The sequence below is a fragment of the Camarhynchus parvulus genome, chromosome 26 (genome assembly GCF_901933205.1).
Source record: "Camarhynchus parvulus chromosome 26, STF_HiC, whole genome shotgun sequence".
Classification (NCBI taxonomy): Eukaryota; Metazoa; Chordata; class Aves; order Passeriformes; family Thraupidae; genus Camarhynchus; species Camarhynchus parvulus.
The window spans coordinates 3473926-3747564 of record NC_044596.1 but is presented as its reverse complement, the minus strand read 5'-3'; the positions used below and the strand labels follow the sequence as shown (position 1 = coordinate 3747564).

The 273639-nt window shown below is 50.9% G+C and overlaps 9 protein-coding genes, 1 long non-coding RNA gene and 1 other non-coding gene across 15 annotated transcripts; 2 read left to right on the top strand and 9 right to left on the bottom strand.

Annotated features, from left to right (window-relative positions):
- Positions 1-2444: 2444 nt before the first annotated feature.
- On the bottom strand, positions 2445-18386 carry NUAK2 (NUAK family kinase 2). Its single transcript, XM_030965703.1, has 7 exons — positions 18166-18386; positions 10609-10729; positions 8006-8157; positions 6298-6363; positions 4277-4396; positions 3911-4043; positions 2445-3653 (listed from the first exon to the last, which is right to left on the bottom strand). The coding sequence occupies exons 1-7, from the start codon at positions 18370-18372 to the stop codon at positions 2578-2580; spliced, it is 1875 nt and encodes a 624-aa protein (XP_030821563.1). The 5' UTR covers positions 18373-18386; the 3' UTR covers positions 2445-2577.
- Positions 18387-22989: 4603 nt separating this feature from the next.
- On the bottom strand, positions 22990-24364 carry LOC115913726. Its single transcript, XR_004061407.1, has 3 exons — positions 24108-24364; positions 23732-23821; positions 22990-23506 (listed from the first exon to the last, which is right to left on the bottom strand). It is a non-coding gene; the product is annotated as an uncharacterized LOC115913726 (long non-coding RNA).
- A 1818-nt stretch (positions 24365-26182) lies between these two features.
- LOC115913681 lies at positions 26183-28304 on the bottom strand. Its single transcript, XM_030965846.1, has 2 exons — positions 26856-28304; positions 26183-26789 (listed from the first exon to the last, which is right to left on the bottom strand). Exons 1-2 carry the CDS (start codon positions 28108-28110, stop codon positions 26527-26529), a joined length of 1518 nt encoding a protein of 505 aa, XP_030821706.1. The 5' UTR covers positions 28111-28304; the 3' UTR covers positions 26183-26526.
- A 267-nt stretch (positions 28305-28571) lies between these two features.
- Positions 28572-37248, bottom strand: KLHDC8A (kelch domain containing 8A). The gene is made up of 8 exons (XM_030965826.1): positions 36965-37248; positions 33065-33131; positions 32015-32415; positions 30951-31184; positions 30300-30367; positions 29961-30003; positions 29154-29294; positions 28572-28959 (listed from the first exon to the last, which is right to left on the bottom strand). Exons 3-8 carry the CDS (start codon positions 32388-32390, stop codon positions 28766-28768), a joined length of 1056 nt encoding a protein of 351 aa, XP_030821686.1. The 5' UTR covers positions 32391-32415; positions 33065-33131; positions 36965-37248; the 3' UTR covers positions 28572-28765.
- Positions 37249-41855: 4607 nt separating this feature from the next.
- On the bottom strand, positions 41856-41927 carry TRNAW-CCA. Its single transcript has one exon. It is a non-coding gene; the product is annotated as a tRNA-Trp (tRNA).
- A 48528-nt stretch (positions 41928-90455) lies between these two features.
- CDK18 (cyclin dependent kinase 18) lies at positions 90456-127569 on the top strand. The gene is made up of 16 exons (XM_030965654.1): positions 90456-90869; positions 110105-110259; positions 116729-116877; positions 117826-117951; positions 119114-119170; positions 120826-120940; positions 121016-121110; positions 121184-121246; positions 122177-122300; positions 122383-122503; positions 123754-123851; positions 124973-125078; positions 125253-125295; positions 125745-125835; positions 126371-126448; positions 127343-127569. The coding sequence occupies exons 2-16, from the start codon at positions 110136-110138 to the stop codon at positions 127375-127377; spliced, it is 1425 nt and encodes a 474-aa protein (XP_030821514.1). The 5' UTR covers positions 90456-90869; positions 110105-110135; the 3' UTR covers positions 127378-127569.
- A 10584-nt stretch (positions 127570-138153) lies between these two features.
- Positions 138154-160632, top strand: MFSD4A (major facilitator superfamily domain containing 4A). 2 transcript variants are annotated; one of them, XM_030965763.1, is made up of 10 exons: positions 138154-138502; positions 144861-145059; positions 145736-145975; positions 152196-152364; positions 154380-154495; positions 154860-155033; positions 156352-156499; positions 157726-157796; positions 157975-158095; positions 159480-160632. In XM_030965763.1, the coding sequence occupies exons 1-10, from the start codon at positions 138273-138275 to the stop codon at positions 159542-159544; spliced, it is 1533 nt and encodes a 510-aa protein (XP_030821623.1). In that variant the 5' UTR covers positions 138154-138272; the 3' UTR covers positions 159545-160632. The 2 variants fall into 2 exon arrangements, with proteins under 2 accessions (XP_030821623.1, XP_030821622.1); XM_030965762.1 differs by having other exon boundaries at positions 154377-154495.
- A 10869-nt stretch (positions 160633-171501) lies between these two features.
- ELK4 (ETS transcription factor ELK4) lies at positions 171502-190235 on the bottom strand. Its single transcript, XM_030965772.1, has 5 exons — positions 190112-190235; positions 178756-178971; positions 176579-177508; positions 174859-174975; positions 171502-171746 (listed from the first exon to the last, which is right to left on the bottom strand). Exons 2-5 carry the CDS (start codon positions 178960-178962, stop codon positions 171648-171650), a joined length of 1353 nt encoding a protein of 450 aa, XP_030821632.1. The 5' UTR covers positions 178963-178971; positions 190112-190235; the 3' UTR covers positions 171502-171647.
- A 7500-nt stretch (positions 190236-197735) lies between these two features.
- Positions 197736-200557, bottom strand: LOC115913504 (Kruppel-like factor 18). Its single transcript, XM_030965549.1, has 2 exons — positions 199173-200557; positions 197736-197895 (listed from the first exon to the last, which is right to left on the bottom strand). Exons 1-2 carry the CDS (start codon positions 200555-200557, stop codon positions 197736-197738), a joined length of 1545 nt encoding a protein of 514 aa, XP_030821409.1.
- A 9016-nt stretch (positions 200558-209573) lies between these two features.
- On the bottom strand, positions 209574-240031 carry SLC45A3 (solute carrier family 45 member 3). 3 transcript variants are annotated; one of them, XM_030965981.1, is made up of 7 exons: positions 238541-238599; positions 238001-238090; positions 223823-224110; positions 219049-219406; positions 217514-218362; positions 212529-212794; positions 209574-210384 (listed from the first exon to the last, which is right to left on the bottom strand). In XM_030965981.1, exons 4-7 carry the CDS (start codon positions 219194-219196, stop codon positions 209902-209904), a joined length of 1746 nt encoding a protein of 581 aa, XP_030821841.1. In that variant the 5' UTR covers positions 219197-219406; positions 223823-224110; positions 238001-238090; positions 238541-238599; the 3' UTR covers positions 209574-209901. The 3 variants fall into 3 exon arrangements, with proteins under 3 accessions (XP_030821841.1, XP_030821842.1, XP_030821843.1); XM_030965982.1 differs by lacking the exon at positions 238541-238599 and adding an exon at positions 239981-240031 and having other exon boundaries at positions 209902-210384; XM_030965983.1 differs by lacking the exon at positions 238541-238599 and adding an exon at positions 239528-239594 and having other exon boundaries at positions 209902-210384.
- A 10748-nt stretch (positions 240032-250779) lies between these two features.
- Positions 250780-270829, bottom strand: NUCKS1 (nuclear casein kinase and cyclin dependent kinase substrate 1). 2 transcript variants are annotated; one of them, XM_030965598.1, is made up of 8 exons: positions 270515-270829; positions 261871-261920; positions 260022-260127; positions 258568-258623; positions 258135-258287; positions 257778-257930; positions 256804-256953; positions 250780-256212 (listed from the first exon to the last, which is right to left on the bottom strand). In XM_030965598.1, the coding sequence occupies exons 1-8, from the start codon at positions 270529-270531 to the stop codon at positions 256013-256015; spliced, it is 885 nt and encodes a 294-aa protein (XP_030821458.1). In that variant the 5' UTR covers positions 270532-270829; the 3' UTR covers positions 250780-256012. The 2 variants fall into 2 exon arrangements, with proteins under 2 accessions (XP_030821458.1, XP_030821459.1); XM_030965599.1 differs by having other exon boundaries at positions 250955-256212; positions 256804-256950.
- Positions 270830-273639: the final 2810 nt, after the last annotated feature.

Below are 273639 nucleotides of genomic sequence, written 5' to 3'. Positions count from 1 at the left end.
CTCGGAGCGGCCCCGGGGAGATGCCACAGCTCAGGTTGGGCTGAGCTGGCCACGAGAGCGGGACAAGATCTTTCCCCAGCAAATCCTGGGTGAAACAGGGCCACAAAATCCCGGGATGCTCCAGCAGCAAACACAGAAAGGACTTTTTGCTTCGTGCCAGGCTCATCCCATCCCATGGATCCCACAGATCCCAATCCATGGATCCCATGGATCCCATCTCATCCCATTCCATCCCATAGATCCCATTCCATTCCCATCCCATGAATCCCATCCCATGGATCCCATCCCATTCCATGGATCCCATGGATCCCAACCCATTCTATCCCATGGATCCCATCCCATCCCACCCCATCCCATGGATCCCATCCCATCCCATCCCATCCCATAGATCCCACCTCATCCTATGGATCCCATCCCATCCCATCCCACCCCACCCCATGGTTCCCATCCCATCCCATCCCATGGATCCCATCCCATGGATCCCATGGATCCCATCCCACCCCTGCAGCACCCTGGAGGCACCGGGACTTTGCCCGGGCTCAGCCCTCGGAGCCGCTTTAAGGCTCCGGAATTCCTGCCAGGCTCGGGAAGCACGCGGGGAATGCGCGGCGGGGGGGCGAGCACGGTGACCCCCCCTGGCACCCCTGCCGGGACCAAGGGTGGCATTCCGGGCATGCCCTGCCACCCTGCGACCCCCCCTGCCATCTCCACAGGGACCAAGGGTGGCATTCCGGGCATGCCCTGCCCCCCTGTCCCCGCTGCTCGGGCCGGGGGAGGAGGCGCGAACGGCTCCGGTGAGCCCGGCTGGACACGGGGATGGTCACGGGGCAGCTGAATGGATTTCCGTGCGGAAGGAGGAGAAGGGAAAGCGTGGGGAGGCACCTCCTGCCACCAAAAACCCGGGAATATCCCCCAAATTCAAACCCGCGGAGGTTCAGGGATGCGAGAGGGGTTTGGGAGAGGAAAGAAAGGATCCTGATCCCCACAGTCCTGCTTCCATCACAGCTTTCCTTAAATTTTGCAGCTGCTCAGCCTTAAAATCCAGATTTCCTATCCCCACATCAGGGATGTGAGAGGGGTTTGGGAGTGGGGATGGGACAGGGGGGCTGTGGATGGTGGGGAGAGAAGGGATCCTGATCCCCACAGTCCTGCTTCCATCACAGCTTTCCTTAAATTTTGGGGTCTGTTTGTCCAGCAGCCGCTCAGCCTTAAAAATCCACATTTCCCACTGCCAGGAGTGCTGAGCCCCCACACCAGCGACGTGTCCAGGCCCAGTTCAGCACCAGTTCAACCCAGTTTGAGGAGGGGCTGAGCACACAGAGGGGTTGGACCCTGCAGGGCGTGTCTGAGCCCACCCGGCCTCACCTGGGCTGGATCAGGGCCCCATCCTGGTAGGAAAGGGACAGGGAAAGGGACACAGGGACACAGGGACAGCAGCACCCCCAGCAATCAGAATGACAACTCAGCTTTGCCATTTGCTTTAATTTAATGTTTTTCTCCAGCCCGTGCTGTAGGAAGGAGGGAAAACACAGCACCCTCCCCCGGAGAGGGGAAAGGGCCAGCGAGCACTCGTGGCAACAGTGCAAGGGAGCCTTGTGTGACACAAGGACACAGCCACCTCCCCAAAAACACCCCTGGACGGCCTCAGTGGAGCCAGACACATCCCGTGCTGCTGCCCTCCACACCAGCCTGGGCAAAGGCAATAAATCAATAAATAAAGTCGTGGTGCCTCACCAAAGGCACCTTTTTTTTCTTTTTTTTTTTTTTTTTTTTTTCCCACATGACAATGAGAGATGTTGGCATCACAGCATTTCCCAGCCTGGGCTTTTGGCCACACGCAGTTTCTCAGCGCTCAGGAGAGGGCAGAGCCGTGGCCTGGGTGTCCCCAGCACCTCCCGAAGCCCAGCCCAGGGGCAGCACCTTGGAGCCCTCACCAGCCCCCTGCTACATCTGCAGCTTGTTTGAGGTATATCACCCACCCCTCCTTTACCTTGTGCAGCCAAAAAACAGTGCAAAAAACCCCCAAAATCCCCCCCAACCCCTTGCTTTCACCCCCTGTGATGAGATGAGCCTGTTTGAGAGGGAAGGACGGCAGCGAGGACCCCCGGGAACCCCCAGCCCCTTCTCGGGGGCCACTTTGGGGGCTTTGGTCCATTAAATGTCCTGGTCCTGGGGCATTCCCTGCCCCCGAGGCTGCCAAATCAATCCTGGGATGTGGATCAGCAGCACCGGCAGCCCTGGGGAGGGAGGGAAGGGAGGAAAAAGGGGAAAAAGAGAAAAAGGGAAAAAGGGGAAAAAAGAGAAAAAGGGAAAAAGGGGAAAAAGAGAAAAAGGGAAAAAGGGAAAAAGGGAAAAAGAGAAAAAGGGAAAAAGGGGAAAAAGAGAAAAAGGGAAAAAGGGAAAAAGGGAAAAAGGAAAAAGGGGAAAAAAAGAAAAAAGAAAAGGAAAAGGGAAAGGGAAAGGGAAAGGATAAAGAAAGAATGAATGAAAGGAGGGAAGGATGGAAGGAGGGAGGGAGCTCAGCCCCCTCCCCAAAATGCTCCCCCTCAGGGCAGCCCTGCGGGGACGGACGTGGGCTCAGCTCAGCTTCACCCCGACGGCCACAGCTCGCGGGTAGAGCTCGGTGCCACCGTCACATCCCGCCAGCGACGCGCTGCTCCCCGCCAAGGGGCTGCGGCAGTGGGTGACAGTCCAGCGGCGCAGCCGCCGCCCTTCCTCCCGCTCCTCCTCCTCGTCCAGCCGCAGGAGGCTCTCGGCGGAGGCGCAGCCCCGCATGGCGGCCCCGGGGGCGCGGCGGGCGGGCAGCTCCAGCTGCTCGAAGGACTCTGTGGACAGGATGCTGTCCTCGCTGACGGCGCTGGCGGGCCGGGCGCGGGGGCCCTGCGGCAGCGACACCTCCCCGAAACCCCCAAAGCCGCTGCCGGGGGGGGTCCCGGGGGGCTCGGCGCCGCCTCCCGGAGAGGAGAATTTGCCGTTGTGTTTGAGGATTCCTTTCCTGCGGGCCGGCAGCCCCTGCGGGGCCGGGCAGGGCTCGGCGAACACGGGCCCGTCCAGGTCCAAGCTCCCCGCGTCCAGAACATCCCCGGACTCGCTGCACTCCAGGGACGAGTAATAGCCCGACTCCCTGGCCGAGGGCTTCTTCAGGATTCCCTTCCTGGGCGCTGCTGCCGCTGTTCCGGGGGGCTGCAGGAGCCGGGACAGCCCCGCGGGGGGACCCTCCCCACCCTCCCCGGGAGCGGGGCCGGGCACCTTCTGCTCCACAGAGTTCCTCTTCTTCAGGATGCCCTTGGGCCGCTTGAGGACGGACTTGGAGGGGTTCTCGGCGCCCGGGGGCACCTCCTGAAGGGCGTGCGAGATGTCGTTCTCCTTCTTGGATTTCTTGAGGGAGCGCTGGCGCTCCAGGGCCGCGCCGGGCAGGTGCTGCTTGAGGAAGCAGCGCACCTTGGAGCCGTTCTCCAGCAGCGGCCGGGAGGAGCGGCGCAGCCACTCGGCCACCGTGGCCAGCGGCGATTCGCTGTCCCGCAGCAGCTCCTCCTGCTCGCCCAGGGGCGTTCTGTAGCCCCAGTTGACCCACCAGTGAGTGGCGATGTCCTCGATGGTGGCGCGGCGCTCGGGGTTCACCATCAGCATCCAGCGGATCAGCCCGCAGGCGTCTGGGGAGGGAAGGGACAGGTCAGGCACGGCAGGGGACAGGTCAGGCACGGCAGGGGACACGGGCAGGGACAGGAGGGGACACGGGCAGGGACAGGTCGTCAGAGGGGCATGGGGGTAAGAAGGGACACGCAGACAGGCAGGACGGAGAGAGCGGCACGGGGCAGTCAGCACGGCAGGGGACACAGGGAAGGGACAGGTCAGGCACAGAAGGGGACACAGGGAAGGGAGGCACACACGGTGATAGGCGTGTCCCTACCTGAGAGCTTCGTGGGCTCCCGGTAGTCCCCACTGGTGATCTGCTTGACCAGAGTTTTGTAGTCGTGGCCATCAAAGGGCATGGTGCCATGGACCAGGATGTAGAGGAGGACACCCAGGGACCAGCTGTCCACCTGAGAAAGGGACACAGGAGCCTGGAGGGGACAGCAGGACCGGGCTGTCCTGGTCCCCACCCCACCAGGGTCTCATCAGGACTCTCAGCAGCCCCAGGAAGGGACAGAGTGTGGGGCAGCACCCCAGCACAGCCAGCAACCCCGCAGTGCCCGGGCTCAGGGGTCCTGTTACCCCAAAATCCAGTGGGAAACCCCCAGAGCCATTCCCACACCTGCAGGGAGGCAGAACCCACCTCGGGGCCCTTGTAGGGGCGCCCGTTGATGATCTCGGGGGACGCGTACAGGGGGCTGCCGCAGTAGGTCTGCAGGAGCTTGTCCTGCTGGAACACGTTGGACAGCCCGAAATCTGCGATCTGGGGGGGCAAACACAGCTGTCAGCCAGCAGCAAAGACCCCTTGCCCAAAGGCTCCTTGCCCAAAGTTCCCTTTCCCAAGTTCCCCTTTCCTAAAGACCCATTCCCTAAAGTTCCCTTTCCAAAGTTCCCCTTTCCCGAAGGCCCCTTTCCCAAGTTCCTTTTTCCCAAAGTCTCCTTTTCCTAAAGCCCCCTTTCCCAAAGCTCCCTTTCCAAAGACCCCTTTCCCAAGTTCCTTTTTCCTAAAGTCCCCTTCCCCAAAGCCCCCTTCCCTAAAGTCCCCTTTCCTAAAGTCCCCTTTCCCAAGTTCCCCTTTCCCAAAGCTCCCTTTTTCCAAAGGCCCCTTTCCCAAAGCCCCCTTTCCTAAATTCCCCTTCCCCAAGTTCCCTTTTCCCAAAGTCTCCTTTCCCTAAGCTCTCTTTCCCAAAGCCCCCTTTCCCAAATTCCCATTCCCAAGTTCCCCTTTCCCAAGTTCCCCTTTCCCAAGTTCCCCAAGACTGAAAGTTCCCCTGGATCTCTCCAGGGATGACCTTGCTCCAACCCAGGGCTGCCCTTGGCTCTGAATCCCCTCAGCCTGGTTCTCCACCCCTGAGCTCGCTCCTGCTGCTCTCTGCCTCCCAAAAACATCACTTCGGGAGCTGGCTGGGGGAGCAGAGCGGGAAGGTGAGGCTGGAAACGCTTCCAGGCTCTCCTCCAGGGGAGCAAAGCAGGAAGGTGAGGCTGGAAACGCTTCCAGGCTCTCCTGCAGCTCATTCCCAGCCACCCCAGGCTGCAGCGGTCCCCACCTCGCCCAGGTGCTCATTATCCTCATTAGAGCTGTCACCTCCCAGCCAGCAGGAGCTTCCCTGCCTGCCCTCGAGCTCCCAATTACTAAATTACCCCTGCTGGAGATAAACCCCGTTATCAGTGACCGCAGGGATGCCCAGACCAGGCTGTGCCCTTCCTCCCTGGCAGAAATCACCACTGGAGGAGCTGGGATTTCTGGCCTGGCACACACAGAAAGCAGGAAAAGAGCCGGCACCGATCTGGGCACTCAGAATTTGAGAATTTGCCCTTCTCACACAGCCAGAGCTGATCTGGGCACTCAGAATTTGCCCTTCTCATCCAGTGCTGATTTGGACACTCAGAATTTGCCCTTTTTGCCCTTCTCATCCAGCCAGCACTGATCTGGGCATTCAGAATTCACCCTTCTCATCCAGCCAGAGCTGATCTGGGCATTCAGAATTTGAGAATTTGCCCTTCTCATCCAGCCAGAGCTGATCTGGGCATTCAGAATTTGAGAATTTGCCCTTCTCATCCAGCCAGAGCTGATCTGGGCATTCAGAATTTGAGAATTTGCCCTTCTCATCCAGCCAGAGCTGATCTGGGCATTCAGAATTTGAGAATTTGCCCTTCTCACACAGCCAGAGCTGATCTGGGCACTCAGAATTTGAGAATTTGCCCTTCTCATCCAGCCAGAGCTGATCTGGGCATTCAGAATTTGAGAATTTGCCCTTCTCATCCAGCCAGAGCTGATCTGGGCATTCAGAATTTGAGAATTTGCCCTTCTCACACAGCCAGAGCTGATCTGGGCACTCAGAATTTGAGAATTTGCCCTTCTCATCCAGCCAGAGCTGATCTGGGCATTCAGAATTTGAGAATTTGCCCTTCTCACACAGCCAGAGCTGATCTGGGCACTCAGAATTTGAGAATTCGCCCTTCTCATCCAGCCAGCGCTGATCTGGGTGCTCAGACTTTGCCCTCTTATCAGCAGATAAGATCTGCTAAAGCCAGTATCAGTTATGGCTCTGCCAGGCTCTGCCAGCTCTCCCCAGCGTTCCAGGGGTGCCAGAGCTCAGTGCCCCGAGGGGACTGAGCCCCTGTGGGCACCTCCAGGCTGGGCAGCTCCCCCAGGCCCCTCACCTTGATGTTCCCGTTGGCATCCAGCAGGATGTTCTCCAGCTTCAGGTCCCGGTGCACGATGCCGTTCTGCGGGAAGAGAAGGGGTTAATTCGGGCAGGGTTGGAGGCAGGGAAAGCCCTGCGCACCCGGAGGTCACTGCCGGGCAGGGCAGGGCAAACAGGAGCCACAAACAGCCCGGGTGTGGCCCTGGCATGGGTGGCACCAGCCTGGGTGGCACCAGCTGGGCAGCAGGAGCAGGGAGGTGCCTGCAGCTCCTCCATTGTCCCCAGCTGTGGCAGCACGCGGTGCCAGCCCCACCCGGGCACAGCTCCTGCTGGGCCAGGGCTTGTTATGCCCAGAGGAGTGAGTCCCCGATCTGGTTTGGGGTCAGGAGTTGCTCTGTCACCCCTTGTTCCCACCGAGGGCTGGGGCACAGCCTTGGAACGTCCTACAGGGAGACCCTCGGGGTGGGGGGTCCTGCCAGGGCATCACCCACAGCCTCAGGAGGGTCCTGCCAGGGCTCCACCCACAGGGAAGGGAGGGTCCTGCCAGGGCATCACTCTCACCCTGAGGAAGGTCCTGCCAGGGCATCACCCACACACAGGGAGAGTCCTGCCAGGGCATCTTCCACAGCCTCAGGAGGGTCCTGCCAGGGCATCACCCATACCCCGAGGAGGGCCCTGCCAGGGCTCCATCCATCCCTGGGGAGGGTCCTGCAGCTTCACACTCCTGTCAGGAACAGGACAGGTGACCCCAACGGGACAGGTGACCCCAACGGGACAGGTGACCCAGGGCTTGGCTTCCAGCCCCGAGGGCAGCTCTGGGCGTCTCTGTCTGCTCGGGAGGGAGGGGAGGCGACAATGCCAGGCTGGGGTGGGAGGGGAGGTGACGATGCCAGGCCGGGTTAGTCACCCTCACAGCGCGGCAGCCGGGCCAGGAGCTCCCCAAAGCTGCCCGGGCACCGCCACACCCCTGGGACTCGAGGCAGGAGCAGCCCTTGTGTGGGGAAGGTGGAGAGGCACGAGCTGCTCTCAGCTCCCGCGGGGCTGCAGGGAGGAGCACTCGGGAGCGCTTCCAGCCAGGAAAGCATCGGGAGCAGGGCTCAGGAGCCCAGCCCACAGGGAAACCATCGGGAAACCACTGGGAGGAGGGCTCGGGAGCTTGTCCCACCATGAAAACATGAGGAGGAACACTCAGGAGCCCATCCAGCCACTCTCCCACCAGGATTCCATCGGGAGGAGCGCTGGGGAGCCGATCCAGCCAGGAAACCACGGGGAATCCATTGGGAGGAGGGCTCAGGAGCCCATCCAGCCCAAAATCCATCGGGAGGAGCACCCAGGAGCCCATCCCACTGGGAAACCATTGGGAGGAGAATCCAGGAGCTCATGCAGCCACTCTCCCACCAGGAATCCATTGGGAGGAGGGCTCAGGAGCCCATCCCACTGGGAAATCATTGGGAGGAGAATTCAGGAGCTCATCCAGCCAGGAAACCATCAGGAAACCATTGTGAAGAGCACTCGGGACCCCATCCAGCCACACTTCCCCCGGGAAACCCCCGGGAAGCCCTGGGCAGGGCATTGCCACCCACCCACCTTGTGGCACCGGTGACATCCACCTTGTGCCATTGGTGCCACCCACCCTGTGCCATTAGTGCCACTACCCTGTGGCAGCAGTGCCCCCCACCTTTTGTCATTGGTGCCAGCCACCCTGTGGCCCTGGTGCCACCCACCTTGTGGCAGTAGTAGACAGCAGACACGACCTGGCGGAAGAAGTGCCGCGCCTCCTGCTCCGAGAGCCGCTGCCTCTCGCTGATGTACTCGTACAGGTCGCCCTTGCTGGCGTATTCCATCACGATGACGATCTTGGCGCTGTTCTCAAACACTGTGGGGCGCAGGAAAGGGTTAAAAGGGATCCTCAAACCTCGGGAATTCTCGTTAGGAGATTCCTGTTAATGAGCAGGTGGAGCTTTGATTGACCCTAACGCCAATCCCTGCCCTCAGTCTTGGGTTAAACGGGGACCTGCAGGTCAGGGGGGGCCAGAAGAGCTGTCACCCACAGCTCCCAGTGTCACCAGAGCTGTCACCCACCCACAGCCCCCAGGGCCACCAGGGCTGCTGGCCCAGTAGCTCTACCACCATCAAGGTTGTGCCACCACCGAGGCTGTGTCCCCACAGAGGCTGGGCCACAACTGAGGCTCTGTCACCACCATGGCTGTGCCACCACAGAGGTTGGGCCACCACAGAGGCTCTGCCACCACTGGCTCTGGCAGAAGAAAGGCTCTGCCATCACTGGCTGTGCCACCACCAAGGCTCTGCCACCACTGAGGCTGGGCCACCACCAAGACTGTGCCACCACCAGCTGTGTCACCACTGAGGCTCTGCCATTACCAAGGCTGTGCCACCACAAAGGCTGTGCCACCACAAAGGCTGTGCCACCACAGAGGTTCTGTGCCACCACAGAGGTTCTGTGCCACCACCAGCTGTGCCACCACCAAGGCTCTGCCACCACTGAGGCTGGGCCACCGCAGTGGCTCTGCCACCACAGAGGTTCTGTGCCACCACAGTGGCTCTGCCACCACCAGCTCTGTGCCACCAGAGGTGACTCAGTCGTGCTGCCTTTGCTGGAACCCCCGCCAAGGGGAAGGTGACAGCACCGGCCCAGCCGTGACCTTCCTGCCCGCTCCCATCGCTGCCAAAAAAGGCTCTGCTGGAACAGGAGCGATTTTTTGGTTTTTTTTTTCCTGTTTGCGGCGAGGCAGCCTCGGTGGTTTTGAATTCCTGTGAGTCAGCCCTGCAAACAGCGCGGGGGAGCTGCCAGCCCTGCTCGCCTTTGTTTGCAGCACAAAAGGGCCCTGGGTCCCTCACAAACACCCGGAGCAGCAGCAGAGCCAGCCCCAGGAAAGGCTCAGCCCAAGGACTGGGTCTGCTAAGCCCGACCCAGGGGTGGATTTAGGCCGAGTCTGGTTCTGGTTCAATTTCCCTCGGGTTACCCCAAGCCCAGCCCTGGCCGTAAAGCCGAGCACGGCAGCACCAGGAGCTCTCCCAGCAGCTGTGGTTTGGTTTTCCAGTGCCCCGGGGAGGGAATGAGGAGGACTGAGATGAAATTAAACCCTGCCTCGGGCTCAGAGCAGAGCCACGGAGATGCTGAAATCTCCGGGATCAGCCTCCCTGCACAGCCCCAAAAATCCACATTTGTGAGCAGAGATCAGGGGTTAAATGTGGATTTAGGAATTGATCAAAATCCACATTTGTGAGCAGGGACCAGGGGTTAAATGTAGATTTAGGAATCCAACAAAATCCACATTTGTGAGCAGAGATCAGGGGTTAAATGTAGATTTAGGAATCCAACAAAATCCACATTTGTGAGCAGAGATCAGGGGTTAAATGTAGATTTAGGAATCCAACAAAATCCACATTTGTGAGCAGAGATCAGGGTTAAATGTAGATTTAGGAATCCAACAAAATCCACATTTGTGAGCAGAGATAGGATGTAGATTTAGGAATCCACAAAATCACATTTGTGAGCAGAGATCAGGGGTGTAGATTTAGGTCACAAAACACATTTGTGAGCAGAGATCAGGGGTTAAATGTAGATTTAGGAATCCAACAAAATCCACATTTGTGAGCAGAGAGCAGGGGCTAAATGTAGATTTTGGAATCCACCCTGGGGCTGTGGAGGGAGGGTGAGTAGGGAGCAGGGGCTGAGTGTCCAAAATCCGCATTTGCAGCTGGATTCCCTGTCTGGGAAGGAGGGGATGGCACAGCAAGGGCGATTTCTGGAGCAGGTATTTCCCCTCGCTGGGGAAAACACAGAAAACACAGCCCGGGAGCAGCTGCATTGCCTGGGAGTGGCCAGGAACGGCAGCCAGGTCCTGGAAGGGAGGAGAGGGCTGGGCTAAACCCGCCCAAACCGAGCTAAACCCATCCAAACCGAGCCAAACCCGCCCAAACCGAGCCAAACCCGCCCAAGCCGAAACCCAAACAAACCGAGCTAAATGCACCCAAACCGAGCTAAATGCACCCAAACCGAGCCAAACCCGCCCAAGCCGAGCCAAACCCACCCAAGCCGAGCCAAATGCACCCAACCCACCCAAGCCGAGCTAAATGCACCCAAACCGAGCTAAATGCACACAGGCCAAGCCGAGCCAAACGCACCCAAACCGAGCCAAACCCGCCCAAACCGAGCCAAACCCGCCCAAACCGAGCCAAACACACCACCCAAGCCGAGCCAAACCCACCCAAACCGAGCCAAACCCACCCCAAGACCCCCCGGGGTACCCAGCCCATTCCACATGCTCGGATCATGGAAAAGGGAAGGGAGAGGAGGCCTCACCTTCGTGCACAGCGATGATGTGGGGGTGGTTGAGCGAGGACATGATCTCAATCTCCCTCCGGATGTGGACAAGGTCCTGCTCATCCTTGATTTTGTCCTTCCGGATGGATTTGATGGCCACCTGCGGGGGAGGAGAGCAGAGGGGGCTGTGAGCTCCCCAGGGAAGGAATTCCTCCCTCCCCTGTTCTGGGAAAGGGCATCCCCACGGAGCAGGGCAGCTCCATGGGAACAACAGCGCCCAGAAAAGCGAATTTTATCCATTCGGGGTTTGTTCTTCCCAAATCCTGCTGCTGAACGCAGGGGGGAAGCCTGTCCCTGAGGGACACCTGTGACAGCTCCTCGTTTTTGGGGCTCCTCCCATGTAGCCCAGCCCTGATTTTTGGGGCTCTCTGAGCCTCCTCTATCAGGTAGCACAGCCCAGATTTTTGGGAGCCCAAGCCTCCTCACGGGTAGCCCTGCTCCTGATTTTTGGGGCTCCCCAGGACTCCTCCATCAGCCAAACCTGCTCCTGATTTTTGGGGCTCCCCAAGATTCCTCCATCAGGCAACACAACCCTGATTTTTGGGGTTCCCTGACCCTCCATCAGGCAGCACAGCCCTGATTTTTGGAGGCTCCTGAACCTTCTCCCAGGTAGCCCTGCTCCTGATTTTTGGGGCTCCCCAGGACTCCTCCATCAGCCAGACCTGCTCCTGATTTTTGAGGTTCCCTGACCCTCCTCCATCAGGTAGCACAGTCCTGATTTTTGGGGCTCCCTGAGTCTCCTCCCAGGTGACTCAGACATGATTTTTGGGGCTCCCCAGGACTTCTCCATCAGCCAGACCTGCTCCTGATTTTTTGGGGTTCCCTGACCTCTATCAGGCAGCACAGCCCCGATTTTTGGGGCTGCCTGAGCCTCCTCCATCAGGTAACACAACCCTGATTTTTGGGGGCTCCTGAACCTTCTCCCAGGTAGCCCTGGTCTTGATTTTTGGGGCTCCCCAAGATCCCTCCATCACGTAACACAACCCTGATTTTTGGGGCTCCCTGAGCCTCCTCCTGCAGCTCACACAGCCCCACTCCCGATTTTTGAGCTTGGCAGGGATCGTGTCCTGCCTCAGGAATGTGCTCAGCACGCAGAACTCGGGAGATAACAACAACGACAACAACCACAACCGCCGCCACAACCACCGCCGCAACCACCGCCGCAACCACCGCCACCACAACAACAACCACCGCCACAACCACCGCCACCACAACAACAACCACCGCAACAACCACGGCAACAACCACCACCACCACTACAACCACAACCACCACCACAACCACAACCACCACCACAACCGCCACCACCACAACCGCCACCACAACCGCCACCACAACCGCCGCCACCACAACCGCCACAACCGCCACCACAACACCACAACCACCGCCACAACCACCGCCACAACCACCGCCACAACCACCGCCACAACCACCACCACAACCACCACCACAACCACCACCACAACCACCACAACCACCACAACCACCACAACCACCACAACCACAACCACCGCCACAACCACCACCACAACCACCACACAACCACCGCCACAACCACCGCCACAACCACAACCGCCACAACCACCGCCACAACCACAGCAGCAGCCAATTCCTGACGTCAGGAAAAGCAATAAAACCCCGCACCTCGTGGCTTTTTTAGCCTCTAAACTGCTTTATTTCTAGGAGCAAGAGAAAGTTTGGGTGATAAAGCAGATGCCGCTCGGAAGGGGGTGGGAGACCCGGAGTTTTCCAGTTTTTCCTTTGCGTTTTCAACTTTTCCTCCACGAGGAGGAGATTGAAAAGGGAGGAGAAAGCGGGGTAAGAAAAGCCGCCCTCTAATCCCCTTTCAAAGGGGCTGCGGGCACACAAAGCGCTCCCAGGGCTGAATTTACAACTGAATCCAGCAGAACCTTTTCATTTTTTTTCCCTTTTTTTTCTTCTTTTTTCTTTCTCTCCTTTTCCCCTCCCAGACAAGAATGCGGAACGGTTTTAATCCCGTCAAGGGACCCTCGCTCCGGTCTCCCAGCAACGGGAGAGGGGCCCGGAGCCCCCCGAGGGGCGGGAGGGATGCTCAGCCCTGTTCCTGCCATTGAGGAGCCGTGCAAACCTCGCTGCTCAAAGCCCGGCCCAGCAGGCAGCTGGGTTTTGCTAAGCCAGGCCTGCGGCACCCGCAGCAGGTGCTGAACAGCGAGGTCTCGGCGAGGCTTCTCTGAAAAGGGGCTCAGGTGGGCGCCTGAAGTCCTTTTTTGGACCTAAATCCCATTTTTCTGGCCCCAAGTCCCATTTCTGTAGCCCCAAAACCCATTTTTCTGACCCCGTTTTCCTGGCCCCAAATCAAATCCCATTCTTGTAGCCCCAAATCCCATTTTTGATGCCCAGAAACCACATTTTTTCTGGCCCCAAACCCCATTTCTGTGGCCCTAAATCCCATTTTTTCTGGCTCTAAGCCCCATTTTTCTTGCCCCAAGCCCCATTTTTCTGGCCCCAAATCCCATTTTCCTGGCCCCAAATCAAATCCCATTTCTGTACCCCCAAATCCCATTCTTGTAGCCCCAAACCCCATTTTCCTGGCCCCAAACCCCATTTTCCTGGCCCCAAATCAAATCCCATTTCTGTGGCCCCAAATCCCATTTTTCTTGCCCCAAATCCCATTTTTCTTGCCCCAAATCCCATTTTTCTTGCCCCAAACCCCATTTCTGTGGCCCCAAATCCCATTTTTCTTGCCCCAAACCCCATTTCTGTGGCCCCAAACCCCATTTTTCTTGCCCCAAACCCCACTTTTCTGGCCCCAAACCCTCAGCCAGCCCCAGCCAGGGCAGGAACTGCTCCTGGAGGATCCAGCACGCAGATCCAGCGGACTCTGCCCAGGAGAAGTTCAACAACCCCGGCCCCAGTTTCTCGCCAAAGCAATTCTGAAAGCGCTGGACGTTTCTGGGAAGCCCCGCCAGGTTTTCTTTCCCCTTGACCTTTGTTTTGCAGGTTAAATTTTAACAATATTTTCCCTGCTGCCCCGGTTCCCCGAGCCTTGCAGATCCTTCCTGCAGCCACTCAACCTCCCAAATTCCTGCTGCCTCCTGCAACGCCTGGCACCCAGCCCACAGCCAAAATTTTGGGGCATTTTTGGGGCATTTTGGGGCGTTTTGGAGTATTTCCTTGCTGCTTCCTGCAATGCCTGACACCCAGCCAAATTTTTGGGGCGTTTTGGGGCATTTGGGAGCATTTTGGATAATTTTGGAGTATTTCCTTGCTGCCTCCTGCAAAGCCTCACACCCAGACAAAATTTTGGGGCGTTTTGGGGCATTTTAGAGCATTTTGGAGCATTTTGGAGCGTTTTGGGGCATTTTGGAGTATTTCCATGCTGCCTCCTGCAAAGCCTGACACCCAGCCAAAATTTTGGGGCATTTTGGAGCATTTCCTTGCTGCCTCCTGCAGTGCCTGACACCCTCCCCAGCAGCCAAAATTTTGGGGCATTTTGGAGTATTTTGGACCATTTTAGGGCATTTTGGATCATTTTAGAGTATTTCCTTGCTGCCTCCTGCAAAGCCTGACACACAGCCAAAATTTTGGGGCGTTTTGGGGCATTTCAGAGCATTTTGGAGCATTTTGGGGCATTTCCTTGCTGCCTCCTGCAATGCCTGACACCCAGCCCAGCTGCCAAAATTTTGGGCCATTTTAGAGCATTTTGCAGCATTTCCTTGCTGCCTCAGCCTCTCACAGCCCCAAAATTCTGAGCCAGGCCTCAGGGCAGGAGCCACAATCCATAGAAAAGATGAAGCAGCTCCGGGAGATGCTCCTGGCTGGATCCAGCACCATCCCAACATCGTGACCTCCAGGCAGGTGGAGCTGCCCCATCCTCCCCCAGGGGTGCCAAGCAGGGATTTGTTCCCAAATTTTCCCTGCCCAAAGGGATTTGGGAGCAGAGGGAGGAAAAAAGGCCACCCTGGAGCTGGGGACATGCAGAGCCACAGGGGAAACAGCCCAGAAATCCCCCTGGAGCTCCCAAGTCACAAAAAGGCTTTGAATTCCAAATTTTTTGGTTTTTTTGGGGGGCAGAACAGGAATTTTCAGCAGCTGCTGAAAGATGCATGAAGCTCCAACCCCAGGCAGCGCTTCAGAAGTTGTTCCAGACTGCGAGGGCAGCTTTTGGGGAAATTGGGATTTAAATTGGGATTTAAATCGGGATTTAAATGCAGCCTGGAACGGAGCAGGGTTGGCCCCTTGCCGCAGATCAAAGGAGGCTCTGGAATATTCCAGGTGCTGCTTTCCCGGGCCCCGAGTGGCGTTGGTGACACCGGGAAGGTCCCACGGGAGCTCCCCGGGCGTGTTTGGCTTGGCCGAGGGCCAGGGATGGGGAACCGGGCTGGGAAAAACTCCGGGCTGGGAGGGAAAAAAGAGCCCCGAGGCTGCTCTGCAAACAGGTGGGGGAAAAAAGGGAAGGGAAAAAATAAAAGGGAAGGAGAAGAAGAAGAAAAAGGGGAAGGAGAAGAAGAAGAAAAAGGGGAAGGAGAAGAAGAAGAAAAAGGGGAAGGAGAAGAAGAAGAAAAAGGGGAAGGAGAAGAAGAAGAAAAAGGGGAAGGAGAAGAAGAAGAAAAAGGGGAAGGAGAAGAAGAAGAAAAAGGGAAGGAGAAGAAGAAGAAAAAGGGGAAGGAGAAGAAGAAGAAAAAAAAGGGGAAGGAGAAGAAGAAGAAAAAGGGAAGGAGAAGAAGAAGAAAAAGGGAAGGAGAAGAAGAAGAAAAAAGGGAAGGAGAAGAAGAAGAAAAAGGGGAAGGAGAAGAAGAAGAAAAAAGGGGAAGGAGAAGAAGAAGAAAAAGGGGAAGGAGAAGAAGAAGAAAAAGGGGAAGGAGAGGAAGAAGAAAAAGGGGAAGGAGAGGAAGAAAAGGGAAGGAGAGGAAGAAAAGGGAAGGAGAGGAAGAAAAAGGGGAAGGAGAGGAAGAAAAGGGAAGGAGAGGAAGAAAAAGGGAAGGAGAGGAAGAAAAGGGAAGGAGAGGAAGAAAAAGGGGAAGGAGAGGAAGAAAAAGGGGAAGGAGAGGAAGAAAAAGGGGAAGGAGAAGAAGCAGAAAAAGGGGAAAGTGAAAAAGGGGGAAAGTTTTAAAAAAGGGAAACTTAAAAAAGGAAAGTAAAAAAAAGGAAAGTAAAAAAAATGAGAATAAAAAAAGGGAAATTATAAAAGGGAAAGTAAAAAAAGGGGAAGGTAAGAAAAGGGGAAGGTAAAAGAAAAAGGGTGAAAGTAAAAGAAAAATGGGGAACGTAGAAAAAAAAGGGAAAGTAAAAAAAAAAGGAAAAGTAAAAACAAAGGGGGGGAAGTAAAAAAAAAAGGGGGAAAGTAAAAGAAAGGGGGAAAGTGAAGGGAAAAAAGAAAAAGAAGGAGGAGGGGAAAAGGGGAAGGGGGGAAAAAAGGGGAACAAAACCAACCGGCAATTCCCTCCCCACCTGATATCGCAGGGATTTTTGTAAGGATTGGGAAAGGCACTCAGCAGGAGCATCACTTCAGATAAAGGATTCCTAACAGGAAAAAAAAAAAGGGATTTTTTTTTTCCCCCCAGACAAATAATTCATGGAAGTCCCAAAACATCCTCCAGCTGCAGGAGCCTGGAATTTCCTGTCACCTTCCGACCAAATCCGCCTGCTCCGAGTGCAGGGATTTGGAAATTCAGAGAGAGGCGAGAAATGGAGAAATGCGGGGCGGTGAAAGGAGCCGCATCAACACCCAGCGCCTCTGTCAGAGGCAATTCCCGATTGGCCAGAGGCAAAAAAATCCCCGCGGATGGAGCAGCTCCAGCTTTTCAGCCCCAGCCGGTGCCACGAGGGGATCCCGCGCATTTTGGGAAGCGAAAACCACTCGGGGAAGGAGCAGAACAACGACGGAGCTCGGGGATAAAGCTGCAGATGGAGGCGGCTCGGAAATGCTGAAGGAATTTGTGGGGAGAGGAGAGATTTTGTGGCTTGGAGTCTCCTGCAGGCCGGGGAGGGGCTGCCGAGCAGAACATTTGGTTTTCTGCCGTCTTGATCGAGGGATCCGCGGCCCGTGGGTTGGATTTGCATGAAAGCAGAGCGATCCCGAGGGGCTCGCAGGGAATTTTTGGGCAGGGAATGGAGATTTCCAAGCTGCAGGTGTGGGAAAAGGAAAGGAAAGGAAAGAAGGAAAGGAAAGGAAAGGAAAGGAAAGGAAAGGAAAGGAAAGGAAAGGAAAGGAAAGGAAAGGAAAGGAAAGGAAAGGAAAGGAAAGGAAAGGAAAGGAAAGGAAAGGAAAGGAAAGGAAAGGAAAGGAAAGGAAAGGAAAGGAAAGGAAAGGAAAGGAAAGGAAAGGAAAGGAAAGGAAAGGAAAGGAAAGGAAAGGAAAGGAAAGGAAAGATTGTTCGCCCATGCCGAGGGGAGGGATCCCTGCGGCTCTGGGGGTGGAAGTTGCATTTCCAGGCCCTGATTATGCAGCAAAGCAGCGGCTCGGATGGGCAGAGCTGCCTTCGGGTCTGATTTCATCAAGAACATCATTTCATCAAGGAAAGTGGAGGATTCGCGGCTTTTCCCCCGCCGTGTCCCCGTGGGATGGCGCTGATCCCAGCCCCTGGCCCCGGGTGGGTTCAATTTTTAGGCTTCAGTCCTGGGGGTTCAGTCCTGGGGGTTCAACCCTAGGGGATTCAATCCCAGGGTTCAGTCCCGGAGGTTCAACCCTGGGGGGTTCGATCCCGGAGGTTCAACCCTGGGGCGTTCAGTGCTGGGGGTTCAACCCTGGTTCAGTTTTTGGGGTTCAATCCCCTTTTCCCCGAGGAAAGCTGAGCTGGGCTGAGCCCGAGCCACTTTCCCGCAGCGGCCTGGGCTGAGTCAGGATTTTGGCAAGCCCGGCTGCGCCCTGGGTGCCCCACACCGTGAGAAAGGCAAACCCAGGGTGAGAGGAAGGGGAAAACCCTTCAGCCTCGAGAGCGCTGTTTGCTTTGGCGGCCGCGTCCCCGCCCGCTCCTTCCCGCAGGAAGCGCCGCCGCGGTCAAGTGGGCGAGAGGAGCCGCAGCCCCCCGGGCCGAGGGGGGCGAGACCCCTCGGGGGTGCCCCCGGCCCCGCGGAGCCCCCCTGAAGCACGGCCGGGGCAGAGCCGCAGCTTCCCGCAGGCTGCGGGGGCAGCGGGGCCCGGCCGGGGCTGCGGAGAGCCGGGAGCGGCGGCACCGGGGAGGCACCGGGCCGGGAATGCACCGGGGATGCACCGAGAATGCACCGGGGATGCACCGGGCCAGGGAGGCACCGGGGAATTCACCGAGAATGCACCGAGAATGCACCGGGAATGCACCGGGGACGAAATGCTCGGGAGCAGGGGGATGCTCGGGGGTCCGTGAGGATGTGCCGGGAAGGGGTTGGAGCGGGGAGAACCGGAGGGGCAGGCAGCCGGGCCGGGCTGCGGGAAGCGGGGGCAGCTCGGGGAGCGCCGAAAAACACGGCGGGGATGCAACGGGGACAGAGAGGGACGCACAGAACCGGGGGGACACACCGGGGACAGAGGATGCTCGGGGACCCCTCACGGTGACGATGTCCCTACAGGATGATCCTTACCAGCTTCCCGGAGCGCTCCCGAGCTTTCTTCACCTTGCCGTAGGTTCCTTTGCCCAGCGTTTCCAGGAACTCGTAGCGGTGCTTGAGGTTGTGTTTGTGGTGGTGCCGCTTCACCGCCTGCTTCTTCATCAGCGGCCGCGGCGATTTGATCAGCCCCTCGGCCAGCGAGGAACCGGGGCCGGCTCCGGGCCCTGCCGCCCGCTCCATCGCGATCCCGGCTCCGCCGCCTCCCGGCCCGGCCCGACCGATAAAAGCGGCGGCGGCTCCGGCGGCCGCGCCCCCCCGCGCCCATTGGCGGCTGCCGGGGCCGCCCCGAGCGGGGCTGGGACAGGAACGGGGGGGCAGCGCTGGGAACCCACGGGCAGCGCTGGGAACCCACGGGGAAGGGGTGGGAGAGAGACGGGGGGCACCCCGAAAAAACTGGGGTAAGGGAGGGGGTGTGGAAATGGGGGGAAGAGGGAATCCGGGGGGCAAAGGGGGCACAGGGGGTGTGGAGAGGGGGGCAGGGGGGAATTCAGGGGATAAAGGGAATGTGGAGAAGGGGGCAGAGAGAATCGAGGGCACAAAGGGGGGCACGGGGATGTTTCCAGGCTGGGGATTTTCCAGGCGATGGTGCAGGAAGGGATTTTCACCCAAAGGTTGGGAAGAAGGGCAGGGAGAGAGCGCTAGGAGGGTCAGAGGGATTTTGGGGGAGAGCCCGGAGTGCCAGGACAAGGGGGAATGGGTTCACAGTGCTGAGGGCAGGGTTAGATGGGATATTGGGATGAAATTCCTCCTGTGAGGGTGGGCAGGCCCTGGCACAGGTGTCCCTGGGTCCCTGGAAGTGCTCAAGGGCAGGTTGGAGAGGGCTTGGAGCAGCCTGGGACAGTGAGAGGTGTCCCTACCATGGCACTGGGTGATGTTTTGATTGATGTTTAAGGTCCCTTCCAGCTCAAACTGTTCCATAATTCCATCATGTGGAGCAAAGCACCTGGATGTCCCACTGGGGGCAGAGGGACATGAACAGCAGACAGGGTTTGCTGTGAGGAGTCCCAGTGCACCCAAATCCCACAGAAAAACTGAATCAAATCTCAGGGAAAAACTGCACCAAATCCCGGGGGAAAACTGCATCAAATCCCAGGAAAAAGCTGCACCAATACCTAGGGAAAACTGCACCCAAATCAGGGGAAAACTGCGCCAAATCCCAGTGAAAAACTGTACCAAATCTCAGGGGAAAACTGCACCTAAACCCAGTGAAAAACTGCACCAAATCCCAGGGGAAAACTGCACCAAATCCCAGGGGAAATCTGCACCCAAACCCAAGGAAAAACTGAACCAAATCCCAGGGAACAACTGCATCAAATCCCAAGGAAAAACCACCCAAACCCAGTGAAAAACTACACCCAAACTCAGGGAAAAACTGCACCCAAACCCAGGGGGAAACTGCACCAAACCCCAGGGGGAAAACTGCACCAAATCCCAGGGAAAACTGCACCTAAACCCAGGGGAAAAAATGCATCAAAACCCAGGGAAAAACTGGCATTTAGGGCAAAATCAAGGAGAGGAGAGGCCTGGGCGAGTGCAGCCTGTCCTGACTCCCCACAGAGCCCCCCTTGCCCTCCTGGACGCACAGCAACAGAACATTCTCCAAGCCCTGAGCCAGGTGGGGAAAGAGCAGCTGAGGCTCCTCAGGGCCACCCCAGCTCCCTCAGCAGCACCTTCTCCCCGTGTGGTCTCCCTGCGGTAAATCTTCCTTTGCAGATATTAAAAGAATGCAATTATTTCCCAGAAGACCCAAAGTAAAGGCGCTTGCCGGGCTCTGGCCTGGGTGAGGACAAGCCTGGATCGATGGCAGAGGGAGATAACTGCGGGATTACTCACCCAGACCTGGGTTTTCCCACCGCTCCCGGCGAGCTCTGGCCGAGCAGGGGGTCCCAAACGCCTGCCAGGGATGATTGAAACCCTGGCTCCTCTCTGCGCGCTTTGGAGGTGACGCAGAGATGACACAGAGTGACACAGGATGGAGCTCGCAGCACCTCGGGGCTGTCAGGACAGAGCCAGGCGGGTGACACTGTCCCCTGGCTGGGTTTGTCACCGGGGTGAGGTTTCAGAGTGACCTTTTGAGGAGAGATGTCCCTCAGGGAAGGTGGAGCCACAAGTCGTGGGCACAGCCTTGCACCGAACAGCTCCCCGCGGCTGTCACCTGTCCCAGCATGGTGACGCATGCATGAAATGGGATTTCGGTACCACTGGGCCACTCTCCATGGCTGTCACCTGTCCCACACACATTAAATGTCATTTTGGTACAACTGGGCCACTCTCCATGGCTGTGATCAGTACCGATGCAATCCCACACACATTAGATGTGATTTTGGTACAACTGGGCCACTCTTCATGGCTGTCACCCGTCCCACACACATTAAATGTCATTTTGGTACAACTGGGCCACTCTCCAAGGCTGTGACAGCTACCAGCACTGTCCCACACACATTAAATGTGATTTCGGTAAATTGGGCCACTCTTCATGGCTGTGACCTGTCCCAGAGATGTCCCACATGCATTAAATGTCATTTTGGTACAACTGGGCCACTCTTCATGGCTGTGACCTGTCCCAGCACTGTCCCACACACATTAAATGTCATTTTGGGAGAATTGGGCCACTCTCCGTGGCTGTCACCTGTCCCAGAGATGTCCCACACACATTAAATGTCATTTTGGGAGAATTGGGCCACTCTCGATGGCTGTCACCTGTCCCACACGCATTAAATGTCATTTTAGTAAATTTGGGCCACTCTTTGTGGATGTGACCAGTACTAGCACTGTCCTACACACATTAAATGTGATTTTGGTAAAATTGGGCCACTCCACATGGCTGTCACCTGTCCCACACACATTAAATGTCACTTTGGTACCATTGGGCCGCTCTCCATGGCTGTCACCTGTCCCACACACATTAAATGTCACTTTGGTACCATTGGGCCGCTCTCCATGGCTGTCACCTGTCCCACAAACATTAAATGTCACTTTGGTACCATTGGGCCGCTCTCCATGGCTGTCACCTGTCCCAGCACTGTCCCACATGCATTAATGTCATTTTTATCCCATTGGGCCCATCTCCATGGCTGTGACCAGTACCAATGTGGTCCCACACACATTAAATGTGATTTTGGTACAACTGAGCCACTCTCCAAGGCTGTCACCTGTCCCAGCGATGTCCCACATGCATTAAATGTGATTTTGGTACCATTGGGCCACTCTCCAAGGCTGTCACCTGTCCTACACACATTAAATGTGATTTTGGTACAATGAAGACACCCAGGTCCCTTCCCCTGCCACTGTCACTGATTTTTATGACCACCTCGGTTCCTCGCAGGGATGAGCAGCTCCAGGCTGCTCCTTTCCCACTCCAACCCTCCCCGAGCTGAACAAACCAGGCACAAATCTCTCTCTGCTCATTCTAAAATCAGCCCGGGACATCCGAAGACGATGCCGGGCTGCAGCAATCGCGATAATGAACTGTGATAATGGATTGTGATAAAGAACGGCGATAATGAGCAGCGCTAATGAATTGTGGTCATGAATTATTTACACAGAGCAGCAACAGGAGCCGTTTCCAAGGGCCACGGGGAAGATAAACACGGCGGGGAGGAGCTGAGCTGAACCCGACTGCGGCAATTTCAGCCTCAAAGCAAACAGGATCCTGTCCGGGCACGGCTCGAACCTCCCTGGCTGCGGCCAGCAAAGGGATTGAGGGGAAAATGCCACTGTCGCTGCCGTGGGATGGTTAAAAATAGCTTAGAAACGGTTGTAAAATAATTGCTAATTGTTATTGAGTGCTGTTAGTTGGGTTATTTTATTGTAAAAGGGGTTTAAAGGGTGGTTATGAGAAATTATACATAACCAAAGTGCAGCACACCCTCAGTGAAAGGAGCCGGCCTGGACTGAGCTGTGCTGGCCAACCAAGGCCTAAAACCTTCATGTCACTGTTGCTGTCATGGGATTGTTAAAAATAGCTTAGAAACTGTTTTAAAAGAATTGATAATTGTTACTGAGTGCTGTTAGTTGGGTTATTATATTGTAAAAGGGGTTTAAAGGGTGGTTATAAGAAATTACACCCAAGCAAAGTGCAGCACCCCCTCAGCGAAAGGAGCCGGCCTGGCCTGAGCTGTGATGGCCAACCAAGGCCTAAAACCTTCATGTCACTGTTGCTGTCGTGGGATTGTTAAAAATACCTTAGAAACGGTTGTAAAATAATTGCTAATTGTTATTGAGTGCTGTTAGTTAGGTTATTATATTGTAAAAGGGGTTTAAAGGGTGGTTATAAGAAATTATACATAAGCAAAGTGCATCATCCCCCAGAGCCAGCCGGTACTGAGCTGTACTGGCCAACCAAGGCCTAAAACCTTCATGCAAATGAAGGATCCAAAAAAAACCAAACCAGAGGGACAAAAAACAGGATCAAAAGGGGCATCTGAGCCAGGGAAGCTGTGCCCTTCCCCTGGGACATCGGGGCCATCGCGGCTGCAGCATCCTCAGCAGGAGCGCTCCTGCTCGGCCCAGGCCCCCTTGCTTTGGGCCTTTATTTTTATTGTAATAAATGCTGAAATCACTTTTAGTACCCCTTGTTTTAGGCCTTTCTTTTTATTGCAATAAATGCTGAAATCAATTTTAGTACCCCTTGCTTTAGGCCTTTCTCTTTTTTATAATAAATGCTGAAATCACTTTAGTACCCCTTGCTTTGGGCCTTTCTTTTTATTAATTAGAATAAATCTGAAATCACTTTTAATGAATAAAATAAATAAATAAATGCTGAAATCATGTTTAGTACCCCTTGTTTTAGGCCTTTCTTTTTATTATAGCAAATGCTGAAATCGCTTTTAATACCCCTTGCTTTGGGTCTTTCTTTTTATTAGAATAAATGCTGAGATCACTTTTAAATAAATAAATAAATGCTGAAATCACTTTTAGTACCCCTTGGTTTGGGCCTTCCTTTTTATTACAATAAATGCTGAAATCACTTTTAATAAACAAAATAAATAAATAAATGCTGAAATCACTTTTAGTACCCCTTGTTTTGGGCCTTTTCTTTTTATTGTCATAAATGCTGAAGTCACTTTTAGCACCGTTGTTTTAGACCTTTCTTTTTTGTTAGAATAAATGCTGAAATCACTTTTAATAAATAAATAAATGCCGAAATCATGTTTAGTACCAGGAGTCTCGTCCCATTTTTAACAGGATCTCTCCAGCCCCATGTTTGGGGTCCCGGTGGATTTTTTGGGATGCTTTTCCCGAGGTTTCCCCGGCTGTGCAGCCCCGCAGAGTTTCTGTTCCCAGCGGATAAATTCCTCCCGAGGATTCTGTGCTGCTGTGGGAGGGGATGTTTATTCCAGAGCGGCTCAGGAAGCCTTTCCCATTTTTATGGGAATGCCAAGGGACGCGGAGGGAGCCCGCTGGAATCCGCTGATAAGGATCCTCCAATGTGGCAGCGCCCCGCCGCTTTCTCCGCTGGGGAAATCCACAGAAATTCCCCTGGAAAACCCAAACCGGGTTTGTCCCGTGGCCCCACTGCGTGTTCACTAAAACCAACCTGAAATCCAGCCAGGAATTTGGCTCCGTGTCAGGGAAACCTGCTCGGAGCTCAGCTTGGTGCTCGGTCACAGCTCTGTCAGCTTGCAGGCTGCAAAATTTATATTAATTAATTTATTACATTAAAATCAATTTCAGCGTTATCCTGGCTCTGAAAACTTCCACATCCTGGCCAAAACCTGTGGCTCTGCCTCGGGAATGGGTGGGCACAGGGTCTGTTTGTGGGCTGGGAAAGGGATAAACATCACCAAAGAGATTCTCTGGGAGCAGGGAGGCCTCCCACAGGGAAAGGAAGAGTCATTAAAATGCCAGAGACAACAAAAAGTTTAATGCTGGCCCCTGGTTCGTTCGTGGCCCTGGGCCCCAGCATTCCTCACCTGCTGCCCGGGGTGCTCGGGCAGGTGGGAAACCCATTTTCCCTCTGGAAACCCCGGAGAAAGCCGGGAATGCTCTGATCCTCCCCATCCATCAGCAGGAGAAGGGAAACTCATCAGCGCCAATGGGAGCCTGTGGAAAAGTCATTTATGGCCTTTCACGGATGGTGAGAGCAGCAGAGGCCACCCCAGGAGTGCAGCTGGGTGTTCCATCTGTCCATCCATCCATCATCCATCCATGGATCCATCCCTCCATCCTCCATCCATCATCCATCCATCTGTCATTGATCCATCAATCCATGGATCCATTCATAATCCATCTATGGATCCATGCATGGATTCATCCATCCATCCATGCATCCATCCATGCATCCATCCATCCGCATCCATCCATCCATGCATCCATCCATCCATCCATCCATCCATCCATCCATCCATCCATCCATCCATCCATCCATCCATCCATCCATCCATCCATCCATCCATCCATCCATCCATCCATCCATCCATCCATCCATCCATCCATCCACCATCCATCCATCCATCCCCCATCCATCCATCATCCATCCATCCATCCATCCATCCATCCATCCATCCATCCATCCATCCATCCATCCATCCCCCCATCCATCCATCCCCCATCCATCCATCCACCATCCATCCATCCATCCATCCATCCATCCATCCATCCATCCATCCATGGATCCCTCCATCCCAATTTTTCCACTAAACCACCCCTCCAAGGCTCCCTTTATCACAAATCCACCTCCCAGGTGTCCCTGTCACCCTCCTGGGCACTGGGACTGTCACAGCACGTGGGGCTGAAGAAACCCTGAGGCATTTAGAGGAAAAAGAGGAAAAATTCCCCTCAAAAAAAAAAAAAAAAAAACCAAAAAAACAAAAAAACAGAAAAAACCCCCACAAAAAGTCCACAAAAAAAGCTGGAGCTTTTATTTTGTGAGCAGGAAGCGTCTGTGTCTCAGGATGGTGACTCCACATCCGCTCCAGCGCCAGCAGATTCCCAGGAATGGGAACAGCCAAAGGTGACTCCACAGCTGGTGGCCCCACAGGGCTGGGGACATCCCAGGGATGAGGATGGCAGTGACAGAGCTGATCCCAGAGCTCAATTCCCAGCTCTCCAGAGAGGAATTCCCAGCTGGAGCTGGAGCAGCGCTCACACAACCCCACACTGGGCTCCTTTTGGGAACTGTCACCACAAACTGACCCCAAAAAGCAGCACTGACCCCCAAAAATATTGTCCCCACCAGCCAGGGCCAGCCCAGCAGCGTGTCCTGAGCCCATGGCAAGGTGCAGGATTCATTTCTGCTCCACCCCATCCTTTGGAGGCTGCTCCTTGAGGAAGTTTCCTGTTTGTGCAGACGAAGTCTGCTCAGGGACGATAAATGAGGGTTTTTGGCAGCAGGGCCAGCTCAGCCCTCAGCCTCTGTGCTGGAGCAGCCACCGGGGCTGAAAAGCCTCTCAGCAAACCCCGAGCGTGGGGAGTTCAGCCGAGGACAAGGCCGGGGCCGCTCCGGGATTTTTTTTTTTGTCGCTGGAAAACTCCAAAGGCTCGGCTGGGTTGGGATAAAGGAGGGGGCACGGAGGGTCCCAGGGGCAGAGGGGCCAGCTCAGGGCTTCCTGCAGCCCCCCAGGGCCAGGCTGGTGACAAACCCAACATTTATCCAGTCAAAGGAGCTCCGGGGCCCTCTCATCCCAAGGGATTCACTGCAGAGCTCGGGGGCTGCAGCGGGACCCAGCCCTGGAGGCATTTCCTGGGCAGCAGCGTCAGGGACTCTTCGGACTCAAATCCAGCCCTGTCCCAGCTGCTGGACAAAATCCAGCCCTGTCCCAGCTCCTGGACTCAAATCCAGCCCTGTCCCAGCGCCTGGACACAAACCCAGCCCTGTCCCAGCGCCTGGACACAAATCCAGCCCTGTCCCAGCTCCTGGACAAAATCCAGCCCTGTCCCAGCTCCTGGACCCAAATCCAGCCCCGTCCCAGCGCCTGGACACAAATCCAGACCTGTCCCAGCTCCTGGACTCAAATCCAGCCCTGTCCCAGCTCCTGGACCTAAAACCCAGACCTCTCCCGCCTCCTGGACACAAACCCAGCCCTGTCCCAGCTCCTGGAGGGTGTTTGGGCTCCTCGGGGGTGTCTTTCTACGGGAATAAAATACTGGAGGAGACGCGCAGCACCCAAGTTATTTGCTGGATCTTGCAGCACCTTAAATGGGATTTTAGAGCCGCCCTGGTGCAGCGCCACCCGGGCAGGGCAGCCCGGGACAGCGGGAGGTGCTGCTGCAGCCGCAGCCCGGCCCAGGGATGCCATCTGCTGTTCACAGCGCTGGGAGGAGACCTGGGGCTCACCCAGCCCAAACCAAACCACCCAAACTGCTAAAATCCTCAAGGATGCCATCTGCTGTTCACAGCTCTGGGAGGAGCCCAAACCGAACCACCCCAAACCCGCCGAAATCCTCAAACCCGCCCTGCAGGCACAGCCAGGAGCACCTGAGCCACCCGAACTGGGCTCGGGTCACATCTCTGGCACCTGGAGGGCCCAATCCAGGGAGGTTGTGTCCTGCTGGATCCCATTTCCCAGCAGGAGCATCCCAGGGCAGGGCAGGAATGAGGCCACCCCCAGCTGGCACCCGGCGAAGGCAGCGGCTGTGCCAGTCCTGTGCCAATCCTGTGCCAATTCTGTGCCTGTTCTGTGCCAGTCCTGTGCCAGTCCTGCGCCAGTCCTTTCCCAATCCTGTGCCAGTTCTGTGCCAGTTCTGTGCCAGTCCTGTGCCAGTCCCACGCCAGTCCTGTGCCAATCCTGTGCCAGTCCCGTGCCGTTCCTGTGCTGTTCCTGTGCTGGTCCTGTGCCAGTCCCGTGCCAATCCTGTGCCACAGTGAGGGGCCAGAGCAGAATGCGCCCTCGGGAGCAGCCCCTGGCCCCAACTCCTGCAGGAACCCCAAGGAACAGCCACGGGATGGTGGCAGGAGAAGGCAGAGAGCAATCCTGGATCCTGCTGCAGGTTTGGAGTTTCCTCCGGGAGAAAATCTGTAGGGAAGCACTTGCAGATCCCAGGATGGAGGAGGACACCACCACTGTCCCCGTGAGCCACACTGACCCCTCTGGAGAGCCCCAGCGCCTCCCAAGGTGTCACCTGTGACCAGGATGGCTGCAGGGACACAATTCCCACACAGGATCTCCAGGGTCCTTCATGTGGGCAGGAGATGTGGGGAGCAGTTGTTCCAGCTGATGTCCTCATGGAGCTGTGGGGAGCAGTTCCTCCTCCATGGAGCTGTGAGGAGCAATTCCTCCTCCATGGAGATGTGGGGAGCAGCTCCTCCAGCTGATGTCCCCATGGAGATGTGGGGAGCAGTTCCTTGAACTGGGTGTCCCCATGGAGATGTGAGGAGCAGTTCCACCCCCATGGAGATGTGAGGAGAAGCTCCTCCAGCTGGGTGTCCCCATGGAGATGTGAGGAGCAGTTCCACCCCCATGGAGATATGGGGAGCAGTTCTTCCAGCTGATGTCCTCGTGGAGCTGTGGGGAGAAATTCCTCCCCCATGGAGCTCTGGGGAGCAGTTCTTCCCCCATGGAGCTGTGAGGAGCAGGTCCTCCAGCTGATGTCCCCATGGAGCTCTGGGGAGAAGTTCCTCTGGCTGGATGTCCCCATGGAGATGTGAGGAGCAATTCCTCCTCCATGGAGATGTGGGGAGAAGTTCCTTGAACTGGGTGTCCCCATGGAGATGTGAAAAGCAGTTCCTCCAGCTGATGTCCCCATGGAGATGTGGGGAGCAGTTCCTTGAACTAGGTGTCCCCATGGAGATTTGGGGAGCAGTTCCTCCTCCATGGAGCTCTGGGGAGCAGCTCCTCCAGCTGGATGTCCCCATGGAGCTGTGAGGAGCAATTTCTCCCCCATGGCACTGTGAGGAGCAATTCCCCTGGCTGGGTGTCCCCACGGAGCTGTGACAGTGACAGGAGGGGACCCCTGGCCATTGTGGGGGCTCCTCATGGACAGCAGTGCCAGGAAGGGAGGCACCAGAATCCCGTCAGTGCTGGATGGGTCTGTCCCAGTCCTGGGAGCTGCCAGCGCTGTCCCCAGTGCCACTGCTGGGGACAGCCAGGGGCAGGGCCCTGTTCCAGGTGGGATTCTCAATCAGGCAGGTTCCAATCAGGCACAGGGCCCTGTTCCAGGTGGGATCCCCACTCAGGCAGGTTCCAGATTAGGAATCAGGCACAGGGCCCTGTTCCAGGTGGGATCCCTACTCAGGTGGGCTCAGATCAGGCATGGGGACCTGTTCCAGGTGGGATTCTCGTTCAGATATGTTCCAATCAGGAGTCAGAGAGGCACAGGGCCCTGTTCCAGGTGGGATTCTCATTCAGATGGGTTCCAATCAGGAGTCAGAGAGGCACAGGACCCTGTTCCGGGATTCTCACAGGTGAGAGGGGAAGCGGGGATCCCCACTCCAGATGGGTTCCAATCAGGAGTCAGAGAGGCACAGGGCCCTGTTCCAGGTGGGATCCCCACTCAGATGGGTTCCAATCAGGAGTCAGAGAGGCACAGGGCCCTGTTCCAGGTGGGATCCCCACTCAGATGGGTTCCAATCAGGAGTCAGAGAGGCACAGGACCCTGTTCCAGGTGGGATTCTCGTTCAGATATGTTCCAATCAGGAGTCAGAGAGGCACAGGGCCTCCACGGCCGTGCTGAGCCCCTGGCTGACGCCCCCCACGGCCAGCAGGCAGTCCCTCAGCACGATGCTGGAGCAGGCGCAGCGCGGGGTGGGCATGGGGGGGAGGCTCTCCCACTTGTTCTTCTCGGGGTGGAAAGCCTCTGCTGACTCCAGCACGGTCGGCTGATTCCCTGGAAGCACAAAAGGAGGCGCTGGATGATCTGGGAAGCACCACGGAGCTTCTCTTGTCTGCTCTGACCCCATCCCATTACCGGGTTTGTTTTCCCTCCCACCAGCCAGCATTGGGATTTCTCCTTTTTTTTTTTTTGGGATGGCAACAATTCCAACACTTTTTTAAAGGGTTCCCAGGGTCCCAGAGCCTCACCCAGGCCCCCAGCCACCACAACTCTGCCTCGCAGGTAGCCGGCCACGAAGTCTGCTCGCCTTTTCTTCAGGTAGCAGGAGCGCTCCATCTTCATCCACCCACCTGGAGGGACAGGACACGCTGTGGTTGTGGGATCACCCACTCCTGGAAAGGCACCCACCCCTCTGAGGCCCTGGCTCTGGAAGGGCAGTTTGGCTGCGTCACCTTGGGGTGATAAAACCCCATGGGATGGTTGGGTTTGGCCCCTGTTATCGCACTGTTGGATCCACTTGGGATTGAGGTTTTCCCATTGCACTCGGTAATCCTGACTGGAAACCATCCTCTAAGCTGAGCTCAAGGCAGCAGCAGATGGGAGCAGATGGGAGCTCTGTGCTCTGCAAGGGTGGCAGAGCCCCAAACCCAGCCCTGTGTGCCCAAATCCCAAACCCAGCCCTGTGTGCCCTAAACCCAGCCCTGTGTCCCCAGACCCCAAACCCAGCCCTGTGTGCCCCCAAACCCAGCCCTGGGTGCCCTAAATCCCAAACCCAGCCCTTTGTCCCCAAACCCAGCTCTGTGTGACCCCAAACCCATCCCTGTGTCCCCAAACCCAGCCCTATGACCCCAAACCCATCCCTGTGTCCCCAAACCCATCCCTATCTCCCCAAACCCATTCCTGTGTCCCCAGACCCATTCCTGTGACCCCAAACCCAGCCCTGTGTCCCCAAACCCATCTCTGTGTCCCCAAAGGCCTCCCGAACAGCTCCATGGCCCAACCCATCTTCCCAAACCCATTGCCCCAGGTCGCAAGCCGTCCCACGGTCCCCAAACCCAACTTGGGCTGGCGGTAAACCCAGCCCTGGACCCAACCCCCCTGTGTCCAAACCCAGCCCTACTCCCCAAACCCATCCCTGTGCCCCAAACCCAGCCCTTTGGTGGGCAAACCCATGTTGGGAAACTGTTGTCCCCAAACCCAGCCCTGTGTCCCCAAACCCAGCCCTATGTCCCCAAACCCATCCCTATGTCCCCAAACCCATCCCTGTGTCCCCAAACCCATCTCTGTGTCCCCAAAGGCCTCAGGAAGGTCCATGGCCAGTCCATCTCCCACCTTGCTCCAGGTTGAAGACGTCCACGGTCCTCATGAAATGGAGAGGGTCGGAAGAAACGAACAGGGAATTGGAGTGGAGAGTCGGAATGGGAAAGGAGGGAGAAGGCTCTTTTGGTGGGGATGTTGGGAATGGAGAGGGAGTGTGGAAATGGAGAGGGGCGTACTTGGAAAGACTTCCCTGGGGAGGAGAGGGAATTGGAGAGGAGGGGATTGAAATGGAAAAGGATTTGGAAAGGAGAGGAATCGGAGAGGAAAGGGAATTGGAATGGAGAGGGAATTGGAACGGAGGGAATTGGGAAGGAGTTGGAATGGAGAGGGAGTTGGAAAGAAAAGGGAATTGGAATGGAGAGGGGATTGAAATGGAGAAGGATTTGGAAAGGAGTCGGAGAGGAGAGGGAAGTGGAAATTGGAACGGAGGGAATTGGGAAGGAGAAGGAATTGGGAAGGAAAGGGAGTTGAAATGAAGAAGCAATTGAAATGGAGAGGGAATTGGAAAGGAGAGGGAATTGGAAAGGAGGGAATTGGAATGGAGGGAATTGGAAAAGAGAGGGAGTTGAAATGGAGAGGGAAGTGGAAAGCAGAGGGAATTGGAGGAAGAGAAAGGATGCAGAAGGAAGCAAAAGGAAAAAAGTGAAGGAGAAGGAAGGAGAAGGAAGAAAAAGGAACAAAAATTAAGGAAAAGGAAGGAAAAGGAAAGGGAAGGAGAAGGAAAGAGAAGAAGAAGGAGAAAGGATGGAGAAGGAAGGAGAAGGAAGAGAGGAGGAGGCAGGGCTGCTCCTTACCCAGCACGTAGATCTTGGTGCCCCTCAGGATGGACGTGGCCGCGTAGCGGGGGGTGGGCATGGCAGCCAGGGACACCCAGATGTCCTTGAGCACGTCATAGTGCTGCAGGAAGTTGTGGGGCCGCAGGTCCGAGCCCATCCCGCCCGCTGCGTACACCCTGTAGTCTGGATGGGGCAAAAACCCCCAAAAATCCCAATAAATCATTGTAGGAAAGCACCAGAACCACCACACCCTTAATCTGATGCAAAAACCCCCAAAAATCCCAATAAATCATTGTAGGAAAGCACCAGAAATCCATCCCCTTCTGCTGCGTACACCCTGTAGTCTGGATGGGGCAAAAACCCCCAAAAATCCCAATAAATCATTGTAGGAAAGCACCAGAAATCCATCCCCTTCTGCGTACACCCTGTAGTCTGGATGGAAATCATTTGCTGCCAATGGCCGCCTCGTGGAGCGAGCTGCACTTTGGGGAAAGATTTCCACAATCCATTATTCTATATCAAAACCTGCTTCCACCTCTACTCCCCTCTCAGCTTCTACATTCCAAGACCTTCCTGCCATCTGTGAAACTTCCCCAAACTTTCCACGTTTCCCACCACTTGCCCTTGCCGCCACCGAGATGCCCATGGCAGCCTCACGGAGTAAACTGTGCTTTGAGGAAGTTTTCCACAATCCATTATTCTCATATCAAAACCTGCTTCCACCTCTACTCCACCCTCATCTTTTACATTCAGAAACCTTCCCGCCACCTTTGAAACTTACCAAACTTTCCACGTTTCCCACACTTGCCTTTGGCCACGACCGAGATGCTCATGGCCACCTCATGGAAGCTTTCCACAATCTATTATATCTATTCTTCTCAATCAAAACCTGCTTCCACCTGTATTCCATATCAAAACCTGCTTCCACCTCTACTCCACCATCATCTTCTACATTCCGAGACCTTCCTGCCACCTGTGAAACTTCCCAAACTTTCCACGTTTCCCACACTTGCCTTTGGCCGCCACCGAGATGCCCATGGCCGCCTCACGGAGTGAGCTGCGCTTCCTCCAGCGCCCCTCGTCCGTGTTGTACATCTCCACCACCTTCAGCGGCAGCTGGTTGGCGCCCACGCCGCCGATCACCATGATCCTCTTGCCCAGCACAGTGACGGCCACGCCGGCCCTGGCCGTGGGCATGGCGGGCAGCGCTGCCCACTGGTCGGCCTCGGGCGAGTAGACCTCGAAGGAGTCCACGGCGACGCCGTTGTCATCGCAGCCGCCCACGGCGAACACCTGCCCGCCCGCCTCCACCAGCGTGGAGTAAACCCTGCGGCTGGGCAGCGGCGCCAGAGACTTCCACTGGAAGTCTTTGGTGCTGGGCGGCTCCATGGTGGCCGCCGGGAAGGGGTTGGTGCTGGGAAAAAAAGAGAATTCTGGAATTGTTGAAGGTGGAAGAGTTCGCCAGGATCGGCCAAGTTGTGCCGCTGAGTGCCACATCCAGGAATTCCTTGGACACCTCCAAACCCCCATGGGCAGCCCCTTCCCAGCCCTTTCCATGAGGAAATTCCTGCTGATGTCCAACCTGAGCCTCCCCAGCCCAGCCTGAGGCCGTTCCCTCTCCTCCTGTCCCTGTTCCCTGCGATAAGATCCCAAATCCCCCCGGCTGTGCCCTCCTGGCAGGGAGTTGTGCAGAGCCAGAAATTCCCCCTGAGCCTCCTTTGCTCCAGGCTCAGCCCCTGCCCAGCTCCCTCAGGACTCTCCAAACCCTTCCCAGCTCCCTCAGGACCCTCCAAACCCTTTCCAGGTTTCTCCAAACCCTTCCCAGCTCCCTCAGGACTCTCCAAACCCATCCCCATCTCCATTCCCTTCTCTGGACTCGCTCCAGCCCCAAAATGTTCCTCCTGAACTGAGGGAAAATCCCAGAGTGCAAACCCCACCTTGGCAGGAGCAGAGCAGGACCAGAGCTGCCCTCTCATTGCCACCTGTCCCCTGTGCCACCCCCAGAGCGCCACTGTCGCCTGTCCCCTGTGTCACCGCCACCCCCCCGCGAGCAGCACTGCCACCTTTCAGCGCCTCTCCATCAATCCTGCGGCTCCGGAGCCGCCTCAGCAGCTCACGCAGAGACCGAGCCTAAAAATAAAACAGAACAAAAAGAGGTGAGAAAACAAAAAAAAAAACCAAAGCAACAACAAACACCCCCGCCACACACAAAAAAGGAAAAAACAAAAACCAAGCCAGGCGAGAAGGCTGGAGTCAGTTTGTTCTGCTGCTTCCCCGCCCCCAGGTGACTTCAAACCGGGCTCTGCTCCCTCCACGCCTCTTTCCCTGCCGGCTGGGGAGCTTTTCCTGCTCTCACCCACCGGATTCCTCCTCCTGACCTTCCTCACATCCCCACCCTGAGGAACGCGAACCCCCGGCTCTGCAATCCCGGGGCGCAGAGCTGGGAACGCGTGGTCATTGCTCCATCTCCTCTCTCGTTCATTAAGCGAGATGCAGATGAGCTTAATTAGCGAGAGAGGGCGAAGGGAGAGGGACAAGGAAGGAAAATCCCTCCCCACCCTTCCCATCCAACCCCGAGCCTCCATAAAATCCGATTAGTCCAAGCAGGGCTGTTTGTTTTTATTATTATTTATCACCCCAAATAAATGTTCAGGAGCGCACCAAACATCATTTATTGCATGAGGAATTAATAAATAAACGGAGAAATCCTGCTTGGGCTGCCACCCTCCAGCAGCAGGAGCTGCCGTGGGCCCATCCACAATTCCCGGGGCAATTCCTGGAAATTCCCGGCTCCGGGGGGACCAAGGGACACAAAGCCACGATCAAAAGCAGCAGCAGCAGCACATCAAGCCTCCCAGAATCCAAGGAAAAAGCAGCGAGCAGCAGCACAGACTGCTCTGCCCTCCCTGAGCAGCATCGCCGGGATTTGTGCCCCAGCAGATCCGGGGTTTTGTCCCCACGGATGATTGATTTCCTTTCCAGGTGAATTTTCGTGGATAAATTCACCCTGGGCTGGCTAATTAGCAAAGCAGAGCCAGCTCCTGTTTCCAGGAGCTCGATGGATTTGCGTCCAAGGAATTTCAGCTCCTGTTTCCAGGAGCTCGATGGATTTGCGTCCAGGCGTTCCTGACCTCTGTTCCTTCAAATCCAAACTGCTGGGATGAGACACAACCAGCGCCACAGCAGAACCTGGCTGGGGCCAGGCAATTCCTCCTTCCAAAGCTCAGAAATAATTGCCTAAAATGGCTTAAAAATTAATTTTCGACATCCCAGCAGGCAGAGAGCGCTTGGAGAGGGATGAGGATTTTTCCAGGCAGGTGCTCCATGGGAATAAAGGAGCAAAGAGCCAGGAATTCTGCTGGAATGCAAAGCCCTGCCTGAATTCAGCTGCCTTGGCGCACAAAGATTCTGCTCCTCTTCCCTCCCGTGCTATTTAAAGGAAATCAAGGTCAGGCTCACATGCTGAATTCCTGAATTCCTTCGCCTCCTCCGGATCTCCAAAAATCACCTGGATTTCACCGGGAAGCAACACCAGCGCCGTGCTGGGAGCTGGGAGAGCTTCCTGAGGTCAAATTCCCCTCCCAGGCCCAGGAATTATCGCTTCATCATCCCAGACTAATCGACATTGGAAATCCAAAGAAGGGAAATTGCTTTTCCACTGGCAGAGCTGGGGCCGAGCCCTCTTCACTCCTTATCCCTGCAGGGTGAAATTCCTTGGTTTAAGGGTGGAAAAGATGAAATCCCTTGGTTTAAGGATGAAAAGGATGAAATTCCTTTGGTTTAAGGATACAAAGGATAAGTTTCCTTGGCTTAAGGATGCAAAGGATGAAATTTCTTGGTTTAAGGATATAAAGGATGAAATTCGTTGGTTTAAGGGCAAAAAGGATGAAATTCCTTGGTTTAAGGATGGAAAGGATGAAATTCCTTAGTTTAAGGACATAAAGGATGAAATCCTTTGGTTTAAGGATGGAAAAGATGAAATTCCTTGGTTTAAGGATGGAAAGGATGACATTTCTTGTTTTAAGGATGGAAAAGAAGAAATTCCTTGGTTTAAGGATATAAAGGATGAAATTCCTTGGTTTAAGGGTGGAAAGGATGAAATTCCTTGGTTTAAGGATGAAGATGAAATTCCTTGGATGGAAAGGATGAAATTCCTTGGTTTAAGGATGGAAAAGATGAAATTCCTTGGTTTAAGGATAGAAAGGAAGAAATCCCTTGGTTTAAGAAACCCTCCAGGGTCTTTTCCAAATGGATTTGGAGCATGGATGGGCAGGGCCAGCCCCAGAGAGGGGTCAGGGCTCCAGGGACAGCTGGATTTCTCCCCGGATATTCCCTCCAAGGAAAACCCATCTCTCATTTTGGAGATCCCCTGGATTCGTGGCATTTATGGACCTGCAATAATTTGGGGTTTCTCAGAGCCAGGCATTGAGATTCCAACGGGATTCATGGGATGAACAGGGGGAGATGCCAGAGCAGCTCCTTTCCCTTCCCATCTCTCTTCTCTCCAAGATTTGGAAGTTTTGCTGCTCCAGGGTGGAAATTCCAAGGGCTGGAGCGCAAATCTCCTCCCATTTGGGAAGGGGGCAGAGCCAGGGTGGTGCTCAGAGCCCCAGAACTGGCGCAAGGAGCGGGTCAGACACACCCAGCCCCTCCTCAGCGGGGCAGAAAAATCCACCGGAGAAACTTCGGGAAAAAGGTTCCTCCTCTCCCCCGTGTCCCGATGGAAAAGGGGCTGGGAACAGCCGCGTTCTGGTGCTTTTGCTCCAGCCCCGGCAGCTGGGAATGAGAGGAACAGGCTTGGAATTGTCAGCCGGGGATTCCTGACCCCTCCTCCGCCTCAGCTCCCTCGCCATAGTAACAACCGCCCGGAACACCACAACGACAACAACAACAACAAAACCTCGCCGGTTCCCCGCCTCTGCCTGGGAAAACAAACCGGCAAAAAGAGCGAAAACCGCTGGGATGGGGAGAGATTTCGTTGTGTGGAGCAGAGCAGCGCTCTGAGCTGTTTTGTACCCCCCGATGCCGAGCATCCTTTGGGGTGCAGGAGGGGCTGGGGCCGGCCTGGCCTCCCCCGGATTCACCCCTTCCCCCATCCCGGTCCCTCGGGAGCCTCTCCAGCCTCCCCCTGCCAGCTGCGATCTCCTGATGGGAGGGACAGGGCTTGTGGAAGGAAATATTGCCCACAGGAGCGTGTCAGGGGTGTCACAGCTCCGGGACAGCGGCAAAAGCTGCTTCGTTTTTTGAAAGAGCCCAAATCAGCCTTTTTTTAAAAAAAATCCTGAGCGGGCTGAAAAAACAGCAGAGCAAGGTGAGGGCTGCTCATGTCACAGTTGAGCTCGGGAGCTTGAATTTAATTTAAATAATTTAATTTAGTTTAATTCAAGAGCAAGGACCCACCTGCAAGGGCAAAGGGTCTCCCTTCCCCATCCAGCTCCCACCAGGATCCTGAATCCCCCTCCTCATCCCCAAAAGCTCCCTCTGCCCCAGCAGCTGCTCTCCTGCACGGGTGGAACACAGAAAGGCTTTTCCAAGCCCTCCGGTTTCTCAGGTTGTGTTTCCAGAGCTCTTTTTTCTCTTTATTTCAGCTGCAGAGGGAACGGGAAGAGCTGGGGCCAGATCGCAGCTGGGGGAGGTCACAGCGACCCCATCCCTGCCGGGCCTGGTCTGGGAGAAAAGCTGGGAAAAGGGATTGGGGATGCTGGGAGGGAAAAAAAAAAAGCTGAAAATTTGGGATTTTGGGGGAAAAAGTACAGGAAAACCCCATCCTTTTCCACAAAAAGTAAAGAAAAAAAATTATCGTTCCTCACCCGATTTTTGGAAGGGAAACACAAACTCCAAGTTTTGTTTGTGGCTGTTCCTGAAAAGCCTGGGGTCCCAAAGCATCCCCCTCCCAAAGGACCTCCAGGGAGGAATTCCCTCCCTCCCTCCTTCCCTCCCCACAATTTCTCGGGAATACTCACAGCTCCGCTGGAGCATGGCTGGAAATGCTCCGGATTTTCCCAAATCCTCCGAGCATCCCCTTCCTCCCACTCCCCGCCGGGCTGCGAGCGGCGCCGGGAGAGAGAATTGCTGCGTGGGAAGAGAGGGGGAACAAAAAAAAAAAATCAAATAAATCAAATAAATCCGCGTAAATCCAGCGGCGCTGCTGTTCCCCCCTCTGGAAGATGTAGGACACTCGGGGCGGGGAGGGTTTCCCCAGCTGGGCTCCTCCTCGGGGCCGTGCGTGCGAATTCCCGGCGTTCCCGATCCATCCCTGAGCCTTTTATGGCTCCCCACGCTCGCACAGGATGTTCTGGAACCGCCGCGCTCCCCCCGCTCCCCGCCCTAAAGCGGAATTACCGGCGGAATTACCGGCGGATTTTGGCAAAAAAATCTAAAAATCGGGAGCTGAGAGGAGGCAGAGATTGTCTGGGGAGGGATGGGTGGATCCCAGGGATCCAGCAGGGAAGAGCCCATCCTGTGGATGTCACCCCAAAAATGGGAGAAACGGGCGCGGCAAGGGCAGCTGGGGCGGCAGAACCCCAAAATTCTGTTCCTGCATCCCACAGGGAGCTTGGAGGAGCGGGATGCTGGAGCCTCTGGAGCTGAAGCCTCTGGAGCCGATTCCCAAAATTTTGCTCCTACATCCCACAAACTCAGACTGGGATGCTGGAGCCTGTGGATTCCCAAAATTCTGCTCCCCACATCCCATAAGCTCAGAGGAACAGGATTTTGGAGCCTTTGGAGCTGATTCCCAAAATTTCTTCCCCTGTATCCCACAAGGAGCTTGGAGGAGTGGGATGTTGGAGCCAATTCCCAAAATCCTGCTCCCCACATCCCACAAACTCAGTCTGGGATGTTGGAACCTGTTGATTCCCAAAATTCTGCTCCTGCATCCCAAAAGGAGCTTGGAGGAAAGGGATTTTGGAGCCTTTGGAGCTAATTCCCAAAATTCTGCTCCTGCATCCCAAAAGGAGCTTGGATGAGCAGGATGTTGGACCTTTTGGGGCTGATTCCCAAAATTCTGCTCCCTCATCCCACAAGGAGCTCACAGGAATGGGATATTGGAGAACTTGGAGCCAATTCCCAAAATTCTGCTCCCTTGCAGCTCCCACATCCCATAGGGAGCTTGGAGGTGTGGGATGTTGGAGCCTTTGGAGCTGATTCCCAAAATTCTGCTCCCAAATCCCACAAGGAGCTCACAGGAGCAGGATTTTGGACCCTTTGGAGCCGATTCCCAAAATTTCTTCCCCTGTATCCCACAAGGAGCTTGGAGGAGTGGGATTCTGGAGCCAATTCCCAAAATTTTGCTCCTACATCCCACAAACTCAGACTGGGATGTTGGAACCTGTGGATTCCCGAAATTCTGCTCCTGCATCGCAAAAGGAGCTCAGAGGAGTGGGAAGTTTGACCCTTTGGAGCTGATTCCCAAAATTTCCATCCCTGCATCCTACAAGGAGCTCAGAGGAGCAGGATTTTGGACCCTTTGGAGCTGATTCCCAAAATTCTGCTCCCGCATCCTGCAAGGAGATCAGAGGAGTGGGATATTGGAGCCTCTGAAATTGATTCCCAAAATTTCTTTCCCTGCATCCCACAAGGAGCTCGGAGGAAAGGGATTTTGGACCCTTTGGAGCCCATTCCCATCCTGCCACCCATCCCAGGATTTTTCTTCCCTGACCTGGTTCTTTCCAAAGCTGTTAAAATCATCTTTTTCTCCTCAAAGTGCTGCGGAATAACTTTGTGGAAAAATCCTTCAAAGATTTTTCTTTTTTTTTTTTTTTTTTGGTGGTCTCAAAAAAGCAGATTTTTTTGTTTACCTCACCCTGCTTGGGAATGATAAAGGAAGTGTTGATGTGAAAGGGAAAAATAAATTAATAACAGTCCTGAAAATCGATAAAATCCCTGCAATTCCACATCTGTTTCCATGGGAACAGCAGGAGAGGTGCAGGAATTCCTGCAGATGACACCAGGGAGGTTTTAATTCCCTTTTTCTCACCTGTGGCACCTCAGGCTGAGCCAATTCCATCCCAAAACCATTCCTGGGATGGGAAAGGGGGGGAAGAGCTGGAGGAGGAAGAAAAATTGGGGAAAATGGGAAAAATCAGCTGTGGAAATGGAGACAAAGGGGTTTTAGTTGGCTTTTTTTCCTTGAAATAACAATAAATAATAATAATAATAATAATAATAACAATAATAATAATATCCTTGAAAAATAATAACATTTCAATTAATTTAATTCATTTAATAACAATAATTTTAACAATAATATATAATAATATATTATATGTAATTTTAACAATTTTTTTAAAATAATGTTGTAAGTAAAGAGGGAAAATGAATTTTTTTTTGTGGATAAAGAGGGAAAACAGGGATTTTGTTGTGCCAGCAAGGAGAGAAATGCACAGGATGGGAGATCCCTAATTTTTCCCAGAGATTGCTCAAGCTGACAGTTAATTAAGGAGTTAATTAAGGAATTTTTCAGTGCAGGGAGTGCATTAATTGGTGCAGACAGGAGCTCAGATTTCTCCATCAGATTTTCACCCGTGGGGAGAAATCCACCAGCTGTGCCCACCCGAAGTGACAAACGCGGGGCGACAGCGTTCCAGGCAGGCAGGAACTGGGAAAAGACAGGGGAAAAAGGGGAAAAATACCCCAAAACCATCACAAAACCCATCCCAAAACCATCCCAAAAACCTTCGCCAAACCATCCCAAACACCATCACAAAAACTGTCTCAAAAACTATCCGAAAACCATCCCAAAACTATCCAAAAACCATCCCAAACACCACCCCAAAATCCACCCCAAAAACCCAAAAACTATCCCAAAGCCATCCCAAAACCATCCCAAAATCACCTCAAAACCCATCCCAAAAACTCATCCAAAATCAATCCAAAACTCATCCAAAACCACCCCAAACACCACCCCAAAAACCACCTCAAAATCATCCCAAAACCACCCCAAAACCATTGCAAAAACCACCCCAAAACCATTGCAAAAACCACCCCAAAACCCATCCCCAAACCATCCCAAAACTCATCCAAAACCACCCCAAACACCACCCCAGAAACTACCTCAAAACCATTCCAAAACCACCCCAAAACCATCCCAAAAACCATTCCAAAATCTATTCCAAAAAACACCCCAAACCCATCCCAAACACCACCCCAAAAACCACCCAAAAACCATCCCAAAACACCCAAAACCATCCCAAAACCATTCCAAAATCTATTCCAAAACCCCCACCCCCAACCCATCCCAAACACCACCCAAACCCCCCAAACCACATTCAAAAATCCCAAAACCTATAAAAACCCACCAACATCCCAAAACCACCCAAAAAAAACCATCCCAAAACACCCAAAACCATCCCAAACACCGTCCCGAACACCACCCCAAAACCACCCCAAAACCCCCAAACCATCCCCAAACCATCACAAATTTCATCCCAAAACCACCCCAAAACCCATCCCAAAAAAACCAAAAAACCTTCCCCAAACCCCCCCCCCCCCCCCCCCCCCACCCCCCAAAACCATCACAAAACCCATCCCAAACCACGCCAAACACCACCCCAAAAACCACCTCAAAACCATCCCAAAACCACCCAAAACCACCCCAAAAACCATCCCAAACACCGCCCAAACCCCCCCCAACTCCCTCCCAACCCACACACACCCCAAAACCACCCCAAAACCATCCCAAAACCACCCCAAAAACCATCCCAAACACCACCCCAAAACCATCAAAACCCAAACACCCACCCCCAAACCCCCACCAAAAACCATCCCAAACCAAAACACCCCAAAACCCATCCCCAAAACCTCCCAAACCCTTCCCAAAACCATCCCCAACCAAACCACCCCCCCCCCCCCCCCACCACCCCAACACCACCCCCCCCCCCCCCCCAACACCCCCCCCAACCCCCCCCCCCACCACCCCAAACCCTGTCCCAAAAACCATCCCCAAAACCATCCCAAACACCACCAGAGCTCTTTCACCCATCTCTATTAAATCTTTAAAAATCCCATAAAATCTGATTTTTACACCGATTTTTTTTCCCCCCTCATCTGCTCCTGGCCCTTTTCCCCACCTGGGCCGTCAATGATTAACCCAGAGGAGCAAAATCCATCTGCCCTCTTTCCTTTTCCTTCTGGATCGTTCCCAAACCAAACTCCGGGATAAATCCAGGGGATTTTCTCCCCTGCTCTGGGATTTCTGGCCAGGAAGGGGATGCAGGAAGTGACCCCCAAAAAATTCAATTAAATTTAATAAATTAACTTTCATTCATAAATAAATTAATATTTCATTGATTATTAGTAATAAGTAAATATTTATTAATTGCTGCCCAATAAATTAAATTTCAGTTCCAATATTGAATAGAAATGGCTATATAAAAATTGATATAAATATTTTTAATTTTTATATAAGTATATATTATAAATATATTTATGTGTTATATGTTATCATTATTATATAGAATTATTGTCTTTATTTATTTGTATATGTTATATTATATTATATTAATTATATATCATATAATATTATGTTATGTTGTTATGTTAATTATTATATTATATTATATTATATTATATTATATTATATTATATTATATTATATTATATTATATTATATTATATTATATTATATTATATTATATTACTTCCCATCTTGCCCTCTTTCAGGGCGGCAAAAACAAGATGCAAGGAGAAGCCGCAGAAGCCGGGGCGCTGCGTTCACCCCCAAATCTGCAGTATCGCACCCCGAATCCCCAAAACCCTTGAATCAAAGCCTGAAAATTCCCTTTCATCCCAAATTTTTTATTTTTTAGGATTTTCTTTCCCCGCGGTGAAAAAGGGAGCCCCCAAGCGGGGCCCTGACCCCGACGTGATTCGAACACGCAGCCTTCTGATCTGGAGTCAGACGCGCTACCGTTGCGCCACGAGGTCCCGGCAGCGCCAGCGCCGCCCGTGCTGTTAAACCCTCAGCGCCGCCCCCGCGCTGACCCCCGCTGCACACCGGGAATCTCCCGTGCACCGGGAATTCTCTGCACACTGAGAGCTCCGCGCTGCGGACGCTCCGGTTTCCCCGGGACGGTCCCGGAGCTGCGGCCGCACCGCCCTGAGGGCTTCCGGTCCCGCCCGCCGCGCTGGCCACGCCCCCTGCCCACAGCCGCACGTGTGGGCTGTACCACCTACAGAGGGGTGGAGGGGTGGTGCGGCCGCAAGAGCGGCGCGCTGCAGCGGCGCGGCCGAGAAATCCCCCCCCCCGCTCTGCGGTGGGCTGAGCGGGTTTAAAGGGGCCGCGCACTGAGAGGGGCCCGGGACGGGCGGAGAGCTGGGGGCGTTCTCAGCCTGCTGGAACCCAGGGCTTTATTTATTACTGATATAATAAATCCCTTTCATTAATTATTTATTAATTTATTAATTTATTAATAAAATAAATAATAATTTAACTATTAATAAAATAATAATATATAATATACAATACTATATAATATATAGTATATAATATATATACTATCTAAAACATATAGCATGTATATATTAGGTATAATATATCATTATATATATTGTATATATAATAATGTATATATTATATATTATATATAAATATATATAAAATATAAATATATATAATATATAAATATATATTATATATAATATATATTATATAAAATATATATTATATATAATTATATATTATTATATATGTTTTATATATAATATATAACTGCATATATATGATGTATTATATACAACAATTATATATACTTATATATTATATATGAATAATTATCTTTTATATAATATACTGTATACATAATAATTATATATAAAAATAAATAGTAAATTTATTATCTATTAATAAAATAAATACTTCTCTGCCTGTCCTGAGAAGCCCTGACCCCCAGGGGAATTCTGCTTTTAACCTTCGTCCATAGAGAAAGCTTCCAAAACTTTGGAATGAACTGGAATCTCTGAGTGTGTGAAATGGATAGTGGTGGATCCTTTCCTTATTCTCCTGGAACCCTCTCTGATATCCCTGGATCCCTCTCGATTCTCCTGGATCCCTCCTCAGTGTTCCTGGATCCTTTCCTGATATTCCTGGATCCCTCTCTGATGTTCCTGGATCCTTTCTTGATGTCACTGGATCCCTTCCCAATGTTCCTGGATCCCTCCCTGATTCTCCTGAATCCCTCCCTGCTATTCCTGGATCCCTCTCTATTCTCCTGGATCCATCCCCAATGTTCCTGGATCCTTCCTTAGTTCTCCTGGATCTTTTCCTGATATCCCTGGATCTCTCCTGATGCCCCTGGATTCCTTCTTGGTGTTCCTGGGTCCCTTCCCAATGTTCCTGGATCCCTCTCTGATGCTCCTGGATCCCTTCCTGATGTTCCTGGATCTCTCCCTGATTCTCCTGGATCTTTCCCTGGTGTCCCTGGATCCCTTCCTGGATCCTTTCCCGGATCTCTCCCCGATGAGAGCAGCGACATTTCCCAAATCCTCCTGGGAAGGGAAAGCAGCCCAGCACACGATGGATCACGGCAGAAAATCCTCCAGGAAAACGATAAATCCCGGCCAGCAATGCTCATTAAGATGGAACCCAATAATTAATTACTCTAATTAACCGGTTGGGATTTTTCCCATCTGATTTCCAAAGGCTTTGGCTGGGAGCTTTCCTGACATCCCAGGAATTGTTGTGGGGTTGGTTTGTGCTCTACCAACCCCTGTGCCCTTCTCCACATCCACCCCACTCCCAAACATCCCGAATTTGCATTCCAGGCCTTTTTTCCGAGGTGAATTTTGGGGTCGGTTTTGAAGAACCAGCCAAGAAGAAAAAAAGAAAAAAGAGGGAGCAAAACCCCTCAGCTCCAAACGACCATAGAACCCACACTCCGAAAATTACCATAAATATTTTATTTATTTTTTAAAATTATTTATTAATTAATTAATTTATTAATTAACGTATTTCTTTATTCTTCTAGCATAGGAATTCCTATAGGAAGCGCTCTGCTCTGGGCGTGGAAGATGCCTGTGCTTGTTTACAAATGCCACATCTATTTTCCCCCCCCCCAATACATAAAATAAAAAATAAAAAAATAATAAAAAATAATAAAAAATAATAAAAGATAAAAATAATAAATATAATAAAAATAAAAATAATAAAAATAAAATCATAAAAATAATAAATAAAAATAATAAAAATAAAATCATAAAAAATAAAAATAATAAAAAATAAAATCATAAAAAAAATAAAAATAAATACCGCCCCAAAAAAATAAATGTACAGTAGAGATTCCTATGGCTCCTGGGCTGGGAGGCTCCCCAGGAACATCCTGGGAGTCCTTTCCCAAAGAAATCCCGGCAGCAGGGATTAAAAAAAGGACAATAAAAAGAGATTTAATGCTTTGATCCGTGTCAGGAGAGGCTGCAAGGAGGGTTCAGAGCCTTCCCCTCCTTGCCAGGGATCGATCCAGGCTGGAATCAGGAAAATCGATGGGGTGGAGCAAAACCCCGAGGCAAAGCTTAAGGTTTAAGCTGGGCTTTGTTGAGTCAGGACCTGCTGCTGAGCTGGCTTGGTTCTTGCTGGTTTTTTGTGTGTTTTTGCATAGGAAAAACCTGGAGAAACAGGAGAAATCTGAGGGATGGGAGTCAGTCCAAGCTGGTTTCTGTAGAATTAATATTTTTCTTCATATCTCAGCATCCCTGTGGATTTATCCTGGAATAAAACAAGGCTGGAATTCCACCCTTATCTTTACACCCCTGATCATTTCCGGAGCAGGGATTAATCCCAACTTGTTTAAATCCTTGAACACATCCCTCGTGCGGCCACCACAAATCCTCGTGCAAAAAAAAAGAAAAAAAAATAAAGTTACATTCAGGAAATGCCCTTGGAGTTCCACCAACTTCCTTGGATTTTGGGGTGGTTTTTTTTGGCCCAAATGTCCTCACCAAGGGCAGTGATGAAAGGTGGAACAGGCTCTGCTGATGTGCAAAAATAGGAACAGGACAAAATCAGCATTTCCCAAAGCGACTGGAGATGTCCTGGGCACACCTGGAGCTTTGTCCTTGGCATAACATTCGGAAAAACACCAATTTTTGGGGCAGCCACCAATTATTTTGGCCTGTAGGAAGACTGGGAATACCTGGAAGAAAAATCTCCCTGTGGAAGGGAGAAGGGACTGCTTTGACCAGGAGAGAAAAATATTTTTAAAAATTGGTTTTTGGTTTGGGGTTTTGTTGGGTTTTTGGTTGTTTTTAATCTCTTGGCTGCCACCAGGATGCAGGAATTGCCCAAATTCCCAGTGGGAACATGAGGAGGGCAGCTCAGAGGGAAGCTGGATCCTTTCCTTGCTGTGTTGGGGTTAAAAAAAGGATTATTGCTGCTGAGAAAAAAATTCATTTTTCTGCCTTCCTGAGAAGCTGGAGGCTCCTTCCATGAGCACCAGGAATCCACGGCGCTGGGATTTGTAGGAATTTGTGGTCCCGGCAGGGCGGTGGTGGCACCTCGGTGACATCCCCGGTAAGGACAGGGCGGGATCCGGCTCTGCCGGAAAGAGTGAGAGAAACTGGGGGGTAAATGGGAAAATCTGAGGGATAAATGGGGAATCTGTGGGGTGAATGAGAGAATATGGGGGATAAGTGGGAGAATCTATGGGATAAGTGGGAGGATCTGTGGGATAAATGAGAGAATGTGTGGGATGAATGAGAGAATGTGTGGGGTGAATGGAGAATCTCTGGGATAAATGGAAAATGTGTGGGATAAATGGAAAATCTGGGGAATGAATGGAGGATCTGTGGGATAAATGAGAGATTGTGTGGGATAAATGGAGAATCTGGGGGATAAATGAGGAATCTGTGGGATAAATGGGGAATCGGGGATAAATAGAGAATCTGAGTGATAAATGGGAAAATATGAGGGATAAATGGGGAATCTGTGGGATGAATGGAGAATCTGGGGAATGAACGGAGAATCTGTGGGATAAATGAGAGATTGTGTGGGATAAATGAGGGATCTGTGGGATAAATGGGAGAATATGGGGGTAAATGGGAGAATCTATGGGATAAATGGGAGAATATGGAGGGTAAATGGGAGAATCTATGGGATAAATGGGGAATCTGCACGATAAATGGGGAATCTGCATGATAAATGGGGAATCTGCAGGATAAATGGGGAATCTGTAGGATGAGGGAATCTATGGGATAATTGGGAGGATTTGTGGGATAAATGGGGAATCTGAGGGATAAATGGAGAATGTTTGGGAAAAATGGAGAATCTATGGGATGAATGCAGAATCTGTGGGATGAATGGAGAATGTGTGGGATGAATGGGAGAATATGGGGGATAAGTGGGAAGATCCGTGGGATCAATGGGGAATATGTGGGATAAATGGAGAATGTTCAGGATAAATGCAGAATCTATGGGATAAATGCAGAATCTGTGGGATAACTGAGCAGACCACGCAGCTCTCCCGTGCTCCCCCAGCCCTTGACCACCCAGCTCCCTTCCCCTGCCACCACCACCCCGGACCCTTTATTGCAGCCCCTGAGCCCCCCAGAACCCCCCAGATGGGGCAGGCAGAGGTGACCCGGCCGGGGAGCTGCTCCTCGGAGCGGTGGGAAGGAGACACCCGATGTTCCCCGGCAGTCCCGGCGTACCGGGGGGACAGGAGGGGTCCCCGCCCCTCACACGGCCGTCTCCTGCCCCCCGCCGGCCTCCTCCTTCTTCCTCTTCATCTTGCAGAAGCCGTGGAGGCCGCAGAAACAGGCGAAGGTGAACTGGGGCATCACCGGGAGCTGGAGACTCGGGAGACCTGGAGGGGAACAGGGAGGGGAGGCAGGGCAGCAGCTGGGGGTGCACGGACCCGAAATTGGGGCATCACCTGAGACTGGGACAAATTCCTTCCTTCCTTCCTTCCTTCCTTCCTTCCTTCCTTCCTTCCTTCCTTCCTTCCTTCCTTCCTTCCTTCCTTCCTTCCTCCCTTCCTTCCTTCCTTCCTTCCTTCCTTCCTTCCTTCCTTCCTTCCTTCCTTCCTTCCTTCCTTCCTTCCTTCCTTCCTTCCTTCCTTCCTTCCTTCCTTCCTTCCTTCCTTCCTTCCTTCCTTCCTCCCTTCCTCCCTTCCTCCCTTCCTCCCTTCCTCCCTTCCTCCTTTTTTCCCACCCTTTTTTCCACCCTTCCCTTCTTTTTTCTTTTCTGCTTTTCCCTCTTTTTTCCCCTTTTCCCTTTTTACCTTTTCCTTCCCTTTTTATCCCTTTTTCCCTTTTCCCCCCTTCCCTTCCCTTCCCTTCCCTTCCCTTCCCTTCCCTTCCCTTCCCTTCCCTTCCCTTCCCTTCCCTGTGTCCATTTTTTTGCCGGTTTTTTGTTAAAAACCGCCCCAAAGCCCAGCCCACGCCACGGCCCAACAGCTGCAAAATGTAATTATGCAAATGCAAGGCTGGGGGGTTTTAAATAAATAACAAATCCTGGCAGAAACGCTGGCTGAAGGCAAAGCTTCCTTCGCTCCCTGCTTGAATCCTCAGCTTTTCACCAAACCACGGAATCCCAGACTGGGCTGGGTTGGGAGGGACCTTAAAGCCCACCCAGTGCCACCCCTGCCGTGGGCAGGGACACCTTTGTCACCGCCCCAGGGTGCTCCAAGCTTGTCCAACCCGGCCTTGGGCACTGCCAGGGCTGGCAGCATCCTGGACACCCTCCTGGGCAGTTTCCTGATGACTTTACCCCAAAAGAGGCAGCGCTGGTGCTCAGGGTGGGTCTGGACTCAGGATTGGCACAAAGAATGAGGGCAGTCCGCAGGGTTTGGGGCGCTGTCACCTCCCCAAGCGCTGGGGACCCTCCTTTCCCCATCCCGCAGCCCCGGCGGGGTTTGGAGCAGCCGGAATTCCCGGCTGGGAGCAAATGGAGCAGCCGGAGCAGGTGCAGGGAGCCCCGGCGGTGACCCGTGGGCAGGGACACCTTTGTCACCGCCCCAGGGTGCTCCAAGCCGTCAGCTGCACTGCCAGCATCCTGTACTTCTTTCCCTTTACAAACAGCTTGTCAGGTGTTTGAACCCCCAGATTTGGGGGCGTACCTCAGGGCTGGGGCCCTCTTCCCCACCCCTTTTCATCTGAACTGATCTGTGATTTAAACGCTTATTATTGGAAACTTCTTTCTAACTTTGGGAGCCGCGGTCACGGTGACAGCATGCCCATCCCCTTGTCCCCTCCCGTGCTCATATATTTCCCCTGGGGGTATGGGAACCCGTGTCCCGACCCGGGCTCGCCAGGGCGGCTTGATATATATATATATTATTATTATATATATATATAATATATATATATATATATATATATTTATATATATTTTTATATATATGTGTATATATGTATGTGTATATATATATATGTATATGTATGTTTCTGTATATGTGTATCTGTATAAAAAATAAATAAATAAATATATAATGAAGAAGAAAATTATTTCCCAGATAAATTTATATATATATATATCTATAAATATATATATATTATAAAATATATATATAAAAATATATTTATATATTATTTTTATATAAAATATATATAATATAAATAAATAAAATTTTTTTATATATTTATAATATAATATATATATTATATAATATATAAATTATATATATAATCTATTATATATATATAATTATAATTATAATATTAATTATAATATATAATATATAATATATAATATATTATATATTATATATTTTACATATTATATGTTATATATTATATATTATGTTATATTTATATTATATTATGTTATATATTATATATTATGTTATATTTTACATATTATATATTATATATATAATTATGTGAACATTTTAATATGTATATATAAATTTAATATATTTTATATATATATATATATAAATTATATATATATATAATTTTTCTGAGCATTTATCTGAGAAAAAGGGCCAGAAATCCCCTGGAGCATCTGCAAGGAAGAGTCTTCCCCTCCCTTCTTCTTATTTGTGGCCAGGGGACAAAAAATTTTGTGCCGAGGGTACCGCTGGGGCTGGGGGGACAGGGGGGACAAAGTGGGATAGGGGGGGACAGGAGGGGACAGGGGGGGACAGAGGGTGACAAGGGAGGACAGAAGAGGACAGAGGGGACAGGGGGTCGCTCACATGCCAGCCCTGCCCTGCCGGGCGCGCTTGGCTCCAGCTGGAGCAGGGAAGGGACGGGGAGGTGGCGACAGCGACAGGGACAGTGCGGGGGCCGCTCCAGCCCTGCCCACCCGGCTCTGGCCCATCCTCTCCTCGCTCCGGGGCTGCTCAATAATCAAATTCAATCACGCTGCCCCGTAATTCCCCAGAAAAGCCCCAGACCTCCCAGGCAGGTCCCCAGGGGTGCCCTGTGCCACCCCACGTCCCCGTGTGTCCCCCCCCTCCCCTCCAGCTCCTTTTACAGACACAAAACCCCCCCGAGAGCCTGGGGGGTCTGGCTGGGACCCCACCAGGGACCTTTTGAGATGTTTAGAGGGGTTTGGAGCTTTTCAGGCTGACCCTCTGCCTCCCATTCAGGCGGGGGACAATGATGAATGAGCCCCGGAGAATGGAGCAGCCCAGCTGAGGCTGTTCCCCTTGAAAAGGTGGAAAAAGGGATGGTGGAGGAGCAGGAATAATGAAAAAAAAATAAATGCAATGAGCTGGTTTGGGGAGCTCTGGCTGATTTGCAGGCTCGCCAGCCCCGCGCTGCCCTTTCCATTCAAGGCAGAAGATCCTGGGGATAAAACCGGGAGAAAATGAGCGGAGCATTAAAAATGTAAAGCTGGAGAATTCTCTTGTAGCCAACTGCATCACCCCGGGGCCGTGTTTGTCGCTGTCACCGTGATGAATTGGGAGCTGTCTGCAATCAGCGCGCTCACTTTCATCATGCCACTTTCCCTGAGCCCGGAAAAATGTCTTTCTGAAGCGGCTGGGGCGAGTCTGCTCCTCAAAGCAGCAATTCCCATTTTTTCTGGGTTTGCTGGACATCGGGAAGCTCCCGGCCCCAGGAGGGAAGGGCAGCAGGGGTGGCAGGGCTCAGGTGACACTCCCAGGTGACACCAGTGGGATGCTCAGGCGCCAGCACCTTTCATTCCTGCTGGTTTGTCTCCCTCAGCTTTCCTATTTTTGGGGAGGCACACATAAAAAATTAACTTTTTAGGGATTCTGTTGGAAAAAAACCCGGCAACTTTTGCATTCAAATTCCTCGATTTCAGAGGTTTTTTTCCCCCAGCTTTCCTATTTCTGGGAGACATCTTCTTTAAAAATTTCACTTTTTAGGGATTCTGTTGGAAAAACCAGCAAGGTTTGCATTCGAACTCCTTGATTTCAGAGCTGCCTTTTGGCTTTTTCCTTAGGGAAGGAGATTATTTGCAATGGAATATTTGCAATGGAAATCCAGGCTGTGCTTCAATTCCAGAACGGAACTAAATAATTTGGGATGAAACAGAGAAAAAAAAATCATTAAAAAAATAATAATTTCATTTGCCTTTCGTCACAACTGCTCCATCCACCCAGTTTTTCAATCAAAGCTGAACGGATTGAATATACCCAATATATTCAATTGGGTATTGAATCGGTAAAGCCAAGGATTTGAGGAGGGATGATGATTTTGGGATCACCAGCCTGGTTTTTAGGAGCCACCGGCAGAATCCCCACGGAAGGGTCCCAGCTGGGCCTTCACTGCTGCATCCCCGGCGTTCCCGGGTGGTGGGGATGCTCCATGCACGGAGTTTTGCCCGGGGATTTTTTGTTCCTTTGATTTTTAAGCATCCAAAGTTCAGTTCCTTCCCCCCAGAACTCTCTGCTGGGACATCCTCCCCTTGTGCGGACACAACCCCTTTCCCACACTCCTCCTCCTCCTCTTCCTCCCAGCCCCAAAATCCACCCAATTTAACATTTCCAGCCAACTTTTCAAACCCATTATTTCCTAGCCTGGCTTTTTATATTTTTCCACCCCCAAAAAAAAAAGTAAAAAACTCTAAAAAACTCAGATTTTCGCTGCTTACAACCAATCCTGAGCCAAAGCCCGCTTCAAAGCCGCTTCTCTAATGAGCAGCCGAGCATTAAAAACCCGACAACAGAGGAGGGGATAAAAACCGACCTGAAAAGCAGCGCCATCCCTTTAAGGGGAGATAATGAAGGGAGAAGATGTTGCCTGGCATGTTTGCAGAGAATCGCTAATTAAAACATCGCTTCTCTAAAGTCTGCTGATGCCATTGATTCTTCCCCCCGCACGGTTAATTTGCTGCTGGCGAGGCAAAGTCGCCAGGGTCCTCATTATAAAAATTTCGCCGGCTGCAGCTAATGGTTGTAATTAATAGGTGCAATAAATTTCAAATGGGCAGCCGGGGTGTTCATTAGCTCGGGGCTGACTCAGCACCCGGTGGCCTCACCAGTTCCTAAATAATCCATTCGCAAGCAGCCGGGAGGAGGAGGAGGAGGAGATGGAGGAAGGTGGCACAACCGGTGCAGCCCGAATTCCCCACCCAAAAAAAAAATTTTTAAAAACTTATATTTTTTTAAATAAAATATCCAGCAGAGCTGAATAAATAATTCCCAGATTTGTCCTTTTTGCCTCTTTTTTTTTATTTTTTTGTTGTCCCATTGGAGAATTATCAGTGCAAAACTTCCCCCGGCTTTTCCCAATTTGGGGTGGGATCAGCACTCGGGGAACTGAACTCTCTGAGGGAAAATATCCAACTCCTCACACCCAGGCATGGATCAGAGCCAGGCGTGGTTTGGGTCGAGGATATTTGGGATTTAAGGTGGATTTTTATTTATTGGTTCTTCTCCTGAGCCAGGATTGAGCTCCAAGCCCCCCCAGGCTCCTCCTGAGCATCATTTCCCCCCCTGGAAAATCCCATGGGAGGACCAACCCTCCCCTCAGAGGGGCTGGGTGTCCCACAGGGCTGCAGCTTTGATTGAAAATCTCTGCTTTTCTGCTCATTATCATCAGGCTGTAATTAAAATATTCATAATTGGCACCCAGATTATCCGCCGGCACCGGGAGCAGCGGGGCTGGGTGACCCAGCAGGGAGGTGCTGCTGCTTCCCTGCGCTGCCAGGCCTAATCCCAGAGGGAATTTGGGAGCTGCAGATTCCAAAATTTGGGATGAATTTGGCAGCTGGTGCTTCTGTGCCTGCAAATTCCTCAGCCAAAATTTGGGAGCTGGTGCCCTGAGCAAATTCCAAAATTTGGACTGAATTTGGGAGTTGCTGCTTCTGTGCAAGCAAATTCCTCAGCCAAAATTTGGGAGCTGCTGTCCCTGTGCCTGCACATTCCAAAATTTGGGATGAATTTGGGAGCTGGTGCTTGGTGCCTGCACATTCCTCAGCCAAAATTTGGGAGCTTGTGCCTCTGTGCCTGCAAATTCCAAAATTTAGGCTGAATTTGGGAGCTGGTGCTTGGTGCCTGCACATTTCTGAGCCAAAATTTTGGTGGAATTTGGGAGCTGCTGCTTCTGAGCCTGCAAATTCCAAAATTTGGGAGCTGATGCTCTATACCTGCACATTCCTGAGGCAAAATTTGGAAGCTGCTGCCTCCGTGCCTACAAATTCCAAAGTTTGGGCTGAATTTGGGAGCTGGTGGTTCTGTGCCTGCACATTCCTGAGCCAAAATTTAGGAGTTGCTGCTTCTGTGCCTGCACATTCCTAGCTAAAATTTGGGAGCTGGTGCCCTGAGCCTGCAAATTCCAAAGTTTGAGATGAATTTGGGAGCGCAAGGGTTCCTCTGGTACTTCTTGAGTGATTTGGGAGCGTACATTGTGCTTGAATCAAAATTTGGGATCAATTTGGGAGCTGCTGCCCCTGATCCTGCACATTCCAAAATTTGGGATGAATTTGTGAGCTGGTGCTTGGTGCCTGCACATTCCTGAGCCAAAATCTGGGAGCTGGTGCCCTGAGTGAGCAAATTCCAAAATTTGGGATGAATTTGGGAGCTGCTGCCTCTGTGCTTGCACGTTTCTGATCGGAGCTGCTTCACCTACAGCAGACCCCAAACTATCAACGGAAAATTTGGGGTTACCCCATCCCTGGCAGTGTCCAAGGTGGGGTTGGATGGGGTTTGGAGGAATTTGGGATGAACTTTAAGGTCCCTTCCCATCAAATCCTTCCAGGGACCATCCAGAGAGGATTTTGCTTCCAGGAATCCCCAAGGTGACAGCAGGGACAATCCAGAGAGGATTTTCTTCCCTAACACAAAACTTTGGGGTGCAACAAACCAAAATTACCAAACCCAAGGTGGTTTTGGTTGGTTGGCCCCACTGTCCCCACCGTGGCACCCTCATTCCAGGATCCCATTCCCGTTTGGAGCAGCCCTGGTGGGACTGGAGGGGCCAAGCCAAGAGTGAGATTTGGGGTTACCCCATCCCTGGCAGTGTCCAAGGTGGGGTTGGATGGGGTTTGGAGGAATTTGGGATGAGTTTTATGGTTTTTTGCCACCAAATCATTCCAGGGACCATCCAGAGAGGATTTTCTTCCCCACCACAAAACTTTGGGGTGCAACAAAGCCAAATTACCAACCCTGGGGTGGTTTTGGTTGGTTGGCCGCACTGTCCCCACCTTGGCACCCTCATTTCATGATCCCATTCCCGTTTGGAGCAGTTCCGGGGGGTGGGGACAGAAGGGCCAAGCCAAGCGTGTCCCCCTGAATGGCTCGGGGCAGGCATTGTCACGGGTGAATTTTCTGAATGAGCAAATCCTCATTAAAAAATAATTAAAACAGCCCGGCGAGATTGGCTTAATTCCCTTCATTTTGACGGATGGTGTTTAGTTTTGATGATTTATGTGCCAGCTCTCCTGCTCTCATTGTTGGAGCTCATGGGATTTCACGATTTTCTTCCTTCCACACCTCCTTGAGTCATGGGATTACAGCTGAACCTCAGCTTTTTTCCCCTTTTTTATTATTTTTTTCCCCTCCAAGGACTATTATTTTTAAAGATGCATTCCAGGCTGGTGAAATAAACTTGAAAGCCTGACACCCAAATGAGTCAAAGCTCAGGAAGTGAGAAAAGAGAAACTGAAGAAGGGAGAAATTGCTCGTTTCCTGCTCGGGGAGGGAGGGGGAAAACCCCACAGGGCTGGTGGGGTGGTGGTGGGGGCTGCAGGAATGGGATGGGGTCTGTGGGGTGGGGATTGTGGAAATGGGGTCTGTGGGGTGGGATCAATGGAAATGGGATCTGTGGGATGAGATCTGTGGGGTGGGGATTGTGGAAATGGGGTCTGTGGGGTGGGGATTGTGGAAATGGGGTCTGTAGGGTGGGATCAGCAGGAATGGGATCTGTGGGAATGGGGTGGGATGGGGTCTGGGTAAATGGGGTCTGTGGGGTGGGGTCTGTGGGATGGGATCTACAGGAATAGGATGGGATTTGTGGGAATGGGGTGTGTGGGATGGGATCTGTGGGGTGGGGATTGTGTAAATGGGGTCTGTGGGGTGGGGGCTGAGGGAATGGGATGGGGTCTGTGGGGTCTGTGGGTTGGGCATTGTGTAAATGGGGTTTGGGTAAATGGGGTCTGTGGGATGGGATCTACAGAAATGGGATCTGTGGGGCGGAATCTGCAGGAATGGGATGGGATTTGTGGGAATGGGGTGTGTGGGACAGGATCTGTAGGGTGGGGTCTGTGTAAATGGGGTCTGTGGGGTGAAGGAGATCTGTGGGGGGGGGTCTGTGGGATAGGATCAGCAGGAATGGGATCTGTGGGGTGGGGTCTGGGTAAATACAGTCTGTGGGATGGGGTCTGCAGGAATGGGATCTGTGCGATGGGATTTGTGTAAATGGGGTCTGTGGGGGTGGGATCTCCAGGAATGCCATGGGATCTGTGGGATGGGGTCTGTGGGATGGGATGGGTCTGTGTAAATGGGGTCTGTGGGGGTGGGATCTGTAGGAATGGGCTCTGTGGGGTGGGATCTGTAAATAGGGTTTGTGTAAATGGGGTCTGTGGGATGGGATTTGTGTAAATGGGGTCTGTGGGGTGGGATCTGCAGGAATGGGGTCTGTGGGGTGGGATCTATGGAATGGTGTCTGTGGGATGGGATCTGCAGCCCCCCCTCCTCTCCCACCCCCCAGACCAGCAGACTTTGCCTCTGCACGTTTACAAATCCCGATTTGCCAAGCCCTGCCCTGGCACTGAACCCTTCCTCCTCCTCCTCCTCCTCCTCCTCCTCTCCTGCTCCTGGCCACCACCTCCCCTCGCCACCCTCGTGACACCGGCCGGGCCACCCTCTCCTGGCAGCTGTGGGGACAGCGCCTGCCTGCCCCAAACCCCGGCTCTGTCGGGGCTGAGGTGCCCAAATCCCCCTGAACCCCCTTTTCTCCCACCCGGGCAGCACCCACAACCCTGGGAACGCCCTTGGAAATGCCCTTGGAAATGCCCTTGGCCTCTTCCTGGCGCTTTTATTCCAGGGGATGCAGGTGGTCATGCTTTGAACCATGTTGGAAAAGCTCCAAAATGCCGAAAAAAACAAAAACCTCTCCCTCGGCCGGCGCTGAATGGGGACGGCCCCGCCGCCTCCGGGCGCCTTTTGTGTCCCCACCGCTGTGGTAAAGCCCTGCAAGGCTTCAGTGCCCCCTTTCACTCGTTGTTTGACCCCAGATAAATCCCAGAAGGGGCTCGGGGAGGTGTGGGGAGGTGCCTGGAAGGCGGAGTCCCTCCCCTGTGTAGCCCATGGCTTTTCGCCCTACATGAGTTCGGGAAAGCATCACATAGGAATAAAAAGCCATAGACCACAGCAGAGGGCTTGGCAGGAGAGGCAGCGGTCTGGGGGAAAGGGGAAAAGGAAAGGAGAATGGGGGGGAAAAACAACTCCTTGGGCTAAGCTGTCCTCGCTCCCTGCGACCAGCTGGGAGTGCAACCCCAAAGCCAGGCTGGGCTCCCACCCCAAAGCCAGGCTGGGCTCCCAGCCCAAAGCCAGGGGGAGTTCCCACCCCAAAGCCAGGCTGGGCTCCTATCTCAAAACCAGAGTGAGTTCCCATCCCAAAACCAGGTTGGGTCCCCCCACACAAAGCCAGGCTGAGTTCTCATCCCAAATCCAGGCTGGGCTCCACTCCAAAGCCAGGGTGAGTTCTCATCCCAAAACCAGGCCAGGTTCTCTCCCCAAAACCAGGCTGGGCTCCCACCCCAAAACCAGGCTGGGTTCCTACCCCAAAACCACAGTGGGCTCCCATCCCAAAGCCAGGCTGAGTTCTAATCCCAAAGCCAGGGTGGGTTCCCATCCCAAAGCCAGGCTGGGCTCCTATCTCAAAACCACAGTGAGTTCCCATGCCACAATCAGGTTGTGTTCCCCCTGACAAAACCAGGCTGGGTTCCCATCCCAAAGCCAGGCTGGGCTCCCACCCCAAAATGAAGCTGAGTTCTCATCCCAAAACCACAGTGGGTTCCCATCTCGAATCCAGCCCGGGTTCCCATCCCAAAACCACGGAGGAGGAGCCGCTGGAGCCTGCGGGATAAATCCCATTTTTAGGAACACTCACCTCCGGGTGCAGTCTCCCCCTTCCCTGCGGAAGAAAATCCCGCAGATTTTCTTGTGAAAACCTGACTTTTCGGGCCACCAGGCGACCGGGCCGGGAGCAGGAGCTGCAGGAGCTGCCCCAGAGCTCACCTGGCTGCAGGGGCGGAGGATGCTCGGCCAGGTTCACCCAACAGAGCCGCCTTTGTGGGCTCAGACAAAGGCCCAAAGAAAGGTCTGGCTGCCAACCCTCCTCCCCCGCAGTCCCTTTCTCTCCCCCCCCCCGGGCCTTTTTGAGGGAGTTTCCATCTCTGGAGGCACCAAAAGAGGCGCTCGGGACAAGGTGACGCCACCAGGAGCCGGGCTCGGCGCTGATCCCTTGGGAAAACCTGGAGAAAACCTCGGGGGAGCTCCTGGGGTGGCACCAGCAGTGCCCAGGGTGTCCCTGGGGTGGCACCAGGAGTGTCCAGGGTGTCCCTGGGAGAGCCCTGCACACCTGGGAGGCTCCTTGGTGGCATCAGCAGTGCCCAGGTTGTCCCTGGACGAGCTCTCCACACCTAGAGAAGCTCCTTGGTGGCACCAGCAGTGCCCAGGTTGTCCCTGAGGTGGCACCAGGAGTGCCCAGGTGTCCCTGAGATGGCACCAGGAGTGCCCAGGTTTCTCTGGGATGAGCCCTGCACACCTGGAGAAGCTCCTTGGTGGCACCAGCAGTGCCCAGGTTGTCCCTGGCCAAGCTCCCTCCCCGCTGCCAGGACCCCATGGTCATCAGCAGCTGTTAATTCGTTAATTGCCGGGAGGCTGATGATGAGCTCAGGGTGGGAGATTCCCGGAATCCTCGGGCAGTGCAGGCTGTCAGAAGTGCAGGTTATTGGAAATGTTCGGGACTGCAGGTTATTGGAAATGCAGGTTCAGGACTGCAGGTTATTGGAAATGCAGGCTCTCAGGGGGGGACTCCCTGCGGTTTGCAGCACCAAAGAACGCGGCCGTGACCTAAAAAGAGCTCCTGGGGCGCAGGGCAGCTCTGAGCCGGCGTTTTCCCGAGGTTTTCCCTCTTTTATCTCCCCTGAATGGGGAAGGGTCACGGGGTGTCCCACCTGTGACACGGCCGCGGGACCCTCCAGCCCCTCCCCAGGACGGCGTCACCCCCACCTGGTATCCCAAAACACGGGGCTGCTCCGGAGCATCCCAAAATTCCATCTCTGGGAGCAGGGGCAGTGCTGGGGAGATTTTTCAGGGTTTGGGGGCACAGCAGGACCCCCAGATGGATCCCTGCCCTGCATGGCCAGGGCAGTCCCTATGGAACAGTCCCAGCCCCTATGGATCAGCCCCAAACCCTACAGAACAACCCCAATCCCTATGGATCACCCCCAGTCCCTGTGGAACAGCCCCAAACCATACACCCCAATATGGAATTAGCCTCAAAACCCACAGAACAACCCCATCTAGGCCCCAGTCCCTATGGAAGCCCCGAGGAAAGTAAAACAGCCCCCATGGGGAAGCCCAAGAGAACAGCTCCAATCCCTAATGGGACAGCCCCAGTCCCTACAGATCAGCCCCAAACCCTACAGAACAACCCCAGTCCCCATGGAACAGCCCCAAATCCTATGGAACAGTCCCAGTCCCTATGGATCAGCCCCAAATCCTACAGAACAACCCCAATCCCTATGGCACAGCCCCAAATCCTATGGAACAGTCCAAATCCCTATGGCTCAGCCCCAAATCCTATGGAACTGTCCCATTTCCTACAGATCAGCCCCAATCCCTACAGAACAGCCCCAGTCCCTATGGGACAGCCCCAAACCACACAGAACATCCCCAATCCCTATGGATCAGCCCCTGTCCCTACAGATCCCCCCCAATCCCATCACAGACAGTGACAAATCTGTCGCTTTGTCCTTCTCAGATCCTCAGGACGTGGCCCTGGTGGCACCCACGGCGGTGGCACCTGGCAGGGCACGGCCTGCTGTCCCCAGCACGGTGACACGTGTCCATCCCGGTGCCACGGGGACCCCAGGGGTGCCCGGAGCCGCCGGCCGAGCGCGCTGAGCTCACCTTTGGCAGCGCGGCACGGCCCCAAATCCCTACAGATCAGCTCCAAACCATACAGATTCCCCCCAATCCCTATGGATCACCCCCAATCCCTCCAGATTCCCCCCAAACCCTACAGATTCCCCCCAAAACCCTCCAGATCCCCCCCAGAACCCTACAGATCAGACCCAATCCCTACGGATCAGCCCCAAACTCTACAGAACAGCCCCAAACTCTACAGATCATCTCCAAGCCCCACAGATCAGCCCCAAACCCTACAGATCCCCCCCAATCCCATCACAGACAGTGACAAATCCACCACTTTCTCCTTCACGGCTCCTTTACAACGCGGCCCTGGTGGCACCCACGGCGGTGGCACCTGGCAGGGCACGGCCTGCTGTCCCCAGCACGGTGACACGTGTCCATCCCGGTGCCACGGGGACCCCAGGGGTGCCCGGAGCCGCCGGCCGAGCGCGCTGAGCTCACCTTTGGCAGCGCGGCACGGCCGGGGCGCGGTGCCAGCGGGCACGGGGCTGGCGCGGCGCTGCCAGCGCCCTCTCCGTCCTGTCCTCCCCGAGCCCCCCGGGGCAGGGGGTGCTCAGGGCTGCTCAGGGGGGGGTCACCCCGCTGCTCCGAGGGCTTTTCGGGACCTTTCCGTGGCTGCCACCCCCGAGCTGCGCTGGCGCAGGGCTGGGAAAGGAGGGAAGGAGGGAGGGAGCGGGGTCAGGTATTTCTCCATCCCTGGCTCGGCAGGGCCGCTAACAAAGGCGCTATTGAAGTGCAGCCGCTCTGGTCTGTGAAGCAGAAACCCTCTTGTATCTCCTCCCGTGCCTTTGATGTGCCTCCCCGCGGTGGGATGGAGATTACTCATGTCCTGCTGCCGCCGCTGCTGCTGCTGGGGCGCGGCTGCCAGCGAACCCCCGGAACGTCCCACAGACCGCAGCGCCCAGCGCTCACCCCGCTGCTGCCCTCGCTGTGCCCCCAAACCCTGCGCCAAATCCTATGGAACAGCCCCAGTCCCTACAGAACAGCCCCAAGCCCTGCAGAACAGCCCCAAACCCTGCAGAACAGCCCCAAACCCTACAGAACAGCCCCAGTCCCTACAGAACAGCCCCAAGCCCTACAGAACAGCCCCAAGCCCTACAGAACAGCCCCAGTCCCTACAGAACAGCCCCAAGCCCTGCAGAACAGCCCCAAGCCCTACAGAACAGCCCCAAGCCCTACAGGACAGCCCCAAACCCTGCAGAACAGCCCCAAACCCTACAGAACAGCCCCAAACCCTACAGAACAGCCCCAAGCCCTACAGATCCCCTCCAAACCCAAAAGATCACCCCCAAACTCTACAGATCACCCCCAGACCCTATGGAACAGCTCCAATCGCTATGGATCACCCCACAAACCTTATGGATCACCCCCAAACCCTACAGATCAGCCCCAAACCCTACAGATCCCCTCCAAACCCTAAAGATCACCCCCAATCCCTATGGACCACCCCCAATCCCTATGGATCACCCCCAATCCCACAGATCACCCCCAATCCCTATGGATCACCCCCAATCCCACAGATCACCCCCAATCCCACAGATCACCCCCAATCTCTACGGATCACCCCCAATCCCATCACGGCCATGCCCACGGATCCCCGCAGATCCCAAACTTTGCGGGATCCGCGCTCAGCCGAGCGCGGGGATCGGGAGGAGCCGCGCTCCGAGCCGCGCATTCCTCGGCTGTAATTAAAGCCGCTGCGCTGGGCGGAGGGGGAATTTCCCGAAGGGTTTCACTGGCGCCCGGACAAGGGTCAGACAATGAGAACATTTGACAGGGCGCCCAAATCCGCTGGAGCTTGGATACGCTCAGAGCCTCCCCCGCGCTCCGCAGTCCCAGGCGCTGCTTTGGGGGAGGTTCGGGCAGGTTTGGGAGGTTTGGGCGCTGGGGACTCTCACAAAACCCGCACAGCCCTCAGCAAAGCCAGGCTGCCCCCAAAACCGCCGAGGTTTGAGCAGCACAAAGCCCCGCAGCACAAATTCCCGGCGGGATGCGCCTGGAAACCCCCGGTGGATGCACCGAACGCGCTTTGGAGACTCTCAGAGCTCAAATCGATGTTTGAAAAGCGCTTTGCTGCCTTCAGCAGGTCCCTGCCTCGCTCCCCGGGGGCGCTGGGGGCTTGTGCTGGATTTTCCAGTCCCGGGGATGTTTGGGATGCTCTGAGATCCTGCACAGAATCCATCCCAACCTCCCAAAAGTGCCTTCGGAGCTCTCACTCCCTCCTTCCTGCCCCGCTGGTGGATTTGCAGCTCCTGTGGCACCCGGTGGGAATCTCCTCTGGAGCAGGGAGGCCCCTGGGTGCCCAAATCAAACCACCCGAAATCAGAACTCAGCAGGATCCTCCAGAGAGCCCAGCACCGTTCCCAAGGCTCATTCACGGTTGTCACCTGCACAGAAACCATCCCAGCTTCCCAAAAATTTTAAAGTTTAACCCTCAGATTAAGCAGCTCAAGCCAGAGTTTGGGCAAGGATCCATTTGGAGCTCTCAGTCCCTCCTTCCTGCCCCTCTGGCAGCGATCCCTGAGTGCTCCAGTGGGAATTCCCTCTGGAGCAGGGAGGCCCCTGGATGCCCACATGGCAGTGCCCAAATCAAACCACCCAAAATCAGAGCTCAGCAGGATCCTCCAGAGAGCCCAGCACTGTTCCTGAGGCTCATTCACAGATGCCACCTGCACAGAATCCATCCCAGCTTCCCAAAAGTACCCAAAAATGTTAAAGTTTAACCCTCAGATTTTGGGGAGAAGCTCAAGCCAGAGTTTTCCCCTGTTTTCCCCTGTTATTCCCTATTTGGGCAAGGATCCATTTGGAGCTCTCAGTCCCTCCTTAAATCCTCTCTGGTGGATCTACAGCAATCCCTGGGTGCTCCAGTGGGAATTCCCTCTGGAGCAGGGAGGCCCCTGGGGTGCCCAAACCAAACCACCCGAAATCAGAGCTCAGCAGGATCCTCCACAGATCCCAGCACCATTCCCAAGGCTCATTCCCATTTTCCCAGCTCCCAGGCATGGGGAGAGCCCAGGACACGTGAGATGGACAAATCCAAACGAGAGACGGACACAAATAAACCCCGCCCCAACCAGAGAGCCGGGGGTGGACAGGAGGGACGGACAGATGGACAGACAGATGGATGGACGCTCCAGAGCAGAGCCTGGAACGCCTCAGTTCCCCACTGAGATCCTCACCAGGTGCATCCCAAGGAGGTGGGAGCAGCCCCAGGTTTGGGGGATCAGCTGCAGCTCCCCCTGCCCAGCCCCAGCCCGGCTCGTGGCCCATCAGGCCCCAGCTCCTGGTGGATTTTTCAAAGTTTCACCCTCAGATTTTGGGGAAGCAGCTCAAGCCCTGCTGGATTTTTTAAAATTTAAACCTTCAGATTTTGGGGAGCAGCTCAAGCCCTGCTGGATTTTTTAAACTTTAACCCTCAGATTTTGGGGAGCAGCTCAAGCCCTGCTGGATTTTTTAAAGTTTCACCCTCAGATTTTGGGGAGCAGCTCAAGCCAGAGTTTGGGCACTGATCCATTTTCAAGTGGCTCCAGCCCAGGCAGATTGGATCTCCTAATCACATTTCCAAATTGTGGATTTAGAGAATATTTGCCATTGTAACAATGTCCTTTCCCAGCATTTCCCTCGTTACACCCAGACTTTTTGGTTTCATGGGGAAAGAGAGCTCTGGAGTTATTTGTGGTGCAGCTGAAGGTGCACTGGGTGTCTGTACATCCCATGGACTGGGTGATTCTGGGGTTATTTATGGATTTTAATCAACTTTCTCACCACCACCCGATTTTCTACTGAGAGCTGCTTGAACAGAACCCAGATCTTTGCAGAATTCCTGATAAATCTTCCAGGAATTTAAAGGAGGAAGATGAGGAACCCCCCAGACCCTGCAAAGCTCAGCAGAGCAGAGCCCAGGGTGACACCACAGCACCTTTGTGGGGGCATTCCAGGGAAATGTGCCCCAGAAATCCCAATTTCCAGCCACAGCAGCTCCCTTCCCCATGGAAAATCCACTTTGGGAAGGGCCAAACCGCTCCTGCCACAGGCAGAGCACAGAATTTTCCATCCCTGTTACTTCTACGCTTTATTCCCACTGGGATGCTCCTGCCCACCCTTCTCCAGGAGAGCAGAAGTTGCTCCCAGGCAGCTCAGGAGATGTTTTCCTTTCCCACTGGGAATTCCAGGCTTTCCCCACATCAGGAATTTTGTGTGAAAAGTGGGGCTGGGGAGGTGCAGAGGGGACAGAGCTGTCCCCACACCGGTGGCTTTTCCTCAGTGCCTGAGCTTGCAGAAATGTTCCCCCGGGACAAGGAGGGATCTTTTATATTTTGTATTTTATACTTTATATTTTATATTTTATATTTTTTTTTTTATATTTTATATTTTATATTTTTTATATTTTATATTTTACATTTTATATTTTACATTTTATATTCTATATTTTATATTTTATATTTTATAATCTATATTTTATATTTTATATTTATATTTTATATTTTATATTATTTTATTTTTTGCATCTCCAGTTGGTTTGTCCCACTCAGCTTCAGCCACAAAACCAGCCTGAGGGAGCTGCAACCTCTCCTTCCCACTTTTCCACTTCCAGCCCTCCTTCCCTCTTCCCCACTTGTTTTAGGTGAAAAGGTTTTTGACTTATGACTTATTTCAGGTGAAAAAGTTTTTCTTTGTACCAAGAAAAAAAAAATCCTCCAGCCTTAAATGATTTTCATTCTCAGCTCGCTGGGAAAATTCAGGATAAATTCATTTCTGTTTGATGGGAAAATTCGGGATAAATTCATTTCTGTTTGATGGGAAAATTCGGGATAAATTCATTTCTGTTTGATGGGAAAATTCAGGATAAATTCATTTCTGTTTGATGGAAAAAAATCAGGATAAATTCATTTGTATTTGATGGAAAAAAATCAGGATAAATTCATGTCTGTTTGATGGAAAAATTCAGGATAAAATAATTTCTCTTTGACCCCTCAGTGCTCAGCAAACCAACAAATCCATCCTGAGCAGGGCAGTGACCCTTGGAGAGGTCCCAGGATCCCAAAATGATGACTTGAGAGTGCCAGATCCCAGCCCAAACCCCAAATCCCTCTGCTCCCTTTGCAGAGCGCTGATCCCTCTGGATTTATTTCCAGGTGGAAGGATGGGAGAGGGAAGGGACGAGGCGATAACCCAGATCTGTTCTGCTCACTCCATTCCTGCCATCAGTTTTTCCCTGCAGCCCATGAGCAGAGGGCAGCAGCAGCTCAGGAATCCAGGTAAGGCGCTGGCTGACCAGATCCTCCTGGAATTTTAGCCCAGTTCTGGTCACAGATATTTCAGCTCCTGCTGCCCCAGCTGGAATCAAGCCTGGGCTGTGAGGCAGGAGATGCTGCAGGAGCCGGGGGGGATTTGGCTGGGTTTGCCAGAGGAACAACAGGGATGGTGAGGGGTGGGGTGGATGGGGCAGGGATGGGGAATTGATGGTGGGGATCACTCAGGGAGGAGGGATTGATGGTCTGGGTTGATCAGGGTTGTCTGGTCAGGCAGGGATGGGGAATTGATGGTGGGGATCGCTCAGGGAGGAGGGATTGATGGTCTGGGTATGGATCAGGGTCAGTGGTCTGGATCAGGCAGGGATGGGGAATTGATGGTGGGGATCGCTCAGGGAGGAGGGATTGATGGTCTGGGTGTGGATCTGGATCAGGCTCAATGGCCTGGATGGGGCAGGGATGGGGGATTGATGGTGGGGATCTCTCAGGGATGGGGGATTGATGGTCTGAGTGTGGATCTGGATCAGGTCCAATGGTCTGGATCAGGCAGGGATGGGGAGATTGATGGTCTGGATCAGGCAGAGATGGGGAATTGATGGATCTGGGTCTGGATCTGGATCAGGCTCAGTGGTCTGGATGGGGCAGGGATGGGGGGTTGATGGTGGGGATCTCTCAGGGATGGGGGGTTGATGGTCTGGGTCTGGATCAGGCTCAGTGGTCTGGATGGGGCAGGGATGAGGGATCAATGATCTGGATCAGGCAGGGATGGGGGGCTGATGGTCTGGGTATGGATTTGGATCAGGTTCAATGGTCTGGATCAAAGGTGGGGATCACTCAGGGATTGATGATCTGGATGGGGCAGGGATGGAGGGATTGATGGTCTGGGTCTGGATCTGGGTCAGGGTCAGTGGTGAGGATCACTCAGAGAGGAGAGATTGATGGTCTGGTTCAGGCAGGGATGGGGATTGATGGTCTGGATCTGGGTCTGGACCAGGTTCAATGGTCTGGATCATGCAGGGATGGGGGATCAATGGTCTGGCTCCAGAAGGGGCTGGAGACTGATGGTCTGGTTCCATCAGGGCTGGGGGGGGTCAGTGGTTTGGATCTGGATCAGGGGTGGATGTTCTGGCCCTGGCAGGGACGTGGAGCTGCAGCTGAGCCACCCTGGGCAGGGCAGGGGCTGGACCCTGCTGAGGAGATCCCTGCTCCCCTCGGAGCTCAGGGGCTGGGGGAGATGGGCTGAGGGTTCAGTGGTCAGGAGCGTGCAGAGCAGAGGGAACAGAGAGAGCAGGAACCAGCAGGGCCAGGGGAGGATGGAGCCCCTGGAGGGTTTGTCAAGGTGTAAAAGTAAAGGCAGAGTGAAACCATGAGCAGGAATTAGCAGGGGACAAGGTTGAGCCCTTGGGGGTTTGTCCAGGGGTAAAAATGAAGGCAGAGTGAAACCATGAGCAGGAACCAGCAGGGCCAGGGGAGGATGGAGCCCCCTGGGGTAAAAGTGAAAGCAGGGTGAAACCATGAGCAGCAACCTGTTGTTTTGAATAAAAAAGAAAGCTTAAACCATGAGCAGGGGGGCCAGGGAGGTTGAGCCCCTGGAGGGTTTGTCCAGGGGTGAAACCATGAGCAGGAACCAGCAGGGCCAGGGGAGGATGGAGCCCCCTGGGGTAAATTGAAGGCAGGGTGAAACCACCAGCCCCACAGGGGCCACCCCAGCCCCACTGGGAAGAGCCTTCTGTGGGCTCAAGCCCATCGTGGTGGCTCCAGGGACACCACCCTGGGCACAAACTTGGCAAGGAAATCGATCAACCCTCCTCCCACATCACCCACCAGGGCTGAGCCCTCCGGCACAGGCATGGGGGCAATTTTTGGAGGATTTAGAGAATATTTGTCATCCTAACAATGACATTCCCCAGCCTTTACCTCATTCTCCAAGTCATGATTCTCGGACCTTTTGGCTTTGTCAGAACACGTCCCATGGGGAAAGGAGGCTGCAGAGTATTTCTCATACAGCTGAAGGGGCAGAGGGGGGGTCAAGCAGCTTCTGCTGCTCTCCCAGGTTTGGGAGTCCCTGCCTGGGCACTGAGGGGCTGAGTTTGCTCTGGGTTTGGGGTTTCAGGGTCCTGCTGAGCACAGGGAAGGACCTGAGAGCCACAATTGGGCTGACCCCAGCTCCTGGAGCATCACAGCTACAGCAGGAAATGTGGGACTGGGATCAGAGGCAGCACATGGATAAACCCCTGGAGGGGGAGCAGGGCCAGCCTAGAGCTTGATGGAGTGCTGGGGGCACTCTGAGTGTCCGAGGGGAGGGAAATGTGGGATATTTGTGCTCTGGCTGCTGCCAGCCCCCTTACTCCCTGTCATTCCCCGTTTTCCCTGTTGCTCCCTGTAATTCCCTGTTTTTCCCTGTTATTCCTCATTATTCCCTGTCATTTCCTGTCACTCCCTGTTACTCCCTGTTTTTCCTTGCTGTTCCCCATTTTTCCCTGTTTTTCCTTGTTGTTCCCTGTTCTTCCCCTGTAACTCCCTGTTATTCCCTGGTTTTTCCCTGTTTTCCCCCGTAATTCCCTGTTTTTCCCTGTTATTCCCTATTTTTCCTGTAATTCCCTGTTATTCCCCATTTTTCCCTGTTGTTCCCAATAATTCCCCGTTATTCCCCATTTTTCCCTGTAATTCCCTGTTATTTCCCATTATTCCCCATTTTTCCCTGTAATTCCCTGTTATTTCCCTGTAAATCCGTGTTGCTCCCCATTTTTCCCATTCTCTGTTATTTCCCATTTTCCCCTGTTTTTCCTCATTGTCCCATCCGGCTGCCCCCTGGCACAGCCTGGCCCCTCTCACCTGCACCCAGCGTCCCTTTGCCACCCCGAGCTGTCCCCTGCCCTGAGCAGGGCCCTGAGTGCCACTGTCCCCTCCCAAGGGACAGCCACCCCTGCAGGGGACACTCAAACGTGTCCCAAACGTGTCCCAAACCTGTCCCAAATATGTCCCAAATGTGTCCCTGAGCTGCTCCCCCCACCCTGAGTGCCACTGTCCCCTCCCAGGGGACAGCCACACCTGCGGGGGACACTCAAACGTGTCCCAAATGTGTCCCAAACCTGACCCTGAGCTGCTCCCCTCACCCTGAGTGCCACTGTCCCCTCCCGAGGGACAGCCACCCCTGCAGGGGACACTCAAACCTGTCCCAAACCTGTCCCAAACCTGTCCCAAATGTCCCAAACCTGTCCCAAACGCGTCCCTGAGCTGCTCTCCCACCCTGAGCAGGGCCCTGAGTGCCACTGTCCCCTCCCAGGGGACAGCCACCCCTGCAGGGGACACCCAAACGTGTCCCAAACCTGTCCCTGAGCTGCTCCCCTCACCCTGAGTGCCACTGTCCCCTCCCAGGGGACAGCCACCTGCGGGGGACACCCAAACGTGTCCCAAACGTGTCCCTGAGCTGCTCTCCCTGCCTGCAGCCAGCCCAGCCCTGCTGCAGCCCTGCCACCCTCCCTGGGGACACACAGACACCGGGAGGGGACATTTTTTGAGCCCCTCTGAGCACTCCCTACTCGCTCATCGGAAAAGGGATCCGGGCTGGGCTCGCCCTCCCCTCTCCTCAGAGGGAATTATCAATTCTGGCAGGGAAAAATTCCTCATTTTCCTGAGCAGCGCAGACACGTGCGAGCCCCACGGCGCGCACAGAGAGACCCCAGAGCAGCCCCCAAATCCCCGCAGGAGCCCAAACCCCCTGAGCAGCCTCGGTTCGGCCCCAGCACACACCTGAATTAACGGCGGCGCCCAGGTGACGCCAAACCCGCGGCAATTCCCCCTCTCCGAGCCCTTAATCTGCTTTTCCCCGGCTGACATCACCGCTCAGGTTGATACACGCACCGCTCCCCTTATCTTTCTTCGGGATTACCTCATCGGAGAGGGCTCGCAGAGCCTTCCTCTCTCCCTCATCCTCCTCTCGCAGCTCGGAGCTGCAAGTTTGCAGCGGGAGGAAGGAGAGGCTGGATGCGGTTCCAGCTCTGCCGCTTCCTTCCCGCATCCTTCCAGCATCCAGCAGCTCCAGACCTGCCCGGAGCCCTTGGGAAACCGAACCGCACCTCCCGCACCCTCGGCGGGGTTTGTTCCCACCGCAAACAATGCCCGAGGGTCTCGCACACACGCACAACCCTGCCCTGCCTGGCCTGGGGGAGATAAAAAACTTCAATTCCCATTCCAGCCCCGGAATGCAAGAGTTAACGAGCTCACGTGTAATTAACTGCTAACTACGTTAACATGTGTTGCATGTAATTCTCTGTCAACATAAATAAAGGGAATACAACACGAATAAACCCACACCCTCTCGGATATTCACACCGAGACGAATTTTGGCCGGTTCGGGATTATTTTCACCCAAAACAAAGCCAGTTTCATTATTTTTTTTCCCCATAAGAACACAGCCACAGCAAGCCACAACCACAACACCTCCACGAGAATTAAATCCACGCATTCCCACATTTTCAGCTCGGATCGCTTCGGGATGCTCCGGGCTGGGGATGCTGCCCAGGTGGGGAACGGGGGATGCCGGAGCTCAGCGCCGATCCCACCGCGGGCCGAGCGTTCCCCCGGTGCCCCCACGCACCCAACTCCTGCAGGCAACGCTCCAGACAAAGAAAACGAGAGAAAAAAAACCCAAAAAATACAAAAAAACCGCCGTCTTACTTTTTTTCTTTCTTTCTTTCCTCCTCCTTTTTTCCCCCCTTTCTTTCCCTCTCTCGTCCCGCAGCTTCACCCACGGGACTCCAGAAATTCTTTTTTTTGGGGGAAGAAATCCTGCAAAGCAACTTCAGGAGGTGCTCGGAGCTGAGAGGAGGCACCGGGGAGGGCTCGGCCAGGCGGAGAAGAGAAGGAACAAAAGCGCGAGCGGTGCTGAATGAGGTGCCCTTCCTAATTGTAAAGGGGATTGTGAGGCTGTGTGTGGCTGCGGGGCGGGAGGGGGCGGGTGAAGGGGCGATGGGGAGAGGCCTCCATCCCTCCCTCCCTCCCTCCCTCCCACCCGCAAGCCCCGAGCCGAGCTGGTGCATAAATTATCTCCCGGCTCTCCATCTCTCGCCTCCCGAGCCGCGCATCCCCGGCGCTTTCCCATTCCCCGCACGGCGGATGCGGCACCCAGGGCACGGCCCCCTCTGCCCCCCACGCCGGGCACCGATTCCTCCTCTTCCTCGCTTTTCCCGGCTCTCCCATCTCGCTTTTCTCCCGCTTTCCCCCTTCCTGCTTTGTCTCCGGCCCCGTCTCGCAGCCGAGCAGACACAAAAGAGCCTCTCTCTGACCTGGGAGGAGAAAATTCCCTTTTCCAAGGGACAAAAAAAAAAGCCCACCCGAGCTCCCCGGTGCGCGCTTTGAGCAGGCAGGGGAATTAAAAATAGCTGGGCTAGCTCGGGCTGGGAGGCAGCATCGCTGCCCTAATGAGTGTAATTAGCGGGGTGAGGGTGGAAGCGGCTTCCCCTGCTTCTTCCAAGGGTTTTTTGGGGGGGAAAACGGCGTTTTCCCACTTCCAGGAGCTGTCCCTGGGTCACCTCAGCCTCCAACCAGCGGGGTTCAGACAGGATTAAATCCCAAACCCATCCCGACTGCTCCGGGGCTTGGCAAAGCAAAGACAAGTCGGATTTGGGACTTTTTTTTTCCTTTTTTCTCTCCTTTTCGCGGCTCGTTGCTATCCCTGCACCTCAGCTCTCCCAAATCCCGGCTGGCAGCGGAATAACGGGGGATTCAGCGGGGATTTAACCGCGCTCGGGAGGCAGATCCTCGCCCTGGGTAATGCCAGCGGGAGCGGGGCTGCTCTGCCCCGGGCACACGGGAGGTCCCTGGAGGTGAGAAAGGACCCTCCTTCCCCTCGAAATAACTCCAAAAATCGGAATTTCCGCGCTTCCTCTCGGCTGCGGGGCTGTGGTGAGGACCGAGCGGGGTCCATCCTGCGCATCCTCCCCTTAAATAAAGATGAGATAATTGATGAATTCCCCTGATGCGCAGGGCAGCTCATTAACTGCCGGGCCTAATGAGCTGCTGGGGTTGTCCAACGAGCCAGGAGCGTTGGGATGGGGGGATAATGTTGGGATTGCCGGAGCAGGAGGTCCAGGAGCGGGCTGAGCCCTCTCCAGCATCTGCTCCGCTCTGACATTGTGTTCACTTGGGCCTTTATTTTTTTTTTTTTTAAATAGTCTTGATGTCCCTCATTTGCATAATCCCCCATCATGCAGCGCAGCAGGACTTTTGCTCTGAGCTGATAAATAGACGACAAAAATAAATGTGTCATGTAAGATTTGCTTCCATCCCTCGCCTTTGTGAGGGAGCTTTCGGCCGGGAATGACGCTGCCGGCGCTGATCTCACAGGAGCTGTCAGCCAGGCCTTCCCCTCGCCCCTGGTGCTCAACTTTGCCAGATGTTTCCAGCAGAACTCGGCAGCCAGCAGCAGGAAAAGGCGGCTGGGGAATACCAGGATGCGCTCCTGCCAGCCCAAGCATTGCTCCCAAAGCTCTTCCCCCAAATCACCCCACGCCAAAAATACCAAAAAATATCCCCCAGCCCACACAAAGGTTCCTTGTTGCTGTTCTGAGTTGTGACGGGCAGGCAGGTGGCTGAGGTGTTTTATTTTTGGAGTGTTGAGTTCAGGATTCCGGAGCGCTGTGATTTCCTCGCCTCCCCTGAGCCTTGCCCGGCTCTCCTCTCACCGTGGTGTTGAATTACTGATGAAATTCGTTCCCTGAGCTGAGAAAAGGAGGAATTGCTGGGCCATGAATATCCGAGTGGGCTCAGGAAATTCGCCTTTTTGATGCTGCTCGCTGGACAAGAATTTATTTGTCCCCTTCCGAGAAATCGGCTGGATGGAGCTCGGGAAATTGATGGGAACAGCAGAGACCCCAACCCTAAAGCAATCAAAGCAGGTTCCGGGTGTCAAAACAGGATTTTAAAATAAATTTGCTGCGTGTTTTCCCAGGATGGAGGCGCTGGAAGATCCCTGGAATGCAGAGGAGCCCTGGAATGCGAGGACATTGGGGTCTGATGGAGCAGTGAGTGCTCTCAGATCCCCGCAGGTGTGGAAGGGACGGGTCCTTTGAAATTCCTCAGCATTTCACACCTCGTGCATTCCAGCAGTTGGGTTTTTCCCCTTTTTTCCCCCTTTTTCCCCTTTTTCCCCCTTTTTCCCCCTTTTTCCCCCTTTTTCCCCCTTTTTCCCCTTTTTTTCCCTTTTTCCCCTTTTTTTCCCTTTTTTCCCTTTTTTTCCCTTTTTTTCCCCTTTTTTTTTTTTTTTTCCCTTTTTTCCCTTTTTTTCCCCCTTTTTCCCCTTTTTTTCCCCTTTTTTCCCCTTTTTCTTTTTTCCCTCTTTTTCCCTCTTTTTTCCTCTTTTTTTTTTTCCTCTTTTTTTCCCCCCAGCCTTGCAATCCTGGAGGATTCTCTGCCCTGACCTAAGGACACTTCAGCATTTTTGCTGGGAAAAGCCTGAAAACACCAACCCTAAAGGCTAAAAGCCACAAGAGAAAGGAAAAAAACTAAAACTAAAACTAAAACTAAAAATAAAAGTAAAAATAAACATAAAAATAAAAATAAAAGTAAAAATAAACATAAAAATAAAAGTAAAAATAAAAATAAAAATAAAAATAAAAATAAAAATAAAAATAAAAATAAAAATAAACATAAAAATAAACATAAAAATAAACATAAAAATAAACATAAAAATAAAAATAATAGGTGAGGTTGCTTATTTTTCTTTTAAACCCTGACCCATTTCAACCCATTTTTTATGGCTGACTCTGGAGCGGGAGATGGAAAAGAAATTCCATCCACAACAAATCCTCCCCCCAGCTCATCCTGCTGGTGAACCCTTCATCCCCGTGGTGTGCACCAGCACCAGACCCCTGTGCTGGGACGGGAGAAGGGAGCTCTGGGAGGATGAGGATGGGAGGAAGGGAAAACCAGCGGGAATGAGACGATGGCTGTGGAGTCTCCCTGCAGGATGCAGGGAATAATTTCCCTTTTCCCCACAGCGCCGGGGCGAGAGGATGGGATCATCAGTCTTCATTAGACGGGCAGAACAGGCTCTGTCAGGTTCTGCTGTGAAACCGATCGATATCGCCTTGGCCCGGCTGCCCAGAGCTGCCAGCAGGAGCTGCACAGCCAGGGTGGGCACGGGACATGCCAGGGACAGCCAAGGTGCCCCCCATGGGGCTGGGGGCACACAGGGACACCCAATTATTGCCACACGTCGTTTGGAGGTTTTAAAGGAATTCAGGGTTTTTTTGTCATCCAGCTCCTCCCAGGGGTTTTCTTTGCCATGAAATCAGCAGGAGAAACAGAAAAAATGGGAAGGGAAGGGAAGGGAAGGGAAGGGAAGGGAAGGGAAGGGAAGGGAAGGGAAGGGAAGGAAGGGAAGGGAAGGGAAGGGAAGGAAGGGAAGGGAAGGGAAGGGAAGGGAAGGGAAGGGAAGGGAAGGGAAGGAAGAAGGGAAGGGAAGGGAAGAAAAGGGGATAAAAAGGGAAAAGGGGGGAAAAAAGGGAAGGAAAAGGTAAAAAAAGGAAAGGAGAAGGTAAAAAGGGAAAAGGGGGAAAAAGAGGGAAAAGCAGAAAAGACAAAAGGAGGGAAGGGAAAAGGGGAGGAAGGAGGGAAGGAGGGAAGGAGGGAAGGAGGGAAGGAGGGAAGGAGGGAAGGAGGGAAGGAGGGAAGGAGGGAAGGAGGGAAGGAAGGAAGGAGGGAAGGAAGGAGGGAAGGAAGGAAGGAAGGAAGGAAGGAAGGAAGGAAGGAAGGAAGGAAGGAAGGAAGGAAGGAAGGAAGGAAGGAAGGAAGGAAGGAAGGAAGGAAGGAAGGAAGGAAGGAAGGAAGGAAGGAAGGAAGGAAGGAAGGAAGGAAGGAAGGAAGGAAGGAAGGAAGGAAGGAAGGAAGGAAGGAAGGAAGGAAGGAAGGAAGGAAGGAAGGAAGGAAGGAAGGAAGGAAGGAAGGAAGGAAGGAAGGAAGGAAGGAAGGAAGGAAGGAAGGAAGGAAGGAAGGAAGGAAGGAAGGAAGGAAGGAAGGAAGGAAGGAAGGAAGGAAGGAAGGAAGGAAGGAAGGAAGGATCACCTGCTCTGCCCAGTTTCAAGCACAAAATCCCTCTCAGATTGCAAAGGCAGCTCAGATCAGAGCTCCCACAGAGATCAAGGCACCTCCAGGGATCAGCAGCTGAGGATGGGCTCAGCAGCATTCCCATGGTCCAGCTGCTCCTGAGAAACACCAGGAGAGCACAGACCCTGGAATGGGAGACCCTCAGGGCAGAGAAATCACTGGAATCTCTGCATTTGGAGTTTGGGTTTTACCAGGAGTTGCTGGAAGGGACAAGTGCGGGTCTCTCACTGGGGCAATGCCCAGCAGCACCCAGCCCTGGGCACGGCCCCTCCCTGCCCACCCTCCAGGCCTTCCTGGGGCAGGAATGGGGGTCTGGTGGTGCCCTGGGACAGGGGGAGGTGCGGGAGGTGGAACTGGATGGGCTTTAAGGTCCCTTCCAACCCAAACCAGTCTGGGATTCCGTGGTTATGGGTTTGGGGTGACCCAATAACAGCAAATACCTCAAACACCCCAACTCTGAGTGTGGATCAGCTTCTGGGGGTGAAAACCCCAATGTGGGACAACACCCCCAGCCCTCCTTTCTGTCAGCTCTTAATGAACGATCTACTGGAGTTCTGCTCCTCTCCACTGCCCCAGCAGCCAAACTGGGACTGCAGGACCCTGATCCTGTCCCTGTCCCTGCCCTGTCCCTGTCCCTGTCCCTGTCCCTGTCCTGTCCCATCCCTGTCCCTGCCCCATCCCCGTCCCTGTCTCTGTCCCTGTCCCTGTCCCTCTCCCGTGTCCCGTGTCCCTGTCCCATCCCTGTCCCTGCCCTGTCCCTGTCCCTGTCCCTGTCCCTGTCCCTGTCCCTGTCCCTGTCCCTGTCCCCGTCCCTGTCCCTCTCCCGTGTCCCTGTCCCGTGTCCCCTGTCCCTGTCCCTGCCCTGTCCCTGCCCTGTCCCTGTCCCTGCCCTGTCCCTGCCTTGTCCCTGTCCCCGTCCCTGCCTTGTCCCTGTCCCTGTCCCTGTCCCTGTCCCTGTCCCTGTCCTGTCCCTGTCCCTGTCCCTGTCCTGTCCCTGCCCCGTCCCTGTCCCTGTCCCTGCCACCCCCGGGGTATCTCCAGCCTGACGGGATGCTCCGGCCGTTCCCCTCCGTTTGTCACGGGGATCTCCGGGCATTTTTCTCAAGGGCAGATGGATTTCGGGGAGCTCCAGGCTCCCGGTTCCCCCGGCAGTGGCTCTGCCACCGCGTCCTCCCTCTGCCGCTGCCGGAATTCGATTCCGCGGGGCTGCGAGCGCGCTCCTGATTAATGGGAGTCATTTCTGCTCGAGAGAAGGTTTGAAATGAGCAGCCGAGGGGAAGCGAGCGCGGAGGGTTCCCCCCAGCCCCGCACTCCCCCGGCATCGCCGCTGCTGGCATTTCCCAGCCCGGGGATGGGCCAGCCGCCGAGCGCACTCGCTGGCCCCGTTTCAGCGCGGCAGAAGGTGCGGGAGGCGGGGGGGGTGCGGGGATGGGAGGGGGATGAGCCGGGGCACCCCCGGACCCCGGGCTGGGCGGGGAAGGGACCCCCGAGCCCGCAGTGCCCGGCCCCGCTCAGCGACACCGGGGGGAAAGGGACACGGCGGGGACACGGGGGGGACACCCGGGGACACGGGGGGGACACGGGGGGACACCCAGGGACACGGGGGGGACACACGGGGACACGCAGGGGCACACAGAGGGGACATCCAGGGACACAGGGGGGACACGGGGGACACCCATGGACCCGGGGGGCACACAGAGGGGACACGGAGGGACACAGGGGGGACACCCAGGGACATGGGGGGACACGGAGGGGACACAGGGGACACACAGGAACATGGGAGACACGGAGGGACATTTGGGGGACATGGAGCAGACACGGAGGGGACACGGGGGGTGACACCCAGGGACACGGGGGGACACACAGGAACACGTAGGGGACACACAGGGGGACACGGGGGGGACACACAGGAACATGGGAGACACAGGAGGGACATGTGGGGGACATGGAGGTGGGACACGGAGAGGACACGAGAGGGACACGGGGAGGCACGAGGGGGCTGCACATGGGAGCCCAATGAGTCTAAAGGTGAAGGAAAAAGGGGAACCCCGCCTGCTGAGGGGTCGGGTGTCCCGTGTCTTCCCTCTCTGTGAGTCCAGCCAGGGCTCAGCCCTCCTGTCCCCAGCCTGAGGCTCCCTCCAGCCGGGGTCCCCACCTCCCCCTCTCCCTGCCGGCTCCGGGCTCCCTGAGCCCCATCCCGGGCTGGGGCGAGCCCCGAGGTGCCCCCCGGCTCTCTGGGCGCTTTCAGGCTGGCAGAAGGGGTTGCACCCCCTGTCTGTGCCCCACAGAAATGCTGCCCCACATCGGGGCTCTGCAGGACGCGTGGCAGCCCCGGGAATCACGGCAGATCTCCCCCGACCCCTCCGGCGTCTCCCTGGTGCCTCGGCGTCTCCTTTTCAATTTATTTTTATAAGGAAGCAGAAAAAGAGAGAGAGAGAGAGAGAGGGAGAGGGAGTCACATCCTAATCTGGCAAAATGTCAGGGAGTGATTCAGAGAAGAGGCGAGCGGCAGAGAGAGGCAGCCCACACGGGAGACTTGTTTCTGATTTCCAAATGTCAGCATGTCCTTTAATTAAATGCTGATTAACAGGGGACGTGCTCCCCTGTGCCGGGGCTGCTGCTGCAAATCCCGGCTCCAGAGAGAGCCCGGGCAGCTCTGCCACCCCTGGGATGGGCTCTGCACAGCCCAGTGATGCCTCAGGGTTTGGGGTTTCTGTTTTTCAGGTCCTGTGCTGCTTCAGTGGGTGCGTCTGGGTTCATATTAGGGGATGGTGAGCTGTGTGCACGGAGACAAAACAATTCCTGCTCCAGCTGGGCACCGAGGACAAATGATCCACAGCTCAGGCCCAGGAGCACAAACACCATGGGCTGGAGAGAGAAAAACAAAAAGGATGGGACTGCACGGGCTGGAGATGGAACTGGAAAATGAACTGAGATATGCAAGTGGAGTAGAACTGATCAAAGGGAGAGACCCCGGAGCAGCTGTGGCCATGACCCCATTCTGTGGTCGTGCTTTCCAAGCTTCTCCTGTCATCTCCACACCCTGCCTGTGCCACACATCCCGCCCAGCGCCACCAAAGCCTCTCTGTGTCACCTTTGGATGTGTGAGATGGGGTGACCAGGGGCTCTGGGTGTCCCTTGTGTCACAGGGGCTCTGGGTGCCCCACATCCCTGTGTCACAGGGGTCTCAGGGTGTCCCATCCCCTGTGTCACAGGGTCTCTGGGTGTCCCCGTCCCCGTGCCACGTGCTGCTCACAGCACCAAGCGCTCCCTCTCGCAGCTCCCGCGGCCGCGCTGCCTGTTCCATCCCCAGGCGCCACCTGATGGCACCAGCTCCGGGGAGGATTTGTTGGCCAACATTCCCCAGCCACAGAGCCAGGAATCAGCTCCGAGGCCGGAAACGGGAAATGGGGACACCGAGGGCAGCCCTGGCCCAGCCCCTGCCCCATGCCCACCCAGAGCAAAGCCGGGCCTCAAGAAAGCACAGCCAGCTCCTCTCTTCTGCCCAGGACCACAAAAGCCCCAGGGCCAGAACAGGGCAGAGGCTCTGGGCTGGGAGAACCCCTGGATCCTCCTGTGAGCTCAGCAGGGATCCCCAGGGATGGATTTACCAGCCAGGATCCCTGGAATGAGCCACCCAGGGCCATGCCTGGCTCCCCAAGGATGGATTTACCAGCCAGGATGGTAATGAGCCACCCTGGCCATGCCTGCATCCCCAAGGATGGATTTAGCAGTCAGGATCCCTGGAATGAGCCACGCTGGCCATGCCTAGCATCCCCGAGGGTGGATTTACCAGTCTGGGATCCCTGGAATGAGCCACGCTGACCATACCTGGCTCCCCAGTGATGGATTTACCCACCAGGATCCCTGGAATGAGCCACGCTGGCCATGTCTAGATCCCCAAGGGTGGATTTACCAGCTGGGATCCCTGGAATGAACCAACCTGGCCATGTCTGCCTCCCCAAAGATGGATTTACCATCCAGGATCTGGTAATGAACCACCCCAGCCATGCCTGGCTCTTGAGGGATGGATTTACCAGCCGGGATCGCTGGAATGAGCCACCCTGACCATGCCTGGCCCTCAAGGGATGCATTTACCAGCCAGGATCCCTGGAATGAACCACCCTGATCATACCTGGCTCCCCAATGATGGATTTACCCAGCAGGATCCCTGGAATGAGCCAACCTGACCATACCTGGCTCCCCAATGATGGATTTACCCACCAGGACCCTGGAATGAGCCACCCTGGCCATGCCCGGCTCCAGATCCCACCCAGCCCACGGGGACCACCCTGCCCTGCTGCTCTCATCTCTCCCCATTTTTCCAGGCTCGGGGAGAACCAAACCCCCACAAAAACGAAGAGATGGGGAGACTGCAGCGAGGTGTCGGCGCTGGGAGGGACGGGGAGAGCACGCAGGGGGAGGGGAGGCGGCGGCGCTGGGGAAGGGGAGGGAGGAGGAATCATTCCGAGGGAGCCAGATTTCCATATTCCCCCTGCTGGAAGATGAAAGTTTGCATCCCGAATGTGATTGCTGTCGGCTCCCTGCCTCGGAAGGCACGTACCTGGCGGGCTCAGGGTCCATGCTGGCTACCTGTCAGCAGGCTGTGCCTTCTGTTCCCGCTGAGCAGCATCTCTGCTCCGCTCCGCTCTGCTCGGCTCGGCTCAGCGAGGGAGTTCAAAGCTGCAACTTGAGGACTCGAGGGTGTGCGGGGAGATGGACGCGCTCGCTGAGCATGAACAGCAGCCATTGGCTCTGCCTGGCCGGCTGCTCTGCCGCTGGGCTGGGCTGGACTTGTGTCATCCTTCCCCTTGGCACGGCACGGCACGGCACGGCCGGGGCTTCACCCGGGAGAAGGAGGCGCGGGGTTGAGAGAGTTAACCCCGGAGAAGGAGGCGCTGGATTGAGGGGTTAACCCCGGAGAAGGAGGCGCTGGATTGAGGGGCTAACCCGGGAGAAGGAGGAGTGGGGTTGAGGGGTTAACCCGGGAGAAGAAGAGGCAGGATTGAGAGGGTTAACCCGGGAGGAGGCGCGGAGTTGAGGGGCTTAACCCGGGAGAAAGAGGGCAGGGTTGAGGGCGTTAACCCGGGAGAAGGAGGCGCGGGGTTGAATGGGATAAATCCTGGGAAAGAGGGGCGTTATTGAGGGGGAGAGGCCTGGGAAAAGAGGGGCGTTATTGAGGTTATTGAGGGGGGATAACCCTCGGAAGGAGGGGCGTTATCCCAGGGGGATGAACACCAGGGAAAATAAGTGTGTTATCCTGAGCGGGTGAAATCCGGGGAAAGGACTCACATTATCCCGGTGGGATAACTCATGAAAACTTCTCCCTTTATCCCGGTGGGATAACTCACGGGGAGGAGTCCTTTTATCCCGGTGAGATAACTCACAGGGCTGGCTCCCTTTATCCCACTGGGATAACTCACGGGAAGCTCTCCCTTTATCCCGGGAGGATAACTCATGGGAAGGAGTCCCTTTACCCCGCTGGGATAACTCACAGAAAGCTCTCCCTTTATCCCACTGGGATAACTCAAGGAAAGGACTCTGTTTATCCCAGGAGGATAACTCATAAAAAGCTCTCCCTTTATCCCACTGGGATAACCGACAAGAAGCTCTCCCTTTATCCAACTGAGATAACTCACGGGAAGCTCTCCCTTTATCCTGGTGGGATAACCCACAGGGCTGACTCCCTTTATCCCACTGGGATAACTCACGGGAAGCTCTCCCTTTATCCCACTGGGATAACGCACGAGAAGCTCTCCTTTTATCCCGGTGGGATAACTCACGGGAAGGAGTCCCTTTATCCCGCTGGGATAACTCATAAGATGCTCTCCCTTTATCGCACTGGGATAACTCATTAGATGTTCTACCTTTATCCCAGTGGGATAACTCACAGGAAGCTCTCCCTTTATCCCAGTGGGACAACCCACAGGAAGTTCTCCCTTTATCCCTCTGGGATAACTCACAGGAAGCTCTCCCTTTATCCCAGTGGGATAACCCACAGGAAGCTCTCCCTTTATCCCTCTGGGATAACTCACAGGAAGCTCTCCCTTTATCCCTCTGGGATAACTCACGGCAAGCTCTCCCTTTATCCTGGGAGGATAATTCACGGCAAGCTCTCCCTTTATCCCGGGTCTGACCCCCCCGCAGCTCGCACCTGCCCGGGGCAGATGCGGACGCCGCTCCCGACGCTCCGTTCCCTCCCGGGGACGCACAGCATATGGTGCCTGAGTTTTAATTTCCTCGCTCGTGTGGCGCGACTGGCAGGTTCCTCCCAAGCCTCTGATTAACCCCCGGCAGGTCGTGGCGTGCCAAGTGTCCGTATGGGCTGGGCAAAGCGCTTCCCATCCCTCCGCTCCCGATTTCCTGCTCATTAACGGGGAGCGCTCCGCTTGAGCCCCGGCCAGCAGAGCGGGAGCTGAGTCCTGGCTGCCTTTAAAGCCGCCTCTCCCCGAGCTGTGGCACGAAGAGGAGCCTGGCTGTGCCTCTTTTCAAGCCCTGCCGACTGTTACCTGTCGGGATTTGCCCTGTGGAATGATCCAAGCAGCAGCCACGCGAGAATCCCGGTTTTCTCTGCAGGGCTCCTTGCAAACACGAGTGGAGTTTCGCTGGGGAAGCTTCCACTGCAGCCAAAGCCATTTTTTCCCGTGGAATTTGAGGTCCTTTATTCAATGGGAAATCACAGAATTCACAGAATCACCAGGTTGGAAGAGACTTTAAAGATCATCAAGTCCAACCCAGCCCCAACACCTCAACTAAACCCTGGCACCCAGTGCCACATCCAGGCTTTTTAAAGATTTTTTTAATTAGTGCACCCCTCTGACAGTTCCAAGGCACCGCCATTCCCAACAACACAAACGGAGCTGCAGGGCTGCTCATCCTCCGGCGTTAATTCCCGATTCCTCTCGGGAATTGCCTTCCCAGCAGCCGTGGCGTCCCCTGGAAGGATTCCGATGTGACAGCCGCAGGATGTCACCTCAGTGCGGGATCCTGGCCGGAGCAGCCCTCGGGTGGGTTGTGGGGAGCAGCTGCTCCTCGGGGAGGATGTGGGGTGAGCCCAGCTCGGGTCCCCCACTGCAGCACCCTCAGGGCGCTCTGCTCCTCCCCCTGGCATCATCAGAGTGAACAATCCCGCTGGGTTTCTGCAAAAAAAAACCAAAAAAAACCAAAAAGGAGCCTGGCAATGGGTTTGCCATCTTCGTGGGCTTTGGTTTCTAACAGTAGCAAAACCTGCTAAAAAATGTCATTGGTTTGGGTGACAAAATAAAGCTGAGTTTTGCTCATGGCCAGCAAAGCCCCTTCCGTGGGACAGCAGCTTTCCCGGAGCCCCCGGGCTCGCCCAGGCCGGCGTTTCTCCACAGGGCCACGAGGTGGAAGCATTTTCCAAAAACTGCCGCCATCTCCGCGGGGCTGGGGACAAGGCTGGAGCAGGGGACAGGGCGGGAGGGGGTGGCCGTGGGTGGGGAAAGGAGCTGGGGAGGGGTCAAGGAGGGACACGGGGAAAAAGCTCCTTGTCCAGAGAAAGGCTGTTGCAGCTCTCCGTGATGGGAACAGCCCGGGATTCAGGGGAAAATGTCCTGTGTCCCTTGTCCCTCTGTCCCCGTGTCTCTGTGTCCCTCTGTCCCCTGTCCTGTGTCTCATGTCCCCATGTCCATGTGTCCCTGTGTTCCTGTGTCCCATGTCCTGTGTCCCATGTCCCTGTGTCCCATGTCCCCACGTCCATGTGTCCCTGTGTCCCTGTGTCCCATGTCCTGTGTCCCTTTGTCCTGTGTCCCTGTGTCTCTGTGTCCCCATGTCCATGTGTCCCTGTGTCCCTTTGTCCTGTGTCCCTGTCTGTCCATGTATGTCTTTCTGTGTCCGTTTTTGTTGTGTCTGTCGTCTGTGTCCTGTGTCCCCATGTCCATGTATCCCTTGTCCCTGTGTCCCATGTCCCTGAGTCCCATGTCCTGTGTCCCATGTCCCTGTGTCCCTGTGTTCCATGTCCTGTCCCCATGTCCCTGTGTCCCTGTGTCCCATGCCCTGTGCCCCTGTGTCCCTGTGTCCCAGTGTTCCTCTGTCCCACGTCCATGTGTCCCTGTGTCCCTGTGTCCCATGTCCTGTCCCTGTGTCCCTGTGTCCCATATCCTGTCCCTGTGTCCCTGTGTCTCCATGTCCCCATGTCCTTCTGCCTCCTAAAATCCCGAACGTTGCAGACACCACAGCTGGGCTGGCACAGGAGTGAGGGTGGCACCGTGCCCACCCTGCTCCCAGCTCGTCCCAGAGTCTTTCCCAAGCCCATCCCTGCCATTCCTGCCCTCCAGGGATTTCTCCTCACTGCTCCTCCATTCCCATGTCCAGCCCTGCTGCCCCAGCCCGTCCTTGGCTCAATTTTTTTGGGAAACATTCTCACATCCATCATCCCTGTTGAAGTTTATGCCTGCACCAATGTTTTGGGAAGCCAGAGCTGGGCTGGATTCCTGATTTGGGCTGAAAATAGCTGAGCAGGCTGTGAGTCAAACTGCAAATTCTGGCTGAGCATCCCAAGGCTGTGCCAGGGAGTCCCTTCCTGGTGCCACCCTAGCTGTTCCTGCTGTGCTGTGCCATCCCCTGCCACAGCTCCTGCTGCTCCATCCACCTTTGGAATGTTATTTCCTCTCGGGTTTCTGGTTGTTAATTGCTGCCCCGAGATGTGCAGGATGTCTCTGCTTCAGAATGAGTCCGAACTCTTCACTTTTCAGTCTTGAGGTTGTTTATTAATTCTTATCTATAAAATTTTCTTTCTGCCCAGCCGAGGTCTGCTCAGCAGGGCAGCCACAGGCACTCTGTTGTCCTTTCATACTACAAACTACATATAACATATTTACACTTAATTCCCAACACCTATCACCTGTGTTAGACAGTGAGCTTCTACTCTAAACCAATCCCAAAGTGCCAACATCACTGCAGAAAATTGAGAACAAGGAGAAGAAAGAAGAAGGACGAGACACGCTCAAGTTCCTCCATGTTGTCCCCATAACCCCCATACCAAAAATCCTAAAATCTACATTTTCACCCTGTGATCATTTCATTATTACACCATTCAAACCTGTGTGACTTTCACATCCTCATACAAAGCTGGTAATTTGCTCCAAGGGTCAAAATCAAATCCCCAGGTGCTCTGAGCAGCATGCCAAGGCCTCTGAGCCCCCTGACGGGGTCCCCAGCACCTCTGGACACCCAGAGGGATGTGCTGAGTCCCGACAATTTCCTTTCGGGAAGGGAAACGAAATCTTGCAACCCTGAAAAGAAAAACTTACAAACACTCTGGAAAGAAGATATGATCAAATGAAATGCAATCAAAAAAAAAAAAAAAAAAAACCCAGAAAATTGGGAGTTTTAGTGACTACAAGAAAGTAAAATGGTCTTAGTGAGAAAATGAGGTGCAGTGCAATGGGCCAAAATATGCCAAAACTAACCTGACAGATGTTGCAAAAGCAGGGATAAAAACCAAGGAGGAAGACACAACTGTGAGGAGCTATGAGGGACATTGCATGGGACCTTAAAAAGGAAAAAAATAAAATAAATCAAAAATCGATCTTCACCAAAGCAAAAGCCATCCAAAGGCATGGCATGCCATCAAGTGCAGGGTCCTGGAACAAAGCTCGCCAAAATGGATCCATGAAAATCCCAGAAAGAGAAAAGAAGGACTTCCAAACTCTCTGGAAAGAAGGTATGATCAAATGAAATGCAGATGAAGGAAAAGAATCCTTGTGGCCAAAAGCTCAGAAAATCCTAACTATCCTCCAGCCAGACCTCCACCACAGCATTGCCTCCTGCTAGCAGGGTTTGCTGCTTTGGGTTGGAAATCCTCAATTTGTGCTCTGATGTCGCTGTAGGACACGAAAGAACACAAGCGCACACTGCTGTTCCCAAGGTGAGGAGAAAGGGAAGTTTATTTTCTGACTCCAACATTTATAGTGTTCCAAGAGTGACAGCGGATTGGAGGGTGACAGTGCCACCTCTCCAATGACACTGGTCAAACCAACAGCCCATCAACTTTCTCCTCCTCCATAAAGGAACACAAAACAATGAGTTATTTACAGAAAGTGTGTGAGAAAGTTCACTACAAGAATGTCAACATCAGAAGGTTTAGAAAATCTTAAAAAACCAGGGTGACATTCTGTTCTCAACTCCTGGGTGTTGCTGGGCCCAGTCCAAGCAGGGACTCCCAGTTTGTGGCAGCAGGAAAGCACCAGGCCCTTTGCTGGTGTGTTTGGTGTGTCCTGGCAGGGAGAACGATCTGCTGGGTTTGCTCAGACACATTTCCCTGCGGGACTTTAGCCTTGCTGCCTCTCAGAGCCCTGGGTGTGCTGCCTCAGCCCTTCCCTGGAGCGTTCAGCTCCTGCTCACCCCGTGACCTGCCTGGGAAGGGGAAGTTTGGCAGTGACTCACTGGGAGAGATGGATGGTTCCCTGAAAATAAAAACAGCTTATCTCCTCCCCGTGCTTCGAGCAGGGTGACAGGGGACAAGGTTCACTCACAGGAGCAAACTCTGGTTCTTTTGAAACTCCTGAGGTTGTTTAACCCCTGCTGGAAACACCTGGAAACATCCAGGCACAGCAGTTCCTGCAGGTGTGCCTTGGTTTGGAAAGACAGGAGTCTGCTAAGACAGGCAGGAGCCTCCCCTGAAATGGAGAATGTAAACCCTCCCCACCCCTCCAAATTGCTATAAATTTTAAATTAACGGGCTCTCATGCAAAAAATATGGGAGCAGGAATAACAGTTCTTTATTAGGGAAGAAAAAATAAAAGGATAAAATAAACAATGCAGTAAACCAAACCAACACTGCCAGAGTCAGAACCCAAGCTGACACCCTGTGGGTCAGGGTGCTGGCAGCAGTCCCATTGGAATTGTGGCTCAGCCCTCCTGCAGTGCCAGGGGTGGTTCTGCTGGAGCAGGGATCCTGGAGAAAGGTGCAGTCTCTGCCTCTGGAGATCCAGGGGAAGAGGCAGCTGCTGTTCCTCTGGGCAATCCAGTGCAGAAGCCGTGCTGGTGTTCCAGAATCTCCAGATTCTATCCGGGTAGGAATGCTTGGCTCCTCCCTCTGGGCTCACATCTCCCAATGGGATGCTGTAGTTCTTATCAGCCATGCAGTGACATCCAATAGTCTGTTATCAGCAGGTGTCCCCACCCAGGGAGGAGTGATTGTGGTCACTCAGAGAGAGAGATAAGGCAAACTGCCCACCTGACAAAAGACAGCTGCCATACAGATGGTAATAGAAAACATCTTGCATTGCAACCTGGAACAAGGTGCCAGGGCTGGTGACAATCAGAGCCCTCAGGGGTGGCAGCTCAGGTTCTGTGTGTGCTGACCTTTCCCTCTGTGGGAGGGAAACCACAAAATAAAACACCAAAACCAGCGGCCAAACCCTCCAGTGGCACCACAAGGGAGGCTTTGGCACCTCTTGGGGCAGAATTTGGGGATCTGTGGTGCTCTGAGCACTTTCCTGGCTTTGCCCACTGCAGCTCTGCACACCCACAGCAGGACCATGCAGGAAAGACTTGGAGTTTTTGGGGTTGCAGAGCTTTTGTTTTGTTTTTTTTGATTTTTTTTTGTACTTTGTTTTGCAATTTGGCAGCTCCTTGTTGCTAAGGGCCCGGATGTCTGGTGTGGATTGGTGGAGCTGTTGTTATGGTGATGCTCCACAGGCAAAATTCAGAGGAGATGCTGCTGGATTCAGTGGTTGCCATGGTCAGCAGTGCCGGGCACCTTGGGGACAGGATTTTGTGTCCCATAGCCCTGAGAATGTCAATTCAGTGATTTCCAGTGGTTTCAGGGTAATTTGAGGTTCACAGAGAGCTCCAGGGGAGCTGGAGAGGGACTGGGGACAAGGGATGGAGGGACAGGACACAGGGAATGGTTTAGGCTGGAAAAGGGGAGATTTAGATGGGATATCAGGAAGGAATTCCTGGCCGGAATAACCAGGACACAGGGAATGGATTTAAGCTGGAAAAGGGGAGATTTAGGTTGGATATTGGGAAGGAATTCCTGGCTGGAATGACCAGGACAGGGAATGGTTTTAAGTGGAAAACAGGACATTTAGATGGGACATCAGGAAGGAATTCCCAGAGAAGCTGTGGCTTCCCTGTGCCTGTCCCAATTCCAGCATAAGACAGGAACAGCCTGTAGTGATCTGGGCTTGGAGATTTGCAGGGAGACCCTGAGGAGCTCCCTCAGCTCTGGGACAGGCACAGGGATATCAAAACATCCCCATTTCTCCTGTTCCTCAATAAAACAGGAATAACAATATTCCTTCTGTCCTGCCCCTTCTGGCAGCGGCAGCACAAGGGGGATTGGGTTCAGACTGAAAGAGGGGAAGTTTAGGTTGGATGGATGGAAAAATCCTTCCCTGGGAGGGTGGGGAGGCGCTGGCAGGGGCTGCCCCATCCCTGGCAGTGTCCAAGGCCAGGCTGGACAGGGCTTGGCACAACCCGGGATAGTGGGAGCTGGAATTTTAGACAAGATGATCTTCAAGGTTCTTCCCAACCCAAACTATTTTATGATTGACATTTTCCTTAGTCTGTGAACCCACCAGAGGTGTAGCTGGGGGTGTTGTTGTTAAATCAGGGTGTCCCTGTGCTCAGGGACACCTGAGCCTGGGCTGGGGTGTGACCCTGGGCTCATTTTCCCTCTCCAGCGAGCAGCTCCTGCTGAGGCAGGCTGGGCACTGGAGCATGGCCCCATTTCCCAGCTCTCCTCGACTGAGCAGCCAGCTTTCACCCCAGCCCTGCTGAAACACAGCTCTGCTCTCCAGGCAATGATTTCCACATGCCTGCATGTGCCTGGGGGGAGCAGCCAGGCCAGGGCAGCAGCAGGAAGAGGAGGAGGAGGAGGCACTGAACACATTTTTCTTTCCATGACTCGCTGCCCACGCTGCTATGGAGTGGCAGGGCAGTGGGGAAGGGATGCAGTGACTGTGAAATGTTCCCTGCAGAGCCCTGGAGCTCTCCTCGGGAGCTGCACACATGCGAGGCCATGTGAGCTGAGCTCCAGGGCAAACGGAGCTGCTGAAGGCTCAGCGAGAGCCCTGCAGCACGAAAACAGGGGAATGGTGTTAAAAATAGGCTAGAAACTGTTGGAAAATAGTTAATAGATTGTTAAGCACGTGATGTTAGTTTGGTTATTACATTGCAAAAGGGGTTTAAAGGGTGGTTATAAGAAATTACACCCAAGCAAAGTGCAGCACCCCCTCAGTGAAAGGAGCCGGCCTGGACTGAGCTGTGCTGGCCAACCAAGGCCTGAAACCTTCATGTCACTGTTGCTGTCATGGGATTGTTAAAAATAGCTTAGAAACGGTTGTAAAATAATTGATAATTGTTATTGAGTGCTGTTAGTTGTGTTATTATATTGTAAAAAGGGTTAAAAGGGTGGTTATAAGAAATTACACCCAAGCAAAGTGCAGCACCCCCTCAGTGAAAGGAGCCGGCCTGGACTGAGCTGTACTGGCCAACCAAGGCCTAAAACCTTCATGCAAATGAAGGATCCAAACAGACACCAATCCAGAGGAACAGAAAACAGGATCAAAAGGGGCATCTGAGCCAGGGAAGCTGTGCCCTTCCCCTGGGACATCGGGGCCATCGCGGCTGCAGCATCCTCAGCAGGAGCGCTCCTGCTCGGCCCAGGCCCCCTTGCTTTGGGCCTTTATTTTTATTACAATAAAATCTGAAATAATTTTTAATAAATAAAACAAATAAATAAATGCTGAAATCACTTTAGTACCCCTTGCTTTAGGCCTTTCTCTATTTTATAATAAACGCTGAAATCACTTTAGTACCCCTTGCTTTGGGCCTTTCTTTTTCTAGCATTTCTTTTTCTAGAATAAATGCTGAAATCACTTTTAGTGCCCCTTGTTTTAGGCCTTTCTCTTTTTTACAATAAATGCTGAAATCATTTTTAATAAATAAAATAAATTAAAAAATGCTGAAATCACTTTTAGTACCCCTTACTTTAGGCCTTTCTCTATTTTAGAATAAATGCTGAAATCACTTTAGTACCCCTTGTTTTGGACCTGTCTTTTTTTAGAATAAATGCTGAAATCACTTTTAGCACCCCTTGTTTTAGGCCTTTCTTTTTACTGTAATAAATGCTGAAATCACTTTTAATAAATAAAATAAATAAATAAATGCTGAAATCACCTTTAGTACCCTTTGCTTTAGGCCTTTCTTTTTACTGTAATAAATGCTGAAATCACTTTCAATAAATAAAATAAATAAATAAATGCTGGAATCACTTTAGTACCCTTTGCTTTAGGCCTTTCTCTTTTTTAGAATAAATGCTGAAATCACTTTCAATAAATAAAATAAATAAATAAATGCTGAAATCACTTTAGTACCACGAACTTGCTCCCATTTTTATCAAAGGTTTCCCCCCCCAGAGCTGCCCTGCGCTTCCTGCAGGAGCCAGGCACATTCCTGTTGCTGTTTCTCCGCGGCCTCAGCCTGAGCTGTCAGGTTGAATCGACTTTCTGCGTTTGCTGGCCATTGCCAGGGCTCTTCTGGGCTGCAGATGGAAGCTCTGGAGCTGTCCCCAGGGACACAGCGGTGCCTGCTCGCTTTGGAGCCTGGATCTTTCTTGGCTGGTTCTTGAGCTGGGTGTGCTTACACCAAAAATTCGGTTTTTACACCAAAGGATGCTTGGCACGGCGTGATAGCCGCGTGAGGAAACACAGCACGAGTACCCCTAAAAAAATTCAAATTACATTAAAAAGGGCTGTGGGCTGAGACCTAGAGCTCCTGTGGCGCCCCAGGCAGGGACAGAACGGGAGCTGAGTGATCATTCCCGGTGTGGAATACACCAGGAGGAAGAGGAGGAGGAGGAAGGGGAGGGTTTGGAGTCTCCTCCAGCACAAGTTGAGATGATCACAGCCATGGCACAAAGTGTTGGAGTTTCCCAGCCAGACCCATTTTTTGGGAACACTCCCAACTACAACCAGCCCATCTTCCACCCTTGATTTCCCACACATCTCCATGAGGGTCTGTGATCACAAAAAAACAAAAAACCACAAAAAACCACAAAAACCACAAAAAACCCAAAACAAACCAAACCAAACAAACAAACAAAAAAACGGCAGAACACAAAGTAATTCCAGAAAAAACTCTCAAAAACCCCCAGCAGTTTTGTCTGGGGGAGATCTCCATGAGGGTCTGTGACCCCCTAAAAATAGAAAAATTGGGATACAAAGGAGGCTGCACCCTCCAAAAACCTGAGAGACCCCAATGGAATGCCCCATGGCCTCTCCCTTTATTGGAATAAAGCCAGATAGGACTCCTCTGTCTCCTTTTTGGCCATAAACCTCTGATGTTTGTGGATTGGTTTTCCCAACAGCAGCCTCGTTATCCCTCCCCAGCCGTGCCGGGACCATCCCATCCATCCCACCCGAGCCCTCCTCTCCTGTCCGGCTGCAATCCCCGCCGGCTGCAGCAGCTGGGCGCTGTCCCTCTGCCCATCCTCATCCTCCTCCCGCGGCTCTCAGGCTCTCGCAGCGATCCCTGGCATGCCCAGGGCTGGAATTTGTGTTTGTGAGGAATGTCCTGCACCAGCGAGCAGCTGGTGTGCCACAAGCACCGAGCCCGTGGCTCTGTCCCCTAATTGCTGTCACGTTCCTGCCCTTTGCACGGCGCTTTCTCTGAAGTTCCAGTTTGGGGCCTTCAGCTTAATTTGATGGAGTTTCTTCATGTGAATCTCCTTTCCTTTCAGTTTCAAACTGGATTTAAGGCACCAGGTGGTCTTGGAGATGTGGCATGGCAGGGGTGGCAGCAGTTGTTGGGAATGACCCAGAAGTGCCTGAGACATCACCCCCAGGGCGACATCTCCCCTCTAAACGGAGGAAAATGGTGAATGTGGAAGTCAGAGGCACGGCAGAGACTGGGATGTGGGAAACCCAAACCAAAGTGGCCATTGTGCAGCAGGAAGGGAGCGGGATGGGCACTCACAGGGCGCTGAGTGAGCACCCACATGACCGGGTACTCATTGACCAGGGGTGAGGGGAAGGCAGCGGCCACGGGAGCCAGCCTGGGTGTCACACACAGCTCTGGGTGTCACACACAGCCCTGGGTGTCACACACAGCCGGGGTGTCACACACAGCCCTTCTCACACGCGGGTGTCACACACAGCCCTGGGTGTCACACAGAGCCCTGGGTGTCACACACAGCCCTGGGTGTCACACACAGCCTGGGTGTCACACACAGCCTGGGTGTCACACAGAGCCGGGACATCACACCTGCATCACACTCTGCGCTCACATCACCTCTGTCCTCACCTTTGCTGCTCCTCCCCGAGCCCTGCAGAGCCAAGGATGCCAATCCCCATCAGACACAGGTGACAGACGAGCTGCTCACCCTGTGTCACCAAGGATGGCCTCTCAGCCCTGCTGCAAAGCCACCATGTCCCCGCTGGGTCACTGGGCCTCAGTTTTGAGCCCCTCACCTTCTCCTCGAGAGGCAGCCCCAGCTCAGAGGGGCTGGTTCAGCTCCTGCTCCCACTGAAGGCTTTACCCCACTCCCAGGGCACCAAACATTGCTGAGGACCTCAGGGGTGCTGCCCTGGGACAGGCTGAGGTGACCAGAGGAGATGGATCCTTCTAGAACATCCCTTCCCTCCATGGGGGCTCGGATTTGATGCTCCTCCTGCACCATATGGGAAGCGCTGCCCCGCTCCTCGAGGTGTCTCCCAGCCAGCCTGGTAGTTCTGAGATAAGAAATGAGAGTCAGCAAGTCCAGTGAGACTCCCACGTTTGAAAGGAACACAGGGAAAAAGAGTTCTGGCAGCAGCAGAACTGAGGAAGCCCAAATTTGTGTCTCCTGGACCTTTTTTTTTTTTTGTGGAATATCCACATCGGGAAAGAGGACCCTAAATGTTGGGTTTTCCCTCACGGAATTTGCATCCCCTTCCATCCTCCTCGCCAGCCCTGCTGTGCCCTCCGCGCTCCCCACAGTCTGTGGAGATGCATTTTGTGCTTTCCCTGCCTCGATTTCCCTCTGCCCTTCCCCACTCCTGCACATCCCCCAGATTTCGGCACTAATCACAACAACTCTGCTGACAGACAGGGCGGCGTGTGCAGGGAAGGCGAGGATTAATATAGCCGAGGATATAAGAAATTAATTACTTTCAGGCAGACAATGTTGGCACCTCCAGTCAGCCTGATTTATTTCCATGGCTGCTCTATTTTTGGCCAACCCAGAATGTTTGACTAAATATACGACAACAAGGAGCTGGAATGGGTGGGGGAGCCGCTGCTAAATCCACAACCCGGCGAGGCTGAAACCCGCACGGCTGCCGGTCCCGGTGCCTCGGGCTGCCCCAGGAGGAGCAGGAGGAGCCGCAGGAGGGAGCTGGACCGGAGAGCGAGGCGGGGATCGCTCTGTGCGTGTTTGTTTGTGCTCTCCGAACGCGGCTCCTGCCCGGCCCGGCGGGGCCGAACGGGCTCCTGCTCCCGGGGCTGCGGCGGGGAGGAGCCAGCGCCGCACGGAGCCGAGCGCCGGCAGCGCTCCCGCACCGCGCCGGGTCCCGCACCGCGCCCGCACCGCGCCCGGCTGCCCGGGCTCCGGCACCGGCACCGCTCCCGTTCCCCCGGTACCGGCACCGGCACCGCTCCAATTCACCCGGCACCGGCTCCAATCCCCCCGGCACCGGCACCGGCACCGCTCCCACTCCACCGGCACCGGCACCGCTCCAACCCTTTTCCTGCTCCGGCACCAGCACCGGCACCTCTTCAGCTCTCCCGTGCTCCGGACCTCTCCAAGCCTCTCCTGCTCCGGCACCGGCTCCAGCGTCCGCCCCGCTCCGGTGCCGGTCCCGCTCCAGCCGCTCTCCGGCGCCGGTCCCGCCCGGTGCCGGTCCCGCTCCGGTGCCGGCCCCGCTCCGCTCGCAGCCCGGCCCCGTTCCCGGAGCGGCCCCGCGGCTCCCGCAGCACCGCCCCTGCTGTGCCCCGCAGGAAGGAGGAAGGGACACGGCAGGAGGGAGGGAGAGCGACCTGCTCGGCGCCCGGTGAGTGCCGGGGTGACCCCGCCGCGGGCCGGGGACCCTGCTCGCCCCTCCAGCTCCCCCGGGGACCCTGCTCACCCCTGAGATCATCCGGGAGCCCTGCTTGCCCTCGAGCCCCTCCGGGGTCCCTGCTTGCCCCCCAACCCCTCCAGGAACCCTGCTCGCCCCCCCAGATCCTCCAGGGACCTCGCTCACCCCTCCGGGGACCCTGCCTGCTCCCCCAGCCCCTTCGGGGACCTTGCTCGCCCCCCCAGCCCCTCCGGGGGCCACCGCCGGTGCCTTTGGGGCTGGCGAGGGACAAAGTGCGAGAGCTGGAGTGGGAGGTACGGAGAGAGAGGGCTCAGCTCGGTACGGATTTGTACCCCGGTGCTCCCCGGTGAGGGAATTCCTGCGCGTGTTCGGTCCTAAATCTGATTCAGGGAGGGCAGGTCAAGCCCAGTATTGGATTGCGATGGGCATCCGTGGGTGGGTCGCGCTGTGAGGGGCCTGGGGTGACCCTTTCAGTGTGGAAGTGGCACCCAGGGTCTGTGTGGTGGGAGGGAGCCCTGCCCCGGGCTGGCAGCTCGGCATTCCCCCGGCGCTGCAGTTTTTGGCGGCTGTCACCATCAGCTGCATCTCTCCAGCAGCGCTGCCTGTTGCTGTGACAAGTTCCCGGGGGTGTGCCCCAGAATGTGTCCCCCTCTTTGTCCCCAGACAGCCCCTTGAGAGCTGCCCTTCGTGCCAGGGCAGCCTGAAAAGCTTTAACAGCCTCGTCTCTCGGTGAAAACAACCTGGGCTGAGCGTGTTGGCACAATGGTGGCATCAGCTCTGAGAGGAAGAAAGAATCAGGGTCAGGCCTGGGGCTGCTGGCGCTGGGTTTTGTGCTGTGCGTCAAGATGTGATGTGTGCTGGGCTTGGAGATGGTGCCTGAAGGGGGAAGAGCTTTGAACAAGCATCAGGCAGAAAGTTGGAGCCTCTGGATGAGGTTTGTGAAAGGGCAAGAGCCGTCAAACAGGGCCCTGCAAGGAACTGGGATTAATTAATTCCCTCCTTCTCGGTGGTGTGGGGCAGATTTGGGGTGTGGATCTGGGATGTGCCCACACGTGGGGCTGAGATGTGGTCAGAGCAAGCAGAGTCCTGTTCTCCAGCCTCACCAGGCTGTGACAGCGCCCGTGGAGCAGGGGAGAGGTGGGAAAAGCTGTTCCCATGGTCCTGAAGAGATTCCCTCCAGGAATCTGGCCGCTGGGTAATGGACATGGGGTCAGCAGGCACACACAGGTGGCACAGAAATCTCAGTGCATTTGTGGTGTGGAGCATCCTTTCCTCCCTAGGAAAAGGTGGGAGGGGATGTCCAAGAGGACCAGGAGGAAGAGGCAGGAACAGGAGAGCACCTGGCTCACCCCATCCATGGAACTTCCTCAGTGTGTGAGGCACCCAGCTCAGGGTTTGCTGATTTCCAGGCTCTCTGTGACACCAGAAGATTTCTGAGCAAGTTTTGGTGTCCATGCTCCAGGCAGGGCTCACAGATTTGTTCCCAAGTTCCCAGGCTTACTCATCACACTGGAAAATATCAGTACCACGTCCAAATGGGAGCAGTTCATAAATGAGTAGCGGAACAACCTCGCCAGAAATCCTGGGAGTTCCTCCTCTCTCATCCTGCTGGGACAGAGAGCAAGAGAGAAAAAATTACAACTAATCAGGGCTCTGGAGATCTCCCCTGTGCATGGCCTTGCCAGGGATTCTGCCTGGCCTTGGCCACGTCACCGCCGTGTCCCCACGTCTGAGTTCCCCCATCTGGCAACTCCTGACCTTGCTTTGTTCTCAGGGCTTTGCTCCCTGAGCTCTGCAGAGCTCTGGGGATGCTGGCAGGGATGGGAAGCACTGAATCCTCATCTCCATCTCCCTTTCACTGAGGCAGCTCTTTGTGGAGCCCTGAATGGGCCCTTCAGAGAGGCTGTGCTGGTGACAGAGTGACAGAGGGGAGGGATGCTGTCACACAGTGCTGGTTACAGGTGGCTGAAGTGCAGCTGGCGGCTTCCAAACGAGCTGCTTTAAATCTTGAGCTGCTGCCTCTGGTGTGCAGTCCTTGCCAGTGTCACTTGTCCCCTGGGGACAGGCTGGGGTGCAGGGGGTGCTGCAGGGCACAGTCAGTGTCACTGGGGACAGGCTGGGGTGCAGAGGATGTCCCTTGTCCCCTGGGGACAGGCTGGGGTGCAGGGGGTGCTGCAGGGCACAGTTTTTGCCTTCCCTTGCTGGCACTGGATGAGAGCAGCTGCATTTTGCACAGGGGTAAAACACAGAGGCAAAATGGCTCAGGGTGCCCCAGGGGGCTCAGCTGAGTTTTTATCTCCCAAATCCAGGAGGATCCTTCAGTTCTCCCTGTCCCACCACCTGGCCAGGCAGAACCCTGGGTGTCCACTCACCACGTGCATTGAAATATCCACGTTGCAGTTTTCACTGAGACCATCATCCTCTTGGTCTGGCCTTCTGGGGAGAAATGAATGTTTGGTCAATGCCTGTAAACCCTGGGACATTCCTCTGGCTTCCACAGAGCTGAGGTTTGGGCCAGGAGGGCTGAGAATCCCCAGAAAAGCTGGGATCTGTTTGTTTGCAGTCATGTCCAAGAGTAAGAGTTTCCAAAAGGGCTTAGGCTCAGGAGGTGCCTCCCAGATTCTCCTTCCATCCTGAGGGAAATCGAGGCAGCTCCTTCAGGCAGCAGGACAGGGGAGCTTGGCTCAGCTCAGAGGAGATCCTGAGCCTGGAGCGAGTTCTGCTCTGTAATTCATGTGCTGACACCCCAAAAGCTCAGCTCAGCTGGGCTGGGCTTGCCTCTGTGCAGGCAGGGAGGTGGTGAGAGGGCTCTGTTGCAGAAGGGCCTTTGCTGGCAGTGAACCCTGTCCAGGCAGAGCTTTGCCCTGCTGGCTTTGCTCCCCTCTAAATCCACTGGCTCCTGCTGTTTGTCCAGGAAACCTGATGGCAGGAAGCAGCCTGTTGATGGATGTGGCCCAGATCCCAATCTGGTGAACAATTAACTTTGCAGAGTGCTCTGCAATCAGCCCCGGCATCTTTTGCCCTCTCCCAGTCTCCCAGCCCAGCCTTCCTTCCAAGGCAGCAGCGTTTTGCCCGCAGCCAGCGCTGCTCATCTGCTGCTTGTTTGCTCCGTGGCTCCCAATCTCTGGCTCCTATCTCTTGTCTGGCTGGAAGAGAAACTGGAAGCTGCTGCAGGATGATTTTGGAGGCAGGGAGCAGCACGGGAAGCCCTGGCAGAGGGCTGGGGTTCATCTGTGCTGCTGCCACTGCTGCCACCTCTCATCTGTCTGCTCGTCCTTCACCTCCCTCCCTCCACACAGCTCCTTCCAACCCCAGCCTCAGAGCTTTCCCTTTCCTCCTGCCTTTCCCTGCTCTTTTAGGGATGAGCTCCAGGCCAGCACAGGATTTTCCCAGCCTCATTCCCCACCGGGAATTGCCCACATCATTCCCTGATCCCTGCTGGGAATCTGGGCATTCCTTCCCACACCTGAGCAGCAGCTCTGGGTGCAGAGTGCAGCTCCGGGGGGAGGCAGGACCTGCAGGGATGCAGCTCAGGAAGCAGGAGGATGCTCCAGGTGGAGGCAGAACCTACAAAATGCAGCTCAGGAAGCAGGAGGATGCTCCAGGTGCAGGCAGGACTGTGAGGATGCAGCTCAGGAAGCAGGAGGATGCTCCAGGTGGAGGCAGGACCTACAAAATGCTCCAGGTGCAGGCAGGACTGTGGAGATGCAGCTCAGGAAGCAGGAGGATGCTTCAGGCGGGAGGCAGGATCTACAAAATGCAGCTCAGGAAGCAGGAGGATGCTCCAGGTGCAGGCAGGATCTGCAAAATGCAGCTCAGCAAGCAGGAGGATGCTCCAGGCACTCAATCCCACTGCCAGCACCAGCAATTCCCCCTTTAATTGTGGCTTTTTCTCATTTTCTCCATCCCTGCCACCCCCGGGGTGCTGGGGGCAGAAATAATTTGGGAATTGTTCAGAGGGGGGTGTTTGAGCTGCTCTTTGCAGGATTGCTGCTTTTTGGGATCCAGGAGCAGCTCAGATGGGACATTTCAGGGATCTCAGCTGGGTGTGCTTCCCTTTCCTCTCCCTGTGTGGGTTTAAAGCGGGGACAATTCCTCATTTGTCACCGTGACCCCTCCATCCCTGGGGCCTGCAGGCACTGCCACAGCAAAAATCATAAATTGAGTGGTGAATTCCCAGTCCAGAGCTGTCACAGCTCGGTCCCTGTCACCTCTGCTGGGACACCTGGATCACCTGAGCTGCTGCTGAGATGCAGAGAGGGGGAAAATGCAGAGAGTGGGGTTGGAATGGCTGCCCTTTCCTGAGTGTCTGGGAAGGCAGAGCTCCTGTGGGCCCCTGGAAGGATGCTGTTAATGAAGACACTCCAATTAGTGGCATTTTCACTTAATTATTTTGTTAGTTTTAAATTTTTTAGTGTTTTCTCTTATTAATTTTATTGGCGACATCCAAACCTTCCACCCTTGCACCGCCGTGGTCATCTTCATTGATCAGCTGGGAAACTGAGGCACAGAGTTTATTCCTGGGGTTGGGAAAACCCCATCGCTGGCAGCTCTGGATCTCAAACCTGACACCTAAAACTCTCTCCAGGACATCTTGGTTTGAATCAAACAGCTCCTGTCTTGCTGTGCTCTGGGGTTTATGAATTTAATTCATCTTTTGGGCACCTTTTCAGTGTTTTTATTATTGAAGCCTCTCCATGAACCCTCTCCCTCTCTTTTTCCCCTATCCCTGAAATCCTCAGCCATTTCCTTTAAAACAACCCAAATTTTCCCAGCTGGCGTGGGGCTGGGCACTGGCTTTGAGCAGTTTTTTTGGGCTGATTTTGCCTTGAATCGTTCCATTTAAAAGGAGAAGCTGCTGAAGCCGACCATAAACACCAAAACCCCCAAAGAAATCAAAATGTGCCTTTTTTGGGAAGCAGGGAAACATTCCCAGCGTTCCTTTTATTTCTGCCCTTTCTCTATTTTGATTTTAATGGTTTATTTTCTATTTAATTATTCAGGCAGCCTTAATGTGCTGGTCACTCAGGGGTTGGGATTCCTGATCCTGGGGGGATTTATCCTCAAAACACCCCCCAGCTTTTCCCTCTCTCCTGTTGCTCCCAGCACTTCCCACTCTCGGAGCCTTGGCTTTTTTTAGTTGCTAAATCTGACAAGGTTTGTGAGCAGGAGCCTCGATTCTGCACTCGGGAACACGCACAGGAATATAAATTCAGCACTTGGGGGTTTTTTTCCCCTGCATTCCAGCATGGAACATCACCTGGAGCTTGGATTTACGCCATCTATGACTGGAATTATTGGGTGGAAAACCTTTTAGGTTGGTGGTTTATGGGCCAAGGCTGTGCTGGAGCAAATGTAGATCCAGAGGGATCTTCAGGAGATGTCAGGAACTGAGGATCCATCCCTGATCCAGTAGATCCATGATCCATAAACAACAGAACCAAGGAAATGGTCTTGGTGTGCCTGGCGACTCTGATGAGGAGGAGGCAGAACTGGAGGTTTTGGTTTGTGTCTGGTTTGCGTCTGATCCAAATTAAAATGCAAGGAGAGTCTCTGTGACAAACTGAATTGAACAAATCGGCCCAACACCAGCCCACACCCTGCCTGCCACATCCTCTGCTGAGCTGTGGCTCCCAAAGGCCCTGGGGACAGCAGGAGCAGCAGGAGCTGTCCCACTGCTGTCCCATCTCTGTCCCATCACTGCCCCATCTCTGCCCCATCATTGTCCCATTGCTGTCCCATTTTTGTCCCATTTTTGTCCCATTGCTGTCACTTCACTGTCCCACTGCTGTCCCATCCCTTTCCCATCACTGTCCCATCACTGTCCATTGCTGTCCCATTATTATCCCACCTCTGTCCCATTATTATCCCATCATTAGCTCATGACTGTCCCATCTCTGTCCCATAATTATCCCATCACTGTCCTATCATTGTCCCATTCCTATCTCATCTCTGTCCCATCTCTGTCCCATTGCTGCCCCATCTCTGTCCCATATTGTCCCATGCTGTCCCTCGCTGTCCCATCACTGCCCCATCATTGTTATCCCATCTCTGTCCCATCACTGTCCCATTGTTATCCCATCACTGCTCCATCACTGTCCCATCTCTGTCCCCTCACTGCCCCATCACTGTCCCCTCACTGTCCTGTCACTGTCCCATGCTCTCCCATCACTGCTCCATCACTGTCCCATTGTTGTCCCATTTCTGTCCCATCTCTGTCCCGCCTCTGTCCCCTCACTGCCGTGGGTGCCCTGTCCCTGCAGAGCCTGGCTGGGATCTTCTGGATTCCCCCAAATTCCCCACACAGGATGGGCAGAGCCATTTCCTCAGAAAAGTGCCCGGAAAAGGCCCAATTGGGGCATTTTAATTCCAGGCAAACCCAGCAGAGCATCCGAGGGGGAAGGAGCATTTTTATAAATCGCCATTAGCAGCACATGTGCTGTTTAAGAACTTAATCCTCCCAATCCCCCCTGATTAACGATTAATTGTGCCACTAATTGTGCTATCATAGCATGGCAGGCCCAGCCTGCAGCAGGCACAGGCAGCCACACCAGTGCTGAACCACATCACAACTGGGAGCACTGGGAGACCCTGCTGAGACAGCCTGGGCCAAAATCCCTCCTCTATTCAAACCTCAGGGTTCTAATCCTGCCTTATCTCCAGCTTTTCCTTATCAGCTGGGAGGCAGGAGAGGAGGATTGGATGCACTTGGAACAGCCCTGCTCTGTGTCATCCCTTTTTTAACATGGATTTTCCTCCACTCCGGTGGAAACCACTTGGAAATTCCTTTATGTTTTGATTTGGAGTGGGGGAAAAGCACAATACATGAATTTATTCACATTATTTTTACATTTTTGATCTCTCTTTAATGCACAGCAGGCTGCAGGCCAGCACCTCTGCCTGACAGTGCCCAAGGCCCTGCTTGGTGTCATCCCTTTTTAACGTGGATTTTCCTCCACTCCTGTGAAAAACACATGGAAATTCCTTAATGTTTTGATTTGGAGTGGGGTGAAAAGCACAATATTTGAATTTATTTTCATTATTTTCTGCTTCTGATGCCTCTTTAATGCACAGCAGGCTGGAGTATCCAAGGTTTCTCCTCTCCCTGACAGTGCCCAAGGCCCTGCTCAGTGTCATCCCTTTTTTAGTGTGGATTTTCCTCCACTCCTGTGAAAACCACATAGAAATTCCTCTATGTTCTCATTTGGAGGTAGAGAAAACCACAATATTTGAGTTTATTTCCATTATTTTTACGTTTCTGACACCTCTTTAATGCACAGAAGGCTGCAGTGTCCAAGGCCTCTCTCCCTGACAGTGCCCAAGGCCCTGCTCAGTGTCATCCCTTTTTTAGTGTGGATTTTCCTCCACTCCTGTGAAAACCACATAGAAATTCCTCTATGTTCTCATTTGGAGGTAGAGAAAACCACAATATTTGAGTTTATTTCCATTATTTTTACATTTCTGACACCTCTTTAATGCACAGAAGGCTGCAGTGTCCAAGGCCTCTCTCCCTAACAGTGCCCAAGGCCCTGCTCAGTGTCATCACTTTTTTAATGTGGATTTTCCTCAGTTCTGTGAAAACCACATGGAAATTCTTGTATGTTTTCATTTGGAGTGGGAGGAGAAGCACAATATTTTAATTTATTTCCATTATTTTTACGTTTCTGACGCCTCTTCTATGCACAGAAGGCAGCAGTGTTCAAGGCCTCTCTCCCTGACAGTGTCCAAGGCCCTGCTTGGTGCCATCCCTTTTTTCCTCCACTCCTGTGAAAACCACATGGAAATTCCTTTATGTTTTGATTTGGAGTGGGGGAAAAGCACAATATATGAATTTATTTACATTATTCTCACATTTTTGATCTCTCTTTAATGCACAGCAGACTGCAGGCCAGCACCTCTCCCTGACAGTGCCCAAGGCCCTGCTCAGTGTCATCTCTTTTTAACGCGGATTTTCCTCCACTCCTGTGAAAACCACATGGAAATTCATCTATTTGGAGTGGTGGAAAAGCACAATATTTATTTATTTTCATTCTTTTCTGCTTCTGACCCCTCTTTCATGCCCAGCAGGCTGCAGTGTCCAAGGCCTGGGGGCCCAGCCATGACTTTTCCTGGGGGAGATCCCTCTCTTTCCCTCTGTTATCTCGCTCTGGGCTCTGTTATCTCTCCAAGGCTTGTGCAGGAACCAGCCTGGCTTGTCAAGGACACTGGGGCTCCCTCCCCCAGCGAGGCTTCTATAGCAGAGAGAAGCTGGGATTGAAGTGAAAAAAAATCTTAAAAATAAAATATATCAATATTTTTATTAAATAAAAACATTGATATATTATTTAATTCTATTAAATGGTAATAATTTAAAAATCATTTTAATATTAATTAATATGAAAATAATTTAAATAAAGTATAAAAATACTAAAAGGAAAATTCATGCTTTTCAGCGCCACCAATGTATTTGTTTTGTCTACAAGTGACACCACAGCTTTGAGGACACGGGGCTGGCCTTGGCTGGGTGGCACAGATGGCATTTACAGTTTAACAAGGAGCAAGGTTTATCCAAACACTCCGTGCTCACCCAGGTTCCCAGACAGGCCTGAAACATTTCCTCCCCAGGAAAGGGATCAGAGCTTGCACTGAGGCAGGAATAATCTGTTTATTGCACTTGGGATCTCTCTATTCCATTGCCTTTTTCTTAACTTGGAAGTGAAATTGGAGATAATTTTAATAAGGAGGTAACATAAAACTGGAGTTTTGTTGGGAGGTTTTTCAGGGGCAGTTATGGAAAAGTTTAATTTTTTAGGGGAAAAGCAAGGACTGGGATGATCTGTCCCTCAGCTGGGAAGCAGAGCCAGGCCAGGAGGATCTCATAGATCCCCCAGACCCCACAGATCCCACAGACCCCACATCTCACCCAGCTTGGGGCCCTGAGATCATCAGAAAGGGTCAGGATGAAAGGTTTTGCAGGATTTCTCTTTCTGGGAGAGAGGGATCCCAAAATAATTCTATTTCTATATTTATTGAAATAAAAATAATACTGATCACAGCTCCTGCTGTGCTTGGAAACCCTCTGGTCCCTCAAATATTGGCTCCTCCTCACCCCCCTCCCTGCGGCTGCTTTTCCTCCCATCCCAGGGGGAAATACGGGATATTCCCCCATACACACAGGGCCCTCCAAGGACGGGTGCAGGGCTGGTTTAAGGTTTAATCCCAGCTTAGTGCAGTCAGGGTTTGCTCCCTCCCTCCCAACCACGTGACCCTCGCAGGGCTTTAAATAAATCAGATTTCCAACCCTTCAGCCCAGGGGTGTTTTTGTGCCTTTAATGCCAAACTGTGGCACTGCTGCTCCAGAGCTTTGTCCTGGGGGAAGCCCCGGCCGTGGCTGGGACTGGGAGTGACTGGAGGGGGGACAGGAGGTCAGCAGCACCTTCCCCTCTTATTCCATCCCTGCTCTGCACGAAAATCTGCCCCAGGGAGGTTTGGGGCTGGTTCGGGAGCTCCAAGGAGCTGGGATCCTGTTGGGAGAGGATGGAGCAATAATCCCATGTGAATCTCTCCAGCTCTTCCTTAGGATGTGGAAATCCAGGTGTCTCCAAGCTGTGGAGCAAAACAGGCAGAGATTTCAGGTTTTTTCCAAGTCCTTTTGTCAAGACAAAACATTTCCAGTCTCCTCAAAAACCCATGGCAAAGAGCCAAGCTCTTAATTGCTCTGAGTGCTCTTGGTGCTGCTCCTCCACAGAAACCTGAGGTTTTGTTTAGATTCCAGCTGGTTTGTGTGGGTTTTTTTTCTGGGAAATTTAATCCTGTCCAGAGCCTTTGAGGCCAGGATCCCTCTGGAAAGGCTTTTCCCAAGGATTTGGCTTCCCCTTCTTCGCTGTTTCTGTGCTGCTCTTTGTCCCCCTCTTTTCCTGTGTGCCAGAGGCGGCTGCATTTCTCAAATTCCATGGGGCTATCGGGTGTCCAGGATGTCACTCCTGGTGCTTTAAATATCTTTTTGGAAAGGGGAGCCGGGCTGGGATCCCTGTGCTCAGCTGTCCCTGCCGAGCTGTGTCACCCCCCGGGTCAAACCCAGCTCCCGGGGCTGCTCCCACCCTGCAGCTCATGGGATTCCATTCCCAAATATCCTCGTTTTGCACCCAAACTTCCTTTCAGCCTCGTTCTCCTGTACCAGGAAGAGGCCTTGGGGCTCAGGAGGAAAATTCCTGTTCAACAGAGAGTGGAAAACCTTTCCCACTTCCAGCAGTGCAGGGCGCCTGCTGATCCAGGGGCTGTGACTCCCTGAGTGCAGGGATCCTCAGAATCCTCAGGATCCTCAGAATCCTCAGAATCCTCAGGATTATGTCTGAGGGAGAAATTCCTGCTCAGTTTTGCTGATTTCCCACTTCCAGCCCTTCTGGAGCAAACCAGCAATGCAGGGCACCTGCTGATCCAAGGGCTGTGAATCTCTGAGTGCAGGGATGCTCAGGATCCTCAGGATCCTCAGAATCCTCAGGATTGTGTCTGAGGGAGAAATTCCTGCTCAGTTTTGCTGACATTTCCCACTTCCAGCCCTTCTAGAGCAAACCAGCAGTGCAGGGTGCCTGCTGATCCAGGGGCTGTGACTCCCTGAGTGCAGAGATCCTCAGAATCCTCAGAATCCTCAGAATCCTCAGAATTGTGTCTGAGGGAGAAATTCCTGCTCAGTTTTGCTGATTTCCCACTTCCAGCCCTTCTGGAGCAAACCAGCAATGCAGGGCACCTGCTGATCCAAGGGCTGTGAATCTCTGAGTGCAGGGATCCTCAGAATCCTCAGGATCCTCAGAATCCTCAGAATCCTCAGGATTGTGTCTGAGGGAGAAATTCCTGCTCAGTTTTGCTGATATTTCCCACTTCCAGCCCTTCTGGAGCAAACCAGCAATGCAGGGCACCTGCTGATCCAAGGGCTGTGAATCTCTGAGTGCAGGGATCCTCAGAATCCTCAGAATCTTCAGAATCCTCAGAATGCAGGCTGCTCCCGCCCTGGGGATGCTGCAAGTACCAGGGAAGCTCTGACACGACCCCGGCCGGGTGGGGACAATGCGAGCCCTGAGCTGCCCCAGCACTGGGGTGGCCCAAGTGGCCAGCAGTGGCCCCATTGTTGCTGCAGCTGAGCTCTGGCCACTTCTCCCAGGTTAGGGAATAAGTGCCCAGTGTTCTGAGCGGCTGGAATAATGGCTGGCACTGGGATGCCTCGCTCAGAGCTGCCCTGAGCTCACCAGGAGCCGAGGGAGAGCTGAGGGCACAGAGAAAGGCAAAATATCCCAGAACAAAGGTCCTTTGTGCGCTCCCGTTAGTGGGCTCGTTGTCAGCTCCAAACCCGAGCGGGAATGAGCGTCCAGCAAAGGGCTGCCCTTCCCTCCCATCCCTGCAGCCAGCACAGGTTGGAATCCCAGCCCTGGGAGTGGCCAAGGGCAGCTTGGAGCAACCTGAAGTTGTTCCTGCTGAGGGAATGGGATGGGCTCTAAGGTCCCTGTTCATGGGAATGAGATGAGCTCTAAGGTCCCTGCTTGTGGAGATGGGATGGGCTCTAAGATCCCTGTTCATGGAAATGGGATGAGCTCTAAGATCCCTGTTCATGGAAATGGGATGGGCTCTAAGATCCCTGCTTGTGGAGATGAGATGAGCCTCAAGATCCCTGCTCGGGGAGATGGGATGAGCTTTAAGATTCCAGCCCATGGAAATGGGATGGGCTCTAAGATCCCTGTTCATGGGAATTGGGATGAGCCTCAAGATCCCAGCCCATGGGAATGGGATGATCTCTAAGGTCCCAGCTCATGGGAATGGGATGAGCTCTAAGATCCCAGCCCATGGGAATGGGATGAGCTCTAAGGTCTCTCCCAGCCCACTCCATTCTGTGCTTCCATGAGTCTGTAGTGACCTGGCAGGAAGTTTTCCATGGATCCACCCTCCCCAGGCCATCCCTGTGTTCTCTTGACTCTCAGAACGGGGCTTTGCCTGCCTGGTTGTCTCTTAACAAGGAATTCCCGGCTGGAATTCCGCAGCAGGGGGATGGGAATGCTGTGAGTGCAGGGTTTCACATTCCCCAGGGTCTCACCTCCCAAGGGAATCCAAACCAGCTGACAGCAAGGGAGGGAGGGGGGAGGATGCCTTGCCATCATTCCTGATTTATCCCTTTGGCATTCCAAGAGAGCCCAAGCAAACCAGATAAGAATTGTTTTCTTTTTCTCTGAGGCTTCTCAGCTTCCCAGGAGAAAAATGCTGGGCGAAGGGATTTTAACAGAGAATGTGAATGCCACAGGTTGGATATTAGGAAAAAGCTTTTCACAGAAAGGTGATAAAGTTCTGGAATGTTCTGCCCGGGGAGGTGGTGGAGTCGCCATCCCTGGGGGTGTTTAACAAAGCCTGGATGTGGCACTGGGTGCCAGGGTTGAGTTGAGCTGTTGGGGCTGGGTTGGACTCGATGATCTTTAAGATCTCTTCCGACCCAGTGATTCTGTGAATTCTGTGAATTCCAGCAGGGTTGGTTGGGCCCTGCAGCCACACACAGCGTTGCAGGATTGCCGTGTTTGCTGAGCAAATAAAAGCTCCGCGAGGAGGAGCAGAAATCCCCATTTCTCTGGGCCTTGCAGGAGTGAATCGATGCCACCTCATAGCCAGGAGCACCAAGTGCTGAATAGGGCTTTTCAGCCTGCCTTGTAAACACAACTGGTAATCTCTCCAGGGATTAAAAAATAAATAAATAAACAAAAAAAAAAAGGGTTTAAAACAAGCAAACTTTTCCCTCCGAGCCTTCCTCTCTTTCAGCTGGGAAATGGGGGCAGGAATCTGGTAAAATGGTCAGGAAAGAAACAGAGAATTGATGATTTTTGAGAGGCGATAATTAGTGCTGCAAAGCTTTGCTGGAGGAGGGAGGGGACAGCTCCATACCCTGTGTTATGAATAAGAAGCTTGACTAGGCCAATATTCAAGCAGCAATCAATTTATTATCTAATATGGTAAAGTATGAGCAATACAGCGCTGGGTACAGTGGGGGAAGTTTTCCCTCCAACTGCACACCGATAATTGAAGATTACAGGTATTTATAGGGGTACTCATCAGTTTTTTTCAGCAGTTTCTATTTCCAATTGTTTTATTCATCAGCAATATTTATTCCAAATTATTACATCACAATTCTATACACTATGGTGATTTAGTTTTTCTCAGGATGTGTTTTTAAAGGAGTATCCCCAGATGGTGCTGGTCAGGTTTCCAAAAGAAGAAAGACGAATCCCATCTGGTGGGGTCCAGCTCCCCAGATGTGGGTCGACCTTTTAATTGCAAGGACTATAAACCTCATAACAGTGATGTCCAGCTTCCCTTGGTCAAAACCATAAATCCTTGAGGTGGTGGTGATCTTCCTCTCTCAAGCTGTTCTTCTTTGCTTCAACAGGTTGTGAGATAAGCATATTTCCTTTATATATTTTCCAAATCTATAGTTTCAAGGATATAAGTAATATTCTAAAATTATACTTCAAAAGGTTATTATTGCAGAGCTCTTTATGGATTAACTATAAACAAAAAGCAACATCTTTAACACTTTAATTCCAATGCTCCTAAATTAACTAGGGTTAATTTCAAAGGCCTTTTTCCATGCTTTATTTTCCTTGGTTATTATTAGAATTCACAGCTCTCCCACTGTCGGCGCACTCACAAATACACACGTCACCTGTTTGTACCTGACACGAAACACAGCTTTGTATTTCACACCTGGTGATGCCTAAAATACCTGGCTCAGGAATTCCAGAGCAGGGAAGCTGTAGAAACTCAGGAGAGATCCATTCCCAGGCGGAACAGCTCACCGAGGAGCTGCAAAGGTGATTTCCAGACACACCTGTGACCACTGTCACAAGGGTTTTTGGGATGAAGGAAGAGATGTAGATGTGATTCTATGATCAGAAGGCTCGATTTATTATTTTATGATATATACATCTATTTAAACTATGCTAAAAGGAAAAAGCAGGAGAGCTTTTCAGAAGCTGCTAACTTAAGAATAGAAAAGTAAAGAATGATCACAAACTCTGCTCTCAGTTTTGGATTGGCCATTATTTCTAAACATCTAATCTGGGCTAATCCAGACAGACCTGTTGCATTCTACAGCAGCAGATAACTTATTGCTTACATTTGTTTCTGAGGCTACAGCTTCTCAGAAGGAAAAAAATCTTAAAGAAAAGGTTTTAGTGAAAAAGATGTCTACGACAAACAGCCTTGAGGGCATTTCAAGGATCCTTAACTCCTCGTGTGCCTCTGTGAGGAGCTTTCCTGCTGGGATTCACCTCTGGGGCTCTTCCAAGTGTTCCAGCCGGGTATTTACCCTCCTGCCCAGTTCCAGTAAATGCAGATCCCTCGCCCTGCTGGTTTAATCCTGCTTTTTGGCCAGGTTCCAAGCAGGGTGATTTCATTTTTTTTGCCTAAATTCCTCATTGCCGTGTGAAACTGCTCCTTCCCTTCGCGTCATGTTCCTGCCTGCTGTTAATAATCCGGCTCGCTCTGCATCCCCGGCAGCATCCAGGGATTGCTGCCCTTCCTGCCGGGCTGTAAAAGCAAAAATGATGTCATTGCTTTGCTTAACAAGTGTCGCTTTCCCTCGGAAAGTCAATAAATGCCACCGCTTCCTTTAGCACTCTGAGAGGGGGGGGAAAAAACCCAACAAAATTAAACAAAATTAAACAAAATTAAAGAGGCAGTCGCTAGGAGTTCTTCCTTTGAAATCCGTGCTGGGGAGAGCAGCTGTGAAAAGGGATTTCTTTATCCCACAAGGAATGTGGCTGGAGGGTGTGGGTGAAGCTCCAGGAACCCTGAGGGGCTGTGGGGCACCCCACATTGCCCAGCCTGACCCTAAATTCCCCCTGGAACCCCTTATTGCCCAGCCTGACCCTAAATTCCCCCTGGCACAAAGGTTGTGGGTGCTTCCTGCAAATCCCAGTTTTGGGATCCTGTATGGATCCCATATGGGACAAGGTGAGTTCCTGTCGGAGAGGAGCCGAGGGCTGAGGACAAGAACAACCCCATAAATCCCCAATCACAATCCTACAAATCCCAGCTTTGGGATCCTGTATTCGTATGGGACAGGGCGAATTCCTGTCAGGGAACGAGCCAAGGGCTGAGGACAAGCACAATCCCATAAATCCCAGCTCACAAGCCCATAAATCCCAGCTTTGGGGTCCTGTATTCCTATGGGACAGGGTGAGTTCCTGTCAGGCTGAGGACAAGCACAGTCCCATAAAGCCCATAAATCCCAGCTTTGGGATACTGTATCTGTGTGGGACAGGGCAAATTCCTGTCAGGAAAGGAGAATTCCTGTCACGGAAAAAGCCAAGGGCTGAGGACAAGGACAATCCCATAAATCCCAGCTTTGGGATCCTGTATCCGTATGGGATAGGGTGAGTTCCTGTCAGGCTGAGGACAAGCACAATCCCATAAATCCCATAAATTCCAGGTCACAATCCCATAAATCCCAGCTTTGGGATCCTGTATCCATATGGGACAGGGTGAGTTCCTGTAGGGGAAGGAGCTGAGGGGTGAGGACAAGCAATCCCATAAATCCTATAAATCCCAGCTTTGGGATCCTATATCCATATGGGACAGGGCAAATTTCTGTTGGGGAAGGAGAATTCCTGTTGGGGAGAAGCCAAGGGCTCAGGACAAGCACAATCCCATAAATCCCAGCTTTGGGACCCCATAAATCCCAGCTTTAACGTGAACTCCGAGCAGGTCCAGGTGTAGCTGGAAAAATGAGCCCGGGGATGCGAGACCAGGAGCAGGGAGAGGCTCGGGCGTGGCAGGAGAGGCTGCAGCGAGCCCGGGGCTATTTTTACCCCTCTCTCCGCTCCTCTCCTCTCCCAGGTTTATATTTAGCAGCCTGGAGCTGCTGGCATTCCCGCAGGAAGGATTTGGATTTGTGGAGCAGTTCTGTGGCGCTGAGGAGCTGATTCCCTGTAAAACATCCACAGCTTTGTGGGGAGGGGAAGGAAGATGGAGACAGCACTTCTCCTCATCTTCTCATTCACCCGAGTGTTTTTCCCGTTCCCTGCATCTTTCCTGACCCAGATTTGAACGTGTCCAAAGGATCAGAGGAGGTTATGGATGGAGACACCACTTCTCCTCGTTTTCCTCATTCACCTGAGTGTTTTTCCTGTTCCCTGCATCTTTCCTGACCCAGATTTCATCCTGACCAAAGGATCAAAGGAGGTCATGGATCAGCTCGATCTTTCCCGCCCAGATTTGATCCTGACCAAAGGATCAAAGGGGATCCTCATTCACCTGAGTGCTTTTCCTGTTCCCTGCATCTTTCCCGGCCCAGATTTGATCCTGACCAAAGGATCAAAGGAGGTCATGGATCAGCTCGATCTTTCCCGGCCCAGATTTCATCCTGACCAAAGGATCAAAGGAGGTCATGGATCAGCTCGGTGGGGGATGATTAAAGCAGGAATTGCTCAGCCGAGCACCTTCCCAAGATCCCAAAATCCTGCTTCATGTTCTGCTTATCCCATTCCAGCCCCTGCCAGGCTGGGACTTTGTCCCCAGTGTGGGACCAGGAGCTGGATTCACTTCTGGGTCTCCTGAATCTCCTTTGGAGCCCAGAGCATCCCCGGTGCCAGCTCCTCACCGTGTCCGGGCACGTTCCTGCAGCGCTGGGAAAACATTCCAATGTCTGAAAACAGAGTGGAGGCGTCTCCAACCCTCCTGCCTCCCTTCCCACCCCCGGCAAACCCCCCCAGCACGGCCGAGCCTTCAGCCTCGGGAAGGCGAGGGGCAGGGAATCGCCGGGATTCGGGTGAATTCCCGGGATTCAGGTGAATTCCCGGGATTTTCAGGGGATTCACCCACTGCAGGGTGCCGTGCCTCGCCGCAGAGCCTGGCAGGCTCCCAGCCGAGTGTTTCTATTGCTGAGGGATCGTCTTTTAAAGCTTTCACACGCAGGCACGCCGGGCTGGGCGGTGCCGTTGTCCTGGCGACGGGGATGCGGTGCGCCATCAGTCTGGAGCGCTGCGATCGCCCTGGGGCCGTGCTGATAAACCTGGGAGGGGGCCTGGGGGGCTCTGGGGACAGCCAGGGGAGAGCTGGAGTGGGGACACCCAGGGGGAAGGGGCTGAGCTGCTCTCTGTGGGGGAAAAAACCATCCCTGAGAAGGTTTGGGGTTTGTTTGGTACCAAGGGGTGATTGAGCTCTTCAGATTGGGTTGGGGGCTGAGAGCAGCATTAAGAACCCGGGGTAGTGCTGATAAACCTGAGGGGGCTCTGGGGACAACCTGGGAAAAGCAGGAGTGGGGACACCCAAGGGGAAGGGGCTGAGTTGCTCCTTGTGGGGAGGGGGGGAAGGGGGGGGGGGGGGGGGGGGGGGGGGGGAAAAAACCATCCCTGAGAAGGTTTGGGGTTTGTTTGGTACCAAGGGGTGATTGAGCTCTTCAGATTGGGTTGGGGGCTGAGAGCAGTGTTAGAGTGCAGGGCTGTTCATGGAAAATCCCCTGGTGGGGATGTCCAGAGGATGAGGGATGCAGGAGGAGCATCCCCACACTGCTGGGGTTGGGAAGAGGAGTGGGAGAGACCCAAACTGCTCAGGCCTGAGGCTGGAAGGGGGATGGGACGCTGATGTCCCATCCCTGGCAGTGTCCAAGGCCAGGTTGGACAGAGTCTGGAGCAACCTGGGACAGGGGATGGTGTGAGATGATTCCCAAGGTCCCTCCAACCCAAACCGGTCTGGGATTCTGGGATTTCGTGTCTGTAAATCCAGGGAGTGGTGGATCCGTGCTGGATCTGTGCTGGGCAGGAGGAATTGCAGCGGGGTTGCAGCCCAAACCCACACAAGCAGCAGTTCCAGCCTGATCCTGGCAAGAGCCAAAGCAGGAAAGGCAAAGCCGCGCCCAGGGCCAGCTCCGTGCCCCGAGGGTTTTCTTCCTTTAAGGGTTTTATTGCCTTAATCTCATCTGCGGTTAAGGCGATTCTGACGCCCTGTGGGAGGAGACACCGGCAGCTGGGATGGAGATGGGATGGAGCTGGGATGGAGATGGGATGGAGCTGGGATGGAGCTGGGATGGAGCTGGGATGGAGATGGGATGGAGCTGGGATGGAGATGGGATGGAGATGGGATGGAGATGGGATGGAGCTAGGATGGAGCTGGGATGGAGATGGGATCGAGCTGGGATGGAGATGGGATCGAGCTGGGATGGAGATGGGATGGAGATGGGATGGAGCTAGGATGGAGCTGGGATGGAGCTGGGATCGAGCTGGGATGGAGCTGGGATCGAGCTGGGATGGAGCTGGGATGGAACTGGGATCGAGCTGGGATTGAGCTGAGAGCATCCCCCAGGCTGGGATTTGGGGGATCCCCCCTGCCCATGCTGCCCCCACTCAGCATTTCACTGCTGGCTCTTTGCTGCAAGGACAAGGCTGAGGCCGCACTGCCAGGGGAGAGGAGTCTCCTTTTCCAGTGAGAAACGTGGGATTGAGTCTTTTCCATCAGTGTTTTGTCTTATTCTCGCTTTCCTTCTGTTTTCACCCTGCTTTCCCCACTGTCCAGGCATTCCTGGAGTTTCCAAGGCACAGCCTGTGATTGAGTGTGCACAGCCCTGCTCTGGGCTCAAAAAACCTTCCCTGCACCTCCTGACCAGAGCCAGCTCTGAAAACCCAATTTCTGTGGCTCCTCCTCTGCTCTGACCCAGAGAAGGGATGTCCCAGGGACCCCTGTGGGGGAAATTCATGTCAGGATGCTGCCAACCCCAAAGAACAGCAGCTGTGGGGTGGGAATTCCAGTCAGGATGCTGCCAACCCCAAAGAACAGCAGCTGTGGGGTGGGAATTCCAGTCAGGATGCTGCCAACCCCAAAAAGGAACAGCTGTGGGGTGGGAATTCCAGTCAGGATCCTGCCAACTCCAAAGAACAGCAGCTGTGGGGTGGGAATTGGGTCGGGGCATTGCCAACCTCAAAAAGCAGTAGTTGTGGGGGAGAAATTTGTGTTGGCATTCTGCCACCCCAAAGAGCAGCAGTTGGGGGTGGAAATTCAGATCAGGATGCTGCCAACCCCAAAGAGCAGCAATTATGGGGGTGGAAATTCAGGTCAGGATGCTGCCAACCCCAAAGAGCAGCAACTGTGGGGTGGGAATTGGGGTCAGGATGCTGCCGACCCCAAAGAACAGCAGCCTTGGGGTTGGGGGCCCATCCTGGTGTTGTCCATCCCTCTGAGCCTGCTGTCCCCTTTCCCTGCAGGGCTCTGCCATCCCTGGCAGCTCGAGGGAAGATGAACAAGATGAAAAACTTCAAGAGGAGATTTTCGCTCTCGGTGCCACGCACGGAGACCATCGAGGAGTCCCTGACGGAGTTCACGGAGCAGTTCAACCAGCTCAACAACCAGAGGAACGAAGGTGAGGAGCCCCTGGGCTGGGTGAGAGCCTCTCCAGGCACCTCGGGGTTTGTGGAAGTGTCTGCCCCTTGTTCTGTGTGAGCAACACCTCGGCATTAAAGCTGCACAGAGATTTATCCTTCACCAGGAAAGCTGGATGGGAGGGAAGGGAATTTGCACAAAATGGGGAGCTGTGGTTAAGGTGGAGGGTGGGGACGTGTGGGATCTCCCCCTGCCTCCCCAGAAGAGGGGGGTGACCCCTGTGGGGGCTCCAGGCTGACGTTCCCAAAGCCAAAGGGGCTGTTCTGTCCTGGGCAGCGCCCGGGGCTCGCTGGAGCAGCCTTTGCCCCTCCCTGTGCGCTGGTTTTGAGCCCCCAGGGAGATGAAGGGTTAAATCCAAACCTGACACAGCCCCTGTGCCAGCACAGCCCCTGGGGCAGGCTGGGTTAAATCCCAACCTGGGCAAGGTGCAGGCTGGGGCAGGCTCGGGGCAGGCTGGGGATGCTGCAGGCACTGGGAGCAGCCCAGCCTGGGCAGCCGTGCTCGGGCAGAGCTGGGCAGAGCTGGGCAGGGCTTGGGCAGAGCCAGGCTGGGCTTGGGGAGAGATGGGCAGGGCTGGGCAGAGCCTTGTAGAGCTGGGCAGGGCTTGGGCAGAGCTTGGGGAGTTGGGCAGAGCTTGGGCAGAGCCAGGCAGAGCCAGGCTGGGCTTGGGGAGCCGGGCAGAACTGGGCTGGGCTCAGGGAGCCTGACATAGCTGGGCAGAGCCTGGGCAGCCTGGCAGAGCTGGGAAGAGCTTGAGGAGCTTGGGCAGAGCCTGGGGAGAGCTGGGCAGAGCTGGGCAGAGCTTGGGGAGCTGGGCAGAGCCGGGCTGGGCTCAGGGAGCCGGGCAAAGCTGGGCAGGGGAGCTGGGCAGAGCTTGGGGCAGAGCTGGGCAGAGCCTGGGGCAGAGCTGGGCAGAGCTCTTGGGGAACTGGGCAGAGCCAGGCTGGGCTCAGGGAGCCGGGCAGAGCCGGGCTGGGCTCACACCGGGTAAATCCCAGCCGCACCACGCTGCCTCCTGCCAGCTGTGCCACAGCCCGGCCTCTCCCGTGCCCCCAGCTCCCGTTCAGGCTCTGTTTGCCCTCTCGGAAGGGGCTGAGCCCTGATGTCAGTGCCTGGCACGGGGAGGGCCCGGCCGTGCCAGCCTGGCTGCCCAGGATGCTGGAGCTCCTTCAGGGCAGGATCTCTGGGGCTGTCCTTGGGCTCGCTGTGTCCCCATGATCCAGAGCCCGCCCTGGTGACAGCCAGGGCCAGCTCAGGTGATCCTGGCTCCAGGGACAGGGGCAGATTGTGACCGTGGTCACAAGGGTGTTTGGGTGAAGGAAGAGACGGAGATCTTTGACTCCATTACAGAAGGCTTGATTTATTATGTTATGATACATACATCTACTATACTATACTAAAAAGAAAAAGAAAGGAGAGTTTCTAGAAGCTGCTAGCTACTTAAGAATAGCAAGTAAAGAATGAATAACAAACCAGCAGAGATCTCAGCTCTGGATTGGTCATTAATTATAAACATGCAAGTTGGGCCAATCCAGACAGACTTGTTGCATTCCACAGCAGCAGATAACCTATTGTTTATGTCTTGTTGCTGAAACTCTCAGCTTCAGCAGGAAAAAACCTGAAAGAGGATTTTTCATAAAAGAAATGTCTGTGACAGCAGATCCCAGCAGGGATCCACACCTGGGCTCTCCCTTCCTCAGGGAATTGCCTGGAGTTTGGTTTCCCTCCAGCCTCAGAAATCTCTGGTGTTCCCAGGCTGCAAATCCCAAACTTTGGCGGCTCTGAGTGCCAGAATCACAAAATCAGGGAAGATTTGGGTTGGAAGGGACCCCAAAGCTGCTCCCGTTCCACTTGCACCATGCCAGGCTGCTCCAGAGCTGCTCTGGCTCCTGTGAGGGGACAGGCAGGGGACAAAGCTGCCCCAGGTGGTGAGAAATCCCCAGCCCTGTCCTCCCCATCCCCTCATTCTCACCACCTCACCCCCACAGATGCTGATAAAAGGAGCAAAAACAGGTTTGGGTTGGTTTTTTTTTTATTCCAGGCTGGAAAATCAAACAGCTTTCCAGCCTGGACACATCATGTCACCAGCAATGTCACCTTGGTGGAACCTGAGCCTGTTTTTTACAGAGGGATCAGGGCTGGGTGGGTTTGGGGGCATCCATCAGCAGCCCCCAAACACCCACAGCCTGCTCTGCCCTCCCAAAATTCAGTGTTTGGGCTGGAAAGGACAAACCAGAGCCCCAGGGGAACACCAGGCCCTGAAGAAATGATGGTGAGGGGGAGGAAGGAGGGTGAAGAACCCGAGCTCAGAGCCTGGAGAGGAGGCAAAGGAATTCAAAGTTCTAATTCACACTCAGCAAAGGAATTCAAAGTTCTAAGGCAGGCAGGCAGGCAAAGGAGGGTCCTGGCCCCTTTCCTTGGGAGATCAAAGCTTGTTTGGGCAGAGGAGGAGTTGAAATATAGAAATATATTTATAAAAAAGGGCTGCCTGTGGCTGCTTTCCTTCCTTTGGTGTGGCAGCAGCCGCATTCCTTCCCCGTCAGGGAATTCTGCCCGCGCCCACAAGCTCCTGCAAGCCACAGCTTCGCCCTGCAAGGTCCTGCAAGGTCCTGCAAGGCCACAGCTTCACACCAAGGTCCTGCAAGGCCACAGCTTCACCCTGCAAGGTCCTGCAAGGTCCTGCTTCACACCAAGGTCCTGCAAGGCCATGGCTTCACACCAAGGTCCTGCAAGCTCACAGCTTCACCCTGAGCTCTCTGCAAGGTCCTGCAAGCTCACAGCTTCACACTGAGCTCCTGCAAGGTCCTGCAAGGCCACAGCTTCACACTGCAAGGTCCTGCAAGCTCACAGCTTCGCCCCAAGGTCCTGCAAAGGCCACAGCTTCACACCAAGGTCCTGCAAGCTCACAGCTTCACCTGAGCTCTCTGCAAGGTCCTGCAAGGCCACAGCTTCACACCAAGGTCCTGCAAGCCCACAGCTTCACACCAAGGTCCTGGTCTCTGCAAGGTCCTGCAAGGCACAGCTTCACACCAAGGTCCTGCAAGCTCACAGCTTCACCCTGCAAGCTCACAGCTTCACACTAAGGTCCTGCAGGGTCCTGCAAGGCCACAGCTTCACCCTGAGTTCCCTGCAGGGTCCTGCAAGCCCCGGGGCAGCTCCAGCCCTTTGGGGTTGGGAATGGAGCAGAGCAGGGCAGGGAGGGCTGGGCTGGCACGTCCCTGCCCCAGGGCAGCCCAGACCCCTCTCCCCTCACCTCTGCCAGCCTTCTGTGAATCTTTACCTCCTTTCCCCATCCTTTTGGAGCCACTTGTCAGGAAAATTAATCCACAAACAGCAGAGGTTTATGGCCAAAAAGGGGACAGAGGAGTCCTTTGATTTATTCCAATCAAGGGAGAGGCCATGGGGCATTCCCCTGGGGTCTCTCACATTTTTATCCTGATTTCCTTCTCTCTTTCCCCATTTCTGAGGTACCTGAGAGGTTCAGACTTCCCAAAACACCTGATACCAGAGATTCCCCTCTAATGTACAACCCTCCCTTTTCATTTTTAATTCTTACAGAATTTAGGGGGGTTTCCCCCATCGTTTCTTTCATCTCTCAATATCCAATTTCATTTATCAGTGAACCTGAAAGCGTTTCAGTGATTTCTAAAAGCAAAATATCTTTTCCCATTCATCAAGCAGTGGAATCCTTCCCACTGTTTTTCTCTCATTTTTTTAAACTCTCCTTTGTTTATCTCCTGGTTTTATCTACCAGCAGGCCCACAGCTTGTTTGGAAAGACAAATCTGTCATTCCTCTCACAGTGGAAGTGCCCAGGTTGTGGATTTACCTCTGATTTTACATCAAATATGACAAAGAGTTTGTTCCACTGCTCTCAGAGCTGCTGGTTTGCAGGCTGCACCTTTTACCCAGCTTTGTTTTTATTTCACCTGTGGGAACCAGCACAAATTCACCCAAAATATCATTTCCAGCAGGTTGGTCAGCCTCCATTGAGCCAGACCTTAAATATCCTTTGCTTTCCTTGATTGAAATTTGCTTGGCAAACGAGGAAGTTCAAAAAGATTCGGTCCAGTTGAATGAATCCACATTATTCTCATACCTGTGGTTAACTCAGGGGACGTTTCCTGATTGTTGCTGTAAAAACAGATGGAGGCAAAGGGACAGGGAGCAGAGGAGGGGTTTTACCAAAGCTGTGAGAAATGCATATTAGATGGCTCTACGCAGATATTTACCAAATGGATTTTGATGTATTGATTAGTAGTGCTGTATTAACATTTGAATAGTGAATGTTGTCTTGTAATTAGGAAGTAATTTTTTTAGTCACAATAAGAACTGGTTTAGTGTAGTTTGTTTTTCTTTTTTCTCTCTCTAAGAAAGGAAGGAGACACTCTTATCAGATAAACAACCACCAAACACCTAAAACTTTCAGAGAAAAGAATTTATTGCTTTCCTAACAAGAAGAAATGAGCTCCATTCAGCCTCTTTGGCGCTGTAGAGATTAAGTAAAAAAGTTGACACTGACCAGACAGGATCCTGTGTTTGAATGGAATTTATGCATCATGGATGAAGTGGATGAATATGCAACAGACCATTGCTCTTAAAGGATTACTCCTTTTGTTAGAACATGTCCTTTTTCCTGCTGCCTGGAAAAGGTACCCGAACATCCGTGCTCTTTGTCTTTGTTGTCTCATATTGTCCTAAATCCAAATTATCATTACTCTGAATTGTATTACTATTTTTATAACCATTTTTATTTCTATTAAACTTTTAAAATTTCGAAAACAAGCGATTGGCGTTTTTCACGAAAGCCCTGGCACCGTTTCAGCCCCTCTGAAGCCCCCTGGCGCCCAGGAGCCCCCAGCCCTGCTCTCTGCTCTCCCTGTGCCCGTGGCACAAACCCACGGCCCTTGCCAGGTCACTGGCCTGCCAGCTCTCATCCATCAGCCCAGCAAACCGCAGCCAGGGCCCAGCCCTGCTCAGCAGCCCTGAAAATCCAGCCCTGCCTCCCTCCACAGCCATGAGATCATCCCCGCAGCCGGGATTGTCCCCGAGCCCTGGGGACAGCGCAGGGACAGGGCAGGGACAGCACAGGGCTCAGCCTGGGGCACTCCCAGGGCACTTTCGCTGCTTTGGGGAGGAAAGATCCCTGTCAGGGTGTTCGCAGGGTGCCAGGATGAGGGAATTTCAGCGTTTGTTACAATAAAAAGAAAAGGCCCGAAGCAGGGAGTACTAGAAGTGATTTCAGCATTTACTCGTAATAAAAAGGAAAGGCCTAAAGCAAGGGGTACTACAAGTGGCAGAGCGCTTTTTAGTGATTTAGATTTGGGGTTTCTGTCACACCCCTGGTGGATGTGGGAATGCTGAGGGTGGCAGAGCACTGGGATGGGATTTGGGATTTCTGTCACACCCCGTGGCAGAGCACTGGGATGGGATTTGGGATTTCTGTCACACCCCTGGTGGCAGGCAGGGTGTGCTCTGGCAATGCTGAGGGTGGCAGAGCACTGGGGTGGATTTGGGATTTCTGTCACACCCCTGGTGGCAGCAGGTGCTCTGCATATTCTGAGAGGTGGCAGAGCACTGGGGTGGTTTGTTTGTCACACCCCTGGTGGCAGAGCACTGGGATGAGATTTGGGATTTTGTCGCCCTGTGCAACATGCCCCTTTGATAGGCAGGGTGTGCTTTGGCAATGCTGAGGGTGGCAGAGCCCCAGGAATTCGGAGCAAAACTCAGAATTCCCTCTGGATATAGAGAAGGAAGAAGAGATTCCCCAGAGCATCCCTGCCCCGCCCTCACTCCTCGGTGCTCCTGCCACCCCTCCAGCAGCTCATTCTTGTGAAAAACGCCAATCACTTGGTTTTAAAATTTTAAAAGTTTAATAGTAATAAAATGGTTATAAAAATGGCAATACAATTAGAGTAATGATAATCTGGACAATATGAGACCATAAAAACAAAGAGTTATGGATGTCCAGGTACCTCTTTCTGGGCAGCAGGAGCCCGAAAAAGGACCCACGTGAACAGAGGATTAACCCTTAAAAGCAACAGCCTGTTGCATATTCATACACCTCATCCATGATGCATAAATTCCATTCAAACACAGGATTCTGTCTGGGCAGTGTCAGCTTCTTCCTCTGAATCCTGACAGCGCCTTCGAGGTGGGAAGAAGTTTGTTCTTCTGATAATGGGGCAATAAATTCTCTTTCTCTGAAAGATTCAGGTGTCCTGTGGCTGCTATCTCAGTGCGAGTCCTTTCTTTTAAAAAAGTATCCTACACAGCACAGTTTCTATTTTAACATTTTTATAACCTAAAACTATATTTAACACAGCACTTAAGAGAATTAACACAGCATCACTTTCTAACACAACACGTATCATATCCATTTTAATATTTGCGAAAAACCAACCATAAAATACATGCATTTTTCACACTGTTCTTTCCTTTCATCCCCAGACCTGGCTCAGGGGCACCTGCAGCTGGCACAGCTGGGCAGGGAAGTGGCAGCTGACGGCAGCCCCGTGTCCCCGCCGGAGGGACAGGGCCGGTCCCCGGTGGCCGCCGTGCGCTACCGCAACCACGGCCAGCGCCGCTGCTCCATGGAGGTGAGTGCTGGGGACAGCGGGGGACATGGGGACAGCTGGGTGTCACCTCCCCGCGGGCTGGGTGTGCTCTGGGACGTGGCAGTGTCACACACCAGCCCTGGCATCCTCCGATGTGACTGCCACCGTGTGCCACCACCCTCTTCCCTTGAGTGGCGCTGCCATGTGGGATTTTTGGGGTGCCCCGTGGCAGGGAGGAAATGATGAATCTGTGTCCATGTTCTCAGAAGGCTAATTTATTACTTTATTATATTTATAATATATGGTATTATATATTATATTATATTATATTATATTATATTATATTATATTATATTATATTATATTATATTATATTATATTATATTATATTATATTATATTATATTATATTATATTATATTATATTATATTATATTATTAATGTATTATATTATATTATTTGTTTATATTATATTTGTATATTATAGTATATTATATGACATTATATTATATGACATTACATTACATTATATTACATTATATTACATTCTATTATATTACATTCTATTATATTACATTCTATTATATTATAGAATGCTTTACTAAGCTATACTAAAGAAGAGAGAAAGGATACAGACAGAAGGCTACAAAGAATGATAATGAAAACTCCTGACTCCTTCCAGAGTCCTGACACAGCTGGACTGTGATTGGTCATTAAGTTAAAACAATTCACATGAAACCAATCAAACACTCACCTGTTGGATAAACGATGTCCAAACCACATTCCAAAGCAGCAAAACACAGGAGAAGCAAATCAGAAAATTATTGTTTTCCTTTTACTCTGAGGCTTCTCAGCTTCCCAGGAGAAGAATCCTGGGCAAAGAGGATTTTTCAGAAAATGTGGTGGTGACACTGCCACACTGATGGCAGAGCTCTTCCCCTTGGAAGCGCTCGTGTCACCTCCCTGTCCCCTCCCTGTCCCCTCCTGCAGGACGTCAGCAGGCGCCTCTCGCTGCCCATGGACATCCGGCTGCCTCCCGAGTTCCTGCAGAAGCTGCAGATGGAGAGCCTGGAGCTGCCCAAGCCCCTGAGCAGGATGTCCCGCCGGGCCTCCCTTGTGAGTGACACCGAGCAGGGGACAGTGCCAGGCACAGCACCCCCGAGTGTCCCCTGCCCTGCTGTGCCAGCTCCGCCTGGCTGTCACCGAGGTCCCCTCACGTCCCTGCCCCTTCCCAGCCCTTCCAGCACGGCCCCGGCAGCACCGGGAGGAGCTGAGGGCGCTGGGGAAGGGTTTGGAGGGTCCTGAGGGAGCTGGGCAGGGGCTGAGCCTGGAGCAAAGGAGGCTCAGGGGGAATTTCTGGCTCTGCACAACTCCCTGCCAGGAGGGGACAGCCGGGGGGATTTGGGATCTTATCCCAGGGAACAGGGACAGGAGGAGAGGGAACGGCCTCAGGCTGGGCTGGGGAGGCTCAGGTTGGACATCAGCAGGAATTTCCTCATGGAAAGGGCTGGAAGGGGCTGCCCAGGGGGGTTTGGAGCGCCCATCCCTGGAGGTGGCACCTGGAGGTGGCACTGAGTGCTCAGGGCGGGGATCGGGCACAGCTGGGACTCGATGATCCCACGGGGATTTTCCAGCCTCAATAATTCCATGATTCTCCTTTCCCCACCTGCACCTGCTGGGCCATTCCCTCCTTCCTCCCTGCCCTGTGCACACCTGGCTGCCCTCTCAGCCTGGCTCCTTCCCAAAGCAGGAGAGGGAAACCCTCCCTGCAGCTCAGCCCAAATGCAAATGTGGATAAATAATGAATCAGCCTTGGCTCCAGTGCTGGCATTTCCGTTCCTTTGCTGCAGCAGCAGAAATTGGAACAAAAACACTGTGTGCAAAAAACCAGGAGCAAAAATCTCCCTGCGCAGACACCAGGTGTGCCCAGGTACCACAGCCAGGCCTCAGGAGGCATTTGGGGATCCGAGATGCCCGTTCAGGAGGAGGGAGAAGGGAAGGAGAGGAATTTACCTGCCTATGCTGTCTGATTAATAAAACAAAGCCAGGGCGACATGTCATTAATATTCATGAGCCCCTCATGAATAAGGAATGTGGCTCTGGGGGTTGTTCCTGCGCCTTCACTTCCCTTCTCAGGACACACAGAGGGTTTGGGCAGCAAATGGAGTAAAAATCCCAATTGTCACTGCCCAGAGTCCCTGGAAACCCTGCTGGAGGTGCAGCCATCCCTGGATGAGGTTCCCTCCTCGCCAGTGATGTTTTCCTTTCTCTCTCACAGTCAGATATTGGCTTTGGGAAGCTGGAAACCTACATTAAACTGGACAAACTGGGAGAGGTGAGTAGCCTGTGACACCCCTGTAAGGAATTCAACGAAATTCAAAGGGCAGCTCGAAGCACAAAGGGCAAAAACCTTCAACATCCAGAAATGTCCAGAGCAAGTCTTTCTTGTGGAGCTCAGACCTGGTGCTGTCGCCTCGAATGGTCCTTCCTCCAAACGTTTTGGGCACACCAGTGCTGTGCCACCCTGGTGTCAGGAGAATCAATCCACAAACAGCAGAGGTTTATTCCAAAAAGGAGGCAGAGGAGTCCTTTGGCTTCATTCCATTAAAGGCAGAGGCCATGGGGCATTCCCCTGGGATCTCAAATTTTTGGAGGACGCAGCCTCCTTTTTATCCCAATTTCCCACATTTCCCTTCTCTCTTTCCCCATTTCTGAGGTACTTGAGAGGTTCCCAAAACACCTGAGGTTCCCAAAACACCTGATACCAAAGATTCCCCTCTAATGTACAACCCTCCCTTTTCATTTTTAATTCTTATGGAATTTATGGGGTTTTCCCCATTTCTGAGATACCTGAGATGTTCAGACTTCCCAAAACACCTGATACCAGAGATTCCCCTCTAACGTACAACCCTCCCTTTTCATTTTTAATTCTTACAGAATTTAGGGGTTTTTCTTCCCCATTGCTTCTTCCATCTTTCAATGTCTAATTTCATTTATCAGCAAACCTAAAAAGTTTATTTGTAAAATCAAATCTCTTTTTTCCATTCACCAATCAGTGAAATCCTTCCCATTGTTTATCTCTCAGTGCTGGTTTTATCTACCAGCAGGCCCACAGCTTGTTCGGAAAGACAAATCTGTCATTCCTCTCACACTGGAAGTGCCCAGGTTGTGGATTTACCTCTGATTTTACATCAAATATGACAAAGAGTTTGTTCCACTGCTCTCAGAGCTGCTGGTTTGCAGGCTGCACCTTTTACCCAGCTTTGTTTTTATTTCACCTGTGGGAACCAGCACAAATTCACCCAAAATATCATTTCCAGCAGGTTGGTCAGCCTCCATTGAGCCAGACCTTAAATGTCCTTTGCTTTCCTTGATTAAAATTTGCTTGGCAAACGAGGAAGTTCAAAAAGATTCGGTCCAGTTGAATGAATCCACATTATTCTCATACAGGGGACGTTTCCTGATTGTTGCTGTAAAAACAGATGGAGGCAAAGGGACAGGGAGCAGAGGAGGGGTTTTGCAAAATTGAATTAATCCTTGTTTGTAAAGACAAACCCAGCATTCCTCTCACTGGGAAATGTCCCTGTGACCGTGTTCAGAGGGGTCCCAGGATGAGGGAAGAGATGAGGATCTGACTCCATGTTTCAGAAGGCTTGATTTATTATTTTATGATATATATTACATTAAAACTATCCTAAAAGAATATAAGAAAAGGTTTCATCAGAAGGCTAGCTAAGCTAAGAATAGAAAGGAATGACAACAAAGGCTTGTGTCTCAGACAGAGAGTCCGAGCCAGCTGGGCTGTGATTGTCCATTAATTAGAAACAACCACATGAGACCAATCACAGATGCACCTGTTGCATTCCACAGCAGCAGATAACCATTGTTTACATTTCGTTCCTGAGGCCTCTCAGCTTCTCAGGAAGAAAAAATCCTGAGGCAAGGGATTTTTCATGCAAAGATGTGTGCGACATGTCCCCGTGTCCCCAGGGCACCTACGCCACGGTGTTCAAGGGCCGCAGCAAGCTGACAGAGAACCTGGTGGCGCTCAAGGAGATCCGCCTGGAGCACGAGGAGGGCGCTCCTTGCACGGCCATCCGGGAAGGTGAGGCCGGCAGGGGCTTCCCCCGGGGCCCCAGGGGGATTCGGGGCGCCCTGCTCAGCCCCGCTGTCCCCGCAGTGTCGCTGCTCAAGAACCTCAAGCACGCCAACATCGTCACCCTGCACGACATCATCCACACCGAGCGCTGCCTCACCCTCGTCTTCGAGTACCTGGTGGGTCTGGGGGCTTCTCTGGGGGCTGGGGGGGGCGAGGGAAGGACAGACTGACGCGTCCTTCCCTCTGCAGGACAACGACCTCAAGCAGTACCTGGAGAACTGCGGGAACCTGATGAGCGTGCACAATGTGAAGGTGAGGGGCGTGCAGGGACCCCTCCCCTGTTCCTCGTCCTGGGTTGGGGGGGTTTTGGGGCTGGGGGAGGCTGGAGATCCCCTCACCCTCCAGTTCCTGCTCCCTTTCCCCTTTCTGAGCCTGGAGATCCCTTCAGTTCTTGCTCCTTTTGCCTTTTTTGAGGCTGGAGATCCTTTCAGTTCCTGCTCCCCTTGCCCTTTCTGAGCCTGGAGATCCCTTCACCCTTCAGTTCCTGCTCCCCTTGCCCTTTTTGAGCCTGGAGATCCCTTCACCCTCCAGTTCCTGCTCCCTTTGCCCTTTTTGAGGCTCCCCCGGCATTTCCACCCTAAATAAAATCACTGCCCATTCACATTTCACCCATCCAATTCCATGACACTTTCCCAGAAGTGTCACAGCTCCGAGGGGTCTTTCCTGCCCACAACATCCAAATTCCTCGAGGCAGGTTGAGTTTTAGTCCTAAATGCATCCTCCTCCTCCTCTGTGGTGGTGTTCGTGGGTCCCCAGGATGAGGGAAGAGAGGAGAATCTTGACTCCATGTTTCAGAAGGCTGATTTCTTATTTTATTATTTCTATTCTATTCTATTCTATTAATATATTAATATATTTTCTTTAATATATTAATATACTTTCTTTAATATATTAATATGTTAAAGAAAAGAGAAAGGAGACATCAGAAGGCTGGAAAAGGAAGGAATGATAATAAAATCTTGTGACTGCTCAGAGTCCCAACACAGCCGGACTGTGATTGGCCATTAATTAAAAACAACCACATGAGACCAATCAAAGATGCACCTGTTGGCATTCCACAGCAGCAGATAATTATTGTTTATATTTCGTTTCTGAGGCCTCTCAGCTTCTCAGGAGGAAAAAAACCCTAACGAAAGGATTTTTTATAAAACATCTCTGTGACAATTCTCCTCCTCCCTGCAGATCTTCATGTTCCAGCTGCTCCGTGGCCTGGCTTATTGCCACGGCAGGAAAATCCTGCACCGAGACCTCAAACCCCAGAACCTGCTCATCAACGAGCGAGGGGAGCTCAAGCTGGCTGATTTTGGTAGGTGAAGCCCTCCAGGGATGATGCAGGATTGGGACAAAAAGGGTGGCAGCTCCTTGATGTGCATCCCTGCCGCCCTCAGGATTAGCCAGGGCCAAGTCTGTCCCCACAAAAACCTATTCCAACGAGGTGGTGACGCTCTGGTACCGGCCCCCCGATGTCCTGCTGGGCTCCACCGAGTACTCCACGCCCATCGACATGTGGTGAGCACCGAGCTGCCCGGGGGCTCTCCAGGAGGGCTCGGGCGTTTCCATCCTCATCCTCACCGTGTTGGGTACAGCACAGGGTGGGGGGCTCTGCCAGGGCTGATTTCCCTGTCCCTTGAGGCTTTTTACACCGGAGGGTTTGGGGCTCTCCCAGTGCACATTTCCCTGTCCCCAGAGCTCTCCCTGTCCCAGGTTCCCTGTCCCCATGTCCCCAGGGCTCTCCCAGCACACATTTCCCTGTTCCCTGGGTCTGTTGACACCAGAGGTTTGGGAGCTTTCCAAATCTGTTTTCCCTGTCCCTTGGGGCTCTCCCAGAGCTGTTTTCCGTGTCCTGTTGGGCTTTTTACACCAGAGGGTTTGGGGCTCTCCCAGTGCAGATTTCCCTATCCCCAGAGCTCTCCCTGTCCGGATTTCCCTGTCCCCATGTCCCCAGGGCTCTCCCAGAACAGTTTCCCTGTCCTTTGGGGCTCTCCCAGTGAAGTTTTACCTGTCCCCTGGGTCCGTTCACCAGAGTTTTGGAGGCTTTTCCAAATCTGTTTTCCCTGTCCCTTGGGGCTCTCCCATGAGCTGTTTCCCATGTCCTGTGTGGCTTTTTACACCAGAGGGTTTGGGGCTCTTCCAGAACAATTTTCCCTGTCCCCGGAGCTCTCTCAGTGCAGATTTCCCTGTCCTTGGGACTCTCCTGCGCAGATTTCCCTGTCCCCGGGTTCTCCCAGAGCTGCTTTCCCTGTCCCCATGTCCCCAGGTTCTCCCAGAGCTGCTTTCCCTGTCCCCATGTCCCCAGTCTCTCCCTGTGCAGATTTCCCTGTCCCCGGGTTCTCCCAGAGCTGCTTTCCCTGTCCCCATGTCCCCAAAGCTTTCCCAGTGCAGACTTCCCTGTCCCCATGTCCCCAGGGCTCTCCGAGAGCAGATTTCCCTGTCCCCAGAGCAGATTTCCCTGTCCCCATGTCCCCAGGGCTCTCCCAGTGCAGATTTCCCTGTCCCCAGAGCAGATTTCCCTGTCCCCATGTCCCCAGTCTCTCCCAGAGCTGCTTTCCCTGTCCCCATGTCCCCAGGGCTCTCCCAGTGCAGATTTCCCTGTCCCCATGTCCCCAGAGTTCTCCCAGCTCAGATTTCCCCATTCCCTGGCACTCGGGCTCGGTCCGTGCCATCCCCATCCCGCTGGGAGCGGTTCCACCTCCCGGAGCCGATCCCGCTCCACCCGCGGGGTTTGTCCCCCGTGACCCCGGGGGTCCCCTGCCCTGCAGGGGCGTCGGCTGCATCCACTACGAGATGGTGACGGGCCGGCCGATGTTCCCCGGCTCCACGGTGAAGGAGGAGCTGCACCTCATCTTCCGCCTGCTGGGTGAGCGCCGGGCGAGCGCCGTGCGCTGAGCCCGCTCCCCGCGCGGGGGCACTGCCTGCCCGGGGAACGGGAATGGGAGCGGGAATGGGAACGGGAATGGGAGCGGAACGGGAACGGGAATGGGAGCGGGAATGGGAACGGGAACGGGAACGGGAATGGGAACGGGAGCGGGGAAGGGGCGAGCGGGGAATGGGAGGAATGGGAACAGGGAATGGGAACAGGAACGGAATGGGAGCGGGGAATGGGAACGGAACGGGAACGGGAACGGAATGGGGCGGGAACGGGAATGGGGGGGAGCGGAATGGGGAATGGGAGCGGAACGGGAATGGGAGCGGAACGGGGAATGGGAGCGGGAATGGGAACGGAACGGAATGGAGCGGGAAGGAACGGGCGGGAACGGGAAGGGAGCAGGAAGACGAGGAGGCGGAGAGGCGGGAGGGAACGGGGGCGGGAAATGGGGCGGAACGGAACAAGGCAGGGCGGGCTGCGGTGGGATAATGGGATGGGATGAGATGGAATAATGGGATGGGATGGGATAATGGAATGGGATAGACAGGAATGAACAGGGGTGTGGCGGGAAGAAGGGAACAGGAATAGGATGGGGTGGACAGGAATGAGCAGGGACGAAGTGGGATGCGGTGGGAAGGAGGGAAAAGGGATGGGATGGACTGGGATGGGGTGGGAAGGAGAGAACAGGGATGGGGTAGAGTGGGATGAGTTGGGATGAGATGAGTAGGAATGAAAACAGGTGGGATGGAGGTGGAGGAATGAACAGGGATGGGATGGGGGTGCAAATGAGTGGGATGAAATGGGCAGGGGTGGGCTGATATGGGCAGAGGTGGGCACACATGGCTGGGGTGGGCTAGAGTGGGCAGGGGTCAGCTGGCACGGACAGGGGTGGGCAGGGGTCAGCTGGCATGGACAGGGGTGGGCAGGGGTCAGCTGGCATGGACAGAAGCTGCCCGCAGCCCCTCCAGGCTGGCACAGGTGTAAGGATGAGTAGCTCCCTGCTGGCACTGCCACCCCCTGGGCACATCAGTGCCCTCTCTCAGGGACAGCCCCACACTCCTGGAGGTTCCATCACACCCAGTGCCCATGGCAGGTCCCCTGTCCCCCCACAGGAACCCCCACGGAGGACACCTGGCCTGGCATAACGTCCAACGAGGAGTTCAAGGCTTACAACTTCAGCCAGTACCGAGCCCAGCCCCTGATCAACCACGCCCCAAGGTAGCCCAGGGGCAGGGACAGAGAAAGACTGGGGGGTTTGAGGGGTGGAAAGGGCAGCCCGGGCAGCCCAGGCTCGTTTCGAGGCTGCAGTGCCGCTCGTCCCTCCCTGTGGCTGTTGCAGCCTCCTGGGTGCAGCCCTGGGGCAGTTGTGGTTTTCTTTCCCCTCTCTCCCAGGCTGGACTCGGAAGGCGTCGATCTGCTGACAAATCTGCTGCTGGTGGGTGCTGGGGAGGGGAGGGGAGGGGAGGGAAGGGAAGGGAAGGGAAGGGAAGGGAAGGGAAGGGAAGGGAAGGGAAGGGAAGGGAAGGGAAGGGAAGGGAAGGGAAGGGAAGGGAAGGGAAGGGAAGGGAAGGGAAGGGAAGGGAAGGGAAGGGAAGGGAAAGGGGGGCCTTGGAGCAGGACACTGCCACAGAGTGAGTGGGACACACTGCTGGTATGGGCAGGGGTGCGCAGATGTGAGGTGGCAATGTACAGTGGTGCCCAAATGTGTGGGGTAAAGGTAGAGAGGTGCCCAGATGTGTGAGGCGAATGTAGAAAGGTCCTCAGATGTGTAAGGTAAATGTACAAGGGTGCCCAGCTGTGTGATGTGGATATACAGGGGTGCCCAAAGGTGCCCAGGTGTGTGCTATAACTGAGTATTTCTGTCTCTTCTGGGCCGTTGTGCAGTACAGAGCCAAGGGCCGGATCTCAGCCCAGGCAGCCCTGCAGCACCCCTACTTCAGGAGCCTGGGGGAGCGGGTGCACCTCCTGCCTGACAGTGAGTGCTGGGTGCTGCTAGTGCCCCAAAAATGGGTAAAAAATGGTCAAAAAGGGTAAAACAGGGGCTGCAGGCACCTCCTGCCTGACAGTGAGTGCTGGGTGCTGCTAAGTGCCCCAAAAATGGGGTAAAAAATGGTCAAAAAGGGGCTGCAGGCACCTCCCTGCTCCCTCAGGGGCGCCTCTGCAGCAGGGTGGGCCAGGGGTTGGTGGCTGTGGGAGCAAGGAATAATAATAATAGTAATAATAGTAATAATCGCAATAATAATAATAATAACAATAATAATTATAATAGCAATAGCAACAATAATAATAGCAATAATAGCAATAATAGCAATAGCAATAATAATAATAATAATAATAGCAATAATAATAATAATAATAATAATAATAATAATAATAATAATAATAATAATAATAATAATAGTAATGACAATTTGGGTGGGAGGGGACGGGCTGGGAGGCTGACAGAAGATCTCCTGGAGGTGCCCCCCTGGGGCAGCACTGACCTCTCTGTCTGTGCCCGCCCTGCCCAGCCGCCTCCATCTTCTCCCTGAAGGAGATCCAGCTCCAGAGGGACCCCGGCCACCGGGGCTCGGCCTTCCCGCACTCAGGTAACTGGGCAGGGGCTGGCACCTCCCCCAGGGCTGCCAAACCCCGGCCCTGCCCCTCGGCACCTCATCCGTGCGCAGAGCAGCGCTGGTGGCACAGCTGGGCATCCTGGGCACAGCTGGCAGCGCCCCAGGCTGGGGATCCCCTCCCCAGAGTGGGGATCTGTGGGGTTTGGGGGCTCAGGATGGGTGTTTTGGGGTTTGGGGGCTCAGAGTGGGGGATTTGGGGGCTCAGAGTGGGGATTTGTGGGGTTTGGGGGCTCAGGATGGGGATTTGTGGGGTTTGGGGGCTCAGAGTGGGGATTTGGGGGCTCAGGCTGAGGATTTGTGGGGTTTGGGGGCTCAGGATGGGGATTGGTGGGGTTTGGGGGGCTCAGGGTGGGGATTTGTGGGGTTTGAGGGCTCAAAGTGGGGATTTGGGGGGTTTGGGGGGCTCAGGTTGGAGATTTGGGGGCTCAGAGTGGGGATTTGTGGGGTTTGGGGGCTCAGAGTGGGGATTTGGGGGCTCAGGCTGAGGATTTGTGGGGTTTGGGGGGCTCAGAATGGGTGTTTGTGGGGTTTGAGGGACTCAGGGTGAGGATTTGTGGGGTTTTCAGGTTCAGGATGGGGATTTGTGGGGTTTGGGGGCTCAAAGTGGGAATTTGTGGGGTTTGGGGGGCTCAGAGTGAGGATTTGTGGGGTTTGGCCCAGGCAGGAGTTGCTGGAAATGCACCTTGGCTCAGCCAGGCTGCCCTGCACCCCCTGATTTTTGGGGACACCACGTTAGGACTGCGGGGCACGGCCTGGCCTGGCACCTGGGCACACCTAGGGCACACCTGGGCACACCTGGGGCACACCTGGGGCACACCTGGGCACACCTGGGCACACCTGATCCCCCTGTCTGTGTCCCCTCCCCAGCCCGCGGCAAGAACAGGAGGCAGAGCATCTTTTAAACTGGGATCTGGCGTCGCCCTGGTTGCCATGGAGACGGCAGCGCTGGGAAAGGAGCGGCTCCCACCCGAGCCTGGGCACAGCCCCCGGCCCCAGCAGCGCCCAAACCCCCCCGGCACGGAGCTGGGGCCGTGTCCCCCCCTCGTTTGGGGTTGTCCCCTCTGAGAGCAGCCCCAGGGAGGAGCTGCCGACCCCTGCCCTGCCCTGGGAGGGTTTGGGGATGGGGATTTTGGGGGTTTGGGGGCTCAGGGTGGGGATTTGGGGGCTCAAAGTGGGGATTTGTGAGGTTTGGGGGCTCGGGGTGAGGATTTGGAGGCTCAGAGTGGGGATTTGTGGGGTTTGGGGGGCTCAGGGTGAGGATTTATGGGGTTTGGAGGCTCAAAGTGGGGATTTGTGGGGTTTGGGGACTCAGAGTGGGGATTTGTGAGATTTGGAGGCTCAAAGTGGGGATTTGTGGGGTTTGGGGACTCAGGCTGGGGATTTGTGAGGTTTGGGGGCTCAAAGTGGGGATTTGTGGGGTTTGGAGGCTCAGGCTGAGGATTTGTGGGGTTTGGGGGGCTCTGAGTGGGGATTTGTGGGGTTTGGAGGCTCAGAGTGGGGATTTGTGGGGTTTGGCCCAGGCAGGAGTTGCTGGAAATGCACCTTGGCTCAGACAGGCTGCCCTGCACCCCTGCTCCCAAACTGGGATATCTCTGCTCCCAGACTGGGACCAGGACTGGCACCTGGGGCCGAGACTGGCCCTTTGCTCCAGCTCCAGCTCTCCGTGGGGCTGTTCCCTCCTGGAGCAGGGAGTGATCCCTGCAGCAATCCTTGGGAAATGCTCCCTGGGAGGGAACACGAGCGAGCCCGGAGCTCCCCGGGGCTGCCAGAGCCCTGCCCCAGCCGCGTCTCCAGACTCTTCGTTGTCTGAGCTTTGCCCAGCCCTGCTCTGTTCCCTTCCCGGGATTTCCAGCCTGAATTGTTCCCTAATTGATCCCAGGGGATGGGGAAGAGCAGGAACAGCCCCCAGTGACGCATTTGGGGCCGTGTTTTCCTGGTCTCTCCTGATTCCCGTTTTTCCTGGTTCCCTCTTTTTCTGGGTTCTCCTGGTTCTATTTTTTTCCTGGTCTCTCCTGGTTCCCTTTTTTCCCCGGTTCTCTTTTCCTTGTCCCTCCTGATTCCTTCTTTTCCTGATCTCTCCTGGTTCCTTCTTTTCCTGATTTCCTCTTTTCCTGGTCCCTCCTGGTTCCCTTTTTCCTGGTTCTCTCTTTTCCTGATCTCTCTTGGTTCTTTCTTTTCCTGGTCCCTCCTGATTCCATTTTCCTGGTCCCTCCTGTTTTCCTTGTCCTTCCTGATTCCCTCTTTTCCTGGTCCCTCCTGATTCCCTCTTTTCCTGGTTCCCTCTTTTCCTTGTCCTTCCTGGTTTCCTCTTTTCCTGGTCTCTCTTGGTTCCCTCTTTTCCTTATCTTTCCTGATTCCCTTCCCTTTTTTCCTGATCTCTCCTGGTTCCCTGTTTTCCTGGTTCCCTCTTTTCTTGGTCCCTCCTGGTTCCCTCTGATTCCCTGATTCCTTCTTTTCCTGGTCTCTCTTGGTTCCCTCTTTTCCTGGTTCCCTCTTTTTCTGGGTTCTCCTGGTTCCATTTTTTCCTGGTCTCTCTTGGTTCTTTCTTTTCCTGGTCCCTCCTGATTCCCTCTTTTTCTGGTTCCCTCTTTTCCTTGTCCTTCCTGATTCCCTTTTTTCCTGGTCCTTCCTGGTTTCCTCTTTTCCTGGTCCCTTCTGGTTCCTTCTTTTCCTGATCTCTCCTGGTTCCCTGTTTTCCTGGTTCCCTCTTTTCTTGGTCCCTTCTGGTCCCCTCTTTTCCTGATTCCATTTTCCTGGTCTCTCCTGGTCCCCTCTTTTCCTGGCCCCATTTTTCCCGGTCCCTCCTGGTTTCCCTGTTTCCCTGGTCCCTCCCGCAGCTCTCCCAGCGCCGCCTTTCATCCCACAGAGGAATTTCCTTCCTGGGCACCAGAGCTGCCCTTCCCAGGGCTCCTGCCAGGACCTGGCAGCTCAGCAGGCAGGACAAGGACCTGGACACGGCTCCTTCAGCGCCTGGGCTGAGGAATTCTGCTCTTCCCAGGGCAGGAACCCTCCCTGGACATCCCCTGACCTGTCTCTGCTCAGTTTCCCTGCTCACTTTTCCCATTCCCACAACTCAAACAACAAAATTCCTTTGGATTTCGGAGAATCTGGACGAAATAAGTGCATTTTTTTTCCATTCTTCCTTACACAAAAGATGAAAAAATAATGGAGCTAAAGGGCATTTTCCTAAGGTTTTCCAACTCTGGGAGTGGGAATGAATTTCCAGGCCACATCCCCAGGGGGAGAAATTCACATCCAGATCCAAAATTCCTGCTGAAGATCAACGCAAACTGCTGGGAGAATCCCATGGAACCAGGATTAGGAAAAGCCCTGCTGGATTCTGTTTATCCTTGCACAGCCTTCCCCTTTTTCCCTATAAATCCCCCCAAAAGTTTAGGGGATTTGGGTTAGGGTTTCCACCTTGTGAGAGAATTCCCAACATTTGGCGACGCCCAAAACCCAGGAAAAAATGGGAAATTTTTCCCTCCTAAACTGTTTTTCCTTTCTTTAGAATCCCAGCTTTTCCAAGGAATTTCTGCCAGATTTTGGGGGGATTTTTTTCCCCACTGGAATCACACCCAGAACCCCCCAAGTTTACAGAATTCCAGAGAATTCCAGAGAATTCCAATCCCCCTGTTACTGATCGGCTCCCAACAGCCCCAATTGCAGATAATCCCATTTATCCCATGGATATTTGATTCCCACTTGGAGTGTAAATATTTGGTGCCACTTTCTGATCTCCACAGCTGGAAAAAAAAACAGAGCAGGGATTAAATCCTGGAATTCAATCCCTCTTTTCCAACCCTGGCATAAAATTCCAGCCCTTTCAGGCTGGGTTTAGGGGGAGAGAAACCCCCTGAATGCCCCATCAATAAAAAAAACCCATTCCTGCCCATCCCCAGGCAGGATTTCCCAGGTTCTGGAGCACCAATTGGAATTTTCATGAAAATGTTGGGAATTTCTCTGGTTTTCCAGCATTTTCCCCCCCTCATCTCAAAAGGAAGTCGTTGCTTTGTCTTGCGCTGGTTTTTCTTGGAATTTTTTTCGTTTTTTTTTTTTTTTTTTATTACCAGAAAAGAGGATTTTTGGCCATGCCCTCAGGAAATCTGTATTCCTGGTATTCTTTTGTCTGGCCAGCTGATGGAATGGGTGAAGGAATAGAATTAAATCAGGGTTTGGGACAAAAACAACAACAACCACAACAACGCTTGGAGGCAGAGCTGCTCATCCCACCCCTCCAATCCCACATGGATCCTCCTTTCCTGGCCCAACACTTCCATGTGGAGAATTCAAACAACAAAATTCCTTTGTGTTTTGGAGATTCAGGACAAAATAAATGCATTTTTCCCCCCTTCTTCCCTACACAAAAAAGATGAAAAAAGTGGAATTAAGGAGCATTTCCCCAAGGTTTTCCAATGTTCTGTTTGGGTTTTTCTGCCTGATCTCCAGCTGTGCTGCACATCTGGACGCTCAGATGGCGCAAAATTGGGTTTGGATTTTGGATGTCCCTCCAAAATTGGATTTTGGAGCCATGTCTGAGCACAAATAATAAAAAATCCACATTTTCTCATCGCCTTCCTCCATCCTCTGCTCATCCTCCAGCAGGAAAAAGTGATGGAAGGGGCCAGGATGGATCCCAAACTGTGAATTTCTCTGGGGTGATTCTTTGGCAGAAAACTGAGAATAAATGTATTTAACTAGTGCTGTACAAACAAAAGACTTGTTTTAAAATAAATGATTTTAAGGATTTATTCTGAAAGAAGTAATGATTTTTTTATATAAATATACATAGAGAGAATGTTTTTCTGGAACAAATGGAAAGGTACAAATAATAATAATAATAATAATATAATAATAAAAGGATTTTATCCATCTGTGAGTCTCTTGGCTATATTTTATAAGAATATTTTGAATTTTCTATTGCAGAAAAATAGAAATAGAATAGAAAAAATATTTCTATTTTTCTTTTTCAGATGAAAAAGATTCTATTTTTCTTTTTTCTATTTATATATTTATATATTTACATATTTATATATTTACATATTTATATATTTATATATTTATATATTTATATATTTATATATTTATATATTTATATATTTATATATTTATATTTAAATTTTATTTATATATTTATTTTATATATTTATATATATTTCTTTTTTCTATTTATAAGGTTTCTGTTTTTTTCCAGATGATTTTGTGCTTCTTTTTTTCTCTCCTTACACAGAAAGAAAAAAAAAGGAATTAAAGAACATTTTCCCAAGGTTTTCCAATGTTTTAGTTGGGTTTTTCCATTTGATCTGTTGGATTGTGCATTCTCCAAAGTAAAATTTATGGAATATGGGATGGGTTTGTACGGGATATCTTTTGTATGGGATTTTTCCTCTTTTTTTTAAATTTTGATAGGAGAAGGCTCTGGGGTTTTTTAGGAGAAGGAAGGTGGGAAGTGCCCGGAGTGCAGGTCCTGGGAAGGTTGAGTGATTCCAGGTAAATCAGCTTTTCCTGCAGGTCCAGCCCCTCTCCCTGCGGGAATTTTGAGCACAAAAATATTGTATTTACAGGGATCCTCGACAGGCAGGAATGATGAACCTGACTCCACATTCTCAGAAGGGTAATTTATTGTTTTATGATACTATATTATATTAAAGAATGCTAAACTAAACTATACTAAAGAATACAGAAAGGATTTTTATAGAAGGATAAAACACAATAATGAAATAATGAAAAGATAATGAAATAATGAAAAGATAATAATGAAAAGTCCTGACTCTCTCCAGAGTCTGACACAGCTCGGCCATGATTGGCCAAAGAGTGAAAACAATTCTCATTAAACCAATGAACCAATCACCTGTTGAATAAACAATCTCCAAACACATTTCAAAGCAGCAAAACACAGGAGAAGCAAATCAGATCATTATTGTTTTCATTTTTCTCTGAGGCTTCTCGGCTTCCCAGGAGAAAAATCCTGGGCGAAGGGATTTTTCCAGACAATGTGAATGCCACACAAAAGGAGCTTGGCAGGGAAAACGTCCCTGGTGTCCTTTGCAGGGATCCCAGAGCCCTAAATAAATATTGGCACAACCCTTTGGGCAAATAAAAGCCGAAGCTGCCAGGCCCTGCCCAGGCTTGTGGGGCAGAGCTGGGAAGGAACCAGGGACAAATTATTGCCATAGATTTTTTTGGAGAAAAAATTTTCCCTTTTCCCACAAATCCAGCTTCACCCACTGGGCTCAAATAAGAACCGAGAAGCTGAGAAACCAAACACCAAAGCCACACAAACCAGAGAGCAGAGGGCTGTAACAAACCACCTGGATTGCAACCACAGACACTGGGAAACAGAGGCAGAAAAACGAGAGAACGAGACAAAAACACCAATCAAGAATTGTGCACTCAGCAATTTGCAGGATCTATAAAAATGTGTGTAATGTAAACAATTTAATGCTTCTGCTGAACCGTGATAGCAAATTGTACCAGAGGCCTGGATCTGCCACAGCAGGATTGTGAAAAACGCCAGTCACTTGTTTTTAAAAGTTTAAAAGTTTAATAGCAATAAAATGGTTATTAAAAATAGTAATGCAATTAGAGTAATAACAATTTGGACAAATTGAATTAGGACAATATGAGACAATAGAGACAAAGAGTTATGGATGTCCAGGTACCTCTTTCTGGGCAGAATAAGCCCGAAAAAGGAGCCCCCGTTAACAGAGGATTAACCCTTAAAAGCAACAGCCTGTTGCATATTCATACACCTCATCCATGATGCATAAATTCCATTCAAACACAGGATTCTGTCTGGGCAGTGTCAGCTTCTTCCTCTGAATCCTGACAGCACCTTGAGGTGGGAAAAAGTTCATTTCTCCTGATAATGGGGCAATAAATTCTTTTTCTCTGAAAGATTCAGGCGTCCTGTGGCTGCTATCTCAGTGTGAGTCCTTTCTTTACAAAACTATCCTACATAGCACAGTTTCTATTTTAACATTTTTATATATAACCTAAAACCATATTTAACACACTGCTTAAGAGAATTAATACAGCATCACTTTCTAACACAACACATACAATATTCATTTGAATACTTGCGAAAAGCCCAATCATAAAATACGTGCGTTTTTCACAAGGATGGTTTGGGTGTCCTTCCATCCCTGTCCTTCCATCCCTGTCCCTCCATTTTCTGTGCCCCCCTTCCATCCTGTCCTTCATCTGCGCCATCCCTCCATCCCTGTCCCTCCATCCCTGTCCTTCCATCCCTGTCCCTCCATCCTCCCCCCCCATTTTCGGGGGGCTCAGCCTGGCCGTGCCCCCCCAGCCGCCCTCCCTGGCTCGGATTTGGGGCAGGCAGGAGGAAGCACCGGGGCGGCAGCTCCAGGGCAGTGGGTGTGGGAGCAATTCCAGCTGCGAGGGAGGGGATGGATCTGGAGGCAGCACTTCCTCCTCCAGACCAGTGTGACGAGCTCTGCCACAGGTTTCAGGCTGGTGTTTGACCCAGAATTGGAGCCAGGCTCCCCAAACCAGCCTGGCTGGGAGCTCCTGACCCCGAAAAACACGAGGTGAACGCTCCCTCTCTCTGTCTCTCTGCTTTGCTGAGCATCTTTGCCGCAGCCAGCCCCTCACAGGCGGAGTTTTCTGTGTTCTCAGGAATTCCTCGAGCAGGTTCAGTGGTTCAGAGTTATTCTCTTATCAGCTCAGGCTGTGCTGGGATTTTTTTGTTTCATCCCATCTCCAAATGCACACGGAGCTCCTGGACCCATCACATGTGGCTGCTGGGGTAACTCTGGGGGTTTTAGGGGTCTCTCAGCCCCAGTTTGCCCTAAATGGGGACAGGGAAAACTTCCCCAACATCTGAGCTCCAAGCCCTTGGCCAAGCTGCCAACCCAAACACCGGGGAAAACCTTGGAGGAGCTCCAGGAATCTGCTGTCCTGTGGGGCCTCAGGTGGTTCCACCCCAGGGAAACCCTTAGGAAATTTATTTTCGGAGCTGGATTTCCCCGCTGTGTTGAGCCTGGGCTGGGAGAGGTGATTCCAACAGCACAACAAACCAGGGCTGGAGCTCTGCAGTCACTGCAAGCAGGACCCAGCACTATAAAAAAATTCCTCCTCTGGTTGAAAAGAACTATTTATATGCCTAAAAAAATCCTTTCTGCCCCAGGAATGTGCAAGGGCGTGGAAAAACCAAAGGAAGGTGTTTCCCAAAGGCCACCTGGACCCTCTGGAGCATCCCTGGTGCTTGCCCGTGGCTGCAACCCTGCCCTCCCTCCATTCATGGGCTCCCTCTGCAGCCTGCAGCAAGTGCAGAACTGGGGGTGTTTTAATTCAGTGCAAGCACAACATTGATTCCAGTTTGGAAACCAGCCTGGAAGTGCCTCCTCGGGGAGCTAATTCGGGGCTTGCATCTCCTGTGGCTCGCATTTTGATGAGCTCCCTCCGGGGAGGGGAGCTGCATTTCTGTGGAGCCAGCAGGGATCTGGGTGTTCTCGTGCTGACTAAACCCACCCACGCCTCGGGGCTTATTTGCAAGCAGATCCTGCATGGCTTGTGTCAGCCCCGATGGAAGGGCCTGGTGTTCCTGGGAGCTGGCACTGTGATATGCCTGGGAGCTGGCACACTGATATTCCCAGGATTGGCACGCTGATATTCCCAGGAGCTGGCACTGTGATGTTCCTGGGACCTGGCACCCTGGTATTCCCAGGAGCTGGCCCTCTGGTATTCCTGGGAGATGGCACCTTAATATTCCTGGGACCTGGCACTGATACTCCCGAGAGATGGCACTGATATGCCCAGGAGCTGGCACTGATATTCCTGAGAGATGGCACTCTGGTATTCCCAGGAGCTGGCACTGATATTCCCAGAAGCTGGCATTCTGGTATTCCCAGGAGCTGGCACTCTGGTATTCCTGGGAAATGGCACCTTAATATTCCTGGGGCATGGCACTCTGGTATTCCCAGGAGTTGGCACTGTGATGTTCCTGGGACCTGGCACCCTGATATTCCTGGGAGCTGGCACTGATATTCCTGGGAGCTGGCACTGATATTCTCAGGAGCTTGCACTGATATTCCCAGGATTGGCTCTGATATTCCCAGGATTGGCACTGTGATATTCCCAGGATTGGCACTCTGATATTCCCAGGAGCTGGCACTGTGATATTCCCAGGAGCTGGCACTCTGATATTCCCAGGATTGGCACTGTGATATTCCCAGGAGCTGGCACTGATATTCCCAGGATTGGCTCTGATATTCCCAGGATTGGCACTCTGATATTCCCAGGAGCTGGCACTCTGATATTCCCAGGATTGGCACTGTGATATTCCCAGGAGCTGGCACTGATATTCCCAGGAGCTGGCACTGATATTCCCAGGATTGGCACTCTGATATTCCCAGGACTGGCACGGTGATATTCCCAGGAGCTGGCACTGATATTCCCAGGATTGGCACTGTGATATTCCCAGGATTGGCACTCTGATATTCCCAGGAGCTGGCACTGTGATATTCCCAGGAGCTGGCACTCTGATATTCCCAGGATTGGCACTCTGATATTCCCAGGAGCTGGCACTGTGATATTCCCAGGAGCTGGCACTGATATTCCCAGGATTGGCACTGATATTCCCAGGATTGGCACTGATATTCCCAGGATTGGCACTCTGGCATTCCCAGGATCACCCAGGTCACTGGCGTGGCTCTGGGTCAGGGCTGGGTTGACATTTCTCACATCTGGATGCTGCCTCTGTGTCTGGGGTGGTGCAGAGAAGCTGCAGAGGTGGGGTGGGCACTGCTGGGCCACTTCAGGGTTGGGAATTCAAGCCCTGGAGAGCTGATGCCACGAGCAGTGAGTTCAGGTGTCCCAGCTCCCTGGATCTCCCTTATCTCCAGATAAAGATCAGGAATGTGGCCCAGGGGAAGCTTTGCCAGTCGTTTCTTTGGGGCAGAGCCCCCCCCCCCTCCGGCGTGTGGGAGATGAGGATCAGCTCTTCCATCAGTGCAGGGAGGTGGATGGGAAAAGGCAGCTGGGAGATGGCAGAATCCTGGAATTGTTCAGGTTGGAAAAGACCTCTGGAGATCACCAGCCAGGGTCACCTGGAGCAGGTGACACAGGAGCACACGACGTGGGTGCTCCAGTGCTCCTGGCTGCCTTTCCCAGCAGTTTTTGATGGAAAGGCTTTGTTATCCCAATCCTTTTGGTTGAAAGGTTTTGTTATCCCAACCTTTTTGGTGGGAAGACTTTGTTATCCTAATCCTTTGGTGGAAAGCTTTTGTTATCCCGATCTTTTTGGTGGAAAGGCTTTGTTCTCCCAATCCTTTGGGTAGAAAGGTTTTGCTATCCCGATCTTTTTGGTGGAAAGGCTTTGTTCTCCCAATCCTTTGGGTAGAAAGGTTTTGTTATCCCAATCTTTTTGGTGGAAAGGCTTTGTTCTCCCAGTCCTTTCTCCCTTCTGCCAGGGGAAGGGAAGCAGAGGCTGCTGCAGCAACGCCGCCTCAAATCGAGTTTTTGCCCGGCAGGAAGAGCCCCAGGCTGTGGCTCAGCGTCCCCATCCCGGCTGGTTTGGGAAGTGTTGATGCCCTAACGATAAAACCCGATTTCCGCCGTGCCGTTGTTGAGTCATGCCCTGTCCCTGAGCCTCATTCCTGCCTGGCCCTGGCTGTCCCCATCGGTCACGCAGCACAAGGACACCGCTCCCGGCCCTCGGGGCGCCTCGGCTGCTCTGTGATTGTTTCTTTGATTGTTTAATGGCCTCGGGTGCCCGGCAGCCGCAGGAGCCTCGAGTTTGGGGCATTTTGGGGGGGTTGGGGTGCGGTTATCACCCGTCCCTCGCTGTCACGGTCCCTTTGTCCCCTGCGGCGGTGGTGGCAGGAGCCGTGCCCGTGTTCTGTGGGCGGGTTGGCACGGAACAACAAGGGCTGGCATGTAATTTGGGGTTGGCTAAAGATTAAGCTGTGGCCAGGTGCGAATGAGCACCTGCGTCCCCGGAGCGACATTCCAGAGGCACAGGGTCACAGGATGGGCGAGTTCCCGTGCCCGGCCACCTGCAGCCAGCGCTCCGTCATGGCCGAGCTCCGCCGGCTCTGCTCTGCCTGGAAAGAGTGTTCTAAAAATTGCCAGCCTTCCCCAGCTAAAGTAGGTGAAATATTTATAAACCCATCCTCTAGAGAAGAACCTTTTGCGTAAGCATCAACCGCTCCGGCTTTAAAAACCGCGCCCTGCCCCCGCCCCAAGGCGCCTTGTGCTGCTTTACCCAGCGAAGGGGCAACTTTAATTGCGTTTGTCTGGCACGGTGGCACCTTGTCAGGGCCACGGAGAGAGAGGAAAAAAAAAAAAAGGGGGATTTCTGGATTTCCTGTCTCGCCTGTGCTCTGTTCCACCAGCGGGGTGCAGCCGCTGTGGCTGCGCGGGGGCGGGAGCAGAGGGGTCGCCCCATTTTGGGGAGGATGATGCGACCCCCCCCGGGAGGGATGAGGAGGATGAGGGTGAGGAGGAAGAGGGGGAGGATGAGGATGAGGAGGAGGAGGAGAGGGAGGGGGAGGGAGGCAAAGCGCTGCTTTCAGCGCCCGAGGGATGCGCGGAGTCCGGCGGGGCGGCTCCGGGGGCGGCGGGGGATGGAGAGAGGCCCCGCTCCGCCCGGCCCCGGAGGCGGAGCCAGCGCCCGGCGCGGCGGGATCGGGAGCAGCCACATCCCGCAAAGGAGGAGCGGGGAGCGGGGCCGGGCACGGCAGCGGGGCGGCGGCAGCGGGGCCGGAGCCGGAGCCCGGAGCCGGAGCTCCAGCAGCGGGGCCGCCCCGCGCCGCCGCCAGCGCCACAGCGCAGGATGTGGTGGGACGAGCGGGTGTCGGCGCGGTTCCGGAGGAACCTGCAGCCCACCCTCACCTACTGGAGCGTCTTCTTCAGCTTCGGCCTCTGCATCGCCTTCCTGGGGCCCACGCTGCTGGACCTGCGCTGCCAGACCCAGAGCTCGCTCTCGCAGATCACCTGGGTGTTCTTCTCGCAGCAGTTCTGCCTCCTGCTCGGCAGCTGCCTCGGAGGGGTCTTCAAAAGGACGTAAGAGCCTGGAGAACTCAGCGCTGCTCCCTGGGGGGCTCCCCGCGGACCCCCCGCCCTTAGCCCGGATCGCGGTGGGCAGCGCCGGCCGGGCTTGGGGGGCTGAGCCGGGCTTGGGGGGCTGAGCCGGGCTTGGGGTGATGAGCCGGGTTTGGGGTGGTGAGCCGAGCTGGGGGGTTGAGACGAGCTTGGGGGCTGAGCCGGGCTTGGGGGCTGAGCCGGGTTTGGGGGCTGAGCCGGGTTTGGAGGGTTGAGCCGGGTTTGAGGGGCTTTGGGGGCTGAGCCGGGTTTGGGGAGCTGAGCCAGGATTGGGGGATTGAGCCGGGCTTGGGGGGTTGAGACGAGCTTGGGGACTGATCCGGGTTTGGGAAGCTGAGCCGGGCTCGCGAGGATGAGCCGAGCTTGGGGAGCTGAACCGAGCCGGGGATGCTGCGTGGGAAAACCACTCCCGAGTGGAAGCGGGCACGGGGGGCGTCGCGGAGGCTCCGCAGCCCCCGGGGCCCCCTCGGGCAGGGGGTCCCTCCCCGGCAGCCCCGCTCGGCTCCCGGTGCGCTTCCATCCCCCGGAGAGGAGCCGCCGCTCCCTGGAGCTCCGCTCAGCCCCAGCGTGAAGTTCCAGCCACAACTTCCCGCGAGGGATTATTTGTTTTGTTGTTTTCTGGATTTTTTTTTTTCTCTCCTTAACCTTGGCTGTTTATCGCCCGACCAAGAATATTTTCGGAAGCGTGTTTCAATAACCTCGGCGTCGGAAATGGTGGCAGCGCCGCGTTTGGCAGGAGTTTGGGAGAACACGTGGAGGGATGCGAGTGGTCCTCGTGGTGTCCTGAGGAGGAGGGGGGGGACACCAGGCTGGGGGGACCATGAGGGGCCCCAAAAGGGACTCAGAGCCAGCCTCGTGCCCAGGATGTGTTGCAAATCACTCACCCAGGCTGGCTCAAGGCTGAGGATTGCCGGGGAGGCGTTTGGTTGGGGCTGGGTGACAGCTCCTCCATCAGCTGATTATTGACGTTGTCACCGATGCCGGGGCGGTGATGTAACGTGTGTGTGATCCGCGCACCCCGATGGGGAGAACCCCCCGGGAATCCTCGAGAAAACCTCCTTAAAACGCGCCGGGTGTGAGATATTTGTGGATTGAGGGGAGCCCCGGCTGCTGGAGCTCCTGTGAGCGGAGCTGTCCTGGTGTCCCCAGCGAGGAGGGGACAATTTGGGCATTGGGGACAGCACGTGGGGACCTCGCTGCGGCTCTGCCACAGCTCCGGCAGTGCTGGGTCAGCAGCGGAGCCTCTGCCAGCCCCCGGGGCTGCCTCGCATATGTTTGGAGGAGCAGGGAAGGAAAATGCCCAATTCCTGCTGCCAGCTCCTTCCCAAAGCTCCCCAGATCCCATCGGGGGTTTTGCGCTTGGGGATTCCCAAAATTTGAGCTCCACAGCTGCGTTTTGGGGGGAAAAAAGTGTATTTGGTGCTGTTTGGGATTTTGGAGGAAAATGGATTTGTGGAGTCCCCGCTGGGGAGGGACAGCCCTGCCAGGCAGGCAGGAGGGAATATTTGGGATTTTTGGAGCTTGTGAGTGTTGTGGGGAGGTTACTCAGAGCCTTGCAGCCTCCAAATGTGTGGGAATAAGAATTGTTCAGGCTCCAGGAGCTCCGGTCCAATCCCTTCTTCAGGGATGGATGGACTGAGCCGTCCTGCCAAGGCTTTATAAATCAAATTACGGCGCCCTCGGGGCCACCAGGGAGGAGCGCTGGCCGGGTCATCTTTTCCAGCTGGGAGATGGAAAGCTGCTGTGGAGCATCCCTGGAGCCCGGCTGGGAGCTGAGGGTGGTTCCTGGCGCCTCAGGGATGCAGAATTTGCCGCTTCCTTTGGGTTAAATCGCCCTGGGTGCCCCCTGGGGGACAGCAGTGCCGGGGTGTGGGGCAGGAATGGGTGCTGGCACCGGAATCCAGGCTCTCCTGTCCCCAGAGAAGCTGCTGGGTGCTGCTCCTGGAGCTCTGGGAGGAGAGATTTCAGTGCTGCTCTGTCCCTTCAGCACGACCCAGCTCCAGAATTCCAAGGAAATGCAAAGTTTGCACTGCCAGGGGGTGCAGACGATGCTGCTGCTCTGTGCTGCAGTCCTGGGGTTGCTGCTGGTCCCTCCCCTGAGTTTTTGGAGGTGCAGAGGCAGGGCTGGGGGAGCAGCCCCTCAGGAAATGGGGTCTGAGCTCTCAGGGGACCCCCCTGGGGTTCGCTGGGATGTGTGAGGAGCTGTGCCCCAGGAAATGCAGATCTTCCCAGGGTTTGCATCCCTGGGGATGGGGCTGGAGCCTCCTCAGTCCCTGCAGCTGCTGCTGGGGGGGCTCCAGGAGCACAGAGAGCCCCCGAAAGGAGCCCTGGGCTCCTCTGAACACCCCGAGGACTCCTCGTGCCTGGAATCAGCTGGAAACGATTCCCAGGAGCCCCTGATGGGGCTGCAGGAGCAGCTCCAGCGATGGGAATGGGATGGGAGAGCTGGGAGGAGCAGCCTGGGCTCAGACACACCAGGGGAAGGTGAAATTTTGGGGAAATCCCCACTCTGGCACTGCCAGCTCCATTGAGGAGCTCGGTGCTCCTGCATTTCATTTTTCTTCCCCATTTTGTTGCATTTCAAGTTTGAAATGTGAGGTTGAAGCCCAGCACATGCTGCTGACAGAAGCACCAGAGTGCCCCAGATTGGTGTTGGGATTTTTTTTAGTTCAGAAACGGCATTTTTGTTGAAAATTGCTTTTTTGTGTCTTGTGGAAAATTTGCTTTTGCTCCCAGGGTTTGTGGGGCAGCCCTGGGCTGATCCCAGTGCAGGGGGCAGAGACCAGGAGGGCACTGGGGAAACTGGGATCCACCCCGTTCCTGCAGGGCTGAGGGGACGGGCTCAGACACACCACGGGGAGGTGAAATTTTGGGGAAATCGCCACTCTGGCACTGCCAGCTCTGGAGTGGAGCTCGGTGCTCCTGCATTTCATTTTTCTTCCCCATTTCGTCGCATTTCCTGCAGGGCTGAGGGGACGGGACCCATTTTCTTCTCCTGTGTTTGTCACCAGCCCCCCTGCTCCGTCCCTGCCCCCAGATTCCCATCTCCTGGAGGTTTCGGAGCTCTCAGGACACTCCATTGTCACTGCCACCTTTTGTTGCTCAGAGAGCAGCGCAGGATGAGCCCTCTGGGGACACCAAACCCGCCGAGGGTGGCTCTGCTTCCTGCAGGAGTTGAGGGGAGCTGGAGGCTGCTGTGAGATCATCCTCACCTCCTCCACATCCTCACCTTGTCCCCGCGGGGCTTTGGCTTTCTAATGATCAGTTTTGCAAGTCTGAGCTGGCCTGATTATCATTTTTCCTCTTGATCTGAGGGATTTGGAAAACGCTTCCTGAGGTGGGGAAAAAAAAAATAAAAACAAAACCTGTGCTGGGAGCTGGAGAGATCCTGCTGCAATGGGAACACTGAGGTGGGGGCTCCTTTAATCCCTGTGGCAGGGATTTGCTGGCTGGGGGTGCAGGATTGGCTCTGGAATTGCCCATCCTGATGCTGCAGAGATCAGCTCAAACCTCTCCTGTGGGTTTGGGATGGAGTAGAATATGCTCTGGGTGCTCTGAAATAAAATTTGGGGCATTGCAAGGCTCCTTTCACGCCCTCTTGGAGGAGAATTGCCCATTTTGATCCTGCAGAGATCAGCCCAAACCTCTCCTGTGGGTTTGGGATGGAGCAGGACGTGCTCTGGGTGCTCTGAAATGAAATTTGGGGCATTGCAAGGCTCATTTCACGCCCTGCTGGAGGGGAGCCTGCCCTGGGCTGTGCCAGAGCTGTGCTGGGGACACAGAGACCAGGCTGTGACACCGGGGCTGCTTTCCCAGCCCTTTGGAGGGGTTTGGCAGCATCAGGACAGGCTGAGTTCACGGGGTGCCTCATTTTGGGTGCCTCCCACGGGTTTTGTGTCTCAGGAAATCCTCCCTGGGTGCTGAGCTGAGTCTCCAGCCCCACCTGGGACCTGGCACTGGCAGCAGCAATCCCTTGGTCGCCCCTGGTGCCACCACCCTGGGCTGGTGGCATTTGCAGGGGGCACAATTGTGTCATTAACCCATGGCTGGAGGCAGGAATTTTGACCCGGGGTGACGTTTTTAATGCTCATTGAGGCCATTAAAACCCCCAATCAGTGTTTCACTGGTGATGAAGCTGCTCCCCAGCCAGGCAGGGGGGTCCTGCAGAGTTTTCTTCGTGCTTTTCAGGGTGTGTGTGAGTCTGCATCACACTCCCTGCCCCATCAGACAGCCCATGGGATGTAGGATAGTCCAAATCACACATTTTGCCTCTCCACAAGAAAAAACCCCAAACATTTTGCAGTTTTGGGGATGCTCTGGGAGGTTTTCCCATCACTCCCAAGCTCGGATTCCCCAGCTCTGGTGCCTCTGCACCCTGGAGGGAGCAGCCTCGGAGCTGCTCCTCTCTCATTTGCCAGGCGCTTCTCCTGCCGTGACTGTGCACATCTCCCAGCTCCCTCCCTCCTTCCCTCCCCCAGAAATCCCACGGCTCTGCTGTCAGAGGACCATCAGTACTCACAGCTTGGAAAACATTGTCTGCTCCTGCCCTGGGCTGGGCACTGGCAGGCTCTGGCACGGCCAGAGGAACCAGGAGGGGCAGGAGAGGGGCAGGAGAGGGGCAGGAGGTGCCCTTGGCCCCAGCAGGAGCAGCGAGCAGGACATGGAGGGCCAGGTCACTGCGGGGCTGCAGATGGAGGAGGGCAGAGACAGGGCCAGGGACAGTGACATGGTCAGTGACAGAGCCAGGGCTGTGACATGGCCAGGGACAGTGACATAGCCTGGGACAAGTGACATGGCCAGGGACAGGTCCAGATCTATGACAGGGCCAGGGCTGTGACATGGCCAGGGACAGTGACAGGGCCAGATCTGTGATACGGCCCAGGGCTGTGACATGGCCAGGGACAGTGACAGGCCCAGATCTGTGATATGGCCCAGGGCTGTGATATGGCCAGGGACAGTGACATGGCCAGGGACAAGTGACATGGGCCAGAGCAGTGACAGGGCCAGATCTATGATATGACCCAGGGACAAGTGGCATGGGCCAGGGCCAGGGACATGGCCAGGGCCAGGCCCAGATCTGTGACAGGGCCAGGGCAGTAACATGGCCAGGGACAGTGGCAGGCCCAGATCTGTGACATGGCCCAGGGACAGTGACATGGCCACGGCCAGGCTATCCTGGCTGGGCAGGAGGGTCTGGCAGGCAGCAGGGTCTCCTCCACCCTCCTCCTCCTCCTCAGAGCCTTCTCCAGCCTGGCTGGGGGTGGGGAGATTTTCCTTGCTGGGCACTGCTCAGACCCACATCCCCCAATTACTGCTAATTACCAAGTGCCACCACCCCGGTGTGACAGGGACCTGCCAGTGACACTCTGTCTGCTGTGCCGCTCCAGCCCCATCTCTGCTCATCCCAGTGCTTCGCTCTCTGCTCCTGCTTCCCTCCCTCCTTCCCTCCTTCCTTCCTTCCTGCCTTCCCTCTTGGCAGCTCCGGGGCCGTGCAGTGCCAGCCTGGGCACTGCTCGCTGCCAGAGCTGGGAGGGGACAGATCCCGGCCCTGGGAGGGGACAGATCCCATCCTTTAGAGGGGACAGATCCCATTCTTTGGAGGGCACAGATCTCATCTCTGGGAGGGGACAGATCCCAGCCCTAGGAAGGGACATATCCCGTTCCCGGGAGGGGACAGATCCCATTCTTTGGAGGGGACAGATCCCATCCCTGAGAAGGGACAGATCCCATCACTTGCACCTGGCTCGGTTTTTCTCTATAAAGACTTTTGCTATTTTGCCTTTTATTAAAACCTTTTTGTTTCCAACACTGCCACAGAAGCCATCCTGCTGATTTTACACCTTCTAAGGCAGCTGAGCTACCTTGGGTGGGAAATAGATCTCCAGGAGGCTGTGAGAGGAGACCCCTATTTCAACGCCCCTGCAGGAGGAGGTGGCAGTGCCCAGGCTGGCTGCAGGGGTGGCTGACACCGGGCTCTGGAGCATCTCCCTCCTCTCACCAGGAAATCTGGGGCTGCAGGAGCTGGAGCTCAATGAGATGGGGGGCAGTGTGGCTGTTGGATTGTATCTTCTTCTGACCCAGAGATGGGGTAATTGAGAGGTGTTTAAAAACCTTTTATTCCATTTCCAGTCTCGTGAGAAGGGTGAGACAATACAGGTGTTACAATTCACACCATCACAATCAGAAGGTATCTCCTAATTACAAAGCACTTGGTTTATCATCTTTAGCCACACCACGCCATTTTCTATAAATCCATTTCCCACCTGTGGCTGCTGCTCTGCTGGTGGCCCTGATTGTGTCCTGCCTCTCCCCTCCCCAGGCTGGCCCAGTCCCTGCTGGCCCTGTTTGCCTCGTCCCTGGCCATCTCGCTGGTGTTTGCCATCATCCCCCTGTGCCACAACGTGGTGGTGCTGGCCGTGGTCATGGCCGTGGCCGGGCTGGCCATGGGCTGCATCGACACCATCTCCAACATGCAGCTGGTCAAGATCTACCAGAAGGACTCTGCCATCTTCCTGCAGGTGAGAGCGGCGTCCCCAACCCCCTGGGCAGCTCTAGGATGGACTTTAGGAGGAGCTTTTCCCAGAAAGAGTGTTTGGCCATTGGGAGGGTGGCATCACCATCCCTGGGGGTGACTGAGGAAGGCCTGACTGTGGCACTGTGGTGCCCTGACCACCCTGGGCAGGTTTAGGATGGAGTTTAGGAGGTATTTCTTCCCAGAATGGGTGGTTGGTCATTGAGAGGTTGGAGGAACCATCCCTGGAAGTGTTGGTGGAAAGCCTGGCTGTGGCACTGTGGTGCTTTCTCTACCCAGGGCAGCTCTAGGATGGACTTTAGGAGGAAATTCTTACCAGAAAGGGTCCTTGGCCATTGGGAGGGTGGCATCACCATCCCTGGAGGTATCTGAGGAAAGCCTGGCTGTGGCACTGGGGTGCCCTCACCGCCCTGGGCAGGTTTAGGATGAAGTTCAGGAGGAATTTCTTCCAAGAAAGGGTCCTTGGGCATTGGGAGGGTGGCATCACCATCCGCTGGAGGTGTTGGTGGAAAGTGGCACTCAGATCTGGTGACACAGTGGTGTCAGCTCACAGGTTGGACTCGATCACCCCAAAAGTCTTTCCCAGCTGAATTAATTCTGTGATTCTGAGGAGGAGCTGAGGGCTCTGCCACCCTCCTGCTCCAGCGTGTCACCTCCTGCAGGCCCTGCACTTCTTCGTGGGTTTCGGGGCCCTGCTGAGCCCCCTGATCGCCGACCCCTTCCTGTCGGACACCAACTGCATCCTGGCCAACGGCACGGCCAACGCCTCCAGCAACCTCCCGCACATCCGCAAGTCCCTGCTGCCGCACCACCCCGGCAACCTGTCCCGCTATGACCTGCCCATGAAGGGCATGGTGGTGACACGCGTGTCCTACGCCTTCTGGATCATGGCCCTCATCAACGTGAGTGCTGCAGCCGGGGTACCCAATGGGGTCATCCGGGAGTATCCAATGGGATCATCCCTGGGGTACCCAACGGGATCATCCCTGGAGTGCCCAGCTGGGATCATCTCTAGCGTGCCCAACTGGGATCATCCCAGAATATCCATCTGGGATCACCCCTGGAGTACCCAATGGGATCATCCCTGGGGTACCCAATGGGGTCATCCCTGGGGTACCCAATGGGGTCATCCGGGAGTATCCAACGGGATCATCCCTGGAGTATCCAACGGGATCATCCCTGGGGTACCCAATGGGATCATCCCTGGGGTACCCAATGGGGTCATCCGGGAGTATCCAATGGGATCATCCCTGGGGTACCCAACGGGATCATCCCTGGGGTACCCAATGGGATCATCCGAGAATATCCAGCTGGGATAACCCCTGGAGTATCCAATGGGATCATCCCAGAATATCCAGCTGGGATCATCCCAGGAGCTGGGATCATCCCAGGAGTATCCAATGGGATCACTCCAGAATATCCAGCTGGGATCATCTCAGGAATATCCAGCTGGGATCATCCCTGCTCCAGGGATTTGTGGGATTTCTGGTGTTTGGGGGGGATCCAGCTGGGATCATCCCGGGAGTATCCAATGGGATCATCCCGGGAGCTGGGATCATCCTGGGTGTATCCACCTGGGATCATCCCAGGAGTATCCACCTGGGATTGTCCCTGGAGTATCCAATGGGATCATCCCAGGAGTGCCCAGCTGGGATCGCCCCTGCTCCAGGGATCTGTGGGGTTTGTGGTGTTTGAGGGGTCCTGGAATGGGGTGAGGCGCAGGGAAAGGATCATTTGTTGCCAAATCCTGTTTTTATCAGGGCACTTCCCTGCTGGATGTGCTGGTATTGATTCTGGGATTTGGGGGGTCCTGGAATGGGGTGAGACTCAGGGAAAGGGTCATTTGTTGCCAAATCCCGTTTTTATCAGGGCTCTTTTCCTGCTGGGATCGACTCTGGGGTTTGTGGTGTTTGGGAGGTCGTGGAATGGGGTGAGGGAATGCAGGGAAAGGATCATTTGTTGCCAAATCCCGTTTTTATCAGGGCTCTTTTCCTGCTGGGATCGACTCTGGGGTTTGTCCGAGCTCTCTGGGAGCAGTGGGTGCCTGCAGCACCTCCCAGGCACGAGCTGGACCAGCAAACTCTGCTCAGACCCAGAGCTTTTCCTTCCTGCTCGGCTGGGGATGGCCTGGCAGGAGGGGATTTGGGAACATTCCCAGGCAAGGGCCCATCAGCGCCCTGGATGAAGGGACAGAAGTGATCAGGGCCTCTCTGTAGTTATTATTTTCCCTGGAGGTCCCGGCAGGTGTGACAGTCCTTCCTTTAAGGGGGAGAGAGGGATCTGGGGTCCCTTTTGCCCATCCTAGGAGCAGTAAAACGGGTGATCCTGCCTGGCAGCTCCTTCCCCCTGGAATCCAGCTCTCAGAGCTCGAGGATGGGCACATTCCCCTTCTCCTGTCCCTGTTTGCCACCCGTCCATCAGCACCAGGCAAGGGCAGCTGCATTTCCTTCCCTTGGGCCCTCTCTCAATTTATTAAATTATTAAAACCCCCATTTTCCCCCATGCAGGGGTTTCCAGGCCCTCCCAGCTCCCTGTGGGAGGTGCTGGGATGAGTTTCTGAGTAGAATTACCCAAAAAAGGCCCAGCCTGGGTGGAGGGGCAGCTGTAATTACCTCCAGCTCTGTCTGTGCCGCGGGAAATGCGCTTTTAATTACTCCAGAGCCAGCGGATCCCGAGCAAACCCAGTCAGTTGGGAAGCAGAGTTTCACACCTGCTTTGAACCCGATGATGTGTCTGATTTGGGAATTTCCAGAGCCCTCTCTGTCCCCAGCAGCGTCCCGAGGGGATTTTTGGGGTAGGATGGCTGTGGGTTTGTGCATCAGGACACAAGTGCTGCACGCACCAGCGGGTGGGTGGAATACAGAATTCCCAGGATTCCCACAGGCTGTGCAGGAACACCAGGAACGTGGAAAGGAGGCTCTGGGATAAGGGTTAAATAACAAACACCCAGTGGGGAGTTGGATGTGCTCAGCTCCTGAGCCAAGCTGTGATTGCCTTTCCCAAATCCTCACGGAGGCAACTGATTTTATTTTATTTTTATTTTATTTTATTTTATTTATTTTATTTTATTTTATTTTATTTCATTTTATTTCATTTTATTTCATTTTTCATTTTATTCTATTTTATTTATTTTATTTTATTTCATTTCATTTCATTTTTCATTTTATTCTATTTTATTTATTTTATTTCATTTTATTTCATTTTATTTCATTTCATTTCATTTCATTTCATTTTTCATTTTATTCTATTTTTATTTTATTTTATTCTATTTTATTTATTTTATTTATTTTATTTTATTTTATTTCTTTTTTTATTTTATTTTATTTTATTTTATTTTATTTTATTTTATTTTATTTTATTTTATTTTATTTTTTTTATTTTATTTTTTTTATTTTTTTTTTTTATTTCTTTTTATTTTTTTTTTTCTTTTTATTTCCTTTTTCTTTTTTTTATTCTTTCTATTCTATTCTATTCTATTCTATTCTATTCTATTCTATTCTATTCTATTCTAACCACCCCAACCTGCTGGAGATGCTGGGAGCAGCTCAGCTCCAAAGTGCTGACTCTTTTCAAGGTGGAAACAGCAGAGGATGATGATGGGAAGGGGTTTTTTAAACCCCCAGGGATGTGGGTGAAAAGAGTTAACAACAGAAATGGAAACCAGGAGCAGCAGCTTGGTTATAAAATGGCCAAATCCCACATTTCCAGCCCGGTTTTTGTGTGGATTCTGACAAGGCACGAGCTGAAATGATTCATTTCGAGCTCTTGCTTTTGTTTGGAGTGGAAATGTCTCAATCTGACTCTGGCACGAGTGCTCAGCGCAGAGCTGACAGCGGAGCTGTGCCGATGTTTTTGAAGCAAAATGGGTTTGCTTTGGGAAAATGAAGCAGCTCAGCATAATCAAAACAAAGCGCTTGGATCACTCCCAGCCAAAACTCTTTCACTCAACGAGAAAATTTTTTGCCTTTTCATCCAGATTTTGGAACAAACCCCCCATATTTTAGAGTTCAGTTCTCCCACAGGACGGAAATTTCATCGCCCAGCCCGTTGGAAGGGGCTGGAAATCAGGGAAACGTTCTGTGGAGAGGGAGGTGTTTGTCAGGAAGGTGCTCTCCCAGGGGAAGTGTGGGACACTCCATTGTGCTCTGAAGGAGCCTGGGACACAATGGCAGGGAAGGATCCCGGATTCCTGGGGGGGAACAGCCAGAAATAGCAGCAGGAGGGAGCTGGAATATCCCCACGCTGAGCTGGGGGATGCGGCAGCTTGTGGGGTTTTTGGGGATGGATAAATCTGCCAGGTGAGGGACGGAGAAGCTCTGGGAATTTGGGAAGTGTTGGGTGCAGGGAGCTGGGAATTTGGGAAGTGTTCGATGTTGGAATTGGGGAATTGGGGGCTCTGCTTGGCCAGGTGAGGGATAGAGCAGCTCTGGGAATTTGGAGGGAAGGAAGGAAGGAAGGAGCTGGAATATCCCCACGCTGAGCTGGGCGATGTGGCAGCTTGTGGGGTTTTTGGGGATGGATAAATCTGCCAGGTGAGGGAGGGAGCAGCTCTGGGAATTTGGGAAGTGTTGGGTGCTGGAATTGAGGGCTCTGCTTGGCCCTTTGCTCCTGGTGAGGAATGCTCTGCTGTCCATTTTTCCCTTTGGAAAAGAAAATCTTCCTGCCAAAAAAATTACCAAAAAAAAGCAGCAAAAAATATCCTGGGGAGGAATTCTGGGAGAAAATGGCACCAAAATCTGGCTGTCCAGGAGGGATGGTCAGGGATGGGACGGGGCGGTCACAGCCATGGGTGGGACCTCCTAAAAATGTCCCAGCCTGGTTAAAGCAAAAAGGACATGCTGGGTTTGAAGGTGAGGGTGTGGAGAGCAGGGAAAACCCCAGAGTGGGGCTGGGAATTGGGAAATCCCAAACTGGGACTGGGATACCAATGGGACTGGGAATTGGGGAATCAAACTGGGGATTACACCCAAGTGAATTGGGAATCCAAACTGGGAATGATACACCCAAGGACTGGATATAAATGGGGACTGGTACAATGACTGGGAATTGGGGAATCCCAAATATACACCAAAAAATATACATGACTGGAATTGGGGAATCCAAATGATATAAATGATGGGAATCAAAGAAAAAATATAACTGATAGAAAATTTTTCTTATATGGGTGTTGTAAATGGATGATAACCAACTGGGCTGGGAATTGGGAATCCCAAACTGGGGGCAATGGATACACCCAGAGTGGGACTGGGAGTTGGGGAATCCCAAACTGGGGACTGGGATACCAATGGGACTGGGAATTGGGAATCCCAAACTGGGGGCAATGGATACACCCAGAGTGGGGCTGGGAATTGGGGAATCCCAAACTGGGGACTGGGATACACCCAGAGTGGGGCTGGGAATTGGGGAATCTCAAACTGGGGACTGGGATACACCCAGAGTGGGACTGGGATGGGGAATCCCAAACTGGGGATGGATACACCCATCTGGAGTTGGGGTATCCCAATGGGATGGGGCTGGGAGTTGGGGTCTGGGGATACACCCAGAGTGGGACTGGGAATTGGGGTATCCCAAACTGGAGCCTTGTCCTCGAGGCTGGGAGTGCCCAGGGCCGTTATCTGCGCAGCCAGGCCCTCTGAGGGGAGGGAATATTTTTGCTAAATCTGCAATTCAGAAGAATGAAATCTGGTCCTGACCTCCGGAAGGATCAGAACTATCAAGCAAATGCGTTTTTCTTCCATGGGACCGAACTCACTGTTCCTATTCCCATTGTTCCCAGAACAATGCAGGCCTCATAAATGAATTCAGGCTGGAGGGGCGGGGTGGGAGGCAGGGGAGGGAATTCTCCATACATTTAAATCATGCCACGAGCCAACAAAAGGCAGGAAATTTGGAGCTGGAGCTCACACTTGCTCCCAGACATGTAGAAAACAAGGGAATGAGCTGTCACTTAGGATTTCCTGGCTTTCTCCCCCGGTTGGTTGCAGTGTAAACACCGCTGGGCTGTGCTGGGAGGAGACGGGAGAGCTTCGCTCGCTCCCCTCTGTTTCCTCACCAAAAAAAAAAAAAAAGAGAAATAAAAAAGGGAAAAAAAAGAAAAGGAAAAAAAGATCCATTCCCTGTGGAATTGGAGGCACCAGGGAGTCCTGGGTGTGGGCTCATCCCTTGGGATCACTGCTGCCCCATGGATGTGGGGTGGGACCGTGGAATGCTGGAGCATCCCTGGATGCACAGAGGACCCCAGAGCTGTGGCTGGAGCCTCCCTGCCCCGCTCAGGCTGTGCCCAGGGGCTGCTGGAGGGCCCTGGGCTGTCCCTGTTGGCCTGGGAACCACGGGCTCCTCTCTCAGGAGGTGCTGAGCAACCCCTGCTAATGGCTGGGCACGGGGCTGGGAGCAGCTCCCTCTTCCCTCGGGCAGAATTCCAACTGCTCTGCCCCCACAGGCTCTGGGGTTCCACTCGTTGGGCAGCAGCAGCCCAGGGTTGGACCCCAGAGCGTTTGGGGTTTGTAGGGCTGGCACTCTGGGAGGTTTGTCTGGGGTCCCTGTGCCCATCTCCAGGTGGATGCTGGAGCCTGGGACTGGCTGGGGACAGCCCAGCAGATCGGGAGACTTTTCTCCCAGTTTCCTCCCTCTTTTCCCCTCTCCAGCCTCAGTGCCTCCTTGTCCCATCCCCACCTCTCCTTGCTCTGAAATTCCCCTCAGGCACCTCCCCTGCGGAATCTGAGCCCAGCACCTCAAACCGCTGCTGCTGGGGGAGCTGGGCGGTGGTTTTGGGGTGATTTTGGGGTGGTTTTTGGGGTGGTTTTGGGATGTCCAGGTGCTCACTACCCCTCTGTCCCCTCCCCAGCTGCCAGTGCCCATCGCTGCTGCTGGGGGAGCTGGGCTGTGGTTTTGGGGTGGTTTTTGGGGTGGTTTTGGGATGATTTTGGGACATTCAGGTGCTCATCCGCCCTCTGTCCTCATCCCAGCTGCCAGTGCCCATCGCTGCTGCTGGAGGAGCTGGGTGGTGGTTTTGGGGTGATTTTGGGGGTGGTTTTGTGGGTGGTTTTGGGGTGATTTTGGGGGTGGTTTTGGGGTAGTTTTTGGGACATTCAGGTGCTCACCACCCCTCTGTCCCCTCCCCAGCTGCCAGTGCCCATCGCTGTGTTCTTCCTGCTCTACAAGGAGCGGATGGTGCCCTGCTTCAACGGCAGCAGCCACCCACTGCTGTCCGCTGATGAGCTGGCCCTGGAGACACGGCCTGGGGACAAGGACGAGCTCTCCACCGCTGCCCAGAGACCCCACACAGCTGCAGGTGAGCTGAAAATGCCTCTCTTATGGATTTTGGGGAGAAAAAGCCATATTTGAGTGTCTGGGTGTAGTGGGAGATCCAGCGCTGCTGTCTGTTGCAAAGTGTCCACAGGGATCTCATCCAGGAGTACCCAAACAAAACATTTGGTGCCCAATTGCCCTCAAATTAGATGGAATCTTGAACAGATGTTGGTGTCCCAGTCCCAATGAGGCCTCCAGGCTGTGTTTCTCCATTCCATGTTTCTCTGAGCCACCCTAAAGCCAACCCTGGGCCCCCCAACCCTTTAGGGACACGTGTCAGTCATGCCCCTTCATTCCCTCCTGGGTTTGGGTCACATTTCTTACTGATTATTCTGTTTAAAGGGTCACGTTTCTTACTGATTATTTCAGTTCATTGTGCTGCAGACGCTGATTTTTATAGGAAAGGAATAAGAAATAACAGATTTCCCCTCCCTTGTTCGAGGGGAAAAGTGAAATCCAGCAATAGTTTGCTCTTGACCTCATGGGTGCACCCTGCCTTGGGGACAATGGTGACATTGTTCTTTCCTAGCCAGCAGGGACGTGTCACAGTCAATTCTTTGGGTAAACAGTGAATCTCAGAAGTAAATATGGTTTAGGGCTTTGGGAAGTGTTCCGTGTTATTCCTGGAGAGATGGCAACAAAAAGGAATTTCAGGGAATTCTTCAAGGTGAGGAGATGTGGGAAGGCTCAGGGGTGATGCCGAGCTCTGTGTGCGTGCCCCCCTTTCCCAAAGGTGCCTTGTTGGGTGCATTATCCCTTACCCAAGGATTGGGAGCTCTCCTGGGCAGGGCTCCACTCTGGGGTGGCTCCAGGCATGAGGGGATTTGGGCCATGAGTGCCACGGTTGTGTTTTCATTGCCTGTGAGGGCAGGGCCAGGGCTGGGGAGCCCCAGAATGGGGAAAGGAGCAGGAGCAGCTGCAGTAAGAGAAGTGGCAGCAGAGCCCAGGGCTTTGGGGTGTGGAGAGCCCAGGATTTTGGGGCATGAACAGCCAGGATTTTGGGGTGTGGAGAGCCTAGGATTTTGGGGTGAGAAGAACCAGGATTTTGGAGTATGGAGAGCCCAGGATTTTGGGATGTGGAGAGCCCGGATTTTGAAGTGTGGAGAACCCAGGACTTTGGAGTATGGAGAGCCCAGGATTTTGGGATGTGGAGAGCCCAGGATTTTGGAGTGTGGAGAGCCAGGATTTTGGGGTGTGGAGAAGCCAGGATTTTAGGGTGTGGAGAGCCAGGATTTTGGGGTGAGAAGAACCAGGATTTTGGGGTGTGGAGAGCCAGGATTTTAGGGTGTGGAGAATCCAGGATTTTGAAGTGTGGAGAACCCAGGATTTTGGGGTGTGGAGAGCCCAGGATTTTGGAGTATGGAGAGCCCAGGATTTTGGAGTGTGGAGAGCCAGGATTTTGGGGTGTGGAGAAGCCAGGATTTTAGGGTGTGGAGAGCCAGGATTTTGGCATATGGAGAACCCAGGATTTTGGGGTGTGGAGAGCCCAGGATTTTGGAGTATGGAGAGCCCAGGATTTTGATGTGTGGAGAACCCAGGATTCTGGGGTGAGGAGAGCCAGGATTTTGGCATATGGAGAGCCCAGGATTTTGGGGTGTGGAGAGCCAGGATTCTGGGGTGTGGAGAATCCAGGATTTTGGGGTGTGTGGAGAATCCAGGATTTTGGGGTGTGGAGAGCCCAGGATTTTGGGGTGCGGAGAGCTCAGGATCTCTGGGGGTGTGGGCAGTAGATACCCCAAAGCACCAGGATCCCAGGCTGGGGAGATGCAGGATCCCAGGCTGTGGGCAGACCCCACAGCCATTCCCATTTCCTTCTGGAAGCTTAGAGGAAGGTGAAGGTGAGGGGGAGCCCCCCGAGCTCAGCAGTGCCCCACGTTCAGGGTCCAGGCTGGGTCTGTCCTGCAGCTGTCCCACAGAGCAAACCCCACTGAGGGCTGGCAGCCACCCAGCCCCGGGGGGACGTTCTGGTCAGGTTTGCTTTGCATTGTTCTGCAGCAGGTCACGAGGATTTGTTCAGCTGCTGCCAAAGCAAGAACTTCCGAGGGGTTTCCTTCACCTATTTCGCCGTGCACATCACCGGGGCTCTGGTTCTCTTCATGACTGATGGGATTGTGGTTAGTGCAGTTGTCCAAATTTCTGCATTTTTTCCTCCCAAACCCCTGTGAAACCCTCAGGGGTTCATGGTGAGAAGGGTTAGACAGGAATGGGAATTTCCCAAGCTCTCCATCTCCAAGGATAAGCAACCCTGAGCTCTAAATGTGATGTTTGGAGAGTGCGGAACTCCAAAGGGCAGGGCGGCCCCTCGGGGAGGGAGGATCTCTGGGTTTTCCTTGGAACAGCCATGGAGCTTTGCCCTTTTAGGACACACTAAACCCCACACCCTGCTGCTGGTGGATCTGCAAACCCTTCCACCATGCACTGAGGGACAGAGGAGCCTGAAGTCCCCGCGGGGATGTGACAGAGAGGATTTTCCTGCAGGGAGAGTACTCGGGCTTCGTGTACAGCTACGCCGTGGAGGAGCCGCTGGCCGTGGTGCACAAGGTGGCTGGGTACCTGCCCAGCCTCTTCTGGGGCTTCATCACCCTGGGCAGGCTCATCTCCATCCCCGTGTCCTACAGGATGAAGCCAGCCACCATGGTCTTCATCAACGTGGTAAGGATGGGGTTAATTCCTTTGATGGGGTTAATTCCTTTGATGGGGTTAATTCCTTTGACGGGGTTAACTCCTTTGATGGGGTTAACTCCTTTGATGGCCGCAGCTCCTCTCACACCTGGGGGGTTTGCACAGCTAGGGTGGGCAAGGTGCCCTCCAGGTAGCGACAATTTCAAATTTCCCAGCTTTCCTGAGCCTGCTCCTCAGCTGGGAGAGTTGGCACTAAAAAATTGCCCGTTTTATTGACCTTACCCAGTGACCCCTTCATCCACGGGGAAATGAATTCCTGGGGTGGCCATGGCCAAGGGAAGGCAGGTCACGCTGTAAATTCTCTGCTGAGGGCTGCAGCAGCTGGCAGAGCTTGCTGAAGTCCATAAAACACCTCGGGAAAGGGGCAGGAATCCTTGTGGGATGTGTGAGGAAGATCTGTGTGAGGACATGGCAGAAAACAGGCAGGGGATGATCCCAATCCCCTTACAGAGAGAAAAAGCACGAGCAGGCAGTTAACTGCCAATTTATTTGAACCAGAAGTGATTTTGGAGGCCGTATTTTGATACTAAAACACATTGCAGTGAGTTATAATACCCATCTAACAGGGTGGGGAGAAGATTTTGGGATGTTCTGAGTAAGAATCCACCTGGCTGCCACTGACCCTGTGCAGTGCTGGGAGCTGCTGTAGGATCCAGCAGCTCCTGGAGTCATTGCAGCATCGTCATGACAAATTCCAGCTCGAATTTGGCTTCTTCAGGATCCAAATTTCTGCTGAGCTGGAATATCAGAGCTCCCTCTGCTGACTCTGCCCTGGATCACTCGGGCTCTCCCCAGAGTTTTTGGTTATTTCCCCTACAAGCCAGAGGTGAGGGAAAGTTGATTTAAATGCAGTGGCCTCTTTGGCTTTAATGCTGTGGCTGCTTTCTGAGCAGTTATTGAGAGTTAATCCTGAAATTATTGAGAGTGACTTCAGTCTTACTCGGCAGAATAAAGAATTATTGGTGATTAAGACATGTAAATATTGTGGAAGGTATTATTGCATTTAAAAGTATATGTTTCGTATACATAAATTTCTATGTAATGAAATTAAGACTTAATTACCAAGTTGTGTAATGAAAATTAGCAAATTCAAAGCCAGATGGATTTTCTTTGGCCATTCAGTTTCTCAAACACTGAATTTTTTTTTACAACATATTTCCTCTTCCAGACTATTTCCCCTTAAAAATAAACGTATTTTCTCATCCAGAATATTTCCTATTAAAACCAAACTCTAGACCCTGTTGCACTCAGCATTTTTCTGACTGATTTTTGTGGGTGCTGCTCACAGGTCGGGGTCCTCATCACCTTCCTGCTGCTCCTGATCTTCTCCTCCAGCGTGGTTTTCCTGTTTGTGGGCACAGCATCGCTGGGGCTGTTCCTCAGCAGCGCCTTCCCCAGCATGCTGGCCTACACCGAGGACATCCTGCAGTACAAAGGTCAGCTGCCATTTCACCAGGTGCATTTTTAGATCCCATCCCCTTCTTTTCAGCTCCTTCCCTCCTCCCTCAGGAGGCCTGGAAGTTCAGGTTTGCCTTTGAAGGCAGATTTGTTGAAGGGAAGTGTCCAAAATTCTCTGTTTTGCTGATGAATAAAGACCCCAGGCAGGGATCCAGCCTTGGTTCCTGGTTTGGGGGGCTCAGGGAGGGGCAGGAATGCTGCTTTGGAGGGAGCTGATTCTGAAAACATCACCAGATCACCTGAGCTGATTCTGAAAACATCACCAGATTACCTGAGGTGGTCCTCAAAACATCACCAGATAACCTGAGCTTGTTCTGAAAACATCACCAGATAACCTGAGGTGGTTCTGAAAACATCACCAGATCACCTGAGCTGGAAAGCCCCGAGCTGTGGTGGTGCTCACAGGGGTTCCAGGACGAGGGAAGAGATGAGAATCTTGACTCCATGTTTCAGAAGGCTGATTTATTATTTGATGATATAGATTATATTAAAAGTAAAGGATATATTAAAACTATACTAAAAGAATAGGAGAAAGGATTTCATCAGAAAGGAAAGGAAAGGAAAGGAAAGGAAAGGAAAGGAAAGGAAAGGAAAGGAAAGGAAAGGAAAGGAAAGGAAAGGAAAGGAAAGGAAAGGAAAGGAAAGGAAAGGAAAGGGGAAAGGAAAAAGGAAAACTCCTGACTCTCAGAGAGTCTGAGACAGCTGGGCTGTGATTGGCCATTAATTAGAAACAACCACATGAGACCAATCACAGATGCACCTGTTGCATTCCACAGCAGCAGATAATCATTGTTTGCATTTTGTTCCTGAGGCCTCTCAGCTTCTCAGGAGAAAAAATCCTGGCAAAGGGATTTTTCAGAAATTATCGTGGCTACACAGAGCCTGGCCAGCTCCCCCAGGAGCTCCCTGCCAGCCTCTGTCTCGAGGGCAGTGAGACAGAAACACAAAAACCTTCCCAGCAAGAGGCACCAGCAGCTCTGCCAGCACAGACAGGTGACAGCAGATTGCATTTTTTTACTTCAACTTTCACCTTTCTGCACTACTGCAGGTCTGCTGAGGCATTTTCAGCATTAAGTGGGAATACGCATGGAGTATTTTTGATTTTTGTGTGCTGACATCCCCAGGAAAGCTTTAAGGGAGCACAGGGTGGCCCTGCTGGCTGTGTCACTTTGCTGCCACCACCCCTTGCCCTGTTTCCTCACAGGTTGTGCCACCACCGTGCTGGTGACTGGAGCTGGCATTGGAGAGATGGTGCTGCAGCTGCTGGTGGGCTCGGTGAGTAGCCAGGAGCTGGCAAAACCCAAAATAAATTTGGAATTTACTAATCAAACCCTCAGTTCTGCTCCTGGGCACTGCCCGAGCAGTTACCAGCCAGCAAAGCCCTCCCTGATGATCCACGAGGGATCTGATGATGTCTGATCCCTTTTTTTTTTAATTTCCCATCCCACTGCAGATTATCCATGATCGGGGCAGCTACAGTTTCCTGGTCTGCGGGATGATCTTTGGTTGCTTGGCCTTCACCTTCTACGCCCTGCTGGTGTTTTTCCACAGGATGTACCCCAAGCCCTGCCCAGGTAAGGGAACCCCAGCCCTGAGCCCAGCTTTGGGATGGGAGCAGGAGCAGCGCAAGCCTCACTCCAGAGATTCCAGCAAAATGCAAGGAAATGTTTATTTTCCTGCTGCTTCCTCTCTCCTTTTCCTGCTTTGTCTTGCCCACAAAGCCTTGGCAGCCACAGCTCAGGGTTTGCTTTCTTTTCTGCTGGAGAAGCAAGGGAAAAAAGCAGGAATCACAGACAGCACCAGCTTCCCTGGGCTGTTACCTGGCTGAAATCCAGGGAATGAGCAGGGCTGCCATCCAAGGGCAGCTGTCAGGCTCTGGGAAAAGCCTCACAGATAAAGGATTTTTGAGTTATCACCTCAGTCTGGAGCTGCTGGTTGTTTTTATACGAAAGGAGCAGAGTGGGGCTGGCAAAAACCACGCACAGGTGTGGCTTGGGCTGTGCTGGGCACAGCTGGGGGCACGGGCTGGGCCCGCCGTTTGAGGGGCTGGGGAAGGAATGGAGATGGGGAAAGGAATGGAGAATCCTGAAGGAGCTTGGAAAGGGTTTGGAGAAACCTGGAAAGGGTTTGGAGAAATCCTGAGGGAGCTGGGAAGGTGCTGAAGGAGCTGAGGGAACCAGGAAAGGGTTTGGAGGCTCCGGAGGGAGCTGGGAAAGGTTTGGAGGAGCTGAGGGATCTGGGAAGGGAATGGAGAAACCTGGAAAGGGTTTGGAGAGTCCTGAGGGAGGATTTGGAGGAGCTGAGGGAGCTGGGTAAGGGTCTGGAGAAACCTGGAAAGGGTTTGGAGAAATCCTGAGGGAGCTGGGAAGGGTTTGGAGAGTCCTGAGGGAGCTGGGAAGGGTTTGGAGAGTCCTGAGGGAGCTGGGAAGGGTTTGGAGAAATCCTCATGGAGCTGGGAAAGGTTTGGAGAGTACTGAGGGAGGATTTGGAGGAGCTGAGGGAGCTGGGAAGGGTTTGGAGAAACCTGGAAAGGGTTTGGAGAGTCCTGAGGGAGCTGGGAAGGGTTTGGAGAGTCCTGAGGGAGCTGGGCAGGGGCTGAGCCTGGAGCAAAGGAGGCTCAGGGGGAATTTCTGGCTCTGCACAACTCCCTGCCAGGAGGGGACAGCCGGGGGGATTTGGGATCTTATCCCAGGGAACAGGGACAGGAGGAGAGGGAACGGCCTCAGGCTGGGCTGGGGAGGCTCAGGTTGGACATCAGCAGGAATTTCCTCATGGAAAGGACTGGAAGGGGCTGCCCAGGGAGGTTTGGAGCGCCCATCCCTGGAGGTGCCCAGGGAAGGCCTGGACATGGTGGGGTGATGAAATAACAACATTCCAGAGGGAAAAACCTCACACCCATCCCCTTTAATCTCAATAAAAGCATCCATTGAGGTGAAATACCGATTTAATCTTTGGCAGAGCTGGACGAGGCCTCCCCGGAGAAAGCGGCAGTGCCCGAGGACACGGGGCAGTACCAGCGCTGAGGGAGGGCCCGGCCCGGCACGAGCAATAAACCCAGCCCCAATTAAGCGTTACTCCCAAGGGTGATTTCACATTTAATGAACTGAATCATGCAAGTTCTCTGCAATCAAAAGCACAGTAGGTGGGGTAAGGCAGAATCGAGGAAATCAAGCCCAACATGTCGAGCTGAGCACGGGGGTTGTGCCAAAAATCCTGCCAGCCTGATCCTGGGACTAAAAGCAGGGACATTTGCACAGCAGTTCCTCCTGCAAATGAAGTTTTGGTTTTTTTTTTTCCTGCAAATGAAGGTTTTTTTTCTTCTGCAAATGAAGGTTTTTTTCTCCTGCAAATGAAGTTTTTTTCTCCTGCAAATCAACTTTTTTTTACCTGCTCAGGACAGAGGGTGGGAAGGAAAAGCTGCTCTCTGCTCCTCATCCAAGACTGAATGTCTCCTGGCTTGAATAGATTTTATTTCTGGCTTGTGAAGCACAGGGACCCCCTCGAATTTGCAGCACAATCCTGGGTTTTAATTCGTTTTTGTGACTATTTCTGTGCCACCTCCCTTGATCCTTCCAAAGCGGGGAAGTCCCACAGCGGCAGAGTCCCCCAGGTGCACACAGGCAGCAGGGCCTGTCTCTATTTGCACACTTAATTCCTGTATATTCCACACTCTAAACAGTGTCTTACTCAGCATGCTCAGGCCTCTTCAATGATTTTAAGTAATCATTTGCTTTTTAATTTTTTTCTTTTTTGGGGAGAGGGGGGTTTCTTTGTTTTTTTCAAGTCAAGAATGAGCTGTGCTGGTTCCTTTTGCTTTAAGTCACTCCTCGAGCTGCTCTGGCTGCAGTGTCTTATTTTAATGTCGGTTTTATTTCCAACTTCCAAGCCAAGCTCCAAGAGAGAAGGGATTTAATTTTTGAAATTTTATTTTATTTTTGGGAGCCAGGCTCCAGCTGCTTCACCTGTGCAATCTCCTCATCCAGGTGCCTTGTGTAAGGTACTCCCACAGCCCCAGCATGGCCTGTCCCAGCCACCAGGAAAGGACTGGAATTTTGGGGAATGTCCAACTCCTCCTGCCAGGAGTGGCTGTGGATGCAACTCCTTGCTTGAACTGCTGTATGTGATGTACATATGTACGTGTGTATATAAAGCAGTGTTTAATTAAAGGTGATTGATTGCTAATTGCTCGCTGGCTGGACTCACTCCCAATACCTCCAGTTCTCAGGTTTTAAATTCATAAACTTCAAATCTAACAGGTTAAAAAAAAAATTAAACTGGTTTTGGAATTTGAAGAGTTGTGGAATGGTTTGGGTTGGGAGGAACTTTAAATCCTAAAATCCCTTAAATCCCATAGAGCCTGAATGGGATCTGCTCTGAGGATGGAATAGAACTGGAATCCTGCTAGGGTTGGAACCAAATCCCAGATGGGTTTGGGATGGCAGGATCCTAAAACCCTTCTCATTCCAAGGCCAGGGACACCTCCACTGTCCCAGGTTTCTCCAGCCTGGCCTTGGACACTCCCAGGGATGGGGCAGCCACGGATTCTCTGGGAAATTCCCATTTTTCCCAGCAGCAGCTCTTCCCTGCCATTAAGTATCTCCCCAGACTCCTGCAGAACAGAGCCTGGAGTTGTTGAGCTGCCATTTTCCTCCCTCAAGGTGAGTTTGGATCAGGTCAGTGCAGCTGAATTCTGGGTTTAGCTCATCGCTTCAGGGACATCTCCTGCCTCAAATCCCATCTATTCTGTGATCCTGTAATGAAACTGAACCCAATTCCAGGCCAGGCTGGAGCACCCTGAGATGGAATTTGGAGGTTTTTAAGATGCTGCCATCCCAAACCCTTCTGGGATTTGATTCCAGGCTGTAATTCTTCTCCAGCTCCACAGGATGCCACTGTTCCTCTCCTGGACCTGCCCAGAATAAATCACCCGGAATGAAAACAACCACAGGCTGCAAAAAAAAACCAAAAACATTTACAGCAAAATAAAAACCCTCAATCTGTCCTTCCTCGAGCCCCTCCCAGCATGAGAGCATCTCTGGGCCCTGCTGGGAGGAAATGAGCACCAAAATTTGGGAAGAAATCTCCTCAGTTTGTGTCACAGCAGGGCTGGCAGCTTTGAGATCATCTCTCGTTCTGGCCTGGCAGGTTTGGTAAAACAGAGCTCAAATGCTTCTCAATTAAAATCCACCATCACAGTTCTTGGGCTTGGTAATTTCAATCTCCATTTTGGCTACTTAGAGGAAAAAAAACAATTCCTATTTTAAGGAAATTTTCACCAGAATAGCACCTGATTTAGCAAAACACTTTAAAACCTCAAGGTCTGATGAACTCCCTCCTCAGCACATCCCCTGCAGCTGTAACTTTCTATTTTCTCTACTGAAAGTAAAAAAAACAAAACAAACAAAAAAACCAGTCAAATGACCAGAGACTTTGTTAAAAATATTTATTTAAAAAAATACAATTGTTTTGCATGTCTGGTTGCACATAACTATTAACATATGATTGACTTGAATAATTTGCTACAATGCTTTTTTTAAAGCCAGCTTGCATTATACAAAGCAAAATCCCTCTGTCAGTTCTTACATAAAATAGTTTTCTTTAACTATTCCCGCCCCATTTTTTTTAAAAAAAAGATTGCAATACATTGATTTTTATTTTTATTTCGTTGTGGTTTTTTTTTTTTTTGCACAAAAATCGAAGCAATAGAAAAAAGTCACCTGATTTCTCAGGAAAGACCTTCATGATGTTTGAATAACAATTCCCGAAGAGCCACTGCCAAAGCAGCATTTGTCACTTTGAAGTGTCAGGACAGTGCAAAGGAAGTTTTGCATCTTAAAAGCTTTGCCTCCTGATTGCATTCAAACCTGAAATGTGCTCAAACAACTCCATCCCTGCCCTAACCCAGTTGCTCACACTTTGAATTTTCAGGATGATTTACACGCTGAAGGTCTTCCTAAATGTTATCTCCGAAGGTTAAATAAAAGCAAAATTTAGTAACACTGAACAATTACTGAAAACTTTGGCTATTTATGTACTTGCATTACATACCAGCATTTTTTTTTTAAACACAATGGCATTAAGATACTCTAATAAAGTATTTAAAAATAAAAAGTTAGACTGAGAAGCAATTCTGTCCCAGGCAGGGTCACCTAGCTGGAACAAGGGGTGACTTTTACAGTTGTCTTGTCCAGAAAAGTCTCCAGTGTAGGAAGTTTCAGACACTCACTACAACATAACTTTGCCTCTTGAAATTTGTAATATATATATATATATATATATATATTTATATATATTTATAGAGAAAAGGAAAAAAAATGCAACTCTGTTCTGGAAAGAGCCACTGGAAATGTTCCCCCTTTCTGCTGCTTTCAGGGGAGTTTTCCCCACTGATTGTTCTGGAAATCCCAGCCAGGTACAACTGGGAAAGGTAAAACTCCAGCCCAGAGTTCCAGAGGGATGGATCTGCTCCGAGCTCCCCAAAAATCTGCCAAGAACCCAGCTCAGCCTGAAAATTCCAGCAAGGAACCCACCCCAAAATCACCTTCCCAACCCAGGGGTGCACTGCAGGAATGAACAGGACAACACATGCAGCAGAGCTGGGTGGGACTGGCTATAAAAATTGATTTAAATTGATTTAAATCCCTCCAAGACACAAAAAACTGCCCAGCCCAACCCAGGGAAGCTGCAGCAGCTGCCAAAATCACCTTCCCAAACCAGATGTGCACTCCAGGAATGAACAGGACAACGCACACAGCTGGATGGGGGAGCTAAAAATTGATTTAAATTGATTTCAATGGATTTAAATTGATTTAAATGGATTTAAATCCCTCCAAGACACAAAAAGCTGCCCAGCCTAGGGAAGCTGGAGCAGCTGCTGCTGGATGTGTGTGCTGATTCCCAGGATTTGGGCCTCCCAGAATTCCTGCTGGTAAAGGATGATGATGAATTCCAGCTGCCCTGATCTCCTTTAGGGGACACGACCACTGTGTGTTTCCCTGGAATTTTTTTTTTTTCTCCTTTTTTTTTTTTCAGCTTTATTATTCCAAATCAACTTCTCAGCTCTAAAAAACAGAGGGGAAGAAGCATTAAATGTGCTACTGTACCCATCACAAAGCACTGTGACGTACATAAGGCCATCTGGTAACACTGCAACAGGCTACAAAACAGGTTGGAAAAGGGAATTTTAGGATCTTTTTTCAAAGCTACAAAGAATAAATCTCAACCCTGTTCACAGAGAATGAAACGTTTCCAAAGTATATTTTATATAGAAAAAACTGTGCAACTGAACAACGGCACAATAACAAAAACAAAAAAAAAATAAAAGTCAACACAATTCTAGGAAGCAGTTTTAAAGCTTGGAGGGGGTTAGGACATGCTAGGGAAAAAATAAAAATAAAAATTAAAATAAAAATACAGCCCCAAAAGCCATCCCAAGGAGCTGAGAGCAAAGCCAGGGGTTGGGAAATGGGAGCCCCCCACACCCCAGCACACAGCAACACTCCAGGAACCATGCACAGCCTTCCTAAAACACAGAAAAATCACCCTAAAGGAAAGGAAAAAAAAATAAAATCAAAACAAACAACAACAGCTTCCAGTTATTGGTACAGCACTGCTGAAATGGGCTCTGCAATCAGCCGCAGCCTCTCCTGACTGGCTCCTCTCAGATCCCTGATTTCCAAAGGCTCAGGATTCTCCTGCTCCACCCCTGATTGAGATGAAAACCTCCCACAACACAACCTCGCCGAGAAATCTTTGCAATCAACCCCAAACTTTTGTTCCATGCACACAAAACTACTCAAAACCACATTTAAAACACTTTTTTTTTCCCCTTTTTTTTCACGAGATGTGGCAACCAACGACGTCAAAAATAAACCTTTGGCAACTGACGAGTGCAGGATTGATTTGAGGGCTAAAAGAGAAGAAAACACCCCAAAAAAAAACTTCCCAAGGGAGTGCAAAATATTTCAAAGTGGCCACTGCAGAGTGCACAATCTGCTCAGAGGGAGGATGGGGATATTTATGTGGGTTTTTGGGAACACATCCTGCCAGGCATGACCCACGTGTGCTCCAGGCAGACTTCAACACTGAGGAATCTAAAAACCAAAAAAAATTACAATTTTTCAGCTCTGAGTGTGCTTCTCATCAGGGCCTGGAAGAGCTCCACAAGCAAAATCTGCTGCTTTCTTTGGGAGGTGGAAACAAATTTTTTTTTTTTTTTGCTGGGTTTAGGGTGGTTTTGTTCCAAAATAATTTATAGGAAGCAGATATTCTGTTGTTCCAACAGGGAAGTGTTGGAATATCCAGGGATAAACAGGCCTTGCCCACCTGTGGTCAGACAGAAAAACAACCTGCAGGGAACACATTTTTTCTGATTCCTGCTTGTTCCTGGCATAAAAGGCAGGAATAAAATCCAGGATTTTAGAATAAAAACAGGATTTACTGACACCAAACCCAAAATTTCACCTTTCTGCTCCAAGGCCTTCAGGGAATCCTGACAAAAAATGGGCAGCACTGCCCTCGTGGCTCCTCTGTTTTGCCCTCCTGAGTAAAATCAGTCAGGTTTTAAATTAAAATTGCTCTGGAGGAAGATTTGGTTCCATTCCCAAGGATTTCTCTGTGCCCAGAGCCACCTCTCCCCTCCCCAGTGGAATTCTGTGCCCCAAAAATCATCAGGCATGAACAGGACAACACTGGCACACAGGGCTGGATGGGACTGGCTATAAAATTGATTTAAATTGATTTAAAATCCCTCCAAGACACAAAAAAACTGCCCAGCCCAGCTCAGGGAAGTTGGAGCAGCTGCCAAAATCACCTTCCCAAACCAGATGTGCACTCCAGGAATGAACAGGACAACGCACACAGCTGGATGGGGGAGCTAAAAATTGATTTAAATTTATTTAAATGCATTTAAATGGGTTTAAATCCCTCCAAGACACAAAAAAGCTGCCCAGCCCAGGGAGTTTGGAGCAGCTGCTGCTGGATGTGTGTGCTGATTCCCAGGATTCTGGCCTCCCAGAATTCCTGCTGGAAAAAGATTCACCCCCAGATGAATTCCAGCTGCCCTGATCTCGCACAGGACTGCTTGCTGTGTCTCCCTAGAATTTTCTTTTTTTTTAATTTTTTCCCAGCTTTGTTATTCCAAATCAACTTCTCAGCTCTAAAACCAGAGGGGAAGGAGCATTCCCCAAGGCAAAGGGACATAAAACTTTTGGGATTAACTGCATTTGACCCCAAAATCTTCCCCTCCCCTGGATCTGCTCCCACTCAACAGCCACTGCTAATTGCTGCTTAATTAACTCCCAATCAACCCACAAACGCCTCTGGTTAGGCAGCACCAGCCTCATCAAACATCCTGAGTGAATATTCAAGAATTTTGGGCTCTTGTGCCTCTTGCAAAACCCCACTCTGATTTTTAAGACAAAACCCACCCCATCCCACCACCTCAGAGGCCAAAAGGTCTCTTGTTTTCTTTTTTTTTTCCTCATTTCTACTCTTCCAAATCCAGATTCTATTCCTCACAGAGCTGAGAAAGGAAACAAACCAAAACAGTCACCCAAAACTCAGAAGTTTTTAAGTCCCTGTGGATTTTAACAACACTCCCTGCCCTACTGGCTGAGGCTGATTTCCAGAGCTGACACTGACATGGACTGAAAATAAATCTGCCTTAAAAATGGGAGAGGTTCAACTGCAGAATCAACATTAGAAACCCAAAACGTTCTGTTTGTGAGACAGCTGAGGTCTGAAAATGCATCAGAGGAGGAAATGATCCCAACCAAAGCCTTTCTGTGCTCACACACCACCCAGCACCCCCAAAGATTCCATGGATAATGAAGCCTGGGGATGCTATAAGTGAAAAAATAAGGAATTGTCCGACCCCAGGGATTTTACCCCAAAGATTCCATGGATTCTGAAGCTTTGGGATGCTCCAAGTGAACAAAAAAAAAAAAAAAAAGGAGTTGTCCAACCCCAGGGGTTTTATCCCTTCCTGACCTATTGCAAACCAGAGCTTGAATGTGCCAAAATCTGGCACTGAATCTGCCAAATGTGCCAAAATCTGGCACATTTTATCCCAAAGACTCCACGGATAATGAAGCCTGGAGATGCTAAAGTGAAGAAAAATAAGGAATCATCCAACCCCAGAGATTTTACCCCAAAGATTCCATGGATTCTGAAGCCTGGAGATGCTCCAAATGAAAATAAGGAATTGTCCAACCTCAGGGATTTTATCCCAAAGATTCCAAGGAACCTTGGGATGCCCTAAGTGAAAATAAAGAATTGTCCAACCCCAGGGGTTTTATCCCTTCCTGACCTATTGCAAATCAGAGCTTGAATGTGCCAAAATCTGGCACTGAATCTGCCAAATGTGCCAAAATCTGGCACATTTTATCCCAAAGATTCCATGGATAATGAAGCCTGGAGATGCTTAAGTGAAGAAAAATAAGAAATCATCCAACCCCAGAGATTTTACCCCAAAGATTCCATGGATTCTGAAGCCTGGAGATGCTCCAAATGAAAATAAGGAATTGTCCAACCTCAGGGATTTTATCCCAAAGATTCCAAGGAACCTTGGGATGCCCTAAGTGAAAATAAAGAATTGTCCAACCCCAGGGGTTTTATCCCTTCCTGACCTATTGCAAATCAGAGCTTGAATGTGCCAAAATCTGGCACTGAATCTGCCAAATGTGCCAAAATCTGGCACATTTTATCCCAAAGATTCCATGGATAATGAAGCCTGGAGATGCTTAAGTGAAGAAAAATAAGAAATCATCCAACCCCAGAGATTTTACCCCAAAGATTCCATGGATTCTGAAGCCTGGGGATGCTCCAAGGGAAAATAAGGAATTGTCCAACCTCAGGGATTTTATCCCAAAGATTCCAAGGAACCTTGGGATGCCCTAAGTGAAAATAAAGAATTGTCCAACCCCAGGGGTTTTATCCCTTCCTGACCTATTGCAAACCAGAGCTTGAATGTGCCAAAATCTGGCACTGAATCTGCCAAATGTGCCAAAATCTGGCACATTTTATCCCAAAGATTCCATGGATAATGAAGCCTGGGGATGCTCAAAGTGACAACAAGGAATTGTCCAACTCCAGGGATTTTACCCCAAAGATTCCATGGATTCTGAAGTTTTGGGATGCTATAAGTGAAAAAATAAGGAATTGTCCAACCCCAGGGGTTTTATCCCTTCCTGACCTATTGCAAACCAGAGCTTGAATGTGCCAAAATCTGGCACTGAATCTGCCAAATGTGCCAAAATCTGGCACATTTTATCCCAAAGATTCCATGGATAATGAAGCCTGGGGATGCTCAAAGTGACAACAAGGAATTGTCCAACTCCAGGGGTTTTACCCCAAAGATTCCATGGATTCTGAAGTTTTGGGATGCTATAAGTGAAAAAATAAGGAATTGTCCAACCCCAGGGGTTTTATCCCTCCCTGACCTATTGCAAACAGAGCTTGAATGTGCCAAAATCTGGCACTGAATCTGCCAAATGTGCCAAAATCTGGCACATTTTATCCCAAAGATTCCATGGATAATGAAGCCTGGGGATGCTCCAAGAGAAAATAAGGAATTGTCCAACTCCAGGGATTTTATCCCAAAGATTCCATGGATAATGAAGCCTGGGGATGCTCCAAGAGAAAATAAGGAATTGTCCAACCTCAGGGATTTTATCGCTCCCTGACCTATTGCAAACAGAGCTTGAATGTGCCAAAATCTGGGCACAGGAATTGCATCCCCTGCTGAGGACAGGTCTGAAACAAAGCTCTAAACCTAAAGCTGCTGCTAAAAAAAAAAAACAACCCTAAAATTCCTCCATCACCCTCTTTTAACCAGGATCACCCTCCCAGGAATGACAGAACATCAAGGGCTCCATAACCATGGGACATTTTTCTGCTTCCATGAGCTGCTCCTGCCAGGAACCCTGGAAATCCAGGATCCCAAACAGAGGCAGGCAGCAGCAGCAGCAGCTCCCCACGGAAAAATAAACCAACAACAAAGAGATTTCCAGAAGCAAGACACGAGTTCAGCTTCCAGGATTCCCTAAATCCCACCAGTTTTTTTGAATCTTTGGGTTCCATGTGTGACCAGCATGAGGGGTTTATTCCCAAATCCAGGAGCTGGGGAAGGTGCTGGGTTCTTATCTCCTACCAAAATTCTTTGACCTTCCACATAACCCAAGCCAGCCAGGCACAAACTGATGCAAAAATCACCAAACATTCCACAAAACCAAAGCTACTCCAGCAACAGGAACCTAAGAAAAAAAGCTTCTGTAATGCTGCATTTTTTAAATTTTTTTTTTTTGCTTTTTTTTAAATCACCACGGTACAGAACTAAAACAGAACCTACTCTAACCCCACCTGCCTTAGGCTAAATTAAAAACAAATTGTGAGGAGCTGCACAAAAGTGCTCCTGAAGTGACCTAAAGAACCAGCAGGTGACAGAGGGAGCCTCTGTCAGGAATGTGACCCAGGAAAAGCTGGCAGCTCCCTTTGGAACGAGGAAATATTCCCTTCAGTGACCTGAAAACTGCAGTGGAGAAAAGGCAGCAAAAGCTGCTCCTCTCCCTTTTCCATCATCCTGTCCACACTGATTTTTTTCCTGCCTCATTTTTTTGGTTTTTTTTCCTGTTTTACCTGGTGGAAACTTTCCCATCCAGGCTGCATTTCCACAGGAAAACCTGGATCTCTGTGGCACAGCAATTTTGGGAAGCTTCTTGGAGAGGAGCAGGAGCCCACAAAGAACATTTATTTTTTTGGGCTTGACCCTCTGCCCAAAGCTATAAAAGCTCACAAAGAATTAAGTGCACAAATTTTCAACAGCTAAACTTGGCTTTTTTCCACAAGGGGAACAAGGGGGAAGGGAAGCAATTAAATTGCAAGTTTTTAGTGCTCATTCATGAATTTTCAATTAGAATCCCAGCCTGCAAATGTCAAAAGTCCAAGTATTTGGTAGGCATAAAATTGGCCAACCTGAACCAAGCAAAGTGCTGCTATTTATACATAGCTCTAGAAACTTCCCAGAGCAGGCTCCAAACTTGCAAACCAAAATAAAAAAAATTCCAGATGCCTGCTCTTCATGATCACCTGCAGCTTCGCTTCTGCATTTCAAAAATAAAAAATAAAATTGAAAAAAAAAAAAATAAAGGTCAATATTGCACATTCTAAGAGCTGCTGGTGCAGGAATTTCCTCCTGCATCTGCTGATGTCTGAATGTGAAGCATTTTTTGCCTCTGACAGGAGCCAACAGGAAGACAGGTCACTCCATGAGCTCACTCCCTGCTTCTCCACCTGAAAAAGGAATATTTTTTTTCTCCCACTTTTCCCCTGGGCAGGTGAACAATGCCCCAAAAAAAACCCAAAAATGTTCCACCCACCTGTCCCAGGTGTCACATCAGGAACGCACAAAAGTGGTTTGTTTTTTTCTCAATGTCAGGATATAGAAAGGGAACATCACTGCAGGAAAAGAAAAGTCCTGGGTGTTGTGGCTTTTAAAGGGAATTCCAAGCCTGCAAAAGTGGTAGAAGGAAAAAAACCAAAAAAACCTCTGGAAAAGTTTGAGTTCACCACTTCTCCACGGAATAGGTGCAGTATTTACAGCAAACTCTGTCAGCTCCTCGTGCTGGACAGGGGAAAATCTTCCTCTGCTCGTGGCAGCTCGGAGGATGCTGAAGCAAAGAGATGTCTCCATCTGTTTTCTGGGAATATTTTATGGGGAAGATCCTCTGCCAGCCCCAACTCAAAGGCAGAAGTTGCTGCCTGACATCAGATGCCCCGAATGTGGAAGGACACGGAGCCACAGCCCAACACACCCAGACTGAGGGGCTCAGAGAGCAGCAGCTCTCATTTTTTCACCCCTCAGTTTTCTTAAAAGGCCTCCTGAGGTGTAAAAAAAACCCACCTACAAATTCCATCTCGCCTCCAAACGGCTCTGGAAAACAATCCTGCATCATTAATCCAGGGCACCAAGGAGGTGAAAACAGATTTACCACGAGGTTAAACCCCATGGAACCCCTCAGCCTGGTTTGGGGCCAAAAAAAAAACCAAACCAAAATCAACAGCTCCACTGCAAAACTTGGGGTAAGAGCTGGCAAAAGAGGAGCTTTTCCACGTGGGGAAAAGCAGGAAACTTTTCCAGAACTGTGGGGAAAGAAGAGCAATACTAATGCTGGGATGTTGCTGGGCTCTGGAATTGCAGTCAGGCAGCAACCTCCCCTAAAAACCAAGGGGAAAATCCCCCAAAAACTCAGGGGAAATCCCCCAAAACTGCAGGAAAAACCCCCCAAAACTGCAGGGAAAATCCTCCCATCCTGCTGATCCAGCAGGGAGCTCCCAGGCTGTGGCACAAGAAATGTTTGGACTCCAGCATTGAAACTCTGTGAGAAATGAAAGGAGCTCATCCCACCGCTCATGGGAAGGGAAACATCCAAAATCCAGCCCCACCTCCTCTCCCAGGGGCTCCACGGAATTGTCCTGGATATAAACTTGGAATAAATCCTTGAAAAAAAAAATATTCTCCCTGCAAAAGAATAAAATAAAAATAGAGACAAGGGCAGCAGAAAAGCCCTGGTGCTTTTGTCGCTGCACAAGTTGTGGTGCCCCCAGGGCAGAGCTGGCAGCACACACCCCATTCCCAAGCTTTTCCTGGAATTCCAGCTTCCATCAGGATTCAGGGTTCTCCTTGCACAGGAAGCAGAAGAACAGAGGGGTTTTGTTTGTTTTTGTTTTTTCTCCAAGAGTCACAGAGAAAAGCCTCCTCTGGTGCTGTTTGCTGCAGTCAGTGCAGGGTCAGTTGCTGCAACATCACCCAAAATTCCTTTTGGACAACGAGGGAAAAAACCTTCCAAAGCGAGGAGGAGAAGAAACTGGAGCTGTAGCTCCTATTAAGGCGTTTGCATATACATTCCCAACCTGGGTTCTTCCAAAAAAAATGGGGAATTTCTGCTCAAAAAAGGCTTTTTTGTTTGTTTGTTTGTTTTTGGATTGGGGAATGGCAACAACTCCAACTCGGACTGTTGAGAATCTCTGTGGAATTACAAACTGCTCGTTTTACAAAAAGGTGGTTGAAGGGAGATGTCCCATCCTTGCCTTGCTGGCCGCTGTGTCCTTGTGCAGGAATTCCATGTGCTATGTCTTCTGCAGATCTGGGGAAAAGGGGCCGGGGGTGGAGGGTCCATCCAGTCCAGACAGGGTAAACGGGCCGTGACTGTTCAGCACGGATGGAAACTAAGAGATAAAACAAAAAAAAAACCACTTTAATTCAATGTTCCTCCCATATCTGTGCACAAAGAAAGGCAAAAAAAACCCCAAATGTAATAACAAACAAAGCAAAGCGTCCCAGATTTCAAGGATGCTCTTGGCTTCTCACTTTTAATTTATTTTTTAATGCCAAGCGGTGTCACAGTGACCCCATATCCTCATGAAAATGTGATTTTAATCCAGGTTCTGAGGAAAACAGTGTCTAAATTACCCCCCAGTTAATTAATTATCAGCTGTTTCCAAGCTGAAATAGCCATTGTCATTCCAGCCCTCCTTGTTTATTCTCTTTCCTCATGGTACAGATGAGGAACTTCCTTCATCTCCACGGAGACGACAGATCCCAACCCAGAAGATTTCATTGAATTCTTTAATTTCAAAGAAATTAAATAAAACTTTAATTAAATTGGTTAAATTCTACCCTTGGCCACAGCAAATTCAGGCAGCAAATGTGGTAATTCCAGTGCCAGAGTGGTAATTCCAGTGCCAGAGTGGAAGTGTGAGGGAAAAACATGAGAATTACAACTAAAAGAGGATTTTATTCTTAAATATAGTGGATTTTTTTCCTATATAGTAAAAAATACCCTGGCCTTGGACACTTCCAGGGACCCAGGAGCAGCCACAGCTTCCCTGGGCAATTTTACCACCCTCACAGGGGTGAATTTTATGGATTTCTTCCATAAAAATCATCAAAAACTGTGCCACACATCAGCACAGAGATCAAACACACACTATTCCTCCTCATTAGTTGTGAGATTAATTAATATTTTTAGTTGTGAGATTAAGTAATATTTTTCATCAGGAATGACTGGAGCAATGAATAGAGTGGAAAATTTCTAAAATTCAGGAAAATCTCAACCAAAAAAAAGTTACAGGGAGGAAATTTTTACAGGAAGAACAGACCTAAAAAAGAAAAATAATCTCTCTCTAAAGCAGCCTGTGCTGCAGTTAACTTCAACCATTCCTGAAACACCAACATTTACAATATCCTGAAATAAAACTGGGTAAAAAAATAAAATTAATGCTACAACAGGGGGTAGGAAACAACAATTCCTGGTTTATTTCTGCTGCAAATATTGGGAATAAATGATCCCTGCAGGTGCTGGGGCCCAGGAAATTCCTCTGGCTGCCCTGGGGGGCTCAGAGAGCTTGGCACAGAGCCCCAGACCCCCGTGCCTTTGATTTAGCCCTTGGAAAAAATTCCCAACCTTCTATGAAGATTTACAAGTCAAGAAAGTTTAAGTAGAATGACAGTGAATTTATCACAGGGTGAAAAATCGATTTTTTGAGGTTTTTAGAATGGGAGATGGAGGAATTTGAGTGTGCCTTGTCCTTTTTCTTCTTGGCCTCCATCTTCTGGGTGATGTTGGCATTTTTAGATTGGTTTAGAGTAGAAGCTCATTGTCTAACATAGGTGATAGGTACTGGGAAATTATGGTAAATAATAATAGGTATTGGGCAAATAATGCTAAATAATGATAGGTGACAGGTATTGGGAAGTTATTTTAAATATTGTACACATAGTTTTTAGTATAAAAAGATAACTGATCTGCCAGACAGATCTCAGCGGGTCAGAGAAAGAATTTGATAGATAAGAAATGATAAACAACCTTGAGAATGAGGACAGAAAAATCCTGATTCCTTCTTTGATTGCTGGGCTGGGAAAAAGAAGCTTGGAGGTATCTCAGGGTCACTGTGGGCAGCAGAGATTGCGAGAGGAAGGGAATGGGAATGCCTGGGAAAAATGGGAATCCCTGGGAGAATGGGAAACCCTGGGAAAGGGGAATCCCTGGAGAATCCCTGGAAAATGGGAATCCTTGGACAATGGGATCCACCTGGAAAATGGGACTCCCTGAGAAATGGGAATCCCTGGGGAAAATGGAATCCCTAGGGAATCCCTGGGGAATGGGAATCCCTGAAACATGGGCATGGGAATCACTTGGAAAATGGGACTCCCTGAGAAATGGGACTCACCTGGAAAATGGGACTCCCTGAGAAATGGGAATCCCTGGAAAAGGGGAATCCCTGGGAATCCCTGGAGAATGGGAATCCCTGGAGAATGGGAATCCCTGGAGAATCCCTGGGCATGGGACTCATCTGGAAAATGGGAATCCCTGGAACATGAGAATCCCTGGGAATCCCTGGACAATGGGAATCCCTGGGAAAGCCTGGAGAATGGGAAACCCTGGGAGAATGGGAATCCCTGGGAGAATGGGAATCCCTGGGAATCGGAATCCTGGGAATCCCTGGGAAATGGGAATCCCTGGGAAATGGGAATCCCTGGGGAAAATGGAATCCCTGGGGAAAATGGAATCCCTGAAACATGGGAATCCCTGGGAATCCCTGGAGAACGGGAATCCCTGGAGAATCCCTGGGAGAATGGGAATCCCTGGACAATGGGACTCACCTGGAAAATGGGACTCCCTGAGAAATGGGAATCCCTGGACAATGGGACTCACCTGGAAAATGGGAATCCCTGGAACATGAGAATCCCTGGGAATCCCTGGGAAAATGGGAATCCCTGGACAATGGGAATCCCTGGACAATGGGAATCCCTGGGAAATGGGAATCCCTGGACAATGGGAATCCCTGGGAATCCCTGGAAAAGGGGAATCCCTGGGAAATGGGAGTCCCTGGGAAATGGGAATCCCTGGGAAAAATGGAATCCCTGGAGAATGGGAACCCCTGAGAATCCCTGGAGAATGGGAATCCCTGGGAATTCCTGGAAAATGGGAATCCCTGGGAGAATGGGAATCCCTGGGAAATGGGACTCCCTGGGAAAAATGGAACCCCTGGGAATCCCTGGCCAATGGGAATCCCTGGACAACGGGAATCCCTGGGAGAATGGGAAACCCTGGGAAAGGAGAATCCCTGGGAATCCCTGGAGAATCCCTGGAAAAGGGGAATCCCCGGAAAAGGGGAATCCCTGGGAATCCCTGGAGAATGGGAATCCCTGGAGAATGGGACTCCCTGGAGAATGGGACTCCCTGGGAAAAATGGAATCTCTGGAAAAAGGGAATCCCTGGAGAATGGGAATCCCTGGGAATCCCTGGGCAATGTGACTCCCTGGCAATGGGCTCACCTGGAAGAGGGTGTTAGCACCTTGCAGGCGGGCAGGGCTCAGCGGCGCCACGGGGCTCAGGGTGCTCCAGAAGTGGATGCTGGAGAGCAGAGGGCTGGGAGTCAGCAGGATGGGAGTCTGCAAAGGGAGGAGAGAAACTGTCAGAGCCCTTCACAGGGAAATTCCAGCTTTTCACACTGAATTCCAGCCTTTCCACAAGGAATTCCAGCTTTTCCCATGGAATTCCAGCAGGGAAATTCCAGCCTCTCCCCAAGGAATTCCAGCCTTTCCCTAAGGAATTCCAGTATGGAAATTCCAGCCTTTCCCCTGGAATTTCAGGCCTTCCCACAGAATTACAGCCTTTCCCATGGAATTCCAGCAGGGAAATTCCAGCCTTTCCCCTGGAAATCCAGCCTTTCCTCTGGAATTCCAGGCTTCCCTGTGGAATCCCAGCCTTTCCCCCGGACAGGGAAATTCCAGCCTTTCCCCTGGAATTCCAAACTTTCCCTATGGAATTCCAGCCTTCCTCGTGGAAATCCAGTTTTTCCCATGGAATTTCAGCCCTTCCCCTGGAATTCCACCTTTTCCTCTAGAATTCCAGCCCTTGTCCATGGAATTCCAGCTTTTCCAGCCTCTCCTGTGGAATTCCAGCAGGGAAATTGTGGCCTTTCCCATAGAATTCCAGCCCTTCCCATGGAATTCCAGCAGGGAAATTCCAGCCTTTCCCCTGGAATTCCAGCCACAACACCCCCTCAGTACCAGAACTCCCATCCCCTCCTTCCTCCCGCTCCTCCTCCTCCCTGCCAGCCCCACCCAGCTCTCCCTCCCTCCCCTCACTGAGCAATCCAAGCCTTTTTATCCCCCCCAAATCCTGCTGGAAGCCACAGCAGAGCAGCTCCTCCTCCAATCCAGCACTCTGGAAAAGTGGGAATTCTGGATTTAAAAAGGGGAAAAAAAAAAAAACCAACAAAATAATGGGCACAAGGCTGGTGCCACTGACAATGCCAGCAACAACAAAAGGAGTTCCCATCCAGCTCCTGAATATTCCAGGCTCACCAGCCAAGCACTTCCCAGGGTGCTAAAAGAACAACTCCACTTGTATTTTGTTTTTTTTTTTTTTTTTCCCCCCAGTCTCCAGCCACTTCAGTTTTCAACCAGCAGCTCCCCCATGGTTTCGTTCTAATCCCAATTTATTGCAGGGGAGAGATCGCACAGATACAGAATGATTTAACAGCCCTGCCGAATTCAGTTCCCTTCCAAGTTTTCCATGAGACATGAAAGCTTTCCTTTCCCACACAAAGATAACAACCAAATTAAGCAGCTGCTCTTATTGCTGCTTGCTCACAAGACTTTGGCTTTAACTAAATGCTGGAAAAAAAAAGCTCAGCAGGCACCTCTGTGGGGCTGGTTTTGAAGGATTTTCAAGCCCAGCTGAAGGATTTAGGAATAATTCAGTATTCCCCTGGCAAGGTTTACAAAATCCTGCTGCAGCTGGTTTGGGTTCTGCCTCCACATGCCCAGCACCTGGGCACACTTTGGGGTGAATGAACACCAAACTTTTGTTCGATTAAAAAAAAACCAACCAAAAAACAACCAGGGAGTGACATCCTGAGTTTCAAACCTCTGCATACAATGAACTATTCATTTTCCACTTGCTGTTTTCAAGCATAACATCATCACTATTGTTAGTTTAAACAAAACAAAAAGAAACCAGGAAGGGAATTGAAGGAGATTTGATCACCTGAGAGAAAAGTGCTGGAGTAAGAGAAGCAGTTGGGAGAGAAGGACTCAGGATGCCCAGAGGACTCGGATCACTGCCTGTGATGACCAGAGTGGGAGCCAGCTCCAGCCCTTTGGGTTTTTTCGATCTGGACAGGTGATTGGCAAATTCCTTCTCCAGCCCAGCGGAATCCTGCTGCTCTTTGGGCTCTGGGGATTGGTGCTGGAGGCTCTGGGCCTGCTCCAGCTGCTGGGAAGTCACAGATTCGATGTCTGTGTCAATGTCCAGGTCGGGGTTGGAGCTCAGGGGCGGCGAGGGCGGCGTGGAGGGCACCTGGAGGCCGGGGGAAACTGAGGAAATGGGGGGGGTCGGGGTGTAGCTGGTGCTCAAGTTTGGCAAAGGTGCTGGAGGAGCTTCAGGGACGCTCAGCTTGGGCAGCACAAGAGTCTCCAGGGTCTGCAGAGTCTCCTCAGAGCCCAGGGGGAGCGAGGAGGACACGGCGGGGGTGGCAGGAGCCGTGGAGGTGACAGCCACAGCTGAAGTGGTGGAGACCAGGGGGGCAGAGGGCGGCTTTTTGGAGGGCATGGTGACAAACTTGATGACAGAAGGGGTGGGGTCCTGAGGTTTCTTCTCCGTCAGCTTCTCGGCCGGGTTCTCGATCTTGATGGACCTGAAGAGCTTCACGCTGGAGGAGTTGAGGGAGTTGAGGGTGAAGGAGGAGTACAGGCCTGAGTGGATGTAGTCATTACGGCTGGAGGACTTAGCACAGGACTGGGATTTCTCCTTGCCACAGTTCTCCACGTCCTTGGGGGCGCTGGTGACCTCCCCAAAGCCGGGCACTTCGGGGTCCCCCTCGATCCGGCCCACCACGAGGGGATCCATGTTCAGGATCTCCGGGTAGGACACGAATTTGTACACGAATTTCTTCCCATTCACCTTCTTAATGATATTCTGGGGGGGAGAAGAAGGCAAAAGTATATTTAGATCTTTCTTCAGATTAATTTTCTTCCTACAAACACTGCCTAAAATAGGCAGAGGAATTAAAGTCTGTAATCTTTCAGCCAAAAAAAAAAGAATGTTTCTTCTTTTCCTGTTTTAAAAACACCCTGAGTGTTCCAGTTCTGTTCTTGGAGCTGGCAGACAAAACACTGCAACAGGTGAGCTTAACCTGACATTAAACATACTAAAAACAGCCTAAAAACTGCCAAGAAATCCTATTTAACATCAAAAAATGCCCATTACCCCCAGCAAGGATCACTCAGCTGGGTACACAGGGGTAATTTAATAGAAGAACTTGCTAAAGGGTTTCTCCAGGACTGCAGAACTGAGAGCTTGCACTTCAAATCAAACCACCTTTATTCTTAATAAGATGATAATAAAGGAAAAGAAGCAGCTGAACTCGTCAGCAGAATGCAGGCTCATCAGTTATTTCAATACCACAGGACAGCATCTGTCAAACTTGTTTTGCTCCTCAGCGAAATGCCACACACACTCTGGACTTGGAATTATCCTTATTTTTCACTCCCTGATTGCTGCTGAGATCTCTCAGTACCAAAGCAGATTTGTGGCACCCAGTAATGAACACCAGCAGCCTCCCACCTGCTCCAGGCTGAGGCTCCTCAGAAACTGGGGGTTATTTTTATCTGCTCCACTCGCACACGAGCAGCAGCCGTGGGATAAAGGGAAACAAAGGTGAGACTCCAAGATGTTGGATAAACAAAAGCTTCTTACTCTGCTGGGCTGAAAACAATGGTCAGAGTGAAGGTGAAATACACAGAGAAAGTAAAAATAGTCAGGGGATGGAAAATGTTTATTTTGAAAGAAATAAATGTGAAGAGAAAGCTGCAAAAAGGTCTGGAAATGGTGCAATATTCACGCTCTCCATCATCATCCTCTCCCTGTGCTTTACCTGGATTTTAACCCTTGCAAGGCTGTGTATTTTTGGAAGGGGGATGAGAATCCAAAGGCAAATTTGTGTGAGCAAAGCCACCAAGCCACCAGAACCTCCCAAAACAAACCAGCGAGGAGGAAACAGCGCAGCGATAAATGAAATTAAAAACCAACCCAACACCTTTAACCAAAGCAGCTCAACTTCCTCCAACCTGGCAGAGGCACAGCAAGGAGGAGGAGGAGGAGGAGGAGGAAACAAAGCTCCTTAGCTCAGAGGGATAAGGATTGGAGCAGGATTTCCAGCCTACCTTCACGTAGTAGTAGCGCAGCGCCCGGCTGAGTTTATCATAGTTCATGCTGGGCTTGTTCTTACGGATCCCCCAGAGCCTGGCCACCTCCTCTGCCTGCAGCAGCTTGAATTCCCCGTCGTTGGAGGTCCAGCAGATGATGTTCTTGTTCTGGGGCTCTTGGAGCAGCTGGAGGAGGAACTGCCACAGGGTGATGGCACTGTCCATAGCAGAGAGCTGCAATTCACAAAGGGAGGTTAAGCCTGGAGCATTTCTCCCTCCACTCTCTCCCTACAAGGGGGTGAAAAAAATGGAGCGGGGATTGTTATTTCCAAAGGCAGCAAGAGTAAAAAATTATTAGTCACCAGTCGTGAAAGATGTTCCCTGCAGAACTGAGGGGCCGAGTGCCAACTCTGGCGTCTCCTCCCACATGTCAGTACTTTTCACATGGGTTATATTTAGCCTCATTTAACTAAATCAGGTCACTTTGGGTAAGTTGCAGTGAGTCACTACCCCCAAAAAAAAAAAAAAAAAAAGTTTCCAAGTTGTTCCATATTCACCCACTCTGGCTTGTGGTGCTTTGTGAGAAAGAGCTCAGGTACAGCCAGGTAGGGATCAAACCACCCCCTCACCTCCTCCTTCCCCTCCCGCCCCACCTCACAGGGAGCACAGCACAACCAGGAACCGCTCAGCTCCAGGAACACGCCAGAGCCAAAACAACTCAATCCCCCCTCACTTTTCAGTCTCCCAATCACCCCAATCTCCCTTCAAATCTTTCTTTTCCAGGTATCACCCTGGTTTTTTTAATGAGAGTAAACACCAAACTAAATTTAAATTATTCCAACAGGCCTTTGCTCCATTCCTGCCATGTCTTACCCACATCAATGATTTAGGCTGGGACGTTCTAGGACTGATATCAATGATTTAGGCTGGCACTTTCTAGGACTGATATCAGTGATTTAGGCTGAGACTTTCCAGAACTGATATCTGCCACTTGATTCCTGCTCTAAAGTTGTTGATGCATCAAGGATAGACCAGGCAAGTAACATTTTACCATTTCTGACTACACCAAACAGTATTTCCACAAATATTTCTCAGCAGAACACTCATCATTCTGGATAAGACACAGCGGGAATTAAACCAGGCAAAATATTAATTCAGCATCTCCTATAGATTCTCTTAGTCCAGAACTGTTTCATCAACACAAATTAAACTTCTTCCTGCAAAATAAAAACAGGAAAAATGCTCTGGGATAGTGAATAACACTGGATATATATAATATTGGATATACACTATATTTTTCCCTATTTTTTTTACCATTTCTGACTACACCAAACAGTATTTCCACAAATATTTTTCAGCAGAACGCTCATCATTCTGGATATTAATTCAGCACTTCCTGTAGATTCTCTTAGTCCAGAACTGTTTAATCAACACAGATTAAACTTCTTGCTGTGAAACAAAAACTGCAAAAATGCTCTGGGATAGTGAACAACACTGGATATACATAATATTGGATATTTTTCTACATTTTACTATATTTTTCCCCCTAGGAAAGGGGGTCCAGGGGATCCATCTGGGTGAGTCTGATATTCAAACACTAATCCCAAGATATTCAAACACCAACGCCAAGCTCCAAAGCAAAGGGAGCAGGAGCCAGGCTGGTGCTGGGTGATGTCCCTGGGATCCAGCCTGCCCTGCCAGCTCATCCCTGCTCCCAAAGCCTTTTATTCCAATCTCATTAGTGCCCAGCACTTAGCCAGCCCTATATAAGGAAGGGAACTGTGGCCAGAGCACTCAGGGAGCCCTGGCACAGGATTAGAGCTGACAGTTCACACAGGGCTCTGGGGAAAACGAGGTGCCCCGGGGCATGGCACCTTCTTGGGCACCTTTTTGGGCATTTCAGCCCTTGTGCAGAATCCCTGCCTCGTGGCACACTCTGCCTGATGTGACATTGATCCGGGCGGGTAAATTGCTGCAATTACAAGGAACAATCTCCACCTGAAGGCCACCCACACCCCCCGGTGAGGCTGGCCCGAGGTGCTCTCCCTGTTAATTACTGCACAACTCCCTGCTTGCCCAAATTAATTGCTCAGCACTCGAAGAAACTGGAGGCTGCGCTTCCAGACTCTTCCCACACCTCTCTGTGCTGGGCCAGCTGATCCAGACAGGATTTAGGGATCAGGAAAACACCTTAAAAACCCTTCCAGGACCTCCTGGTGCTGCCATTTCCCCCCAGGATCCCAGCCTGGGAATGCCAGGTGTGAGAAATGCATATTAGATGGCTCTACGCAGATATTTACCAAATGGATTTTGATGTATTGATTAGTAGTGCTGTATTAACATTTGAATAGTGAATGTTGTCTTGTAATTAGAAAGTAATTTTTTTAGTCACAATAAGAACTGGTTTAGTGTAGTTTGTTTTTCTTTTTTCTCTCTCTAAGAAATGAAGGAGACACTCTTATCAGATAAACAACCACCGAACACCTAAATCTTTCAGAGAAAAGAATTTATTGCTTTCCTAAAGAAGAAATGAGCTCCGTTCAGCCACTTTGGTGCTGTGGGGATTAGGTGAAAAAGTTGACACTGACCAGACAGGATCCTGTGTTTGAATGGAATTTATGCATCATGGATGAAGTGGATGAATATGCAACAGACCATTGCTCTTAAAGGATTACTCCTTTTGTTAGAACATGTCCTTTTTCCTGCTGCCTGGAAAAGGTACCCAGACATCCATGCTCTTTGTCTTTGTTGTCTCATATTGTCCTAAATCCTGATTATCCAAATTATCATTACTCTGACTGTATTACTATTTTTATAACCATTTTTATCACTATTAAAACGTTGAAAACAGGCGACTGGCGTTTTTCACACCAGGGCTGCGTTACCCAGGGGGATGATGCAGGCACACGTGGCGGAGCGCAGAGCACGAGGACTCGGCTCAGCAGAGCTGTCAGGAGCGCTGAGATGCGCTCAGAGAGAGCAGGCAAAGCAAGCTGAGCCATCTATTCCCACGCTGCCTTCATCTCCAGCGCTCTGCGAGCACTGCAGCAAACTGATGCAACGTGGAAATCAGATTAGCAACAGGATTTCACAGCGGCAAAGGCTTTTTTTTTTGGGGTTTTTTTTTTCATTTTTCCCCACCCCTCCTGCTAAAAATCTACACGTATTTAATCCCAGAATTGAGCTGGTGTTAGTTATTTCATGGGGCTGCTTCCCTTGAGGAAGTTCCACCTTGCTGTTAACTCCAAGCTGACCCAAGGGTTTTTTTTTAATTTTTCCCCATCCCTCCTGCTAAAAATCCACAGTTTCATCCCAAAATTGAAAGCTTTCATCCCAGAATTGAACTGGTGTTATTTCATGGGGCTGCTTCCCTTGTGGAAATTCCACCTTGCTGCTAATTCCAAGCTGACCCAACGGTTTTTTAAATATATTTTCACCCATCCTCCTGCAAAAATCCACACAGCTTTCACCCCAGCATTGAACTGGTGTTAGTTATTTCATGGGGCTGCTTCCCTTGAGGAAGTTCCACCTTGCTGTTAACTCCAAGCTGATCCAAGACTTCTTTTTATATTTTTCCCCATCCCTCCTGCTAAAAATCCACACAGCTTTCATCCCAAAATTGAACTGCTGTTATGCATCCCTTGAGGAATTTCCACCTTGCTCTTCATTCCAAGCTGACCCAAGGCTTTTTTTTAAATTTTTCCCCATCCCTCCTGCTAAAAATCCACACAGATTTCACCCCAAAACTGAACTGGCGTTATGCTTCCTTGAGGAAGTTCCACCTTGCTCTTAATTCCAAGCTGACCCAAGCCAAGCATTGCTGCCCAGGTCACAGCTGGTCTGGAATCCAGCTGGAGATGCACAGAATATTCTGTAAAATATTCTGTAAAACAATATTATTATTACAATCATTACTTTTTTATATAGATATGTCTTATATATATATATATATATATAATATTTTATTATATATAAAGCATATATATCAGATATAAAATATATAAAATATTATACATTATATTTAAAATATTATATATTATATATAATAAAATATAGAACATATTTGTCTTGGTTTAGAGCAATATATACTATAATATTTATATTTTATATATATAATATATACAATATTAATAATATATATTAATAATATATATAATATATATAATACATATATTATATATAATATATAATATATAACATTATACATTTTATATATAATAATATATATTAATTAATAACTAATATATTAATTAATATATTAATATTAATATTAATTAATATTGATATATTAATTAATAATTAATATATTAATAACATATATTAATTACTACTTATAATACTATTATTATAATTAAAATATTCTGTAAAACAGGACACAAAGAGTGGCCAAACTGATGGAAAATACTAAATATTAAAAAACAAACAGGAAAAAAACCCCAAACCACCTTTCCCAGAGATGAGCTAAGCTGTTCTGAGGAGCGTTCGCCAAAGTTAAGAGTTCAGGCTGCTCAAATCCTGCATTTTCCAGCGGGAAGGATGCTGAGCCAGGGGCAGAGTTACAGACTGCACTGGAGAGCAATTCTGATCAAGTTCCTCCTGATGTTTCTGGCATTTGCAGCTCCAGGCATGTCACGATTCTGTCCATCACTCACAGGACACATGGCACATCCCCAGCTTGGAAAAGTTTTGTCTAAAAACCATTGAAAAGGGTGGAGAGGCCTCAGTGATCCCCTGGCTGTCACAGAACAGGAGCAGAGAGAATTCTGGAATTGTTCATGGATGGGTTTTAGTGCATAAAATGGAATATTCCTCTTTATTAAATATTCACTGCATTCATCTCCAGGGAATGATGGAGATCCCACAGTGGAACCTCGTGGAAATTTCAAACAAATGGGGAATGTGGAGTTTTTCTGGAGGTTCCATCCAAAGGGAAGGCCAGAAAACAACCCTGGCCACAGCAATGGGATCCCAGGGGGATTTTGTCCCTTCAGAATCCAGGAGAAAGCAGTTACCTGGCAAAGCCCAATGGGCATCAGGACACAAAGCTGTGTCTCATTTACCTTTAGTATCAAAGCAGAAAAATACATTAAAAACCTCTTGTTTCTCCAGGAAAAAAAAGCAGACTATTAAAAAAAAAAAATCACACAAGATCTAAAATTAAAACCAGAACAGGTGAGCTAAATTACTAAATGTGAGGAAAAGGTTTTTCCTTCTCCAGCTGCTGCAGTTCCTGAGCACCAATAGGGAGGAGAAGTGGCTCAAAGAACCCCCTGCCCCAGTTTGTAAACAACTTCTGTATTTCAGCTTTTTAAATCCTTGTATTTTAAATTAAAATTGTATTTAAAATAAAAATTTAAAATACAACTTGTATTTCAACTTTTTAAATCCTCTCACAGCACAAAAACCCCTCCTAAACCCAACTGCTTTTCCTGCAGGATGAGCACACCAATAATTACCAACATCCCACTGCAAACCATCCTTTTGTGAAGGTTTTTTCCCTCCTAAGAGCCCATGGAGAAAAGGGATCACACAAAATGTAAAATTCAACCAGAACAGGTGAGCTGAGCATTACCAAATGTGAGGAAAAGGTTTTTCCTTCTGCAGCTGCTGCAGTTCCTGAGCACCAACAGGGATGAGAAGTGGCTCAAGAACCCCCCAGTTTGTAAACAGCATTTCAACTTTATAAATCCTCTCACAGCACAAAAACCCCTCCTAAACCCAACTGCTTTTCCTGCAGGATGAGCACACCAATAATTACCAACATCCCACTGCAAACCATCCTTTTGTGAAGGTTTTTTTCCCTCCTAAAAACCCGCGGAGAAAGGAAAAGTGAAAAGGGAATGAAGCTGAGAGCCTTTCCCTTCCCGCACCGTGTGAGCAGGAGGAAAAAATAGTTGCTGGAGGCAGAGGGCAGCTCTGCTTTGTAACGAGGAGCTAAAATAGAGCACTATTATTGTCTTGAGATCTTCTCCGACGCCTACGGGTGACCCTGGAGTTCAGCAGGAGCTGCCAGGCTTTGGCACAGAGCTCCCAAAAACCCTGAGCCTCCTCCCCTTGCTGCTGCTCAGCTCTGCTGGAGGCCTGGCTTTGCACGAGTTTATGCAGAAAATCCAAGATTTGTTGGGATTTGTAATCCCCTCTGTGGGATTATAGGGCCTGGAGGCTTGGATTTGCCTGGAAATGTGGCACAAAAAAATCCAAATATTCACCCTCTGCACCCCCTGGGAAAGGAGTAAAAGCAGGATTCAGGGGTTTAGGCCTGGCCTAACCCCTTCCTTCGAGGTCTTCTGGCAGATTTCCTGTGCTTTGACTCAACACCAAATAATCTCCAATAATCTTTCACCTGCATTTGTTGCAGCAGCCTCTGCTGAAGCATCTGCAGCCTGATGATTTCTGCAGATGGGCTGAATAAAAAAAAAATTCCTTGTCAGGCCCCCAAACAGGAAGAAAAGCCCAGAGGAAAATGGAATAGGGAAAGGAAAATGGAATAGGGAAAGGAAAAGGGAAAGGAAAAGGGAAAGGAATAGGGAAAGGAAAATGGAATAGGGAAAGGAAAATGGAATAGGGAAAGGAAAATGGAATAGGGAAAGGGAAAGGAATAGGGAAAGGAAAATGGAATAGGGAAAGGAAAAGGAATAGGGAAAGGAAAAGGGAAAGGAAAAGGGAAAGGAAAAGGGAAAGGAAAAGGGAAAGGAAAAGGGAATAGGGAAAAAAAGGAAAGGGAAAAGGGAAAGGAAAAGGGAAAGGAAAAGGGAAAGGAAAAGGGAATAGGGAAAGGGAATAGGGAAAGGGAATAGGGAAAGGAAAAGGAATAGGAAAAGGGAAAGGAAAAGGGAAAAGGAAAAGGGAAAGGAAAAGGGAAAAAAAAGGAAAGGAAAGGGAAAGGGAAAGGAAAAGGGAAAGGAAAAGGGAAAGGAAAAGGGAAAGGAAAAGGGAAAGGAAAAGGGAAAGGATGTGCCAGGCACAGAGCAAAAGCATCCCCAGCACGGTGACAGCTGTCCCTGTGTCACACCCCAAAAAGGGCCCTGGAGACACAGAAAGGGCTCCCAGCCCCAAAATAAAATTTGGAATAAAGGCAGCAACAGGTTTGGGGAAGCTCGTGGTGTAGGTGAGAAAATCAAGGTTTAAATTCTAGGAAATTATAGGGAAAATCCAGGAAAAATGCAGGAAAAATAATCCAGGAAAAATAAATCCAGGAAAAAATGCTGGGGGGAAAAATGCAGGGGGAAAAACATCCAAGAAAAAAAAATCCAGGAAAAAAAAAAAAAACAAGGAAAAAAAATATACAGGGAAAAAAATATCCAGGGGGAAAAAATTCCAGGGAAAAAAAATCCAGAAAATTCCAGGGAAAAATCTGGAAATTCCAGGAAAAATGCAGGAGAGCAGAGCTTGCAGTGATTGCACTTCCCAAAGGCATTCCCAGGGATTTTTTTGGCACTTTGGGAAGGGCACGGCGTGTGAGCAGCAGGAATTCTGCAGCCAATAATTCTCTTGTGCAATATTGCTGTGGACACAAGGCCTTGGTGCCTGTCCCAGGAAAACAAACAGAGGTGGCTGAAGGAGAAATTTGGAGGTCACAGGGCCAAATCCACATTGAAAACCTCAAAACCTGAGCAGGATTTCCCCCTCTCTCTCTTTGCTCAATTAAATAAATGAGTAATTATTAATTAAATACATGAATAATTATTAATTAAATCAATGAATAAATAAATGGTTGCCCCATCCCTGACGTGGCTGATGAAGTGTCCAATTAAAATGGATATCAAAATAAAACCAAGCAACAGTTTTAGCAGCAATATTCCATTCCTAAGAAACCTTTCCTAAAAGATTTTCCAGCTCTTGGGGCTGTGACTCACCTGAATTGGTACTTTGAGGATTTTATCAATTTTAATTCATTTTAGAAAGAGCCTATTGTCCAAAAAAAACCCCAAAAATCCATAAATCTTCTGTCCAAAACCTTTTCCAGAGCACACACACAGGTGAAATGCCAGGTAAAAGCCTCTTAAATGTGTAAAATAAAAGAATTGAACAAGGAATTCAAACCAAACATGCAGAATTCTACACTCCCTTCAAAAATCTCAACCCCTGGCAGCTTTCCAAGTAGCAAACCAATCAAATCATCTCTAAGAAATAACAAAAATCAAGGAAAAATAAGGAAAAAACCACCCCAAACTCCATGAAATTCTTGTTTTCTCTTTGCTTCTGGCATTCCCTGCACGGTTGTTCCCAATCCAGGCAGGAAAATCAGATTATTGTGAAGGAGAAGCCGTGGTTATCAAGGCAGGAAGTTCCTTGGAAGGAAATGCTGAAGGATGTCCTCATGATAAGAGCTGCTCCAGAGTTTTCATTGCCTAATCCCACTCCAAGCCTCTCTTTTATTTTTTTTTTTTTAAACTCAAAACAAATGTTGCAATACATTTTGTCTCCCTGGCTCAAAAATTGAGCTGCTTGAGAACAAATTTAGGTGTTTTAGCAAAAATTGAAGGGGTTAGGAACCAACTGTTTCTGCTTTCAACTCCTGAGAAATAAATTTTTTTTTTTTTGGATTTTCCAGTTTTCCCTCAGTGTTTTCTGGCCTTTCTGAATTAGCCAAGATGAGGAACAAACCATGAGGGACAAGAATGACATCAGGATTTCCATGGGGCTCAGGGTGGCAGCAGATTTCTTGGGGGTATTTTAATCCTGGCACTGAGACAAAAGAGCCCCTTTTATTTCAAATTAACCCACCTGATAATTTGATAATAAATTCATGTTTAACCTGATGGAAAACAGGGGGAAATGGGATTTTAAATAATATAAATAAATAAATCTGGAACAAACCATGAGGGACAAGAATGACATCAGGATTTCCATGGGGCTCAGGGTGGCAGCAGATTTCTGGGGGTATTTTAATCCTGGCACTGAGACAAAAGAGCCCCTTTTATTTCAAATTAACCCACCTGATAATTTGATCATAAATTCATGTTTAACCTGATGGAAAACAGGGGGGAATGGGATTTTAAATAATATAAATAAATAAATCAGGAACAAACCATGAGGGACAAGAATGACATCAGGATTTCCATGGGGCTCAGGGTGGCAGCAGATGAGCCCAGCAGATTTCTTGGGGGTATTTTAATCCTGACACTGACACAAAAGGGACCCTTTTATTTAAAATTATCACAGCTGATAATTTGATAATAAATTCATGTTTAACCTGATGGAAAACAGGGGGGAAATGGGATTTTAAAGCCCATTTTGTGTCATTCCTGCAGCTGCTACAATTCCTCTGCCCCTCCATCCCCGTCTAGGCACAACTGACACCACACCACTGATGATGAAATTATTAATTTCCCTGATTTTCCACACTTGGATCAGCATTATTCCTGCCCTAATTCCTTTATTTTTTAGGCTATAAGGGCCCAGGGAAGGTTTAGGACACGCAGAGGGGATGGGAAACTTCAAAACCCAAAAGCCTTTGATGGGTTTGTGACCCTGCTGGGATTGTTCCCCAGCGAGCCATAAAAAACCCTCAGATTTCCTGGAAGCTCCTAAGGAGATTACACTCACTTCCTCCTCATCTGGGCCCAGTGTTTACCAACAGCAGATGAAATTAAATTGCCTTGCACGGGCACAATCCCTCTGCTGGAAGGAAAAACATCCCCCAGGTTCAGAGCGGCAACCAAAAAAAAAAATAAATCCCAGGTTAAAATTCCTGCTGGATGGAGAAAAGGAAATGTGATTGAAGCTGGAAAAGCTCCCCTGGAACAATGTTTATGGTACACTCAGCGCCGTTGTCATGGTGATGGAACAACTATTCCCTGCAAACAGGCACAGGGACCCTAAAAATAAACAGGCCAGCCGAAATCCCCGTGGCAGGCACGGGGACAGAAATCCCAAATCCTCACCAACCTTTCCTAAAAGCTCTTCCAGCTCGCAGGGCTGTGACTCACCTCAATTGTACTTTCAGGATTTTATCATTTTTAATTAATTTGAGAAAGAGATTTTTTTTTTAGGAATTTTAGAAAGACAATTTTTACTGTCAAAAAAAACCCAAAAAATCCACAGACCTGCTGTCCAAAACACACACAGGTGAAACGCCAGGTAAAAGAGCAAAATAAAGGAATTAAAGAACAAATTCAAACTAAAGATGCAGAATTTTACACTCCCTTTAGAGTGGAGCCTCCAAAGCAAACCCCCTGCCTCGCTCAGGAGCTGCTCCTCAAAAACCCAGACAAAATATAAATTCAGCACTTAAAAATCCAGCACAGCTCTGGAGGTTGTCCAGCCCTGCTGGGGAATTTTTGGGGATGGAGAAAAAGGGAGGGAGCTGGAGTGGAATACAGGTATGGGATGTGTGTGGATGAGAGAACACCAAATAAAAAGCAGGATTTGCATACTTTATCCTCTGCCTCCCCTATTGATGTGGGCAGGAATCCACCCAGTTCAGACAGGGGAGTGAAAAAAAAAATAATAGTGGTGAGGAGTTAAAAAACAAAAAACCCCAGCAGCCATTGGAGCCAAATAAGCAAAGCCTGGATCCAAACAACGGCTGGGCTCAGCCTGCAAAGGCCTGCACCCAAAAATCTCCTGCTCCCAAAAATCTCCTGCATCCCAAAAATCTCCTCCATCCCACCAAGGAACCCCTGGATCCAAACAACCAATTCCTGCACCCAAAAATCTCCTGCACCCAAAGGTTCCCTGCGTCCCACCAAGGAATCTCTGGATCCAAACAGGCAATTCCTGCACCCAAAAACCTCCTGGATCTCACCAAGCAAGCCCTGGACCCAAACAAACTCCAGGATTGCACTGAGCAATCCCTGGATCCAAACAACTCCTGGACCCAAACAAGCGATTCCTGCACCCAAAAGTCTCCTGGATCTCGTCACTCAACCTCTGGATCCCAAAATCTCCAGGATCCCACCAGCAATCCTCTGACTCCAAACAGCTCCTGGACCCAAAAAACCGATTCCTGCACCCAAAAATCTCAAAGATCCCAAAATCTCCACGATCCTACCACTCAACCTCTGACTCAAAACAACCTCTAGACGCAAAAAACCAATTCCTGGATCCAAAAGTCTCCTGGATCTCACCAACCAACCTCTGGATCCCATAAATCTCCAGGATCCCAAAATCTCCAGGATCCCACCAACCAACCTCCAACTCCAAGCAACCCCGGCACCCCAAAAACCAATTCCAGCACCCAAAAATCTCCTGGATCCCAAAACCTCCACCATCCCACTCCCAGGACGGAACGAAGCCGCTCCAGCCCGGATCCAAGCCCAGCCCCGGCTCCCCCCAGCCCGGTACCGGCCCCGAGGGGCAGCGCCGGCGGCACCGCCCGCACCCCGCAGCCCGGCCCGCCGCTCCCCCCGAGCCCTCCGCCCCCGCTCACCGAGGAGGAGCCCCGCCGGTGCCCGGGTGCCGTCGGGTGCCGGTGCTGGGCGCGGCCCCCCGCCGTCCCTCATGCCCGGCGCGGCCGCCGGGGCCGCATCCCGGGCGGGCGGGCGGAGCCGGGCTGGCAGCGCGGGGCGGCCGCCTTCCACACGGCCGGGGGCGCGCGCGCGGGACGGACCCTCCGCGGCCGCCGTAGCGCCGCTTCCGCCCACGGGCCCGCGGAGCTCGCTGGGGGCGGCCAATCGGAGCGCGGCAGCGAGAGGGAGCGGGCCAATGGGAGGGCGCGCTGAGGGCGAGGGGCGGGGTTAGGGGCGGGGCCTGAGGCGCGGGCGGGACGCGCGGTCCCGGTGCCCGGGCTGGGCCATGTGCGCGGGCCCGGTCCCGAACCGGCCCCGAACCGGCTCCGAACGGGTCCCGAATGGCCCATAACAAGCCTCGAACGGCCCCGGACCGGCTCCGAACGGGCCTCGAAGGGCTCCGGAACCGATCTCGAATGTCCCCAAATGGGCCCCGAACCAACCCTAGACCATCCCCGAACGGGCCCCGAATGGTCCCGAACCGAGCCCGAGTGGCCCCGAACCGAGCCCGAATGGCCCCGAACGGCCCCGAACGAGCCGTAGACCAGCCCCGAACCATTCCCGAATGGCCCCGAACCGTTCCCGAATAGTCCCGAACGGACCCGAATGGCCCCGAACCGGACCCGAATGGCCCCGAACGGACCCGAATGGCCCCGAACGGCCCGAATGGCCCCGAAGCGGCCCGCGCTGCCCCCTCGGCTCCCCGGCTGCCCTCAGGGCGCTCGGGCAGAGCCCACGGGCCCTTCTCGCCCCTCACACACGAAGTGTTGAGGGAGGACGGCGCACAGCGTGTCAAAATGGTTCAAAATTTAAAAATAAACCTCTGTGTTTTACTAGGAAATACATGGTGCGAGCTCTCCTCACAGAGTGGGGAGACAAAACAATTCCTGCTCTAGCTGGGGACCAAGGACAAATGATCCAAATCTCAGGCCAAGAGCCTGTGATTCCATTGACGCCCAAATGACGTGGAATGAAGAGATAAAAACAAGGATGGGATTATATGGGCTGGAGATGTAATTAGACAATTAACTCCAATATGCAAATGGAGCAGAACTTATAAAAGTGAGAGACCCCGTGACTAGTTGTGCATTTTGTGACCATTTTGGGTCCATCTTGGGTCCATTTTGTGGCCATTTGAGTTCATGTTTGGTCCATTTTTTGCCCATTTGGGTTCATCTTGGAATCATTTTGTGACCGTTTGGGTCCATCTTGGGTTCATTTTTTGACCACTTGGGTCCATCTTTGATCCATTTTGTGACCATTTTGGGTTCATCTTGGAATCATTTTGTGACCATTTGGGTTCATGTTGGGTCCATTTTGTGACCATTTGGTCACCTTGAGTCCATTTTGTGACCATTTGGGTTCATTTTGTGACCATTTTGGGTTGTGCTGCCCAAGGTGAATCTTTGATGCCTCGTAACAAATCCCTGCTTTACCCTTTAGCTCTGTCCAGTCCCTGCTCCAGCTCAGCCTTCCCGAGGCCTCAGGAGAGCTGGGGATGCTGGAGCTCATTCCAGCTGCTCCTGGAAGGGTTTGGGGTCCCCAAAGACCCCCCCAGTGCCACCCCAGCACCTTCCACCACCCCAGGCTGCTCCAGGGATCCAGGGGCAGCCACGGCTTCTCTGGGAATCCCATCCCAGCCAGGAATTCCTTCTCAAAATCCCGTCCTCTGCCACTGGGATGCCATTCCCTGTGTCCTGGCACTCCAAAGCTCCTCTCCAGTTCTCCTTTATTTTCTCCTTTATTTTCTGCACCAAAAAAAGCAGAAAGGAGATAAAAACAAGGAAAGCCAGAGAATTTAGGATTTGACAAGGGACAGGGGTTTCCCCCCAGAGCACATTGTCACAGGGAGAGAGGAAGTTTTCAGCCAGGCTGACCATGAGTTATTCATTTACAGAAGTTAATTTTCTTCTAAAATGCAGCAGAGTTAAGAGGTTTTGTGTTTTTCCCAGCTCCAAAAACAACCAAAACCAACAAAAAAAAAACCCAAAAAAAAAATCCCAAAAATAACCAAAAACAAAACAAAACAAAAAAAAACAAAACAACAAAACAAAACAAAAAAAAAACAAAAAAAAAAAAACAAACCAAAACCTGAAAGGGACCAGGCACAAAAGAGAAAGAAAGGAGGAAAAGAAACAAAAATTCCTCCAGAATCAGCTTCTTTCAAAATAATTAAACCCCTCTGAAGCAAAAGCCTGGACATTTTCCCTTTTATTTTTCCCTGTGGAACGCATCAGGCAGCATTTCCACATTATCAGAGCTGCTTTTCCCAGGGGAATGCCCGAGCCAGGAACATCCAGAGCTCTGGATGAGGAGCCCCCCAGGCTTTTCCCCGTGCCCACCCCTCATTTCTGCCACCCCTCTTTACCCTGGAGTCCCTTTTCCCCCAGCAAACCCCAGAACAAAGAGGAAAATCCAGCAAAACCCTCCCGGGCTCCTCCTGTGGAGTCACAGGTGGGAGCTTTGCCAGCATCTCCAGCTCAATCCCAATTTTTGGGACAGCTCCAGCACCTGGCTGTGCTCAGCTCGCTCCCAAATCCAGCCAGGAGCTCCCGTGGGGATGGAAAAAAATCTCCTTTGGGAAAAATCTCCACCGCTCCACATCCTCCCCTGGATCTGCCTCCACTCCCCACCAGCACCCCCCAAAATTTTGGCACTTGGGAAAAAAATGCAGGAGCTGAACCGCGCCCCCCCCCCCAAAAAAAAGCAGCACAGAGAGGGGCAGCACCCAAAAATCAACCCCAAGCTCCTAAAGCTGCATCACGGGGGTGGCAGCAGTGACAATCAACCTTTTTTTAATTTTAGGGGGATAAGAAATTTCCTACTTCGTGCAACTCCCATTTTGTTCTGCTCCCACTGCCGGGTGTTTGCAATTCAACGTGGGCTTGTTCCTATCTTAGACAGCATCAGCCAGGGGGAAAAATATAGGACAGACAAGAGGGATGGAATAAAAATCAAGCAGGGGAATGAGGCAGGAAAAAAAAAGACAAAAAGCTCTTGTGCAAAGAGATTTTAGGAAAGCGGCTCCTGTGTAAACAGCTCCCATTTTAACGGGGAAGAGGCAGCAGAAAAGGGAAAATAAACATATTTAATTGGGGATTTCTGGTGAATGTTAATCAGGTGGCAGCCCTTGGAAAATGGATTTTGCAATTTCTGAGGCAAGGACAGAGTCGTGACGGGATACAGAGCCCCCGGTTCTGGGAAAACACAGGACAGCCCAGGCAGGGAGAGCAGAGAATCTCAAACTCATCCCAACCCTCCCTGCGTGGCTCTTGGCTGGAGAGGGGGCCAGGAGGGAATGGGAAGCACAGGGAGAAGCCAGAACATTCTGCAGCAGCTCATCCCAGCCCGCCAGGGCCCTGCTCCAGCACATGGAGCTGTGTCTTGGTTTGAACAGCCAGGTGTGTGCTAAGGAGGGCAGGAGCCTCCCCTGAAATGGAAAATGCAAACCTCCTTCCTCCTAATTCTTGTCATTTTGAAATTAAGGGGCTCTCAGGCAAAGATATGGGAGCAGGAATAACAGTTCTTTATTATCCTGAGCTGGAAGGGGATTTGTGGATGTCTTGGTTTGAACAGACAGGTTCTGCTCAGGAAGGCAGGAGCCTCCCCTGGAATGGAAAACGTAAACCCCCTCCCTCCTATTTGTTATAATTTTGAAATTAAGGGGGTCTCAGGCAAAGATATGAGAGCAGGAATAACAGTTCTTTATTAAGGGAAGAAAATAAAAATAAAATAATGCAGTAAAACAAACCAACCCTGCCAGAGTGAGAGCAGTCCCTGCCCCCGTGTGTGTCAGGGGGTGGCACAGCCCCATCCCATGGGGGCTCAGCCCTCCTGCAGTGCCAGCTGTGCTGCTGCTGCAGCAGGGATCCTGCACAAGGGGGGAGTTTTCCTCTGCAGCTCCAGGGCTGCTGCAGATGGGCCTGGGCTCCCTCTGGCAATGCAGGGCAGCAGAAAGCTGCTCCTCTGGCAATGCAGTGGGCAAAGGCTGCTGTGCTGTCCCAAAGCTCAGATTGGATCCAGGTAGGAATGCTTGGCTCCTCCCCTGGGCGCAGCATCTCCCCATGGGATGCTGGAATTGGATCAGCCCTGCAGGGACACTCACTGGCAATGGACAGCAGATAATTAATAATTAATAATTAATGGCCCGTTAACAGAAGATTTACACCTTTTGTCACCCAGGGCCAGGAGCTGGCCCAGCTGGTGGCTGGAGGAGCTCTCAGTTGTCCCTCTCTGATTTTCAGGTCCCATTCCCACAAAGGCCTTTCCCTGATCCTCTAGGAAAACTCAAATTGTCAAAAACTCTGATTTTCTCCCCGTTCAAGTGAAGTTCTGCTGCTGAACCACTGCGAGCAGCAGAAACTCCTCCAAGAACTGCATTTCCCCACAATAAAAATGAAACCTGGAAGGGAGGTTTAATATCATTAATAAAAATCCAGTTCTGACTTTATTAGGGAAAAAGAAAAAAATGAAAGGAAGAACGCCCTAATGCTGTGATCCATCTTAGGGCTGTATTTCCAAAGGGGGTTTAAAGCAGGATTTGCAGTGGCCCCTGGCTCATGCTGCAGGATGAGCAGCCAGCACGAGCTCCACGTGGGCAGCCCGGGGATGTCACCGCTGTCACTCGTGCTGCGGGGCGGCAGGGATGGCTCTGCTGCTCCTGCTTTCCCCACAGCCCCAGCTGCAAATTTAGCAACAGCGCCTGAGCTCCTCTGTGTGCTCTCCCACGTCCTGCCCCGCTCTGGCTCCGGCTGCCTGCGTGGAGTTCTTCAAAAGCTCTGCTTAGCAACCTGGCAGCCCTGGCTGCGGCGCCAGGCAGCCGCTCCTGCCACCCCAACTCCTGCAATGCCCTCCTGCCACCCCAACTCCTGCAATCCTGCTCCTGCCATTCCCTTCCTGCCATCCCAACTCCTGCCATCCCCTCCTGCCATTCCTGCTCCTGCCATCCCAACTCCTGCAATGCCCTCCTGCCATTCCTGCTCCTGCTGTTCCCTTCCTGCCATCCCAACTCCTGCCATTCCCTTCCTGCCATCCTGGTCCTGCCATCCCAAATCCTGCCATCCTGCTCCTACTCCTGCCATTCCCACTCCTTTCCATTCCCCTCCTGCTATTCCCACTTCTCCCATTCCCACTCCTGCCATTCCATCCCCACTCCTTCCCATTCCCACTCCTCCCATTCCCACTCCTTCCCATTTCCCTCCTGCCACTCCTGGCCCTGCCATTCCCACTCTTCCCATTCCCGATTCTGCCGTTCCCTTCCTGCTCCTGCTATCCTGGTCCTGCCATTCGTCCTGCCATTCTCCTCCTGCCATTCCAACTCCTTCCCATTCCTGGTCCTTCCATCCCCAATCCTTCCCATTCCCACTCTTCCCATTCCTCTCCTCCCATTCCCGCTCTTCTCATTCCCCCTCCTGCCATCCCAGTCCTGCCGATTCCCACTCTTCCCATTCCCCCTTCCTGCCTGCCACCGGGATCCCTGCAAATACACCAGAGAAGGGCCTTGGATTGAGGATGAACCCCAAACCTTCTCACCCCAGAACCTGGGAGCTCTGCCAGCCCCGCGCTGCCGGCGGCGGGGAGCGGAGGGAGGCAGGACAGGGCAGGCCCGGGAGGAGCAGGGAGAGCATCTGGAGCCAGGCAGGGCAGCAAAGGGGGCAGATAAAAGCACGAGACAGGCGTGAGTCAGGCTGGCACGGGGCCTGGGCACAGAGCCGTGCAGCAAAGGGGGCACAGGGACTGGGCACAGAGCCCCACGGCAAAGGGGGCACAGAGAGCTGAGCCAGGCTGGGCACAGGGACTGGGCACGGAGCCCCACGGCAAAGGGGGCACAGACAGAACTGAGCCAGGCTAGGCACAGAGCCCCACGGGAAAGGGGGCACAGAGAGCTGAGCTAAGCTGAGCACAGAGCCCCATGGCAAAGGGGGCACAGAGCGAGCTCTGAGCCAGGCTGGGCACACAGGGCCTGGGCACAGAGCCCCATGGCAAAGGGGGCACGGAGAGCTGAGCCAGGCTGGCACAGAGCCCCATGGCAAAGGGGGCACAGAGTGAGCTCCGAGCCAGGCAAAGCCTCTGGAACAACAGGCAGCCCAAAATAGGCCCGGGCAGAGCCGGGTGCTGGTCCTGCAGCATCACCCCCAGCTGGGCTGCGCTCCTCCTGGCACCTGGCACAGCTGGCACACCTGGTCACATCTGGCACACCTGGTCACACCTCTCCAACCTCTGCTGTCCCAACCTGTCCGGCCTCTGCTGTCCCAAGCTGCCCTCCAGAGGCCATGGAGAAGAGCTGAGCTGATTTCCTCGCCGTGCTTTGGGGACAACCCAGCTCCCCTCCGCAGAGCAGCTCAAGGGCAGCACGTGGTGCTGTGCCCTGCCAGGGCATCGGGGCATCAGCGGGAGGGCACGAGCCCAGCCCGGCTCAGAGCCTGCAGGCACGAGAAACCAGCCTGAGACAGGCTGGCACAGCCACGTGGAGAGGGCACTGGGCCCTGCTGCAGCTCCTGACGCTGAGCTGTGTTTGAACAAGCGCCTCCTTCCCTCCCAGATGTTTGCAGAAGCTCGGGGAGTTGGCACCGCAGCGGGAGCTGGACTTTAATTAACCCCAAGGCAAACAGGAGGAGGACGTCAGCAGCCCTGAGCTGCTCTGCTCCCCTGGCAGGAGCTCCCAGCTCCTCACGCGTCCGTGTATCCCCTTGGAAATGTCCTTCTGGGGTGGAAGGGGCTTGGCTGGTGCTGCTGGCTGTTCTCCTGGTGGCTTTGAGGCTCCACAAAATCCATCTGCTGTCCCTCTCACCTTGTCAAGCACCCAGAGGACACCACAGTGGCCAGGGCCCGCCAGGTGGGAAACCACCAGCACAAAAATAAAAGGAGATTTAGGGACAAAACAACCACGCTGGAAAGTGTCAATATCTGCTGCAGCCCCCACAGCTCAGAGCCCCATCTGTGGTGGTGTTCACAGGGGTCCCAGGACAAGGGAAGAGATGAGAATCTTGACTCCATGTTTCAGAAGGCTGATTTATTGTTTTATAATATATATTATATTAAAAGTAAATGATATATTAAAACCAAACCACTGCCAGAATGAGGGCAGGAGCTGTCCCCCTGTGTGTCAGGGGTGGCACAGCCCCATCCCATGGGGGCTCAGCCCTCCTGCAGTGCCAGCTGTGCTGCTGCTGCAGCAGGGATCCTGCACAAGGGGGAGTTTTCCTCTGCAGCTCCAGGGCTGCTGCAGATGGGCCTGGGCTCCCTCTGGCAATGCAGTGGGCAAAGGCTGTTCTGGTATCCCAAAATCTCAGATTGGATCCAGGTAGGAATGCTTGGCTCCTCCCCTGGGCGCAGCATCTCCCCATGGGATGCTGGAATTGGATCAGCCCTGCAGGGACACTCAGTGGCCATGGACAGCAGATAATTAATAATTAATGGCCCATTAACAGCAGATGCCTCCCTGAGGGAGGATTGGTTGTGGAAGAGATAAAAAACCTGCCCAGTGAGCAGCAGATAGCTGCCCACCTGTGACAGGTGACAATGGAACACACCGAGCGCTGGCCGTCAGGACGTGCTGCCCCCGCAGGGCTGGCCCCGGTGGATCCTCAGGTGCTTGCCCAGGTGGTCACTGCGGGCAAACTTCTTCTGACAGGCCGAGCACTGGTAGGGCTTGAGGCCGGAGTGGGAGCGCTTGTGGCGGGAGAGCTCGTCCGAGCGGGAGAACCTGCAGGAGGGGGAGAAATGCACATTGTGTGGTTGGCTCTCTGCACATATGAAAAGGAATACTGTATGCATTCTGTTGGAGAGTTGTGCTGTATTAATTTATAGTACTGTATTAATATTTTTTATGTTGTTAATTTTTCATTTATTTATTTAGATTTTTATTTATTATATATTTTATATTTATATTTTATATTTATATTTTATAATTATATATAATTTATTTTTCTATATTCATAATTTATATATATTTATACATAGTTATGTATTTATTTCTATTTATTTATTACATACTTATATATTTTTCTTTTTATATACTCATAATTAATATATATTCATATACATTGTATTTATTTTAATATAAATTTTTATATAATTAATTTTTATACATTAATAAACTAGATATTTTTCATAGATTTATTTTATTTTTAATTATTTATCTTTATATATGATATATTTATCTATTTATATACATGACTTATTTTTAGATTTATAATTTTTATATATTTTCATATATTTATCTTATTGACATTTCTTTATTTTTATATATTATATATTTATAGATTTATATACATAATTTTTATAGATTTATAACTTATATATATTTATTTGTATATATTTATATAGATTACATATTTATCTTATTTATAGATTATATATTTATGTATTTAAATACTTATTATATATATGTATAATTTATATATATTTATATATTTATTATTTTGCTTGATTGATTTAATGCTTTTTTATTTTTAAATTTTTTGCATTTTGTTGTAAATGTGCCCTCTGTACCCCCAGGGCACAGGAGAGTGCCCCCTCCCCGCTGTTTGGGGCTGGCCGGGTTCCCTCAGTGTCCCTCAGAGACACCGGAACATCCCTGCACACCCGGAGCTGTCACAGACACGTTTTGTGAAAAATCCTTTCCTTAGGATTTTTCCTCCTGAGAAGCTGAGAGGCCTCAGGAACAAAATGTGAACATTGATTATCTACTGCTGTGGAATGCAACAGGTGCATCTGTGATTGGTTGTTTCTAATTAATGGCCAATCACAGCCCAGCTGGCTCAGACTCTGTCCGAGACACAAACCTTTGTTATTATTCCTTCTTTTTCTATTCTTAGCCAGTCTTCTGATGAAACCATTTCTTCTATTCTTTTAGAATAGTTTTAATATAATATATATCATAAAATAATAAAACAGCCTTCTGAAGCATGGAGTCAGCTCCTCGTCTCTTCCCTCATCCTGGGACCCCTGTGAGCACGGTCACCCCGAGCCCGCGCTCACCTCCAGCCGCAGTCGGGCCAGGCACAGGTGTAGGGCTTCTCCCCGGTGTGCCGGCGGACATGAGCCTTCAGGTGGGAGCTCTTGGAATAAACCTTCCCGCAGCCCGGGTGCGAGCAGCGGTGCAGGCGGAGCAGGGCAGGGGGGCCCTGCTGGCCCCCGGGCACTGCCTCAGCCCCCCGCACGTGCCCCGGGCCCGTGGTGGCCGGCAGAGGGGCAATCCTGACGTATTTCTGGTCCACGATGGTGCCGGGGGGCTGCAGCTGAGGGAGGACGGGCAGGTTGGGGCTCTGCAGGCTGATCAGCAGCTGGGCCACACTGATACCCCCAGGGTGTGCTGGGGGCGTGATGCTGTCCATAGGGAGAGGATGGAGCTGCAGGACAACAGGGGTGCTGCCAGCAGCCAGTGCCTGGTCACCAGCGGCCACCACAGGGTCACCAATAGCTACCACAGGGTCACCAGCGGCCATCACCTGGTCACCAGTAACCACCTGGTCACCAGTAACCACCACATGGTCACCAGTAACCACCACATGGTCACCAGTAACTACCTGGTCACCAGTAACCACCACATGGTCACCAGGAACCACCACAGGGTCACCAGCAGCCAGCACAGGGTCACCACTAGCTACCACATGGTCACCAGTAACCACCTGGTCACCAGTGGTCACCACCTGGTCACCAATAGCTACCACATGGTCACCAGTAACCACCACCTGGTCACCAGTAACCACCACAGGGTCACCAGCGGCCATCACATGGTCATCAGTAACCACCACAGGGTCACCAGTAACCACCTGGTCACCAATAGCTACCACATGGTCACCAGTAACCACCACCTGGTCACCAGTGGTCACCACCTGGTCACCAGTGGCCACCACAGGGTCACCAGCAGCCACCACAGGGTCACCAGGAGCCACCACAGGGTCACCAGGAGCTACCACCTGGTCACCAGGAGCTACCACCTGGTCACCAGCTGTCCCCACAGCGTTTGGGACATGTCCTGCTCCTCCCTCGTGTGCTCTGGGGACGGGCTGTGCCCCAGAGCCGAGCTCAGCTTTGCTCTCCACCTTCCACCCCGTGGCGTGAGGCTCTCCTGCCCCGTCCCTGGGGAGCTCTGCCTTCTCCCTGAGGAACTCCTCGATCTCCTCCAGCGTGGGGATGAAGTCCTGCGAGGGGCTGAAGTCCGGCAGCCTGAGCTGAGCCTCGCTGAGCTGGGCTTTGTGGGGCTCCTCCTTGGCACCCTCTGGGTGTCCCCACGTCCCGTCACCGCCGTGTCCTGGCAGAAGGGACGGTGGCATCCTGCTCTGCAGGGCGCTGGCCAGGCTCTGGAGCAGGGGAGGGCTGGGCAGGGAGGGCAGCAGGTCCTGGCAGCTCACAGAGACCATTTGGTGCCTCCCCACACGCAGCTCTTGGCTCAGGAGCCGCTGGGAGAGCTCAGCTGGGGAATTCTTCGTTCATCTGCAAGGGAACAGCACCGAGGTTATTTCTGAGAGGAATGACAAATTTGTCTTTCCAAACAAGCTGTGGGGCTGCTGGTGGTGGATAAAACCAGCTCTGGGAGATAAAAGAAACAAGGGGAAGGATTCCACTGATTGATGAATGGGAAAACAGAGATTTGATTTTACAAATAAACTTTTTAGGTTTGCTGATAAATGAAATTAGACATTGAAAGATGGAAGAAGCAATGGGGAGGGAAAAACCCCTAAATTCTGTAAGAATTAAAAATGAAAAGGGAGGGTTGTACATTAGAGGGAAGTTTCTGGTATCAGGTGTTTTGGGAAGTCTGTAGCTCTCAATACCTCAGAAATGGGGAAAGAGAGAAGGGAAATGTGGGAAATTGGGATACAAAGGAGGCTGCGTCCTCCAAAAATTCGGGAGATCCCAGGGGAATGCCCCATGGCCTCTCCCTTTATTGGAATAAAGCCAAAAAGAACTCCTCTGTCTCCTTTTTGGCCATAAACCTCTGGTGATTGTGGATGAATTTTCCTAACATTTCCAAAGGAGAAAACAAACACGCAAAGCCTCAGCCCTTTTAACAAAGCCGGGCTGTGCACCGAAAAGAAAACAGCAGAACCTGGCAGGGCCTTTGTTTTTAAAGAGTCTGCTGCTGAAAAAACACGGCCTGACCGAGTTCCTGCAGCAAAGAGGCAGAGTCCCCCCAGGAGCAAACTTCTCTGGGGACTTTCTGGAGGTGCAAACACACAAAGAAACCCTTCACCCTTCTCCCCTCCCCATGCCACCCACGCCGGAGGGCGGCTCTGCGCTGGGCATGGATCCTGATTAGCCAGGAGTTAATTGTGATCTGTTGATTGAGAGGCTGCAGGTGTGGGCAGGAGCACGCCCTGACACACACAGGGCGCTGGGTCGGGGCTGCCCACCTGCACAGGTAACACGGAGCTGCTGCCAGCCCGCCCCGGGCAGCGCTGGGGATGCTCAGCCGTGCCCGGGGGCACCGCGGTGCCCGGACACGCCACAGCTCTGCCCAGACAGCTCTGCCAGCCCCGGGCACGGCTCAGAGAGGCCCCAGCCCGGCTGGAGCAAAGCAGGGCCTGAACAAAGGGAATCCTTTGATTCTCGCTCCAAACAGAGTCAGAATTACTTGTTAAAGCCGCACTGGAGGTGTCCCCAGACTCCTCCTGACGGTGCCCTTGGCCTGTGTGCTGCACTCACAACTTTTTTCCTTTCCCCTTTCCTTCCCCTTTCCCTTTCCTCTCCTCTCCCCTTTCCTTCTCCTTTCCCCTTTCCTTTCCCCTTTCCTTCTCCTTTCCTTTCCTTTCCTTTCCTTTCCTTCTCCTCTCCTCTCCTCTCCTTTCCTCTCCTTTCCTTTCCTTTCCTTTCCTCTCCTTTCCTTTCCTCTCCTTTTCCTCCCTTTCCTCTCCTTTCCTTTCCTTTCCTTTCCTTTCCTTTCCTTTCCTTTCCTTTCCTTTCCTTTCCTTTCCTTTCCTTTCCTTTCCTTTCCTTTCCTTTCCTTTCCTTTCCTTTCCTTTCCTTTCCTTTCCTTTCCTTTCCTTTCCTTTCCCCCCACGAGTCACCTCCAGGGCCCCTGAGGACACAAACCCCACATTTGCAAACAGCTGAGACAGAGCTCAGCGTGTCCAGGTGGGAGCTGTGTGTGCTCAGGAGGTCTCTGGTGACTGTCACAGACCCCCCAGGCCCTGCTGGGGCTCAGGGGCTGGGAGAGGGGTGCCCAAGGACCCCCAGAGCAGCCACACACTGTCCCTGTCCCGCTCTGGAGCACCAAACCACCCAGGGCACAGGGATCTGTTCGTATTTAATGCAGAAATGGAAACAAACCTTGGTCCAAATCCCTCCAGAACTTCTTCCATGAGCTTTCTGTGGAGCCGCAAACCAGTCGGGCCAGTCCTTGTTATCAGCGCTCCTCAGGGTCCTGAGAGCTGCGAGAGGGAATTTTGGAGCACTGTGGGTGCCACATAAATGCCCTTCTCCTTAGGAAATACCCCCACGTGGTGCCGAAGCTGCCAGGAACAAGAAGCAGGGGCACTCCCAGCTCTGTGACCAAGTCACAGTGAGCAGGGGCTGTCACTGTCACTGCTCACATGGAGGTGTTCAGGCCAATCTCAGCCTCCAGGCGTCACATTTCCATCACAGCCCAAATCTGTGCTCTGAACAACCTCTTCCAGGCAGCTCCACTCCAGTTTTAGGATCTTTTGTCCTCTCCATCTCCTCTTTTTGCAGGGAAAGCCTCCCGGCTCTGGCTACCAAAGGCTCCTGTTTACCTCTCCCAGAGTGTCCCAAAACCTGATTTTCCAGAGCAGCTTGGGGATCTCCATCCCTCCAGCACACCCTCAGGACATCTGAATTCAACTCTGAACTCCTCACTGAGCACAACCCTCCTGCTGAGCTGACAGCAGAATAAAGCATGACCAGAGGGCAGGAAGGAGCAGAGCTTGAGCTGCTGGCTCGGGGCTGGGGAGGTCTGAGCAGGGCAGCCCTGGGCGGGTTCTTGGAGTGCTCTGCTCCTTGTTTTCCTGTCCCATTTGGGGCACTTTTCCTGTCCCATCTCTCCAGGAATGCCCAGGTTCTCCTGTCCCATCCCTCCAGGAATGCCCAGGTTCTCCTGTCCCATCTCTCCAGGAATGCCCAGGTTCTCCTGTCCCATCCCTCCAGGAATGCCCAGGTTCTCCTGTCCCATCCCTCCAGGAATGCCCAGGTTTTGTATTGTGCCCAGGTTTTCCTGTCCCATCCCTCCAGGAATGCCCAGGTTCTCCTGTCCCATCCCTCCAGGCCGTTCTCCTGAGTTTGTTCTCCTGACCCATCCCCTCCAAGGTTACCCCAGCTGGCAGAGCAGCGCTGTGGGGGCAAGGTGGCACATTCCGTGCCAACAGGCACCTGGCACAGGTGTCACTGCCGTGTCAATCCACTTTGCAAAACGCCACCGGCGCTGTCACCCACCCCAAAGCCGCTGCAAGGAAACGATCCCGGGCTCTGTCCCTCGCTGCAAGGGCAGCTCCATTCCCGAACCTCCCTTTGCATTTGCGTCCCCGCAGCTTTTCCCAGCCCCAGAGAGCCTCGGGTTGTGCAGGGGAGCAGCACACGAGCAGCCCGGGCACACGGAGAGCGGCACCGGCCCAAGGTCAGGCACCGAGCAGCGGCAGCTGGGAACGCCAACAAACACCTGTAACCCCCGGGAACGGCCGGCACCGAGCTGAACCGGGGCTCGCCGAGCCTTTGGGGACAAACCCGCTATCCCAGCCGCTGCCGATCCCTCGGTGCAAAGCGATCCCGAGGACAAGCAAGGCTCCGGCTCCACCGCAGCCCCGGCGGGCACAGCGAGCCCGGTGCTGCCGGAGCCGGGCACACCGAGCCCGGTGCTGCCGGAGCCGGGCACAGCGAGCCCGGTGCTGCCGCTCACACCGCCCTGCCCTGGCTCTGGCAGCGCTGGCAGCGGCATCCCCGCGCCCCCCGCGCTCCTTACCCCGCTCCGCCGCCCGCGGCTCCCGCGGCTCCGCCGGGGGCGGCTCCGGGACCGCCCCACCCCGCCGAGGGCTCGGCAGCGGCCGCCGATGCCATTGGCACGGGAGGAGAGACCGGGAGGGGCACCGGGATGGCCCGGGATGGGCAACGGTATGGCTCGGGATGGCCCGGGATGGGCACCGGGAGGTGCATGAGATGGGCACCGGGATGGCCCGGGAGGGCCATGGGATGGGCACGGGATGGGCACCGGGAGGGGTACAGGGAGGGGCACGGGATGGCCCCAGAGGGGCACCGGGAGGGCCCAGCCGATCCCCGCTGGAGCAGCTCCCGCAGGGGATGCCGCCGCTGGCTCCCCGCGCTGCTCGGTGACGCTGGGAGCGATCCGGGGAGCTCCAGCACTCCAGGGAAAGGAGGAGAGACCCTGCAGGGAGCGGGTGCCGCTGGAGTCCGGGGGGAGCCAGCTGTGAGGGGGGTTTGGATGCAGGGGGATCCAGGGTGGGGATTTTAAATCCAGGAGGATCCAGGTTTGGGGGGTTTTGAACCCAAGTGGATCCAGGTGTGGGGGGCTTTGAATCCAGGGGAATCCAGGGTGGGGGTTTTAAATCCAGGAGGATCCAGGTGTGCAGAGGGTTTTAAACCCAGAGGGATCCAAAGCGGGGATTTTAAATCCAGGCGGATCTAGGTGTGCGAAGAGTTTTTTGTCCAGAGGGATCCAAGGTGTGCAGCAGAATTTAAATCCAGGCGGATCCAGGGTGGGGATTTTAAATCCACATGGATCCAGGGGTGTGGGGATTTGGATCCAGGTGGGGGGTTGGAACCCACGTGGATCCAGGTGTGGGGGGTTTTGAGATGGCCGTAGCCCTCAGATGCTGCTGGTGAGACAAGGAGTGAGGTGTGTCCTTGTCGTGGCTTTGGGCTGAGCCCCACCAAACCACACCGAGTTCCTCTGCTCCGGGAGAAACGTGAGATTTTGCGTCTGAACAAAACACCTGGGCCAGGGGAAGGCTTCAAATTTATAAAAACCAAAACAAAATGGAAAAAAACCCTGAAGGTGCTCAGAAAGGGTGACACAGGTGGCGCTGTCACTGTGTCCGTGGCCACGCCCTAATCCCGCCCCGATGACTCCTCCCCACTTAAAGCCCCACCCACACCCCACCCATTCATTGGCTCTGACCTTGCTCCCGCCTATCCCCATCCTAAAAGTGACATCCAGACCACGCCCCTCGGCCGCGCCCAGGCCCTCAACCCCTCCCCTCATTCATTGGCCACGCCCCAGCCACGTCCGTCATCAATTGGCCACGCCCCTAATCCCACCCCTCCATAATTGGCCTTGCCCCAACCCTGTCCGTCATTCTCTGGCCACGCCCCCACACCGCCAATCATTTTTGGCCACGCCCACATACACGTCATTCCTTGGTCACGCCCATGTGCTGTCAGTCATTCCTTGGCCACGCCCACGCGGTGTCAGTCATTCCTCGGCCACGCCCATGCTGTGTCAGTCATTCCTTCGCCACGCCCATGCGCTGTCAGTCATTCATTGGCCACGCCCACGCCTCTCCCCACGCGGTGGTGGCGCCCCCTCTCGGACAACTCAGGCATTTTTCCCTTTTTCCACACCTTTTTATTTTTTCCCCCCCTTTTTCCATAAAAATTTATAATAAAAGCCATAAAAGCCTTCCTCTCGCGCCGTATACAAAATATTCACTCTACCAAATAAATAAACCACAACGTCTCACGGGCAGGATGTGACCTCAAAAAGGAAAACCAGCATCCATCCATCCATCCATCCCCGCAATCCTTCCCTAGCCTAGGGAATTTACACAATTTATCCCTCCTCCACCTTCCAAATTCACCTGTGAGGAAAAAAAACTCCTGCTCGCCAGCTCTGAGCTGCTCATACCCAAACCTGTGGCCAGACGGACCAAATTCTGGAGGAATTCTGTGGTCACACAGGGAATATCAGTAACAGAAGTAAGGGATGCTCTTACCCAGACCAGAACATCCATTGCTGGTGTAATATGTGATCTGACACAGAAAGTTTCTTAGAAGAAGCCAAAAATGCCAATTTTGCGGAGATTTCCTCGTCCTCCTGCTCCCTCACCCTGACCTCCCATTATTAGCCCGGCCTCTGCCCCTCTCTTTATCTCTGCTTTATCACCCGGGGGTTTGAAATGAACAATTTGAGCCCTTTCCCATCACCTAAAATGATGAATTTGAGCCCTTTCTCACCACCTGAAATGAAGAATTTGAGGTCTTTCCCACCAAATCACCTGAAATGAAGAATTTGAGCCCTTTCCCACCAAAACCCTTGACGTGAACTGAAGAATTTTAAGCCTTTGCCACCAAAGCACCTGAAATGAAGTATTTGAGGTCTTTCCTACCAAACCCCTTCCCCTGAAATGAAGAACTTGAGCCCTTTCCCATCACCTGAAATGAACAATTTGAGCCCTTTCCCATCACCTGAAATGAAGAATTTGAGGTCTTTCCCACCAAATCACCTGAAATGAAGAATTTGAAGCCTTTGCCACCAAACCACCTGAAATGAAGAATTTGGGCCCTTTTCCACCAAACCACTTGAAATGAAGAATTTGAGGTCTTTCCTACCAAACCCCTTTTCCTGAAATGAAGAATTTGAGCCCTTTCTCACCAAACCACCTGAAATTAAGAATTTGAGCCCTTTCCCACCACCTGAAATGAACAATTTGAGCCCTTTCTCACCACCTGAAGCTCAGTGTGGAAGCACTTTAGGCACTTAAAATCATCAAAAGCATTTGAGCATCAGGGCAGCCTCTGTGCAGGGAAATTTCCTCACGTTTACATGAGAAATATTCCAAATAAAGGGCATTTTACCCTTGGGTCAGGAGGGAATTTATTCCAGGACACCCCAGCTCTGGCAAGAGGATTTTGTCTCAAATCCTTCCTGCTGCAGCCTGCAGAGCTCAGGGTAGGAAGTCCAGACCCCAAAAGTGTTTCTGGAAGTGGTTTAGGTAGCGCCAAATCTGTCCCCAGAGCAGCTGCAAGTCAGCACTGTGGGAAAGGGAGGCTGGCAGCCTTTAATTTGAGACAAAAATTAAAAACAAAAACGTTGACCCCTGACGGGAAAGGGACGATCCCAATGCTTTGAGGGCCCGGCTCAGACAGCAGGGGAGTCACCCAGCCAAGGAACAGGCTGACAAAACTCGGCCAAAATAGCAACAATTCACCCTCCAGCCCAACCTCACAAGTGCCTCTGGCTGCCCACACACCTCCACAAAATAAAAAATAATCCCAAACAGCTCGTTTAGGGCAGGCAGGGCTGGAGCTTGTGAGCTCCCAGCGCCAATCCAGCCTTTCCTCCTGCCTTGGGGCCATCCCTGACTTGGGCCAGCTCCGCCTGGAGGGGCAGGAAGCTGCCAGCAGCAGGTTTGTCCCAGCTGTGGGACAAAGCTGGGGACAGGGAATGGCTCTGGGCAGGGGGAGTTGGGCTCTGCTGCCAGCGGGAAGGGACTTGGAGATGGGAGCCAGAACAGCCTGGGCAGCCCTGGGGAGATGGGACTGGAAAAGAACCTGGAGATGGGTCAGGAGAACAGCCTGGGCAGCCCTGGGGAGATGGGACAGGAGAACAGGCTCAGGAACACATCCTGGGCATCTCTGGAGGGGTGGGACAGGAAAAAAACCTGGAAATGGGTCAGGAAAACAGCCAGGACAGCCCTGGAGAGATGGGACGGAAAAGAACCTGGAGATGGGTCAGGAGAACAGCCAGGACAGCCCTGGAGGGATGGGACGGAAAAGAACCTGGAGATGGGTCAGGAGAACAGCCAGGACAGCCCTGGAGGGATGGGACAGGAGAAGAACATGGAGATGGGTCAGGAAAATGTCCTGGACAGCCCTGGAGGGATGGGTCAGGAAAAGATCCTCAGGAGAACAACCTGGACATCCTTGGGGAGATGGGACAGGAGAAGAACATGGAGATGGGTCAGGAAAACAAGCTGGGCATCCCTGGAGAGATGGGACAGGAAAAGAACCTCAGGAGAACAACCTGGACATCCTGGAGGGATGGGTCAGGAGAAGAACCTGGAGATGGGTCAGGAGAAGAACCTGGACATCCTTGGGGAGATGGGACAGGAAAAGAGCCTGGACATCCCTGGAGGGGCCTTTGGCTCTGGGTCAGGGCAGCAGAGGAGCTTTGCCCCGCTCTGACAGAGCTTAGCTCTGCCCCTGTGACATCAGGGACTCCTGACTGGGAATACAAGACATTTGATAAAGCCCAAGGAGCCACGGGCAGTGAGCAGCTCCAGGTGTGAGTTTCACTCATCAGGAGAGCTCCTGCTGCTCTGCCCCACTGGCCCCGGGCTGAGAGCCCCTCTGGGGGCTGGGAGCCCCTCTGGGGGCTCAGAACCCCTCTGGGGGCTGGGAGCCCCTCTGGGGGCTCAGAACCCCTCTGGGGGCTCATTTCCCTGCAGAGTGGCTGCACCTTTTAGGGGCCACACGTGGAAGAGGCACAAGAGCCTGGATCCATGAAGGGAGAGAGCAAATGCAGGCACTGAGGTGAGACTGAGAACTGTGTGAAGAAAGGTAAGAACAATCATTAAAAACAAATAAAAAATAAAAAGTTCTCTCTGTCTGATGCAAGCCAGTACATAGGTAAAGGTTAAGTCACCTTTTGGAACTGGTCCTAATGGGATGTTCCTTGTTTTTCCCAAAACAAAGCACAGGAACTTTTCTCTTGGATGGTTTTGGATGGAGGTGGGGAGGGCAGGAATGTGGGGGTGCACCCGGGCACCCCCTCAGCCAAACCTTGGCCTCCACACTGCCTTTTCCTCCCCAGGAAATCTCCTCCAGTGCCCCACTGCTCAAAAATGGGGTAAAACTACAGCAAAGGAGGAGAGAAAAAGAAAAAAAAGAGAAGAAGGAAGGAGGAAGGAGGAAGGAGGGAAGGGAAGGGAAGGGAAGGGAAGGGAAGGGAAGGGAAGGGAAGGGAAGGGAAGGGAAGGGAAGGGAAGGGAAGGGAAGGGAAGGCAAGGCAAGGCAAGGCAAGGCAAGGCAAGGCAAGGGAAGGGAAGGGAAGGGAAGGGAAGGGAAGGGAAGGGAAGGGAAGGGAAGGGAAGGGAAGGGAAGGGAAGGGAAGGGAAGGGAAGGGAAGGGAAGGGAAGGGAAGGAAAGGAAAGGAAAAGGAAAGGAAAGGAAAAGGAAAGGAAAGGAAAGGAAAGGAAAGGAAAGGAAAGGAAAGGAAAGGAAAGGGAAAAGGAAAGGAAAGGAAAGGAAAGGAAAGGAAAGGAAAGGAAAGGAAAAGGAAAGGAAAAGGAAAGGAAAGGAAAAGGAAAAGGAAAGGAAAGGAAAGGAAAGGAAAGGAAAAGAAAAGAAAAGAAAAGAAAAGAAAAGAAAAGAAAAGAAAAGAAAAGAAAAGAAAAGAAAAGAAAAGAAAAGAAAAGAAAAGAAAAGAAAAGAAAAGAAAAGAAAAGAAAAGAAAAGAAAAAAGAAGCCAGTGGTTGATCCCCTGCCTGCGCTGCTCCTGCTCAGGAACACGACCCGTTATCACCTGAGGGAAACCCCAATTCCCTTTCCCCCCTGCAGGACCCTTTGGTGCTGCTGTGCCGTGCTTCCCTCTGCTAAAGGCACCTTTGGAAAGCACTCCAGGCCCTGAGCACAACGGCCCAAAGCCTCTTATTTACACCTGAGATTAACCCCAGAGCCACGCCCGGGGTGGCAGCACCAGCTGGGGACAGCCGGTGCCGCACGAGCGGCCCTGTGGGCACACACAGTGTCCTGTCACCCTGGGACACGCGCACACAGGGCTGGCTGTGCCACCCCGCTGTCACACGGGCTGCTTGGCCATGTCACCCTTGTCAAAGACAACTTTGGTAGCGAAGTAGATGGCGACGAGGCCGAGGGCAGCAGCTGACACCATGTAGGCAGTGACGGACTGGGTGAGCTGCACGATGGAGCCCATGAAGAGCGAGGGCACCACCTGGGACAGCAGGAAGGCGCTGTCCAGGATGGCCAGGTCCAGGCAGATCCCTCGGCCAGGAGCCCCCGGCTCCGGCTGCCCCACCACGATCCGCAGGGAGACGTCGCACGAGGAGCTGACGCACAGAGCAGAGCTGGGCACGGCCTGGGGGGAGGCTGGCGAGGGGGAGGAGGAGGAGGACGGCGAGGAAGAGGAGGAGAAGAGGCTCCCAGCGTGGCCGTTCTGGTAAGACAGCTTCTGGCTGGGGAGCAGCCCCTTGGAGAAGGAGGATTTCTTGTCCAGCAGAGCGGAGTCTTCCTCCTCTTTCCTCTTGTATTTATGGAGAAAAACCTGTGGGGAGCAGGGAGGTGAGTGAGGAGGGAGCTGGGACTGTGGGAGGTGAGTGAGGAAGGAGCTGAGAGTGTGAGAGGAAGGAGATGGGACTGAGAAAGGATTTGGGACTCTGGAAAGTGATGAGGAAGGAGCTGGCACTCAGAGGTGAGTGAGTAAGGAGCTGGGAGTGTGAGAGGTGAGTGAGGAAGAGCTGGGACTCAGGTGAGTGAGGAAGGAGTTTGGACTCTGGGATGTGAGTGAGGAAAGATTTGGGACTCTGGGAGGTCAGTGAGGAAGAGCTGGGACTCTGAGGTCAGTGAGGAAGGAGCTGGGAGTCTGGGATGTGAGTGAGGAAAGATTTGGGACTCTGGGAGGTCAGTGAGGAAGAGCTGGGACTCTGAGGTCAGTGAGGAAGGAGCTGGCAGTCTGGGATGTGAGTGAGGAAGGAGATGGGACTTTGAGAGGTGAGTGAGGAAGGATTTGGGACTCAGAGGTGAGTGAGGAAGAGCTGGGACTCTGAGAGGTGAGTGAGGAAGGAGATGGGAGTGTGGGAGGTGAGTGAGGAAGGAGATGGGACTCAGAGGTGAGTGAGAAAGGAGTTGGACTCTGGGAGGTGAGTGAGGAAGGATTTGGGAGCCTGACAAGTCAGTGAGGAAGGATTGGGACTCTGCAAGGTGAGTGAGGAAGGAGCTGGGAGACTGAGAGGTGTGTGAGGAAGGAGTTTGGACCCAGAGGTGTGTGAGGAAGGAGTTTGGACGCAAAGCTGAGTGAGGAAGGAGCTGGCACTCCAAGGGGGCCCTGTTTTTGTGCAGGAGAGCAAACCCCGAGCTCTGTGTGTGCTCAGGGCAGTGCCAGCCTGAGCCTGGCCCCCTGAGAAGGGCTCTGGGAGCCCCAGGCTGGCTGTGCCCCTGGCACAGGATCCAGAGCAGCCCTGACTCACAGGGGAGCCCAGCCAAGCCAGGCCTGGCTGTGCTCAGGCTCAGCAGCCAGCCTGGGGACACTTTGTGCTTTTGTCACCTCCTCACTGGGTGCCACAGGATGTTTTCGGGGTTTGTGCTGAGCCCACCCTGAGATCAGCTGGGGCAGGGCAGGGCCAGGGTCTGAGGGGGATATCAGACACCCAGGGCAGTGCAAACAGGAATAAACCAGGAATAAACCAGGAATAAACCAGGAATAAACCAGGAATGTTTGGGGTTTGTGGGGTGGGTGACTGGGAACCCAGACCCAGAGCCCAGCACGAGCAGCCACTTCTCATCTGGGACGTTTCAAAGTGCCACCAGCTGGGACACAGCAGCCCTGGGAACTCAGGGAAGGGCTCTTTTCTCAGCTCTGCACCAAACCTCAACCAAGCTGCTCCATCTGCCCGCCCAGACCCTCCTCACTCCAGCCAGGAAAAAAAAAAAGGGGGGCAGAGGGAACCAAGATCTTTCCCTTCTCACCCTTTTTTCGCTCGCTCTGCTCAAGCTGTGAGGTCTCTGGGGTGTTCCCACAGAGAATCTGTTCACACCAAGGGCAGGAGGGACCAGAGCCAGCTGTGCCCTCCCTGCCTTTGGGAATGTGGCCTTCCCCTCCCAGCCCGTGCAGTTTGGGTTCCATTCCATTGATAAAACATCCACGGGAGATGCTGCAGCTCCTGCCAAGCTGAGCATTCCCTCACCCCCTCGGTTCTGACAGGACTCCTGGTGCCAGCTGGGATGGGTTTGCTCAATGGGAAAATCTGGATGCCTGTGGTAACAACTCCTACTCCTTCCACAGCCCCAACCACTGCCCCTGGGATGAAAGAGCTGCTCTCAAACCACAAATTAATTCTGCATTTGCAGCACAAGAGGAACTCCCATGAATCCAGCGAGCAGCTCAGGAACCTCCTAGGACTTCTCCACAAGGATAACATCTGTGGGACACGGTTATGTGTCACAAGTTTCACGAGGTTTCTTTTTCTTGGAGCTTAGGGAATAGCTTGGGTTTTCATTTTCCTGATCCCGGTGCTGTGGATGAAAACTGGAAAGCTGTGAGGGCTGAAAATCCTTGGGTTTTGTAGCCCCTGAGGCTGGCAGAGCTGCAGAATTCACACGGGGACAACTAAACCAGACCAATTTCCCCTAAAACACAAGGAAAAAAACAGAAAAATCCGCAGGGCCAGGCTGCCCTGGAGCAATCCCCACCTGTTTGTCGTGGTGGTAGAGCGATGCCAGCGTGTAGGGCAGGATCTGGAGGGCAGAGAAGGTGAATCCAGTCAGGGCGGCGGAGATGGTGACCACGGTGACGCTGTGGGACACGCACATGACACAGGCTGCCCCGGGGAAGAACACCACGCTGGCCAGGTACACCGCCCGCGTGCCGAAGCGCTTCACCAGCCTGTCCATGATTGTCGAGAAGAAGATGGAGGTGATGCACTGCAGGAAGAGCCCCAGGCTGCCCATCCGGACACCTGAGGGGAGAGGGGATGGACACTGCCCTGGCTGCCCCGCATTCACACAGCCAGGCATGCTGCCCTCGGCCCCAAACCCAAAAAACATCCTTACCTTGGTCCCAAAGCCCCAAAACATCCTTCTCTTTGTCCCTAGCCCCCAAAGCATCCTTCTCTTAATCTCAAATCCCAAAAATATCCTTCCCTCTGTCCTAAAGCCCAAAACCATCCTTCCCTCTGTCCTAAACCCCCAAAACATCCTTCTCTCTGTCCCAGAACCCAGAAACATCCTTCTCTTGGTCCCAAACCCCAAAAGCATCTTTCTTTCAGTCCCAAACCCCAAAAGCATCCTTCTCTCAGCCCCAAACCCAAAAAACATCCTTCTCTCAATCTCAAACCCCAAAAATATCCTTCCCTCTGTCCTAAACCCCCAAAACATCCTTCTCTCTGTCCCAGAACCCAGAAATATCCTTCTCTTGGTCCCAAACCCCAAAAGCATCTTTCTTTCAGTCCCAAACCCCAAAACATCCTTCTCTTGGTCCCACACCCCAAAAACATCCTTCCCTCAGCCCCAAACCCCAAAAAAATCCTTTCCTCCACCCCAAACCCCAAAAACATCCTTCCCTCCACCCCAAACCCCAAAAACATCCTTCCCTCAGTCCCAGACCCCAGAAACATAGTTCTTTTGGTCTCAAACCCCAAAAACATCCTTCCCTCAGTCCCAAATCCCAAAAACATCCTTCTCTTGGTCCCAACCCCCAAAAAATATTCTTTCTTCTCTATCAGTCCTTAACCCCAAAACTATCCTTCTCTGTCAGTCTTAAACTCCAGAAACATCCCTCCCTCTCCATCAGTCCCAAACCCCAAAACATCATTCCCTTGGTCCCAAACCTCAAAACATCCTTCCTTCTCCATCAGTCCCAAACTCCAAAAACATGCTTCTCCCTCTGTCAGTCCCAAACTCCAGAAATATCCTTCCCTTGGTCCCAAACCCCAAAACATCCTTCTCTGTCAGTCCCAAACTCCAGAAACATCTTTGCCTGTCCCAAGCCCCACAAACATCCTTCTATTGGTCCCAAACCCCCAAAACATCCTTCTATTGGTCCCAAACTCCAAAAACATCCTTGCCTCTGTCCCAAACTCCAAAAACATCCTTCTGTTGGTCCCAAACCCCAAAACCATCCTTCTATTGGTCCCAAGCTCCAAAAATATCCTTTCCTCTCCATCAGTCCCAAACCCCCAAGACAGCCCTCCCTCTCCATCAGTCCCAAACCCCAAAAACATCCTTCCCTCCATCCCAAACCCCAAAAGGTCCCTCTTAAGTACTGTGTTAAATATAGTTTTAGGTTATAACAAAACGTTAAAATAGAAATTGTGCTATGTAGGATACTTTTTTTAAAGAAAGGACTCGCAGTAAGATAGCAGCCACAGGACATCTGAATCTTTCAGAGAAAAAGAATTTATTGCCCCATTATCAGAAAAATTAACTTCTTCCCACCTCGAAGGTGCTGTTAGGATTTGGAGGAAGAAGCTGACACTGCCCAGACAGAATCCTGTGTTTGAATGGAATTTATGCATCATGGACGAGGTGTATGAATATGCAACAGGCTGTTGCTTTTAAGGGTTAATCCTCTGTTAACGTGGCTCCTTTTTCGGGCTCGTGCTGCCCAGAAAGAGGTACCTGGACATCCATAACTCTTTGTTTTTATGGTCTCATATTGTCCAGATTATCATTACTCTAATTGTATTGCTATTTTTATAACCATTTTATTACTATTAAACTTTAAAAAAATTTAAAAGCAAGCGACTGGCGTTTTTCACACCTGGGATCCCAAATGCCACCCCTGCCTTTGGCACCCCCTGTTCGTCCCTTCCTCCCGCTCTGGCCCCAGGAGCTGTCACCTGCAGCTGACCCAGGATCCGTTGTTATCTGATGCCAGAGGCAGCAGCAGAACAAAGGCGAGGAGGAATTGCGCCGGAGCCAAGGTAAAGTACAGAACGTGCCCCAAACTGCTGCATCCGGTGGCAATCCCGGACCTTACCCCCCTCGACAAAGATCGCTCAGATTTCAGGGAATTAAAGCCATTAACCCTTTGGAGCAGGGATCATTACTCAACACATGTTTCTGTGACAGCCAGCACAATGCAGGGCTGACCTGCTGGCAGCTAAACAGTGCGAGTGTTAAATAATAATTAAGCTGCCTCGAAGTTAAACAGACACCCAGCACAAAGGGGCACTGTGCTGCAGGGCCGTCCGAGCTCAAACCTGCAGGAAGGTGCCTCCAGAATAAAATATTTGGATTAGGCAAACCAAAAGGGTGCTTAGGAAGGGATTGAAGGCTCTGGCACAAGGCAGCAGGAAAAACGGGACAGCAGGTGACACCTGTGGGCAGGTGAGGGCTGCTGGAGCAGGGTCCCAGCCTGGCATGTGGGACTGTGAGCAGCCCTAAAGCAGTGAGAGCTGCAAAGGTGCTGCAGCGCTCCCAGGAGCAGCTGGAGGTGGGAATCCCCCAGCAGCATGGAGGGAAGGAGCAGCAAATCCACCTCAGTGCCACAGAGCACCCCTGAATAAAAGACATTAAAGAATTAAAACATGGGAGAGCTGCAGCCATGATATTGTCTGAAAAATCCCTTTGCCAGGATTTTTCTCCTGAGAAGCTGAGAGGCCTCAGGAACGGAATGTAAACAATGGTTATCTGCTGCTGTGGAATGCAACAGGTGCATCTGTGATTGGTCTCATGTGGTTGTTTTTAATTAATGGCCAATCACAGTCCGGCTGTCTCAGACTCTCTGGTCAGTCACAAGATTTTATTGTCATTCCTTTCCTTTCCTTGCAAGCCTTCTGATGAAATCCTTTCTTCTATTCTTTTAGTATATATATACTAAAAATATATATATAAATATATATATTTAAAATATAGATATAAAAATATATATAAATATATATATTTATATTAATTCAAATATATATTAATATATATTTTAAATATATAGAAAATCTATATATAAATATAGATTTTTTAATTTAAATATATATTTATATATATATATTTCGTATACATATAATATATATAAAATATATATTATATATTCTTTAGTTTTAATAGATCATTTTCTTTTCATGTAATATATACCATAAAATAATAAATCAGCCTCCTGACGCACGGGAGTCAAGATTCTCATCTCTTCCCTCGTCCTGTGAGCACCAGCACCGAGGGCAGTGCCAGGGGCTCTCCGGCAGAGCCTGCAGACAGAGCCAGCTCCATCCTGCCAGACCCAGCAGCCCAGCCCCAGGCCAGGGCTGCCCTGCCAGATCCGCGCTGGGAAGAACCAGGAGGTGTTTCCCAACCTTGTGCCACGCTCTGGGAGCCATGGGAAAATGTTCTGTCCTGACCTATCTGCAGAAAGCCAAGTTTGCTTTGTAGGTTTTTTTGTTTTGTTTTGTTTTTTTTTTTAATTACCAACAGAGCTGAGCCCATCCCCAGCTCCCAGGAAACTTTTCTACCCCGGGGAATGTGGCAGCAGCTCTCTGGCCACAGAGAGAGGCACAGCTTTCCCAGGCATTGTCCTGGGGAGGGCTGTGAGAAGATCAGAGAAAAGAATGAGAAACAATTCTTATCTTGCTGCACCTGTTATTGTGAACAGGTAAAATGTGCTATGGAGATCTGTTTACCAAAGGGTGGTTGCTGAATTAGCCAATGGTGATGGTGTTTGGATTGGAGGATCAATTATATCCAGCTGTGTCTATAAAAGCAATGGGTTTTTTAATAGGAATAGAATAATATGATAAGAATAATAAAGTAATGGATCAGCCTACTGTGGATCATAGAGTCAATGCTGATTATTACCTGGTTGGGAGTCTGTGGTAACCACATATCCTCTGAACAGACAGAGACACAGCTCTCCCAGGAAAATCCTGGGAAGCTGTGGGAAACTTAGAGGAAAGAATTAAAACAATTATTATCTCCCTTTCTGTAACTGCTGTTTATAGGTATGGCTCTCCAGAGTGTGCTATTCACAGCTCACCAGTGGGGTGAGCGGTTTTCACTTTGACACCAATCAGGTCTCCGCTCAGCAAGTCCGGCTATAAAAGTTGCACCTTTTCCTAATAAACTGTTGTCCTGGATTGCCAAGGGAATTGGATTCTATTTGCCATCTGTATGGCAGCTGTCTCCTGTTCAGTGGGCAGTTTTGCTTATCTCTTCCACACCCACTCCTCCCTCCGGGAGGGATAATAATATTATATTATAATAATAATTATCTGCTGATATTATAATAATAATTATCTGCTGATAACAGCTATTGGATGTCACTGCATGGCTGATAAGAACTACAGCATCCCATTGGGAGATGTGAGCCCAGGGAGGAGCCAAGCATTCCTACCCGGATAGAATCTGGAGATTCTGGAACACCAGCACGGCTCCTGCACTGGATTGCCCAGAGGAACAGCAGCTGCCTCTTCCCTGGATCTCCAGAGGCAGAGACTGCACCTTTCTGCAGGATCCCTGCTCCAGCAGAACCACCCCCTGGCACTGCAGGAGGGCTGAGCCACAATTCCAATGGCACTGCTGCCAGCACCCTGACCCACAGGGTGTCAGGCTGGGTTCTGACTCTGGCAGTGTTGGTTTAGTTCACTGCATTGTTTATTTTATCTTTTTATTTTCTTCCCTAGTAAAGAACCTCTATCTCCAGAGAAAGTTTGGCCTCATTCAGATCCATAACACCCCCTACATCTCCTCACCTTCATCGTAGTGCCGCCTGGCCTCCGTGCCCGGCTTGGCCCTGGGCACGCCGTGGTACAGCCCCTCGCCAACAAAATCCGTGTAGAACAGCATGAAGGTCATCAGGGCCATCCAGCTGCACAGCTCGGCCACGAAGAGCCTCCGGATGACCCTGGGGATGCGGCAGTAGAGGCCGTGCAGCCGCGGCAGCAGCAGGCACAGCTTCCTCCCCGCCTGCAGCACCCGCCGGCCCTGCAGCAGGCACGGCCCTCGCGCCGCCCGCCAGCAGCAGCAGCAGCACCACAGGGACGCCTTCGGTGGCTTTGGTGGCTTTGGGGACACCTCCTTGAGCGCCGGCCCGTCCAGGAGATCCCCCTGCGTGGCCGCCTCCTCTGTCACAAACAGCGTGGCCAGCACACAGCCGAGGAAGATGAGGGCCAGCAGGGTGAAGAGGCAGCTCTGCTGGCTGCCCAGGTAGGGCGCCAGGAAGGCCCAGTCGATGGCGGGCAGCAGGTATCCAATGCAGCCCCCCAGGCTGACCATGAAGGCGTACATGGAGAAGGCCTGGCGGCAGTTGTCCGGCTCCTGGAAGAGGTCAGAGAGCAGGGCCTCCAGAGGGGTGAAGCACACCTGGCCGCAGAAATCCAGCAGGCCGATGCCCACGATGAGGAAGGCGATCTCCAGGGGCCGGGGGTTGAGGGCACACAGGCTGGCCAGGCTGCTGGCGTGGGGGATGACAAAAAGGCTGAGCAGCACGCCCAGGCACAGGGCCCAGATGAAAGGTCTCCTGCGGCCGTAGCTGCTGTGCCAGTGGTCGCTGGCCGAGCCGATGAGAGGCACAAAAAGCAGCCCAAGCACGGGGCCTATCCCTGGGAAAGAGACACGGGGTGTTACAGGGACACAGCTGCTCTGTGTGCACTCCTAAAAGGGGTGTTTTGTCGGTTTGGGAGGTTGCAGTGGGTCACAGCCCCTCTGCCTGCCCTCCAGACTGCAAGGTTCAACAAAAAAACCAGAAACATCCTTCCCTGTAGCCATTATATTTTCTGAAAAAGCCCTTTCCTTAGGATTTTTTTCTCCTGAGAAGCTGAGAGGCCTCAGGAACAAAATGTAAACAATGGTTATCTGTTGCTGTGGAATGCAACAGGTGGATCTGTGATTTGCCATTAATTAGAAACAACTACATTGGCCATTAATTAGAAACAACCGCATGAGACCAATCACGGATCTACCTGTTGCATTCTGTGATTGGCCATTAATTAGAAACAAACTGCATGAGACCGATAATTAGAAACAACTACATAAGACCAATCACAGATGCACCTGTTGCGTTCCACAGCAGCAAGTAAATCATTGCTTACATTTTGTTCCTCAGGCCTCTCAGCTTTTCAGGAGGAAAAATCCTAAAGAAAGGATTTTTCAGAAAACATCATGGCTACACTTCCCTCTGTCCCAAACCTCAAAATACCTTTTCCTCTCCACCAGCCTTACCCCCAAACCATCCCTCCCTCAGAGAGGCAACAAAATCTCCCTCAGAGAGGTGACAAAAGCTGCCTACCCAAAACCATGGTCATGAACTTCTCCTCCACGCCCACCTCCAGCAGCAGCGGCGGCACGTAGGTGATGCCAGCGGCCAGGCACACCTCCAGCCCGAAGGTGAGCGAGTTGACCAGCAGCAGCTGGGTCCTGCGGCTCTGCAAGGACATGCTGTCCCCAGCCCGGCCCCTCAGTGCCCCAGGGCTGTGTCCTGCCAGCTGCAGAGCTCCCAGGGATGCCCCCAGGCAAGGATTGGAGCTTCCCGTGCCGGGCTGCTGGGGAGATGCTGCTTCCCATTTTATCAACGGCGAAGGAACCGTCTCTTCCTCTTCTGGTGAGGGATCCACTGCAGGCTGCCCCTCCTGCTCACAGGCTGGGGTCTGTGGGGAGAGAGTTAAACACATCTCAGGTTTATCTCCAAGGGTTTGTGGGGTAAAACCATGGATGTGTCACTGCTGAAAGGGACAGTCCCCATCCCAACAGGCTGGGGAGGGCCCAGGGGAGGTGGAAGGATGAAAACTCCATCCCTGCCAGGTTTGTCCCCAAGGGTTTGTGGGGATGTGTCACCATTGAAAGGGACAGTCCCCATCCCAGCAGGCTGGGGAGGGCCCAGGAGAGGTAGAAGGATGAAAACTCCATCCCTGGAAGATGGAAAGCTCCATCTCAGGTTTATCTCCGAGGGTTTGTGGGGTAAAACCAGGGACCACACTGGTTATGTGTCACTGCTGAAAGGGACAGTCCCCATCCCAACAGGCTGGGGAGGGGCTGGGAGAGGTAGAAGGATGAAAACTCCATCCCTGCCAGGTTTATCTCCAAGGGTTTGTGGGGATGTGTCACCACTGAAAAGGGCAGTCCCCATCCCAGCAGGGTGAGGAGGGACTGGGAGAGGTGGAAGGATGAAAGCTCCATCCCTGGCAGGTTTGTCCCCAAGGGTTTGTGAGACAGGTGAGACAGAGTCTGGGAAAACCCAATCCTGCCCTGGAGGATCGATGACCTCTCTGTCCTGTCTGGGCACCTCGTGCAGATGGCAGAGACATAAAGGATTTGGGGTCTCCTCTCACAGGGAAATCACTCAAGAGCCCTCCAGGGATCAGGGAGTGCCTGCAGCCACACAGGGTCATCCCCAGAGGCCACCACAGCCCTGCCTGGTGACCAGGACACCCCTGTGCTGCTCCCAGGCTCCCATCTCCAAATCCACGGCTTTATTTTTAAAAAACCCAAATCATCTCCAAACCCACGGCTCTCTGATTTGTTTTTAAAGCTTCCAAACCCAATTTTTGCTGCCCTTTCCCTGCAGAGAAGCAGCAGATCAGCTCCCAGAGGCTGCCTCACCTGGCAGCCAGGTAGGGGGCGGGTCCAGGGCAGGAACAAAGCTTTGCTGGACAAAGGAGAGGCTGAAGCCAGGGGAAAAAACCAACTCCAAATCCCATCCCTGCCTGGTGACCAGGACACCCCTGTGCAGGTTCCAGGCTCTGAGAAAAGTGATTTCACCCAAATCCCATCCCTGCCTGGTGACCAGGACACCTCTGTGCTGCTCCCAGGCTCTGGGGGAGCTGATTTCACCCAAATCCCATCCCCAGCCCCAGGATGGGGCACAGAGAACATTCAGTGCCTCCGTGGAGTTTCACAAACAAACCTGACCCACTTTAGCCTCATCTAAGAGCAAACGGCAATTATCTTACTCATTAGACTGAGTCATTTATTTGCCCTGTAACTGCTCCCTTCTCTCCAGAGGGGAGAGGCCACGGGATGGGGACAGGGACAGAAACCCCCCAAGCTCCCCAGCACCCAGCCCAGCAAAATTTGCTAAAAACACCTCGGGGAGGTGAGGTCAGTGCTCCCCGAGCCCTCCAAAACCACACAGGTGTGCGCAGGCAGGTACACCAGGGAGAGTTCTGTCACTTTTCTCTCTCTCCTTGTGTCAGGGGAGGCTGGCAGCGTGGGGTGAGGCTCAGCCATCACTCCATCACTCTCTCTCTGTGGAGAAATGCCAATCCTGAGCTCAGGCTGCCAGTGCCACTCAATAAATAACAATTATTGTCCTCTGGGGACCGTTCACTCCCCTCAACTGTCACAGAGATCCCTCCTTTCAACACTGAAACGCCTTGCCCGAGGTCAAACAGCAAACAGAGGGGGAATGGTTTTGTTTTAATCACCAGAGGCAGCTTCAAAGGCAGCCCGGGCCGGGCTGAGCATCCCTCCAGCCCACCTTGCTCAGATGTGGCTCCACACAGGATGTGTCAGGGGGGAGCCCAGCTGCAGCCCAGCCCCACGATGAGGAATTTCAGCTCCAGCAGCTCCCAGAGTCACAAGGAAAAATGAACCGAGGCACTCAGACCTAAATGGGGATGTGATGCCCACTGCCTGCTGTGCTCTGGGTGTGGAGAGCTCGGACAGGGGGAGTTATCCCAAAAGAAACCCCAAACATCAAGTGAGAGATGCCTCACACCGATTAAAAATTGGGGTTTTTTTCCCTTTTGCTGCTGTGACAGAGCTCTGGGGAGGCAGCAGGGATCTGTCCACCTGCCTGAGAGTTCCAGTGTGGAGGCAGAGCTGGATTTCTTATCTGCAGGTAGGAACAGAGCTCTCCTCCCCCTCCACACCCTTCGAGGAGAAAACAAATCCCTGAAGCAACAATCACCAACAGCCAGAGATGAGAAATCCCAACTGCAGCACGTGATGAACTTCATCCCAACACCATTCATCCCTCTTTTAATTTTTTTTTTTTTAATTTTCCACAGAATAGAGACAGGGAAATGTGCTGGGTGGGGAAATCACCTGAATTGCTGATTTGGGAGGGCAGGGGCTGGGAAAAGGAGATTTGGGGGGCTCAGGGAGCCAGGACTCACCTGCAGGTGGTTGATTTGGGAGGACAGGGGCTGGGAAACGGAGATTTGGGAGGTTTGGGAGGCCCGGGGAGCCAGGACTCACCTGCAGGTGCTCCCTGCAGCCCAGCCCAGGCTCTCAGCAGAAGCTGCTGCAGTGCTGGCAGGGCAGCAGAGGTGGAACCCAGCACAGGTTTGGTTCCAGGGCCCTCCCTCTGCGCTGATAACAGCACTGTTATTGTCACCGTGCCACTCCTGTGCCCCAGCCCCTCGCTGAGGCTGAGCAAACACTGCTGGCAACCCCTCAAAGGTGCTGCCCTGAGGAAACCCCAGCTCTGGGCTCGCACCTGAATTTTGCCATTAAAAAAAAAAAAACAACACCTGAAATTCACATGTATCACCCTCCTTTGCTGATCTGCTGGTGTTTCAGCAGCGATTTAGGACGTGGGGTTGGTATTTTGTTTTTAAAGGCAGCAAGATGTCCCTGCAGCTTTGCTGGCCCTGCAGTGACAGCCCCAGCAGCAGCAAGACAAAACACCCTCTCCTCAAACCCCCAATCCAACCTTTCCCAGGGGAATTTGTGGACTTTGCAGCTGGAAGGAGTCAGGAAAATCCATCCCCAGCTGGGACACCCTGGTGGAACAGCAGCATTGCCCATCCCAGAGGGGATCTGGGGACCTTCCCCAGCCCCATGGGGACAGCTGGTGCAGTGGCAGTGGCACTTCTCGCCCTCCAGCCTCATTTCCCCAAATCCCCACAGCAGGAACAGGGTTTGTCCTTTCCTCCTCAAGGAGCACCTTGAGCAGTTCCCAAAAAGGGATTTTTTTGAGGTTTCCTGCACTTGGGAGCAGAAGGGAGCCACATGTGGGGCTGTCCCACAGCTGCTCGCAGAGCTGGCGTGCCTTGGGACAGACATCAGCTGCTGCTGCTCCTCTTCCCTCCCCTGGGACAGACAAACATCTCAAACTCGGGGTTTCTTCTAAAAAACCCCAAACATCTCCAAAGCCATGGCTTTCTTCTGAAAAACCCAAACCATCTCCAAACCCATGGCTTTCTTCTGAAAAACCCAAACCATCTCCAAAGCCATGGCTTTCTTTAAAAAACCCAAACCATCTCCAGACCCACAGCTCTCTTTTAAAAAATCCAAACATCTCCAAAGCCATGGCTCTCTGGTTTGCTTTTAAAAAACCCAAATAATCTCCAAAGCCATGGCTTTCTTCAAAAAACCCAAACCATCTCAAACTCATAGTTTTCTTTCAAAAAACCCAAACATCTCCAAAGCCATGGCTCTATTTTAAAAAACTCAAACCATCTCCAAAGCCATGGCTCTCTTTTAAAAAAGCCCAAAATCTCCAAAGCCATGGCTCTCTTTTAAAAAACTCAAACCATCTCCAAAGCCATGGCTCTCTTTTAAAAAGCCCAAACATCTCCAAAGCCATGGCTCTCTTTTAAAAACCCAAACCATCTCAAACCCACAGTTTTCTTTCAAAAAATCCAAACATCTCCAAACCTATGGCTCTCTTTTAAAAAACTCAAACCATCTCCAAACTCATAGCTTTCTTTTAAAAAACCCAAACCATCTCAAAGCCATGTTTCTCTTTTTAAAAACCCCAAAATCTCCAAACCCATGGCTCTCTGGTGTGCTTTTAAAGCTTCCAAACCCATTTTCCCCTGCCCTTTCCCTGCAGAGATCAGCAGATCAGCTGCCTCACCTGGCAGCCAGGTAGGAGGGCGGGTCCAGGGCAGGAGCAAAGCTTTGCTGGACAAAGGCAGAGAAGAAGATGAAGCCAGGGAAGATTTTAGGAAAAAAACCAACCCCAAACACCTGGAAAAGGTGGATGTGCTGGGCATTGATGGACACACACAAAAGAAACCTTTCCTCTGCCTAAATCTTCCCAACACAGGGAAATTACATCTCAGCAGAGCTTAGAGTGAAGAGTGATTTTAAAAATAAAATGTGGGTGTACTTACCTGGCAGAGAAAAACTCATTTATTCCTGGGAGAATCCATGTCCTGCTACTCCATAATCTCTGCTACTGGTGCAGAGGGACCAAGGGATGATGCTGGATGTGGCTTTGTAGGCTTTGATGTGCAGTGGTTGTGCAGCCCAACAAACAGCAGCGACCAGGCAGCAGGGAATTTGGTTCAGGGTGAGGATGCTGAGGCACTGGAACAGGTTTCCCAGAGAAAATGTGGCTGCTCCATTCCTGCAAGTGTCCAAGCCCAGTTTGCAGCAGCCAGGGATAGTGGAAGGTGTCCCTGCATGTGAACAAAATGAGATTTAAGATCCTTCCCAACCCCCAAACCATTTGATAATTTTGTTATTGTTGAAGATTGCAATGCAAGATGTTTTCAATTACCATCTGTATGCCAAGTGGGCAGTTTGCCTTATCTCTCTCTTTGAGTGACCACATTCACACCTCCCTCAGAAGGGGACACCTGCTGATAACAGACTATTGGATGTCACTGCATGGCTGATAAGAACTACAGCATCCCATTGGGAGATGTGAGCCCAGAGGGAGGAGCCAAGCATTGCTACCCGGATATAATCTGGAGATTCTGGAACACCAGCACGGCTTCTGCACTGGATTGCCCAGAGGAACAGCAGCTGCCTCTTGCCCTGGATCTCCAGAGGCAGAGACTGCACCTTTCTCCAGGATCCCTGCTCCAGCAGAACCACCCCTGACACTGCAGGAGGGCTGAGCCACAATTCCAATGGGACTGCTGCCAGCACCCTGATCCACAGGGTGTCAGCTTGGGTTCTGACTCTGCCAGTGTTGGTTTGGTTACTGCATTATTTATTTTATAATTTTTTTCCCTTTCCCTATTAAAGAACTGTTGTTTCCTGCTCCCACATTTTTGCCTAAGAGCCCCTTAATTTAAAATTTACAGCAATTCAGAGGGGTGGGGAGGGTTCACATTCTCCATTTCAGGGGAGCCTCCTGCCTTCCTTAGCAGACTCCTGTCTTTCCAAACCAAGACCATTATTAATTATTTCTGCCCTGTCCGGGCTGCTTTATTCCCATAGGAAAGGAAATCCCTTGGCTGAGGTGGGACTGCTCCAGCCCAGGTGATTCACTCCTCACCCTCCCTGCCCAGGTTTGGCACCCAGAGACAGGGGCAGGCAAACAGCTCCCACTCACAACCCCACCATTCCATTTCCAACCTCCTGAGGGGCTCTTTATGAATTCCCTGAAGCCCTTTGGAAGAAAGGGTGGCAGAGAGCTCCAGGGGGAGAGAGCTCAGGAGCAGCCAGGGCCTTTCACAGCTATCAGTGTCCATTCAGTGCTGCTGAATGGGAAATGCACCATGGAGAATAGCTCTGGCAGGCTCCTGGCATGGAATGGAACACTCACCTGACCTCTCCTGACCCCGTCCCCGGCCCTCCTCCCCTCCCAAATCTCCTTGACCCCATTCACAGCTCGGGGAGGGGATGGATTCGGGCTCTGGGAATTAACCCCGCGTTTCCTTTGAGCCCCGGGGCTCCATTCTTGGGGACAGAGCAGCAGCAGCAGCCTGGAAATCCCCTCCAGAGCAGGGTTTGGGATTCCCTCCCTTGTCTCCCAGGGCAGGGCCCGGCAGCCAGGATCCCTCAGGCCACGGGGGTCACAAAGGGCCATTCCTGGTGGCAGCTCCAGCCTCCCCAGGGACACCCCTGGATTTGGGGGACGGCTCCACTCTCCCGCCTCACTGGAACCTCTGCACCCCCACACAAGGGGATCCTGCTGCTTCCAGGGCTAAAACCCTGAGCCCTTTAGGGCACAGAGGGTTCCCTGGCACAGGCACACAGCTGAGGGCATCTCCCTTTGGGAATGCACAGCCCAGGGGGAATGCTGGCAGGCTGGAGGGAGCTCTGTCCTGCCCTTCACCCTCAGATCTCACACTTGAAGGATGTCCTAAGCTCATCCCAGAGCCTCTGTGCCTGCACCCTCCTGTGGCACAGGAACTGCTCCTGCCAGGAGCCTTCCTCCCAGCAAAGAGCAGCCAGCTCCAGCCAGGCCTCATCCTCCTCCTCATCCTCCTCCTCCTCCTTCAAACAGAGCCCTCTGAGCCTGAGGGGGTCACTGGCTCAGCAGAGGCCAGGCTGGCACTGCTGGAGCTCTCTGGGGCACAGACACGAGCCCAGGGCCACAGCAGGGCTGTGCCAGGGCCAGCAGCTCCCTGCTCCTGGCTGGGCTTTGCCCTTGGGCTGCATCCATGCCAGGGGCAGGGGCAGGAGATGGGCACAGCTGGAACTGGGAACAGCTGGAATGGGAACAGCTGGAGATGAGCACAGCTGGAACTGGGAATAATGGAGGTGGGAACAGCTGGAACTGGGAACAGCTTGAACTGGGCATAACTGGAGTGGGAACAACTGGAGTGGGAACAACTGGAGCTGGGAACAACTGGAGCTGGGCACTGTTGGAGCTGGGCACTGCTGGAGATGGGCACAGCTGGAGAACTGGAGATGGGCACTGCTGGAGATGGGCACAGCTGGAACTGAGCTGAACTGGAACTGGGAACAGCTGGAGCTGGGCACCCCGAGTCCTGCAGCCAGCAGGGCCAGGGCTGCTGGGATGAGCCTCAGCCTCACCTCATCCCACCTCATGAGGAGCTCCCCAAAGCTGAGTTCAGGTCAGGGCTGCTGGGCTGAAAAGCTTCAGTAAAGCCCAGCTCAGCTGCACAGGGATCTCCAGCCTGGGCTGGGATTTGTGCTGGTGCACAGCAGGGTCTGGCAGCATTGTACCCACTCAGGACTGGCATCTCCTCACCAAATCCATCAAGCAAAACCTCCCAGGCTCCTCGGCACCCCCAAAATCAGCAGCATTTCAGCTCTGAGAGGCTCAGCCCTCGTGGTCACGCTCCCCTGCGCCGGCGTCAGGGCTGCTGCAGCAGCTCCAGCCCTCAGACAAGCTTGGCTGACTGCACAGCAGAGCCCCAGCTTTGTTGTGCTGCTGCACGACCCCAGCTCTTGCTTTTATTCATGAGAGGAGCCCCCGTTCCGGAGCAGGAGGGGAAATGAGATGATCTCTGCTTCTGCTTTTCACTCATTTCTGCCGCTTAAAGACTGTGCCCATCACCCCTGGCACTTGATCCAAACCAACCTCTCCCCCCACAGGCCTTTCTTCTCTGCTTATTATGATTTTTTTTCTTTTTTTTTTTCAAGCAGAAGAATCAAAATGTAAATTAAACTGGAAAGGGGGAAAAAACCAGCCCCCTCCAGGTGCCCCCTTCTCCTCAGAGTGGGGACGGGCACAGATTATATCCAGCACCACATGACCAGGGCCTGTATTTATGTGTCAGAGTGTGAAACCCACCCTGCTGAGCTGCCTTTTCTCTGCCTGGGGCTGGGGGCTTCTGCTCTGCGTCTCCTCCAGCAGCCCCACAAAGGGGATTAAGGAGAGCCCCTCAGCCCTGCAGAGTAATCCATCAAATTATCCCTTGTTGGCGTTGCTGTCCTCTTCAGGGGAAAGAAAAAAAAAAAAGAAGAAGAAAAAGCCCTCCAAAAGCTTTTAAAAGCACTGAAATTACACTTGAGCCTGAAACACTCCACCCAGCTGCTGGAGCCCCCAGCACAATGGGCTGGTTGTGAAGGGGATCCAGGCAAGTGAGGAGCAAGGAAAAAGAGATGGACACTTAAAAAGGGCAGCGGCCTCCCCAGGGCTGCAACCCCAACAGGTGCCTCAGACCTCCCCTTCCCCAGAGCCCGCAGCTAAATATGAAATTTTTCATCTAAATATTTTAAACTGGGAGCTGCTCTGAGATCTCCTGGTGCCCCCAGCCATCTGCAGCTGATCCAGCCCTGCAAGGCTGGCTGGGCACCCCAGCAACCACTGAGAGGGAATTTGGGGTTTCAGACCCTGCAAGGCTGGCTGGGCACCCCAGCAACCACTGAGAGGGAATTTGGGGTGCTGGGATGGGTTTGCTGAGCCCTGATGGCCCCGTGGATGCAGCCTCAGAAGAGGTGAGCCCCCAACAAACTGGGGCTGGGATCACAAACTGGGATCACAAACTGGGATCACAAACTCAGATCCCAAATAGGGATCACAGAGTGCTTACCCCAACAAACTGGAGCTGGGATCACAAACTGGGATCACCACAACAGAATGGAGCTGGGAATCACAAACAGGGATCACAATCAAGGATCACAAACCGGGATCACAAACAGGGATCGCCCAGTGCTTCTTATCCCAACAAGCTGGAGCTGGGATCACAAACAGGGATCACAAACTCAGATCCCAAATAGGGGTCACAGAGTGCTTACCCCAACAAGCTGGAGCTGGGATCACAAACAGGGATCACAAACAGGGATCACAGAGTGCTTACCCCAACAAACTGGAACGGGGAATCACAAACTCAAGTCACAAACTCAGATCCCAAATAGGGGTCACAAGAGTGCTTACCCCAACAAGCTGGAGCTGGGATCACAAACAGGGATCAGAAACTGGGATCAAAAACAGGGATCACAAACTGGGGTCACAAACTGGGGCCACCCCAACAAACTGCAACTGGGATTAACAGGGGTCACCAAGTGCCTACCCCAACAAACTGGAGCTGGGATCACAAAGTGGGATCACAAACAGGGGTCACAGAGTGCTTACCCCAACAAGCTAGGCCAAGAGAAGAGCAGGGCTGGTGGCACTCAGAGCACCCCCGTGGCCCCAGGGGCCAGCTCAGCACCGAGCACCCCGACACAAAACCCCTGAGTTAAAAAACCGCCAGTGCTGAGTGAGACAGAAGCATTTCCCCATCTGCCACGGGGAGCAGCCAGCAGCCCTCAGTGCTCTGCTCTTGTGAGCCCTCCTGTCTGCTCACATGGCTGGGAAAATGGGAAGTGAAACTGGAACGTGGTGTTTGCAGCCGGAGCAGAAGTGCTGTGTGAGGGGACAGCTGACCCCTCTGCAGGCAGCTCTGGCTCCAGACAGCTCCAGGAGCTCTGCCACATCACTTCTGGCTTTATCTGGAAAATGACAGTCACAGGGCCAGCCAGAGCAGTCTCAGGAGTGGCTTTGGGGTGGGAAGGACAGTCCTGGTGTCTGAGCAAAACCCAGGGGGCTTTCGAGCAAAAACTGTCAGGGGAAGGACAGTTCTGGTGTCAGAGCAAAGCACACGAGGCTGCAAATCCAAGCCCTGAGCAGCTCAGGAGCAAATGGGGGAGTTTCAGGAGGGATGAGGGGTGTCCCTGACCCCAAACTGTGCCCACACAGGGGGTCAGACAAATTTCACCCCAGCAGGAGCCACCAGCACCCAAAACTGAACTCCAGCCATCCCATCCTGCTTTTGCCAGGAGCTTTTTCCTCAGGGAAAAAAGGAACAACCCAAACCCACACATGCTCCAGACACACACCTCCAGGAGCCACCAGCACCCAAAACTGAACTCCAAAACTGAACTCCAGCCATCCCATCCTGCTTTTGCCAGGAGCTTTTTTCCTCAGGAAAAAAAAGGGAATAACCCAAACTCCACACATGCTCCAGACACACACCTCCAGGAGCCACCAGCACCCAAAACTGAACTCCAAAACTGAACTCCAGCCATCCCATCCTGCTTTTGCCAGGAGCTTTTTTCCTCAGGAAAAAAAAAGGGAATAACCCAAACTCCACACATGCTCCAGGCACACATTTCCAGGGGCAACCAGCACCCAAAACTGAACTCCAACATCCCTGCTTTGAACTGAGTTTTTTCCTCAGGAAAAAGAACAATCCAAACTCCACACATGCTCCAGGCACACATTTCCAGGAGCCACCAGCACCCAACGACTCAACATCCCTGCTTTGAACTGAGTTTTTTCCTCAGGAAAAAGAACAATCCAAACTCCACACATGCTCCAGGCACACATTTCCAGGAGCCACCAGCACCCAAAACTGAACTCCAGCCATCCCTGCACCCGAACTCTCTCCATCCCATCCTGCTTTGGCCAGGAGCTTTTTAACTGAGGAGAAAAAAGGGAACAACCCAAACTCCACACATCTTCCAGAACCCCTCTGGCTGCAAATTTTGGGAGCCTGACCTCGTGCTCCTCCTCAAAAGAGGCACTTGGAGCCCAGGACACACAGCCAGGGCCCTTACAGGCTGCTCAGGCCATCTCCCCAGGGCAGTTTTGTGCCCCACAGCCCCAGTTATTTGTGTCCCTGCTAACAGATCCCTCAGGCGGCCCTCTGACCTCCCCTGGCAGGTTGGGGGGGTTTCTCCCTCTCTGTTTTCTGTCTGTAAAATGAGGTCGTGGCTTTGAGGCAGACAAAAGAGCCTTTGCAGGGTGAGGAACAGCCCCAGGACAGCTGGGAGAGCAGGGCCCTGAACAGCTCCCCCGGTGCCCCTGGCATGGCAATGGGCACAGGGAACGAAGCAAAACTCTCTAAATATTTCAAACTGGGAGTCGCTGTGAGATTTCCTTGTCCCCTCACTCATTTTCACCCTCCCAGTCACCCCTCTGGCCATGGAGAGGAGTTTTTATGCCAATGTCACATCAGAGGGGGAGGTGTGCAGGCAATAATGGGAATTTTCTGGGCTGTTTTAAGGGCAAAATCCACATCTCAGAGCTGTAAAAAAAAAAGCAGTTTCACGTGCCTGGCTCTGCCCAGGCCCTGCCTCCTGCCTGCAGCACATCATCAACCCCTGGGGGTTAATGAGGGGCCTCAGATCACTGGGAGACTTTTCCTTATCATGACAGAGCAGCCACCAGGGCCTGGGCCTGAAAACGGCAGATTCCACAATTTTTTTTTTTTTTTTGGCCTGATAATTGCAAAGATAAGGGGCAATCAGATTTTTATTTCCTGAGGCAGATAAGTTTCACTGGAAGGGCTTGATGGAGAACTTAAGAAGCTTTTGGCTTTCTCCCTTCTCACTATCAGTTTAATGTGCTACGGACTCACAACATGCAGGGGTTTGACATTCACCAGAATAAATAGAGCAGTGAGGAATATCTGGAAGGGAAATTTTCCACTTCAAAAAGAAAAAAAACCCAAAACCAAAACCAAATCTAAAAATAAAAATAAAAATAAAAATACCAAGGCTCGAAGCTGCCATTTCTCCAGGAGGTGGATGGAGTGAGGCATTTTTACCACCCCCTCACTCCCCACCCAAACAGGAGCCTCACTTGTATTTTGAGGCCTGGAAAGAACATCAGCCCTAAATAAATTATTAGCTTTTTTTACTAATTAGGCATGGGGTTCAAGTTCAAAGCTGCCTGGATTTTGCAGAGCTGCTGAGGGGTTCTGTGGCACAGGGCACGAGGGGGACAGGCAGGAAGGAGCTCCGAGAGCTGAAATTTCTCCCTGTTTGTTGTTAAAAACAGGAATGGAAGTTTGTGCAGCGAGCACTGAGCAGGAACAGGATTTTCTCTCCGTGCCAGGCTGCCTCTTGCCATTGTTTGCTGGGGTAGAGTTCAGAGAGCCACAAATGAGGCCCGGAGATCTCTGATATTCCTGCAGAGCGCCCTGGGCGCACGGCCAGGGCACCTGGGGCTGGCACCCAGCACCTTCCTGGGCCACGCTGGCTGTGCCAGCACAGGGACAGCCCAAAGGCTCCGCTCTGGGAAATGGGCTTGGGCAGAGCCCTTAGGGCCTGACAGAAGGCACACACAGCGTGAATCTGTGTGCAGGGAATGGCATCTGCAGCGTGGTGCGGCTAAAGCTGACAGGCCGAGAAATGCTTATGGGGTTTTGTGGTTAGGAAATAGTTAATTTCTGATTGTGATGGTGTGAATATATTATATTAATTATATTATATGATCTTATATTATATGATATTATATTATATGATCTGATATGATCTGATCTGATATGATATGATATGATCTATGATCTGATATTATATTATATTATATTATATTATATTATATTATATTATATTATATTATATTATATATTATATAGTATGTTATATTATATAGTATATAGTTTATTTTATAGTATATTTTATAGTATATTTTATAGTATATTTTATTATCTATTATATTATTATATACTAAATTATGCTATTATACACTACATTACTCTACGCTACATCACATTACCTTTTAATTATATTTTAATTATGTTCATATTATATTATATTATATTATATTATATTATATTATATTATATTATATTATATTATATTATATTATATTATATTATATTATATTATATTATATTATATTATATTATATTATATTATATTATACACCTGTATTGTCTCATCCTTCTCACAAGATGGAAAATGGAATAAAACTTTTTAAAACACCTCTCAGCTATCCCGTCTCTGGGTCAGGAAAGGGTTTAACCCAACACTCATGCTCTGCTCTCAGCCCTGGGATGGATGGGAGGCTCTGGGGGCAGCACAAGCCCAGGTTCTCCTGCTTGGAGGATCACAAATGAAGGAGGCCCTGTGGGATCATCATCCCAACAGCACATCCTCCAGCCTGAGTGGAGGCATCTCCAGCACTGAGGCTGCAGGAATTTCCCCTGAAACAATATCCATGGGCTAGGAAGATTTAATAGCTGGGAAGTGTCCGTCCTTCCTTCCCTCCCTCCCTGCAGCCATCCCCATGTCATTCCTGAGCTCTGCTTTGGATTTGCACACTCAGAGCCTCCCCAGCTCTGTCCTAGACCTGGCTCAGTCAGTCTCCATCCAAAGCCACCCCTGCAGGCCCAGCTCAGTCATTCCCCATGGACAGCCACCCCTGCAGGCCCATTAGCTGCTCACTCGGCCTTGGCCGGGGCACAGCAGCCTTTTGTTCCAGCTGCTCCAGCCAACCCTGGCGCACGAATCGTTTGTCACCAATGTTCCCAACAGGAATTGTTTGTGTCCAACACTCCCAACAGGAATTGTCACCCACATTCCCAAACGCTCAGGAATCGTTTGTCACCAATGTTCCCAACAGGAATTGTTTGTGTCCAACACTTCAAAATGTACAGGAATTGTTTGTCACCAACATTCCCAAATGTACAGGAATGGTTTGTCACTCACTAACATTCCCAACAGGAATCATTTGTCATCAATGTTCCCAAACACTCAGGAATCGTTTGTCACCAACACACACACAGAAATTTTTTGTCACCCACATTCCCAACAGGAATCATTTGTCACCTACATTCCTAACAGGAATTGTTTGTCACAAACATTCCCAAAGGCACAAAATGGTTTGTCACCCACATTCCCGACAGGAATGATTTGTCACCAACACTCCCAAATGCACAGGAATTGTTTGTGACCCACATTCCCATCAGGACTTTTTTGTCACCACCATTCTCGAACACTCAGGAATTGTTTGTCACCTACATTCCCAACAGAAATTGTTTGTCACCAACATTCCCAACAGGAACTGTTTGTCACCAATATTCCCAACAGGAATTGTCACCCACATTCCCAACAGGAATTGTCACCCACATTCCCATCAGGAATTGTCACCCACATTCCCAAAGGCACCTCTGGAGCCCAGCAGCGGCAGTGGCCACACAAAGCCCTCCCTGTCCCTTCTGCCGGTACCTGGCACCCCCGCCCGCTGTCCCTGTCCCCTCCCTGTCCCTTTGTGCTCCAGCTCGGGGTTTATGGGCCCTGCTGACCCCCAGGGAAGAGCTCACCCCGTGACCACAACAATCCCTTATTGTCTGTGCACAGTTCCAAGGCAGAGCACGGGAATTGTGCCAGAATCCACAGGGAGGTAGGCAGCGCTCCCAGGGAGAGCCAACAGGGTCAGCCCAGCTCCTGGAGGTGACCAAAACCCACTCTGGGTATCAACTCCCCGCACTGAGGTGACCCCACAGCCCTGGGAGAGGGGAAGGAACAGGAAAACACCCTGGAGCAAGGGCAGATGCAGCCCAACGTTCCCCAGAAAAGGCACAAAATCATCATCAGGGATGAAATCACTCACAGGGTCCAGCTAAAGTGGAGAGGTTTGGTCACAACCACTTCAAATCCCACACGAGAGCTCTGCTTATCAATCCTGAATTAAGAGCAGGGAATTGGGATGCAAAGGCACAAAATCACCATCAGGGATAAAATCACTCACAGGGTCCAGCTAAAGTGGAGAGGTTTGGTCACAACCACTTCAAATCCCACACAAGAGCCAGGTCTGCTCATTAATCCTAAATTAAGAGCAGGGAATTGGGATGCAAAGGCACAAAATCACTCACAAGGTCCAGTTAAATTGGACGAGTTTGTTCACACCCACTTCAAATCCCACCCAAAAACCAGCTCTGCCCATTAATCCTAAATTAAGAGCAGGGAATTGGGATGCAAATCAGCACCAGAGCTGAGGTCTGAGCCTCACCTCAGCCTCTTCCAGTCAGATCCCAGCAGGATTCACCGCTGATGTTTGGGAAGCAAAGTGCGGCCCAGGGATTTTCCTGCACGCCCCATTTCACCCAAAGTCTCCAGGCATAAATCTAAGGCAGGATTTCGGTGCTGCCCACAGCTCTGTGCACATTTTTCCTGGGGAGAACATTAATGTCTGCTGAGTGCTGACAACCTGCACGGATTTGAGTCACTGCACTCATTAGATTTCTGTTTTTCCTGAAGTCCCAGCTCCTGCAGACAAACCACCACTGAGAACTTCAGCTCCCAACAAAACAAAGGTGGGGGAAAAAAAAAAAAACAACCCCAAAACAGCTCCTCTGATTGAAGGGAAAAAACTTTCACACCTCACAAACCAACCCCAGCACCCAGCATTGTTTTATTTTCAAATAAACCTCAAACTTTGCCAGAGGGCATCCTTAAACCTCCTGAGCATTCCAGCCCTGGCCAGGATGAGAATTCATCTGCAAGCCACCCAAATCTGGCTCTGAAATCCCCAGAATTCATCTGCAAGCCACCCAAATCTGGCTCTGAAATCCCCAGAATTCATCTGCAAGCCACCCAAATCTGGCTCTGAAATCCCCAGATCAACAAGCCACGAGGTTTCTGGGCGAAGGACAGAGCCAATCCTTGGGATGTGGACTGAGAGCATTTTCTTTGAGCTCATGTGCAGCAACAGAGAGGAGGAAAAAATGGTTCAGAGCAGCAAATCAGGCACCTGCTCCTTGCTGCGTGCGTTCCACCCCCAGACAAAGGAGCCTTTGGGACCACATTCCTCCTTATTTTGCCAGACAATATTCACGGGGGTCTGCTTCTCCTCTTCTGCAGGCTGGCAAAATGTTAAGCAAATATTTGGGAAGGGCTGGAGGAACTGACATTTTCGGATATGAAAACAAGGAGGAAGGGCACCAGGCAGACAAACAGGAATGGAATGGTGGCCTCAGAGTCCCACTCTCAGCTTTGTTTTCTCAACAAGCAACCCCACAGCTCAGAGGGTTGGGCCCACCAGCAATTTCTGCAGCTCCACGAGGCAGGATCAGCCTCTTCCAGCAGTGCAGCACAAGGAACAGGACAGGTCTCACACCATCAGCCGGAGACAACCAAACACCGGCGCACAGAACCGCTAAATAATCCTGTATTTTGTATTATTTTTCCCTGTTCTTTTCTTTATGGTGAGCGCAAGATTGTGCTTGGCTGCCTTTCAGGGATGGTTTTAAAACCTCCCTCTGCTTCTGGAAAGCCAGGATTCCTCCCTGAGGGTCTCCATCCCCTTCCTCAGCCGGGCCGGGGGTCCCTGCCCTCACAGGGACAGCCTGGATGTGCGACACGGGACGATCAGAAACCCAGAAATCAGCACTGCGAAGAGCTGACAGCTGCTCACCAGCTTCTCATGGCTGCCTTGCTGCGCACTCAGCTTGGATCACGGCTTAAACGGGGCTGAGGGCTCACAACACTTGCCAGGGTGGCTCTCCAGGCTGGGTTTTAGCAGTCTGGGACGAGTTTTAGCACTTTGGGATGAGTTTTAGCAGTTTGGGGTGAGGTTTTAGCAGTTTGGGATGGGTTTTTAGCAGTTTGGGATGGGTTTTAGCAGTTTGGGGTGAGTTTTTAGCAGTTTGGGGTGAGTTTTTAGCAGTTTGGGATGGGTTTTAGCAGTTTGGGATGGGTTTTAGCAGTTTGGGATGAATTTTAGCTGCTTGGGATGGGTTTTTAGCTGCTTGGGATGGGTTTTAGCAGTTTGGAATTAGTTTTAGCCATTTGGGGTGAGTTTTTAGCAGTTTGGGATGGGTTTTAGCTGCTTGGGATGGGTTTTAGTTGCTTGGGATGAGTTTTTTGGCTGTTTGGGCTGGGTTTTAGCCGTTTGGGATGGGTTTTAGCTCTTTGGGATGGTTTTTTAGCTCTTTGGGATGGGTTTTAGCTGCTTGGGATGGTTTTTAGCTGCTTGGGCTGGGTTTCAGCTGCTTGGGATGGGTTTTTAGCAGTTTGGGATGGGTTTTTAGCAGTTTGGGATAGGGTTTTAGCCCTTTGGGATGGGTTTTAGCCACCAGGAGCTGTGCTAGGCTGGCTGCCCACCCCAGGAGCCACAGGGCACCATCACCGGATGGAATTATTTCCAAACAGAGGCAATCCAGCCCGTTTTGGGTTCCGTACCCACCCCTTCTGCCCTCCCTGCCCCTGACAAGGTTTTACACCGGCAATTCTGCCGAACCCGGGCAAGGGTAAATCACAGGAGGAAAACAGGCCCTGGGCACAGAATTAAAATGATTTTTAAAATTATTTTTAGGAGTCTGAACTCGAATTCCATCAAGAGGCACAAGGGCCCAGCCATCACCCTGAGCTCCGTGCTGAGGCTTTGGCTGAAGAGAAAAGAGATGAAACTCAGGGAGGAAAAGCCAAATTCACCCCTCCTCCCCTCCCCAGCGCTGCCACTTGAGTGCTGCAGCGAAATAAACAGTTTGGGGAAAAGGTTACCAAGAGTTTATGCTAAACATCATTTCCTAGGGACTCTGGCAAAGACAAAGTAGACCCAGGGTTGTATTTTTTAACCCAGGGATCAGCCCAGTGATTCCAGCCTCTCCCAGCACAGACATGGCCAAAAACCTGCCGATAAAAATGGGATTTTGCTCATTTTTGGTGCTGGTGGGGTTTGTTTGGAGCACGTGGAGGTTCCACCAGTGCTCACAGGGGATGGTGCTGGTTCTGCCCCTTCCAGCAGCCTCCTGGTGCTCACTGGGACCTGGAAAGGAGGACACAGCACCCACAGAATCACCACAGGATTTTTGGGAATATCCCCACAGCAGCCACAGCAAGGAGAATTCCCTCCCTAAATCCCAAAATCCGGGGATTTATATGCCCTGTGAAGCTCTCATTTAATTTGCTGTTAATTCTGGAGATTCTTGTTATCCATACCAAATTTCTAATATTTTTTTTTTTTTTCCCAAGTCCTATCGGCCAAGTGCTCTGTGGCAATAAAATCCAGAGTTTTACTTTTCTGTGGCAATAAAATTCAGAGTTTTGGGCACAGCCTGGAATCCCAGGGTTGGCAATCTGGCTCCAGTGCCACTCCCCACGAGGGGAAACAGTTCTGGATGATGCCAGAAAGTTTCAGGCAGCATCAAATATTTCAAAACAAAAAAAAAAAAAAAAAAAAAAAAAAAAAAAAAGAAAGAAATAAGAAAATTGCAGGCGGGGTGAATAATAGAAAAGGTTTCAAGGCTGGTACATGTTTTTCAGGAGTGTCTGCATGACTTCAGTGCCCAGGTCATTTGGGTACTTTTGAAGTTCTTACTCATGTTCTATTTCTATAAATTTGGAGATATTCTCATGTTACACACCGAGGCTGCTCCCCTGAATCACACCTAGAACCAGAACAGGGCAAAACTGGGATTTTGAGCCTGGCCACGTTCTCTGTGCTGCTCGTGAGTCTAACAGCTCCAGGTGAGCACCAGGAAAGCTTTTTCCCTCCCGATTTTATGTTTGTTTGTAACATAACAATGGAAATCGAGCATCTTGCCAGGTCTGGCCATCACCAGCATGAAATGAATAAATTTATTTTCGTGCTTCTCCCTTCCTCCTAAAGCTGTCATCCGTGGCAAGACAAACGAGCCGGGGAGTTTATCACAAACAACTCCAGCGTTTCACCACCAAAACCTCGAGCGCTGTCAAAGTCAGGAATCCCCGGAATGATCCCCATTATGGCATTTAGGGACAGCGTGGGGCAGCAGAGCTGGAGGGGAGGCACCAAACCCGAACAGAACCGGGGGGAACGAAAATGAGTTTTCATTACAGGGGGAGTAATGAAAATGAGTTTTTCATTACAGGGGGGCAATGCAAATGAGTTTTTCATTACAGGGGGGTAGTGAAAACTCCCTTTGCTCGGATTCTAAGGATTCACTGACCTGTCCCCGCAAGTCTTCAGGATTCCTGGGAGTCCATCCCGCCGCCCAAACTCTCTGCCCGCTCAGGAACCTTCGAGCCTTGCGGTGTGCCTGCAGGAATGAGGAGTTTGGGAAGAGCTCGGGGAGGCCAGGACACCCTCCCCAGTCCCTCCTGCTCCGTTTTTGGTTTTTTTTTTTTGTTTTCCCGCAGCAGCTCCAGCGCAGGAGCATCAGCCCCGGAGCGCCTCCTCCTCCTCTTCCTCCCGCGGGCAGCGCCGCCGTCCCGGCCGGAGCCGGCGGGCAGCGCTCGGTGCTGCAGCGGCTGCGGGAGCGGAGGGAGCCCCGAGAGCCCCGCGATGTGCCCGGAACCCCCGGGGAAGGCAGCGAGAGCCGCATCCCGGTACCAGGGGCGGCATCCCGGGGCAGCCACAGCCGCATCCCTGCCCGCGCATCCCCCCGGCCCGGCCCGGCTCGGTTCGGCCCAGCCCCGTGCCCAGCACACCCGCATGCCGTGCCCAGCCCCGTGCCCAGCCCCGTGCCCAGCCCCGTGCCCAGCCGTACCTCGGCGGCAGCCGGGGCTCAGCGCGGTGCCCGCGCCTCCGCCGCCGTTTAAAGCGCAGGTTGGGCGGGCACGGAGCATGCGCTGCCGCGGGCGGGGCCCCCCCGGCAACGGCACCCCCGCCCCGGGGCCGCGGGATCCGCCGGAGCAGCATCCCGCAACGCGGTGCCAGCAGCCCCGGGGGGAGAACGGCCCCGGTCCCGCAGCCCCGGTGGGAGAACAGCCCCGGTGCCTGCAATCCCGGTGGCAGAACAGCCCCATTCCCGCAGCCCCGATCCCGCAGCCCCGGTGGCAGAACAGCCCCGGTGCCTGCAATCCCGGTGGGAGAACAGCCCCGAGGGGACAACAGCCCCATTCCTGCAGCCCCGGTGGGAGAACAGCCCCGATCCCGTAACCCCGGTGGCAGAACAGCCCCGAGGGGAGAACAGCCCCATCCCCGCAGCCCCGGTGGGAGAACAGCCTCGGTTCCCGCAGTCACGGACCCCTCAGCCCCGGTGCCCGCAGTTCCGATCCCGCAGCCCCGCGGAAACAACGGCCCCTGTCGCGCAGTCCCCGCTGGAAGAACAGTCCCGATCCCGCAGCTCCGAGGGGACAACAGCCCCGTTCCCGCAGTCCCGTTCCCGCATTCCTGCAGGGACAAGACCCCAATCCCCGCAGTCCCATTCCCGCACCCTTCCCTGGGAGAACAGCCCCGTCCCCTCAGTCCCTATCCCGCAGCCCAGTCCCCGCTGTCCCGTTCCCGCAGCCCCGCGGGGACAACCGCCCCGGTCCCGCGCCCTTCGCCGGGATGCAGCCCCGTTCCCGCAGTCCCGATCCCGCATCCTCGTAGGGACAAAAACCCAATCCGCGCAGACCCGATCTCGCAGCCCTCGCTGAGAGAATACACCCGATCCCGCAGTCCTGATCCTGCACCTTTAGCAGGGACAAGAGCCCCGATCCCGAATCCCCGCAGGGACAAGACCCCAGTCCCCGCAGTCCCATTCCCGCACCTTTGGCTGGGGTAACAGCCCCATTGCCGCGGTCCTGATCCCGCATCCCTGAGGCCAAACCCCTCCGGTGGAGCAGCCCCGTTCCTGCATCCTCATCCCGCATCCTCATCCCTGTAGCCCCAAACTCCCGCAGCCCCCTGTGGAAGAGCAGCCCCGTTCCCGCATCCCCATCCCCACAGATCCGTCCCTGCAGCCCCTCCCGCAGCCCCCTGTGGAAGAGCAGCCCCGTTCCCGCATCCCCATCCCCACAGATCCGTCCCTGCAGCCCCGTTCCCCGCAGCCCCTTTCCCTCAGCCCCGTTCCCGCATCCCCATCCCCACAGATCCGTCCCTGCAGCCCCAAACTCTCACAGCCCACTCTGGCAGATCAGCTCCATTCCCTCAGCCCCATTCCCAAGCCCTCCCCGCTGCCACCAGCCCCATCCCACAGCACCATCCACCCCAAATTCCCGACCTTTCTTTAAAAAATTCCCTTTTTCCCCCTCCCCGCCGGAGTGTTGCCAGCAGCAGGAGCAGTTCCTGGGTTTGTTTGGGTTTTCTGAGCTGCTGGTTCCCTGCAATGGCCTGCAGTGGATGCAAACAGGGCCCCTGCTATGGGAAGTCTGTGACCTGGCCCTGGACATTATTCATGGTGGGTGAGTGCTTAAACCCACATGGCGTGCGAGGGAGAGGGACACAAAATATACACATTTATACAGAGAGAGATCTAGGCATTGTATCAGCACCTAACTCAAAAAAAAAAGGGGCTAAACAGAACCCTAAACTGAGGGAAAAATCAACGTTCCATTCATCCACACAGCCCTGGAGATGAGAACAGAGCAGCCTCCCCTGAACATCTGCAGCAGCAAATATCTTATTTTGTGTGTGTGTGTGTGTGTGTGTGCGTGAACAAAACGAGAGGAAAAATGAGACAAGAATGCAGTTGAGAAAACCAGCTGCTCCTAAATGAATGTTTGCAAATGCTGGGCCGAGTTCTTCAGCTGAGGACTTTAAAAAGTCATCAAAACCCTCGTGCTATTTAAAGCCTTGGCCCTTTGCTTTGGGATGAACTCGCTCAGCTCCAGGAGCTGCAGAAGCATTACAAAGCTTCGTTATTTTTAATCTTCACAGGGTCCCTCCTTTGGAGCAACTTCGTAGCTCTCAAGGTCAAAAATCCCATTTCCACGTCACATTTCAGCTTGGGTCAGCAGGATGGTGGTTTTTTTCTCTTTTTTTTTTTTTTTTTTTTCACTGGAAACAGCTGTTCCCTGCCCAAGTTTGCTGGAAGGACTCGCCCTGCGCAGAGAAAAGCAGAGGAGCACCTGCATTTGCTGTCACTTGAGCTGATGAGAACTCACTCACTGGGGTGGCTGATGAGGAGAAAAACCACGCTGCTGTTTCCTGGGGGGAAAAAAGGCATTTTTGGCAGTCCAGATGCTGATAGGAACTCGATAATAAAAAACTCCAAACCCAACAAAAAACGCTGGAGAGCTGGGCTGTGACTTCAGCTGGGAAAGGGCCAGAATCCAAATTTGGGTGGGGAGAGCTGCTCCTGTTTTTTAGTCAGAGAAGTTCACAGGCAATTAAATAGCTATATAGTGCTCTTTTTTTTTTTTTTTTTTTTTTTTTTTTTTTTTTTCTATTTTCCTCCCTCTTTAGCACTGGAGCAAATGAGTCTCCCAAACGTTGTGCCCACACAGATCTGGGCGCTGCAGGGCTCAGCGGTCAGAGGAGCAGAGTGAATTTCAATTTCCACTCTTCTATTCCGGGCTCTGAGTCACTGGGTGATGTTGGTTGAGGCAGCTTGGAAGCAGAAATTACAGCCTGGGCTCTCCTGGATGTCCCTGAGAGAAAAGTAGATTTTGGGGTTTTTGGTATGGGGGTTCAGGAGGCAAGATGGAGGGAACTGAGCCTGTCCAGCCTTTCTCCTTCTTCTTCTTGGCCTCCATCTTCTGCTGTGCTGTTGGCACTTTTGGATTGGTTTGGAGCAGAAGCTCACTATCTAACACAGGTGACAGGTATTGGGAAGTAATTGTAAATATTGTACACGTGGTTTTTAGTATAAAGACATAACACCACCCCAAGGGCTGGAAACAATTGCCAGCTTTGTGTGAGGAGTTACAAACCACAAGTGTTTGAGTAAAATTACGGTGAATTAATCGCAGGGTGAAAATGTAGAATTTTGGGGATTTAGAATGGCGGTTCAGGGAACAAGATGGAGGGATCTGGGCATGTCCAGCCTTTCTCCTTCTTCTTCTTCTTGGCCTCCATCTTCTGCTGTGATGTTGGCACTTTTAGATTGGTTTAGAGCAGAAACTCACTGTCTAACATAGGTGATGGGTATTGGGAAGTTATTGTAAATATTGTACACGTAGTTTTTATATAAAGACATAACACTGCCCTGGGGCAGGCAGTGTGCCTGGAACTGTCCTGCTGGATGGACCTCGGCAGGGCAGGAGAGAGAATTTTATAGATAAGGAACAATAAACAACCTTGAGACCAAGAAATGAAGAGCTCTGACTCCTTCTTCATCACTGGGCTGAGAAAAGAGACTTTCTAACTTTTCTTGGGGTCACTGTGACCCGCAAAAGATCCCAAGACTCCAGGACACCCCAGGGACAACCAGGGCACGGCAGGAGCAGCTCCTGTGCAGCAAGAACTGCCACAGCCCGAGGAGCTGGGCCAGGGGAGCTGCAGGCGTTGCAGTTTCCGTGGCAGGAGGAGCTCAGGGGGAGCTGGGGCAGCCCTCAGCTCCCTGGGTTCTGCGTTCCCCATGGAAGGTTCTGTTCCTGAAGGCCCCAAGGGTGGTTTCGGTGCCTCTCCAAGAGCAAAGCGGCTTCATCATCTCCTTCCTCATCATCCTCCCCAGGTGAGTGGTGTTCCCTGGATGAGGCTGCAGGGAGGACGCAGCCTCAGCACTCTGCTCGTTCTCTGTTGCATAATTTTAACTGCCCCAAAGTTTCGTAATATTTGAGTTCCAAGCGCTTGCAGTCATGGGTTCAACGAGGGTTTTCTCATTTAAAAAAAAAAAATTATTTTTCTTTTTAAAAATATCCATGTTTTGGTTGTGGAGGAAAGCTTTGGAACCACAACTGGCCATAAACTGCCAAAGCCAAGGAGCAATTTATTCATTTATTTCTTATCAACCAGGAGCCTCAAGACTTCAGCAGCTCCAGGATTCTGAGGTTTTGCAAAGCTTGTCTGGAGCAGGGTCTGGTTCTGAGAGATTTTCTGCTTTGCTGGGGTCACTCCCTGGGCTCCAAGGCCTTTGCCAAGCGAACGAAGCTCCAAAATCCAAAATCCTCATTGATCCTGGCCTGGCTCTGGGCGCTGCCAGCACCTGCACAGAGCAGGGAGCTCCCGGGGCTGGATCCGGGAAATCCTGAAATCCTGGAAATCCTGAAATCCTGGAAATCCTGGAATCTGCATTTCTGCTCCGTTTACAGAGAGCAGCACAAACATTGCAGCATCCCCCTGGGCTCCTGGGCTGTATTCCTGACCCTGCCTGTCCCCAGAGCCAGCTCCTCACCTGGGGAGGTGTCCCCAAAGCTGGGACTGACCCCGAGCTCTGAGAAGTGTCCCCAAAGCTGTCACTGACCCAGGGTTTGGAAAGTTGTTCCCAGAGCTCTGACAAGTGTCCCCAAACTGTGACTGTCACCTGTCCCAGCACAGCCTCATGTGCTCTGCTCCCCATCAGGGGCACCCAGAGTTTTGAGGTGTCCCTGAAGTTGTGGCTGTTCCAGAGCTTTGAGAGTTGTTCCCAGAGCTGTGGCTGACCCAGAACTCTGAAAGGTGTCCCCAGGGTTCTGGGAGGTGTCCCCAGAGCTATGCCTGACCCACGATTTGGAAAGTTGTCCCCAGAGCTCTGAGAATTGTCCCCAAAGCTGTGGCTGTCACTTGTCCCAGCACAGCCTCACAAGGGGAACCCAGAGTTCTGGGAGGTGTCCCCAGAGCAGTGTGTGAACCCCTCAGGGAGCGGTGGCCTTGCCACGTCTGCACGAGCAGGAACTGACAACCACAAAGCAGCAGGAACCCAAAGGGCCCCAGCCAGGGGAGGTTCAGAGCTCAGCCCTGTCCCCTCCCCGCCTGTGCTGCTTTTGTCACTGTCACCTCTGCTGTGCCCCGGAGTCCCGGGGGTGGCAGGGGAGCCCCAGCAGGGCAGGGCAGGGGGGGTGCAGCTCTCTGAACCCCCAGTGCCCCCACATCAGCCTGGGGAGCTCCTGAGCCCTCTGCATCCTAAGGGCAGCTTGGGGACACGCAGGGGACACTGGCACCATGCACAGAATTCACAGAATCACAGAATTCACAGAATTCACAGAATCACAGAATTCACAAGATGACCAGGTTGGAAGAGACCTTCAAGATCACTGAGTCCAACCCAGCCCCAGCCCCTCACCCAAACCCTGGCACCCAGTGCCACATCCAGGCTTTGTTAAACACAATTGCCAGATTATGCTCTTTTCTGACCCACAGATGGGGCAACTGAGAGCCATTTTAAACACTTTTATTCCATTTTCAGTCTCATGTGAAGGGTGAGACACCACAGATGTTATAATTCACACCATCATAATCAGAAGTTAACTATTTCCTAATTACATTATAAGTGTTTCTTGGCCTATCAGCTTTTGCCACACCATGCTGTAAATGCCTAATTCTCTACAAATTCATTTCCCACACTTTATCACCCTTTCTGTAAGAAACTTTTCCCTGATACCCAACCTGTATTTCCCTGGGTGCAGCTGGAGGCTGTGTGCTCTGGTTGTGTCAGTTCCTGCAGACAGAGCCCAGCCCCAGCTGAGCACAGGCGCCTTTCAGGAGCTGTGCAGAGCGATGGGGGCAGCCCTGAGTCTCCTTTGCTCCAGGCTGAGCACCCCCAGCTCCCTCAGGGGCTCCTCACAGGGTTTGTGTGTTCCCAGCCCCTCTGGATGTGCTCAGTGTCCCAATGTCCTTCCCAAGCTGAGGGGACAGAGCTGGACACGGCACTCCAGGTGTGACCCCAGCAGTGACAGGTACAGGGGCAGAGTGACCTCCCTGCTCCTCTGGCCACACCATTCCTGGCCCAGGCCAGGTGTCACTGGCCCTCTTGGCCACCAGGGCACTCTGCTGGTTCCTGTCCAGCTGTGTCCATCAGTCCTGCAGGTCCCTTTGTGCCTGGGCTCTGTGCAGCCCCTCTGTCCCCAGCCCAGAGCACTGCAGGGGCTGTTGTGCCCATGGGGTTTTTGTGCCCAGGTGCCAGCTCCCATTCAGCCTCCCCACTACTCACCAATGATGCTCCCCAGGAGCCATCAGGCCATTAAATATATAAATATATATTCTATTTTATATATCCTTTCCTTTCCTTTCCTTTCCTTTCCTTTCCTTTCCTTTCCTTTCCTTTCCTTTCCTTTCCTTTCCTTTCCTTTCCTTTCCTTTCCTTTCCTTTCCTTTCCTTTCCTTTCCTTTCCTTTCCTTTCCTTTCCTTTCCTTTCCTTTCCTTTCCTTTCCTTCCCCTTTTCCCCTTTTTCCCCCTTTTCCCCTCCCCACATCCCCCAGTGTCCCCCCACCCCTCTCCCTTTCCCAGCCACCCCTGTGCAGAATTTGGGGCCAATTTGATCAAACAGCCCCAATTCCCAAGGCAGCAAACCCCGAGCAGAAAAGAACAAATAAAACATTTCCAGTAACCAGCCCAGTCCCACCTGCAGGAAAAGGCATTTCTGGTCAAACCAGTCGATCAGGAACGATTCTCTGTGAAACTTCAGAGGATTAAAATGTTGCTTTTTCTTGGCTCTTTTATTCTGCTGTTTGCTGCAGGTAAACAGCACAGCCCTGTTTATGGGCCACAGTGCAAACACTTCCCTGCTGTTTATTCTGCAGGCAGGAAGTGATTGCAGAACAAGGACAGCCCAGCCCTGCTCCTTGCCAGAGGCTTGGGACATTAAAATAAAATAAAATAAAATAAAATAAAATAAAATAAAATAAAATAAAATAAAATAAAATAAAAAAATAAAATAAAAAATAAAATAAAATAAAAATAAAATAAAAAAATAAAATAAAATAAAATAAAATAAAATAAAATAAAATAAAATAAAATAAAATAAAAAATAAAATAAAATAAAATAAAATAAAATAAAATAAAATAAAATAAAATAAAATAAAATAAAATAAAATAAAATAAAATAAAATAAAGTAAAATAAAATAAAATAAATAAAATAAAATAAAATAAAAAAAAAATAAAATAAAGTAAAAATAAAGTAAAAAATATAAAATAAATTATAAAATATAAAAATATAATAAAATATAATAAAATATAAAATAAAATAAAGTAAAATAAAATAAAATATAAAATAAAATAAAATAAAGTAAAAATAAAGTAAAATAAAATATAAAATAAATTATAAAATATAAAATATAATAAAATATAATAAAATATAAAATAAAATAAAATAAAAAATTAAAATAAAATAAAATAAAAATATAAAATATAATAAAATAAAAAATAAAATAAAAATATAATATAAATAATTAAAATAAAATAAATTATAAAATAAAATAATTATTATGGAATAAAATCCATCAATTGGATAAAATCCCATCAGTTGGATTAAATCCCATCAGTTGGATAAAAGCTATCATCAATTAGATAAAATCCATTATCAGTTGGATAAAACCCATCAATTGGATAAAATCCATCATCAGTTGGATAAAACCCATCAATTGGATGAAATCCATCATCAGTTGGATAAAATCCGTATTTTTTTGAGGATGAATCGTGCCTTGGAGTGGCTGAGGTGCTGGAGGTGGAGGAGGATGAGGCCATGCACGTGTCTGCCCTGAGAGGGATCCTTTAGATCCTTCATTTTAGTTCATTAATTAAAATAAAGGCTCAGCAAAAGAATAATGAGAGTTTTCCATTAAATCTCACAGCGACAGAGCAGGGCAAAAATGATTTTAGGATTTTATGTCATTTGCTCATCCCAGGTTTCATCTCCCTAAATTTTATTTTCCTTCTTGTCACATCCCTTGGTGGTGTGGGGAAAAGGAGATTTGAGTGAGAACAAGGATTTGCACCCAAGGAAATTTTCTTTTTTCCTTCCTGCACCTTGCTGTCCAAAAGAAGGAAATGGGGAAAATGTTTTAAAGCCCCTGAAGTGGTTTAATTTAAAGGTGTAAAATCAGTTTAATGGGAATTAAAGAACTGAGGCACTTCCAAATGTGAGGTCTGCTCCGCCTCTGAGATTTTAATTAATTTATTAATTTAATGAGCTGAACTGTTTGGGGGAACAGAAGCTGCTTGAAATCCACAGCAGTGAAGTGAAATTAAGGGAAATAAAGAATAAAACAGGGCCAGTTTAGGGAAAAAGAAATGACAGCTTAGTGTGGTAAATTGGATTAGAGACAAATTTTTCCTTCACTCAGGAAGCGAAGCAGAAACACCACAATAATCTCACCTTCAGAAAACACTCAGAAAAGCATTTAGCTTTAAAAAAAACCACCAGAATTCCAAGAACAGACTTGAAAAAGAAAAAGAATTCAGTACTGGTTTGATGTTGAGAGGAGGAAAAGAGAAATTCTCAGGCTCAAACCACTGCAATTAATCAAAATTATCTGAGGGTTTTAACGAGCAAAACCAGCAGAGCCCTGTGGGCAGGACAGGCAGTTGTTGATAAGAAAACCCCAAAATCTTCTCCCAGGGCCAAGAGCTGAGCTGGAAATGCTGCAGGAAAGAAAAAGAGAGGGTGACGGAGGAGATGTGGCGCTGCTGGAGCTGTTATCTGCCCCCAACAGAAAGCTGAAAAAGAAGAGATAACGGAAATAAATAATCATTCGGATAATTCAAATAAAATCCCAGCTCCTCGTCAAGATTCAGCAGCCCCCAGTGAATGGGAACTCTCGGGAAGCAGAATTTAAGTTTTGGAGGGTAAATGAAATATTCCTGAGGAGGAGATGGGCAGGGTTTGCTCCCTCCACACAGGAGGGAGAACTGCAAAGAATATTTTGGGGCCAAGGGGTGATTGAGCTAAAAAATGAGCTAAAAGTGAGGTAAAAGTGAGCTAAAAATGAGCCAAAAGTGAGCTAAAAAATGAGCTAAAAGTGAGCTAAAAGTGAGGTAAAGGTGAGGTAAAAGTGAGCTAAAAGTGAAGTAAAAGTGAGGTAAAAGTGAGGTAAAAGTGAGGTAAAGGTGAGGTAAAGATGAGGTAAAAGTGAGGTAAAAGTGAGCTAAAAATGAGCCAAAAGTGAGCTAAAAGTGAGCTAAAAAATGAGCTAAAAGTGAGCTAAAAGTGAGCTAAAAAATGAGCTAAAAGTGAGGTAAAAACGAGGCTAAAAGTGAGCTAAAAATGAGCTAAAAGTGAGGTAAAAGTGAGCTAAAAATGAGCTAAAAGTGAGCTAAAAAATGAGCTAAAAGTGAGGTAAAAGTGAGCTAAAAATGAGTTAAAAATGGGGCAAACCCCCTCATGGCAGAGGTCCCAAGCAGTTTTCCCTGTTTTCCTTTGGAGCATCCCAGGAGCAGCTCCGGCCTCAGCCCAGCGAGCTCAGCACTGCCAGGGCTCAGCCCCGAGCCACAACTCCGAGTTTTACACAAACACAGAACGGAAATGAACCCCAGGACGTGGCACAGGAGATGCCCAGTGCCATTTGTGCGTGGGATTCCAGAGATTTTCACTCCATTCCAGGGATTTTTTTCTCCCATCCCAGAGGTTTTTATCCCATCCAGAGATTTTTTAATCCCATTTTCTGAGACTTTTTATCCCATCCAGAGATTTTTTAATCCCATTTTTCCCCACTTTCCCCCCGGTTTTTCTCCCCTTTAAGAGTTTTTTCCCACTCTAAGAGATTTTTTATCCCATCCAGAGATTTTTTAATCCCATTTTCTGAGACTTTTTATCCCATCCAGAGATTTTTTTAATCCCAAAAGATTTTGATGCCATTCCAGAGGTTTTCACCCCATTCCTGAGATTTTTCTCCCATTCCAGAGGTTTTTTATCCCACTCTAGAGATTTTTTAATCTCATCCTGAGGTTTTTTAATCCCATTTCTGAGATTTTTTTTATCCCATTCCAGAGGTTTTTACCCCATTCCAGAGGTTTTTAAATTCCATTCCTGAGATATTTTCCCATTCCAGAGGTTTTTATCCCATTCCTGAGATTTTTTATCCCATTCCAGAGATTTTTAAATCCCATTCCAGAGGTTTTCATCCCATTCCTGAGATCTTTTCCCATTCCAGAGGTTTTTTATCCCATTCTATAGATTTTTTAAATCCCATCCTGAGGTTTTTCTCCCATTCCAGAGATTTTATATTATTCCAGATGTTTTTTTCGCCCATTCCAGAGGTTCCACCTCGCCCTGCCAGCGCCCCCTGCTGGCACAGAGCGGGCACGGCCGAGCATCAAAACGAGCCAAAATCGGGAAAATCCAAAATCGGGAAAATCCAGAATCGGGAAAATCCAAAATCCAAAATCACACCTGGCCCAAAGCTTCACCTCCTCAGAGAATTCCAAGGAATTAATCCCAAAACTCTCAGAAATCCTGGAAGACAACATTCCAAGGGCTTTGTCCCTCCTCTCATCTCAGTTTTTGGACCTTAAAATCTCAATTTATAACTCCAAGAGCCTGGGGAAAGCAGGGATTATTTAATTCTCAAATTTTATTTAATTATTTAATTCTGGTTTATTTCATTCACCCCTTTCAGTTCCCAAAAATTACACCTGGCCCAAAGCAGCTTCACCTCCTCAGAGAATTCCAAGGATTTCACCCCAAAACTTCAGAAAATCTGGAAAATTACATCCCAAGGGCTTTGTCCCTCCTCTCATCTCAGTTTCTGGACCTTAAAATCTCAGTTTATAACTCCAAGAGCCTGGGGAAAACAGGGATTATTTAATTCTCCCCTTATTTATTTAATTAGTTATTTAATTTTTTAATTCTGGATTATTTAATTCTCCCCTTTTCAGTTCTCAAATAATGATGGCAAAGTCACACCTGGCCCAAAGCTTCACCTCCTCAAGAGAATTCCAAGGAATTCATCCCAAAACTTCAGAAAACCCGGAAAATTACATTCCAAGGGCTTTGTCCCTCCTCTCATCTCAGTTTCTGGACTTTAAAATCTCAGTTTATACCTCTGAGAGCCTGGGGAAAGCAGGGATTACTTAATTCTCAAATTTTATTTAATTTTTTAATTCTGGATTATTTCATTCTCCCCTTTCAGTTCCCAAAAATCACACCTGGCCCAAAGCGCTTCACCTCCTCAGAGAATTCCACGGATTTCACCCCAAAACTCTCCGAAATCCTGGAAATGAACAATTTTTTACCTCTCACAGGAAGATTCCCTCCCTTTGGAGCAGCAGAAAAATGACACCAGTCGTGCTCATGGGTTATAAAAGCCCTTTTATAAAGCCATTTTTAAACAAAACCAAAAAGTTTACAAAAGAAAATAAAAGATACAGAAGAATGAGTTGCTTAATATATTCCAAAAAGGAGAAAAATAAAAGAGGGGACACAATTCCAACATGCTGAACAATAAAGGGTTCGGTTTTTTTGTTTTTCCTCGTGGTTCTTTTTTTTAATACAAAATACAAGCGAAGGATACACATACTTAAAACAGAGCTCAGGAGCAGGTATGCAGTCCCAGGAACCCTTTTTCAATCAAAGCAAAGCAGGGTTTTTGTTATTATTATTATTATTATTATATTTTTTTTGTTTTTCTTTCTTTGCAGGTACATACAGAGACTGGGAATATGTCAAATTAATCAGCACAAAAAGACCATCACACAATTCTACCAATGAATGTTTTGCATCTAGAAATTCACGAACATGGTCAGCACTCATGTTCACTTCAACCCCTTTTTAAAACAAACAAAAAAACAAATAAAAAGGTGGTTTTGTTTTTTTTTTTAATTTTAAATAAAGCATTAATGTTACATTCAGACTTAACTCCTAGTACCATGCTAGATCTCAGTGTTGTCAAGAGTTCCCAACCCCACAGACTTGTTTGCAGCTGCCCCTTTTTTTTCCTGCTTTTAAAAAACAAAAAAAAAAAAAAAAATTATTAAGAAAAAAATTTTAAAAAGGACAGGGGAGGGGAACTGCAAAGAGCCTGATTTTTTTTTTTTTTTTAATATTTTTCTTTTTCTAAAAGCTCACCAGGGGATTGCAGATACTCAAGACAAAATATTCCTTTGCATACCAGAAAACGCTGCCAGTCTCCTCCTCCACCTTCACTCAAGGGTTTGCTGCGACACGATGGCGAAAACAACAACAGAAAAATTTTACGTAGCTCTTATTTACAATTCATTTTTTTTTGTAACAATTGCTTCTGCAGGAAGGGGAGGGGAGGGGGGAAACAAAAAAAAAAAAAAAGAAGAAAAAAGAAAATAAAACCTCACAAATGCTGAGAACACAAAGGGAATGGGATGGCAGACGCTCCCGCTCGCGCACTCACACACCGAAGATTTTGGGGTTTTTTTTGTTATTTTTGTTTTTTTTTTTTTACACACATTTAAGTCTGGCTTAAGCTGATTTTAGGATCTTCACCCTCCCTCCCTCCCTCCCCCTAATCCCAAAATATATATATAAAAAACCCTGGCCCCACTGTACAGAGCGTTCGCACACAGGCGCTTTGCAGTCACACTGAGCATGCTGGGGCTGGGCTGGGCTGGACCCCCCAAAAATCCCATGAGTTCCATGATAAACCATTCAGTGGGAAAGGTGGGACTGAACTGAGAGCTAAGCTGGGCCTTGGGGAGGTCTCTGAAAGGCTCAAAAAAGCCCCAAAAATTCCTCCAGGACAGCTTCTGTTCCATCAGCACTGGGATTTACCTCCTGAAACTGCAGCTCACAGCTCCATTTTGGTCAGATCACCACAGAACCGATCACTGGGAGGTGACGGATGTGACAGCAACCCCCTGCCCAAATCCACACATCCAAAATGCCACCGAGGTCCCTCCAAAACTGCTCCAGGTCCTCCCCCCCTTCCAAGAGGTGAATGAATTCTCCATCAAATATCCCAACTCCTGGGTCATTTGTAGCTTTTAGGAACCGTGTGTTCAACGCTAGGATCTGTTAGAAAAATAAACACTTCACAACCAAAAAGGACAGAAAAGCAAAGCACCAGTTTTTGTTGGGTTGTTTTGTTATTTTTTTTTTTTTCTCTACAGTTCCAGAAGCTTCCAGCGTGGTACAGATTCCTTCCCTCCCTCACCTGGCTGCCTCAGGGGCTCTTGTACCTTTGTGAGCATCGGTGGAGGGAATATTTCTTAAAAAAAGGGGGAAAAAAGGGAAAAAAAAGAAAAAAAAAACCACCCAGGAATTTCAGATTTTTGCACTGTGCCTCTCCCTCCGCCCTGAAAAATTTAAAATTGATTAAAAGCTCCTCAGCTGCCCCATTTCTGAGCTCCTCCTGACCCCCTAAACTCAGTTATCATTTTCCTGCTGACCCCCCTGGAACTGAACCAAACCACCTTCAGCACAGAATTGCAGATTTTGCCTGATTTTGACAAATCCAAAGCAGAAACCAGAGCTGGAGGTGCTGCTGTGGATTCAGGGACAGGATGGAAATCGTGGAATTTTAAAAGCAAGACCAGGGCAGGGTTGGAGACTGAGTGAATTTTGGAATAAATCAATTTTACCTCTCTGCAAAGGCTCCAGAACTACAGAGAATCTTTTCAAAGGCTCCTCCTCCTGGAAATGAAACTTTCTGCTCCATAAAAATCTCTTGGTGCTCCTAAAGAAAGGCATTTTTCCCAATTTTCCTTCCAGAATATTCAATATAAATTAATTCCAATGGGCATTTAAAAAGGTGAAGCCTGATGCTGCTGCAAAATGATGTATATTAAAATAAAAATATTCAAAATAATAGAAAGATTCACTTTGATAATTGGCTCCTGTCTGTAAAAATGGGAAATTTCTAACAGAGACCATCAGGGCTCAGAGTTTGTATCAATCAGCAAAACAGGTTTGGAAAAGTGACAAAATCTTTTCAAAGGCTCCTCCTCCTGTAAATGAAACTTTCTGCTCCATAAAAATCTCTTGGTGCTCCTAAAGAAAGGCATTTTTCCCAATTTTCCTTCCAGAATATTTAATACAAATTAATTCCAATTAAAGTGGCAATTAAAAAGGTGAAGTCTGCTGCAAAATTATGTATTTTAAAATAAAAATATTCAAAATAATAGAAATATTCACCTTGATAATTTGCACCTGTCTGTAAAAATGGGAAATTTCTAACAGAGACCATCAGGGCTCAGAGTTTGTACCAATCAGCAAAACAGGTTTGGAAAAGTGACAAAATCCTGAAAATCTGGGATTTTTATGGGGTTTGGGTTGTGAGACCAGAAATGAACGTGGGAGAGGCAGAACAGTTCTGTGAAATAAAGGGGAAAGGATAAAACAACCCAAAAACTGAACTGAAAGAACAGAAAATGGATTTTCACAGCTTTAACTTCTCTTAACCGTGTTAGGAAAAAAAATAAATGAAGCAACCAAAAAATAAATTTGAGGTGAAAACCACAAAATAAACTTGAGAAATTCAAAATTCACTTCAGAAAACATCAGGTGTGGCAGGTGAAGAACCAGATTCCCCTGGAACTCTCCCTGCACAGCTGAATTTAAAGAAAATCCTAAAAAACCCAATGCAGAAGAGCAGCTTGAAATATTTTGGGGAACAGCTCTGGGAACCAGAGATTTGCACAAATTTTTATTTTTTAAATTTGTGGCCAGAATTTCCCAGAATTACCCAAAAAGTTGAAGTAGCACAAATGTTTGCTACTCCCAAATTTTTTATTTTTTAAATTTGTGGTCAGAATTTCCCAAAAATTCCCTCAGAAAGTTGAGGGAATTTCTGCTCTCCCAGCAATCCAGCAGAGCTGTGGGAAAAGAGAAGGAATTAATATTTTCTTTTTCAAGACTGAGATTTCCCTGCAGCCTGATGCTGTTCTGGAAAAAAAAAATTAATAATGATAAAAAAAATCAAACTATTGTAAAAAAAATATAAAAATAGATTTATAATGAAACAACATCATCTTTATTGTAAGTGTAGTAGTTCCATGAGAGTCAAGAATGTTAGAGAAATTTGATTTTTATAAGAAAAAGGGATTTAACAGCCTCAATAAAACCCAGGGAATCTCACTGAGGTGCTGCAGGAATATTCCATTCCCCACCTGAACTGGATTCAGGGTCCTTCCTGATCATTTTTAGTTTATAACTCTAGGAAATGTCCAAAATCCCTAATAGGATTCAGAATCTGCTGCCGCCAGAAATCCCAAATTCCTGAATTAGCTGCCTTATGTCACCTTCCAGAGGCTGGTTAATAATGGGGAGTTCTGGGACAAAAAAATAAAAGGCAAACAAAACCCCAAGGAGGATGAAAAGCTGGAAGAGAAGGTGAGCGACAGACAGAAGCACAGAGGGTTTAAGGAAAAAAAATCAAAATAAAAATGGCAGGTCCAGTTTTTAATGTTTCCACCAATAAACGTGGCAGGAAAGAGTCTGAGGGTGTGAAAATTGAGGTTTGTGGAGTTTCGTGAAGTTCAGGGAATAAAAAATGACAGAAAAAATGACAGAAAGGATTTGGCTGTTTGGATAAAAGGAGATTCAAATGGCAGCACACACACGATGTCCTGCTGCGCCAGGGACAGCCCCACTGCAAAATATCCCTTAAAAATATCCCAAAAAAATAAAATACCCCAGCAAAAATATCCCTGCAGCTGCTGCAGCCCCGGCCTCAGACCCCCAGGGAGGGGGAGCTGATCCCACAGACCCCACAAATCCCACAGGAATGGTGGGAGCTGATCCCACAGGAACATGGGGGAGCTGACCCCACAGATCCCAGAGGATCCACAGTGAGGAGCTGACCCCACAGATCCCTCAGACCCCACAAGAAGGATGAGGAGCTGATCCTACAGGCAGAAGGGGAGCAGATCCCACAGGAAGGGTGAGGAGCTGATCCCTCAGATCCCACAGGAACCTGGGGGGAACTGATCCCACAGATGCCAGAAGCAGGGTGGGAGCAGACCCCATAGACAGGGGTGAGGAGAAAATCCCACAGGCAGGAGGGGAGCAGATCCCTCAGACCCCACAGGAAGGGTGGGGAGCTGATCCTACAAATCCCACAGGAAGGGTGGGGAGCTGATCCTACAGACCCCACAGGAAGGGTGAGGAGCTGATCCTACAGGCAAAAGGAGAGCTGATCTCACAGATCCTACAGGTATAAGGGGAGCTGATCCCACAGAGCCCACAGGCAGGAGGGAAACAGATCCCACAGGAAGGGTGGGGAGCTGATCCTACAGGCAAAAGGAGAGCTGATCTCACAGATCCTACAGGTATAAGGGGAGCAGATCCCACAGGCAGGGATGAGGAGCTGACCCCACAGACCCTACAGGAATGAGGGGAGCTGACCCCACAGAGCCCACAGGAGCAGGGTGGGCACAGGGAGTGCCCCGTGCCCGCTGTGCCCGGGATCCCTGGGGCTCTGTGAGGGCACAGGAGGGAAAGGAACACCCAGGGCTGGCTCAGGGCATCTCCAGTGACCAGAGCAACCCTCTGCTCATACCCCAAAAGGACATCCCTCACCCCAAAAGCTGAAGGATTTCATTTTACATTATCTGTTAATTTGTTTTTGGTTTGTTTTTTTTTTTCCTTGGAAAAAATCTGTAATAAAAACATTTCCCACGATACCCAATGGAAAGCAGGTTTAAAAATGATTTTGTCATTTCTCTCCCCTGTTCTGCCCCTCTAGAGAAGGAATAAAAGAAGGGTGAGTGGACGTGGGAAGGCTGTAAGTTGAAAATCTGAATTTCTCTGGAATGGGCTGCCATTTGCCTCCAGCAGAAGAGCTTTCTATCCAGCAGAGACAAAAGATCTCCCATCCTGACTGGAGGGTCTTTTTTTAAATCAGAGACACTGGAGCATCTCAGAGTTTCTTGATTGCTTTCCATGAAAAACGTGCCTGAATCCAAGAAACACAGGATTCCTCCCTGTGCTCCATCCTCTCCACTGGAATGAGCTCAACTACATTTTTGCTGAGAGTAAACTCATCTCAAAATCTGTTAAAGCAAAGCTTCATTATTTTTTTTTTCTCCATATATTCCAAATACAGAATAATAGTTTTAAACAGCTCTTACCAGCACTGGGAAAAAAATCTATTCTACTTAAGGATTTGTAAGTATGGTTTCCATAGATCAGTCTCAAACCTTATTGCTTCACAACTGCAGTATCCCTTGGAAAAAAAAATAAAAATCAAATATTGAATGGTTTGTTAATTTGTCTCAAATGGCTTTTCAGATTTGGCAGGGGAGGGAGAACGGAATGGCCAACAGAGAACACTGACTTGAAAATCTTACTGTAGAAGGGTTTCCTCTTATTAAAAAAGAATTACACTGTATTAAACAGCTGAAAGTAAAGACAGCATTCAAAGCCCATGAGTCAAGCCACAGCCAAAACCGTGTTCTACCCCTAAGTATTGTTTTCTTTTCCTTTTTCTTTTTTTTTTTCCTCTTTTTTTTTTTTAAACAAAGATTTTTTTTTTTCCTCAACTGCCATTTTAATCTTCACCAGAGGGTGCTTCATCTTCAGATCCCTCATCCCCTGACTTTTCTGGTGGAGGGCTGGCTGATTTTTTCTTTTCTGGGGGACTTTCAGGCTCTTCATCCTCTTCTTTTGGGGATGGGGTTTTTCCTTTTGTTGCCTTGGAAGCTGTGGGGCGACCTGCCTTCCCTTTGCCTTTCACTGGGCTGGGGGTCACTGGAAAAAGAAAAACTTTGTAAAACTCAGCAGCAGCAGAAAAGGCAGAAAAACTCCCAATAAATGGCATTTTCAAGTCATTCAGCAGCAGTTTGACCATACCCACAGTGGTTTTTAGCACTCCCAATCAGCAAAGCTGAAGTGAAGAGCAATTTAATGAGATTTAAAAGGTGTTTAATTGCAGGTCCTGGTTAATTGCTGGATGTGACATCATCAATGGACACAGCTCTTGTCCAAGCAGAGCACACATTGCTGTTATCATTTGAATTTCCTGCAGAAGTGCAGCCAGTTTTCCTCTGGTTCACATTTCACACAGTCCCCAAACAAAGCCACAAATTGTTGTTATTTGGCTGTGAGACACAAAAAGTCAGAATGCAGCCCCCTCAACAGGGAAAGTTTTCATACCATGAGTTTTTACAGATACCGAATCAACCCCTAAATGAAGAATTAAAGCCAGCTCATTATTCCATCCTGCTGCTTTCAATCATGGCATTTTGGCCTTTCCACCATTTTTGTGGACCCCAAGATTTCAACCAAACTTCTGCAGCAAAAAGAAAATTTGGATTTGAAACTGAGAAAACTGAGACTCACCTGTAGCCTTTAGCCTGGGCTTGGGCATTTTCTTTTCTTTCCTCTCTGGCTTGGATTTCTTGGAGACCTTCTTATTTTTCTTTTTTGAACTGCCATAGTCACTGTCATCATCATCTTCCATGAGGAAGTCTTCATCACTTCCTGAATCTGCTGGAAGCATAAGGAAATTTCAGTTTTTTTTGTGGAGGGAAAAAACCAAAAAGGAAGGAAAACACAGCTGAAATCTGCCAGTCAAATTGTGGACACAGATTCTGAGACTCTGTGGGCTTCCATTTATCTGCTCTGCTAAAATCTGAATGGGTTTTTACATCAGCAATGCCACAAAGACAGCAAAAAGCAGAAAAAAAAGCACTGAGAAGTTTACAATTAAACTTTAGGGCTGCTTACAAATAGATCTCTGGAAAACACACACTCACATCCCTGGGAAAAAAAAATTATCTGCAAGGAAAAGGCATCAAGATGAAGTTTATTGTCTCACAGATTCTTCCAGATTCATTGAGTGAACTCTTCAGTTATTTAAATTTTGACTTTATATCCTAAAATCTGTCATTGAACTTTAAAAATTTCTGACTGCAAAAATTCCACAGCACTTTTGAAGCACTGGTTTATCTCCTACCAACCAAGCTTGCAGGAGCAATAAATGGTGCAAATTCCTGACAGATTCCAACTTTCAAATCACACAAAGTTGCCACAGCCACATTTCTATAATTTAAGTACTTGGTGACTTCAATCTCATTCTGGATAAAAAAGCAGGAATGGGATTAACAGATTTACCCATTTCTGAAGATAAATTTTGTGGGACACACACACCAAAAAACCTTTGCTGCAAACCTGGAGCACAAATTGCAGCTGTGAAAACCCAACTTGGACAGATACACAATAAAAACGAGGAGCACAATTTCCATCCTCAGTGTCCCACCAAAAATCAAACTGTGTCTCCTCTGCTGTCCATTTTTCCAATCCCATTTACTCACTCTCCTGGAACTGTGCCTCATCATCCTCTTGCTCTTCCTCTTCGCTGCCCACATCATCCATGAGCATCTCCCTCTGTTTGGAGGCTGCTTTGGACGCCGCCTGCCGCTGCTGACGAACATTTTTGTGATCTTCCTTCTCATCCTCGCTGTCCTCTGCAGAAAAAGGCCCCAAACTGGGGTGAGTAAAGAGCAAAAAACTCCTGCCGTGAGGCAGCAAAATATTTTTAGGGCTTTTATCAGGGGGTTAAAACACTCACTGAGTTACTGTGAGGACAACTCAACCTCATCAATACCCACCCAACAAAGATCCTCAGCAAAATAACTTTTTTTTCCTTTTTTTTTTTTTTTCCTTTTTACCTGCAGGCCTTTTCCTGGATTTGGAGGCTGCTCTCTTGTTCTTGTCTGGTTTAGCCTTCTTTCCTTTTTTGCTTTTTTGGGAGCTCTCGTAGTCGCTGTCGGCTTTGCCGTCATCGGCTCCTACGTCATCGTCTTCACTGCCAAAATCTTCATCTGCAAGGAAAAGGCACCAAGGGGAAGTTTCTGGGATCATTCTGGATAAAAACTGCTGGGAAGGGATCAATCTATCCAAATTTTATAGGATCATCACATAACATCAAAAAAAACCTCATTATCCCAAACCAGGGTGGGAAGTAAGAGCAGCAGAGGCAACATATGACTTAAAATAAATCAGAATAATTTAATTTCTGTCTCAAATTCCTCTCCTGCAACTCTCCCAGGTGTGAAGAGACATGATTTAAAGATACACAATCAGTACAATGCTATCAGTTACCTGCTGAGTGTGAATCATCTTTCTTGGTCTTCACATCTTTGTCTTCTGAATCCTCACTGCAAATGACACAAGGATAAAGTCTGAGTGTTTGTCTCAGCTTTGATTTCAGCCACTCTGATGTGGAAAATAACAACTTTTAAAAGAGCAAATGATCTCCAGGCTGAGAATTTTCACTTTTCTTGGACAAAGTTCAGGATTACTCAGCTGTCTGTGGAGTTATCATGGTTGGGAAGATAAATTTCAAACTCTGAATCACAAAAAAACTTAAACCAGGCAGGAAATAATCAGATTGAGGTGAACCAACCCACATGGCTTCCAGTTTGGTTACAATTCTGATGGTTTATATGCAGTCTATAAATGAAATAAAGGTTTATCCTGAATAGATTTTAAGTCAGCACTTGTCTCTAGGTCATTGTTTAGATTCCATTCTGTGCATGTTGCTCTTAACTGGCACAAGTCTGGTCTAAGCTTTCTCAAATTATTTGATAATTTCATTCATTTGGAAAATAAAAGACATCTTGGGGTGATAGAACAAGAACCAACTGGCAGAACCTCAAGAACCTTCAGAACCAGCATTCCTGAAGCTGAAATTTGTCATAAAAACAAAAAAAATTATTTCAAAGGTCTAGTGGCAATCACTGGGAGACTGCAAAACGGAAATTCTACAGAAAATTTTCACTTTCAGCTCCCAAACCAAGTTCTGTGTTTATGGATTGCCCAAAATGAGGAACAAAGAGCCACAAAACTTCCAGATGTCCTCTGCCCTCAGTGCCACCCATCCCTGGCACCTCAGGGATGCCCTGAGAGGCTGCAGGAGCTGCACCTTGCCCTGACCCACCTGAGGATGCCAACCCTGGTGCCTAAATCCCATTTCCAACCTGCCTCTGGAGCTGCTGCAGCGATGCAGCACTGCTGACAGGAGTTTCACAGGTGATTTCTGTCTCACCTCAGTGTCTCAGCCCCCAGTCTCACTGAAATTTACAAGAGACAAAAGCTGTACTAAATTCCCCAGATCTCCCTTGGGAGATGAGCACCACAGGAAGCGCCCTGAGAGGCTGCAGGAGCTGCACCTTGCCCCAACTGAGGAGCCAAACCTGCTGTATTTTCTGCCACTCCAGCTGTGCTGATCCATCTAAAACCAAGTTTAAGTTGCCCTTCTGAGCATCTCAACTCTTATGGATACCCATGGGGAAAACAAACTTCGATGTCCCCGCCCTAGGCACCACAGGGATGCCCTGAGAGGCTGCAGGAGCTGCACCTTGCCCTGACCCACCTGAGGATGCCAACCCTGGTGCCTAAATCCCTTTCCCTGTCACTCCAGGTGCCTCTGGAGTGATGCAGCACTGCTGCCAAGAATTTCACAGGTGATTTCTGTCTCAGCCCCCAATCTCACTGGAATTCCACTCCCCACACACAGGAAATGTTACCAAGAGATAAAATCTGCTTTTTTTTACCTGTCCTCCTGAGAATTCTTCCCAGATCTCCTCTTGTTTTTGGCCTCTCGGGGAGATGAGCGGATTTTCTTGGATGGGGGACCTGAATCTCTTCCATAATCATCATCTGGACAGGACAGAGAGCACAACATGGGTTTGGCTCAAACTCACCCCCACCAAACTCAGCTCAAACTGAACATTTCATGCACAGCAAAAGGAAAAATTTCATAAAGCTTCAAAAAAACTTTGGTGGAAGCAAAGTCCTGCTTGAAATCACTGATTTGAGCTTTACTTTTGCCACAGCACCACGAAAATGTTCTGTACAGTCAGGTCTCCTAAAAAAACCTCACAAGAGGACACAGGATTCATTTTGCATTTATTTTATAAACCCATTAAAAATTAACACCCATGTGGATTTCTCTAACAGCACACACTGTTCACTGTGCTGGGAGGGGATAAAGGATGCCATGAAATAGGAGTTTACAGCAGAACTCCTCACAACTCTTACAAAATACCTGATTTTATGAATAAAACCACTGGAATTAACAATTATGCATATTTGTCCCATTTTAATTATCAGTGCAAACTTAGCATTGAGTTTATCTTCCAAGAACTCAAAACATTCCAGAAAATTTCTGTTAATTCACACAGATTAGATTGTTTTTAGAAATGGGTTTCAGAATTTTTATTCAGAGTTTACATTTTTACCAAATGTCATCCAGCACTATTTTGTTAATTCACACAGATTTTATTATTTTAGAAATGGGATCTAGAAATGTTAATTCACACAGATTATATTATTTTAGAAATGGGATTCAGCAATATTTTGTTAATTCACACAGATTATGTTATTTTACAAATGGTATTCAGAGTTTTAACTCAGAGATTACATTTTTCCAAATGTGATCCAGCAATATTTTGTTAATTCACACAGATTACATTACTTTAGAATGGGATCCAGAATTTTAATTCAGAGATTCAATTTTTTCCAAATGTGATCCAGCACTACTTTGTTAATTCACACACATTATATTATTTTAGCAATGGGATCTATGGATCCAGAATTTTAATTCAGAGATTCAATTTTTTATAAATATCATCCAGCAATATTTTGTTAATTCATACAGATTATATTATTTTCGAAATGGGATCCAGAAATGTTAATTCACACAGATTATATTCTTTTACAAATGGGTTTCAGAATTTTAATCCAGAAATTACATTTTTCCAAATGTGATCCAGCACTATTTTGTTAATTCACACAGATTATATTACTTCACAAATGGCATCCAGAAATGTTAATTCACACAGATTATATTATTTCACAAATGAGATGCAGAATTTTAACTCAGGGATTCAATTTTTTTGAATTTTTTCCAAACGTGATCCAGCACTATTTTGTTAATTCACGCAGATTATATTATTTATAAATGAGCTCCAGAATTTTAATTCACATTTTTTCCAAATGTGACCCGGCACTATTTTGTTAATTCACACACATGATATTTTTTGCCTGATGATGTGGGCTCAACTGGAGCCATAAAATAAATGAAAAACATCTTTTTCTGTGGAAAAAAGTGGCATCAAGGAGCCTCTGGCCCAGAAGAGACCACAGAGCAAGGAAGGCACTGCTGCCAACAGCCTGCAAGGCACTACAACAATCCCAGCACTAAATAATAAGATTTCTATCACCATTGTTTGTTTAACACAAACCATATGAAAAATAATTATATTTTCAAATACTCATTAACAGTTCAGGCTGTGAAGAACAGAAACTCCTTGGAGCTGGAGTTGAAGATGTGATTAGAAGCAGAACAATTAATATGCATGGCAATAACGAGGAGATTAAGGGAAAAAAAAATTCATTTACCAGCATCATCTGATTCCTGAAACTGGGAGTAATCCACCACCTTCCTGTTCCTGTTAAAAAAGCAGGAAAAATTAGGAATTCATCCCTTCAAGGCTACTAAAGCTGTAAGGAATAAGAAATGTCACATCCTTTTTACAGAGCTGCATTTGTAGCCCAAAAACATCCCAAAAAAACTTTGATAATTCAGCCACCTCCACCTCTGCAGTCAGAAGTGAACACAAAGGATATGAAAGCATAAACAGCATTTTCCTGAGGAGATTTTATGATAATCTGGATTGCAGTCTCAGAATGTGAATGCTCTTTTTGATAAATACACAAAGATTATGAATCAAGCATTTCTGAACTGCTCCTTTTGGAATTTCTGCTTCTCCTGCTGTCTCACCTTCTCCTCCAATTTTTATTTTCCCATTTGATCCCTTGTTTTTAAAGCATTTGAAGTTTCCACTGGGGCTTCCAGGAGCTTTCTGAATGAATTACACCAATCTGAAAGTCAACAAAATCAAATCTGCTTCTTGAACTTACTGCAACCTCCAAAATGGAATTGTTGGTGATTCGATCAGCACCTTGTCCATCAAATCCCAGCTGCTTTTATTGACAAGGTACAAAAATCCCAACTCTTTTTATTGACAAGGTACAAAAATCCCAACTCTTTTTATTGACAAGGTATAAAAATCCCAACTCTTTTTAATGATAAAGTATCAAATCCCAGCTGTTTTATTGACAAAATATCAAATCCCAACTCTTTTATTGACAGGGTATCAGGTCCCAGCTGTTTTATTGATAAGGTATCAAATCCCAACTCTTTTTATTGATAAAGTATCAAATCCCAGCTCTTTTTATTGACAAGGTATAAAAATCCCTACTTTTTATTGATAAAGTATCAAATCCCAGCTGCTTTACTGACAAAATATCAAATCCCAACTCTTTTTATTGACAAAGTATAAAAATCCCCACTCTTTTTACTGATAAAATATCAAATCCCAACTCTTATTGACAAGATATCAAATCTCAGCTGTTTTATCGATAAAGTATCAAATCCCAGCTGATTTATCAATAAAGTATCAAATCCCAATTCTTTTATTGACAAAATATCAAATCCCAGCTGTTTAACTGACAAGGTATAAAAATCCCTACTCTTTTTATTGATAAAGGATCAAACCCCAACTGCTTTATTGCCAAAATATCAAACCCCAGCTATTTTATTGACAAAATATCAAATCCCAGCTCTTTTATTGATAAAGTATAAAAATCCCCATTCTTTTTATTGACAAGCTATCAAATCCCAGCTGCTTTACTGACAAAATATTAAATCCCAGCTCTTTTATTGATAAAGTATCAAATCCCAGCTGTTTTACTGACAAAATATAAAAATCCCAACTCTTTTTACTGATAAAGATCAAAAATCCAATTCCCCTTTTTTAGTTTCCTACTTTAAATTGCATTGACAAGCAACAAATCCCAGCGTTTATTGGCAAAGTATAAAAATCCCAACTCTTTTTGACAAAATATCAATTTTTATCTATTCCCCACTTTAATTCAATCTTTTTTATTGACAAAATATCAAATCCCAGCTGTTTTATTGACAAGATATATCTACTCTTTTTACTGATAAAGTATCAAATCCCAACTCTTACTGACAAAATATCAAACCCAGCTATTTTATACAAAATATCAAATCCCAGATCTTTTATTGATAAAGTATCAAATCCCAGCAGTTTTATTGACAAGATATAAAAATCCCAACTCTTTTTACTGATAAAATATCAAATCCCAACTCTTACTGACAAGATATCAAATCTCAGCTGTTTTATTGATAAAGTATCAAATCCCAGCTGTTTAATTGACAAGATATCAAATCCCAACTCTTTTATTGATAAATTATCAAATCCCATCTTATTAATTGACAAGGTATCAAGTTCCAGCTGCTTTATTGAGAAATATCAAATCCCAACTCTTTTATTGACAAAATATCAAATCCCAACTCTTTTATTGATAAAATATCAATTTATTGACAAGATAACCGCCCTATAAACCAGCAACCAAAGGAAAGCAAGGCAGCCAATAATTCAATTAAATTCCAGCTGAGAATTCCTCAAATTCAGATTCCAAACCCCTCCTGGAAGGCCTGGGAGGAGCTGGGAGTACAGAGATTCCCAGAGTCCCTTTTTCCAGTTCTTTTGGCCCAAAACCAAGGAAAAATGGGATTTTGCTCAGTTCTTCAGCTGGAAACTCCATCCAGCACAAGGATCCTTCCTCATCCTCCTCCTCCTCTTCACTTCTGCTCTCAGCACAATTCCCACTGAGCTCCCCTAACTGAGCTGCATTCACTGTCAATTAATTAATTATCATTAATTAATTGCTGATAAACCCAGTCAGTTCAAAGACACCCCAAAGCCAGCAGTGCTGATCCAGCTAAAATCAAGTTTAAGTTGCCCTCCAGAAGGATGAAGGAGAAAAATTGGTTTTATTTCAACTCAAACTTCTTAAATTAAAAAAAAAAAAAAAAGAAGCCAATCCCTTAAAAAAACACCCAAAAAATACCAAAATACAAATGAAAGGATGACAAAATTTGTACAGGTAGATCAAGTTTGTCCTCCTGAGCATCTCTAACTCATGGCTTATAGAAGGATGAAGGAGCAAAATTGGTTTTGTTTCAACTCAAAGCTCTTAAAGAAACTAAAAAAGCAAAAAAAAATTGAAACCAATCCCTCAAAAATACATCTCAAAAATACCAAAAAGGCAAATGAAAGGAAGATTTGTACAGGTAAATCAAGTGTAAGTTTTTCTCCTGAGCATCTCTAACTCATGGCTTATAGAAGGATGAAGGAGCAAAACTGATTTTATTTCAACCCAAATATCTTTAAGACATTTAAAAACCAAAAACTGAAACCAATCCCTTAAAAAATGTCCCAAAAATACAAAAAATACAAATGAAAGGAAGATTTGTACAGGTAAATCAAGTTTGCCCTATGAGCACTTTGAACTCATGGCTTACAGAGGGATAAAGGAGCAAAATTGGTTTTATTTTTAATTTGAAATTTATTTTTTTAACCCAAACCTCTTAAAAGAAATTGAAAAACCACAAAAAATGAAACCAATCCCTCAAAAACACCCCAAAAATACCAAAAAGGCAAATGAAAGGAATATGTTGCTCTCCTGTACAAGCATCTCTAACTTGTGGCTTCTAGAAGGATGAAGGAGCAACATTGGTTTTATTTTAAAAAAAATGTCATTTTCATACCTCATCTTCAGTTTAGTCCCTAAACTCTCAGTTTTTAAATCAACATCAGCACAGCCCTAAAAATCATAAAAATTTGGGTTTTTCTTAAGAGAATGCACAGATGAAATGCAAAATGAACATGTCAAAGGATCAGTAAATGCCTGTAAAACTGAGAAAAAAATGTCATTTTCATACCTCATCTTCAGTGTAATCCCTAAACTCTCAGTTTTTAATTTAAATCAACATCAGCACAGCCCTAAAATCAGATAGAAAAATTTGGGAATTTTTTTTAATGGGAATGCACAGATGAAATGTAAAATCAACATGTCAAAGGATCAGTAAATACCCATAAAACTGAGAAAAATATGTCATTTTCATACCTCATCTTCAGTTTAGTCCCTAAACTCTCAGTTTTTAAATCAACATCAGCACAGCCCTAAAAATCAGAAAAATTTGGGGTTTTTTTAAGAGAATGCACAGATGAAATGCAAAATGAACATGTCAAAGGATCACTAAATTCCTATAAAATTGAGGAAAAAAATGTCATCCTCATCTTCAGTTTAGTCCCTAAACTCTCAATTTTTAAATAAACATCAGCATAGCCCTAAAATTAAATAAAAGTTTTGTGGTTTTTTTAAGGGAATGCAGATTCCCAGATATTTATACAGGTATTAAAATCCACATTTAAAAAAAAAAAATCCCACAATATATAATGTGGCAAAGCAATGCTAAAAGAACTCTTCAAAAATCCAGGCACTGAAGAGAAAGTTTAGGTCAAATAAAACCACCCAAAAGCAAGGAGATGAAATGGTTATCGAGGGTTTTTTTATGGGTTTTTTTTTCAGCACAGCCTTGATTTAATCAATGGAACCAAAACTCCTCAGGATTTGTGAGCAAAGCTCCTCCTGACCCTCAGCACTCAGGTTTCACTCTCAGAAAAAAAATGAGACCAATAGCAGCACCAAATATTGCCATTAAAAGCACTTTTTGGTGCGTTTTTTATGCACAAAAAACAGAAATTCCAGCCACAAGTGTTCCCTGCAGGGATTTTCAGAGCTGTGCAAAGCAAATCTGCAGTGCTGGGTTTGAGATTTCCATGAACATTGATTTAAAATCGTCACCAGGAGGTGGCACAGGGCACCTGGTGACAGCCAGGGACACAAACGTGGTCACTTTGGGGTTAATCTGGGTAAAAATTGGACTCAGGACTCAGCACTGAGACAGATTTGGGTCTGCAAATCTGGTTCTGCAGGGTTTTCAGGATTTTGAACTCCACAGAACAATTAAATGATTTCTGCAGCCAATAATTAAAGCAGATAAATAAAATAATAATGAAATAATAATTAAATTCCCATGAACATTGATTTAAAATCGCCACCAGGAGGTGGCACAGGGCACCTGGGGACAGTCAGGGACACAAACCTGGTCACTTTGGGGTTAATCTGGGTAAAAATTGGACTCAGGACTGAGACAGATTTGGGTCTGGGCTGACTCCCCACTCCAGGTTCTGAAAGGTTTTCAGGGATCCACACAACTCTCAATTCCACAGAACAATCAAGTTATTTCTGCAGCCATAATTAAAGCAGTTAAATGAAATAATAATGAAATAATAATGAATTTTGATTTAAAAGCACCACCAGGAGGTGGCACAGGGCACCTGGTGACAGCCAGGGACCCAGACCTGGTCACTTTGGGGTTAATCTGGGTAAAAATTGGACTCAGCACTGAGACAGATTTGGGTCTGGGCTGACTCCCCACTTCAAGTTCTGCAGAGATTTCAGGATTTCGAACTCCACAGAACAATGAAATGATTTCTGCAGCAATAATTAAAGCAGTTTTGTGCTCATTCTCTGTTTGATTTTAACCAGAATTGAGATTTTACTACAAAACTGATGCAGAGCAGGAGAGGAACCAAACCCAAACACTCAGCTCACTCCCCCTCATTGTATTTTGAATTTTCTTGTACCTCCACCTTCTCTCTGCTTTTCCTCAGACTGAAGGAGAGCAAAAATCAGCTTTTTACTCCTCAATCTCTGGGCCACACAGCATCACTCCATTTTATTAAGTGCCAATCCCCAAGGAGCTGCTGCTTGCCTGCAATCCCACAGAAACTTTTCCATAATCACAATTATTTCTACTTTACGTTTGTGACAACACTGGTACAAAAATATATATTTAATTTTTTTTTCTGCAAATAAAATTTCACCCTTTAACTGCAGGGCCAGCAGCAGGCTGGGATTCAAATCCAGAAAAATGAAAGATGGAAAGCTTTGAAGCACTGAGATAAATTCATAACTGGCTTTAAGGTTAAAATGAATGACCAAAAAAACCCTGGGATTTCCAGTCCTGCCCACAAGATCTCAATCTGCAAAGCCTGCAGGAGAAAACCAGCAAGTAAAAGTGACCAGTGAGAAAAAGCAGAAGGAAGCTGCAGCAGAAGTCAAAATTCTGATTTTAAACACATTAATTGATGCTGTATGTATATTAAAAAATAGTGGCTCCAAATATTTAATTTAATTTTATTTTTCCCTATAAACAGCCCCAGCTCTCTCTGCAGAACTTCAGCAGAGTTACAGAGGAGATGGAGAAATTCCATAATTTCAAGTTTCTTGATTTTTTACTCCTTGCCTTTTTCTAACACCACTGCAAACCCCATCATCACCCACCCAGGAGCAATGGAATTGTGCAGGGGTACCTGGCTCTCAGTGCCAGCCACATGAAGCCTGGAAATAGCCAGGACTTTATTACTACTGAATCTGAAATAACTGACATGAACAGCCAGACTCAGCCTCAGGTCAATTTTCTCAACAAGTGGAGTAAAAAACTTGGGATTGAGGATGGATTTTATGAAGTTCACTGCTTTAGGTGCACACAAATTCAACCACAAACCAGCAGAAAACACCAATTAATTCACTGATTAGAGGAAAACTCTTCATCGAAGAACTTTTCACCAGGCTTCCATTTTCCCAAAAATCAGCAAAGATAGGCAGAAAAAACTTCATTCCAGCATTAATTTATGAATGGGTTTCAATCTGTAGGCAGGGTTTTCTAGCTAACAGAGCAATATAAAGTAGCAGGCACTGAATATTTACCTTTTTTCCCTGGAAGGGTTATTAAATCCAGGAGATAAGGCACTGCTGCATCTGTCCTGCCCCATGCCAGGAGGTTTTGTGCTCCTGCTTCATTTTCCTGCAGAGCAGAGCCTGAGAGCAGGCAAACCGCTCACAACATTCCAGGATTGGACAGAGGTGGTTTAATTTAATTATTTTTTTGAAACTTTCACAAAAAATACTGAATTCCAGCAAGCTCAGAGGCTCTGCTTTTAAAGACAGCAGCTTTTCCTTACCTGGAGGAAATCTCCAGCACTGAAGTGTCCCCTCAGGCAGCAGAGTCACATCACCACTAATCTGGGAGCTCACCCATCCCTGAGCCACTCCCCTACTTAGCAAAGCACTCCTGGGTCCCATTTATATTTTAAATTCTGCATTATGAGAGATATCACTTAAATACAAATGCTGTCATCTCCTAATGTATAGATGCATCATTGTCACAATTAATTTGTACTTTTTAGTTAAGTTGGCCAAGACACCAAACATGCACAGCCCAGCCCAGGCTCGCTGGGAATAAAACTCCAACTGGGAATAAAACTCCAACCATTCACTTGAGAATGAGGAAATTCCAAAGCATGAGAAGAACACCGTGGGAAACTTCACACCTCTGCTATAAAGGCAATTTAAATCACGAGCTCACTCTTTTGCCACCTCCTTGGTAAAGCTTTGAGACACAAGGGAATCACAGAATGTCCTGAGATGGAAAAAACTCACAGGGATCATCCAGAGCAGCTCCTGGCTCTGCACAGACACCCCAAAATCCCATCCTGGGCATCCCTGGCAGCAATGTCCAAACTCTCCTGGAGCTCTGTGGTTGTGCCCACTCCCTGGGCAGTGCCCAGCACCCTCTAGGGGAAGAAATATCCCAAATACTTCCCCAAATACCCCCCCCCGACACAGCTCCAGCCCTTCCCTCAGGCACCCCCTCCCCAAATCCACCACGCTCCATCCCACCCGACACCCATCACTGTTCAAACTCTCCTGGAGCTCTGCAGCTGTGCCAGCTCCCTGGGCAGCCTGGGCAATGTCCAGCACCCTCTGAGGGCAGAAATATTCCAAATACGGAGGGAATATTTCTTCCCTCTGAGGGAAGAAATATTCCCTAAATACCCACGGTGACACAGCCCCATCCCACCCCACTGAGCCCATCCAAACCCTCCTGGACCTCTGAGGCTGTGCCCACTCCCTGGGGAGCTTGGACAGTGCCCAGCACTCTCTGACAGAAGAAATATCCCAAATACTTCCACAAATATCCACCCTGACACAGCTCCAGCCCTTCCCTCGGGCACCCCCTCCCCAAATCCACCACGCTCCATCCCACCCGACACCCATCACTGTTCAAATTCTCCTGGAGCTCTGCTGCTGTGCCAACTCCCTGGGCAGCCTGGGCAGTGCCCAGCACCCTCTGAGGAAAGAAGTATTCCCCAAATATCCACCGTGACACAGCTCCAGCCCTTCCCTCAGGCACCACCTCCAACACGCTTCATCCCAACCCACCGAGCCCACCCAAACTCTCCTGGAGCTCTGTGGCTGTGCCCATTCCCCTGAGGAACCTGGGCAGTGCCCAGCACCCTCTGAGGGAAGAAATACCCCAAATACTGAGAGAATATTTCTTCCAAATATTGCCCAAATACCCACCCTGACACAGCCCCAGCCCTTCCCCTCCCCGTGCCGCACATCCCCACATCCACCACGCTTCATCCCCCGCCACCAACACCCCTCAACCCCAGCCGCTCACCCCAGACCCACCTCGCCCAGCACAGCCCGGCTGCCAAAAGCTCGGAAATAAAAACAACAAGAAGGAAAACAGCGGCGGGAAGGCGATCGCGGAGCGCGCAGCCGGGCGGGCGGAGCAGGGCGTGAGGCAGCGGCGCTCGCACCGAGGGGGCGGCTCCTGGCGGCTCCTCCCCTACGCGTGGTTCCCCATGCACAGCCCCCGTGCCCCGGACCCTCGCCGGATGGCACCGCGTCCCCTCCCCCGGCAGCGTGCTCGGCCCGGCCCCGCCGCCCGGAGGGGGCCGCGGATGGCGGCCAGAGCGGCGCCCGCCCCGCGCCAAGTGGGTCACGGCGGCGGCGGCGATAAAAAAATTCGCTTTCCCCCCGTTACAAAATGTGGGACAGCGGCCGCGGGGCCGCCCCGGCGCGGCCCCCCGGGTGCGGGGAGCGGCGCGGGGCGAAATGCGGCGGGGATGGCGGTGGCCGTGCCAAGTTAGCGGGGGGGAAACAAGGGGAAATAGAGGAGAAACCCGCACGGCCTGCCCCGAGCGAGGCCTGCCCGCCCTGCCCTGCGCGGGGCCGGCCCGCCGGCACTCACCTGACGGGCCGCGACATCCTCCCGGTGCTTCGGGCCGCGCGGGGTTGGGCGCGGAGCTAACGGGGACGCTGAGGCCGCCGGGGCCGCTGAGGCCGCCCGGAGCGAGCGGGAGCGCTGGGCCCAGCGCCTCAGGCCGCGCCTGCGGAGCCGCCGCTCCCCCGTCAGGCGCCGCCGCCGCCCCCGGTGCCGCTCCCCGATGCCGGCCCCGGCGCCGATCGCGGTGTCGCTCCCCGATCCCGCTGGCGGCCCCGGTGTCGGTGCCGGTCCCGCTCCCGCCGCTCCCCCCCGCAAAATGGTCGCGCTCGCCCCGCCGAGAGGATGCGAGCGGGGGGGGCGGTGCCGCCGACCCCGGCGGCCACGCCCCCCTCGGTCACCGATTGGTCAGAGGCCTCAAGAGCTCGCACCCCATTGGCTCGTTCGAACCATCACGGCGCGCAGTACCCGCCCACTGTCCCCGCGGGGAGGGCGGGCAGCGCGGCCCGCACGCGGAACAGCCCCGGCGGCAGATTCGCCACGGGCTCTCGGTGTTACCGCGGCTCCTCCGCGCCCCTTCCCGCCCCTCCCGCCGCGCCCGCCGCGTCCTTCCGGCACCGCCGCCACGCTGGAATTTTTTCCCGTTTCTCCGGTAATTTTTCGGGGCGCTGCGGCGCCTCAAGGCCCGAGCCGCAGATTCGCCGCGCGGGCCCGGCGCGGTTTTGGAGGGAAAAGGCGGCCCCGGGCGCGGGTTCGGTGTCGTTAATTTTTATTATTAAAAAATGCAAAAATTCGGTGTCAGCGGCACCAGCACTGATGTCAACATCGCCATTTCTCCCTGTGCATCTCAGCAGTTACATACATGCACAGTTCATGCAAAGTCCAGTGAAGATTTTGGATTTTTTTGCACTTTAAACTCGCCAGAAATCCCAAAATTCCTCATTTTGGTTAGAAAAGGGGATGATTTAACCATGGAAAAATTAAAAATATTCCACAGTCATTAAAATGGCAGCTTGTCACTTTTGCTTTGCATTTTGGTCTTTGGTGGTTCATGCCTCCATTTTAATAAAAATACCATTTAAATCCTCTTTTTATACATTAAGTTCTGCATTTGATGATATAAACATGGTCAGATTTATAGGAAAAATTACAATTTTTTGGATAATTTCAGTTCATTTCATGCCCTGCTTGAGTTTCATTGGAATTCCTTTGGAATTCTGGCGGATTGTGGAATAAAGAGGCCCAAAATGAAGATCATGAATTAAAATTAAAATTAAAATTAAGAGGTGCTGAATTAAGGAGCCAGGGGAGGAAGGTGCAGAAACCACATCAAGGAATTCCTTGCTGGAAATATTGAATTAATTCATTCATATTCAATTCAACCCCACTGGGGCTGGCTCAGGTGCACAAATTTTGCATTTTTATGTCCCACGTGCAGCCCAATAAAAACACAACAATTGAGGATATTTCAGAGGAATTAATTTGGTTTTGGGGTTTTTTTTGTTTTGTTTGTTGGTTTCTTTGGGGGGTTTTGTTGGGTTTTTTTGGGTGTGTATTTGGGATTTTTTGGCTGTGGTTTTGGGTTTTTTATTTGGGTTTTTGGGGTGTGTATTTGGGTTTTTTATTTGGGTTTTTTGGATGTGTATTTGGGTTTGTTTGGGTGTGTATTTGGAATTTTTTGGGTAGGTATTTGGGTTTTTTATTTGGGGTGTTTGGGTGTGTATTTGGGATTTTTTGAGTGCACATTTGGGATTTTTTTGGGTGTGTATTTGGTGTGTATTTGGGTTTTTTATTTGGGTTTTTTTTTGGATGTGTATTTGGGGTTTTTTGGGGTGTGTATTTGGGATTTTTTGGGGTGTATATTTGGGTTTTTTATTTGGGGTTTTTGGATGTGTATTTGGGGTTTTTTTGAGTGTACATTTGCAGTTTTTTTGGGTGTGTATTTGGGTTTTTTATTTGGGGTTTTTGGGTGTGTATTTGGGATTTTTGGTGTGTATTTGGGATTTTCTTGGCTGTGTATTTGGGTTTTTTATTTGGGTTTTTTGGGCGTGTATTTGGGTTTTTTATTTGGGGTTTTTGGGTGTGTATTGGGATTTTTTTGAGTGTACATTTGGGGTTTTTTTGGGTGTGTATTTGGGTTACTTTGAGTGTGTATTTGGGGTTTTTATTTGGGTTTTCTGGGTGTGTATTTGGGGCTTTTTGGGTAGGTATTTGGGGTTTTTTTTGGGGTTTTGGGTGTGCATTTGCGATTTTTTTGGGTGTGTATTGGGGTTTTTTTGGGTGTGTATTTGGGTTTTTTATTTGGGTTTTTGGGGTGTGTATTTGGGGTTTTTTGGGGTTTTGGGCTGTGTATTTGGGTTCTTTTTTTTCCTTTTTGTTTTGGGGTTTTTTGGGTTGGTTTTTTTTTTTGTTGTTTGTTTGTTTTTTGGGGGGTTTTTATTTGGTTTTATGTGGGGTTTTTTGGTGTTTTTTTTTTTTGTTTGTTTGTTTTGGGAATTTTTTTCCTTTTTTTTCCCCCTTTGCTCTGTTTGTTTTTCTCGTGTTTTGTCGCCTCCATGTCCCGGTTAGGGCAGCGCCAGCCCGGGGCCGTTCCTGTCCCTCTGTCCCTTTGTCATGGAAGTGTCCCCACGGCCCCAATCCACACCCAACACATCAAACACCGAATTCCAGGCGATTTTCCCAATTATTTCCTCCTCCTGCACCCCAAACCTGCCTGGATTTCATGGCTGGATTTATTATTTTTATTTATTTCTAATAAATCTCCACAATTTCCTATTCTCACCACTTCTCACTGTGGGGTTTTATCACCCCTGAGGGCGGCGAACTTTTATTTTTATAATTTAATTTCATATTTTTAATTTTTATTCTTTTTTTATCATTCCTTTTATTTTTATCATTTAATTTTATTTATTTTATTTTTATCTTTAATTTTATCATTTCACCAGCAGATTTTTCTGCTTTCACCAGCACCACTTTCCCAATTATTTCCTCCTCCTGCACCCCAAACCTGCCTGGATTTCATGGTTGGATTTATTATTTTTATTTCATTTATTTTATAATACATATAATTATAATAATAAATATTTTATAATTAATTTAATTTATTTTATAATAAATCTCCACAATTTCCTATTCTCACCCCTTCTCACTGT

Coding starts and splice junctions, on each gene's coding strand:
- NUAK2 (XM_030965703.1), bottom strand. CDS start 18,372: ATGGAGCGGGCGGCAGGGCCCGGAGCCGGCCCCGGTTCCTCGCTGGCC. Junction 8,158..10,608: donor CATCATCGCTGTGCACGAAG/GTGAGGCCTCCT, acceptor TGCGCCCCACAG/TGTTTGAGAACAGCGCCAAG. Junction 4,044..4,276: donor GCCCCTACAAGGGCCCCGAG/GTGGGTTCTGCC, acceptor TCCCTTTCTCAG/GTGGACAGCTGGTCCCTGGG.
- LOC115913681 (XM_030965846.1), bottom strand. CDS start 28,110: ATGAGGAGCCCCCACAATGGCCAGGGGTCCCCTCCTGTCACTGTCACA. Junction 26,790..26,855: donor CTGGCACAGAACTGGCACAG/GATTGGGAAAGG, acceptor GAATTGGCACAG/GATTGGCACAGGACTGGCAC.
- KLHDC8A (XM_030965826.1), bottom strand. CDS start 32,390: ATGGAGCCGCCCAGCACCAAAGACTTCCAGTGGAAGTCTCTGGCGCCG. Junction 31,185..32,014: donor CATCTCGGTGGCGGCCAAAG/GCAAGTGTGGGA, acceptor TGCCCCATCCAG/ACTACAGGGTGTACGCAGCG. Junction 30,004..30,299: donor ACTCTCCACTCCAATTCCCT/GTTCGTTTCTTC, acceptor GTTTGGACACAG/GGGGGTTGGGTCCAGGGCTG.
- CDK18 (XM_030965654.1), top strand. CDS start 110,136: ATGAACAAGATGAAAAACTTCAAGAGGAGATTTTCGCTCTCGGTGCCA. Junction 121,247..122,176: donor TGAGCGTGCACAATGTGAAG/GTGAGGGGCGTG, acceptor TCCTCCCTGCAG/ATCTTCATGTTCCAGCTGCT. Junction 123,852..124,972: donor CCTCATCTTCCGCCTGCTGG/GTGAGCGCCGGG, acceptor GTCCCCCCACAG/GAACCCCCACGGAGGACACC.
- MFSD4A (XM_030965762.1), top strand. CDS start 138,273: ATGTGGTGGGACGAGCGGGTGTCGGCGCGGTTCCGGAGGAACCTGCAG. Junction 152,365..154,376: donor GAGACCCCACACAGCTGCAG/GTGAGCTGAAAA, acceptor ATTGTTCTGCAG/CAGGTCACGAGGATTTGTTC. Junction 158,096..159,479: donor GTACCCCAAGCCCTGCCCAG/GTAAGGGAACCC, acceptor AATCTTTGGCAG/AGCTGGACGAGGCCTCCCCG.
- ELK4 (XM_030965772.1), bottom strand. CDS start 178,962: ATGGACAGTGCCATCACCCTGTGGCAGTTCCTCCTCCAGCTGCTCCAA. Junction 177,509..178,755: donor TGCGCTACTACTACGTGAAG/GTAGGCTGGAAA, acceptor TCTCCCCCCCAG/AATATCATTAAGAAGGTGAA. Junction 174,976..176,578: donor CTCCAGCACTTTTCTCTCAG/GTGATCAAATCT, acceptor CTCCCTTTGCAG/ACTCCCATCCTGCTGACTCC.
- LOC115913504 (XM_030965549.1), bottom strand. CDS start 200,557: ATGGTCTCTGTGAGCTGCCAGGACCTGCTGCCCTCCCTGCCCAGCCCT. Junction 197,896..199,172: donor TGGCCCGACTGCGGCTGGAG/GTGAGCGCGGGC, acceptor CCCCTCCTGCAG/GTTCTCCCGCTCGGACGAGC.
- SLC45A3 (XM_030965982.1), bottom strand. CDS start 219,196: ATGTCCTTGCAGAGCCGCAGGACCCAGCTGCTGCTGGTCAACTCGCTC. Junction 218,363..219,048: donor GTTCATGACCATGGTTTTGG/GTAGGCAGCTTT, acceptor TCTCTTTCCCAG/GGATAGGCCCCGTGCTTGGG. Junction 210,385..212,528: donor TCTACCACCACGACAAACAG/GTGGGGATTGCT, acceptor TGCTCCCCACAG/GTTTTTCTCCATAAATACAA.
- NUCKS1 (XM_030965598.1), bottom strand. Junction 260,128..261,870: donor TCAGGAATCAGATGATGCTG/GTAAATGAATTT, acceptor TGTCCTGTCCAG/ATGATGATTATGGAAGAGAT. Junction 257,931..258,134: donor ATCCAGGAAAAGGCCTGCAG/GTAAAAAGGAAA, acceptor CTTTTTCTGCAG/AGGACAGCGAGGATGAGAAG.